Genomic DNA, 260326 nt, shown 5'->3' with positions numbered 1-260326 from the left:
ATGATTTACGGGAAGAGAAAATCCACTTGGAATTTAAAGCTGTTATTAGCTCCTTTCAATGTGCATGTGCCTGCATGTATATAAAGTATATATTTAATATGAAGCCTTATAAAAAAAAAAAAAAAAAAAAAAAAAAGAAGAAGAAGAAGAGGGGAGGGGGGAGGAGGACTGTTTTCAAGCCTCGCAGGCACAAAGTGCTGAAAATGTGCAGCCAGCTTTATAATTACCATGGCATTTCCCATGCGTTTGGCCACAAAAGCTCTGAATTGAATTACCTAGCATCTCCCTCTGTCTCTGCACTCCTCCTTGCATCACAAAGCTCAGGAGCACCATTTGAATCTTCAAAAGGAACACTTTTAGTGAATAAGATTATCAGCACTGACTAACTACCCACGTGTCCCTTATTGTAATCCATATACCTGAAGAGCAGAGAACAGAGCCACGTTTACCTAATCCCTGTGTATCGTACCTTGAAGTGTGGAAAGGGAGGTGGGGAGGATAGCACTATCAAGAGCAGGACAACATCTATGCTTTTTTATTAGCCAGCATCTCATGATGCATAATCTCTGGTAACAGATGTTGGGAGCAAGGCTCTACAGTAGGAAGACATTCAGGACACTTGGGTCCCTACTGATGGCACCATCATTGCAGAAACCACGGAGGAAAGCACCCACTGATGGGACAACTTGATCGGTTTATCTTATCATAGAATCACAGAATCAAGGAATCATAGAATGGCTTATCCAAAAGACTCCAAAATCCAAAAAATCCAACATCTCCTTGAGAAAAGGGCTTATCCATCACTTTACATGCTGGCCAAGAGGTAAAGTCACTTTCCTACGAGGGACATCAGTTCCCCATGCCAAGAGTTGTGGGAGAGAGGGAAAGACGCAGAGACAGTCCAAGTATTGGTGGGGAAGGAGAGGAGTGGTACAGCAGTTTGGGCTGCTTGTGCATTTCATATACACACTCATCATATCAAGTAAACAGAAACAGAAGCTCTTAAATCCCCTGCCTCCCCATTACAATGGAAGGAGCACATACTGTGTGGGGAATTTGCAGGGAGGCTCAGCACTGGCTCACTGAAACAAGCTCTCTGGGCATCCATTCTTGTGATCTAAACTTGCTCCACTGATATTAGATTGAACCTCAATTGGCAAAGGGCCTTGCTTCCCTTTTCCCAACCACTTCAAGCTCAGCTCCAGGAAAGAGGAGCTGCTCCTGTTACACTGCAGCCAAAGCAAACCAGCCCTGCTCCCCCCTGGCAAGGGAATATCTCTCTCTTGCTGACATGCTCGCATACGCACATGCTTATTCCTGCTCTGTGACTCTCCAAAGGGAGTCATCACTCTCCTCAAAACACTCTCCTGTAGTCAGCGGTGATGGGCAATGTAATAATACCTTTTATTGGGTCAATACATCACCTGGAAAACAGAAGCTATTCCTTTCTTCAGGTGATGGCCAAAGAGTGACCTATGTGAGCGCATCGGCTGGTATATTACAGCTGCTAGGCAGGCCCAATAGGCAGGATGGTATATTTACTTCTCTTCGTTTGTCTCTTGGTGCTTTATTGCATTTCCTGTTTTGTGAGCAGCCTTAATAAAACATCTTTCTGAAGGGCTCTCTGCTGCGTAGTAAATATCCTCCCTCGTTCACCAACTTAGATAGGGATCCATCAATCAGAGGAGGCCCCTTGGGACCGAAGGGTGCATCATTCAAGGTTAGGGACCAGACAGGCAGGGGACATCAGAAGGATTGCAATGTTTCTGCTAGGAATTAACCCTCCAGTTGCTTGCCAAACGAAAAACAGAAAAGAAGATAGAAGAGTCCTGGTAGAGTTGTAGATATCCCTATTCATTGCAGGGGAGCTGGACTGGATGACCTGTAAGATTCCATTCCAAATCAAACGATTCTATGATTCTATGATCTTTTGTGCTCAGCAGGGTTTCTTTAAGCAGCCTGGAGGACAACAGGCGTCCCTGAAATCAGCCATCTGGGTGGCTTGGTACAAAGAGCTGTAACATAGTGAAACGCCTTGGGCTCTGCTGCCAGTAGACATCAAGATCTAACTATGTATGGAGGGATATTCTGCATGCAAGTAGTTAAGATCGTTCTCATTCCGAGATGGGTCAGGACCAGGGTGTAGTAAAGAAAGCCTGACATGAAATTTTTGCTTCATACTGCTTAGGAACCACATGGAATGTCTTTTCTAGAAACAGCCTGGTGGTGCAGGAGCCTCCCAGTGTGAATCCAGCCTGGGTTCTCAGAGCTGGACCAGGTGACAAGGTATCTCTCCAGGTATCTCTCTGCAAGGAGATCTGTTAGTGATAAAGCCTTGACTACAAGCATTTATTGCTGTCTTTGTTTCCTGGCTTTGCAAGCATCTCTCATATTAACTCTTCAGTGGCTTTCAGAAAGCAGAGAGGAATCAGAAAGATTAATTTATTGCTGCATTATTAACACATTAAAATGCTGGTATATGCCTTTAGTACCAGATGGGAGTGTGAAAGCTCTCATGTAAGGAAGCTTCAACCTTAAGTAATGATGACCTTTTAATTGGTCCATTACAGGGTCAGAGCTTGGCCACCATGATGGGAGAGTTCCCTAAGCAGTTAATCAATTTAGTGAAGTCCGGATCTTTGGGCAGGAGGAAAGTGGTGTGGTTGTTGTATAAGCTACATTTGAGAGTCATTAAAGACTTGCTTTTTGCAGGAGGAGTCGTGTTTTAGCAGCATTAGCTCCCAGCTCCACCAGGCAGCCCTTGTGAATTATCATTCACTGAAGCTGCAGCTATAGATTTCATCTTATAGTTTCCTATGGATAATAACAGCTCTCAGACATCCTAGAAGTGGGCTTCCAATGGCAAGCAACATGCAGGAGCAGGTGATGCAGCCCGATGCAGCCGGGAGTGAATTAAAGCTGAGCATACTCCAGCTGGATGGAGAACAAGAGGCTGCATGCTGGATAATGTATTCTCCTGCTGCATTTTGTAATTTGGCTCCTTCCACGCTGACTGACAACCAACACAGTCTGCAAGAGTAAATCCAACACGTGCTTTCACCTGTAGCTGCTGTGACAGAGCAGCTGGCTTTTTGGTGAACTGATCTGCACACTTCCATTGCTGTATCTGACAACAAATTCAAATGCTGGTGTCAAGCTCATGAAGAGTTGTCCTCAGAGGTGGTCACTGGTTGCAGAAGCCCCTGACCGGATAGTGCCTGCCAAATTCTGTCCTGTAGTGTGGAGTTCAAAGCTCTGTACAGGATGAGATGACAAAGGGTTCAGATAGACATGGGAGTAGGTTAGGGAAGGAGCTGGGGCTGCAGGAACAAAGGCTTCTGGCTCTGGGCAGGCTCTCCATTCTCCTAACCTGCACACTGGGGACAGTTATCAGGGGTGGAATAAAAAGTGTCAGATGTCCTTACTCATTGCAGGGGAATTGGGCTAGATAGCCTTTAAAAGTCCCTTCCAACTCCAAATGATTCTATGATTTATACACGTCTTTTAAGGGTATTCTAGGATTAAAAGCTAGCTAAGCCGTTGCAAACAACAAATGCTAAAATCTGGTCAAGATTTGAAATTCTGGAACATTGCTCATACAGCTTGTGAACTTTCCTCCTTGGAGATCTTCCAAAGCCACTTGGATGTGATCTGGGCAACCTGCTATGGGTGGCCCTGCTGGGGAAGGGCTTCAAACATGCTGTCATTCTGTGATTCTATTATCTGTATGGTGACTAAAGGGCTCCAAATGGTACAGAGGGGATCAAAAAGCTGCACTGCTGTAGACCATCCCTTGTCACTGACCCACAAATCTGTCTTCTAGGAACTCCCTCAAAGCCCTGTATGGAGGAACTTGCCAAGATGGTGAACAAGCAGTGTGAAGGCCTCCCAAGTGATGGGAATCACACTGTAGACATCTCCACAGATGAATGCTCAGGCTGTGGAGGTGTGTGCCTTCTCTGGAAGATGGAGAGCAAGATCTCATTGGCTTTTCTAATCTTAATGATTCTATTATGATTCTATGCTTGCAGAGCTCAAGTGTGCAAAAGTCAGCACTGGAAGGGAGATTTAAGCAGGCGAGCCAGAGAGACACACTCCCCCAACAATAGCTATGTAACTTTGCCCATCTCCACTCTTTCTTCCCTGCAAGCTCCTCTGAGTTTCTTTTCCCCAAAGCAGCTAATCATCACACTGCTGTGACCTCCTGCTCCAGGCCTCATCTGTATGGCGAACCCAACTTTGATGCTCAGCAGTGGCCCAGATTAGTGGCTTGTAAACAGAAGCATCTTTGTGCCCAAGCCCTGACCTTTGACTCAGCTCCTGATCTCAGTGGATTTGATGTGTCCAGCTATTTGTCTTGCTGCTTGCCAGAAGGAAGAATAGGGGAGGAGAGCAGGCACACGACTGGGAGCTGAGGGAGTGGGGCTCTATTCTTGGCTCCATTGCAGACTTCCTCCCCAACCCTCTGCAAAATGAGTTACTCTGTCTATTCCTGGGTTGCCCTGGGTCGTACCCTGCTGTGATGAATATCTACTGGCAGTGCTTGGAGCAGTAGGAGGATCAAAGGGTGGATGATGCAATCTGGAGTTTGTATTGCTATACTGAGACTAAAATTCTCATCTTGGGGTGCATCAGTCTTATTGCTGTCCCTCTATTTATTGCTCTTGCCAACACCCACCCCTGCCACCATCTCTGCCCATCTCCTGTCCACCTCCCACCCTCCAGCTGGTCCCCTTCCTCCCCTGCCCATTTCCTCTCCTCTCATCTATGGATTAAGAAGCAGATTTAGTCCATTTCTGAAGTGGTGCCAACTCCCACATTCTTTCAAACTTTTGTCTTCTGTAGGTATCAGCTGTCCCACAGACCTGCAGTCCTCCCCTAGTTCAAGTTCATGCAAAAGACCTCTTTTACAGAAGACCAAGGTATTGGTTTATCATTGTTTACAGTACAATCAATTGTGTCACCTGGAAAAGGGGCAAGTAAAATAGTCCATTAACAAGGGGGTGGGGATTCAATCAATCTAAAGCAAAAAAAATGGCATAAAATGGGATGGGAAACTCATGCACCGTGGACACACACTGGCATAAGGCTGGTTGGAAACATGTCAGTCAACCCATCACCACCATGTCCACTAAACTGTGTCCCATTAGTGCCATGAAACATGAACAAACTAAAAAGTGCCAAAAGTCCAGTTGGGAATGCCATTTTAAATTGAAATCTAGGAAGGAGTAAAACCTCTCCAACCAACAAAATGTATATATAAAAAAATGAACATAATTTTGGCAGCACTCGTGATTCAGACTGCCAAACCCAACAGGTACAACCTCCTGTTCAAACAAATCACAGACCCCTCTGACTCCTTTCCCTGATAGTTCAGCTGTTCACTCAAAATCTATTTGTGAGCAAAAATGGAACATGTTAGTTATCCTACAGTGTGTCATTAGTGCATGTGTGATGCACATCCCACCAGCATCCTTTTGGGTCCTACCTTTGAAGGACCTTCAGCAGAAAGGTGGGACACTGAATGTTATCACCACCCTGAGGTGGTTCTGCAGGGATGGGAAAGATGCATCCCAACTCTGTAGTATGGGCCTGATAGGCACTAACATGAATTACACATGAAAATGGTGTCATATCTGTTGTATCCAAGACTTGGTCAGACAACCACAGGTAAACTATGGATCTCAGAACAAGAAAGATCCTTTGGGGTATTGACATTAGAGCAGGAGGACAGTTAGGTGCTTTTCAGTGGGATTGTTGCCTTGAGGAGGCCAGGGCTTGCCAGCTGCTTCATCATCAGGTCCGTAATTACTTTTCCTTTGAGATAATCATTCAGAACTGTATTTCAGACCATTTGGTGTCAGAAGGATCTGGGGAAGAGAGAGCTAATCATAATCCCATCCTGGGAAGGGGTGTTATACCCCAGAATGGATACAGGCAATGGTCTATGTCTACTCTTCAGTCCTCAAAAGGTCAATGGCCAAATTATTAGAATGCATTTCAAGGTCCAGATACAAGAATAATTTGACCAACAAAGAATTAATTGGTTTCAGGACTAATTAAGTACATACACTTGGCTTTGCTTAATCAGTGAAATTTCCAATGGCATTAAAATGTCTAAGAATACAAATCCCCAGAGATTTAAAGCAAATAGTTAAAATCAACTTAGATCCAATTATCATATAAATCACTAATGACCTGTGTAAATTGGAAGCTCTTTGGCTCAGCCTCTAGGGAAGAATAAACCTGATAAAAATGAACATGCTACCTGGATTAATACACAGGCTCTGGGGACTTCGCTGCAAATATTCCAATAGGACCTTTTCAGTGACATGACTATTGCAAAATGCCACAGTTTCAAAACAGTTTTCAAGGGAAGGTTTTCATGGAACTTTCAGCAGGAACTTTCATATCTTTTGTACAGCATCCAAAGCTGTATTAACCCTAGAAGAGCCAATTATCCATGGCTGGGCACACTCCCACTGAATACTTTAACTGTAGGGCAATTAGTTATTCCTGGTCCCATCTTCCCACTCTCTGCCTTTCAACTCATCATCGTGGTTGCAGTCTGATATTTATTTTATTAATAAATAATGAAATAAAAATAACTAAAGGCTTGGGTTTTGGTCTAATGAAAAAGAATTTGCAAATGTTTGCTGCATGCACTGAGATACTCAGATCTAGTTTTCTTAGTTAATGATTAAAACAAAAATGATGGTGGACTAGCCCATTCATTTTGCCAACCCCATAAGCAGCCTTCTCCATTCATGGGAATCCCAGGCCACAATTTGGGAATGGAGTGTGTGAGAAAAAAAAAGTATCAATGAAATATGACACAGATTTCATATACCCAGTGATTTCAAATCCTTGTGTTTGCACCTGCCAAATCACAATACACATTAATAAGCACTGCCAATAAATGAGCATTCAAGCCCTTCATCCTGACTTGAATTTAGCCAGGAAATTCCCATTTTGTACAGCTCCAACATTTTCCCAGGTTGCTTGCTTTGCTGTGTGATTTTCTAATGATCCACCAAGGAGTTGACCTGAATGCGACAAGGCACAAATAAGATAAAGAATGAACAGTAAATATCTTATGCACCATGGAATAAAGTGATTATAGAACTGTCCTTGGACCTTTGGCCGTGTCTTATGGAACAACAGAAAGTACAATATTATATACCAACCTACATGAACTAAAACCACCCCCAGTGATGTCTACTAAAGCAGCAGCTATACAAGAGTTGTGTTTGTATTCATGTTAAAGCTGTGCCCTTTTATTCCAAGCTCCAGCTCCAGTATCAAAGCATAGCTGCAGAGGTCTGAAGCAGGCTGGATTATGTTGCGTCCATCAAACAGTGGCAAGAGATGCATTAAAGTGGATGGCCAGCTGGAGTGCTGTGTGTTGCAAGGCACAAGGATCTACTCTGTCGATAAACACTCCCACAGTCACATTACCCTGACTGAGGTAACTGGCTTCTAAAGGAGGGCAGACATTCAAGCCGCATGGGGTGGTTTCTGGTTGACCAAAGAACCCTCGGGAGACCCAGACAAAAAGCGTGAAAGAAGTCCATACCCTCCTTCCTTCTTCATCTTTGCTCTTCCTACTATTCCTTTGTGTTATTGTGCTTTGCTATGTGCCCAGGGTACCCAGGCAAGAAATAAATATCTTGGTCATTTCCTGGCATAGAACACTTCAATACCTGAGATGCATGCTAGTACATCTCACTTGTTTGTTCCCTTCTAAAGAAAAAAGAGGCTGTGAAATGTTGTAATAAATAGACAAAGCAGAAAATAAAGAAAATCCGCATTCCCCTTCACTCACCCTTCTACTTCCCAGGAATACAAAAAAACTCCAAACGTGGCCTAAGCCTCAGCAGCTTGATGTCCTTCCTTTTCTCTCAGCGTATTAGGGGTCAGAGTACAGTACTTGTGAGGATAAAACAGCTCACGAAAACATAAGCCCATGGCTAAGCACAGCTCTGATATAGTCAGATGCTTAAACACTTCTGCTGAGGATGTAGGTGTGCAGTTGCAGCAGACATCAGAGTGGACAGGAGAGGCTGAGCTAACTAAGGAAAGGAAGTCAGGGAAAGAATTAATTGAAAGTCCTTGGGAATGATGACAGGCTGAAGGCTGAGCAAATACCCTCAATGCAATGGAAAAAAAGGGTAGTGTGGACCAAAATCTTCTAGGAGACACTCTATTGGTGGTAGAAGGCCACCAGCATATGGACCTCCAGGCTGGCACCATGTCAGGTCCTTGCAAAGCCAAAGTTAGCCTTTTTTAAGGCAAAAGCAAGGTGTGACTGCAGGAGATGCTCATAGCCACCATCATGGTTGTCTCAGTGAAGTTTATAATACAGTATATTGACATAATGATGGCAAGTACTGCTTCAGTAGTGTTCGTCTATCCATCATTGAGCAGCATCTCCTTGTTTGCAGCCCACATGGGGAAAGAGGCACCTTCCATTTCCTGAAATGTTCTCAAGGCTGGAGGAGGAACACTGGCTAAGAGAAATATGTACAGTCAGTGCTTATCATGATCAGATCTCCTTCCTGCCTGCAAGAGAATGAATTTGCTCCAAGAACAAGAGATCTGCTGTGATCCTTCAGCTCCCTAGCAGGATCCTGGGCCAACTCATGAGGGTGGACCCAATTGGGTGTAAGAACTCGGTAGAGATGCTCCAGAACCAGGGTACATTGCAGAGCTGAGCACCAAACTCTTCAGCCACAGAGCTGCAGAAGCTGACAGTGCTTGGTAAGACTAAGAAAAAAATCAGCTGGGCTGCACTGCATGTGTCACAAGGATGATTTCCTCCTGGTGCCTACGGTCAAATGAGACTCCAACACGAGTTGTGTTGGTGGGTTGTCAGTTGGACAAGATGATCTCAGTGGTCTTTTCCAACTTTAATGATTCTATGATTACCCCAACTTTTACTCATTGCAATGATTACTTCAGATCAGCTATGTGCTTTTAGCAGTTGCTCTCTTTCTACTTCCTTATTCTGCACTATCTCACCTAGCAAAATTATCCAATCTCATTTTATATTCATTTGTGACCATGAGCTCACTGCAGGCAACATGCACTGAGCTCACCAACCCAGATATTTGTCACATTAGGGAGTATAGGACAATCCGAACTGAGGCCAAGCCAGTCCATGTCTGCTTAATCTGAATTTCAAGATAAATATATTTACATTTTTGCAACCACCAAGTCAGCTTCATGCAGTCAGAGATAGACGAGTTTTATACTTCAGGGTAGAAAACCACATCCTCCCCCATGCGACATGTCACATTTGGCCTGGAAAATGTGCTTTTCTCTGGGGAATCAAGAACTCATCTGTAGTCAGTTCCTGAGATAAAAATAGGTCAGACCTTGTTTTCCCTTAGGGCTTGGGGGGAAGGTTCTCCTTCTGCTGGAAAATCCCTCAATTGTATCCCAGGAAGCTGAATCTGGGGTTTCCCTGAATATGCTGCAAGTCAAGCATCTACCTGCACTCACTTCCCTGTGCCTGCCAGCTTTCCCAGGCTGTTTGTCTGGGATATTTGGCTGTATTCTTTGAACAGGTGAGAATTTGCTCTGCTGGCTGTAGTACTGCCAGCAAAACCCATAGTTTCTAGGGTAGTGTCCACAGACAGGGCACCTCTGCCCGCGCACACCTAGAATCTTCACTGTAGTCGGGAGGCTGAGCTGTCCCCATCTCCTCCGCAGCGTGTAAATGTTTGCAAAGGAGGATTTGAGGAGGATTTGATGGTTGCTAAGCTACATGGTGCTGATCAGTGCAAAGGTGGACATGGGTTTGTGCAAGATAGGGTCCTGTACCCATGGCTGTTTGTCAGAAGAGCAGCACCAAATGCTCTGCTCTCAGCAAACACCAAACGCCACATCCCATAGCTGGGTGAAACAGCCAGCATTGCCTGGGGACAGACATTATAAAGCAAGCAAAGATGCTGGAAGATGCATCTTTTAGGGGAGCAAGGTCTTTAAAGAGCTTATCCTTTTGCTGTAAAAAATAATGAAATGCCATTACATAAGACCAAACACTTCTAAACACTTCTAAAGCTTCAAACCTATCCCTTGAAATTAAAAAAAAAAAAAAAAAAAAAAAAAAAAGATTTTAATCTGGAAAACCCCTCAACCATCAAATTAATTCACCTTAAAACAAACAAACATAAAGAAAAAACCCAAACAACAAAGCAGAATTTCAAGAAAAGCAAGCAAAAGCACAAACAAAGAACACATTCTGAATGGAGGCGATGTGCACTAACTACAGCAGAGATGAGATCCTGCACCTCCAACCCCTCACCCATCCCCAAAGGCAGCGGATTGGAACCCACCAACATCGGGGCAGACCCACAAGTCCTCTGTCTGCAAGTTTCTCTTGTAGATCCTTTCCAACCTTGTGATTCTATGATTCTATGATTCCTCCAAGTGGGGGCTGTTTCTTGGCTTTTGCTTTTCCCACCACTGGTACTTAATAAATGAAGCCTAATCGATACTCGTAATTCCTAGGCAGTAAGAAGGAAAGACACAACTCAAAATTATCAGTGTAATGGGAGGATTGATTATCCCTCCATTAACTGAGCTCTGAGATCTGTAGTCTTCAGCTCACAGATCTGACCTTTTCTTTAGCTCCATCTGCTTATGGCCTTGCCAGCATGGACACATGTCCCACAGCTCACATTCCTCATCATGCAGACACCATCCAGGAGCAAATGGAGCACAAATCTAAGCAGACAGCCCCAGGACATTGCCAGCTGCCACCTGAGCAAGTTTTCCAACACACTGGTGCCTCACATAATTTTTCCTTGAAATTGATGCCCCTGGCCTAGAGATGCTCAAGGCCAGGTTGGACGGGGCCATGGGCAACCTGATCTGGTGGGTGGCATGGAGTTAGAACTGGATGGGCTTTAAGTTCTTTTCCAACGTAACCCATTCTGTGATTCTGTTATTAGTGTTACATAAAGCCATACCAACTCTTGGCACGTGCTTCCAAAACCACACCGAGAGATGTCATAATAGGCTTAACAGGGGAAAGTTTATACCTGGGGGGTATTTCTCACTGGAGATCCTTTTCATCTTACAACCATTTACAGAAAGTGTTTTCCATCTCCAGAGCAACACTGATACGTTAGCAGAGATCACACACAGCCTCAGCGCATCACCACAGGGGAAGGAAAAAACTGAGCTCCTGCCTCTTCTGCAACAGCTCCCAACTCAGGGAGCAATTAGTGCCCCTGTGCAAATTGCTCTCAGTTGGATCCAGGATGATAACACCAGCAAGAGGTCTGCTGGTTTTTGTATGCAGACAAGTGATGGTATTTGAATAGCACTGTGTTTGGTGAGGATTGGTGCTGGATGGTTGTCCAAACATGTGCACACACTCCAGTATGGCTGCAGTCAGATTTGTTTCTCATTTCAGTTTTTGGATACATCATCACTGGCCTGAGGTGGTGTTATGGATATTACTTGCCAGACTGAGCTGGGAGCAGCTGTGGGTACTTTCAGTACTTTATTGTCGTAAGGCATTCTCTATTGGGCATCTCTTCCTGTATTGTTGATGCAGAAGTTGGTAGGGGCTGTTCAGAAACATGTCAGGGCTGGATATGAATCTTGTTTTATGTACAATGGATGCAGAAGGTGACCATGTCCTGAGCCTACACAGGGGCAGTGTTGGTACTGATTTCCTAAGATGGGCACAAAGTTGTGGCACATGTGATGGACAACACACCTGCTCCCAAAGAAGGAGAATTTGACATTGACTTTGTTTTTTGGAATACAGGAGTATTTCTTTTTTTTAGGTGGAAATACCCACATAACCCAGAAAATTATTGGAACAACGATAAAAATGGCATTCAATGAGCACCAAGTGCTCCAGGTTCTCCCTGTCTGGGTTTCTTGGAAAGAGAAAGAAATCAAAACCTAGTTCATAGGAGAAAACCAACAGTTTCTTCAAAGACCAGGTATCAGCCAAGAAAGTAAGGATGGTGGTTGTTTGCCCAAACAAATTTGATGAGGCATTGCAACAAGATGCCCAGAGATGTGGTGGATGCTCCACCCTTGGAGACGTTCAAGGTCAGGTTAGATGGCACTCTGAGCACCTGATGGAGCTGTTGATGTCCCTGTTCATTGCAGGGGAATTGGGCTAGATGGCCATTAAGGTGCCTTCCAACTCAAATGATTCTTGGATTCTATGAAATTCCCACACCAATAACTCATCCTTCTAGGCCAGTTATTAGAGGTATCTGGGATGAGTACCAATGTTTGCTGCATGTTTAGTGGGGATGGGGACAACCAGGGATGACAAGCTGCAGTGCACAGCAGAAACAAAGAGGGAAGAGGTGAATTTCTTTGTATTCAGGCTACAAAGAAGTGATCAAAATGCAGATGCATGCACCATTCACACACCCAGTGGAGCTCACCCACCAGCCTGCAAGGGAAACAAGTAGTCCCTCATCGCCAGGTAAGCAAAGGGTTTGTTTTAACACCATATTTTTGCGAGCCTCAAGTGTTCCCAGCAGCAGATTTAGACCAACCACTGTCTGGCAGAAGCCCGGCCACAAGCCCACAAAGGAGCAGCCAAGTCAAAATGAAGACAAAGCACTCAGGGGGTTTGATGGACGACAGACAGTGCTGACTACAGCCTGAGCTTCTCATGCAATATACAAACAAAGACACAAATCAATGCAAAGCATTTGAGCTGCAGAAAGAAAGAAAATATCAACACATCTATCACACTCAGACATACATTTTGAGTCCAAATGCTGGCAGCACTTTTTATCAATGGCAACAGCTGGATTAATACAAACGAGGGTGTACGTGCATCAAGATGTGGGGTCTCTCTCTGTTCCCTAAGATACAAATTGATGCCTCAAATAGATGCCTCCAGCATCATCACTGAGCAGCTCTCTACTTGGGACAATGCCCCACTTTACAGAAGGGAAATAGGGTGATAACCACCCCCATGGCTAAGGTTTGAAGAGGACAACAAAGTCAATGTTGGATAATTGAAGCAATCAGTTGGGAAAAGAAAAAAAAAAAGAAAGAAAGAAAAAAAAAAGCAGTGCTACATAAGTAAAACAGCACAAGATTACACCAAAATCTGCGAGGGAGAACTCAGCTCTTGGCTGCTATGGGGAATCATGTCCCAGCCTGCTCCCTGGCATCCAGTTGGAGAAGGAAATGGGTCCTTCTGGGGACTGTGATCAACCAAGCACCCCAAGTCTCCAAATATTCTCTTACAAGTGGGGATGGAGAACAGGTAACAAAACCCACAGGTAACCATTTATCCTCACTTTCCTTCTAGCTCTGATGGGATGCAGGAGGAGATGCTTAGGGACCTTCTGTCCATCTCTCTGTGTCACCACATTATTAATGAGGTGGACTGCTCTGCAGTCTGTGTGACTATTAAGGCACGAGTCATGGGTTTATTAGGCTGTGCTTAGCATTGATTCTCTTTCAAGTTGTCCTGTTTTGTGATTAGCAGATCTGCATACAAATGAAGCATTACCTGGAGTCAGCAAGGTTGTGTGTTTAGTTTGACCTGATAGTGGGCACTTTTGCAGTATTCAAAGAACAACAGAATCATAGAATGGCTTGGGTTGAAAGGGAACTCAAGGATCATCAAGTTCCAATCCCCCTGCCACAAGCAGGGTTGCCAGTCACTATGTCAAGTACTAGAAAAAATTGCACCCACTGACATTCATCGATACTTACTGAATGTCTGTAGAGACCGAAGAGTGGACATGAGCACAGTGAGGTGGTGGGTAGTGCATTTCAGCAGTGGTGACAGTGGGTCACCTCTGCTGGTGCAGATTTTTATGAGAATGGCATGAAAGCTCTTGGTCATCGCTGGTGAAAATGCGTAGCCGATGGTGCTGGCTGTTGAAAAACAGTCCTTTGTAGCTGATATTTCGCTCAAACAGTCTTATTGTGCTTTTTGTATCTGTTGTTGTTTCTATGGAAATAAATAGGCAGCATTGGCCCAAGACAATTCCTCTTCACTTCCTTACACGTTGTTTCCTTTTGACATGGCTTAGTGGGCAGGGTGGTGATGGGTTGATGGTTGGACTAGATGATCTTAGCCATCTTTTCTAACCTTAACGATTCTATGATTCTTAATGCTGCTGTCTGCAACTCGTGTATGCCAGGACCAGGTTATTTTAAGTCCATCCCTTCCAGAGATGGAGATCCTATCGTTGACTGACCTTCCACTAAGAGCAACTGAAGAGCTGTGGACCGGTCCATGAGCTGCTAACCACAAAGGCATGACCAGAGACGCTTTGATAATAGCAAATAATTCACCTTTAATGGACAAAGTCAGAGCCTGAGCAGAGGCTGAACATCTATCAGGAAAGGGTGAGAAGGGTTTCTTTCTGTCCTAGGATGAGAAAGGACATGACATTCCTTTATTTCTGTGCATTTGTTCCATCTCTTTCTCATACACAAACACCCAAAGCAGCATCTCTTTCTACCGTGTCTAGGCTCATTTGCTAATATTCCCTTTCCACTAGCATGGAGCTGATTAGGGAGGAGAAGGAAACCAGTGCACAACAGTTACCAGGCTCCAATACATCAAAATTCCCCCCCAATTTTTTTTCCTGTGCTGCCCATCTTACCCAAAATCTGGGACCTGTTCCCTGATGTCTGTAACCGCAGCTTTCCCTTGCCCTGTACCTTCATAATGGGACACTCTCAGTATCACCTTTTATATATATATATTCAAATCGTAAATCTTTTTCACTCTAGAATAACTAGAATAAATATTTATCTTTTCCATAAGAGCACACATGAGGATTCACTGCTGGGGAGAGCCCAGCGGCTGAGAACAGATTTGTCCTTAGGTCAATGCAAACCCCATTGTCATTCAGCACTGTGACCCGAAAGCTGCCCTGACAGGAACAGATATATGAACCTACATCTATTATAGTAAACCAGACAAGGTCAGGGCACAGGATCAAACTCCAGCACAAAATTACGCATACTTTTAAGCTGTCGGCAGGCTATCTGTCACAGCTCAGACCACAGCTAGCAGCTTCCCAGATTTGGAGGTCTGCACTGGCCAAGAACCCTTCCCAGAATATAGATTGGGTTTGGTCACTCTGTTTCAGAGCAAAGGAGAATTTAAGTGTGTGGACACAGCTATGCTGTGTCTCAGACTTGGAGAATATCTTCTGTCCTGTGTTACATAGGTAGTGACATAGGCAGGGATCAATCACTTCTACAACCTCTCCTTTGAAAATCCCACCTTGCTCTGTGCACCTGTACAATACCAAGGGTGCAAATCATCCAAGTGCATTTATAATGACCGGAGAAAGGATAAGAGAAGGTCGAAGGATGTCTGCATGGAAAATCAAACCGACGTTCCCATCTTTAGAGCCTGAGGCATTTAGACTCTTTGCAGCCTTGGGAAGGAGAGGTCCCTTTGTGGATTGTTGTTGCAGAGATCATTGCTGTTGGGGTGGCTCAGGTGAGATATGGATATGCAGGGACAAGGGAAGGTAGAGACAGGGGATGTGGTTTCAGTGCTTGCTAGGGAAGCAGAGTAACAGGGGATCACAGGACATCTATGACACCAAGATGAGTGATGCAGCTGACACAGCAGAAGGAAGGGATACAATTCATAGGGACCTTGACAAACTCGAAAGGTGGGCCTTTGTGAAATGAATGAGGTTCAACAAAGCAAAGTGCAAGGTTTTGCACTAGAGCCAGCGTAATCCCAGATGTGTATACAGACTGGGAGAAGAACCCCTTGAGAGCAGCTCTGCTGAGGTTCTGGCTGATGAAAAACTTGACATGAGCCAGCAGTGTGTGCTTGTAGCCTGGAAGGCCAGGAGTACCCTGGGCTGTATCAGAAGAGGGGTGGCCAGCAGGAGGTGATTGTTCCTCCCTACTCTGCCCTTGTGAGGCCCCACTGAAGTACTGTGTTCAGTTCTGGGGTTCCCAACATAGAGAAGATGTGAAGCTTTTGGAAAAGGTCCACAGGAGAGGCACTAAGATAATCAGAAGGCTGGAGCACCTCTATGAAGACAGGCTGAAGGAGCTGGGCTTGTTCAGTCTGTAGAAGAAAAGGCTGCCCCTGTGGCAGAGGGGTTGGAACTTGGTGATCTCTGAGGTCCCTTCCAACCCAAGCCGATCTATGATTCTAGCATTCTATGACTCTGTGGGCTGGGAGAGCTGCCTGGCAGCCCACAGTGAGGTGAATGGGGCAGATGGGATGATGGAGTGTGCATGGGGGGGACTGCGTCTATGTACTGGCTCTCATATCTCCTACTGCCATCCAAGCTGGGCAGACTGGGGAAAAGAACATGCTGAGAAATTTTCAGTGTGCTGCCTGTCACCATGGAAACCCATTCTCTATCATCTCTGTGCTGCCCGAGGGAATGCTCACATCATGGGGTGGCTGTAGGGCCCCAAGGAAGGAACAGCAGGGACAGGGTGCCCCTGGCACTCATGGCTCTACAAAAGGGACAGGATCAAGATCTGCACACCTTGGTCATGGAGATTGTAATCCCATCCATGCACTTGGCAGGAAGGCTGCACAGCCTCCTAAAAGTCTGCGAGTGCATGCTAGGAGGAAGGAGGTGACAGGGCATCAGGAAGGGACTGGGTAAGAAGGTCAGAAGGAAGATCCCTTTGGCCCTTCACTCAGTTCATGGGTGAAGGCAAGGTGAGTTGTATTGTTAAAATATCCAGATAAAATATCCTTCTGAGCATCACATCATGTAAAATAAACCTATGTCATCTAAGCATCATGGTGCCCACCTGAGGGCAGCTGGACTCTTTGTGCCACCACCAGCCTGGTCATAGAAAAGACCCAAAACCTAAAGGTAGGTTAGAAGCAGCAGTGTAAATCCCCTTTTCTGGCTCCGAGGAAGGCGGTGAAGGAAGGATGGGCACAGGATCCAAATCTCATGTTTACTTTTTCCCCATCTACCACTTAAACTCACCAACATCAGTCCTTGAAGGGCTGGAATGGCATGGAATGGGTTCTTTGGAGCAACACCACTGTCTCCTCGAGGTGCTTCATAAATGCCTGGAGATGGTAAAAAACACCTGAAACCATGTATGTGTGTTCTGATTAATACTCAGTGGTCCTCAAGGGGAACTGAACCCACGTTTTATCAGGATTCACATTTTGTAGGTGTTCTGCAGTCTTTTCAGTATATTTCAGGGGTTTTTTTTTGTTTGTTTCATTCTGCACAGTATTTATTGTGTATTCGCTGCTGTGTTTTACCAAACTGCAAGAAATATGTAAACAGCAAATGATCAAAGCAATATATCTTTTATATCTAAAAGCAGGCAAGCCAGATGGAGTTAATTAATGAAGATGTTTAGCAAGACTAGAATTTAGCTCATATGCAAACAGGTTGTTCCCAGAAGCATCAATCTAATCCAATAAACAATTTGTGGGGGTGTAAGAAATGCTGCTTTGTTCCTTCCTTTCCATAACAAAGAGCTGAGCAGAACTTCTGTTGTTGCTATTTAATCCCAGTGAGAGGTCCTGATCTAACAGCACCAAAAGGTAATTCTCAGCCCCTCCTGGAAATGTCATTTACTACATGCCTTGCTCTTGTTGCTTGTGGTGTTAGAACAGTCAAGTATTCACAGTGAATTCAATGCCTACCCTCTTTTCTGAGATTGCCAACAAGGGAGATAATTATGGCCAATAGTAACGACGTGGACATCCTTGCACAGCAGACTGCATCCAGCCAAAAATTCTGTTCTCGATCAGATGATAATTTAGGATGTTATGTCAGATTTTATCTTTATTCTACAGGATATTACCAGACATAAAGCGTTATAATGCCCCAAGTGACAACCTGCTCAATCACTCTGAGCTGTGATCCACCCCATAACTCAGATTTACAGGCCAGCTTTACGCCACAGGTGATCGATCAATTATCCAGCTCAGGTTGCAGCACTCCGCGATGCCCACTTCTACTCAGACAGCAAGAAAAGAGGAGCTGGGAGCCAGGACACATTAATGTATGCAGACCTGTGTGCCATTCCTAAAGGCTCTCAATAAAAAGGTTATTACTCTGGAGGTCTTATTAAGTAGGTCGAACATCATTTCTGCATATGAAATCATGGGGGGGGGGGGGGGAGGAGCAACTCCAGCCTTTGTAGAGTGGGTGGCCATGCCTGGGCATCTCTGCCAGACAGTGCCTCTCCCATAGCCACGTTTTGGAAGTGATCCTCATGGGGAAGCTGTGGTTTGGTCACTGGGATGCTCGAATTGCCACACATAGAAAGGATCAGGCCCTCACAGCCCATGTTGCTGAGGAGCCTCAGGCCAGCTCTAGCAGTAGCACAGCCCTTCAGCTCACATGGCTTCTGCACCTCCTTCTCCTTGTCACACTTCCCACAAATCTTTAAGTCTGCTTGTGGCACAGGATGGAGAGATGGGATTTGGTTTTACCAAACAAATGCAGGCAGCACTGCACACGGGTGCTTCAGGGAGCATTTCCTGACCATGAGAGATACAGAAGCTTAACTAGCTTATGAGCTGGCTCACTAACATCTTCACAGCAGCAGAGAGAGGAGCTTATTTGGAGATAGCAATACATGTAGGCTCACTGGATTTTCCCTTTTCACTCTTCTGCTTTTACACAAAATGTGATTGGTCCACCCAATACTGTGAGTAGGATTAAGATGAGATAAGTCACTGTCCAACCACTGCCCATTTACAGTCCATCAACCCATGGCTAGAAGCCTTCCTGCTTCCCAAGCCATTGAGCCTGCTCCTTGTGCTTCTATTAATACAGGGCAGACGATTCAAAGGACTTCTTTACCCAGGAGATGACCTTTTTCTTGGTGTTTCTCCTTGTAAAGGCTATTATAAAGCTGTTTGTTGTGAGGGAAGACTGCCCAGTAACTCCAAGATACCACCATCTTTCAGCTACCATGGTCACACCAGGCTACTGAGAGCCAGCAGACATCAGGATACAAATGAAGAGACTTTCCAAGAAATGAAAACATCAGGATCATTTTGTTTTCTGGGTGTAACACTCCCTCTTAACTCCTATAGCCAGGAGCCTTAGAGCCAGTGCTGCTTCTTCCTCCAATCCCCACTCCATCCCATAGAACCATGGAAGTGTTCGGGTTGGAAACGACCTTCAAGATCATCAAGTCCAACCTCAACTTAACCATCTCACACTTCAAAAGACGTTGAATGTTCCCTTTCTTTCAGCCAGCAAGTCATTTATCTCCATGTCTCTCCACAAAAACTGGCAATTCTGGAAGCAAACCAGCCTCCTTCAACTTTCAAATAGCATGGAGCTTCAAACCCCAAATAGGTCTGAAGTCTGAAGATTTGTCCTAGTTGTCCTCACCTTCATCATGGCTATGAAAGGTCAAAAGTGTTTGTCATGCCCGTGCTGCAGAGCAGACATCTTCCCAGCTTCCTCGAGCTACAGCAAGCTTTCAAACCAAATGGGTCAATAATAGCTTTTAAAAATTATCATCAAGAAATGAAAGGCTTGGCATCACACATCCACTTAGGTAGCTGTAACTACAGCAAATTAACATGAAACTGAAGTGGGTCCCAAATGAAAGCTTGTCTCTGAGACACTGGAGCCTGAAATGGCCTTTATGATGTAAATTTCTACTAAGTACTAGCAATCTTTTGTGCTTCCTTCTTTAGCATTTTACTTTTAGTTGGCTTCTTTCCGAATCTATTTTAGCAGGAGATTTCCTAGACATGGGGACAAAGTTGCTGTCAGTCATGTTCTATTTATGCTTTCTGAGGATATTGATGGTCAGCTGAACTACAGACTAGGGCTATTTAAGAGAAGTATGTGTGCTCAAGGCTTGGGTTGGAAATATCTCTGCTCTGATTTCCTAGGCTGGATAGTGTGGTTCCTATTGTAAGTGTGCAGTATGACCCAGAATGGGTCCAATGGGTTTCTGGGCACCTCAACAGCCATTTTTTAGAGGTTTGACAAAGCAATAAATCCATCAGAGACACATTATGGGGACAGAGAGAGCACAAGAACTCCTGTTCCGGTTTCCTAGACTTGCTCAATCCCTTGCTGCCATAATTTACAAATTTCCAGCAGCTGATGGCTATGGATTGGGATGCCTGGGCTGTTCTCTCACTTCTTGTGTGACTGCTATGGAAGTACACATTGCAAGATGCCCCTTGATTGTGTGAGACTAGGTCTGATCCCCATCCACAAAGGCAATGAGGTACCCAATGCCCATTGATTTCAATGGCACAGAGAAATCCAAAGCACTTCTGAGAACATGCTCCTAGCTGTCAGGCTCTCTATTCTCCTGCAAGTGGGGGATGAATACGCCATTAAGATTGAAAAACACCACTAAGAACATCTATTCAATTATCCAATTATCAACCCATCCCCACCATGCCCACTAACCATGTCCCTCAGAGCTACATCTGCACTCTTCTTGAACACCTCCAGGGATGGGATGGTCCCATGGTAACATCCAGGCCATTCTAGTCTCTGCTGCAGAATCTCAAGCACTCTGCAGGGATAAGTGATACTTTGGCATAATGGAATCCTTGGGCAGTTAGTCAGCAGGTTCCCACATCACCACACTCCTAGTGCCTTTTTTAGGACAAGAACATGAAAAAGGATTTGAGTTTCTTCCTTTTCCCTCATCTTGAGTCTCTCAGCAAAGAGAAAGGCATGAAATGAAAGCAGGTTAGAAAGAATTTCCTGGTGATATTTCATGCTGCCCCACTCCGTTCTTTCCTACCGAGCATTCCCAGCCTATATATTGAGTAATCCGAGCTTCAAATCACACATGGAGGTGATGGATTGCTGCTGAATGCAGCCTGAAGTTTTAAGCCAACAATTACTTTTCTCTGAAGACTTTTCTCCACCAGGAACTGGGGAACAAAATACTTCTGAATTGTTTTTATGAACAATACTGTCTTCTGCGCCGTAACTGGAATCTTTAAAGAAAGCTGGGTTATGAATAGCTCTCATTACTGGGGGAAAAAATGCCTGGTACCATGTTGGTATTTTCTGTTCATGTACCTCCTATATGTGCTGGGGATTAATCACCACTTTTAAGGAGGACCAGAACTGAATTATTAACCTCCGAGCACAAACCCAATTTAAAAATGAAAGAGCCCACTTAGAGGAAGCCTGGGAGCCCAGAGCCCTCTCCTTCCCCCTCCTCTCCTGCAATGTGGAGGAAATGAGCCCTCCCCAGAGGCAGCTGAGATGGACCTGGGCAAAATGAACAGCTCTGTAATCCCATAAATCAAGTGGAGAGGAACTCCTGTCTGGGGGAAGGGATTGCTTAAGGACAGGAGGCAGAGCCAAAGAGTGAATGTTAGGGGAAGAGCACGGAGTAGCTGAGGATAATCCAAGGTGGGCTTACTGTGGGGAACATGCTTTAGCAGGGGGGTTGGACTATGTGATTCCCAGAGGTCCCTTCCAACCACTACAATTCTGTGATTCTGTGAATTTGTCGGATATGAGAGCTTGCCCAGTTGTACATCACCTACTCTCCCCTCCATTCCCCCCCCGAAAAGGAAAAATTAAAAACACACCATATTAAACACTTTAAAAAAAGTTCGTTTTTGCTTGACAGACATGGAGTACCTATATACATCTTTTGGGGCTTTCATGTGGGAGGCTGTTCCCTGCCCTTGGCATTGTGATCACATACCTTGTGCTGACAGGTCAAATCAGACTCAGTTCCTTAGATCGACTTGTGCAAAGGAAATCTGAAAAGAGGAAAGAGAGTAATATACACACAACCCATACTTGCTGGATAGATTAAAAACTATCCCAAAAATCCTCTGCCCTAGTGCCTATAAAGCATTTCCCAACCTAACAGAGTATTTCCACCAGGCAAGGGAAATAAAAGCATTGAAAAGCTGAATGATGCCCAGCAATAGTCAGAATAGAAATCTCAATGAGCCTGTTATGAAGCACTCAGAATCCCTTATGTGAACCAAAAATGATGCTCTGGTTGGTTCAACCTGTGGCCTCTTGGGGAAGAAATGTGAGACCATCTTGTGGCCTCCAGGCCTTGAAGTCCACCATCATCACCGTATGGTTGTGATGGGCTGATGGTTGGACAAGATGATCTTAGTGATCATTTCCAACCTTACTGAGTGGGGATCTGGTAAATGTTTATAAATATCTAAAGGGAGGTGCGATGCAAATCAGGCCAGACTCTTCTCAGTGGTGTGTAGTGATAGGACAAGGAGTAATGGCCTAAAACTTGAATGTAGGAAGTTGAATACAAGCATGTGGAAGAACTTATTTAAGGTAAGGGTGATAAAGCACTGGAACAGGTTGCTCAGAGAGGTTGTGGAGTCTCTTTTTATGGAGATATTCAAGACCCATCCCTGTGTGACCTATTGTAGGGAACCTGCTTTAGCCGGGGGGTTGGACTTGATGATCAAGAGATCACGATCAACTTGTGCAAAGGAAATTACAAAAGAGGAAAGAGATTAATATACACACAACCTATCCTTTGTGGATAGATTAAAAAAGGATCTCTTGATCATCACAACACCTGCGATTCTGTGATTCTTTGATTCTGCATGACTCTACAATTCTGTGGTCTCACGTTGTGCACTGGTTCCCATTGGACAAGTCAGAACCTCAAACCCAGCTAGAAAGTGTTAGGAAGGGACATGAAAGGCCACAAAGCCCAAGAGGCTGAGGCTGATCCCACATATCAGGAGGTTCAATATAGCAAAATTCTGCCTGTCCAGGGAACCCTGAGTCACCACGCTTTGCAACACACAGTTTCACGATGATATTTGGTTTCTTGGTAACAGTAGACCAAGCTGCAACAGCAGCAATCAGCTTCATTCTAAACACCCAAAAAGCTCCACGACGTCAGATTAAATAGCTTACATTTAAAGGAAAAAAAAAAAGAACAAAAAAACAACACAAGGCAAGACTTGATAGTGATTCATAATGACGCTGTTTTCCAGGCTCCCTAATGGCTGCACTCTCCATTGAAGGAAAATGCAGCTTGCACTGAGTGAATGATTTTGCTAGACTCCGTGCCACAAAGGCAGCACGCCCAGGTCGATAGGCAGATCCCAGAACGCACTCAGCTTCCCGTAACATCAGCAGCAGCCGCACATTACCCATTCTGAGAGCCTGGAGTGGATTCACGACTGTCTCTTGTTTTCCTGGAGGCTATTTAATATTCTCTTGCTGTTGACACCCTGCCTCTCCCCCGCCTCTTCTCTTCTGCTGCTTTCCCCCAAAGCTGCAAGAACAAACAACATCTGCACGTGTTTGCAGATGAACAAACGGCAAATTGGGACTAAGGAATGGGAGCTGGGAGATTTCCTTCCTACTTTGTGCTATAGAACAAAGGACATTGCCCACTGAGCTGGCGTGTTACCACCTACCTGCTCTGACCTCAGATCCCACGTCCCATTCTCAGCATTTCTGCAGCCCTTTGCAATAGTGCTGATAATAGAAGGGATTCACATCTAAGCTGTAAACCCACAAAATGCATACATGCTCTGCTCCTTTCACCCCTTCTGTGCTCCTGGAGGTGTATGTGGATCCCGTTTCATTTTCAGGCAGATTTTCACTTGTTACCTGATTCCAGGCATGGGAACCTTAAGTAAAGCACAGAATTAAAGAGATGATGAGACTTTTCCCTATAGAAAATCACTCATTCAGAGTATTTCCTGAGTAATTTTTGAGTATTTCAGAGTACTACCTGCTGAACCCCACTCACCAGCTCCTCACCTCTGCACGCACCTCCTTTATAAAACACCAGGCTCTGGTCCTGAAAGAAGTGGAATAAAGATTTCTTGTTTGATTGTTTTTAAGGAGAGCCAGATTCAAAGACATTCAAACTGACTTTGACCTTTTCAAAGCAGCCCAAGTGTTAACAATATTAAAACTGAGAGGGGAAAAAAAAATAATCCTCTCTGTTTGACATGAGAAACAGGAGAGATGCAGTACATTCTGGTGGGCAGTCTGGTGAAAAAGGTTCCTATCCATTCATGGCTACTCAGCAGCTCATCTCTTTGACCCTTCCGCCACACTTCTCCCACTGATCCCTTTGCAGAGCCAAACTCCTACACTACAATGAAATAAACTTCCAAACATCTTTGCAAGGAGAAGGCAATGTGGACTTGAAGGAATGTGAGAACAACTTTCTGATATCGGGTTTTATAGAATAGCAGAGAAGTGAGCTCTAAGTCCTTTCCAGCTCTGCTATTTTTATACAAGCAATAGATTAACATCAAGTAGAGCCTGTTTGACTTGCAGTTTATTGGGGAATTTGATTCTCTTGCAGCCCCAACACCGTCAGTGCAGTCACCCCTGCTTTGGGACAGCTGCTCTGCCCCTGACTGCCCTTGGGACCTGCAAGGGAAGAAAGTTTTCCTGTGTAGGGCGGATAGAAAATAACCAAGGCTTCACGTGACAGCTGTACAGAAAACACCAGCTGCACCCTGGGCTGGTAGAAATGCCTCTGCTAAAGCAGCAAGGCAGCCCACAGGAAAAGAGGTGTGCAACATCTGACACAAAGGGTGGGTAACCCAATGACAGCAATGTTATGGGGGCACTTGGAAATGGTTACCCAAAAGGTGCACCCAGGAATACGTAAAACCTTGGTAATAAATACTGCATCACTCCCGCACGTTATATCTGCTGCCTCAGTCTCTTGGCTATGGCACAAAGACTTTCAGATCTCACTGCAAGGTGCTTCAAAAGCTTTTGGACACAAAGCAAACATAGTGTTCAGGGTTACTTTTCCTCCTGACCATTCTGTTTTTAGCCACTCCAAGCACTGTTTCCACACCAGATAGAGATGGGTTAACTCAGCAGGGCTGTGATTCAAGGTGCTCCCACCGGCACAAGGCTTGATGTGCTCCTCTTTCCAGCAGCTACTGGCTTGAGAGAGAAACGAACTAATTACCTCAGTAATTACTAAACTAATTACCTCTCTAATTACCCAGCGTCTTTGTTCACAGGGAGCAGACATTCTTGCAGAGGAGGCCTGGCTCAGCGCCTCATGCTCTTGGGAACCTGCCTGGCTTTTTCACCATGACTTGAAGACCAGGTCCTGCTCACACCACATTCAGGATGTCTCCCCATTCCTTGGGAAGAGATGGATGCTGATGATGCTCCTCTGTTGGTGTGGGTAAGTTTGCACTGCAGTGTTTTGCTGTCAGAAAGCCTCAGGAAAGGCACAGCACCTTTGCTGCACAGAATTTTCTCCAGTGGGAATACCTTGAGCATGGTGCTATGGGATTACCACCACCCTGATGATCAAACCAGAGATGCAGTTGCCTTCAGGCCGTGTGTGATAATAAGATAAGTACAGCAGCTGAGAGCAAACAGGAAGGTGACTTGAGATGACAGACATTCCTCACTAACACAGAGTTGAAAACAGCAGGGTGTTCACTCAGCAAAACCCAACGTGAACACTGCTGTCAAGTTGCCTTACCTCCCCAATTTCCTACTCATTTTCCAGCCTTCCACTCCGATCTTGCCTTGGGCTCTTAAGAGCCAGAGTCTGGAATTGACTCAATGCTCTGCTGAACTTCAGTGTGACAGTGGGTGCTCAGCCCTGAAAAGAGCCCCCGGCTCTTTTAAGGAAGAATCATGGTTCTCATAGCATGGACATAAATGGTTTCATTAATGCTGATCATGATGAGTGGATGGTTTCAAATGTAGCAATATCAGAGCCTGAACACAGAAAGGACTTTTGTGCTGTAGGATGGACATTTACCTGCAGTGCCTTCTTCACTTTCCTTGGAATGCAAGGCTAACATTTCTCCATCTCTCGGTGGTACCCATGTGATGAAAAGCTGATTTCCAGGTGCTAATAGAACAGAAAGATACACATAAAGAAAGCACAAGAAATAATCAGTTTGCCTTGCCCAAACCTGAGCAGCATTCGCAGGTTAAGCAGCAGTCTGCAGAGAAGAATAATGGCTAGAATTTCTGTTATTTTGGAAAGGAAAAACAAAAATGACAGAAGAGGAAAGGACTCCCTCTCCTATCAGGAATTCAGACAATGTAGGAGGTATAAATATCACTCAGACTGAACCAAGGGGTAGGAGAAATAACCCCCAGAAGCTGTTCTGTGAATGATCATTAGCGTGTGTGACAAAATGCCAGCCAGAGACTGAATTGTGCCAGCCAGCAAACTTCACAGTGGTAAATAGTTTCCTTGAGCACCACGGGTTGACAGTGTGACAAAGACTCAGGGCTTCAGCTGTGGCTCACAACACCAGGAGCTGTCTGCTTTATAGATCTGACTGAAAGGACACCAGGTGGATGGGGCAGATCTCTGAATTTCACGCACAGGTATGCTTATATGAAGGACAAGAAGAAGAAAAGAATCAATAAAGGCAAGGGTCACTTCTCCAGTAGGAGACTTCAGCTTGAGAGATGCCAGGTATCCATCAGATGGAGTCCATCTGAGACTCCACTCCCCTCTTTTAACTCCCTCAAAAAGCGGCACAGGATCTAAAAAAGAACAAAGCAGAGGCAGTCTGTGCTGTAAAATGTATCCCATCCCCCAGCCTTTGTGTGTTAAAGCCAGTCCCAAGTATCTGTTTAAAATTGTAATGCAGGGATATCTTAACAAGTTAAAAACAAAACAAAAAATGACTATGTAAAGCTATGTGATGTCTCAGATGCACATGATTCCTGAGGAAAGGAAGTCTAGTACCTAAAACAGTCTAACACTGCTAAATTAGATGAGACAGCAGTGATTATCTTGACACTATTGAAAGAGTTGTGACTTGTTCCATAGAAACTGAGCAAAGAACAATGAAAAGCTTTGATTTAGCTCCTACAGTACTGGTTTTCCATTGAAAACCTTCTACGTACAACTGATCTTGTAAATGACCAACAGGAATATCTGAAATTATTCTTTACCATGGGTACAGTGCATCATCCCTTCATCATCCCAGCATAAGCTGTGCCAGGAAAGGTAAACATCGGATATTAGGACAAATTTATTCACAGGAGTCATGAGAGATTGGAACAGGCTGCCCGGGGAGGTGGTGGAGTCAGTGTCCATGGAGATGTTCAAGAAATGTGGAGATGTAGCACTGAGAGACATGGTTAGTGGGTATTGTGGGGATGGGCTGAGGGTAGAACTGGGTCACCTTAATTGTCTTTTCCAACCTTAATGATTCTTTGGCCTGTCCTCCCTATGAAGTATTATCTCTTTTTTATATAGTTAGTCCAAAACATGCGAAGTGTCCCCATTCTAGGCAGACCTACTGGTTCCCTGAAATGTCCAACACCACATCTCAAGTGTTTTCAAAAGAGGTGCATCCTGCATGACTTGTGCACCAGCAAGTGAGAAGGAGGGAGGAAGAAGCCGAAGATTAAAGAAGGGATTAGAGTGCAGACATGCAGGAGTGATGGGACAGGCAGAAGATGTGGCAAACTGATACTCACTCCAGAAACACTCAGTATCATTGCTCTACTTTAAAGGCAAAAGTTGTCCACAAAGCAGACTATTTTAAGGACTGCACCCTGCCTGCTGCAGTCAGCATCCTCCAAGCTCAAGCGAAACATGCGAGAGATGACACCACTGATGATACAGAAGATGTTTAAAGAACACATCATCTCAAATGAAGCCTGAAACACAGTTGGAAGCAAGCAAGCAAGCAAGACTGACTCCCATTGCTCAAGGCTTTCAGTATGGGAAACCAATAAACATTTGGCAATAACAGAGACCTTCCTTCCCGACATAGCTCTTCTGATTTTACAGCATCATCTGGCCTTATAAACGTCTGCTTTTTCTCTATGCTGTATTTTGCTGCCAACTCTAAGTCTGGCAAGGATGGATCTGCCAACTTCTTGGCTCTCTGTTACAAAAGAGAACATTATAAAGGAGAATTTGTGAGTTAGCTGATTTGTAAACACTGCAGCAAGTCACCATGTAAACATGTCACTTATGTCCCTATTATTTCTCTCAAGCAGTTTACCTGGCACCTGACACTGTATGCCAGGATTTTCCTTTCCTTGTGCTATTACTGTACCTTTGCAAGTAAAAAAACCAAAAAACCTAGCTTTTTTTGTAACATTAAAAACAAAGAAGAACCCCTTAATTAAATAGTACTCAACAAGCATCTCAATAATTAGGATAGGAGAAACACTAGCAGCATTCTGAATACAAATGAGATTTGCAGGTGCACACACAGTTGTACAGTAGGATGCAGTTCAAACGCAGCCAATTAGAGAAACAGAACAGGTAAATAGACAGCAGAAGGCTCGAGACACATTGCTCATTTGAAACTATTACTATGGTGTAAAAGCCTTTTCTAAGATTGTTTGGTAAGATGAATGCTGCAGTAGTTATCTGAATAGACATAATGAATGAAACCGACCCCCCCATATTAAAAGCATATGATTTAGCTCCCCAAAAATATTACTTGTATTAAGAAGGTTTGTAGATTTGGGTGCTGCATGCCCTTCCATTCCCACGTACTCCGAAGAAAGGAAGCTCTGGTAGTCCATGAATGACAACATGCTGTATCACATGGCATCGTTTTAGGTTGCTTTGATAGAAAACAGTAATATGTAAGTAGTATTCCTGAAACCAAGGCCGGTGATGCACAAAATCCTATGCTTTAAAGCTGCTGTTATAACATCTGCTGGAAAAACATAACAGCACAGCAAAAGGAACATCACCAGCCTCTGAGAACTGGAAAGAGAGACAGTGAAACATCAACTTTGTTCATAAAATATATTTATTGTTGGTACAGAATGAGGCATATTCATCAGTACTTTATCAGAGTGAAGAGCACAACAGAATCATTTCATGAAGGCCGTGTTAAATCGTAAGCGTTGGATCATTAACATCATTCCAGCAGAAGGCCTGATGAGAGACTTCATTAGACTACATCATTTGCGAAATAAGTTAAAGTAAAATTTATGTCATTATCCACTGTAAGAAAAACTTTATATAAGCAACAAATATGGTGAGGAGCAGCAGCTGACTTACTCACAATGTGCTGCCACATCCCGGCACACCAAGTGTTACATACCCATGTCTCTGACAGTGAGAAGTTTTCAAGGAGATTCTGCAATGAAATAGCAGCATTTGAAGGATATTTCCCCTTTCTAAGGTCAGTGAGAGGTTCTTTTCTTTTCCTTTCTTCAATCACCAATAAGTGGATTTTACTAAGACTGAACAGTGTCTTCGGATGTATGATTTCTGATGTAATAAGATATAGGTCTTGGCTTTTCAAATGGCCACACTGATTGAGCCGTGATGGCTGCTGCTCTTGAAATGGCTCTTCCAGTTCTTCTCTTTATTGGTCTGCCCTGTAAATGGGCTGTCATATCACTCTTGGGAAAAAATGCTCTTCTGCTGAAATTAGAGTTGATGGTCTTGTGCTTGATTTGGACAATGCCTTTATCCTCCTCTCCCAAGCATGCTCTGCTGAGAAAATGGTCAGAGGGGAGGGAAGAGAGAGGGAGAAACACGTTTCAATAATTCAAAGTTATTCCAGAAACACACGGAATTTGGGATTTGCAATTTTTTTTTTTTTTCCAATTAAAATACAAAAAAAGAACCATTGTTAACATGCATGTCATTGCAGAGACAAGTCACAGAGGCAGAATGGAGCTATTTGAGGGCTCAACAAGTCAGACATTTGGAGGACTGAAGAGCTGCAGGAATGATTCCTATTCATCCATCTTAATGCTATCATAGCTCCAGTCATGCTATGGCTATTAAGGAAATTAAAATGTCTGACCTTACAGTAAGATAAATCCTGTTCCCAGCACTTACATACTGGAGGAAATATATCCCGAAGTCACACAGCTCTAAGTATGTCCCCTACCTACACTCTTCCCATATTCCGAGTCATCATCATAATCTTGATAGTCTGAACATGTCGCACTGAACTTTCACTTCATTATTCACCTCCTGTGCACAGTCAGGCCACCCAGAGCTAAAAGGATAGATCTGTCAAGTACTCCAAGAATTATTCCTACTGCCACACCAGCAAGCTCTGCTACAGGGTCTTGACTCCATTCAGAGGTCCTGGCCTCTATTGTGAAAACACAGACTTGCAGGGATAATATGCAGAGCTGTATTAGGAGTTTCCTACTGTCATGAACCATAAATGAAGGGTCTTTAGAAATGAGCAGATGTACAGATACTACATATCTAGAACAGAATAGAAAGCAGGATCTAGCATGCTAGAGATCATCTACACTCATTGGTGGGCTATGAAGTTGACCAAAGCAATCTACTGTTCTTGCCTTCAGTATCCAAAAAATAGGGAAGAAATTATGAATCTCCTTGTAAAAAACGTTAGGAAGGGGTCTGACAATGTTTTGGGCTTCTGTCAGGAAAAGGCCCAAATGTGAACTTTGAAATCTCACAGGAGACCTACAAATAGCTGACTCAAATACTGGAACACTATCTGGACAGACTGGGAACATTCTCTGCAGATCTGCACAGCACGGAGTCTCACAAGTTAGAGCTCAGGAAAATTAGCAAAAAAGGGAATGGAAATGTGTTGTCTTTTCAGGATGAGAGGCAATAGGTTTAAGTTGTGCCGGGGTTCAGATTGGATCTTATGAAATGTTTCTTCCCAGAAGGAATGTTAATGCATTCGATCAGGCTGCCCAGGAGGCGGTGGTCATCATTCCTGGAGGTGTTCAAGAAAAGGGTGGATGTGGTGCGTGGGGTCACGGTGAGCATGAGTCAATAGTTGGACTGGATGTCTTTTGCAACCTTAATCATTCTATGATTTAAATCCTCACAGCCTTTCCAAAAATCATATGGAGAAACACTCAACTGTAACAAGCAGTGTTACTGCGAGAAGGATGAAGATACAGCCCAAGGAGTCAACAGTGAGCACATGGAAAGATGCTGAACGTCTGTTCACAAATAATACCCAGAACTCATGATAGAGAGGTTCATTCTAACAGAATAAAAGGAATCAGTTTTAGGCTCCCTCACTGCTTTTATAAACAAAGATAGGGGAAACTTGTATTAATTAAGAAAATCCTCCATCTCAGTTGACTGACAGGATCCCCTCAGAGATTTCTGTAGAACTGATGAAGGCTATTTCTACTGGAAGCCTCCTTTTGCAGTGGTAATGCAGAAACTTGCTCCAAGCCATTGCTGGGCTGAACATCAACGTGGGGTAAATTTATCACTGCGTAAATTAACACCGGAAATTCCCGAAAGAGCAGAAAAAAATGCTGTTACTTTTCTTTCATTTAGGGTCCTAGGGAAAGAAATCGCAGGTATTTGTTCACTAGGTGCATATTTCTGCCCACAACATTTAATTACTTCACATATTTACATTATTTCCTTGATTTTTTTTTTTTCATGACATCAATGCAGGTGTGAAGGGAACGTGGTCTGAACCTCTCATAATTAACATCATTTAATCAAGGTAGTGCTAAATGGTGTCCACAAAAGACAGTGTCTTTTTATTGGGTTTCAGTTCACAGCCACGCTCATTTTACATATCCTTCCATTAGGCAGTAGGCAGTACCTAGTGAAAATACTGGAGAATGAGGCTGAATGAGATGGTTACTCTGACGAGGATGCGTGATTGAGGACCACTCTGTCCTACAACTTAAAGTAATGGTTACAAGGCTGAAGAGGCTGAAGGACAGCATTTTGTAGCCAGGCTGTCAGACAACAGCAGCTGTTGTTATCATTCCTTCGAGTACTTTTGGACCTAACCTGCCTGCAGACACTTGCACCTCTGTGAAATAAGAGGTCTAATAGGAAAATATGGCACAGATGTCATCAAGCTATGCTGCTGTTGTGTTTCCATATAGGAATTAGGACTCCCTGTCGCTCAAGGAAAAATAAAATTGAGTATTCAACAGCCATATTGACCACATCAGTAAGAAGTAGATTAGGACAAGCAATACAAATGCCTGTGGATGGTCCGTATTATTGCAGATGCTGCAATAGCTGGAGATCTTTCAGCAGTGGGAACACAAATCCATGGCACAGACAATCCTAATGTCTTCCCTTTAATGGCTCCATTAAGAAGTTTTTCTCTCTGCTTCTATTATAATAAAATACAAACATTAATAATAGAGCTTAATTTATCTCACTAGCTTCTCATGACTTTGGGAGAAGATTTAAACTGAAGATACAGCAATGTGTCAAACTCCTCTGAATTAACAGCTCTCTGGGACTTTCTAACAAGGGGAGAAAAGGACAGATAGAGACATGAGATTACAGACAGGATGAGAAATAAGGAGCATACAGAAGAGAGGGTGAGATAATTATAAGCAAGATAGGAAAGAAAGAGGAGTCAATAAATTCAATTTATGAAAAGCACAGAGTGTGCTCAGCCTGAGCACAAGTGCCCAGACTCACCGCCAGGAAATCGGATTAGTTAACTTATTTGGTTTTCAATATCTTAGTCTATTCCCTCTAGCAAATTTTCTTCTTTGTTTCTTGTAGCCAATGTCAGTTAACTTTTTCATTTCTGAATCTGCTATTTATCCTGCTCTTCTGTCTTCCAACCAAGCAGACATAATAGGTAATTCTGCAGTATTCTATAGAGGTGTTTGGCAATTATTTCTAAGTAACTGCTTGTCTGGACTTCCAGGCAATCAGCGAGTAAAAATAATTACAATTACAGCTGCAACACATGGAGGATGAGCTCTAGAGGACTGATGTTCGTTATGAGAAACAATCATTCCTGCTTGCAAATATTTCCATCATAAAAGGCTCCTCTTTCTCTGTTATCATAAGAGAGAAACCTCTGAATTCTCATCTTGAAGCACGTGTGAAAGAGAATAAGAAGCATTTAGGAAACACTTTTAACTCCTTGACAGGCTTGGCTGAAGATCTTCAACAAAAAAAGGTGTTTAAAAGGACTCCAAAACTTAACGCTCAGATTTATGCAATTTCCTTTTCCTGCACCTTCTGAACATGAATTAATTTGCCCTCATCATAGCCTTCTGAAAACATTCCTACCAGATATAAACTTCAGTTATAGCTTAAACACGTATAATTAATTAAAATCTACAGTTCCTGTTAAAAATAGCATAGAGTTATAAATGTGGTAAATGACTTTTCCAGATGACGCAAGCATCAGCGATGCCAACTACACAGCGACCTAATATAATTTACTAGCCTTTATTTTCTTCTTCTAAGAAGGAGGTGCAGCTGTTTACAAGGTTGGATAGAGATAGGACAAGGGGGAATGGTTTTAAACTGAGACAGGGGAGGTTTAGATCAGATATTAGGAGGAAGCTTTCCACACAGAGGGTGGTGACACACTGGAACAGGCTGCCCAAGGAGGCTGTGGATGCCTCTGGATCCCTGGAGGCATTCAAGGCCAGGCTGGATGTGGTTCTGGGCAGCCTGGTCTGCTGGTTGGCGACCCTGCACACAGCAGGAGGTTGAAACTGGATGATCATTGGGTCCTTTTCAACCCAGGCCATTCTATGATTCTGTGATTCTAGAATGTCTCAAAAAATAATTTTTCTAGAAACTTCACACTGGATTTTGAAATAAAAAATCACACTAAGTGCAAGCTTTGAAAATAATACATACAAACATCAACACTTGCTTGACATGGTAGGAAGGGACCTGGGCAAAACCCACTGCACCTCTCACACCTGGGTGTGTGACCATGGAGCTTTAGAAAGGAGACCCTCAGGCTATGACATCAGGAAAGATTTTTATGAGCAGAGAGATGCAGTAGGCTGTAGAGTTCTAAAGGCAGTGAAGGAGCACAGGAGCTGAGTGCATTAAAGTGCATTAACAAGTGTGCAGGAGAAATATCCAAGGGTGTAACGAAGGAGGTAAATCTGAAAGGGACAGGCTCGTCTCATTGATTTTTATACTTTACCACAGGTATCCTCTTGGGTCAAAGTTTCTACTGATGATAACAAGGTTTAATATCATGAGATGATTTCAGAGCTGCCCGGGCAGCCCCACAAATTGTCCTCGTCCTGCATTGCAGCACATTCACAGAACGAGCTGCAGCTGCTGAGCTTGTCATCCAGCACTGCCAGGCTGCCCATTCAGACAGGAGCACACTAACTATATAAACAAAGAATTACAATAATAGCACCCCACAAATGAATTAAGTGCTGCGGAGTGCAGAAACAGCGTTAGCACTGCAACTGTTGTCTCCCACCAAAATTTACAGAGCACTTAAACCGAGAGAAGCATTAACTCTAGGAAGATCTCAAGCGGTACCGGAGCAAGACTGCACGAGTTTAACTGCAGAAAGGTCAGAGTGAATGATGACAGCCAAATTCTTTCTAGTGAGATAGGGGTTGGCCTCTTTTCCCAGGTAGCAGTGGTAAGATAAGAGGTAATAGCCTTGAACTGTGTCAGGGGAGGTTTAGGTTGGGTATTAGGAAAAATTTCTTCTCATAAAGAGTGGTGAGGCATTGGCACAGGCTGCCCAGGGAGGTGGTGGAGTCACTGTCCATGGAGGTGTTCAAGAAATGCAGAGAAGTGGCACTGAGGGATATGATTTAGTGGGCATGGTGGGAATGTGTTGACAGTTGGACTGGATCATCTCAGTGGTCTTTTTCCAAACTTAATGATTCTACAATTCTATGATTTTCACACGCTCAAATATTAACTCATAGATTTTATCAGAAACAAAGATTAACAGACTTCTTTAACTACTTTCTACCTACATCTTTAAGTTAGATATTAGGAGGAAGTTTTTCACACAGAGGGTGATGACGCAGTGGAACAGGTTGCCCAAGGAGGCTGTGGATGCCCCATCCCTGAAGACATTCAAGGCCAGGCTGGATGTGGCTCTGGGCTGCCTGGTCTGGTGGTTGGTGACCTGGCACATAGCAGGGGGTTGAAACTAGGTGATCACTGTGGTCCCTTTCAACCCAGGCTGTTTTCTGATTCTGTGATTCTATGATTCTGTGATTTTATATGTGGCCTATAAGCATGTTTCCAAATGGCTTCTTTAAGAACACAACTGAAATCGACACATGCACGTCTGTATTTGAAAGATTCAAGCTGATTAAAAAGAATAATCTTTAGAAATGTTGGCTTCTTTTAACTGGAACATTTATATAGTACTGTCATTTCCCCTCTGCTGCCCTAATGAAGCATATATGTTTATAATCTAACGTAGCAACATGTAGAGTAGCAAACTGAATGTAAACGGGAAAGAGCAGGCAAATGTCAGCATTAGACCCTGAATACTTAAAAGAATTCAAGACTTCCAGCTGGTGAGCAATCTAGTTTGAGACATCCATTAATTTGTTACTGAAAGTGGTGGTATTTATGACAAATAGTACCACTTAGTTTAATCCCCTTGTTTGACTGCTAAACCTGCAGATACCAGGAAACATCTGCCAACAGTGTTAGCTCCTACACTAAACAATGGTTTCCCAAGGGAAGAGATGGAAACCCTATTATTTAAGTAAATTGAAAGAGGACACCACAGAGCTTGTGAGAACAAACACGCAGGGAACAGTACTGCTTAACATGTACAAGGGACTAATTGGATAATCTGTTTCCTCTTATTTTTTTGCCTTCTATAATTACTCTAATAGCAAGACTCCTACACTCACCTGTTTGGCATGATTGACACAATGCAGGTACTGGCTAGCCAGTGCAGAGCAGCTGAGGGTCTCCTGAGCATGTTGCTGGTAACACTGCAGAATTTTGCCCTGAAGATCAGCACAGACTGGTTGAGTCTCATATCGCCTGGGGAAAGAAGAAAGAAGATTTTGGTTTCTTTCTCAAAAACATTTTGGGAGAGATGCAACTTTAAATAATAGAAGTGAGGCAGAACACTTTAAAGTCACAAAAGGAAGGCTGCTTTTAGAGCTGTTTGGGTTATAATCTGGGTAACATCAGACCCAAATGGGAAAGTGAGCTGCTAGGACCACAAGAGTCATCCTGATCTAGTTCTTGGTTCTAGCTGGCAGAGAAAATCAACATCCAACTTCATATGAGGACAAGTTTTTTTATTTCCAGTGTTGAGGCACTGGAACAGGTTGCCAAGGAGGTTGTGGATGCCCCATCCCTGGTGACATTCAGGGCCAGGCTGGATGTGGCTCTGGGCACCCTGGTCTGGTGGCTGGTGACCCTGCACACAGCAGGGGGTTGAAACTGGAGATCATTGTGGTCCTTTTCAACCCAGGCCATTCTACAATTCTGTGTTTTGAACTGAGGATCATACTGAGCATGTCTGATTTCACCTACATTAAGAAAAATAGTCAGAGAAATGCAGGACTCATTAAGCTTCATTGCTGTATAGTCCTATGGCCATACAGTCTCGCCTCTTATTAAATATTGCTGCTGCAGAAGACAGAAAGCACCCACTGGGCTGACCTACAGAATACAGAAAACCTGCTGCCATCAGCACATTACACAATCTGCTTTTGCTGATCTGATGATAGCCTCTATTTTCGGCACATCCTCCTCCCTTTCTCTTCTACCCATCACCTCAATTGTAACCCTGCTGCCAGATGTGCAAGTTATTTAGGAATTTTGTCTGTTTTCTTTACTGTGTGAATTAATTACTCTTGCCATGTTTTTGGCTGATGTAATACACAAAGGAATGGAAACTATTCTGCAAAACCAAATCTTTCTTGGACAAAAATCCTGTCATTTGTATTAATCTATATAATGTTATCCACGCAGTGACACAGAATTGAAATAGAAATACAACTCCTATTTTGGAAGCAAAAGGTTGGCAAAACATTCAGAATTCCGATGTAATTTTAAGCTAATCTGATATTTAATTTATAAACAACTTTTAAGGTACTCAAAATCTAAAATAACAGAATGACCAAGGCTGGAAAAGACCTCCAAGACCATCTAGTGCAACCACCCACCTACCACCAATACTTCCCCACTAAACAATGTCCTTACTCACTGCTATACCTCTTTTACACCAAAAAATAAAGAATTTCAGTGGTAGGAAAAAACAAACAGCAAAAAAAACAAAAAACCCACACTTGAGACTTCACAGAAAAACAGCAGCTAAGGTTTATATAATACCATTTGTCTTATGTGTGGCAACTGCATACTTAATACACTTTCCCATTTAACCTACCAGGAAAGCCTGACCATGGCTGTTCCAACATCCATTGCAGCCCACGTTATTTTTAGTTCAATGAGGTCGTAAAAAGAACAGGACTTATCAGCAGCTGCATCCTCAGATGAATATTCTGTTCTTTCTTATTTTGCTGATTGGCCCGGGCAGATCTCTGCTTTAGTACAGTGAGAAAATGAAACGTGAAGCACAGTGCTGTTCCTTGGGGGAATTGACTTCTTGGCTATCACTCAAGATGTAGTACCAAAGAAGAAATGCAAAGTCTCCTTGATTTTACAGTATATACCGATATAAAACAGCTCTCTTACTCCTTTCATTCATTACTGTGCATTTGTGAAATACCTAAAACAGAATTTAAACACAGTCCCTGGAGCTTAAAACACTTTATGATCTGGAAGTTCAAACTTCTGCAGGCTCTTGTGGATGAGGATTTCCCCTTAATCCCTCCCTCTACTGCTATCAGCAAGCATTTCAAAAGCGTGTCAGGCATCAAAATGTACGACCACAAAATGCTGTACACTGACTGACTTCAGCAGAGTGTATGGCTGTACTGGGGTGAAATAGAAGTAAGAGAGGAAGCACTGTGGATGCTCTTTGTAAATGTGTGACTCAGCTCTTACCCTCTGTCGATTGATTTTTCCTAAGCCATGCCATCAGCACCCACATATAATTCCTGATTGGAATGCTCCAATGGATACTTCACAGTGCCCACAGTACCGGAGCACCGTAAGACATGTTGATTTATTTTCATCTCATCATTTCCCATTGGTGATGTTTCCAGCTGTGCCCTCAGCCCACTCCAGCAACGCAGTCCCAGTGCTGGTCAGTGCAGCAAACAGAGCCACTTTCTTGAAGTCAACAAAGTCCATTTTCTTGGATTAATCTGTTCAAGGCGAGCACCAGCTCTGTATTGATCTGCTGTGCTTGTTATGCTCCCCTAATGCACTATTTGCACTTTTGGGAAAACACTAAATGAGATTACTATCCAACATTAGATGGCCATAAAGCATGCAGGGCAGGATCTCCCGTTCAGGAAAAAAGGCTGCATTGCACATTATGGTAAAGCAAGCAAAAGGTCTGTGATTGATTTCTGGTGGGTGATGGATGGCAGGACTCTCAGAACAGTCAGAAATGGCCAACAGCAAGGAAACTCCTCAAAAGGGAAATGAAACATCTCCCTCACTGATAGCTTCTCCAATGTTCCTGTAAATAATGATAATTTTACAGAATTTAAGAGTCTGGTGGGGTTTGACTGAAGAGGAAGCTTGTAAGAAAAGGTAAGCAATACAAAAACAGTAGTTACGAGGAATCTGCAGGGAAAACATAAAGATTTTTAAGACTTGAATGGATCGAGCAATGTGGTCTGGTTCCAGACCTGACCCTATTGAAGCAGGAGATTCCTCCTCTGAACTCACCTCGTGTTCTGACGGGTATATTTTGGAATATACAGCGGGGAAGTTGTCCAAATTTTAGTTATTTTTTCTCATTTAGGAATTTCACAATTGAATTGAAGAAAACAATTGGGAAAATACATACTGTAGTGGTCAACGGGGACTGAAGGACACTCTGACAGATCTCCATCGTCATTCAATGCAACTCAGTAACTACTTTCCAGAGTCAATACATGTGAAATTTAAAATACCTTTCTTCTCCAGAGTCAATACGAGCAGCAGCCTGATCTGCGCCCTGCACCACACGGCATGCTTTTATTAACGTGTTTTTATTAAGTTTACAATTACTCGATCTGCTTTCGCTTTCCCAGCTGCTCCTCAAGCATCTCATCTGCCAGCAAAATATTTCTGTGTGCTCCGAGGCAGCCACGCGCCCACCTTTTCCATCAAGCTGATGCACCACAATCTCATAAAGGTAATGGGATGAAGACACAAAAGAAAATAAGAGAGAGCTTTAAAAGGAAATATTCTATGCTAAAGCACGAAGAGAAAATTTAATGAGAGTAACTTTGTGCTCATCTAGCCTCTCTCAAAGAGCATAGCTTATCGTATTCCCGGGGGCTCTGAGAAAAGGAGCCCCTTCATGGCATTCAAACAAAATGTCTACTAAAGAGGAAATGTGAAATCACCCTGGTAAGTTTTGTGATAAAACTGACATTCTGACTGAAGGAATCTGAATGGCTGATGAGTTTCCAACTGTGCAGGTATCTGGCATAATCTCACCAGATCAGGACTTCAGGCAACTGTCATAAAATATAGAAAAAAAATAGCAACAAAAAACCAGCATGGATTATGAAAAAATTGTACCATTAGATGGCCAGAAGTATCCAGGGCTTAATTTGATTCCTCATTAAAATGCTGACACTCATCAGAAGCATCTGTTCTTTGTGTAACCCTTGGCATCCAGTGCTAGCCCTGTGCTGCTCAGTTAAATGATGCTCTGGGTCTGAGGTCAGGCAAAGCACAGCATAACCCAACACTATGTGCAAACTCTTTCCCTACAAACCAGCATATGTGTGGCCAAATTACAACCCAGGGACAGTCTCCAGCACGTGCACTATGCTGGGTGCCATCCAGGGAAGTGCTAGCTTCAAAATCCAGCCTTGCAAAGGATTGTGCTACCTGGTAGACCCAATTTAGCAGCACAGGAGAGCAGAAGCCAATGTCCTGACCTGCTTTACTTGCTCCTGCTGCTGCTATCAGAGCCCACTAGTGCTGAGCAGCACACAAAGTAACAAAAAAATATGTTTCTTCCTCAAATTGCTTACAGTGTACGTAAAGAAGCAATGCACTGATGCATGGGAATGCACAATGGATGGAAGGCAGTATCATTATTGGGTTGTTCAGAGAGACATCAAACAGCTAACTGGGAGTAACAGTGAAGAACAATCATAGAATCATAGAATCATAGAATCATAGAATCACAGGGTTGGAAAGGACATACAGGACCATCTAGTCCAACTGTCCTCCTGTCACCATTACTACCAGGAGCCACTAAACCATATCTCGTAGCTCCTCATCCGGATGCCTCCTGAACACTGCCAGGGATGGCGACTCCACCACCTCCCTGGGCAGCCATTCCAGAGCCTGATCACTGTCTGAGGGAAAATATTTTTCCTTATGTCTAATCTAAACCTCCTCTGGTGCAAATTGTGGCAAACAAGAAGAGCTTTGATAGAGAAGACTCTGCAACTCCATGGAAGGAGGCTGTGGTGAGATAGGGGTTGGCCTCTTTTCCCAAGTAGCAGTGATAAGAGGTAATAGCCTTAAGATGTGTCAGGGGAGGTTCAGGTTGGGCATTAGGAAAAATTTCTTCTCAGAAAGAGTGGTGAGGCACTGGAACAGGCTGCCCAGTGAGGTGGTAGAGTCATTGTTCCTGGAGGTGTTCAAGAAAAGGGTAAATGTGGCACTGAGGGATGTGGTTTGGTGGGCATGGCGGGGAAGACTTGACACTTGGATGAGATTTTCACAGAATCACAGAATGGCCAGGATTGCAAGGGATCTCAAGGATCATGAAGCTCCAACCCCCCTGCCACATGCAGGGCCATCAACCTCCACATTTAATACCAAACCAGGCTGCCCAGGGCCCCATCCAATCTGGCCTTGAACACCTCCAGGGACGGAGCATCCACAACCTCTCTGGGCAGCCTGTTCCAGCACCTCTCCACTCCCCCTGTAAAGAATTTTCCCCTGATATCCAACCTAAATCTTCCCTCCTTCAACTTAAAACCATTTCCCCTTGTCCTGCAGTTATCTACCCTTTCCAAGAGTTCATTCCCCTCCTGTTTGTAGGCTCCCTTTAGGTACTGAAAGGCTGCAGTGAGGTCACCCTGCAGCCTTCTCTTCTGCAGGCCGAGCAAGCCCAGGTCCCTCAGCCTGTCTTTGTAGGGGAGATGCTCCAGTCCCCTGATCATCCTAGTGGCTCTCCTCTGGACCCTCTCCAACAGCTGTCTTTCTTGTTCTGGGGTCTCCAGAAATGGGCACAGTACTGCAGACAGGGCCTCACAAGAGCAGAGTAGAGGGGGACAGTCACCTCCCTGTCCCTGCTGGCCATCCCTCTTCTGATGGAAATGTTTTCCAACCTTAATGATTCTCTGCAAGCAAGAAGTGTGAAACAGCAGACAGTGGTATCTCCCAGCATTACACAAAAGGTGGTGGTGGTGAGATCATCCTTTTCTAAGATTACCTCATCCCAAAAGAGTGAATTCCACAGACCCAATGCTCAGTGAATTTGCAGGAGTTGTTGAACAGTATAGAAAACAGTTGCAAAACAGATAGCAGGAGAAAAAAAAAGCATGAAAGGGCTCATGGTAATGAAGGTCCTTTCTGCTACACTATTATTTTTAGCTCTTCAATTAATTTACTCCTTACATTAAATAATTTTTCAAAACTGTCTTTGCATGTGAAGTGGGTGATGACTTGCAAGTGCATTATGAAACATGTAAAGCACAAACCAAATGGTTATGTTCTTCTAAAGATCATTTGGAAGGAATACCACGATCTGATTTCTGAGTGTCTGTAACTGATGTTATGAAGCAGTCCATAATCAAACTGTGCCCACACAAAGCCTTCCAAATTACCATGTGGGAAGTGCTGCCAGCAAAAGTTCACGTACTGTGGAGTTGATTTCTTGCTTTTATTTACTCTTGACTACACAGTAAGACTTCTCCAAAAGCTGCAAAGGAAAGAATTTTCCCAACAAATCTCTGATAAGTGGCAGAATAGAACTACAGTTGTTCCTGCTCTATTACATTCAAAAAATGCCAAACGTGCCACTAAATAAATGACTTCTGCAGAAGTCTAAAAACAACTTGAAGTTGGACTCTATGATCCTTTCCAACTTGGGATATTCTGTTTGTACAAACTTTGCCCCCAGAATATGTATTTTTGGTGCTATTAAGGATCAGCTTCAGTGTTAATGCTGTTCATGTTATTTTTAGACCCTTTGGCCTAAAATTCCAGCACTGACAAAAGCTTTGGCAAATGTTTGCCATCCTCTCATTTATTTCATCTCTCTTAAAAGCAAACATAAACCTGTTTTCAGCAGTCTGACCTTTGAAATTTAGGGATGCAGATGAGGAGGAAAGACACATTCCAGCACGTTCTTATACATGCACCACTCGAAGACAGACAACTAATTATGTCTAGAGTGCACTAAGTCAAGTTTAATACGTTGATGAAAACCTGGTTTAAGAAAGAGGACTGGCAGACAGCACTTTGACCTTTTCAGGTGCTTTTTTCTTTGCCTGGTGAAAGTTAAGGAGGGCAGATTTAGATTGGATGTCAGGGGGAAATTCTTTACTATGAGAGTGGTGAGGTGCTGGAACAGCTGCCCAGAGAGGCTGTGGATGCCCCGTCCATCCCTGGAGGTGTTCAAGGCCAGGTTGGATGGGGCCCTGGGCAGCCTGGGCTGGTATTAAATGCGGAGGTTGGTGGCCCTGCCTGCAGCAGGGGGGTTGGAGGTTCATGATTCTTAAAGTCCCTTCCAACCCAAACCATTCTGTGATTCTGTGATTCCCACCTGGTACGATAGGATAGCAGTTCAGCTTTTAATATAAGCAAAGTGGAAATGCTTCCTTGTAGTGCAAGAATTTATTTCTTGCATACAGGGAGGAAAGAGCACCGCAGAGATTAATAGAGAGAATTTACAATCCCAAATCTGGCAAAGCACATAAATACAAGCACAACTTGAGAAGTGAGTAATTTCACATTTGCATGTACAGAGTTATGCACAGTCTTACACTCTTTGTTGGGCTGGGACTTCTGATAGGATTAAATCAGAATGGGGATCAGAAAAGATTTCCTGGTTGTGAATCCTAATTAGTCCAATGAACCAATTGCTAAGGTAAATTTTCAACATTTTAGGACATTACATTAAATAGACTAGATCTGTCCAGCCTAGAAAAAGAATTGCAAGTGAACATGAGGCAGTTGTATGAAATCATCAGTGGCATAAGGATTATTCCAATTATTCCAATGAAGTTTTCCAGTGAAGTTGGCCAATGAAGTTTTCTAGCAGCAAGTTTACAACTAAAGAAACAACTCAAGCATTTTCTAAATAACACATAATGAAAACCTGGAAGTCACTGCAAGAGGATACTGGGGTATCACAAGCACAGTTGGGTTCTGAAGCCAGTTATAAGGTACTGTCCATCAAAGGATTAAGAGCAAAAATACAATGTTTGGCTCGGGAATGCCACACTGCACTTCTTTTTTGAAGGTTAAATGGCATCCCTGTGTAATTCCCTGTTTTTCCACTTTTCCTGAGATATCTACTCCTACTGACTGCCTGATAAGCTAGAAGGACCTCTGATCTGACCTGCTGAGTCTGTGTGTCCTCTGAACACCTTCATCAAAGAAATGAGACTGCCATCCACCCTGACAGACACCGTTACATGGAACACTTTTATTTCAATTGATATTCCTTGAATTTTATTATCCCAAATAACTCGTTAATAAAATTCACCTCCTGGAGGAACACATGCAAACCAAAAGCCTTAAAATACAAACACCACCCAATACACCAACAAATTATTATACAAATGTACCTTACACACAGCTGGTCCTTGCAGCTGCAAGGGGAACCACATGCTGGAATTACCCAAATTGGGATGCACATTTTTAACCCCGGAGCTTGAAGAATAGTTTTCACTGAATACTAGGATATAAGCTTTAAATGCTAAAACAAACACCTACGTGGACGACAGCAGTGCAAATTTTAGTCTTCTAATTGGGCATACAAGCCTTTGTACTATAAAGATAATACAGCAAATATAATCTTTAATAAAAATCAGCTTGGAAAGGCTCAGCTTAATCTAGATGGAATACACTGTACCCATGTAATGTGAATACATGAGATAAATACAACAGAAAGAACTTCTCGATCTTGCACTGATTAAAACCAGCTTCTATTTTGGTAAATTAGGAAAGAATGATCATCTTGGATGCATGGAAGCCTGTCCAAGAACAAGGCAGAATGGGAAACAAACAAATCCAACCATAAATCTGCTCAGCCTGATTTGAACACAACCCCATCCATCCACGCACATGCAGTCACTTTGTGATGACTGCATTTCAAACCTTATTTTGAGTTTGCATGCAGCATCACTTGAGATCCATCTCATTACTCCTCCCAAAAAGTTATTTAATGAAGACTGGCAACACTCCGCTCGCTCAGCTGTTTGTGAGCAGAAAAGTCAGAGATCACCATGGCCAACGACACCAGGTGGTGCCATTTCTTAGCGTTATGAGTTTTGGGGTGCTTCCTGGCACTGTGCAGGTCCGAGCAGTGCATCCTTCAAAAGGAGCTACAGCAAGCAGCAGGGAATTATTGCTCTCCTTGGATCCAGCTTGAGCTCATCACAAAGCAGATTCAGTCTTTGGGAAATTTAATTGATGCTTTGGCTGACATTTCTGATAGATGCGTGATGCCAGTGGTCTGCAGCCACTGCTGTTCCAGGACTACGTGGGTGTATTGACTAGCATTACATACTACGTAAAAATACAACAAAACCTCTCAAATTTCTAAAGAAAAAGAACTTTTTGCAATAGTTTGAAATCTTTTTCTATACAAAAGTAGCGAAACAACACCATGATAAACTATCCATTAAAATGGATAACATTATCATTTTAATTTTATTCATGCCCCGTGTTCAATTTTCCATACTAATGTTACATCACAGTGTGTGTGAAAGCACATACACACAAAGAGTAGAACACAGACAGATCTGAGTAAAGACTAACCAACCAAACGAGCAGCATAAACCAAATACACAACTGTGGATTTATTATTGCTGTGTATTTCCCAAGGGCTATACAATTCACTTCAGGCTTTGTAAAGTCATGAGTAACATCATCATCCCAAACTTGTGATAATAAAATCTTCACAGCACCTTACACGACTCCACTAAAAAACAGCTTTCCTCTTATATAGGTGGTATAAAGTGTGTTGTAATAAGGAGACACATTTCTTATCTATAGCAAAGGTCAACTGCTGCACTAAATATGAAACACCATAGGACACCAACTCTTGGCACGTTATTATCCAAATATTACTCTCTCGAGCAATATATGTTTAACTATTTTATTCAGCCATAAGAGGCCTGAAAGCCTGCTACTGACCACAAACATAAGACGTTTTATGAGGAAAAGCAGTGTGCAGAAAAAGCAATCAACAGTTAAACACTTCAAGCATCACTGCTCCCGTGGGCGATGATTACTGGAGGGAACTGAAGGTTGCAATCTTAAAAGTTAAGAGAAAGTAAAATAAATGCCCATTTTTCATTTGGGCATGAAATTTTTCAACAAAAAGGAGGCTTGGATTCACTCTGATAAGCTACAAAGACTATGTGTGCTTTCCCAGGTCTTGGAACCAGGCTGTGGCGAGTCAATCTTTTTAGAAAATATCATCAGCTGTGCTGCAAAAACAATAATGTGTTAACAAAGAGGAATAATCACCTTGCAAACACGCTGCTAAGTGCGTACTGGGCCTTGTTGTAATATATCTTAGCTTTAATGTGCTTGTCCAATGCTCTGTAGAAATAAGGAAAATATAATGAACTCAACATCCTTTCTAGCATCCCAGTGGGGAAAATGCACCGTGAACAAACCATGAACTGCACTTTGAGAGAAGAGTTGTGAAGCACAGCACTCAAGTTTCATTCTGTTATTTTTCCTGCTGTGGTTCCATGGGGCTGTTTTAAGACATGATAGTACTGGAAAAGCAGTTCAACACCAGAAGGGTGGGGTGTATTGCCAGTGCCATCTCACACCTTACAAAGGTCTCCTTAATACATTCACTGTGCACTGACAGAATTAATTAGGCACTTAGTTACACGACTGAACTTTTACCTGATCCAAAGAAGTCATTTTAACCCTTTGTGTTGTATAATCTTATAGTGTATGATTTCTAAGGCCCTATTTTTCACCAAGGTCTCATATAGTTGGATGGTGCAACGCTTTTGTGTTTTATGACATTGGTGTCATCTGCAAACTGGTTGAAGTTTGATCATTGATGTCATTGATGAAGATGTTAACTGACCCCTGAGGGACACCACCATGTGCCACTGATCCCCATCTGGACATTGAGCCATTGACCATCACTCTCAGGTATGTTCTCACAACCAGCTCCTCATCTATTGAACAGTCTACCCAACAAATCCATATCTTTCCAAATTGGAGTGAAGGATGTTGTGGGGGGCCATGTCAAAGGCCTTACTGAAGTCCAGATAGATGACACCAGTGGCTGTCCCCTTTGTCTAGAAAGACAGTTATGCCATCATAGAAGGCTATTAAGTTGATCAGGCAGGACCTGCCCTTGGCTGAGCCATGCTGGTTATCCTGTATCACCTCCCTCTCTTCCATGTGCCTTACCATAGCTTCCAGGAGCATCTGCTCCATGATCTTGGAGGTTGACAGGTCAGTAGCTCCCTGGGTCATCCTTTCTAGGATTTTCACTAGTTCTACTGCTAATTGCTACTAACTAAGAGATTCCTCCTGTTCTGGCACACTTTCTTACAGAAGGAAAGAGAAATAAAGTAATTCTCTTTGTAATCCTCTACAGCTTGAAACTGGCGATCTCCACCACTATGCTGGGGGTCTGGGTTTGGATTTTAAAGGGTCTAAATATATCACAGTCTGAAATAACCCATTCTGGAGAATGGGTAATTTCCAGTAAAATACCTCACTGATGGAAACGGTAATAGAAGCAGATTTTTTTTTTCTGAACATCTTTCGTCTTCCTCCCAGTACCACCTCTGGAATGCACAAGTAGTTGAAACTGGAATCGTCTCCTTCATTTTGTGGAGTAAAGATGGCACAAAGCACAAAGGTCTTCTTTGGGGTAGCACCTATCTGAAACAGGAGGATTTTATCATCCTTACACACTTGATGGGAAAGGTTGGTCCACCTTAACATGGTGAGTGAAAGCATCCTAGCGAAGGTAAATAGAGCTCAGAGAGACAATAATGAAGATAATTATACTTAGTTATTGTTTGGTCTACTTACAGCCCTATTTTATAATGCTACTGCCAGCAGAGCTATTTTATGTGATGTCTTTTTCATGTAGCAACCTTTTCATAAATCAAAGGAAAAGCAATACGAGGCAGTTTCTCCTGCAGCCTGTTTGACAATAAAAGTTAACACTGAACCCTGGCTGTTATCAATCTTCATAAACGTGTCCATGATATGGCAAGCCTGTTCCATATTACACTGAGTTTGTTACTAATGCATGCAGAGGAGCAGCCCAGTGGCTCAATGTATCTCTTAAATGGCTGGAAACTGGGACCCGTGCTAAATGCCAAGGAAAGTTTTGAACATATAACTGTTTCTCTAAATTTCTTTAATATTAGATAAAATGATTGTCATTTTCAGTGACCCAGAGTGTTTTACACCTGAGCACCTAACAGAAAGTTTGACAGAATCACAAACTTATTACAGCAGTACAGATGCCCTATTAAGGAGAGAAAGGAGTAGTGCATGATACAAGATATATTTGGATATTACCTGAAAAACTCAGTTTACAATGCATACACAGAACAAGAGCTGATGGTGGAGTTTGACTTTCACACATATTCATACTGCAAGTAACCAAAAAGAAGCAATAAAACTTTATTTGCCTAAACATAAGAGTTAGCAGGTACCTGAAGACTGCTCCTGTTTGACACAGAATTACTTTATGTATAGAGAAGGACCAAAAGGTCTTCAGATTTCATAGAATCATAGATTCATAGAACGGCCTGGGTTGAAAATGACCACAGTGATCATTGAGTTTCAACCCCCCTGCTGTGTGCAGGGTCACCAACCACCAGACCAGGCTGCCCAGAGCCACATTCAGCCTGGCCTTTAATGCCTCCAGGGATCCAGGGGCATCCACAACCTCCTTGGGCAGCCTGTTCCATTGTGTCACCACCTCTGTGTTTCAAAGAAAGGCAAACTGCCATAGTGCCATTACATAGATTTGCTCTATCCTCAATCAATTTTCTTTTAGTGCCACCAAAACCTCCTTTGTAGACTGCCCAGAAAAAGATTTGCAATGTCTCTACCTAAAAGAGCCAAATATTTAGTGGAAGAAGGGTCTGAGCTAGATTTGTTCAGCACTAAATTACCTAAAAAGAATTAAAATTCAACATTGGTTGTGCAGGCTACATATTCTTACTGAAAGGGTTCTAACAATTTTTTTTGCTAAAGTACAGCATCTAGTCAAGGCAAAGGGAAAAGAACATATGTGATGGAACAAAAGGGGCTGCATTTCACCAGCCCAGTAAGAGCAAGATTTCATTAACAGTAAAGTGGTGTAGACAGAGAAGCAGTCTATTACACACAGATCCATAAAGGCTGTCTCGCAAAATCTTTCGATCCTGATCTTCTCGTGCTTCCAGTAATGCATATGGCACAGGGCAGCATTTGCTATGCAGTATTATCCAACTTAACACACCCCTGACAAAGGGCTGTATCTTTATAGTATTTATAGCCACAGACATGGCACTCTGATATTCTCCTTAAAGATACACGTATTAGCTTTATCTGTTTTGTTCAGTCCCATCCCCCGCGGCTTAAATGCGTGATTTTGGACCCTACTTTGATTTTATATTGCAGGCATATTAATGGAGAGGCAGAGGACAGTGTGAGAGAGTGCGTTTTTATGACAATTAGGACTATTTTTTAAAATATTGACAAGTTTTCCAGTTCCAGTTATAGCTCCTCCATGGAGACGCTCAGTACTTGAATTGGCAAAAGCTACTAATGCTGAACTGTTCCATAAGCATTAAGAGGGAAGAATGTCTCCTTTGTGCTTTTTCGTGTTCGTTTAGGCTGAGAGGGCGGGGTGCTCTTCAAGCTTCTAAATGTGCCGTGACACATTAATATCAGGTCTTATCTATCCAAGTCTACATGTTTTAAATTCCCAAAGTAAAACAAAAATAGTTAGGAAATGCCCTCTTCACAAATACCTGCAAAAGGCTTTTGATTTCCTTAAAAATGAAGACTATGCTCAAGAAAGTGTGAACACGTGGTTAGCAGTTGTGGAAGCATCCCAAAAACTGGTTAGGATATTTAATGGCTGGAACTGGATGGTCTTTAAGATCCCTTCCAACTTGAGCCATTCTATGATTCTACAACCAATATATGTATTTTCTTGTATGTTTCTCAGGTCTCTTGCTTTAAGATGCAGTGATAAGCACTGAAAGAATCAGAAAGCATATTCAGAAAATAATTCAGAATTTTGCAATGAGGAATACTGAGAATAACCGAGCAAATCTGGAAGAAAATGCAGCCAGAACATCAGTAAAAAAAAGTCCTGTATAGAGTATACACTAAATAACAAATGGTATTTCAAGGGAAATTCAAGGGAAATAACTAAGACATGAATTTTCTGCTGGGGACATAGACTATCCTGTTGGATCTGAGTGCTTCCAACCAACAAAGCTAGCTCTTGTGGCTAACATGGCTGTGTTCTGATCTACTAACCGACTTGCACAGTTGCATTTAAGGAGATATCAATTGTGAAAACTTGCTGAAAATTTTAAGCTAAGAAGAATACAATTGTATTTTGAGATTTTACTTTGTGGGGAAAAATATTTATATTCACATAATAAGCCCTACATTCACAAAAAGTCACTAATGTCTAAAATTCAGTTATCTGAATGTAAAATTTCCTCTGACTGAAGGAGGAAAAGTGCTAAGATATTCACATTTGGAGGTGTGATAAAGTAATAATGCTCATGAGGACACAACTGATTCTGCTTTCCTCTTCAAAGCTACTAAAAAACGCACACGTTGGTGCTGTGGTCAACTCCTAGGAAGCGCTTAATAACCAACATCAGGGTCTGCAGTGATAGAACAAGAGGAAATGGTTTCAAGCTCCAAGAGGTTAGATTTAGGTTAGATAGAAGGAAGAAATCTTTCACAGTGAGGCACTGGCACAGGTTGCCCAGAGATGTGGTTGATGCCTCGTCCCTGGAGACTTTCAAGGAGAGGCTGGATCAGGCCTTGGGCAACCTGATGGAGCTGTGTCCCTGTGCACTGCAGGGGAGTTGGACTGGATGGCCTTCAGAGGTCTCTCCCAACTCTAAGGATTCTATGATTCTACGATTATATTTTTGAAAAACAAAATTATTTTACGCTACTGGCAGGATCAACAAAGACAAAATGCCACTACTTGATGCTAGTTATAGATGGAAAAGTTTGGGGACTTCTGATCTCATACCTGTAAATGAGGCCCAAACCAATGAGGTCAACAAAAAGAGATGTACTATGTTAAAAAGAACAGCTTATAAGGTTTGTGTGAAAAATGGCAATTGATGACCTTTTAATTCGAGACTCAGCTTTGGCTCATGTTACCTCTCTGATCTCAGTTCAGTCCCCTAACCTTAAGGATAACTGAATGCACTTAGGTCACATATATGAAGCTCCTTTCATTATTTTTATTACAGTAGCACCTAGATGAATTAATTAAGGAAAAATTGACATTAGGAAACAATTTGCTAGGCATTCTAGTTCATAAAAAAGAATCAATACTACACTGAGATAATAAAGGCTTCTCTGTGATGCTGTATCCATGTAGTAAACCTACTGCCAATTGCCTGCTGCACCGTTTTCTTCTATTGCACAACAAATTAAACTGAGCACAACCTGGCAAACTTGTATTTAATTGTTTGAGCCTATCAGCAGCACAGAACAGCAGCAAAGAGACAGACTTCCTCCTCCATCCAAACAGAAAGGTGACACCCATGACACAGCAATCCAGTGTTGCCCTTCCAGCTGCCAACAGCTGCAGCATCCCCTGCTCCAGATGCTGACAGCTGCAGCTCTGCACAGAATGTACTGTGGCACAGACACAGGACCAGCTTCTTGAATGCTCCAGGTCCAACTGCCACCTTTCGCTGAAGCCCTGACTGCTCGCTAAGGTCAAAATCTTCATGGTTCTCTCCATGCTCTGAGATTCATTGCGATTTGGACTGCCCTGAGCAAACAGGAAGACAAAGAGCAATAATGGAAGATACAATGCAATTAAAAGTGTCCCTCTGCTCAGAGAAAGAGCTATTAAAGCATTCCTGTTCTCCACATGCCCAGTGTCAACTTCCCATACAGGAAACATAAATAACACATTTCTGCCATTTAGCTTTCCATAATTACAGAGTGAGTGGAAGATACTTGTTCGACGCCAACGAAAGTGTCCGATTTTCAAGTCCAGGTAATAATTTTTACTATGGGCAATTAAAGAGGGAAGTTTTACTTTTGAACTTAACCACATGTGAACTTGAAGCCAACAGGACAGCTTAACTGCATCGTAAGACATCTTAATTCTATCTTTACAAATGTGATTTTCTGAGTGTAACCACACTCGGCCACAAAGCATATGATTTGATATTATTTCCTAAAATGTTTAATGTATACTTTGGCTTGACAATTTTGAATTCATTTAGATGGAATCTAAACAGAATGAATGTAGTCTATTTTTTCTCTGTTGCCCAACAGTACGGGAAGGGAGGGGGAAAAAAAAAGGGGGAAGAAGTGGTTAATTACAAGTAGCAACAAATGAGCGGTAATGGAGGTGTTGTGAATGTAAATCAGCATCGCCTGATGCAGCAGCAGCAGCATCTGTACGTGCAGCTTACAAAGTAATGAGATCGTGCTGATGTGCTGGCATCCTGCTTTGATCACTTCATCTTGTTCAAGAGCTCTGCTGGGAAAACAAAGGTCAGTGGCAGTGACCTGGCTTCCACACACACAAATATTAGCGACCGATGGAGGGTTGCTTTCCATCTTTCCACTCCGTGGTTTTGGAACGGCTGGTTACATAGCTGGGGGCCTTGGCTGAGCAGGTAGCACATGCTCCTGCAATATGAAGTGCCGTGTTGGAACATGTAGAGGTAATTGGCAATTCATTCTTCACCCTCTAAGCGGAAACAGGTGTATGAGTCCTAAAAAAAAAGCCGTACCATCAACTCTGTAAATCCTGCTCCCTTCCAGAAAGAGAGGCTTGCTGCTGTGTGCTCAGAAGTGGGGGTTGCGAGATTTGTAGGCTTCGGTCCTGCAGATGGCTTAGACTCATAAAAACGTCCTTAAAAAGGTACTGGCAAATCTCAGCAACACGAGATTATACAGAGAACAAATTAATAACAAAGGGAAGAGACTGTGGATTTTAACCTTCCCCGGTTTTTAATACCCTAAGTGGGAAATCATTTATTTGTGTGCACACAAAATCCCAACAAAGGATGCTTAACGTATTAAAACAAGAGGCTTTAGTCCTTGAAAGGGAACGGGGAGCCAGATGCACCGTGTGGAGCACAATGTGCCAACTGCGCCGCGAAACGTCAGCGCTCGCCGGCTCCGAACGGCTCAGGAAACTGCAGCCAGCAGCAAGAACTGCCCTTAATGAGTGCATCCATCAATTTTCAGGGGACTTGCTTGATTACCAGGACACAGAAGTAGGGAGCGTGCCAATTTAGCTGTTGGCCACTGATGCATGAAGGAAGAGTTTCACTTGCTCACTTTCATGAGAAGTCTATAAAATTACTTAGCGCGGCTGTGTAAGCAAATACAGAAAGCCCGCGGTGTGCTGAAACACAGGCATGTGCTTTCTCCTCCTAACACACCAACCTGATGCACCTGAAAAGGGCATTTGGATAAACAGGCATAGTTTGCCCACATCTGTTAGAAAGCTTATCCTACTACAACTGCTTTACCAAAAAACTTTTGTTATTTTAAGTACTAACTCATATCAAATAAAATTCCTATTTATAGAATCACAGAACCATACAATGGACTGGATTGTAAAGGACCACAGTGATCATTGAGTTTCAACCCCCCTGCTGTGTGCCGGGTCGCCAACCAGCAGCCCAGGCTGCCCAGAGCCACATCCAGCCTGGCCTTGAATGCCTCCAGGGATCCAGGGGCATCCACAACCTCCTTGGGCAGCCTGTTCCAGTGTGCCACCACCCTCTGTGAAAAATTTCCTCCTAATATCTAACCTACACCTCCATGCCTTAGTTTAAAACCATTCCCCTTTGTCCTATCACTATTCACCCTCGCAAACAGCCGTTCCCCCTCCTGTTCACATATTCCTTTCAAGTGCTGGCCATGATGAGGTCTCCCCAGAGCCTTCTCTTCTCCAAAGACTTTGTGCTTTCCCAAAATTAATGTTACGATTGCTTTCTCTATTACAGACTGTAAAGCATCTAACAGTGTGAAAAATCTGCGATGGGATGAGGAGAGCTTTAATGAATGTAGCCAGGATTTCCAAAAGGGAGACTGGGGAAAAAAGGATTAGGGCAAACACAGAAAAAATTGGCTTGAGCCTCTTAGCTAATGCCCTACCTACATTTTCAATAATGGATTAAAAAAAAAAAATAATATAACTCTCAGAAATGCACTCAATGCTTCAGAACTATCTGCAGCACAAATAAGCACATTTAAAGTCGACACTGCAGTTCAAACATTGCAATGAAAACAAGCACCCAGGCAAACAGACTCATGGTTCTGAGCTCACCACAGAAACACAGATATTATGCCAGAATCCCCTGCTCCCACCTTGCTCAGGATGAATCTGCATCCATCTAAAAAGCATGCAATTAATATTTCATCCAGCTCTGTTGAGCACTCTCATTCCTAATGGGCTCTATCGATCAAAGGGAGAAAGTTAAATATCTGTGTTGCTGCAGGGAAAACTGAAGTTGTCATTTATGAACCGATCATTTCGTAGGTAAATGTACTGGATAAAGGGTTTATAGAATTTTGATTCTGAAGCTTTTCAAACGAAATTCTCCTATGTATGTCCATGGGTTGGATGAAAGCTGAGAAAATGATAACTACTGGCCAAGGTCCTTCCACCAATCCAGTGAAGCAACAGGCAAATCTATCCAAAGGCAGAAATTCATGACTCATAGAGTTGCAATTATAATATTATATAATTATCATAGAATGGCTTGGGTTGGAAGGCACCTCAAAAATCATCTAGTTCTAACCCCCTTGTCATGGGCAGAGTTGCCAACCACTGTATTAGGCACCAGACCAGGTTGCCTGGGGCTCCATCCAACCTGGTCTAGAATGCCTACAGGGATGGGGTATCCACAGCCTCTCCGGGAAGCCTGTGCCAGCACCTCATCACCCCCTCGGAGAAGGATTTCCTCATGACATCTACTCTAAGTCTCCTCTCTTTTAGTTTAAAACCGTTCCCCCTTGTCCTATTACTATCAACTCATGCTAAACAATCGTTGTCCCCTCCTCCCTTCAAGGAGCCTTGAGACAAGTCCATTAGGCCCGAGTTCTGGCTGAAAGCGGCGAGCCAAGAAATTTGGTTTTACTCCTTTTGCATTCAAAAGGAACAGGATTTGGGATGTACTAAATAAATAATAGAGACAGAAAAGATTTGTAGTCTCTTTATCAACTTCTTTTCCCACCTTAAGCAGCTCTATGTGTTCTGAATTCAAACTGCCACAAAACCAGGTGGGGTGACAGCATCACCTCCACTCCACAAAACACCATTTACACTTCTTTCATTAAGAGCATTACTGTGCAATGCTATCGGCCAACAGCAATGCTTAACTCTATTTAAGCAACTAAATTCTGTGTCACCCTCTGTGTGCTGTGAACACAACTGCTGGAGCAGCCACAGCAAAGCAGCCTTGGGGCACTGAGGCTCCCAGAAAGCAGACAAAGCAGTGGAGCAGAAAGAAGGAACTCTGCCACTGCAAAAAGCGGAGTTAATGCTATTTAGCACTCCTAGCATAACTTACACCTATACTAGCCCTGTGCTAATCTGTGGGATGTTTTGGGTAACTCAGAACCATCGTCCCCAGCTGTGACTCATGGCACTGTTTCCAAACAGTGCTGTGCTGAGCTGTGCTTCTCTCACTGACTTTCTGAATAAGATACAAGTAAAGCTGTTGTGTTGGGTTTTTTTGGCTTGTTCTTGCTTCTTCAGCCTGAGGACACTGCAACTGCTGACGTGACAAGGATGATCATATTATATTATACATAAATACTGAAATCGATAATTAGTTACACATAAACATACACAAAAGTAAGACAATTCTTTTACATAGTCAGGAAAAGGAATTTAAGAACATGATCAGCAACAGTATCACTACCAACACTAAACAACTGTTTCATAACAGTGCACTCCAATGCATGCTATGCTTGTGAGGGAAGAAATGAATTCAGGATGTTTCTATTCAGTCCTGTCTTTGTGGTTGGACTTGATGATGTTCGGTGACTTGATGATCTTTAAGGTCTTTTCCAACCTGAGCAATTCTATGATTCTTTGCTGAGCAAAGGAAGCTCAACTCAAAGGCAAAACTGAAGACTGTCCAAGGATTTCTACATAGAGTTCTATTTTCTATTATTGAGAAGTATTATGTAATACTTCGTAAATAATTTATACTCTGCACTTATAATCTCAGTTTTTAAAAGCAACAAATTCTAATTAAGGTAGCAGAAAAAGCTGTTTCTCAACATCAGATCTGCACAAGCAGAGGGAGCAGCACCAGCTATTTACATGGGTATCTAGGATGGATTTCTATGTTACAGTGATGTGAGTATCACATGGTAGTTACCAAAGATATTTGCATTAAGGAACCATCAATATTACTAATTTACAGATCGCACAGAAGACTCCATGAAAAATCACCATATGTGCCCTGAAATGACCTGACATTCTCTGCTTTCAGTCCAAAGGTGTCATTACAAACCTTATCTTCTCTCTGAACTGCACTATTTTTATTTATAGTGTCCATCACTGCTTTGTGAGACTGCCACTGTTACTCATTTAATGTGGCTTCATCACAAACCTCCTCACTTACGGTTTGCATTGTGAATTTTAGCTAAAACACAACTAAAAGGAATACTTTGTGTCATTACATATGACCACACAACATGACAGTGCTTTATTTTTTACCTTCAACAATCATTAGCAAACCAAGCTTCAAGACACAGAAGCCAGTAAGTAAAGGAAGGCATGATACTGATGTTTTGCCTAATACTCCTCATAGAATCATACAATGGCTTGGGTTGAAAAGGACCACAGTGATCATCTAGTTTCAACACCCCCTGCTATGTGCAGGGTTGCCAACCTGACAGCCCCCTGCTATGTACAGGGTCACCAACCAGCAGACCAGGCTGCCCAGAGCCACATCCTGCCTGGCCTTGAATGCCTCCAGGGATCCAGGGGCATCCACAAACCTCCCTGGGCAGCTTGTTCCAGTGCGTCACCACCCTTTGAGATCCCCATGTCCCAATTCATTCCCCACACTGAACTATATTCAAGACCACTACAGCTTCCTGACTGGCCATAAGGCCTCACCTCCGTCAAAGATCAAATTATGGAAGCAACAGGAACAAGCCAGAACCATCAGAAATAGAATGATTTGCTTTGTAAAGAATTCTTAAAAGACTGCACCCGTGTGAAGCACCCTGAGCAAATCTCAAACCTTGCTGTGTATTACCAAACAAACCCCTACAGTTCCCTGGAGATATTTCCTCTGATGGCAGGGTTCATCATCAGATGTCTCACAGTGAGGGAATAAAACTATCAAAACTTGAAATTTAGGGTAAATACTCAAACATCCTTGTAGCTTGTGACGCAAAGAATTCTCTGTTTGCAGGGGATAATTTCATCTAGCAGCCTACCTATGTAAACATATCTAAACACTGCACTGCAAAGCACGAGAGCCAGTTTTGGCCGTGTTGCAGAGACAGGAATGTAGAAGTGACGCTGAAGTGACACCAGGACAAAGTTCCCTCATCTACTCCATTTCCATTAGGGAGTGTATAAACAGGAGGGGGAACAACTGTTTACAGGGGTGGATAGTGATAGGACAAGGGGGAATGGTTTTAAACTGTGACAGGGGAGATTTAGGTCGGATATTAGGAGCAAGTTTTTCACCTAGAGAGCAGTGGTGCATTGGAGAGGTTGCCCAAGGATGTGGATGCCCCTGGATCCCTGGAGGCATTCAAAGCCAGGCTGGATGTGGCTCTGGGCAGCCTGGTCTGCTGGTTGGTGACCCTGTACATAGCAGGGGGCTTGGAACTGGATGATCATTGTGGTCCTTTTCAATCCAGGCCATTCTATGATTCATTTCAGGGACATAGCCTGGTGGGCATTGTGAAGATGGGTTGACTGTTGGACTGGATGGTCCAACTTTTTCCAACCTCAGTGATTCTATGAATCTGTGTGATTCATGCTTTGCTTTGCACAACCACCACCAGGGCAGTGCAAATCCAAACAAACAGCCAAGGAATGTGGTTTTGCCACATTTTTGCAGCCAGAAGCAACTTCATGCTAGCTAACAAAGAGCAGGATGGGGATGGCTAAACATTTTGAACAAGCATTAGTGCATTGCTATGAAGTGTAATCTACCATAAGGAATCAAAAAACACAGGAAATAAAGGAGAAATATTTATTTTAGGCAGGATTTGTGCTCTCTGCTTACTCTTTTCCTAAATGAGTAATCAAGACGTTACTTGGCTCTAAACACATGGGCTCTAAACACATGGGGGAATAAAATGTCACCACTGCAGCTGCCAAATTTCCCGCTTCCAGCCCTTCAAATTAAGGAAAAAAAAATGAATATGAATGTACAATTTGATTAGTGAAAAGTCCAAATCTTTGCCTAAAGCCTGGCTCTTCCTGTAACATCACATTCTTTTCTTCTTGTGTAAACTTCTCATTATAACAGAGACATCTTCATAATATAATAATTCTGGTTATAATGTAACTGCGGGTAACATAACTCCTGCATTAGAAAAGGCAGCATGCCCTAGTAATGTTGTTTTAATGTAATTTGTGTACTGCAGGAACTGACTGAAGCCGGTCATTTAGAATTTGATCAATGTGAATTAGTGTCTTAAAGAGATGAACCATTTGATAATTCAGAATTTGATCAATGTGTATCAGGACCCCACGGAGATAAAACATTTATCATGAACATTTGGAATATCAGTCTAATCCAGGCAGCGCTGCAGAAGGTAATAAACAGGCATCAATAAGGTCTGCAGACAAAGTACAGAAGAGCTGTCACTTCTCAGATACAAAACCTATATAGGATATTTGGATATTCCCCTGCAATGGACTGAACTATCCCTGAAGACTGATGAAGCCACAGCTGATGTAATTGCAAGGACTAAATGGAGGAAGGAAAGGAAAATCCAGGAAATATTCAAGTAATTAACCAGAACGCTTTGCTCTTGAAAGAGACACAGTTTAAATAGTTGTAGTAATACAAGTTATCTCAATAACAGCTCGTAACTCATTGCATTGCAGATGCTTAAAAAGGAGACTTTTGTAATAATTCCACAATTAGATCTATTAGTCTCTCACTTAGAACCTGAAATCACACTGACACGCAGCACACTGGTTTATGCATTAACAAAATTTAGCAGTTCAACCTTATTTAATTCTCCTTTTACAGCCAATTAAACAAGCTCTTTAAACACCCCTGCCTGAAACTCTGTCCACAATCCTCACATGCAATTAAACTGAACATGAGAAGTGCCTGGCGACGCCGAAAGAGCTCATCTTTAGGTCTCACTAAATCATTCATAATTTATCCATCAAGCTACACACAAAAGGCAGTGCTAAAATTACGTCTGCTGAATTTAAACCTTCAGTAAAAAAGACATGCCATTTAAAAGGATTTTACACAAGCAAGAATTTTAAATGGCACAGTAACACAGAGATTTTATGCCCTTCATCAAATCTATTCCAATTTATGTCCTTATTTCAAATTTCTTTTCTTTCTGATAACATTTTCCTTTTGTATGTAATGCAATGGATCAAAATCAGATGCACTCATCTGAAAGCTCCAAATAATTTTCAAGAAAAACTGGCTTGAAGTGCAAAGAAAGCACTGCAGTTTCAGTACTGGGACTGCAATGAAGACTGGTCAAATAGTTGATACCTACTGTGTTTAAGAAATGCTTGGATGCTGTATTGAGGGCCATGGATTAGTGGGAAATGCTGGTGATAGGTGGATGGTTGGACTGGATGATCCTGGAGGACTTTACCAACCTTGATGATTCTATCATTCTGCAGTACCTCTAGAACCTAGAAAATGAAGAACTGACCAATCTACTCAACTGATAGGAATCTCCAATTATCAAAGCCCTCTTTGTTAAATACTCTTTCCATTACGCAGATAGACTGAAGCATCCTTTAAAATGGCTTTCTTAAAATGTGTAGCTGTTGTTCGACACCGACTGGTCCCTTAGCCAGTTCTCTGTATGCAAAAGGAACCCAGAAGCATTTGATTTATTCAGGAAATTGATTATACACCAAGGAACAATAAACAGATTTTAAAAAGTTTCCTACCTCTGGCCATAAAAACATAAAGCTATCAACTACCATTTCAAATAACAATAACATCCCATTTTGAAATAGTACAAGGCAGGTTAGGCAATAATTAAGATTTAAAAACATGAAAGTAACAGAACATAACAAGGGAAGGAAAAATACCCCCCCTTGATGAGGCTCACACACAGATGAAAATAATGACAATGAATGACAACATACCAGGCTTCCCATCTGTAACAGAGAGACCTCCAAATTATATTAAAATCACACCAATGTCAATGGTCACTCTGTCCCTCTTAAGGGACGTACGAATTCAGTCCTCACTTATATAAACTCCGCATCATTAACCAGCACAAAGATTTCACATACACACTTGAGAATATTAGCAACTCCTCATATTAAAATGATTTTATCTTTCAGTTAAGAAGTTTCCATCACTATCAGCAGCTCAAAAAGAACCTTTTTCCCTCTTTCTCATCAAAGAGAGAAACAAAACAAAATCGAAAGCAAAACAAAAACCCTCCAAAAACCTAAAAACAGGAACAAAATAATTCCCTTTGCACAGCATTTCTTGGTTACTGCTGAGACTATAAGGTTGTATGAAGTTCTCTTTGTATCCTCATTGAAATGATAAATGGAACCTTCTACCTAATGGATGAACTAGCAAAAAGGGAAGAGTCCAAGGCTAAGGGTCAGAGTCACTTTGATACATCAATTACTGCATCTTCATTTAACCATCCTCAGGACTAATAAAATTTATTTAATTTGACCTTCACTGGTAGGGGCAAAGTGAAGTTGCTAATTTAAATCCTTTCATGTCATGCAAGCACAGGATGAATACTATTGTAATGCAAAGTTGGAATTACATTTTTGTTGTCCCAGTAGAGAAAAAAGTGTTAAAGAATATATTTTTAGGATACTTCTTATCAAATGCAGATTAATTAGGACATTACTAACTGTGCATCTAATTTCTATGCAGCTTATGGTTACTATGCACTGGCCTCCAAATTCTTCAAAATTCTCTCATCTGAACAACCAGCATTTTTTCCAACACAGACTGATAGGATCTGTGATAGCAGAAATGGGAGTTACGATTCATTTTAAAACGGATAAGAATTCATCTACTTGCCAAGCTCAAACACAAAGGTAGAAAAGACTTACTTGAACCGGGCTGACACTTCATCGGCAGCTTTCTGGTATTGCTCTGTGGTTACTTTGTAGAATTGGGCACTCTGTACAGTTAAAAAAAAAAAAAAAAAAAAAAGTTAATAATACAGTTTTCACATAACATCTGTTATATACATCTGAACACCTGGTAAGTAGCATTAATTTAGATATTTCACACATTTCAGCTGCTCAAAACCAAACCACCAACAAAAAGGAAACAAACATACAATGACAACCACCCAAGAGCCCTCATCTCTACTAAACTACAAAGCTCCGCAGACTTTCTTGTTAAGTGTGTCCTGTTGGCTCTGGAAGGTTCTGCGAAAGAGATGACTTTCAAGAAGGAAACTGACGAGACAGAGGGTACAATTCACACAGTTAAGCACTAGGAAATATTGCAACCTGTGAAGCTTCTCCACGAGGAAAAAAAATCAAAATATTGAATCCTTGCTTCTTTGTATGCGTCTCTTTGTGTTACTTACACATACATCCCCATCTAGTTTGCACACGATACCAATGTCAGGCTCCAAGGTTGAACAATAAATTAACCACAGCTTGACTCTTCCTTTTGCTCTTTGCCTTGACAATGCCTCTTGCAGAAATTTAGTTTAATTTCCCACATTTCCAAGTTCACTTCAACAGCTTCGTAGAATCATAGATTGGCTTCGGTTGGAAGGGTCCTCAAGGATCATGAAGGTCCAACCCCCCTGCCACATGCAGGGCCACCAACCTCCACATTTAATACCAGACCAGGCTGCCCAGGGCCACATCCAACCTGGCCTTGAACACCTCCAGGGATGGACAGGGCATCTACAACCTCTCTGGGCAGCTGTTCCAGCACCTCTCCACTCTCTTGGTAAAGAACCTCCCCCTGACATCCAACCTAAATCTTCCCTCCTTCAACTTCAAAGCATTTCCCCTTGTCCTGCTGTTATCTAGCCTTTCAAAGAGTTGACCCCTCTCCTGTTTGTAGGCTCCCTTTAGTTACTGAAAGGCTGCAATGAGGTCACCCTGCAGCCTTCTTTTCTCCAGGCTGAATAAGCCCAGCTCCCTCAGCCTGTCTTCATAGGGGAGGTGCTCCAGCCCTCTGGTAATTTATATGGCTCTCCTCTGGACCCTCACCAACAGCTCCTTGTATTTCTAGTATTGGGTGCCTCAGACCTGGATGCATTAGTGCAGATGGGGCCTCATGAGGGCAGCGTAGGGAGGGATAATCACCTCCCTGTCCCTGCTGGCCACAGATGCAACCAGGATACCATTTACTTTCTGAGCTGCAAGAGCACACTGCTGGCTCATGTTAAGTTTTTCATCCACCAGGTTCTCTTCTGCAGGGCTACTTGCAAGGACTGTTCCTTCCAGTCTGTATATATATATATGCCTGGGATTCCTCCGGACAAAGTGCAAAACTATGCACGTGCAAATGATCAATTTCCAAAATGCAGGTCAGACAAAATTGAGTCATCAAGCAGTAAAACTTTTCTATACAGGAAAATGGCCAAATTTCTCAGTGGGACATACAATATTCAAAGACAAATCACTATAATGTTGTGATGCTTCATGTCTGGATAATATATACCTGGTATTTTTAAAGAGATTTTTATAGTCCTAGCACAGTTGGACTTAAGATGTAATAGCAAAGGCACCTGGCTTCACAGTTGGAGGAATAATGAAAAGTTAAAGCAGTTCAAAAGTTCTCTGGAACATTATTTTTCCATGAATGGAGGAGCCAACAGGAGAAACAATGCTGTGGAGAAGCACGACGGTTTTTTTGGCATTTGCAAGATCCCCTTCTTAGCTTTGTAACTCTCGAGTCATCTGGCATCCCAGGAAGGCACGTTAACATGGCAACAAAACTCTTACAATTACACGCTGTGTGATTACTGAAAAAGCCTTTTTGAATCCTTATTTTAACAACCTACCTATTAATGCTACGGTTTAAGGTTATTCATTCCTTAACACGATTGTGCTTCTTTGGAGCATTTTAGCATACATGCATTGGAACAATACAGTCCTGGGAAGTGTCATTCCAGTTCTATTTTGGGTAAAGCGAGCGCTTTAAGTTATTTACTGAAGACACTGAAAAAGCAGTGTGCCTAAAACACTGCCAGAAAATAAGCAAAAAAAGCCCTTTAAGTGGAAAGATCACTCTTTTGCAAGTGCCGAAGATGACAGTCTCCTCAATCAGTAACTTAGCAAACACGTCCCGAATAAAATGTACCTGTGCCTAATTGGGTTATGAGAAACGCAGGGAAGAAAGCCCACTATGGTATAAATATCTGATGGAAACTACAACGCGTGCAGCGCTAGCTAGAAAAATAAAAACATTTTCCCTTTCCACTTGAGGAAATCACCTTCCAAGGTCCTTCCATGTGAATTATGAACTCGATACGTACAGAAATCACCGACAGTAACACCAACTCTGAACACGGCTACAATTGCATCGCCTGGCCAATATTTTACTGCAAATGATAACAAATCTTGATGCGTCTCCCATGGTCAAAGGGCACGCACGGATCACAAAGAGCACGGTGGTCTGCTGCAGCCCTGCTTCTGAGCTTCAGACTTAATCATTCATTTGTACTGAAATCAAGGCTTCCACGCATGCGACTCGGGGTCATTTATTTTTTCATAAATCACCGCTGGCCAGTAAGAAAATGAAAATGAAATCCTCCTCACACCAGTGACCCCCTCGCGTTTGGCAATCCCAGCTGCCCAATGACAGCCGGGTCCAGGTTCCTTGGACATAGATGCAATCAATAGGGATGTGATTAGACAGCAGGCTGACTGCGGGGCGAGTGCGGACAGGTCACCATTTGAGATGATGAATAGCTCTCTATCATCCTACAGTCCCCTACGACGCTAACATTTACTATAATCTTATTTGGGTTGCGATTTGTCTTTCTTTGGCCTGATCAATAAAGATGAACACAACAGTTGTAAGGATCGATTGCAATTTTTTATCATTTTCAAGCATGAAGGAGCGTTTTTGACACAAAAACAATATTTTGAGTGTACTTGTTCTACTTTTTAATTGCAGTTCAAGTGATCAGCTGAGCTGCTATATATGCCAAGAAGTTTCAATCCTACAGTAGACTCAAGCTATCAAGAAATGATTTGTTATCTTAGATAAAGTGTGCCGTGTTTCTTGGATAAGATCTTCCTTTGAAAGTCATTCAGTCTCTCTTTCAGAGAGATATTCTCTATAACCCAGAGAGGAAATACCATTTCAGAAGTCCTCTCTAATCCTCCAGATAAGAATGCAGTGAGCATTCCTCTAAACTCAGAAAACATGGTGATAAAACACAGCACTGCTAACACGGGTAATTTCCCCAGTCTCTGTATTTATGTTGTGTATGTGTAGTCCAAATATTCATGGACTGCTCAACACCAAGTGCAAGATAAAAACTGTGGTCCAATTCAGAGATTAGCAGCAGTGGCAGATTATCGGAGTGATTTTGGATTAGAATCATAGAATCACAGAATCATAGAATGGTCTGAGTTGGAAAAGACCACAATGATCATCCAGTTTCAACCTCCCTGCTGTGTGTAGAGTCACCAACCAGCAGCCCAGGCTGCCCAGAGCCACATCCAGCCTGGCCTTGAATGCCTCCAGGGATCCAGGGGCATCCACAGTCTCCTTGGGCAGCATGATCCAGTGTGTCACCACCCTCTGTGTGAAAAACTTGCTCCCAATATCTAACCTAAACCTCCCCAGTCTCAGTTTAAAACCATTCCCCCTTGTCCTATCACTGTCCACCCTCATAAACAGCTGTTTCCCCTCCTGTTCATATGTTCCCTTCAAATACTCGAAGGCCATGATGAGGTCTCCCCAGAGCCTTCTCTTCTCCAAGCTACATTCCACTTACATAGACAGATATCTAAAAAATATCTCTATAAATATGTTAAGAATATGTTAAAAATACGTCAGATGTTTAAGGTCATAAACGTGCCTTTGTTAAATATGTGGAATCTACCTATCTAGGTATTTCAAGGATTCACAGAATCACAGAATTGTAGGGGTTGGAAGGGACCTCCAGAGATCATCGAGTCCAACCCCCCTGCCAACACAGGTTCCCTACACCAGGTCGCACAGGTAGGCATCCAGGCAGGTCTTGAACATCTCCAGAGAAGGAGACTCCACCACCTCCCTGGGCAGCCCGTTCCATTCTCTTAACGATGCTACTAAAATGGTAGCAAACTATACAGCTGAACTCCTTTTGTCTTCGATTTGGGTCCTTTAGGAGATTATCAAACAATCTTTGCTTACAGAGTTATGCAGCATTTTCCTCTCATTTATACTTTTCTCCAAAGCTGTATAATAAAACCATGCCTTTCTGCAGACCTTTATGGTCTTATTTGTTGAAAAAAGTATGAAAGTGCAGGAATTATGTTATGAAGGAGGCGAGGAACTTCCAGAAGGGAACAAGAAATGTCAGGGTTATGGCAATTAATCATCCTCCCAGATTATGTGGAAGATGCTATTTCTGCATCTGTTATGGAGTTTTTACACAATGTGGGCTTGTTGCTTGACTTCAATATCAAAACAAAGTGGCAAATGTGGTTCTTGATGACTAAACTTCAGCTTGTTCAAAGAATCTAGTCTGATCACTGAGGATTCAGGCCAGCAGATCTCACACCTCACAGAATATGGAGAATAGCTTGAATTTCACTACCACTGCTGACAGAAAGAGGGGCTCAGAAAGTAGCTCAAAGTGGAGATTTAAGATTTAAGCTGCTGAAACAGGGGGTAATTAACCCCCAAACTAAGAATCCAAGTCATCCTTACCTTCCTCTTACAAGCACAAATAGAACCTGGGATAGTTTTGGTTCTAGCCACCGTGCATTTATTATGTGTAAAAAAAAAAAAGCTTTACCCTTAGGAATTAAGGAATTAAGACATTTATTTTCAGTTCTTTAATACTGTGGAAATGGTAACACAGAAGGGCCCACCTCAATTTTGTGCAGTTTGAATGCTCTGAAATAAATAATGGATGCCATGCACAGCAAGCACTGTGCGTATTGATTACATGGGATCATATGGGGGATTCATAGCAATTACATGAGCAGGTGTGGTTACACATTAGAGATCTGCATCAACTGCAGAAGCCCACTGCCTTTTATGCTGATTTTTCCAACTTGCAAGCAGATAAATACAATGTAGGGAACGTGGCTTTGCTGCTCTGCTTATCCGCCTGGGTTTGTACGGCCAAAGGTTCTTGCTATGATAACAAAAATCAGAGCCAGAGGAGGGAGAACACTGCTTTAACAAATGCATAAATGGATACTTTAATAGGAATATCAGTTGTGCTGCTTAACTCGAACAGGAAAAGTTTAGGCACAAAAAAAACAAACAAACAAAAAAAAACAACCCCAAAACATAAATGATCCAAACTGGGCACAGTTTTTTGCTTCTTGGCACAAAATCCTTAACCTTCAGGTCCAACGTAACACATCAGCATTTTTCAAAACAGTGTCACTTTGTGTTATTTGCTGTAACTTTGTGTTATTTACAGTGCAGGCAGTATGCAATTACAGGAGTTCTGTTGAAAAGCCTGCAAAAACTCACAGCAGTGACTAATGTTACATGTGACTGTAATCTAATTAGCCTGAATAGGACCACCACATGTTAAGTTACTTAAGCGTTTATGGCTCAAAGACTAAGCAGATAACACAGGATGCAACCAAATTAAAACGACTGATAATCAGCATTTGCTGTGCATCTCATTTAATATCCTTCTTTTAAAGGAAAGGTCTGGATTTTTGTAAAAGCTTTAGAAAAGTATGGGAACAGAGGGAGATGTAGGCTGGCATTATGGAAGAGAAGCCAAAGAAAAGAGGTCTGCAATTTAACTTTAAATCTATCCAATTTCCCCTGATAAATACACAGAGCCTTAGCAAGGATATTGGCACACTGTAGTTCAGGTGGAACAAAATATGCTCTGCAAAAAGAAGTATTCTCCTCATGTTTGCCCTCAAAAAAAAAAAAACAAAACTTCCCTGAACAAAAGTAGGAGCAGACACTCCTTAAAGAGCATATTGTGGAGGAATAGGAGGATGATTATTTAACTAGACGGCTCTGATTTCAAAAGTCTGTGTAAGGAAATAAAGTCCCATAGCTCTTGAGGAGGTCAGCTGTTTTGTCTGCATGCAGGACCTCAAAGCAGAAGTGCATCTTTTACTCTCGGCTGAAAATCTTCAGATTTCCAGGATGATCAAGTTCTGAAAGATCTCGTGTCATCCGAGCTGATAAAAGGTTCTCAAAAGAACCAAGAGAACTTGAGAGTCCTCATTTAATTTCACTAAAGATACATAACCTATATGCACTATTTTATAACAAACGTGTTGAAGCTGTTTTCACTGCAGATGTACCGTGACTTCTTTTTTTGCTACTGAAGTTTTCCTTTTAAGCCTCTTGGCTTGTGAAGCCCTGATCAAATTCAATATGAACATAACATTTATGCATTCTATCTAAGGTGGGTTTTTTTTTATTTTATTTTTAATTTAATAGTTTCGTAGTTAACAGTTTATTTGACAAAGGAAAAGTCGTGTGACTTCCACACAAAGGAGACAAATGTGGCCTTTGCTTCAAGTTAGTGCTGCGAAAGACAAAAATGAGCACAGCTTGACTTCAGAGCAGCTCAGCACCTGCTCCACCCACCAAAGGAATGAAGAGCTTGGGCTGTTTGGCACCTTTGAGAATCAGGGGAGAATTTTTTAATTTAAAGACTTCTTTTTCCTTGTCATCCTCCCCCACGGAAGGACTCAAAGCATCGGCAGGCAAAGATTACCATGCTTCTTAAATGGCAAATTGGAAAGTTTTCTCTGCTTCTTTTTAATCCATTGCTGCTGAAGCTGGGCTTTCTTTTATCCCATAATTGAACTTCTGGCCATTTCATCTCAGTATCCTTTATGAACTCATTTGTAGATAACATGAAGCATTTTGTTTTATTCATTCTGTTGACACACAGCCTGAGACCTATGTGGCCTTAAATGAAAAGATTTCCAAAGCCCTTAGGAAGAAACTGTTCTTAAACCTACAGTTGCTTCACAGATTTTTACCCAACCTCAAGGCAGCCACAGTCCCCACTCTGTTTCGGTGCCACAAAGTAGGGATCAGCAGCCAAGCACAGCCACAAGTGCCCAAAGTGAGACATCACAGCAAAGAAAACCCATAGAGAACAGTGGTTTGGGTAGCAGGAGGCACTGTGTAAGATGCATGATCACTAGATTATGCCCCACTGTTAGGCACATAAAGTTGACTATATGGATTACAAAGAAAAAGGCAAGAAATACTGCAGAAAGAAATGCCTTTACAACACGGTCATGCTTAATCTCCGAAGCTGCCAATAAAAGCAACAAATGTGCAAAAAAAGAGGAAGAACTGGGGGAGAGAGAATGACAGTAAGACAATAAGGCTGTCTATTGCAGTGCTAAACAGTGTGCATACATCTAAGTTCCAAATTATATTAACTTACTGCTTTATAAATATATGGCCATTTTTACTGCATCTTTATTTGAATTAAAAACCTCTATTTGTCTCTGAATTTATTTTAATCAACCAGGGAAAGCCAAGCATATAACAGCGTACAGATTCCCACATAATACTGCATCTTTATTCTACCTCAAATGCTATTAAAGTGATACATGAAGGAAGTAATTTCTCTTGAAATCTCATCAAACCAGGCCTTTGCTTCAATTTTTAAACAAGTTATTTTCATAGAAGTTATGAGCACTCTCATTCAGTCCAGCTGCACTATGCAGCCAACTGTTGCATTTTTCAGCTCTGGAGATGAAACAAGAAAGGTCCAACTCCCCATTTAGGGAAACTACCACATCTTATGCTTTCTGCTCTTGTTGGGCTTTTTAATGTGCTATTCTGAACCCATTTTGAATGAATAGGCTGAATGTGTTTGGTGCTGTTCTGCCTTCATCAGAAGACCTAACTGGATGGAGCAGGAAAGTTCTCGGTATCTGGTTACAGGGCTGAAAACATCAGTTATTCAGCTTTTGTGATAATCTACACAAAATGAACATAAGAGAATGGCTGCTCTCCAATGCGAACAAGTTTTCTAATTCTGAGCTCCAGCATAAAGATAACTTCCAGAGTTTTGGAGCTCCCAGAGAAACAGCCAAGAAATTCCTTGATGGGAGACCACAATCACGGCATGAGGATTCTCAGGACTGTTTAGAGACATTCACATAAACAAAAGAGATATGCACAAATCAGGGGACATGCCTGCATTGGGGGACATGCTTTCAAAGCAGAAAGTAATGATAACTGCAAGAAAGAGGAGAATTAGATGTGAGGTAGGGAGAGAGAAGACAAACTGTTGGAGAAACCCTGTAATTCAGAAAAGCTCAGGTAATGATCTGGGATTCTGAACTCACCCTGCAGAGGACATCCAAACAACAAGACCAAGACTTGTTTTCAGCAGTTTAGTTTAGCTTGCCTGGAGGTAAGTATGCTCTATGTTAGCTGAAACTCGAGTGCTAATTCCCTCTCCTCTGCCCTTTACTGTCACGGCTTTGTAGAACCACTATGGTCATCTCCTCTTAAAGAAACTGGCTCTGGACCACAGTGCTCCACTAACAGATTGCATGTCTGAATTACTAGAGACTGCAGGTGGACACCAACACCACCAAACAACTGTTTCTACAGAGGGATTACAAGTGAAACAGGTACCTAAAATAGTGCTGAGGATGCCAGAGACAGAACTGCAACCTACCCAAAGGAAAGAAAACATGGCATCTTGGCAAATGTTCTGCCAGCAGACAATTCACTTCCCAACATGATTTCCTCTATTTCATTACATGTGTTTGTCAAAGACTATACATTCTGTTTGAAAAAGAGTATCCAAATGGTGTACAAGATCTATTTCATTTCCCAGCAGAAAATCGGCAAAATAGCTTTTTCTCCAACCCTTTCTTTTGAATTTCCAATCCTGTTTTTCAGGCACCACTAATACCTTTAGCTGCAATTATTAATGCCTCTAAAGTTTTTTCCAAGATATGCTGCACTTCACGTTTCTGCCCTAGTAGAGCATTGATCTCTAATTTGTTAACACTCAGAACTGCCAAAGAAAATGAAAACCTTTGTGGAAAGGACAAATCTATTCAAAATTCTTACAGCTATTCAGCCAAGCATCTAATCTGCATGTAATTGTAGTACAGTCTTTAATACAAATGTTCTCAATCTTAGAGATGCATGTGTAAATGCACAACTATATTTACATCTCCTGCTGATGACAAGATGCCTAATCTAAATCATTCTTATTTACAACTTTTCTTCTTAGTCTCACTCCTTTCACTCTCACACATTATAAATTACATTCTCCCTAAGGGTATCCATTGGTTACTATTTTTCCACAACCAAAAGCAGACTTTCCACCCACCTCCATCCCCAAAATGCAAGAAACACAGAATGGCTGAAGTGGGAAGGGACCTCTGGGTCCATGTGCTCCAACCACACGTTGCCCAAGGAGGCTGTGAATGCTCCACCCCTGGAGGCATTCAAGGCCAGGCTGGATGTGGCTCTGGGCAGCCTGGTCTGGTGGCTGGCGACCCTGCACATAGCAGGGAGGTTGAAACTGGATGATCATTGTGGTCCTTTTCAACCCAGGCCATTCTATGATATGATTCTATGACAAACCTGCTCAAGTAGGACACACAGAGCAGGCTGCCCAGCACTAATTCCAGATAAGTTTGGAGATCTCCAAGAAGAAAACCTCATAACCTGAGGGTTCAATCTACTTCATTGTCCAAATCACTGATGAGGACTGGACCCACTGCAGTATTTAGCTCATCACTGGCTTCCAGCTGCACTTTGCACCACTGACCACCACCTCCTGGACCCAGCCATTCAGATAGTTTTCAATCCACCCCACTGCTCATACAGCCTATATTTCAACGGCTTCTCTATGAGGATTTTATGGAGGACAGTTTTCTTATTGAAGTCCAGGAAAACAATATCCCCTGCTCCCTCTCCATATGTGAAGCTAGTGATTTCATTATAAAAGCTTATCAGGTTGATCAAGCATGTCTACTCCTCGGTGAACCCATGATTATTGCTCCTGATGATTTTCTCTTTCATGTGCCTGGAAATGGTTTCCAGGATGATCTGTTGCTCACATTCCTGGGAATCAAGGTGAGGCTTATATGCCTGTAGGTCCTTGGGTCCTCCTTTTTTCCCTTCTTGACATTTGTTTTCTTTCAGCCTTTGGCACTTCTCTCATTCACCATGATCGGCCAGACATCAAGAGCGGCCTCACAGTGACAACTGCCAGTTCCCTCAGCACTCATGGGAGCACTCCATCAGAACCTGTGGATTTAGGAATGTTCAGTTTGCTTAAGCACCTTAAGTACTGAGCAGATCTTCTTCTACCAAGGGTACACCCTCCTGGCCTAGTCTCTGGAACTTGGAATTCCCGAAAGGCATATGAGTATTATCCAAGTTGACAAATGCTGTCTTCAAAGCATATAGGAATGGCTATTGTTGCTGTCAGGAATGATGCCCAGGCAATATAGGATGAGGAATCCCTTCTCTCAGTGGTGCTGAGTACAGATTATGGCACTAGGAATAGCATATTCATATAGGATTTAAAATTCTCATTGTTAGTTGCCTTTATTGAATTAATTCTCAAACAGGGGTCCAACCAGCAACTATTGCATAGCAAAAGCCATGTTAAAAGGAACAACACCAGCTCACAGGCAAATTAGGATGATCATGAGCCATCTATGGATTACATGGAGAACTCAGTACTTTATTTCAATGCATAGAGTACAAATATGTTTCTTTCTTCCCACCTCCCCACCCCCACTAGCTGGATACAGCTATTTCAAATACGGCAATATAAAACTGCAATCCTGCACTGCAGATAGTTTTCATCATCAGTATGGACACACAGAGCATCCCATATCTAGAGCAGCACAAAGGCAGCTTAGCTTAAGTCTTCCATTACATTCACACACAGATGTAGCTCATCTGCTGCGTGGATAACTCTTACAAAATACAGTGGTGTTACATGCAGGGGAAGAAAACTTGAGCTTACCCAAGGAGCTGTTATTACAAACTTATTACAAAGACAACTCCAAGGCCAATGTAGCCCTCCTATGGACTACAGCAGCCATGATTTTGAGATTATGTTGCTCAATCTCCACAGTCAGAGGAGTGGTGTGGGATAATCACTCATTTCCACATGTTTCAGACTCATTTTGGTCAGCTTTCAGAGGCAGACAGTTACCTCATTAAAGTGTCCAGAAGAATAACAGAAAATTTCTTCTGTGAATTGCAGGTGAAAATGTGGCTGGATCATCAGCCTCCACTTAAGAGTCAGTTACATGTAGAGTTTCTCAAGTGTCTACAGCACAATGTTCCCTAATGCCTTATCTAATGGTGCAGAGATGGAACACAAGCTCACCAAGTTTGCAAATGACACCAAAATGAGGGCACATGCCCTATTAGGAGACGCAAGTGGAATATGAACTGTTCAGCCTGGAGGAGAGCAAGTCTTGGAATGATCGTCTGGAGCACACTGGACCTGTTGGAGCATGTCCAGAAGAGAGTCACAAAAATGATCCGAAGGATGGAAGAACTCTCCTAATGAGGACAGGCTGAGAGAGCTGAGGCTGAAGAGAAGGCTCTGAGAAGATCTGAGGAGCCTTTTAGTATCTAAAGGTGGCCTGTGAGAAAGAAGGGGACAGACTCCTTAGCAGGGTCTGTTGTGATAGGACAAGGGGAAATGGTTTCAAACTAAAAGAAAGGAGATTTAGATTGGATAAAAAGCCCTTATATATATATATATATATATAAGTAGTGAAGCACTGGAAGAGGTTATTCAGAGAGCAGGTGGATGCCCTGGTCCTGGAGACACCCATGCTAGACAGGGCTCTGAGCTGATCAAGCTGTAGCTATCCCTGTTTATTACAGGGAAGCTGGACTAGATCACCTTCCAAGGTCCCTTTCAACTCAAACGATTCTATGATTCTACGATCTAGCTGCCTTAAAAGCCCTAAGAAGAGTTCATCAACAAGAAAGAGATGGGCTCCCTACTGACGCACACAGTGGGAAAACAAGAGCTATGGCTGTAAATCAAGACAACTAAGTTTCTGAATGGGTATAAGGAAAAATACTTTCTTCCAAGTATAATTAAGAAGAGAGATGGAGACCCTAATAGGCTGTGGTATCTCCAGCCTCTGTGGCTGACAAAGATCTGATGACAGATAGCCCTGATCAACCTTGTCTGTCTTCAGTGACAATCTCTGGAGCAGATGGTTGGACTTCCCATGGCCCCTTCCGAACTGAATATTTCTATGGACATGCATGCCTACAGTCAATGATATGTCCAATCCTGGAATGAAAATCTATTTCAGTTAGTGGGTGTGTAGTCTGCTCTGCAGCTGTACATGAAATTCATTTTGTGGCTGAAGTCAAATATACAGAATTAAGGATTGGCTTCTTTCAAATAAACGGAAAGTAGCTGGGTTTAGCTTTGTTTATTAGATCTACCACTCAGTTGCTAGATCTCTACTCAGTTGCCTGAAGGCATAATCTGTCTTTAAAAGTCCTTGGTCTACCTTCTGACCTGGAAGTCTGGGATGAGGAGCAGAATAAACTCCCCACAATACAGGTGGAAACAGTTAGAGACCTGTACTGTCACAAGTCCATGGGACCAGATAAGATCTACCTGAGGGTGATGAGGGAGCTGGCAGAGGTGAATTGGTAAGCCACTTACCACCATCTACCAATGGTCCTGGTCAACTGGAATGGTCCCAGAGGACTGGAGGCTTAACAGTGTGAATCCCTTCTGCAAGAAAGGTTGACAGGAGGATCTGGGGAACTACATGCCTGTCAGCCTGACCTCGATGCCACAGAAGACACAGAGACAACAGACCATCTTCAATGAGATCACACAGCGTGTGCTGGACAACCAGGAGATTAGGCCCAGCCAGCATGGGTTCTTAAAAAGCAGGTCCTGCATGACCAATCTCATCTCCTTCTATGAACAAGTGACCTACCTGGTGGATGACAGAAAGGTTGTCAACATATCTACCCAGGCCTCAGCAAAGGCTTTGACACTGTCTTTCACAGAATGCTCCTGGAGAAGCTGCAGCTCGTCACCTGGACTGGTTCACTCTTTGTTGGGTAAATAACTGGCTGGAGAGCTGGGCCCAGAGAGTGCTGGTGAACGGAGTTAAATCCAGCTGTCAAATGGTCATGAGTGGTGTTCCCCAAAAGTTGGTACTGGGGCCTGTCCTGTTTAATATCTTTATTGATAATCTTAGTGAGGGAATTGAGGGCACCATCATTAAGTTGTAAGATCACATCAAGTTGGGGAAAGCGTAGATTTGCCTGAGAGAAGGAAGGCCTTTCGGAGGGATCTGGACAAGCTGGATAGCTGCCCAGAGGCTATTGGGATGCAATTCAACAGGACTAAGTGCCAACCAAAGATTGCACTTCAGCCACAACAACCACATGCAACAATATAGGCTTAGGGCAGAGTGGCTGGAAGACTGTGTTGAGGAAATGGACCTGGAAGTATTGGTCAATACTCAGCTGAACATGAGCCAGCAGTGTGCGCAGGCGGACAAGAAGGCCAGTGGCATCCTGGCTTGTATCAAAAACAGCACTGCTAGCAGGAGCAGGGTGGTGATCGTCCCCCTGTACTCAGATCTGGTGAGGCCATGTCTTGAGTGTTGTGCTCAGTTTTGGGCCCCTCACTGCAAGAAAGACATCTGTAGCATGTCCAGAGAAGGGGAGTGAAGCTGGCCAGGGATCTGGAGTGCAAGGCTTATGAGGAGCAGTTGAGGGAGCTGGGATTGTTTTCCTGGAGAAGAGAAAGCCCAGGTGAGACCTTACTGCTCTCTAGAACTCCCCGAAAGGAGGTTGTGGCAAGGTGGAGATTGGCCCCTTCTGCATAACTAGTGACTGGATTAGAGGAAATGGCCTCAAGTTGTGCCAGAGTAGGTTCAGTTTGGGTATTAGGAAATCCTTTTTCTCCAAGAGAGTGGTCAGGTCCTGGAACAGGCTGCCTAGAGAGGTGGTTGAGTCACCATCCATGGACGTGCTCAAGAAATGTTTAGAGGCTGTACTCAGGGACATGGTTTAGTGCTGGTAGATGGACAGTTGGACTAGCTCATGACTTATGTCATACCACCTACAAGATATCCAGGCAGAAAGTCTCTGAATCCCAAAATATCAACTGACTGGCAGCTGATGTAAAACTACAGCTAAGCAAAACTCACAAAACTATGTACCAGTAACAGCTTTTGGTGACTACGAAGTGACTGGAGTACTTCAAGGATAGCCTCTTGTAGCTGCTTTAGACTAGTTTGAGCAGTATGAAAAGATCAAGATTGCTACAGTACAAATGCTGAGGATGTAAAAAAGTGCTTGATGAAAAACATCATACAGACTTGTTTGGATGACTGGTAATGATCAGACTCCTAGAAAATTATATTTCCTACTCAGTCTACATTAAGAGCTATGCTGATAATTAGGTAAGCAAGAAATGAAATGAGGTATAAGCAAATTTAAATCAAACTAATGTGAGGATTTTTCAGTGCTCTTACAACAGCGTATCCCAGAAGACTCATTTTGTTTGGAAACAGTCTTCTGAAAGAAACACAGCCAAAACTAAGGCAGGTGGCTTTTGCACTCAAAAATATGCTAAATAAAAAATCCAGGACCTACGAAAAAGAAAGTGTTCAGCATACCACAGTGTAATCATTAGCACCAAGTACACTGCTTCAGAAGTGAAAAACACGGTTCTGTTGCTGTCAGTAGCACCACAAAATGCCTACAGCTGGAAGTTATACCGCAGCAAATAATTCAGATGCAGACCTAGACAACGTTCACAAATTATAGCTATGTTTCATGACCTCTGAGGACTATTCTCACTACCTGGCTCCTTTTTCCTGCCTTTTTTTTCTTTGTTTTTGGTGCAGTTCTGTATATTCTCACCATCAATTTCAATTCCCCCTCCCACAGTGCTCAGCCCATTTTTCAAGCCATAGCTGTTATTCTGCCTTTCAACTTTCCTGAAGTTATTTAGTGCATGTTCTCTCGTACATATGTAAATTCTTCTACTGGTTTCTTTATTTTTCTTCTCCATTCATAAGCCATCACTTGTGCTTCACTATCTCCATATTTCTAGAAATCCACAACCCTCCAAAGACACCTCTTCCTCATTAGTCTGAATGGATTTTTAGATGTTTTTAGGAACACAATCTCTGTTCTATGCATATTCCCCTTCACAGCATCCATCTGTTTTGGCAAATGAACTCATTTCTCTCTGTCGGTCACTGATGGCATTACAGAGCAGGTCTGCTCATCCCCTGCCCACAGTGGCAGTGCTCCACAGCACTTGTCTCTATGGAATTCATCATGAAAAACCTCTGCTGCCCTTAGATAGATGTTTAAACTGTGATTCCTTGATAAGTGACGGCAAAACATAGGAACAGAACCAAGGCAAGTCATTCTCTTGCCAAACTAAGGGGATGGATTGATAACCATTCAGTGGCAGTTATCTCTCATCAGCAACTGCTGATTGACCCCAGATACTCAATGTAGACTAGATGTTCCCACCTTAAATGTGTGACAGCCACTCAGTCTTACCAAGAAGGACACACTCTTCCTTTTCCCACATGAAGCTCCTTAACAAAATCCTCCATGTGCCCTCATAGCCAGCTATCTTAAACCTACCACGGGAAAAACATCCATTTGGTTACTGTGAGACCTGGCAATGCCTTGTAGGATCAGCATCATTGTAAGCTTACCACACACTAAAGAATCTCTTTGCAATGCTGACTGTATTAATGCAATGTAAGGTCTCCATTCTCCAGAAGTAAGAAGCATGAAGTTAAATTATCTCAATCAGCAAGCTTCATTTTATAGCGAAAACTCACTTCATTTTATAGCGAAAGCTTAGGATGAACCTTCACAGGCCATCTAACCCAAATCAGGCTCAACTAGAAGAGGACACTGAAAAATCATGTCCTGAACACTTCCAAGGATGATTATATTGCATACATCTGTGCCTTATGGATCATGCCACCAGGAATTGCACTGCATTTATGCTACACATACAGTGAAGCTTTCTACTTAGTCTCTCTCTTTTCAAGCTAGTCTTTAAAGCCTGACCAAGAAGAGTAGTAGGACATTGCCAGTTAATTCAAAGATACCTGAAAAACATCCACATTCCCAAAAATTTCCTTAAGTTGTATTAACCAATCAAATAGAAAGGTATCATCCACCCCCACAAGTATTATTACAGAATCATGGAATCATTAAAGTTGGAAAATAATACTGGTCCAACCACCAACCCATCCCCACCATGCCCTTAAACCACGTCTTTAAGTGTCACATTCACCCTTTTCTTGAAAAACTCCATGGCGATTCTACAACTTATCAATAGATCCTTTTCCTCTTAACCATGGATACACTCTACTTTAAAAATGTTCCACCAATAGTATGGGACGGCATATGTAGCATTTTACACTTTATTTTTTCAATAGAAAAGTCAGGATCTTGTAAGGATTATTTTAGTTATTTGTTTATTTTAAAGAAGTTCTTTCTTTTAGTGTGAGAAATATCTGAGACCCTTCGTCAATTATTGAAAACAACCATACGAAAAAAAAATTGACAGAAGTTTTCCCAATTTACAGGAGCAATTTTCTGCTTTTGAAAATGCATTTTTTAAAACATTTTTAACACTTCTCCACATTTCCTAATAAAATGAAGTTCAACCTGCACTCCTATCCAATATTTCAGCTTGTCTATATCAGAAATGTTTGCTTTGCTCTGTTGAAATCCTTCTGAGACACCTGTGCCTGTCTAGCTGCAAAAAATCCTCAAGTCTCCAGCATTATCTGAAACATGCACAATTGAAGAAAGTTTCCAAAAACCAACTGGCAGTAGCAGCAGTAAAGTCCTACCAAGAAAGGAAGCCCATGAAAGTTGTCTGAAATGTGTAAATGGATACAGTATGGTTCACGTTCATTTCAAATTTCATGCTAGCAATGCATTATTTGGTAGGGTTAAGTAAAAAAAAACAAAAACAGTTCATCTGTTTCTTCAACTACAGGATGCAGAGAACTATCTCATGAGTAAGGACAGATAGGGCTGCTGAGTGATCCACACAGTACCACAGTACCCCCTGAAAAAGGAGTGCCTGGAGTGCTGATTTAAGACAGTGGCTTTTCCTCCAAAACACCCTTATTTTCTCTTCGTGCTTCACTCAACAATACATAAATTCTAAGAAAGGACATTTTGGCAGGCTGTGCTTGCTACCAGTGTAACCTGCTGAATATAAAAAAAAAAAATTCTGTAAAAAAAACAACTATGAAGCATGCTTTAAAAGCCTGCTTGCTAGACAAGTTGACCAAGAAATGAGTAAACAGTAACATAGAATGGAATAGAATCATAGAATAGAATGATAGAATGGCCTGGGTTGAAAAGGACCACAATGATCATCCAGTTCCAACCCCCTGCTGTGTGCAGAGTCACCAACCAGCAGACCAGGCTGCCCAGAGCCACATCCAGCCTGGCCTTGAATGCCTCCAGGGATCCAGGGGCATCTACAGCCTCCTTGGGCAACCTGTTCCAGTGCCTCACCACCCTCTGTGTGAAAAACTTCCTCCTAATATCTGATCTAAACCTCCCCTGTCTCAGTTTAAGACCGTTCCCTTTGTCCTGTCACTCTCCACCCTCACAAACAGCCATTCCTCCTCCTGTTCATACGCTTCCTTCAAGTACTGGAAGGACACAATGAGCTCTCCCTGGAGACTTCTCCCAGCTAAACAAGCCCAGTTCCCTCAACCTTTCCTCACAGGAGAGGTGCTTCAGCCCTCTGATCATCTTAGTAGCCCTCCTCTGGACCTGCTCCAAGAGCTCCACATCTTTCTTGTGCTGGGGACCCCAGGCCCGGACATGGTTAATTCAAAACACTATATATGTTAAATTCTATAAAATGCGTTATTTCTTATTTACTCCCTAGAAAAGTGAGCAAGTTATCAGAGAATTCACTCCTGATGCGGTATTTTGATGATTACGCTGTTCTGCTGTTGATAATCAGAGAAACTGAGGCAAAGAAAAAAATGGTGAATTTTCCATGGCATAAAGCAGAAATGGAATTATCACCCTCTCTTTTCAAATTGTTCCTCAATACTTAAAGGCAACATTTCCATTGTCTCAAAAAACTGGGATAGTTGCTCTAACACAGCTCATTTGCACCGTCAAAAGCAGCAGTTATGGTTTGGACATTAACCACTGCAGAACACCGATGGGATTTTACTTCTGAAGACTACAGGCCAGTGAGGATTAAGTACTGAAATCAGGGGCAAGCTTGGCACAAATAGACATGTGAGCAGGCATGCAGCAACAATGATCTGCAGTGCTTTTAAAAAGACCTATGGCATCATCAGCAAAAAACAAACTTTGCATCACTACTACAGATGTTTTAGGAGCAAGGATTATTTGGGGGGTGGGAAGGAGGGCTTTGTGTTTAATAAATATATAGACAAAAAGGCAACAAATTTGGTTGCAGAAAGAATTTCCAACCGGGTTACACCAAACAGGCAAAACAGTGAAATGTTAAGATAAGACATTAAAAAAAATGGTAATTCTTCCCTGAGCATTAGACACACATTTGAACTTTTCTGCTACGGTTCATTTGAATTTCTTTCATAATTACTGCAGCTATGTTTTTGTATTTTAGTGTGCATAAATACATACGCCTAGATGATTACGGCCCACAGTAATGCAAACAGTTAAACTCTCTGACAAGGGGGAAAAAAATAAAGATTTCAAAAGTGGCAGGAGAGTATCTACTCATTTCAAACACATGATTATCTTTCCATATTTCAAAAGGAAAGGCCTTTTGAGGCACAGCAATATGCATGTGAATAGAAACATATTGAAAAGTCTCAGCTTTCAGGTATAATGCTTTTCAGTTAGAAAGGCATAAGATGGAAGAACTTTCAATTCCCTGTGACACACTTAAAGAGAACTGAACACGCCACCAGGCTTGCATTATTGCTGCCATCCCCTCTCCCCACCGATGGCTCACCACCACTTCTAAGCTGTCTGGAAATTCCAATTAAAAGCAACACGAGCAACACGAGCCCCTCCGCAGCCCAACTGGACCCACAGCATACTGAGCACGTTGCCAGCCACAGAACCCATCCGCAGGCTGAAAAACAGCTCTGTGAAAGAGAATACAAGGAAGAAGAAACCTTCACCTTTGAAATATCAGTGTAAAGATCACACATTTTTCTAGGAAGGATCTCACAAATACGGTGCCTCTGCTACAGAAGTGCAATGCCAGCTGTCTGTTCCTTCTTTATTGAAGGATCGGGGAGTCAGGGATTTTAAAGGCACCTGGGTAATGCACAAGACAAATTGGTTTTGCTCTCTTCAAAGCAAAAACTTCAGCTGAAAAGAAGTTGTCAGTAGGCTTGTCACCAAGTCCATTACTGTGATTTTTTCCTTGTCTGTTCTCCCCAGGTTTCTTCCCATAGCCCTCCTGCTCATCTTGAACTCCTTCTCCCACCTTTAAAGCTAGAGCGCTGGTTTCAGGGAGCTTCACGGGTAATGCAACAGAGAAAAATTGTACTTAACCTTTGGCTTCTGTAACAAGCCCAGACAAAGCAGAGATCCATGTCAGAACATTGCACAAAATCTGGTGCGTTTATCTTCCCCTTCATTTGCAGCAGGCTTGTGGTCTGTGGTCACACCTTAAGGTTTTGGCTCAGCTCTTTCTGTGGCTGGACTCTCCCAGATGTTAAGAATATCACCACTAAGTCCAACCAGCTAGGTTGGACTTAATCCCTTGTACATGAAGAGCACAATAAAATCAGATGAGAAAGACAAAATAAACCTGCCACAGGGGAGAATACAGGGCAGAGCACTGCTTTTGCCTGATGTTGTGGAATTGTGCCCTTTCCCATAATTTGTCCTGAAGGACAACTCAATGCTTACAGTAAGGAATTAGAAATGAAGATTAGATTCTGCTAACGGTCCCTTTTCCCTAAAGGCCCCCACAGACAAATGGCAAACTATCCCAACTTTGCATTAGAAAGGCTGTATGTGAATCACAGCTTATTGTTCAGTGAAGCTAAAACAGCCTCACAAAATCTATCAGCCACCAGATGGAAACAGTCCTTCTCCTCTGTGCTGAGCACAGCCCTCTCTCCAACCGAAGGCCAAGTTATTAAGAAATTGTTTGTCGACTTAGATTGGATTGATCATTTATTTCCCAAATTCCTTTTCCCATCATTTACTCATTATACGCCTCCTTCTGATGTAAGAGGACATTTATTAGCTTCTGCATTTATTGTGCTGGCAAATAGAAACATTCTGCAGCATTTCCTGGGGATTCTCTCATTTATCTATCTGTTACAGGACTGGAGTATTTTTAGGGGCAGAAAAATTAAAATATCACTCAGACTGACAGCAATGAAAATGAAGCCGATATGTGCTCAGGAAGGCTGTTTCAGCCTTTGGGTTTACAAGATGATTTACAAAAATGTAGGGAAGCATTTCACATAATTATTATTGCTTGTAATGAGAAAAATCACTAACTACTGCCTTGAATGAAAAGGGAACTTTTTAATATGAAAAGATGGTCAGAAAACGTTTTAATGCACATCTTGTCACTGATACCTCTTTAAATGGAAGGTGTATTTAAATTGGGTACTTCTTGTTTTCAAATATGAATACACAAAAGGTTGGGAACAGAAAACAAGTGAAAACACATTGACCTGTAAGTGTGCTTCTTCTCATTTGTTGCTCAGTTTGTCCAAAAAATGAAATAATTGGGCCATTGGAAAACCGTATGCAATATATATTTTAAAGATAAATAACTTTAAGGGAATACATATCCATCAGATTCCCAGGAAAGTGCAGACATTAAAGAATTATTGCAGTTCAATTATTCCTCATATTGTATAGTCACTGAAATCTCTAACAGATACCCAAACATCCACTGGCTTACCTGTCACAAGGTTCTACTTAGAGCTGGAGTATTTTCTACGTGATACTTTGACAAAGAACTGCAAGCAAACCGTCTCACTGAGGGTTGCGTTAAACACAGTGTTAACTTATAATACAGCTCTTGTACCAAAACTTCTACAAAGGAAAAAAGGTGGGAGGAGGGAACAGACATGGGAGAAAGGAAAGCTGCTTATTCATTAACCACACATATGTTACAACTCCTTGCCATACCCAACGGAATGCGATAAGCACCGCCTTTTGACATTCCAATGACACATTTCTTTGGTTTATTCCATTTTGCCTATTAAACATTTTTTCTCATGGTATTTTTTGTTGCTTCTCAGGAAGGGGAAGGGAAATAGTGCAGCTGAAGCTATCAAGGAAAACAGATGCAGACACAATCACTAAGGGTGACTTAGGCAACATTGACATGTTTATGTTTAACTGTATGCATCCACTAATTTGTTTTCATTAAACCAAGCAGTGCTGGATGAACAACTTACCCTAACAAGCACCCAACAATGATTTCATATGTGAGAATAAAGCAGACAGGGACTGAAGGAGATGTCCAACGCGCTGCTTTGTTTTTTTGGTATTGCTCCCTGCATTCCCACTTGTCTCACAGTTTATCCTCATCTGCAATTTTTATTCATGGGATGCAGATGCTTATGTGCTCAGACTTCACAAACACCATGACTGAAGAAGCTTTAAGAGAAACTGAAACCATCACAGGAAAAACAGTGGTTAGCAATGGCTAGTAATCATGGGAACATGATCAAATTCCTGTTGTTAAAATACAGTTGGAAGTTAGCAAATGGTGACACCCAGCGTGGTGAAAACTGTATAAGCAAGGAAGAGTTAAGAAGAAAGTGAGATACAAGCAGTGAGGACTTGTGAGCTGCAGGACCAGAAATGGGTTTATGACAGAAACCACCTTTACAAAGCAACACGATAGGTAGGAAAACAGAGGGCTGACATAAACAGGCATACCATATAAAAAGCCATTTCCTGAAAAACAGTATTTCACCATCTATTGGGTCAGTGAATCATAGAATCATTGAATAGCTTGATCATCAAGTAGTAGGATCATCAAGTTCCAACCTTCCTGCTACAGGCAGGGGCACCAACTTCCAGATCTGGAACTAGAGCAGGCTGCCCAGGGCTCCATCCAACCTGGTCTTGAACACCTCCAAGGATGGAGCATCCACAGCCTTTCTGGGCAGCATGTTCCAGTACCTCACCACTCTGTGGAGAACTTCCCTCTGACATCCAATATAAACCTTCCCCCCTTGAGCTTAAAACCACCCCCTCCTTGTCCTATCACTATCTACCCTTGTAAAAAGTTGATTCCCATCTCATTTATAATCCTTTTTACATACTGGAAGGCTGCAGTGAGGTCTCCCCACAGCCTTCTCTTCTCTAGACTGAACAAGCCCAGCTCCCTCAGCTTGTCTTTGTAGGGAAGGGCTCCAGCCCTCTGATCATCTTTGTGGCCCTCCTCTGAACCCTATTCAACAGCTCCACATCTCTCCTGTATTGGGGGCCCAGTACAGTATTTCCAATATTGGGGGAAACCCACACCAACAACCAAAATCTTCAGGAATTTGAACTTCAGAAGTTTTGAGCATCCCCATTTCCAATGAACGCCCCTGCTCAGCCACTCATGGAGCTCTGTCCATCCTGTTGGAGCACACACCTGCTTAACACACACTGAGTTTGGTTTTACCAAGACAGTGGAATTTCACATAAATAAAAACCACCATCCTCCCCATCTGAGGAAATGCCAGTGCATAAATTCTTCAGGAAACAACACTGGGGTATCCTGTAGGCTGAGAAAGAGCCTTCAGGATCATTATATAGCGACATTTTAGGCCAATAAAGTACAATGAAATAAAGCAGAAAGAGTGAAGACTTGAGATTGCCTATAAAAATAAACAGCATCAGAGGAAAAGCTGGTACCCTGTGTGGTTAGTTCTAGCTGAGACTGGGGGTAAATTACTGAAGTGACGCATGAAAAGGTAGTAAACCAGAAAAAGAAAGCTGCAAGAATGATGATGGGTTGAAGAGATGGCACCAATGGAGTTAAAAATAAAGAAAAAAGCACAACTACGTAACAAAAGGCAGCGTGCATTTTAACAAAGTCTTGAAAGCTCATGCAAACACACCCCTGCTCGTGGGCCTGAATTATTATTTTGCATCCAACATACCCTTACCCCTTGGTCTTCTGCAAGTACTTACAAAATGTGAACACGAACTTACCCATCTTTTGCTCCAAACTGAAATTACAAAACAAACAAACAAACAAAGAACTATCTGAAAACAAGGTAATATACGTATTGGGTGAGTAGGAAAAAAGGATTGCAAACAACCTAGATGGAACTATCTGCTACATTCTAGCAGCTATCAAATGTCTTACTGCAGGGGCAGAAAAGCCTGGAATATTACTTATCACAGTTTGGTTTTTGTCTCCATTTATTTAAAGACATGCACACAGGATGGAAAAAATAATCTATAAGCAAACATTTAGAGAAACATCAATCTCTACTATTCAGTGTGGAACAACTCGTTATTTTGTTATTAAGCAGTGTTTCAGCATTGCTATTGATTGGATATGTGATAGTGAAAGGGGTATTTTAATAGGAAAATGTCTCAGAATAAACATTTTCAGTGGTTTTATGCAAAAATATATATGGGTGGGTGTGTATTTAATAACTGATATACATATTAGCTACTTATTTAAAAATAGCAAATAAAAGATAATGAGTTAAAGAACTAAACTAAACAAAAAAGGCTTAAAAACAATTATTTAGAATAGTGATTGTGGCTCAGAAAGATATGGAGGTAGAGCATTAATGCAGCACTCCAGTCAGAAGGCTACAGCTCCGTCTGTCTTTGTCAATCAGGTTGAGGTTTCAGATATTGTAATTGGTAGCAAGTTTCCTAATCTCAACCTGCCAGGCAAGAAGAGCTCAACAAAAGCTCTATCCCCAAAATATAATGAAATTTGAAGAGAGGAATTTTCTAATATTGGCAACATGAAGCAAGATCACAGGTTGGGCTGACAGCTTTATTATGCTAAACTGACAAAAACATTATGCTCTGGTCAATACCAAAAAGGGGGGGGGATTCATGAGCAGTATGGAAATACAAAGCATTGGGAAACTATCATGAACTTTTGCTTTTATCTCTCTGGTGCAGCACATGTCTGGTGACATTACAAAGTCTCCTGGCCCAAGTACAGAATGAGAAATTAATGTGTCTTGATTTTATATTCAGGTCTCCTCCTGCACTGATTTGGAGAAATCTGCAAGAATTCTCTGTTGAGGTTGAATATTGTCCCACCAGTAGCCTTACATAGATAAGAATGGTATGGTATATGGCTACAGTGCAAGCCATAATACATTTTACTGCTTCTATCTGAAAAATGTTTGAAAATCAGTGTTGTTTGACATTTTCTTTTCCCCTTTATTATGGCTAAATTCAGTTGAGTAGATAGAACTCGATGCCGGCAGATTAATGCAGTGGTTGGACTGGTTTGATACACAGACAGAACCATGACCTAATCCTGTTCAAATGTAGTTCAAGGAAGAAATGATAACAGAGTTTCAACATCTACAAATCTCTGGCTTCCAGTCTGTCTCTCTGTATTTCTGTACGTAGCATCACTCCCTCTACATATGTACAGAGAGACACGGCGTAATACACGTATTTGATCTGTTTATGCAGATAAATATGAAGAGATAAAACGAAGAGGTAGTTAGAAGGAAAAAAAATGAGAAAATCTCATAAAAATGGGAGGGGAGTAAGAAGGATGGAATTGTTTTCTTTTAAACCACTGACAGATACTGCTGCTCTAAGCTCTGGTTGAAGTTCAAATTTGTTAAGTAATGCGACACTGGCATACCCACTTCAAGTGTAAAGAGAAGAAAGGTCTGTAAAATGTCAGCAAACAAGACTTTCCTGAAACACTGGAGTTCAGTTAGTAAAGCTAAGACAGATATTAGTGGAAGCATTAATTTAAATAGAGCAGAAAGGATCAGGCATTTGTAGCTGGACTGCAGTCGCCAAAGTCATCTCTCTGGACTGAAGACTATGAAATATCTCTACAAGGGTAAACTGGAGAAACTCCACAAGCTGGGGAAGTCGAAAAAGATTCCTTTATGGAAAATATAAAATGTTGGCATCCTAGGTAAGGCCTCCACTGAGTGGTTATTTCGCTGACACTGGTTATACAACAATGCATTATGTTTAGGAAATAAATGCATATGGCCAGTATTTTAAACTGCAATGGACAATTTGGAAAACCCTACTGGTGTTACGTGCATCCAACAAAGAAAGCACATATTGCACAGAAGCAACAACTGCAATTAACTAACTGTCAGCAGTGTGCTAGAGGTAATTCCATTTCTTCACAGGAACAACGACAAAAGGTTTGCTGAGCTTTCTCTGTGCCTTCCTCAAATGCTCAGAACACAGCATCATCAGCCAAAACTGTTCTCTGCTTTGCTAGATGCAGTTCGAAGTCTTAAAACACTGTACCTACATCACTGCTGTTTGATTTTGAAAGACATGAAAGAACACGCTACGAATGTGTGGAGTGTAAACATGTTTGCTCTACCGAATACAAACTTCTAAACACAAGAGGTGAGAACAGAATCTTCTCCTGGTTATGGAATTCTGATACAATCATGTGAGATCAAAGACAGTCAACAAACTGATAATTTGAAATAAACAGAAACAAAAAATGTCTAAACTGCTAAAATACATCACAGGGAATGAAAATGATTGCAGTTACAATAGTGCCTTATAATAGTTCCCTATTATTCGCATCTTGCAAACCACAGTTTACAAAAAAACACAGCAAACAGATTCTGATTATTTGGTTGTTTAGACTTTGAAAAGGTAAACAAGATTCTGAAGAATCTGAACAAATGTGGAACTCGCATTGTTTGCATCCTAGCACTTATGTTCATTATAATCACATACAAAAAGCCAATACTTGGCTGTGAAGCTGAGCTGTATGTTATCTCCTTTCTGAGCACTGGCTCTATCACTGCAAAGCACACTGGTCCATTCTAAGACTTGAATAGAAAAAAGGAAGAGATCATTAAATTATAATTTCCCCGTACAATTGGTATAAGCATTTCCTACCAACAGGATTAGCATGAACACAAGATCCCAGAATAAAGCTGCTCAGCAGTGAGAATGGCAGTTTAGTGTCTAGTAAATTCGATTTCTCTGAAAATCCTGACACATCATAATAGTGAAATCCTATTTACTGTAGCAAGCAGGATGGATAATACTATTTAACACCTGGTATAGTATGTGCCATCAGCTCACAGCTTCGTGCTCTGTGTGCTCATCTTACCTTAAGGTTAATGCTCCTTGACAGCCTACATGGTAAGTAGAATCCCCAAATTAAGTGCTGAACCTCTGATTTGCAAATCCTTCCTAAAAATGTAAGTCGTGAAAGAAATGGATGCAGATAAAAGGATCACATTTGAGAACTTATGTCTATATTCTCAGGCTCTGATCTGGCAGTAAGCCTTGTGCAGTGCAGGAAGCTCCCTGCAAAAAGGCCACTGAAGTCAGCAAGGGATTGCACAGAAATCAGAAAACCCCCAAGAACCACAGGGAGCAGTGACTTGTTGACTACTGGGCAGTGTAACATAATGTTGAAACTTCTAAACGCTAACAGAATTACTTTCTTTACTTTATGCTGCATGCATATTCACATGCATACTAAACAATACTCACTGAAAGCATTTCTAGGAAATTTGCAAGCACAGTAGCTTAGCTTGAAAGAGAAATATCCTGATTAATATGGGGATACACATCTTGCTCATTCACATAGATAAACTAAGTAGTTGTGTCATACAGCAGTCTATTAAAATTAATTTCCTTCTGCTCCCATAACTGGGGGGCATGATTCTTGCAACGATGCTTAACAGTATTATGAAGCAGCGTAACGTAAATGAAAATAGCTGGATTTGTTGAGGAAAGGTCGATCTAGGGAGAGTTGAATGACTCTCTGTAAGCTGCAGAAGCATGCAGACACACCTCGTTGTGTTTGATGCCAGAACTCCAAGCAGAAGAGGAAAGCATGCAGTCACGATTTCCCATGCATTAAAAACATTCTAAAGCAAAAGCAACAGGGTGAAGGAGTGACAGGACGTCAGCTGCTCTGCAGACAAAATTAATGCAACTGTTGATGTTGGCTGGAACCTATACATCAGTTATAGTAGGGATGTAAAAGTAGTTATGAAGTCTATATCCACCAGGGCTTTGAATTTACATGCAATCCAGTGGCATAATGGAAGGATGATGGACGCAGAGAAGCTGAACAGAAAAACGATGGACAGAAGTGTGTGAGAATATGTGTGTGTGTCTATCGGTGTAGATGTACATGAGACAACGCTACAGAGAGGCCACAGTCTTCAAGGTCCCAAGCTGCACAATCTGAGATGCTCATTTTCCTATTTCTTGCTGCACTACCTTTTAAAAGAAAAAACAGATGGCTAAAAATACCACTAAGGTCTGCTTATTGTATGAAGCAATTGAAATGATGTAGGATACGTGCACATTCACCATCTGAATTCTGCTGTCTTGCCCTCCACTTGTTTGCTCTAGTCAAGAAGCATCATTAGCCTGTAAACACATAACGAAGGATCACAGATTTTTCTCAAAGCTTGATGTGTGAACTCTTAAATAACAGCCTTACACTCTAGTTAGATATACAGAATACAGAAGGTTATTCTTTCACTCCTTTGTTAAACGATCTCATTTTGCTTTGCTGCTGTGGAGCATGTAATAACTCATCGCTTATGTGCTATCTTTGACCTAGAAGCACTGGCAGCTGTTAGGGGAATCGCCGGGTTTTTGGAAAGTATCAAAAGGTTTTTAGCACATAAACTAAATTTATGAACAGATACTGCCCCAGAGAATGGAATTGTTTATGTTTTAGTATCACAGCTGTCACTGGTGCACAGTTATTTTGTCCTGTATTAATCTCCTCAAAAGGTTGAGCATCTTCACTCAGTCACTGAAATATTTTATAATTGACAGACTTCATCTGGCACTGAATATGTATAATAATTTTCTCCATAAGGAGCACCCTGTGCTGACACTAATCTGTTCTGTTGTCGTCTCCCTTTATTATCAACGTCTGCACTGTTTTTTCAGCAGCACTGAGGAACACAAATATGAAGCTTCTAATTGAAAAAGCTAGGTAATCAAAAAGCCAATTAATCATACAGATGAGCTCTGACATTCAGTGATGCAACAGACAGAAATACCACATATGCGCAGCTGAAGTATTTTTAAAGTGTGTTTATTTGATGTAAGAATGATCTGAGAATGTAATTAGCATTCTTTGTCACAAATGACAGCCCAATATTGCACATTTCCTCATACTGACATTATCTCTCTGAGCTCCACTTGCTCCACTCCCATCTTACCTTCCACTCTCAGCTTTTCTCTGTTGAACAGCACATACTCAAACACCGTGCACCTTCCACTGAAATCAGGACAAGCTTAGGAGCAAACAAACAGCCAGTTACTGTGCTCTGTAATTTCCAGCATGTAAGGCCTTTACAGACCTTTTTTTTTTCTTAAAGCTCTATTTCCATCCCAGTGCTCAAAAAATAAGCAATAGTGAAACTCACAAATGACCTTAATAACGGCTGCAGGCACCAGCCTCAGTGAAGCTTGGATTGCAAGATACACGACCTCTCTGCTTTTGTAGGTTTTCATTCTGTAATCTCCACATCTCTGAAAAAGTTCAAAGCCCGATTTGGAGCACAGAGTTCACCTCCTCTTAGAGCTTGAACAACTGCTTTGGTTTTTTGTGTAGAAGAGATATGCACATGTACTTTGAAAACAAACCTGATGACAGCTTAGCAAAGCAAAAGTTCTTTACTTACAAATAGGAAGTCATAGAATCACAGAATGGCCTGGGTTGAAAAGAACCACAATGATCATCAAGTTTCAACCCCCCTGCTATGTGCAGAGTTGCCAACCACCAGACCAGGCTGCCCAGAGCCACATCCAGCCTGGCCTTCAATGACTCCAGGGATGGGGCATCCACAATCTCCTTGGGCAACCTGTTCCAGCATGACACCGAAGTCAGAAAGTAAAGACTTGCCTCAGTACCACAGGAACTCAACTCTGAAGACAGAGCAAACATCACCCACAGAACAAGGGAGTCAATTCAGAACTGTCTGCTGTAGTCTTGGAGACCTTAAGATCAAGATGTGGAACAAGAGCTGGTGAAGATCACCCGTGTGATATGAAGGGACAACATTTCAGCAGTAACAAACACAGGTGTTTATAGTTCACTACATCATTTCTATGCAACAAAGATATATTCACATGCTTTTTAAAATGAAATTCCACGCTGGAAGTGGCCACTTAACAGCAGCAAGTGAAGGCACTGTACCAATGACCTACTTTAAGATTAAAAATAGGAAAGAATAAAAACCTTATTTGCTGCACAGCACCTTAAAAAGGTAAAACACAAGCAAAGAACCATGTTTTTTTTTTTTCATGTCCTTTGCCATCAGTTACTCCATATAATCACAGAATCATAGAATGGCTTGGGTTGGAAGAGACCTGAAGGATCATCAAGCTCCAAGCTCCCCTCTGCAAGCAAGGCCACCAACCTCCACATTTAATATTAGACCAGGCTGCCCAACCTGGCCCACCCCAACACTACTTGGACTTCAACAACAGAATGGAAGACCAATAATTAAGTGAACAGGTACAACCATGCTTGGATCTAGCTTGGATGACTTACTACAGATACTTTCAGCTCTATCATCAGTCAGCTGCTTGAGAACTATGAAGGTATTCTGTGGGGATTTTGAATGAGGGATCTTCATTTGTGACTGTTTAAATAACACACTTTTAGAATCATTAAAATAATTTAACGTCATCCTTTCAAACTGCTCCTCATTGCCAAGAACATGCCCTTATTAATGCAATATTCAAAAAGGTTGATCAAAATAATGAGATGGAATCTGGTATGCCCTCTGTTTAAAATATTCATTAAGAACAATTATACAGACTGATAATTCAGGCAACACACTCTTCTTTTTAATCCATAAAAACAAGCAATCTTCTTCTCTTTATCTTGCTAAACTCCACAAATGAATATATATCATATTAACATTGTTTTCAAAACTAACAAAAAATCCAAAGTAAACAATAAGTAGGCTCAGAAAGAAGGAGAAAGAGGAAAACATATTGAGGCTGAAGGTTACAACAAACCTGGGATCTAGAACATGATGGCAATAACAATTAGTTTGAAAATAGAATCTTATAGAAAAGTACTCTATAAATAAATAACAGTAATATTTTGAAGCACTTCCTATTAAATATACTTAAGCTCTTCCCACAATACCAAACTGTTCTGTACAGTTTAGTCTTGATTCTATCGCAAAAGAGACACAAAAGTACGTTTTTAAATATGTCCTAAACAACCTGCAGTTAATATTAAACTGCAGGTGGGTTTGGTGGAACCACGAGCTGCTCGATGGGAGTAACTGTGGATCACAATGCAAGTAATGAAATTCAGTAGTATCTTCCCACTTCACATAGGATTTTCAGACTGGTTGGTGATGCCTATTTACTTGCACTGGTTCTTCATCTGTACTGGTAGGAAGGTAATGATTCTCTATATGTAATTGCTATGACAGATAAAATCTCATTGAAACATGAGAACTTAGCTAATAAGGAAAAGAATATCCTCAACTTTAAAGCCTCCATCTTGTCAATATAAAATAAACCAGAAACAGTAGCAGTTAATACCAAAAAAACCCCTCTCTAGCCACAGCTTTAATCTTCCTCTCCTTAGAAAAGTCATCTTGTTTAACAATAAAACCTAACCAGAAAGTCAGTAGCAGAAATAAACAGAAAACTCTTCATTAAGAAGGAAGAAAGGCTTACCCTTTCCTCCAGTCGAGCCAGCTGCTCTTTGTAGTAGGCATCATGCTTCTTTAGTTCTCTGTCTTTCTCTTCCAGCTGCCTGGCCTAAAAAAAGAAATAGAAAGATAAAACTGGATCAGGAAAGAGCATCACTCACAAAGCAAAACATCTACCATAAATTGTACCAGTAAGGAATACACAGTGATTGAAAACTGCAGTCTATTAGTTTTTGCCAAACAGTGCATTAATAAGATGATGATTGCTGCATTGAAAATGGGAAGAGATTGTCTATTGTACTGTTCTTCCCTTGCCTCCTCAACAGCTGTGCCATGGTTTGTTCAAATGTAGCTGGACACGTCAGAAAGGCAGAACCAAGCGTTCCATGCTGAGACAAAATTTGTTATTAACTTTGTAGATCACTTCTCAACTTAGGGAAATGTGCTCAAGCTACCCAACAGAGTATATGGAGAGACTCACTCAATTTTTATTTGCAAATTGTTACTGAGTGGGCATTTTGACATGAGAATAGCTAAACTTGCATCTGCACATTTGCAGGCTGTGGTAAAAAGAGGATTTTTGAAGTAGTGCTTTTTCTCTACAACCGTAGCAGCGTTTAGCGTGCACTTAATTTTGAACATGTGAATGTTTCAGAAGAACCAAACGCTTGCACATTTGCAAAAGCAGATCTAAAAAGCGTATTTAAAACTCTGATGTCCTCTTTAATTATTATTCTTCTGGAAACTCCTAGTTCACTTGAAGTATCCAGCTAAGCTGAAACCCTTTAACGTATGGTCATTTGCATGTTCAGTACCTTAAAATAATGCAGAGTATTCATGTTAAGATGTTTTCAGCACTACTGAGCAAATTGATTTTTTTTTTTCCTTTTCATCTGTAATATGCTCTACTATGCATATTATAGGGACTCATTAAGAATTACAGAATACATTAATACATTCTCTGGGCAACCTGCTTTAGTGCCTGATCTAGTGGTTGGCATCCCTGCCCGCAGCAGGGGGTCAGAACTGGATGCTCCTTAAGATCCTTTCTAACCCAAGCTATATTGATCACTATGATTAAAAGTACACACATGCATACCAAATGTATATAACTAACATCAACTATGACGTCAACTATACAATGCAAACTCAGGCAAATAATCCTTTTATAAAGTCATAGAATCATAGGACTGCTCAGGTGGGTAAAGACCTTAAAGATTATCCAGACCAACCATATTACCCTACCTAATTAATGATAAGGCATCTTTAGCAAACAATGATTAACCATCAGTGGCCATTATCACAATTGTCTACTCAAAATTAGTCATTCATCACTAACACTTTCATTCAGGTACTGGTAATACAGAGTTAACTGCAAACAGTTCCCCTTCCTAACTGCATCACGAAAAATAGGAAATGTAAACTCCTCCTACCCAGAGTTTATAGGTCATGCTCACAGAAGTGTGTCAGAAAACTTCCTTATACCAGACACTGTGCTGCACTTCTTGTACAGATACAGGGCTTAATTCTCCTCCTCAAGGTTTGTCTTGGATGTTAGACAATGAACAAAACAAAGACTTCGAGGTTTTGGTTAGAATTTCCTGAAGCACTTACCTTTTTTTCTATCTCCTGAAGCATGCAAAAAGTCAAAAAGTTCAAGTTAAATTGATTATCTAACAGTGGAGAGAAGGAATGCATAATAATGTAAGTATGTCAGGCACATCTGTAATCCAGAACAGTGCTGAAAACCACACACAATTTTAGAATCATCACAGAATGTCTTGGGTAAGAAGGGACACCAAGGATTATCAAGTTCCAACCCTCCTGCCATAGGCAGGGTCACCAGCCTCCAGACTGGGCTGCTCAGTCATCCAACTTGGTCTTGAACACCTCCAGGGATGGAGCCTCCACAGCCTCTCTGGGCAGCCTGTTCCTGCACCTCATTGCTCTCATAGTAAAGAACATCCCCCTGACACCCAATCTAAATCTTCCCTCCATGAACCATTCCCTCTTGTCCAATCACTATCTACCCTAGTAAAAAGTTGATTCCCTTCCTGTTTATAATCCCTTTTTAAATACTGGGAGGCTGCAATGAAGTCTCCTCACAGCCTTCTTCAGGATGAACAAGCCCAGCTCCTTCAAGCTTGTCTTCATAGGGGAGGTGTTCCCTTACAAAGATGTCAAGACAAGACGTTTTCTTATGCAACTTCACCAAAAACATCCCTGCTCACACAAAAAGCACACAGCCAAATTTCGCTTTCACTTGGTTTAACAAATTCTTGATCTTCCTCTACTATCCTACATTCAGTATAGAATCATGGAGCACATGCTACAGCTCTGTCTGCCATCATTTAAATCAGCTTTTGTACACTAAAGAAAACTGATTACATGCTTTTCCAAAGCTGATTAGGCTAAATCAATCTAACTAGCATGCTTTGTATTGATCATGGTTTTGCTTTTCCCAGATAATCCATGAATTGCCTCTCAAACCTGCCTTTTGTCGCGGTCATAAGAAATAAAAATTCACCCCAGACTGTGCCTCCCCAAACCATCACCTTCCCGGCATTTAATACTACACTTCAATGCATTATCATAGCTTCCCATATGCAATCATTTTATGCATAACCACCTCATGATCTCTCAAATATTTGCAAACTCATGCCTTTTGTTTGAGTGCAGTTAAATAGGCCAGTGACAAAGGAAAGGTAAAAATTAATGTTCCATTACTCTCACAAGAACTTAGTTAAGCTTTACTTCTTAGAATTCAAACGTGTTTCACACAATTCTACGGATATCCTGAAACTAAGGAACAAAATCACTGGATAACCAATAAGGTATATTTTAAAAAGAGCAAGATTGGCATGACTTACTGCACCTGCCACACTTCTGGCAACAACAGGTAAAGATACACATTGCAATGATGGAGGAAATGAAAAAAGGCTTCATATCAGAACCCCGTCCTCTCCTCCAGTCCAGCTGATCAATCAGAATCAATTCTTTTCATCTCACAGAAAGAAAACAATGGTAAGAGATTAGCAGAACCTTTCTCTGATAGATAAAGATGAGCAGTGAAAGAATGAGAGACAACATTCACAATTGAATATTCACAATGCACTTTTTATGAAACAGACAGATCCTAGTAAGTTCAATCAAAAAATCCAGACATCTTGTAGAGCAATGCTAAAGCCATCGATTGTGTTCTCACGATGCCATCAAAGCGTAGCTGTAGGCTGCACCATGATCCAGTCCCATTTCTCATTTGTAGAAGAACTTGGAGCATTTCTGCATAGCTTTTACACCTTTTGTAACTGCAACATTATGTTTTATCTACATTATCTACTATTTTCAATTCCCAATATTTTGCACGTTATTCCTTAGAGTGCTAAGGGACTTAAGACCCACTCATCTTAAAAGTTCTGCATCAAGAAAAGCTCTCTGTTACTGATGTCTGGGCAAATAACTGTGTTCCTAGAAAAATGGCAAAAAAACTTTTATAGAGCAACGCAAGTTGCCCATTTGTATTTTTCTTCATAAAACAGAAATATAGAGAAGGGAAGACATGAAAGCTGAAAAATAACTAATAAAAAGTTTCCAGATCACAGCATATTGCTCTGGATATCTTCATAATGGAAGAATCCAAATAGAAAGCATTAATAAAAAAAAATTACTTCAAAAACTCTAGTGTTGATTTTAACTAAATTACCACAAGATGCTCTTGATAGTAAAGTATGCTTCAGCTCTCACACCACAGACAAGCATGTTTAAGATGGATCATTTAAGATACTGCATCTGCAATTCATACATTCATGTTATCCTATTATATGGGTCAGCAGAAATAAAGTAAGAGAACGATGAAAAATGGATTTGACAGAATTAGACTGTCACTGACCATTCCTATTTAAACAAGAATTTGAGTACGTATAGGTGCAAACTAAAATTCTGTTCGAAAATACTGCTTTAGAGGTTTGTATCTACTGACCTGTAATTTTGTCTTATATAGATAAAATTAATTCTAAAACCATCGTCGTAGAATAGTCAGAAAGTCTGATCTGAAAAAAAAACTTGCCAGGAGACCTCCATAGGACCCATACCTTAGCCCACATTCTTCCAATTTGTGTCAGTCTTGCTGATCAAAAAACATTAAAATAGAAAATTGATTTGTTGCTTGGTATCTGATCACTAAATATATATACAAAAGGTAGTACAACCAGAGGAATGCAAACAGCATTTATTCAGGAGATATCCATATGTATGAGAACTTCTGCCCTGTTTATTTGTTTACTATCCTTTCCCCCCAAGTCAATTAGTGATCAAAACAGCTGGATTTTATTGCTCTAAGGACACAGGGTCAAGCAGCAAACTATATTCACAGTGCCTTTTGCCTTGAACCTATCCAAGCTTTTGTATCACTGTTAAAGTAGAAATATTAGATTATAAGAACACTAAATAGTACATTAAGCCAAAGGTGCAGTTCCCTCTATAGTGAAAGAAACTGGAAGATTGGGTAGGCCAGTAAAAAAACCCAATATAACAATATTCCATATAGCTAAAGCCTCTGGTATTTGTAAAATAATACAGATACAGCAAAATGAAAAAAAAATATATATATATATTTATAAATATAAACACATTTACACAGAAGACTACGTAAATATTCCAACAGAAGAGATTTCACTGAAGAAATAAAAACTTTAAGGTAATAATATATTTATGGGACCGCAGCAACACGATCCCAGTGAATACCAATTAGCCGTAACAAAATAATTAACAGTAGCCGTGTATTCAATTAGCTGAATGCTGCACTTTAGTTGTAAATGAGATATTGTACCAGGTTCATTGCTTCTTCACAAAGCAACTCTAATAAACAAATCAGTTTCTTGGGTGTTATTTAGAAAAGAGCTCCAGAAGGTCACCTTTGAGAAGCAGCCCAGCTTGCCAAGGCAACCCAAAATTAAAAGTGAAAACCAGCTCTCTATTATTAATTATTCTTCAGAATCACTAGAAAGTTGGACCAAGATTTAAAGGTCAACTTGATTTTCATTTTCAGAAGTAGCATCTGGATCTGGCACAGCACTGGCTTGAGATTCCATGAATGCCTACAAAACACTCCTGCACGTCATCCTGTATGTGGATGTAGGGAAAGCTGCTCTGCAAAGGGACTCAAACACTGTGAGGTCTCTTCTTTGGGGATCTTCAAATCACCTGGATGTGGGGCTGGGCACAGCCCTGGTGGCCCTGTTGAGCAGGGGGGGGATCAGATGGATCTGAGGTGCCTCGAGCCTCAATCAGCCTGTGGTTACAACACATACGGACTTGTTCTGTCATTTGTAGGACTGAGAAAACAAGCAGACAATTGAAAACAAATGACTAATAATTATCTTTGAATAAAAAGAACAAAGGAATCCAGGCAGCTGGATGCAGAAAGGTTGGAGATGTGTTTAGTCTGTTATTATTGCTTTTCTTTATGGAGTTGCAGTGGATAAAGCAATACCAGGTAGTTTAGGAGGAGAGGTTTATATGCAGATTTCAAAATTAGCTTTTAAAGTCCCCAGCTTACAGCTGCCCCTCAGTAAGGACTCCAAGCTCCAAATTCATTAACATCCATGGAGTTTACAGAAGTACGCCCCTGAGATCACTTCAGTTTGCATTTGTCTGCAAAAGAACAGCATGCTTCAAAATGAGAGTGCAATGCTGAATTTATACAAAGCATCAACTGCCATTGAAAAGGGACAGAGTGCTCTGCTAGGCCTTGCTAAGCTGCTTCATGATGATTTCCTCAGCACCACCTCAAAATAGCAAAGGGGCAAGTGGGCAACCAAACAACCAGGCCCCAAAAATGGTGGAGGAAGGAGCAAGAATCATGCAATCATAGAATCACAGAACGGCCTGGGTTAAAAAGGACCACAATGATCATCCAGTTTCAACCCCCTGCTGCATGCAGGGTTGCCAACCACCAGACCAGGCTGCTCAGAGCCACATCCAGCCTGGCCTTGAATGCCTGCAGGGACGGAGCATCCACAACCTCCTTGGGCAGCCTGTTCCAGTGTGTCACCACCCTCTGTGTGAAAAACTTCCTCCTAACATCTAACCTAAACCTCCCCCGTCTCAGTTTAAAACCATTCCCCTTTTTCTTTCATTATCTACCCTTGTAAACAGGATAATACTATTAAAGAGGACAACAAAGGGACCAAGCCTCACATATAGTGAAGGAAGGAGCAAGAAGACAACCAAGGACCAGGCTTCCTACATGATATTCAAGGCTGCAAGCAGCATCAGGTCCAGGGGCTGAAAGTGTGCTCTGTCAGAGTTTACAACACTACAGGGATTTGCCTGATAAAATCCTGACTGCAGAATTGAGGCATTTTTTAGCCACCGAGTAAAGGGAAAGATCACAGAAAATATCTACAGGCCTTAAGGAAAGCCTGCGTTGTTTGAGAAAAAAGGTTAACGGAGTAATGGGCAAAGAAAGCAGCAGCAGAGAGCTGGCCTTCAGTAATTCCAGAAGAGGAGGATGTGACAGAACTGCTGACAGGGCAGGGTGAGGGTGACAAACCAGAACTGCAGGGGAGCAGATCTCAAATGCCATTCCAAACATCATCTTTCATTAGTAGCTAAAGATGTTCTGTTTGTTTTACAACAGAGGTTTGCTGGGTGAGTGTATCTTTGTGTTAAAACAGTGGGATTTCACAAGCTTGTCGACACTAACATCACTCATGTACAGACTGTGATGGTGACATGGCAAAACTCAGCTTTTGATGTCCACCAAGATGCTCTACGTGGAAACACTTCTGCAGCAGACTACATTCACCACGTGTAGTGTGATGCATTCACATTTTATGTGCTGATAAACTCTAAGATGAAAAAGATTGGTTTCTCATATACATTATTATGACCACCAAAACTCCAATCTTCATTAACTGTGTATGGCATCCCAATTTCCAGTTCCCAATTTCCACACTTAACTTACTCTGGATTACAAGATACTTGAATTTTTAACCCTCTAACTCAACCAATATATAGGCTATGCATTCATATGTAGGTATGTATATATATACACACATCATCCTAAATGGGTACTAGAAGTAACTTATGGATATTATTAGGAGCATATGGTTCTCCCTTACCCCCCAACATGATTTCTTTTGAAGACATCACAGCTTATAAAATCATTCCTAACCACAAAAAATGATCCAAACACATTACTTACAAAAAAGCCCTGCTCATTTCCACTTGTAAAGGTGGAAAATAGTTATGAATTAGAAACAGCAGCAACAATAATGCATCATAAAACATATTCTTTGACAACTGTAATTAAAACAAGCTTTTGTAATTACCAGTAAATGTGCTACAGTACATTTTCTAAAAATAATGAAGTCCTAGAAGAATGAATAGTAGAAAAGATCACATTAAGAGTAAGCTAATGGAGAAAATAAAAAAATTGAATTTATGAACAAGTTAGGATCTATTTTATCCAGAACACATGACATTAAGCTTCATTTACTAAATCTAGTTATGGACCAAAAGAGAAAAAAAAAAAGAAAAAAAAAAGAGAGACCAAATAGCCAAAAAAAACCAACCCTGAACATCAAAAACCACATTCAACACCCCCCCCCCCTCCCCGCACACTGCATTAAACAAAAAAGCTTCAGATTCTATGATTCTATGATTCAATGAGACTCCAATTTCTTGTGTAAGCCTTGGGAATATGCAACTGGAATTCATGGGCAAGTTGCTATCCAGCAAGATAGACATTCATGGATGCTTTTGTCTCAGCTAAAAGAGCATCTATCGTTACTTTAGAAGAGGCTGAATGAGGAACATCTGGGCAACTGCTGAACCAGGCGGATGATTGCAGCAGGGCAGACCTATGGCTCCCGTACTCAGTGGGACCAGCAGATAACCTCAGTTGGAAGGGACCTCAGGAAGCCATGTAATACAAGCTCCTGATCAAAGCAGGACCAACCAAGAGGCCAGACTGAGTTTCTTAGGGCTGCATCCAGTTGGGTGTAAAAAATCTCTGAGCATGGAGACTGAATAACTCAATTTATACCATGTCTTCCTCCTCTGCAAGGTCTCCATGTACAAATTAAGTCCATGGAGAAGAAGAATCAATGGCAGTGGTCAGAGTTTGAGTTGGCAACACTTGAGAGACTCTAGGCTATTTCCATCCTGAATTATTTTATGTTTCTGCCCCCAGAACAAGGGGCAGAATGGTCATGCAGCTGTACCAAGCTACCATGAAAGGAGCAATGGAAGTATTACAGAAAAGCTGCAGTTATCAGACTTTGCTCCTCACTGGTGAAGCATCTGGATTGCTCAGCACGAAATAACATGTTTTGAAGATTTCACTTTCTTGAAGATTTTATATCCTTGAAAATGAAAATTAAAATACATTAAGGGCTATTATATTAATTAGCAATTTGCAGAAAAGCCTCATGTTTCCATCCAGTCATGGTTCAAAGAAATAACAGACACTAACCAAATCTGTATTGCATTCATGCATGCCAGCAGAAAAAAAGGAAAGGCACGACTTCTTTCTGAAACTATATACATTCTTTTCATTTAACTAATGTAGTCTTAAAAGATCAAGCATATTAAAGATTATCTGTACTGCTGCCAGGTATTTGTAGTAATTCAAGTAATGTGTACAACCTTTTCTGACAGCTTCTGATGTTACAGTCATATGTCAAACATTTACAGTTTTCCACTAATCTTAAGGAAGCAGCCACTGACTGTTCTGCATGTGCCAAACTGGATTTCTCTGTGTAAAAACAGAGTAAGAGAATTATTAGTCTGTAAAATTCAGAAAGAACAACTGTCAGCAAGCAGATGTAGGATCGTGTTCTACTGCCAGCTACGTTATCATATCACTATTCTAGGCATTCCTAATATTTGTCTTTTTTTTTTCTCTAATTTTTACTGTTTAAAAATGATCTAATCGTAATTTTATAGAAGCACTTTGAAATTCCTAGATGAAATAAACAGCAGAAAGGCAAAGAAAATTATAAACAAGCATTGGGAGCCAGTATTTGATGCACTGTAAAACAATGAGTCACATAAAACAAAGGAAATCATAAGGACTAAACACTCTTTCAGAAGAGATTTTCAGGCCACATCACTGCCCCGAAATCATCAAACAAAATCTCAGCTTCTTAATAACTGTTTAGACTAGAGATAGTATTGAAACATTTTATGCTGCCTATCAAGGAACATTTTATTTTTGTTTCAGGAATCTAACATCTGTTGTTAACATTTTCATACTATAACATTAAATTTTTTCAGCCATAATTTAATTATTTGCTTGGTAAATTAAAGATTCAGTAGACTGAAGGTAAACAGTGAAATAATTCTCATAGGTTACTGCACTAAATTTCACTGGAACCCACTTCAAAGTCAGCCTCCTAAAATCCCACTGAAAACTTGCTCTGTATTCTATACTATGATTCTATTTTTCAGAAGTCTAGCAGAATCAGGGACTGATCACTCATTCCCCAGCATTATTTTACATCTGCAAATATCCTAATTCTTGTATCAAATAATCAAAACTATACCTAAATTGATGTGATTTCCTTCGAACAGAAGTTGCACTACTGGAAATGGCTGCTTGATCTCTTACCCCAGGAACCAGTTTTCACTGAAGCAAAGAATGCCGATGCTCAAGAAGGTAAAGGCCGTATTGAAAAGAGAAAAAAAGGTACATTTATTTTCTCTCAGCTATTCAAGCTATTGGTTTCTGGTTAAGACACAAAAGTGAATCACACATAGCTACATCAGGTCTTTCTCAAATTCAAAGATAAAATATAAACAGACCTTTGTTTTTGGATATTCATGACAATGCTACTGAAAAATATCTTTGTGATAATGGAAATAATCTTTTGGAATAATCTTTTCACTCTGAGAGTGGTGAGGCACTGGAACAGGTTGCCCAAGGAGGCTGTGGATGCCCCTGGATCCCTGGAGGCATTCAAAGCCAGGCTGGATGTGGCTCTGGGCAGCCTGGTCTGCTGGTTGGTGACCCTGCACACAGCAGGGGGTTGGAACTGGATGATCATTGTGGTCCTTTTCAACCCAGGCCATTCTGTGATTCTCCGAAATTAAATCTTGTTAAATCAAACTCTTATTTTCTGTAATAAGCAAACAATCCGAACCCATTGTTTCCTAAATAATTAAGCCATCCTATTTACCATTATCTTGAAACAGAGATTTTCCTAATCAGCCTGACAAAAAACCTGCAAACTGGAGATAAATTAAGGTAGAAGTTGCCACTCAGCAACAAGCTGATCTTTTAAGTCGCGCACATGAATTAATTAATCTACAATATTTTGGTGCTCACCATCAGCACTGCTGAGGGAATATCAGTTTGGTCAGTTTTGTGAGAGCTACAGCTTCCAGAAGAGATCATTTTCCATCAAGACAAAGAAAAAAATTGACACAGTGAAGAAAATTCGTGACTTGATATGCCATACATATCAGGGCTGTACAACAAATTTATCCCATGGACAACTTTCTAACACTTCAAAAACCTCAATGTAAGCGCTATATAGGACTGATACATAGATCTTTCCATCACCTCCCTAAAATACTTACCCAGGGTTGAAAATTCTGTGTCATAAGAAAAGCTACTTTATCTGTTTGAAATGTGAAATATCACCTAACATTTAGCAAAACTAGAAAGCAAAGTCTTGGGAAGCAAAGTGGAGAAATGCAGGAAGCATGTATACAGCACGAATCCTTTCTTTTCCCTTTCAAGTAGCACATTACAACCCCGATCTTTCAAAATTTTCCTTAAAGTTGAAGCAAATTATTCTGAAATAAGCCCACAAGAGAATTATTGCCCCGAGCTGCTAGAACAAGGGAGGATTGATTTATATATTGATTATTTGTGAGCATCTTCCTTTTGTAAAATCCTATAACATGTCATCGAATTTCTGCATCCAACTTCCATTCATTGCACTTTTGTTTCTCCTCTCATTTGATTGCAAAGTCTCTAGGGCAGAGCCTGGAACTCACTATACATCTGTGCAATGTTTAACATAATTATACTTCAAGCTCTGCTGGCGGCATTATTCTATCAGATATGAACAATATTCTAAGCATGAAAAAATTACAAAAATATTTAGAAAATTTGATTTACAAAGGCAGATTTAATACAGGACAGTAAGGAAGACAAGCACCTGATTTTTCTAATGAACATGCTGGACAAATATAACGATATATATGTGGTTTTTAATTTAAAGCCCGGCTCAGTTCAGATGGCGCATGTCAAGTATGCACGTAATTTGGAACTGAGCAACTGAAAAAACCTACTAAAGATATAAATTACTAATTGGAGGCAGAAAATACATGTTAAAGATGGCCTGATGCTAACATTTGTATTCCTTATCTTATTTTGACTTCCTTGTCATGTCAATTTGTTGACAGAACATTTAGAGAGAGAAACACAAAAGGGCAGAGACTGGCTGCAACAGAAACGTGGTGCTACACTCTTTCTGGCAATAAGAATTCATTAAACTGCTGATGAACGTGATATTCACAAACAATTCGGGAATATCGTACATGAAAGAAAAATGAAAAGCAAACAATCATAAAATCCAATGCAATTCTCAAAGGCTCAGTGAAAATGACTAGATTGAAATGGCCCAAAAGACCAAACCAGAACAGCTTGTGGTCAATGTCCTATGTTTCAGGCAATCTACAATCCCAGTGATTTCAATCATCTAGAAAAAGGAAAATGTTGAAACAACTGAAACTGGTGACCATCTTCATTCACCTCATGTTACCAGAGATCAGGGAAGACCAGGTAGAACAAAACCAAAGCTATCTAAGTGACAAGGAGCAGGCAGCCTGGAAGAAGGGAGGATACAATGAGGAAGAAAACAAAAGCCTGTACCAATCATATGAAGCATTTTTAATCTCATTTTAAAACCCAAGAGAAAGACTTCATATTCCTGCAGGCAAGCCAATAAAAACCTGTCCAATCCATAACAACAGCAGAGCAAGGACGGAAAGAGATACACGGACAAACAGAGAAAGAGAAAGCAGTACCACACACTGTGATCACATCACTTGGGACTAAAAGCAGATCTTCTCCAAGCTCTGGTCACTACACTCAAAAGCTTCATAAAATAAGGAGCTGGAGATGCCCAATGATCAACACCACTAGCAGTGCCTTGTGTGCACAGAAGGGTACAGGACAGGTACACATTCAGAGAAGGTAAGCTGGGCTCCTTCTCATCATACAAGACTGAAGAGATATTCAGTGAACAGTGAAATTGAAAAGCAACAAATTTGAAACCAATTAAATGCATAATTAACCTGCAGAACTCATTGCCACGAGTTATCAGTGAAGTCAATCGCTTAGCAAAATTAAAAAAAAAAAAAATTGAGATGTTTGTATTAACTCCAAAAACAATCACAGTTATACAGTTATACCTATCAGGTATAACTGAGAATGGATTCCTTTGAAGGTTGTACACCTCATCATTTGGAGAACAATTTAAAACACTGAAGTTTGTCAAGCATGAACTATTAGAGATCAGGATGAAACTCTCCATCCTTTTCATACCTCCTGAATGTTATAAAGAGTCTCCAGACTACTCCTTTCCTTGCTTGAGTCTTTCAAAAAGTTTAAACTCTTTGAAAGGCTAGATAATAGTGGGATAAGAGGAAATGGTTTGAAATTGAAGGAGGGAAGATTTAGGCTGGATATCAGAGGGAAGTTCTTCACAGAGAGAGTAGAGGGTGCTGGAACAGCTGCTCAGAGAGGCTGTGGATGCCCCGTCCATCCCTGGAGGTGTTCAAGGCCAGGTTGGATGGGTCCTGGGCAGCCTGGGCTGATATTAAATGTGGAGGTTGGTGGCCCTGCATGTGGCAGGGGGGTTGAAGATTCCTGATCCTTGAGGTCCCTTCCAACCCAAACCATTCTATGATTCTATGATTCTGTGAGACAAATGTAGCCACTTCAGAAAGCTGTTTTAACACTGTATTTAAAAAGACAAAAAATAAAAATAATTAAAAAAAAAATACAGCCTGACAACTCTTCCTTCATTCAGAATTGCTATCCATACAGGGATTCTGCAGATCTAACCAGAAAGCTCCAAGAAGTCTTGCAGAGCTGCCTCTCATCTGTGTTGGTAATGGCCAAAATGGAATGAGGAACTACTCTATTGTCAAATGAAACTTGGGGTGTAAAGTGAAACAAAGCACTTCTTCTGCAGGGAAAAAAAAATAGCTAACAAGTAAATTTAAATAGCGTTGAAACCAGAATACTAAGCTGGTTCAAAAGGCTTTTGGAGAAAAAAAAAAAAAGACTGCTGAGCTCTCAGCTCAGCAAATTTCCTACCATTAAGCTTATTGTTCGTGAGAGAGAAATCCATGCAGCAAAAGGCACAATTTTTCAGACTGAAGAAGAAAGCACAAAAGTGCTGAGGAATACAACGAAGACAAGGACAGTGTGTCCAAGCTCTAAGTTTACTGAACCAAAGCAAAACTGACAGCGACTCCAGTGTCCTCCTTCCTCTTTCTGCTTCCTCCCTTTCTTCTCTTCATGGAATCATAGAATGACCTGGGTTGAAAGGGACCGCAATGATCATCCAGTTTCAACCCCTCTGCTGTGTGCAGGGTTGCCAACCACCAGACCAGGCTGCCCAGAGCCACATCCAGCCTGGCCTTGAATGCCTGCAGGGATGGGGCATCCACAGCCTCCTTGGGCAACCTGTTCCAGTGCATCGCCACCCTCTGTGTGGAAAACTTCCTCCTAATATCTAACCTAAACCTTCCCTGTCTCAGTTTAAAACCATTCCCTCTTGTCCTACCACTATCCACCTTCGTAAACAGCCATTCCCCCTCCTGTTTATACTACTGGAAGGCCACAATGAGGTCTCCCCAGAGTCTTCTCTTCTCCCAGCTAAACCCAGTTCCCTCAACCTTTCTTCACAGCAGAGGTGCTCCAGCCCTCTGATCATCTCAGTGTCCCTCCTCGGACCTGTGCTCTTACCTCTTAAGAAAAAGGTAAAATTGTCATTGCTACTCTGCTTTGTCACTTTGGCTGCTAAAATAACAATATATGCAGAGTATAAATTAGGCCAGCAATTTTGAGAGAAATAGCAATGAGTCAATCACTTGAAAATCAAATATTATCACTGAAGAGGATGGGTAGAAATGGATGAGGATGTCCCATTATGCTCCACCACTAGAGAAACTATTAATTACTATGTTGGTTTTTCCTATTGCTTATTGCTGTACCACAAATAGAGCAGCTCAACCTTAGACATTGATTAGAATCCTTCTGCATTCAGCAATACACAAATGCAATGTGGACAATTAGTGGAAGGAAGAACACCTGCAAAACTTAATGTAATACATATTTGAGAGACAAGAGGGTTAAAAAAAGACTGCAGACAATAATTAACATCCAATAAGCCATTCCTTGAGGTATATCTGGATCTTTTCCATTCTTAGAGAACATGCATGCTAAAAGGAATAGTAACAAATAAGCAAAACGTGCTAACCTTTGCTGTAACTTCCACAGTTGTGAATGTTTCTAGCACCAGAACTATCCTGACATTGACAACTTTTTGTTTGCTTGTTGTTTTAAGCAGAAGAGAATTAGGACTCCAGCACAAACAGCTTCTGCCTCAAGGGCTTTCCATTTAAATGACATCCAACACAGTGCCCTTAGTGCCTGCCAAGCATCGCGTCCCTAACATGGAGTAAGCAAAGATCTGGGGTGCAGCAGTGTGAGCTGCACCTTAAGCACAACTCATTGTGCAGCCTCAGGAAAGGCTTCTTTCCTCCTAGATATTGGTGATGCTTGCAAGGACCCCAAGGCTGTAAGCACAGCTCGCAGAGGATCCACAATCCCCACATTTTTAATACAAGAATACTATTCTTCTAACAAGTCCATTTCATGTTGTGGGTGAGAAAGTTTGTGAGTGAAAGCAAGCACTTACAAGAGCTTTACAGAAAAGCGGTTTCATCCCAGTCAATAGAGTGCTTCAGGAAAATATAAGTTGACAAGTACTTTCATAATAACAGCCAAAAAAGAAAAACCTCCTGCATTTTGGGAGTTGCTAAAACATGTCAGTTTTACACAATCTTTTGTGTACTGCCCAGCATTTAGAGTGCTAGAAAGCAAAGCTCTTCTCTGAATTGGTGAAGGGTTGTGTTTTTTATAATGCATGCTTAAACTTTATTTGTCCTGCAATACAAACTGTTCCAGGCCACAGTGAGAATTAGTGCTTAATTTTCTAAACGTGGAGAAACATACCAACTACTCACAGAAGGAACATCTCCGGCATTTGCATGAAACAGAGAAGAGCAAAGAATTGTTAAAATTGGATTAATTCAGAAACGGGAGAAAAGTAACAACCTTTCTCTGTCCTTAAATAGGAAGAAAAAAGATTCTGCAGCACAAAACATGACTGATCATAAATAGGCAAAAGATTAATAAAATGTGGATTCGTCCCTTGTGAATACAGAGTGCAATACACCCCAATTCAGGTTATTAAACAGGGTATGGTCCTGCAGTGAAACAATCTGAACAGGGATTGAAGGACGTCCCACTGTTTCCCAAGTGCCCTGGTCTGATATCAAACAAATGCAGAAATTATGGGGATGCGACCAGGGCAGATGGACTAGAAGACTGACTGAAAATGTCAGGAAAGAGCTGAACTTCTTTTATCCATTTATTTCTTCCCACGCTGCCTTGTGAAGTGCAAGGTGAGCCAGATTTCAGAGAAAAAAACACCAGAAAGGAAATGTATCATTGACTTTTCTAGACACTCCTGTTGGAATCTTTGTGTGAAAACTATCTGTATGCAACAAAACAATCACAGGCACTCTGTACATTTATCAACATGTAGTGGCGTGATCCAGATTTTGGAGACTGGAGATGTTGAGTTAGTTACTGAGAGAGAGCACACAGCCAAGTCATAGAATCATAGAATCATAGAATGGCCTGGGTTGAAATCATCTATGATCATCCAGTTTCAACCCCCTGCTATATATGCAGGGTTGCCAACCACCAGACCAGGCTGCCCAGAGCCACATCCAGCCTGGCCTTGAATGCCTCCAGGGATCCAGGGGCATCCACAACCTCCTTGGTAACCTGTTCCACCACCCTCTGTGTGAAAAACTTCCCCCTAATATCTAACCTAAACCTCCCCTGTCTCAGTTTAAAACCACTCCCCCTTGTCCTATCACTATCCATCCTCAGAAACAGCCATTCTCCCTCCTGTTTGTACGCTCCCTTCAAATGTTTGGAAGGCCACAATGAGGTTTCCATGAAGCCTTTCTTCTCCAAGCAAAACAAGCCCAGTTCCCTCAACCTTTCTTCATAGAAGAGGTGCTCCAGCCCCCTGACTGTCATAGTGGCCCTCCTCTGAAACAATTCCAAGAGCTCCACATCTTTCATGTGCAGGGGGCACCAGGACTGGATGCAGTATACTTAGAAAGAAAAGCTGCGATGTCAATACAGCTTCGTTATAAGAGTTGAAGTCAAATTATGGAAATTACAATTATCTCTTTAGAAGCGAAAGTCAACTTTGACCATTATAGATATTGGTACGGTTTCATTGAAGCTATTACTGAACCTATGCCATAAAAGGTGCTAAGAAAAGGCAAGGCTATTTTCAAATTGAACACAACATCAGTGTCCTAACCACCTGCCAGTAACAGTTACAAAGGTTTCCCATGAAAACTGGGTTCCCTCGTTGCCACAACTGAACATCAGCTTCATTAACTTTAATCTACCTACCAAAATGCAACAGGCAGTCTCCACAATGACTATTTTTCACTTCTTTCTTTATGCTACTGAGCCCTATTAGATGTCAGCCACGTTCACAGCCTCAATTTATAGGTGGAAGGAGCAATATATTTACAGGTAGAAGTTAAAATGTATTCTGTCTCTGAAATACCGACAAGGTAACTGTTGAAGAAGCACAAATGTTATTGCCACCAGTGACATACAGTCCCAGCTCAGCACAGACACACTCCAAAGAAGAGATGAACAGATGAGCATGAATCTCCATTATGCCAAGGATCATCACAGATGCATAAATTCTGCTCCTATAAACTAAAATTAAAGAGAGTCCTATTTGCTTTTATGAAATCTTTATATGTAACACACAGCAAGCAGTATTTTCTTAATGGTGGGGAAATAGTTTTATATCTCCTCTTACTTAACTGGAGTCAGTAAAAAAAAACAGAACGGCCTGAGTAGTTTACCTGGGAATTTAAACTCCAAGGTTTTACTGTAGCAGAAAAGGCCAACGCTAATTTTAAGACCAATCTGCAGGCAGTTCTGTAACAAAATGATTCAAAAGCACCTCATCAGTGGCCCAAGTAAATTGGGCTGCTTTGTATATTGAGATTAAAAATAATCAAAACCAAACGATAGATAAAATAAAGGCAGCAATAATCAGATTGGAATCTGTCTATTCAAACCAAACTTGTCCCTGTGCAATTCTGATTATGCATTCCTTCCTCCTGCCCTGTGCACTTGGGACAGGAATGGAACCAGCATGGAGAAGGAAGTGATTGTCCCCCTCTACTCAGCTCTTCTAAGGCCCCATCTGCAGCACTGCATCCAGACCTGGGGCTCCAGGACAGGAAGGATGTGGAGCTCTTGGAGCAGGTCCAGAGGAGGGCCACTAAGATGATCAGGGGGCTGGAGCACCTCTGCTGTGAGGAAAGGTTGACGGAATTGCGCTTGTTTAGCTTGTCTCCACTTGGCTCCTGAGAGATCTCATTGTGACCTTCCAATATTTGAAGGGAGTGTATAAATAGGAAGGGTATAACTGTTTATGAGGATGGATAGTGATAGAACAAGGAGGAATGGTTTTAAACTGAGACAGGGGAGGTTTAGGTTAGATATTAGGAGGAAGTTTTTCACACAGAGGGTGGTGACACACTGGAACAGGCTGCCCAAGGAGGTTGTGGATGCCCCTGGATCCCTGGAGGCATTCAAGGCCAGGCTGGATGTGGCTCTGGGCAGCCTGGTCTGGTGGTTGGCAACCCTGCACACAGCAGGGGGGTTGAAACTCAATGATCACTGTGGTCATTTTCAACCCAGGCCATTCTATGATTCTATGAAGATGCGGTTGGCTCTTCTTACCAGTTTGGGAATGCTTGCATTAAGGCTTTGAATGTTTTTTGGGAGGTGAACAAAGAAGAGATTAGTCAAATATTCTCTGTTTTTCATTCCCTGTTACGTTTAAAACAAACAAACAAACAAATCTCTGCAGAATTATCTAGGTCTAGTCTTTGTCCCACCGAATTTGCTTAAAGACATTCTGTTTTCACAAAAACCACTGATCCTTTTAAAAATTTCATCCTGTTTTTTGTATGTAGTGCTGCTGCTCTCTCTGTATTTTGATTCAGATTCAATTCTGGTTAACATTTGGAAGCCTCATGCGGGGATAAGACTGAAAAAAGTTTCAGGCCTCACAAAGGAGCTGGGTTTTGTTTTTTTCTAAGATGCTAGTTAACATTTTCATGTACTATTTTGTAGAAGCCTTTTATTTTTCATAGAATCACAGAATCGCAGAATCACAGAATGGCCGGGGTTGAAAAGGAAATGCGTATATATAAATATAATATATAAAGGAACACTCAAGTTACGTATGTATACACATACAAATATGTCTGAAGTGATGTATTTGTGCTGGGGAGAAAAAGTTTGTTTGCCCAATGCATGTGTATTATTTTTCAAGCTGTAAGATTTATTGCAATTAAGAAGTCCAAATCCCTGCTTTAACTTCTTATGCAATTTATCCACAGCTACAACAGTAGCTCTATTTTAACTTGAGCTTCTAAATGTTAAGTAACTCCAATATTCTCTTGTTTGCCACTAGAATATTTATTTTGGAGTAAAAGTATGCTCACTTTCTTGTTCTTATAGTAAGAAAACCTTCAGCGCCTGTGCCATTCCTCAAGAGTGAGACCAATATGCATAGGAAACCCATGCATTTTGAGGAAGCAGCCACTTACAAGGATTTTTTTGTGGTCATATATCCAGAACCAAACCTGTGTTCAGGAATCAGCACTTCTTTTACAGAGCGTTGGAAGGGTGGGATCTCACCTCTTCTTCCTCCAATGAGCTGATGATCAGGGAAGGCACTGATTTCTACACTGCTGCTGTTGTTCCATGGCAGACCAGGATAATTCATAGAATGGCCTGGGCTGAAAAGAACCACAATGATCACTGTTTCAACCCCCCTGCTGTGTGCAGGGTTGACAACCACCAGACCAGGCTGCCCAGAGCCATATCCAGCCTGGCCTTGAATGCCTCCTGGGATCCAGGGGAATCCACAGCCTCCTTGGGCAACCTGTTCCAGTGTGTCACCACCATCTGGGTGAAAAACTTCCTCCTGATATCTAACCTAAACCTCCCCTGTCTCAGTCTAAGACCATTCCCCCTTTTTCTATCACTATCCAACCTCATAAACAGTCATACCCCTCCTGTTTATACTCTCCGTTCAAGTACTGGAAGGCCACAATGAGGTTCTCCCAGAGCCTTTTCTTCTCCAAGCTAAACAAGCCCAGTTCCCTCAATTTCTCTTCATTCATCTTTTTGAGATGTATTTTTGTGCAAACAACAAAAAAATAGAAACCCAAAGTAAGAAGTTGTACAGACAAAGACCTACCCCAGTAGTTACAAGTTCAAAAGGAAAGGCACAGAGAAATAGTACAAACCAGCAGATCAGGGAGCATAAGCACAGGTACACACAAGGTCTTTTGAGCTACAGAAGAGCAATAGCTTTTATCATTATATTTCCCTTCACATAAGTTCAGATTTTCTGTCTAAAATTTATGGGAGGAATAATTCTGACAAATATTTTATTCCTCTCTCTGCTCAAAGACATTTACAGGCTTAACAAGCAAAAAGCTGTTTATATCTGAGGCTGAGTACTGGGGAAGACTCGGGTAAAAGTGCAGTCACAGCTCATCTCCTGCTCTGGGCTACACGAGCTGAGCGTGCTCAGACTGTGATAAATTATGAAGACACAAAAAGGCCAGAGAAATGGAAATATTTATTAACGGCAAAATAGAAAAACAGAGAGCTCCTGCAGCACGATGTGGAGAGTTGGGATAACCTTCTCCCATAAGACCATAGAAAGAAAATTGTGCTAAGGAACTGAGGTTCAAACGTTATTGATTTAATACTCACCAGCACAGTTTTTACTCTTCAAATATTTTTTCTTGGAAGGAACATATCTTTATTTACAACTGAAAATACTGCAACGCACTCAGCATGCAACAATAACCAACCATCCTGGTGCCACATGCCTTGAGAGAGATCTAAGACAGGAACAAATTAACTTAATCCCATTACTTTAAGGTCCCGGACTGAAAGAGCTGCTCAACACTTGTGGTGATCCTGTGTCACTTTGATCTTCATCGTAACGGAAAAAGTAAAATGACACGCTCAAATGAAAATCATTTATAATAGATGAAAGCAGGGCTGAGCAATGCATGGATTAAATGTGCTTAGGAGAGTCAGAAGGTGAAAAATAAATAAGAATTACTATTTTCTCCAGCATTCTCTGCCCATCTCAGATGCTCCTCTCGATTGAAGTCCAGCTCCCGCTTCCAAACATTATTTTTAATTATTACAAATACGAAAATCACAGTGAAAAGAAGAATGTGAATTAAAATATTGATTGAACCCAGTATGTCATTCTGTACTGACTGGAATGCAACTGTGATTAAAAAAGTAAATCAAACTAGAAAGAGAAGTGTGATATTTTATGTTGTTAAATTAAAAATGGAAGGACAAAAGTTTTATCTTTCCAACCCCCTATTAGTGCTGCAGCACAGACTTAGATCCCTTCCTCCATATTTCAATCTCTTTTTCTACAAAAAGAAAAATATTTTAATGGAGTATTTGACAGGCTGTTACAAAAGGATGCTAAGAATGCAAAGCAACACTCACTCATATACAAGCAAGATCACATGGCACACATTAAAATGAAACAGTATTGAAAATGTGACCTGAGGGTACTTCACAGAGTTTATATTTTTGCTCAGTTATGTGTGCTTCAAGTCATATCTCAGTGATGATTATACTAAGACCTCCATCATAAGTCAACACAAAAAAAACTGTACATCAAAATATGGCACTTAATTTTTTTTTTAATTAAGTTGTTTGTTCTGATCTTCTTAAAAACACTCTTGTTAAAGAGAGATTTTGAGGAAAGAAAGCAGCCTGCTCTAGCAAGGCCAGCTTGTAGCTGGGTGGTTGCGCTACATCACCTCCAGAGGTCACAGGATCATAGAATCACAAGGTTGGAAAGGACCTACAAGATCACATAGTCCAACCGTCCTCCTTTCACATTGCCACCACAAGCCACTAAACCAGATCTTTTAGCACCTCATCCAGACGCCTCTTGACCACCATTAGGGGTAGTGACTCCACCACCTCCCTGGGCAGCCATTTCACTGTCTGTCCACTCTGAGAGAAAAAGTTTTTCCTTATGTCATATCTAAATCTCCCCTGGGACAGGAGGTCCCATCCAGTCCCAGCTGTTCTGTGACTGCACAACAGTATTTCTGGTTTTCTTTCTGAATAACTCCTAGCTGCTAAAAAGTTGGCAGCCCTACCAGTGATGTTTTTATTCACGTCTGGCAGATTAGTTGTTGTCAGCACTGAGCTGTATATATTGCTTTGTTAACCACAGACCCTTTGAGCAGTCTTGGGTACAGAGAGTGGCAGCTGCCAAACTATGAGTTTCTGCAGAAAAGCAATTTATCAGCTGCTTCTGTTATAGAAGAGAATGTGCTACAGTCACACTACATGATTTCCCTCCTAATATTTGCACAGGCTTTTCCTGCTTAAATGATATCACAGCAACCTTCACAGAATCCTCCATTCTTCAGTTTGCTGCAGCTACCATTCAGGAGGTGGGTGCATGCACCAAGCTGTGCTTCAAACCTCAAGTTCATGCCTCTTTTACTGAGAAACAAAGTAATGGGCAGTCTGAAGCTCTCTGCTTCAGTAGCCGTCCCTGGAAATGTACCTCTCACACACACTGAGCACCCCAAAGCTGTGGCTCTTAAATCCCAATTTGTTTCTCCACCCACATCACAGTGCAATAAAAGCGTGTGGCTCCAGCCCTACAGGTACAACAGAACAGCCCCAAAATCACAAGGGAAACCCAAACTCTACGAGGAGTGACCTGCACTGAGGCCTGGTGAGAACGAAAGCTTCAACAGGAGCTCAGGATTTCACAGAATCACAGAATGGCCCAAGTTGGAAGGGACTTCAAGTATCATGAAGCTCCAACCCCCTGTCACTGGCAGGGCCACCAACCTCCCCATTTAAAACTAGACCAGGCTGCCCAGGGCCCCATCCAACCTGGCCCTGAACACCTCCAGGTTCTGGATTTCTTTGCATTTATAGGATTATCTGTTTTTGACTATAAATATTTGTGGAAAGTTCTATCTTTGTCTGGTATCTGTCACTGTTTCCAAATTTTGGAATGCTTTCCTTTAGTGGAGGAAAACCTCACACCTGGTTTAAAATTGCAAGAAAAAAAAGTTAAAAAAAAACAACAACCAATAATGTAAAATAAATCTAAGTTAAAAAAGAAACAAACATAAAAGCTACCACCAACAACAAAAAAACCCCAACACATCTGACACCAAATATTTGCATTTTCTCCCAGATTATCAGCTTGGTAGGTTTCTAACATATATTCAGTATTCAGTCTGTGTTCGCTCAGGGAAAAGAAGACTGAGAGGGGATCAGATAAATGTTTATAAACATCTGAAGGGAGGTGGGAGGGAAATGGATGAGGCCAGGCTCTTCTTGGTGGTGTGTAGTGATAGGGCAAGGAGTAATGGCCTAAAACTTGAAAATAAGAAGTTCTGTACTAACATGAAGAAGAACTTCTTTGTGGCAAGGATGACAAAGCACTGGAACAGGTAGCCCAAAGAGGTTGTGGAGTCTCCTTCTTCAGAGATATTCAAGACCCATCCCTGTGTGACCTATTGTAGGGAACCTGCTTTAGCAGGGGGTTGGACTTGATGATCTTGAGGTCCCTTCCAACACCTGCGATTCTATGATTCTTCCCTTAGGTGCACTGCTAAATTCATGTTTACATGTCATTAAAGTGGACAAACTGAAGGGAGAATAAAATATGCATTATTTGAGGCTTAACTGTGATGTAGCATTTAGTTACGTCAAGAAGAGTTTTTCTGCATCTGTTACATTAGAAAATTCTCATGTGAATGAGAACCTGCCTGGATGCCTACCTGTGCTACCTGGTGCAGGGAACCTGCTTTGGCAGGGGGGTTGGACTCGATGATCTCTGGAGGTCCCTTCCAACCCCTACAATTCTGTGATTCTGTGAATGCTGTTGTTAGGACATAGTAACTCAGTGGTTTCCTCATGAAAAAGTATTTCACAAGAGTGATGGTGATGGGTTGTACAGGCTTTTTCGTGGCCTTTTGTGGGTATAATTTCACTATCACCAAAGATCACATCAGCTCTAGAAAAGTGAAACACCTCTATTATCTTGCAAGCTTCCGTTAACTCATCCCACCAATGGTTTGGAGGTACTGGGAGAAGTTCAGGGCTCCACATGCATGGAGAAACTTAACAAGCACCTTTAGCAATCAAATTTAATTAGGAGCTTTTACCAATCAGTACAACAATGTTTGTATTTGTGAGAACAAGACTGTCTTTCCTATAGTGGAATTTTGATACTTAAGAAACGTCTGGTAACTTTCAGCTAAAATCTGAGGTTCCCTTCTCTCTTCCTCTCCACCTCATTACTCAACGAAGTTCAAGATCCATAGAAACTTTTAAGCTGAGCCCAGAGAACTTCTGACTTCAAGATAACATGGAGATTCCTCATGTTTAAAATCATAGAACCGTAGAATCGCTCAGGTTGGAAAAGACCTTAAAGATCATCAAGTCCAACCACAACGTAACCAAATGTTAACAACACTCCACTAAATCATGTCCCTGAGGATGGCGACTCAATCACCTCCCTGGGGAGCCTATTCCATTGTTTATTTGTTTATTTGATTCTTCTCCAAATGAAAAGAACTATTGATGAAATTTCCCAAGCTCACAACTGTATTTGTTACTTCTGTACAAAATTATTGCAGAATTCAGTGGAAAGCAATAGGCTGTAAGAAGTCCAATATGAACAGAAAGTACTAATTTATCTCTTATTATTCCAAAACACTGAAGTTGATGTTAGATGATTATCTATCACGCAGACAACTGCTATATGGATTATAGCTAAATGATAATGGAAGGTCATGTAAACGGAAATTAAATACAAGAGGCGTGATTACGGAAGGAAGGCTCAGTTTGCTGAAGCTTAGTCTTTGAAAATTACTTGCTATCTGAGCTATCATTTGCACTCACCAGTTTAAGGTCACAGACTAGTTTCTCAAAGAAATCTTTAATATCAAATACAGCCCTTAATATTAATTTAGTTGAGCTAATAAACAAGATTTGAAAGAAGCTGAAAAAAACACTTAAAATGCAATTGTCATTACACATAAAGCTGAATAATAAAGGAAATGATAGAAGTTCTGTGTACACAATGTTGTCCTCAGCCACTGAGTCAACAAGCCCGAGAAAAGCCAATTATAGGCAGTACTGAAAAGTACTAGAAGAGAAGTAATGAGAGAAAGAACTCCAGACTCACCAAATAAACATGCACGTATGCAGAGCTCTTCATGGGCAAAGAGTCAGTAGAAAATAAAATACTGTGTAGGAGAAGAGTGATACTACAAAACTATTGTCATAGGACTGAGATTAATAAACTCAGTGCCTTGCACATGCTTTAGTTCTCCACAGTGCCAGACAAAATTACTTCTGCTGTTAAAAACTTCCTTTTCTTTGGAAGTACAAGCTATTGTTTGTCTCACTCACTTTCACTCCATTTTTCTAGCAACAAAGTTGAATTTCCTAAGGAAAAAAATATATTTTGTACCACAGTGAATGTGTAAAACACTTTGATTTGTAAATTATTATAATTAAATATACAAGTTTTGGCATTTTGCATATTACCACACCCTCCAGCTTTACAACAATCTCTCCGTCTCAAGTAGAAGAAGAAATAAAAAATAACTAATAGGAAAAGGAAAAGGACAAAACATTCTGTATTTGCCTTCCATACTATTTTTCTCTCAAAGTAAAGCCTGTCAGTTCACATCTCCTCAACCCCTTCTCATTGCCATTTCTGACAAAAGATATTAGTGATGAATTCTGCAAATTAAAGCACTCTGGCTGCTGCACTGCAGGGAATTGCCACATGGGGGATTCCAAGCTGACAGCAGCTACACAGCAAAGCCAGAAAAAAATAAAAAGAGAACATGACACAGGAAAACTAGAAAATACAGCTGTTACTCTTTAGAATGACAGTTCAAACAATATGCGCATACAGAGATGCCCTGCGTATTTCTCAATAACCTTCTGCTCTAGAAAACGAGATTTTTATTTCCCCCTGGAAGCAAATCTGTATCTCCGTATTGCTTGAGGAAGGACAAAACACTAGTGTTGTAATTGTATCAGTTTTCAGAATTTGAGACTTCCTTATTTTGCAAATTGGCAAAAAAAAAAAAAAAAAAAATTACGTATGTAAGTACACCCCTCACAGACATTTACATGCATTTTAGCACATAGCACAAATACGTACCTCCTATATCTGGCATGAACCCAAGAACTTGCACGTATCACACCTAGCAGTTAAGTCTGAGGTCTGAATTAAATGATGTTCGTGACAAACCACGTCCTTTAGGCAAAAGAAAATTTGTTTCACTAGATCAGGTTGTCCTTGGATGTGCCTGAGTGGTCGGCAACTTTGTCCATGGCAAAGGGGCGGGAAGTGGATGATCTCTGAGGTCTCTTCCAACCCAAGGCTATCATGATTATACCTGCTGTTAGGGACTGTTACAGGCTGGGACAGAGAAATTACCATTAGCACCAAGAATTTGGATGTTAGTTTGTACACTTTGCCCCAGTTCCTTTAATTTCCACTACTCACAAAGACCAACTGTTTAAAAAGACTGCAACGTTCCAAACCATTTGCAGAACAAATGGTTGGAAGACACTGAGAATGCCACCATTTTTTTCCATCTTGCTGTATCAATGGCCATTTATTTCATAATTTTGCCAATTATGAAGTCAAATTTTATGAAGGCCACAGCTTGATAAAGCATGCACTTCTATATGCTATTTGAAACAGCATTTTAGATCCAAGCCTCAGTACGATCACACAAATTATCCATCATAACAACCTAGCAATTAGATATGGAGCATAAGAACTACCTCTGTTTTTAGAAAGCAATTTCACCCAGCACAACATAAGTCAGTAAAAAGAAACCTCTCTTCTCACAGTCACTCAGATACTGCGTTAATGACGACAATGTGAAGCTCAGATGCAGGCACCTATACACTAAGGCATCCACGTTAAACCACGTCAGCATGTTTCAAAGCAATATTCCTACTGAGCAAGTAGGTGTTGTGAGAAAAGAAGCCAATTTCCCACTGTTAGGAGTCGTGAAAACAACTAGCTGAAGGCTTAAAGAGCACAAAAATCACTGGGCTTCAGGGAAAAAAGCTTTATTTTTCACATTAGAAATAGTTTCCAATAAAACTGTTACACTGTAGAAATGCACACTATGTTTTCAGTATATTTAAATAAGCTCTAACTGCTTTGTTAGGCGTTTCCAAGAAAAACATTCCTGGCATCAACCAACAGCACTTCTGTTGTATTTGCTGCTCGCCAAGAAACAAAAGCAAACCTTCTGCTGCCATACCTGGACTGTCCCCATCAACCCCACAATGGGCTGACAAGATGAACTTAGTGTGCTTTTCCAACCTTAATTATTCTGTAGTTCTAAGTGGTATAGCGAGTCATGGGGATGAAAAGGGAGAGGAAGCAGATAAAGGTGACATAGCTGACATCAGTGCTGAGCTCACATCTCGGCTGGCCACTTGGCAGGTAGGCATCATGTGGTCATCAAGTTTATTGGAAAGCCCAAGGTATCATCAGGTAGAGAGACAGGACTTGGGAGGGTTGGGAGAGGAGCAGCCAGAGGTGATCACTGAGGTTCTTCACTAAAGAATCCAGCGTCCCCAGAACAAACACAGGAGGGGAAGCCACTGATACATGAGAACCAAGACAGTACAGAAAAAGAACTAAATCAGTCCATTTTAAGTCTGGTTATTACCTTCTATAAGGAGATGCAAGTGCAAGGGTACTAAGGATGATCTACATTCTTTTACTTATTCCACACGTTATACCACAGTAGTCTGCACTACTTCACGGACTGTACTACGTTTCCCATTCTTATACCACCCTTCAACACTTAGTCTTGAATACTCAAAGCTGGAGCAGACTATTTTTGAGGGACATTTCATTTTACAGTTATTCTGAAGTAACTTCAGCTCCCAGCTAGAAGCAGATCCACTCTGCTTCATCCATCATCATGTGCTCCTCCTGCAGTTTCCAGCAACTTTAAGTTACAAATTTTGTGGCTTCTACACAAAGCTACTCCGAAATAAATAAATAAATGCAGTTATCACCTTGGAGTCATAGAATCATGGATTCATTTAGATTGGAATAGACTTTCGATATCATCAAGTCCAACTGTCACTTGTTAAACCAGATTAGATTTAACAAAAAATATGGAATTATGTTAAAAAGCAATAGGCTTGCAATTAATGCTTCAAAATGAAGTTAAGGTCCCAAATAGATAGCATTAAGAATCTATGCAAACTTGCAAATCACAGTAGATATTAAAGCAATGTCCTGTCCAATATTTGCCTTGCCTACCTGAACCCGTGCTGCTGATTGGTTTTATATCCGTTTGCCCCCCTCTCTCTGTCTAGCACTAAATCAACTTAGTATCATTGCTTTTTGACAACTCCAGTATTATATTCTTCACATTTAAAGGAAACTCCTCATAGTACGTCTACACACAGTAAATTGCTACTGTGTTCTATCACGCACCAAAAAATTGTATCTATGAATAGCGTGAGATAATGCAGTTAATTATATATTTAGCTTGTAAAAGCCCTTAGAGGGCCCCCAAGATAGAATTCATTCTATGCAAGCTCTCTTTATTAATAAAAGTACTTATAGCAATTACCTTGAACTTCCGGAGACAGTGCCTTATTTCAAACCATTTTAATCAATCCTTACCAAATCTCTTGACAACAGCGTGCAGGAAGTATACAGAGAGAAGTGAGTTGCAGCATTTCAGTCAAGCTACCAATTCTTTTTGTTTATCATTCATCCTCACCATGCTTTTTAATTAATGAAACAAAATAAAACTGAATGTGCTTTGCCAGCCACAAAGTTCTCATTTATTAAAAACGTGATTACATCCAGTAATCTGGAGTTAATATCAGAAAGCCTCAGAATTTTCCAGCCTGTACTACTAACAAAGTAACTAATCATTGGAAGAGATTTAAATTAATTTGGGTCAAATGAGATTCAACATCATCTTCCAGGTGCAGCTGCTCCCACTGAAAAGGTTACTGATCCCACTGATGTGCCTGCAGTGCAGAGCTGTGCATGTGAATCTGGCAGCGAGGGAAACAGTTTAGCTCTAGCAGTTTAAACTATTTCAGCACATAGATTTTGCCCAAAGCAAATTAGGGAAGAGCTTGCCTGAATTGCTACTAGGCCAGCTGGTGAGGGACACTCACCTCTAGCAAGGGGGAATGGCGAGGGGCTGCTGGAGCCTGTAGCATTCTCCACTACTACTACCGGACCTAGAAGAGTGCTTACCAAAGAGAGTGAAGTCTGTGTAGGTAAGAAAGGGCAGAGATGAGGTGTATACATGGCTCCCAGTTTCAGCTTCAGCCCTTTGACATCCTAGCTGCCAACTGGAATGATGGGCAATGATACATTATTTATATTCCACAAGCTTATTAAATTATTTGACACAAGAAGAAATTACACATCTTTAAAGGATGAAGTCATTGATCCAAAAGAAGCTTAATTATTCTACATATCATGAATTCAAAAACAGCATAATTTTTACAAAAACTAGTTTTATCATCTACTGAGATACAGTGAATCTTGCCACAGATACATGGGTTACTAAGAGTTCTTTATTACATCTTTGGACCAAAAAACATGCTGAGTCAAACTACTGATGCCTTTCCAACCGGTGATGTATGTTGGGCCAAGCACAGGCTGGTGGCCACTACCAAGGAAACTGGAATTGCTCAAGCATGGCTGCAGTTATTTGTGTTACTTCTTTGGGAGCTTCTTGATTTAGTGAAGTCACTAGCAATTGTTTAGCAGGTAATTAAACGATGAAGATAAGACTTGTGATTTTCAGTCTTTCAAAATAATAATCACCAGAACTCCCAGCTGCATTTAAATGATTTCCAGTTAAGATCACTGGCACTATTTGTGTTATCATTCATTCCCTTTATATGCCCATGCTAGTAGTTCTATCCAAGGTACACCGCACTGCTGGCTGTTTTACTGAACAATCACTATTAATGTCTATCTACAGAGTTGGACTTGTTTCTTTATCTTAGAATCATAGAATCACAGAATCACCGAGGTTGGAAAAGACCCACAGGATCACCCAGTCCAACCGTTCACCCATCACCAAGAGTTCTCACTAAACCATGTCCCTCAGCACAACGTCCAAACACCCTGAACACCTCCAGGGTTGGTATCTATTTATGTGTGTAAGACTTTAGAATCTCCGCTTATTCATTCTGATCCAGCCTTTCATTTGCGTACAAAAAATACTTAAAATCAAATAAAACTTGAAAGACTGGATGGCTGTTTTCTTCACATTTTTTAAACTGAAGATGGCTTTATATAAATTTCACGATTCCCCAAAGTGCCTTCAAAATTACAAGCAATTTAGACCATGATTCACTTTCATGCAGGCTCTGACTGCATGCAATTCCCTCCCCCCCCCATCTCAATTATATCTTAATATTATGGGGGCTGAAATGCATTAAATAAATCATATTTCGTAGTAAAGCAATAATACTTACATGCATTTTAGAAGAAATTGTCCTGCATTATAAATGCATTTATAATGTCATTACCTTATTTTCCACATTGACTGAAATACCAGGCAGCAGCAATGCTCCAAGCTACGGATGGAAGCTTTTAGCAAACCTTATGTTTATTCTGCTGCTGGTAATTAGCTGTTTTAGTTAATATAATACAACATTTGCAAACAGCAATTTATCCAATATATAAACTCGCTCCTGTAATTAGTGAAACATTGTTATTGATTAAGATTTAATATGGCGGTTGCTGCTTCTGCAATGTACTACAGAAAGAGAACGATCACTAATTTGTCAGAGGACAGTCCTTAGTCAAAGTAAGCAACTGGCAGAGTACCATGAATTTAATTCTTTGCAAACTATTTTCTGCAATAGTTCATCCAATCTGAAAAGTCTAAAAAATTACAACGGAGCAGGAAATGATGGGCAAAAACAGATTTATTAACAGGCAATTATGGACCTGTTCATTCCTTAAGAAACAAAACTGCTTGATTAGTTTTTTAAAGCTAAATCAGTTGAAGGTGATGCATTTAAGACGAAAGCCAACTAATCCCCATTTGACAGGAAATACACAGAGCTTTACACATACACAGCAGTGCTCCATCAGGAGTATCGGTGATGGATCAGACACTGTAATTTCTCTAGACATATAAACAACAATAAAAGTTAATTGTCAGAAAGAATATTCTCTCCAAAGAGATTTCAGTTATTACGTTCAAGAGCACTGGAAAGTAGATTTCAAGGCACTGCACAGGATATGAAAATGGGGGAAAAGTTGATGGTATTTCAATAGAAAGTTTAAAGAGGAATTCACACTATCAAAATGTGAACCTGAGTAGCAATTTCTACTAACAGCACACTCTGGATTCACACTTAAATTCAGCAGTGATGCTGAAAGCCAAGTACGAGTCCCCGTCTCCTCTACTGAATCACTCACCTGACCAGATTGCTACCTGCTAGGAATATCACATTTTACACTTTCATTAACAAAAGCAAATGAGGCAATGCTAAATGAAGTACAATTTCAGCTATTTAGATTTTCAGAACATCAAGCACATTTCACTGGAACATACAAGCAGCATACTCAGAAGAACCAAACACCACACAAAAGATGGGCATAAATATCTGAATATAAAGCTAACTGCCTATACTTCTGAAAACTTCATCTGAACTCGACTGCAAAATTCTACATAACACAAAATAACCCCAAAGGCCAAGGGAAAATATCTCTATTATCTGAAAGTTTATTACAAACCATATGAAACAACTAACATTCCCATATTCCAACTGGAATATTCTAATGTCACAATATTGCAGGGAGGTGTTTACACACTTTTCGGAATGACAGAAATAACTAATATAAATTTTACTATTGTAAATAAGATGAAGGAAGCTACACAAAATTTGGATCCATTCCTATACCTGTGGAATTCAGAGTAAGACTGAACGACTCATTTTAAAACATATTCCCATAATTTAACCCACTTACATATACATAATGACCAGGGTTTCGGTTTCAGAGAAAGTCAAGAAAACTATTATATTCATTAAAATGCTCGTAGAATGACTAGTTTATCATCTTTGCTGCTGAACAGAGCAAGGTGAGCATAAATTATTTATGATGTGTAACAGTTTAATGGAGTATAAAATAGGTTTTTTTCTCCTCACTGGTAGCAGAAGTTCTGATTTTTGTTGTTGCTGTCAGCTCTGCACTCAGAAACATCCCCGACCCATTTACAATCATGACAGATGCAACCATTTTAAAAATTGTTCTTTATAAACTCTAACTTTGAGGAATTACTCATATAACCTATATGGTATTATCTTAAAGTGTTATTGTAGCACCCTGCAGAGAATGCACTGTTGAACTGCATGAACTTCAAATAAGTCACAAGACTCAGTTCCTTCAGAAATACAGGAAAAGCCCTACATCCTACATGTGGTCCAACACTGCAGCATCAAAACCACTGCTATGGGAAGGTGCACTAAGATCAATTTTCATTTCCCACTGCGACTTTCAGTCACTGAGTCATGAGGAATGTGCTCCAATCCCCCAGAACATATGAATGAGTAGGAATTTGTGCTTACCCATTGGCAAAACCAAAAGGGATTTAAACACTTCACAGTTAAAACCTCCAAACGATGCAACTACAGAACATACTGTGCATCATAAGGGATTTAGGTAGCCAGTGCAAAACCAGTAGCTCCCACCAGCTCTTCACAAATGATTATGAAGAAGTAATTTATTCTGGTGCATTAGACAAAGCTTTCAAAAAAAAAAAAAAAAAAAATTAAGGACAAAGGTCATAAAAAAACAAGGCTCATGGGAGTAATTTTCATTATGACTCATTTTCTGATTTATTGTAAGTGTATTTTGTGTGACGTGGATGCAGGAAGGGTTAAGATATTTACGTTTCAGGTCCAAACAGCCTTAATTGCCTAAATAATCTATACAGTAAGACATACACATTTAAGCTCCTTCTACAAGGCAATCAACATCATCATCAAGTTGACATCTGAAACATGTCAGAATCACACCCCCAACATACCCATTTCCCCTCAGTTATAAAGAGATCCCAGGGTGCAAAGTTCTGGCACAGCTGATCAGACCCACGCCTTGCTGAAAATGTAGGCAGAGAAAACCTACCTCTGCTTGAAATGGGCTGTGCAGCAATACTTGGGAGGACAGCCAGCAGTAAGAAAGGAAAATCTAAATGCTTAGCATCTAAGGCAGCACAGATTGGAGATGTCCCTGCTTCAGTTTGTTCACCCTGTACACTCTCAAAAGTAAACCTGAATGTAATACAAGCTCTGTGAATGGTGAAGTTTTCTCCTTGCTGTTGTACCACCTGTGTCATCCCCCCAGAAAAAAAAGATTGCTTTCCATTCATTTCCAGCTCTACAGAGCCTCAAGCTACAGACTTTCTGAAGCAAGAGAAAAAGAGTTAAAGATGTTACACATCACCTCCAACTTTTCTGAAGGCCTAGGCCAAATGCATTCCATTCACTTAGAGATAACACTCTCTACTAACAATAAATGAAATTTCTTTAGGTTCCAGCATTCACATAGCTTCCAAAGGAAACTGCTATCAGCCAGGAAAGCAGTCCAGATCACATCAGGGCACTTTCTTCTTCCACCTCCAATAAAACAAAATCGAACTTCACTATGTCCGTAAGCCTCTGGAGGAAAAAGCAAATTAAAAAAAGCACAGCTCAGGTTGGATAATTTTTGTCGAAGCATGGCAATATGGTTCTGTATAATTTCATCCATCATGTGCACGCTCCCACAAGCCAATATGTACAACCTGACTACCTGCAGGAATCCTGCAAGGGCTGCAGGTGTTAAAGCAGATTTCTCCTGCAATTCTTCTTTCCTTTAGGTCCAAAATATTGTAATATCAGGCAGCAGAAGTGAAAGGTACAATTAGCTCCCAGGCATCACTGAAACAAAGTAGTACCTCATCCTGAAACTAAGAACTGACAGACCTGGAGGTTGTAGAGGGAAAGAAGAAAGGAAGAGAGAAGGTGGTGAGAATAAAATGAAAAGAAGGATGTGAAAATGAAGAACGGAGTGGTGGAGTTGCCATCCTTGGCAGTGTTCAGGAGGCCTCTGGATGAGGAGCTTCGAGATATGGTTTAGTGGCTTGTGGTAGGAATGGGAGGAAGGCTGGACTAGATGATCTTGTAGAACCTTTCCAACCTTGTGATTCCATGATTCTATGATTCTAAGATCAATTGGCCTTCTGGGCTGCAAGCACACACTGCTGGCTCATGTCCAGCTCACCAGTACCTCCAAATTTTTCTCTGCAGGGCTCCTCTCAGTGAGTTCTCTCAGTCTGTACTCATATCTGGGATGGATGCAACTTCACCTTGTTGAACCTCATTTGGTTCAAAGGGCCCCATTTTTTAAGTGGTAATACAATTATACACCTCTCCCCAGTAATTAAGTTCTAGGTGAAATTAAAGGTCTTTTCTTATTTGTGACTTTGAAAAGATAAACAGAAAAAAAAAGCTTTTCTTTAAGGTTTTTTTTTGTTTGTTTTGTTTTGTTTTGTTGTTGTTTTTTTTTAATAGAGAAAATTACAGTCTAGTAAGCTACTTCAAAACAGTGGTAACAGCAAAATTATGATTTCAGAAGCTATTTTATCTGGCATTCCTTATCTGTTGAACTTCAGTTCTAAACACTGTGTTTATGTAATATTTAAATCTAAGATATTTACCACCTTTACACTCTTGTGTGGTACTGTCAATGCTTCCTGGTTTATAATTACACCCAGATTTTTCTATTATACATCACGGAATCATAGAATTGTTCAGTTGGAAAAGACCTTAAAGATCATCAAATCCAACTGCAACTCAGCCATGCTATCCCTAACTCTAATAACCCTCTGCTAAATCCCATCCCTGAACACTGCATAGTCCACACACATTTTGCTACAGGCCACTACAGTGAGACAACACAAATGACTTAATAGTTTAAAAAACAGTTCACAATGCTTTCAGATAAGCTAATGCTTCAGATTACATGCCTTGAAAGTGAGGCTAGAGTACAGAAATGAACACCAATACAATCACACAAGTTCACCAGTTCTGCATTCTGACTGAAAAACATTAATGCCTTAACTTTCACAATACTTACGGTTTGATTTTTTTTTACATTAACAGTAAGCATCACTAAGAGAGAAAAACATTTAACTTCGAAGGCATTGATTCTGCAATCTGAGTAATCCCAGCCAACTGACAGATTTGCTTATAGGGGAAACCAGAATTATGGTCAAGAATGTCAAATGAACCAAGCAAAAATCAAAAAGTTATCTTAAAGTTGCCCAGTGGCTGAGCGCACTGCAACTATCAAATTTTTAAATGGGGCAGCAATGACACAACATAAATTCATCCTATCTGTTCCAACAATTTAGCCACTGGTTACAACAGGCACTGAAGTCCTTTCAAAACCTGCTTTGTATGATAAAACATGGATAGCGTGCTAATTCTGATCAACATTTCTATTAATCTGGGCCATCCCAGTTTTCAGTCTCCACAGAATACTCCATGCTCATCTTCCAACAGAAGATCTCTTACTCTTAAGGCTACACGGATGTTCTTTCCCTAACATACCAGGACTGACCATCAAAAAAGAAAACAACAGATTTTTCAAACATATGGCAGATTTTGAGAGATCTATCAGGGGTTGTGACCTCACTCTAAGGTCACACCCCTGACATAATGGGTAATAATAATTAAGCAGGCATCCTCCTCTCCTGCTACAACTAATGCACTGCATTCAAAGTCAATGAGTCTCAATCAACTGCTAATGATTTAGAGCAGTAAGACAAATGAATTTTTCCATGAATCTCCAAAATGAATGGGAACGTGGAAATAAAACTGGCAGCAGAGGAAAGGTGCTGAAAAGTAAAAACATCTGCTTCAGGGGAATGAAAGTTTACCTTCATACCTAATACTCCTTATTTTTGTTAGGGTCAAATCTGCTCACATACAAATTTTAAATGATATTTTAGAGAGAGCAAATTAGAAGGAAAAATAATAGGCACTCCTGCTTGCTTGTAGGTAGTGTGTTCAAAGAAGGATTTTCTCAAGTTCAGTATCTTCCAACATCACTGCTTTCAAAAGAAATAACTGTGATTTTTCTTTTCATGCTTTAAACAGACAGATAAAAGTGAGAAGGAAAATTAAAACATGAGTTATTACAATGTAAAACAAAAATCCAACCAACCTATTTATCAGAGTACTTCTTAGATCCCCTGTTGCTGAGGTAGATGTGGCACTTGCTCATTACCCCTCCTCCCATCATCCTTCCTGCCTATCTTCAAAAGCCTTCAAAAAACTTCATTAATAGATATTAGATGCACGTATTTCTTCTCTTACATCAAAATAGCAGATACATCAAGCTGGTGCTGTGATGTCTGCCGTCACGACTTCGATTTGAACATGTGGTGGCCCTTCAGTTCTGCCTTACAAGCTAGAAATGACTTGGTATCACAGTCACACACAACTATTCCCTTCCCATCGAAAAGAAGATTTCGGAACAGTCTTTCTGCAGATGTAAATGTAAGAAGCACTCGATAAAACAGCACAGAAGGCTCTGGATGTTCACGGGTTTAAAGATAGACTCCTGGTCACAAATAGGCCTTGAAGGTCGATTGGTATTTTACCTCCAAAATTACTTTAATAATTTTCAATTCACTCTTACACCCTCTGAATGCCTGTTCTCCAGTAATACACTCAGTCTAAAAAAATTCATCTACACCTCTAGAACTCCTTCCTCAATGTCACGGCTTTTTCCCTTTATGTATGCTAAATGCTCTGGCAGAAATTATTTTGAAATGTAACCATTAAAGGTATGCTAATGACTATGAATTGTGACAGCTGCTGCGGAAACAAGCCTGTTGGCTCAGGCGCAGCACCATTAACTATCTATCATAAAGTACTCTGGACTTGCTCATTTATTACTGCTGCATAGCCCAAGGGGGGGGGGAAAGGGAGAACTGCACAGGCTTCTTTATCCAAGGCAAAATCATAAGACACTTATCCTAATGTCATGAACCCCACTGTTTATCTGCATGATAATTAAGAAAATGAGAAGGAAGGAAAATCTGTTATTTATTTATTTACGAACCTGACTTGAATTCAAAGATCTAAGAAAAAGACAATGCGGTGATCACTACGTGAACAGGCTGCAGGATCTGCCAAAATGAAAGCCAAGTTAGAAGCATCAGCCCTATCAATCAAAAAGTAATGCAACAAGTACACAGTATTATCTTTTACCATGGCTTCCTCAAAGTGAGCGTTGACGCTTTTCTACTACATCATCCTTACGAAGTGGCTTAAACAGCAGACTTAACAACTGAAACCAGATTTTGCTTTCAAAATTCATGTAAAATAAGAAAAATGTTCTGTAGACCATGTGTTGAAGTCCATATACTTTTAAGCAGCAGCTACTTCATGAAAAGAGAATGGTTTGGCTTCAACTCACTAGATTACATTACATGCACACACGCATGCAAATGTCCATATGAAGACTATTATCCATATATTTCTTCAAAGAAGACTGAATTTCCAGCTAAAAACTCCATTCCACTGTGCTGGACAGAAATGACATACTGTGCTACTGGGAACTGTGAAATTAAACAGTTTCCAGTCTTTAGAGAATAGGCCTGTCAAGAGAATAGTTTTTATTATTTAAATAAAATGGTATATTAACGTCCCCAATTTATCAACCCTTCCACTTTAATGTCTTCCCTCCTTTAAAAAATCCATGAGGCAAAGTATTTTTTTCCATGCACATGCTAGCAAATCTGTTGTAGAATACATGATCAGAGGTTGTGTTGAGGCATGGTTTAGTGAGAACTTTTGTTGACAGGTGGACAGTTGGACTGGATGATCTTGAGGGCCTTTTCCAACCTCGGTGATTCTATGATTCTATGACAATACAAGTAATACTGGATAGAAGAAACAAATCTTAATAAAAACCTACAGACTTAACCTTCCTCACCCTCTAATAGATCCTTTTAAACTGGATTTGCGTACGTCTACTTTGGATATGTCAGCACCTATTGCTACAATATCTAAGAACTTCACCTTTTGCTAGACAGCCAGCAGGACTGATATACAACAGCTTGGAAAAGACAGAGGGAAAGGACAGTCTACGTATCAGTAATTTCAACAGGTATGTCATATTCTGCTTAAACCAAAGGACAGATTATACCAAAATTACAAATCAGAACTGATGAAATCCCATCAAAAAGTGAGAAAGTTTTCAATCTGTAACTTCTTTTTTCCCCAAAATATCATTCCTTGTCACAATGTATTTTCTAGAATTCACACTATTATCAACTCTATCAATATAATTACTGATTCACTTAAAGTACCTTAAAGCACACAGCAGTGACAGTACTAATAGCAATTGTGACCAAAAAGTGCCATCTAATGCATTTAATTGTTTCTTCTGATAAACTGATAAAATGATATCCGTGGTGGGAGGTTAAATCTTTTCTTCCTGAAGACTACATGTCATCTATTGCAGGCTTGCTTCTAGCCAAAGGTGGTAACTCAGACAAATGAATGTGATGCAACAGAACCTGTCTCTTCAATCTTAAAAACTGTTTTTGAACTACAAAAATAAAATAAACAGGGCATACAACAGTATTTCACAGTCACCATTTACTTCACCTATGGAAACACTGCAGTTGTACTATTTCAATAACTCGGAGCAGAAATACAAGTCAACCAACTTTGTACTAATAAATAAAGAAATGCCAAAGTGCACAAAGAACAGAGAAAGTTAAAAACCAAACCAAAACAAAAACAAAAACAAAAACCTTTTCCAGCACCACTCCTGTTTGTGTTTTGCTGTAAGGAGAATATGACATCCCTGCTAAAAATGTTGATATATGGACAGTCCTTTCACTTCAGCCTTTCTAACATTAAAGTTTAAGGGTTTGTTTGTTTGAAGATATTTAACAGAGTTTTTCTAAAATGCACTTTCTTTCCCTCATACAAACACAGGAATACAAACACACAACTTGCAGAAATGCATAACAGGAAGATACTTCATTAACACTGCCCTGTTGGTACGAGGGTTGGAAGGTCATTCCCATGCCTTACAGCCTGCATAACGGTCCATTCCCTAATTGAGAGTACTACAGAATAAGCATTCAGTGGGAAAGCAAAACAAAACAGAATAAAAACAAACTGCTTTTCCCCTTATAGAAAAGACATTCATTTTCTAAATGGGAATCAGATGTAAAAGAATACAGCAATGGGGCTCCTAGATGCAAAAAGGGTTTCCAGCGTAGATCAAACATGAAAGTGGACTCTCAACTTCTCCTAAAAAGGACAACATAAACTAAATTAACTACTAACCTATCACCCTGTCACCCTTAACTATACTCAAATTTGAAACCCAATCTTGGGCACAGTTGTAAATATAAATACTGGAAGAACATATGCTATCAATCTCCTCAGAAACTGACCAATTCAAGATTTTAAAGAATCACAGAATCTTTTGTGTTGGCAGAGACCTTTAAAGGCCATCTAGTCCAACTCCCCTGCAGTGAATATGGACATCCATAGCTTGATCAGGTGCTCAGAGCTTGCTCCAGCTTGAATGTCTCCAAGGATGGGGCTTCCACCACCTCTCTGGACAACCTGTTCTATTGCCTCATCGCTCTTCTGATCTTTTTCTAGCTTCATTCTAGTATTTTCTACTTACAAGAGAATGGCTTTTGTCTCAGAGTTTGCTTACAACAGAACATGTAGAGTCCTGATTATAGGAAAAACTCTAATACAGAGTGAACACCAGAGAACAGCAACATCACCACCACTAATCAACCTACTGATTTTCCTTATTACTATTTTCAAGGTACAGACTGCTGCATATCGTCCAAATTATACTCTTTCAGTGGTTTGCTTCCCTTCTCTCAGATGGTGCTCCCAAACAAAACACCCACGTTGTGTCCACCATGTGTTGTGTCCAAGAGTCCTGGCATTAGTTAAGGGTAGGTCATTAGTAAAACAAATTGCTCTTCATTTCTCCTCCCTTTCTTCTCTTAAGTCTTGTAATTCAACCCAAAGATAGGAAGGTAACTAAAGTATTCTAAAGGAGACATAACAGAAATATCTGCCCAGCCAAAATCAGCCTAAATTCAGAGTGAATAGATATTAAATAAAAGTCAGAAAGGGAATCTTAAGAGCTGGCAAATCCTTATGAAGAAATGAAAGAGACTGTATATGTGCTATGTTTCAAGTCCTCTGTGGCCTTTGTTGTGTCCAACAACCAGCAGTGCATACGTGCCCTGAAATGGAGTTTGGATAGGAACACGTCTATAGAAGCATTGTGCCAAAAACTCCTTAAGAATGTTATTTAAAACATCCCTTTCATGATATCTTGAGGGTAGAAATGGGTATTCTCTCTGGAAGAAGCAAATGTACATATAAAAAGGATGCATATGCTTACTTTTTGCCCATGCATGACAAGGAATGATGACATTCATTTGAAAAGATAGCATAGCAATTTTGTTAGCTGTTCAATAAAAAGGGAGTAGCAAGAACAAATTGGTTAATGAATGAGGGAGGAGAGAGGAGAGTATTATGCAGCGAATCTATAAAAATGAACTCAATTTGAATTCAACCAAAAGAACAAATTGATGGAGCAGCAGGCTTTGTAAAGCACTAGATCTTCATCTGGATGCTGAGATAACACAGTGATTAATTTTGCTTCTGTCAAGTATCTTGGGTTTTGCTATATATGAATTTAAAAATAAAAAAAAGCAAGCTCTTAAATGCTGTTTGACTAACAAAACACATTTCACCATTCAAACAGAAACTTCGAGGGAAATAAATATTCACTTTGTGCACTTTCCTTGCCTTCAAAATTTTCTATTTTTACTGTATTTTTTTTTTCTTATATGTCTAACTTTGAGGGAAAAAAATGATTGCTAGATATAAGAATAAAAAATTATAGGTCTACAACATTGTCAAGTCAAAAACCAGAGGAAAGAGAAAATTATTTGTATTGTTCCATTGAAACAAATATTTTTAATGTCAGTTAAGATGTTATGAAGGGGCAGAAAAGAGAAACAGGTAAGAAATTTCTTATTCTACTTCATGGGCATTTAATGGCAGTTTCAGAGATGAAATAAAGCATTAACTGTTGACATGACAGAGGTCATACTTGGATTACAACCTACAGCAACAACATTATGATCACCCACAGGCTATTTTAAATTATTTTTACTGTTTAACTACATCAAGGGGGAAAAGATTGTTCACTCATTAATAAAGTAATTTTAAACATGCAAACGGGCATTTCCTCAAGGCACATACATCCGGCCAGATAAGAAAACCACTCATAGTTTGCAAATATTTGGTAGTGAGTCCCATTTCTTGCATTGCTGGAAACCAACATTTCTGATCTCTATTTGCATAGCAGCACCTTCTTGTTCGTGCAGTAGTTTCGTATCATGTATACAGCATCCCAGAACAGACAGAAAGCCAGATTCCTATCCTACACACCTTACAGCTGCATCAGAAATGCCAATGAGAAGGAGAGTCAGTGAGAAAATAAATGTGTGTCAGGAGAGGCATAAGCCATATCCATAACATCGTGTTTATTCAAATGAAGATAAGCATGTAAAGTGCAATGGAGTTTAATATTTTTAAAGTGTAAATGATTGTTTCAGTGTATTCTGCTTCTGTAAAAAAGCAACCAAATCCCTCTCCCCCAAAACAAAGCCAATAAAAGACCCGTAGATCTCATCCTCAGCATTCAAAAACAACTTCTTCTCCCTCATTGGAATTTTACTCTCTCTCCCACATCATGAGCATGAAGGCAAAGGGATCATTTGCTGCAACAAAACAGCTATTTCTAAATGGCAAGGGAAAAAGCACTTGGCAACAAAGTACCACGTGAAACTGAATCAAATCTTACCAGTAGATCTGAAAAAATATAAGCATTCAAAGGGCACAAATACTTCTACATTATAAAACTGAAGAATGAGAGACAAAAGAAATGTCACTAGGTTTAGCTCTGCACCGTGTTGTTTTCAAATCTTAAGTCTAATTTTCGAATGTGAGCCTTTAGTATTTTCACTGTCATAAATTGTAAATTATAGCCACCAATCATACCGTATTTCCCAGAAACAGCCTCGTCCTCTCTGCAGTAAGCAATCATGTTTTGCCTCAGGCTATGTAGTTTACCTCGAATTATTTCAGAATCATCTAAAAAGATTCATTTTTCTATTAAAATGATGAATGAGCTAAATGAGGTATGTAATAAATACTGCAGGTTTGTAAACAGACTTCTTTTCTCCTGAGAACTAATGCTTTAACTCGTTTAGTAATTCTTCCCCCTGGTATTTTCTAGTGAAGTCATCCTTAAAATATGGTTAGCACAGGACTGTTAGGAAAGAGCAGGAAGAGTCAGCACATAATCTGCTTAGAGAAAATAGAGGACCTCCTCTTGAAAAAGCTAATGAATTGGGGACAGGAAAAATAAATGCAACACTAAAGGAAAGGCTGCACAGCACACGCAGGCAGTGATATGGACGTGCCACCCAAGGATGACAGGGAAAATATCCTTACATTGAGACAGAGGAGATGGAAACGCTCCATTTTAACAAAACGTATTCAATTATGACAATAGCTCAAATTCACTCCTATCATAATTCAACGTGCTTCAGCTCTAACATATCAAAGAATGTGTTTTGTCTATTGATTTCAGTGCTCAGAAAAGAAAAAGAAAAAAAAAGAATTCTACACCTACCTCAAAAATCCAATAGATTGATTACCACATACACCTGAAGTGCAGAAACTGCTTTTTAAAGTAAGGATACTTCTGCCAGTTTGACTTTTTGAGCACAGAGCTTATTAATAGACTCTCTCATATAGCAAATAATTTACACAACAGGAAAATACCTCAGCAATGCCAGACTTCGTTCTCTAGCAGGTACTTCTGTGAAAGCCTGAACAATACATGGGGAAATATATATAATTATATTAGTATGGATACAGATTTCTAATGATAGCAGTAATCAAATTTTAATGTTATGGTTACAGCAAATGAACAGAACAATATTTCTGTGCCTCTTCAAAGGGAAATGAGACTTTAATGTCATTGGCAGCTCAATAAAAGCATTTTCTAACATATAGGGTCTTAATGACAGCTTGTTTCAGTCCAGACAGTGAAGCAAACATGTTAACAGTAAACTCCAGGTCATTACAAGGAGATGGAAATACAACAGGTCCTCTGCACTTTGGATAACTATTGATTTTTTCCTACATGTTCTCTGTGTCTCACCCTGGCTCTCACAATGACTGCAGTGATGGAACATCAATACGCTGTTTATGGCAAAGCTACCGCATTGAAAGGCACTCAACAACACTGTGCCCAGCTCAACTATCCACAATGCTTAGATGTGTAGTGAAGGCCTCCAACCACAAATAGTGAGAAGGAAGACAGATCTGCTGCCTGCATAAACACAATGTAAGTATTCTTGGAGCAGTCACAAGTATGGAACACTACACAGACTCAGAGGGGGTCAATCCCGTATCAAAATTCTTCTGTGGTCAGCCTGAAATAAATGCCTTAATCCATTATGAAGTCCTCCCTCAGGAAGGATGGACAGAAGAAATATCACCCTGTATGTGCTAAGGGTATGGAAGAAAGAAATATTTTTGACATGCTACACTGCTACAGATAGTTCTCAAGCACAACTTCAAGCACATTCTGCACCTGAGGATCTGGAAATGCGACTCTAAATTTTATCACTCCTACCTCGCTTGGTACAAACATCAGAACTGCTGAGTTTTATGTGTCTGGATCTCCCCCAGAATCATATTTTAAGAAGCTGATATCCCATCAGCCAATTCCTCACCCTGTACTGAGGGAGTTTCCCCTAAGAGCTTACACAGCATGTAAGTAGCTCAGCTATCATTAGCTCATCTATCATCAAGTTTCTTTCAAAGCCTTCATGAATACCACCCAGGCCTGAAGAGCTGTTATTGGTAAAACCATCAATTTTCCTTAGTGTTTTCTACTGAATCTTCAGATCAATGGCTCTGTCTGAGGAAATCTCTGCAAAGAAAACTTCTGGCAAGGCAGCTTGCAAAGTTCCTCCATTTTAAAGGCATATACGAAAGAATTAATTCGGAATTATTTTGCTGCTATGGGTTCATCTCTTCTGATCACACATCACATTCCCCAGAGATATTCTGACTCTACAGTCCTTGCTGGGATCTCAGTTCCATGGAGTCTGTGGGCTTGCACACACACATTCTGCTCTCTGGTGACAGTGATATGGCCTGAGGGTTAGGGAAAGGTTCTGCATCAGTGGGCAGTGGGCATGGAACAGGCTGCCCAGGGCAGTGAGCGTGGCCCTGAGCTGCCAGAGCTCAAGAAGCATTTGGACAACATGCTCAGATGTAGGGTTTGGGTTTTGGGTGCTCGTGTGTGGAGCCAGAAGTTGGACTCCATGATCCTTGTGTGTCCATTCCAACTTGGGATAGTCAGTGATTCTGTGACTGAACCCTTCTGGTCGCAATTAATATTCTGGGAGGTTTGCTTTTTAATATTTAGCCTAACGTGCTCATTCTGCTCACTTAAAAATTATTTCCAATTTTTTAAGGGTGCATTCCTTTGCCTTACCTTGCTGTTCAAGCTCTGCTGGATTCCTGTAGATATCTTTGTTCAAAATTGCAACACGTTTGCTTAAAAAGACAAATGACATCTTCACTTCTTATCACCTGCAAAGCTTTTACTCTTTTAGCTGTCAGCTTCATCTTGCCAATTTTCTTCATCTGTATGAAGAGCCAATGCCAACTTTTGGTGTTCTAATACTTAAAAGTTTCCTGTTTGAACCTATAAGCAGCAGCCAGTTTTAAATGGTTTAAGATTGGGAAATATTACTTCAATCTAACAATTTCACGTCTATTTGTTAAAGCTGAATTAGCAGCCTTTGTACAAAAACATTCTTCCTGTTTTACCATCTTTGCCTGCTCACTATTTAAACAATTTAGCAGCAAAGGAATTAACATTGAAGATAATGCTATTGACATTTCCTAAACACTAGTCCTTTTTCCAAAAAAGAATCTGACAGATGTGATCAAATCTGGACTAAATAAAAAAATGAACCTGCTCTAGCAGTTAACCAGCATGTGGGATCACTCACTCCACCTGAAGAACGGAGAACACAGATGTATCCTCGTGTTGCAAGTGTTATAAATTCAAGTTGGATACATTAGATGAATAAACAGCTAATAACAAACTATGGTGGAAACAAACAAACAAAAAATTGCAGTAGTTTCAGCAGAATTACATAGGGAACTTCACCAGAGAACTCCAGGATTTTTTAAAACCTCACAGGTGATTCATGTAGGAATTAAAAATTCTAGAATAAGTGCAAATTAACAATACAATCAACATAATAACTGAATACACCTGTTTTCATATCATAATTAGGTATCTCTCAGGCATTGGGATGATGAGAAAGGCATCACATGCTTCACAAAAGCACAGCACTAAGTGAAAGGTGCAAAGTTCAAGGTAAGTCATGCAAATATTAAACCCCAATGTAACTCTTCAGTTCTCCATTAGGCTGAGACCACAAAGCCCTTATCCATTCTTCACATTAACAACCCGAGGGCTAAAGGCATAAGACTAAAGCTCTATCTTAGACATAACTCCCCTCCATTTTCCTTTTTTCCCCCAAATTCCAAAATGTTAATAATTTATCTGATAATTTTTTATTGTTTGGTTTTCATTTGTTTGAAATTTAAGATTTCACAGATGGTTTGGAAAGATAGTAGAGGCAACAGATTTGTATTTACACAGCATAGATAAAGCTATTGTTTACTGAAGTGACTGGTAGCCTCTCTTACCCACCAGTAGCTCTTAGAAAGCTTTGAATTCATCTTTGATGCAGATATTTATATAGATGTTGGTATAACTAATCCACAAAAGGAATGCTCCTGTAAGTTATTTGAAACTTTTGTTCTTGTTAATGATCCGTTAATCATTTATACTTTGGCAACCTTAGAAGAAATCCTAAGTGATATTTGTATCTCAGAGCATAATGACTATCGCTCCTAGGAAAGCTCAGTACAGACTCAATATACCAAGGAAATGTTACATAGGAAGCTATGAATCTGCCAGACATTTGAAATTGACTGAAATATACAGTAGTCAGTTTTCAAAAGAAAACAGGCAGCTGCATTTTGTAACTTCTTTGTCCAGAAGTTTTTATACAGCAGCTCTATTAAAATAGGATTCTTTGATACAGAATTTCTCACTAAGCCAGTACCAAGGTTTGAGGGAATCAACAAGAGTTAAACAGTTCTTCTTGTTTTCTGCATGAAGGAGACTTCAAAATTACACTTTTTGATTCGTTACTGACAGTCAGTTTTCAAATGAGGAATATTACGGACTTCCTTGAAATATGAAAGTAATTAACTTATGGAAGAGGATCTTGTATTCTGTAACTCTTTGATAATTCAACTTAGTAAGCAGATTCATAGAATCATATCATAGAATGGCTTGGGTTGGAAGGGACCTCAAGAATCAGGAATCTCCAACCCCCCTGCCGCAGGCAGGGCCACCAACCTGCACATTTCATATCAGAGCAGGCTGCCCAGGGCCCCATCCAACCTGACCTTGAACACCAGGGATGGACGGGGCACCCACAGCCTCTCTGGGCAGGCCTGTTCCAGCACCTCACCACTCTCATAGTAAAGACTGACTTAGACCATCAACTATTCTTCTATCATATTCTATTATTCAACTATTCTTCTATCACACTACTCTATACTAAATAAATCACAAGGCAACACTTGTGATTTACACTTTCTGCTTCTACTAATAGTTCGAAACAAGTCAGAAGAGATGGCTGTTCAGAAATGCAAGCATTCTACGAGATCCTGAACTTACAAAGCGCTGCGCCTTCTGACGCTCCTCTTCTGTCGCAGCTCTCTCACGAAGGATGGCTCGGGTCAGGTGCTCATTTGAAGAAATCCTTTCTCGTTCCAGGATTTTGCCAAACTCGTCACGTACATACTCTTGTTCTTGTTTCAGTCTACAGAAGACAGAGGGAAATTCAGATGGAAAGCTTATTATCTAAATTCATTTTAAGAGATGTAAACACAATCACTTTGAAAGCCGTCCCTGTAGCAAATTATTACAGGCTTTTGAAAACAGCAGAACATGAATTCACATGAAATTCCGGATTATTTCAGATTCAAGCATCAAAATATAAAAACACAAATCAACAAGACTTAGGAACGCTACTTCATAAATCACACTGAGCACTGATCATTCAAGGGTTTGTGAAAAAGCATCTTTGAGTACTATGGGTATGTACAGAGCTCTGTTTGCTTTCATGAGGAGTACTCAGTTTGTTGCTTTTAAGAAATGTTTTTTCAAGGAAATTCTTCCCTGCCCCACAATCCAACTTTCTCCTAAAATCACCATTCTTTTCTGCAGCGGGATAATGTTTTTTGATCTCCAGACACATCATCAACCTAAACATGGTACCTGCTTTACAGAGCTGGGAAACAGATGAAACAATCAGAATAAACATTTCCCAGCAACTTGAGAGGAAATGAAAAGAGCTATAGAACCTATTGCAATAGAGTTAACACAGTTACCACCAGCCCCAGAAACTCAAAGAATCACAGAATGGCCTGGGTTGAAAAGGACCGCAATGATCATCCAGTTTCAATGCCCGGCTGTGTGCAGGGTTGCCAATCACAGACCAGGCTGCCCAGAGCCACATCCAGCCTGGCCTTGAATGTTTCCAGGGATGGAGCATCCACAAATTCCCTGGGCAACCTGTTCCAGTGTGTCACCACCTCCTGTGTGGAAAACTTCCTCCTAATATCTAACCTAAACTTCCCCTGTCTCAGTTTAAGACCATTCCCCCTTGTCCTATCACTATTCACCCTTGCAAACAGCCATTCCCCCTCCTGTTTATATGCTCCCTTCAAGTACCGGAAGGCCACAATCAGGTCTGAACATTTACACATCACAAAACATAACTTTACTCAAAACATTTACTATGCACACTGCACCTATTTTTTATGAAAGTAGGTATAAAGTAAGATAGCTATTAGAATATAGCTATTAGAATCTATCTGTTGAGCGTGCATTGTGACACAGAGCAAGGTGCTGACATTCAGGAACTCAGAGCCGTAATGGCAGAATTAAACACAAGCTTTCAAATGGATTTTTTCCAGGAGTGAAGGAGACAAAGCTTAAGGATTCTCAGTGCATTTATATGTTGTCAAGGGAGCTTCGGAGAGCAAATCGTAATGAGTAGGGTCACTTTGTAAAAGGTATGAGCATTACAGTACATTAGATTCTTCCCCGGGGAAAATATCTAAGTGGGGTGGGGGGGAAAAAGACTATTACAAGATGTATTACTTCAGTGCTCAGACAACCCTCTGAAATGCAGCAACCAACTGGGAGTCTTTATAAAAAGTTTATTAAGAGGCATCTTCAATTACTCTAGGAAAAGTCTGATTATGTAGACATGGACCAAATTCCATTAAGTGATTTCCCAAGGTCCCCCAAATTATTCCAAAAGCATTGGTGTATCAAATCGTTCACACAATCAATGCTTCAGTCAAAACATTCTGGTCGTCTTTTCCATTGGAGAAATAATGTTTTGTTTAAAAAGTGTCAAAATAGACATCTCAGCAGCTTTTTCTTAGGAGAAACAACAGAGAAAGCACTTCACATTCCCAGAGATTGAAGTAAACTCCTTCCTCACCCTTTATAGATTTTACTTCCCGTACATGCTTTTCTCCTGGTTCTTTGTGCATATTACACCCAGCAGCACAGTAATTAAAGTATATGAAGTCAGACTATATCTGTAAGGCTGCTAAAGGGCCAAGGCCATTCTCAGAAAGGAGCCCAAGGAGCTGAGAGGGAACAGAATTAGGACAGCTGACCTGAAGTGGCCAAAGAGATGTTCCATTCTCCCTCACCTCTTTTGCTACCACTGCAGATGTAAGATCAAGAAGACATTACTAAACAGATAAGTGATGTGTTCTTTCCAAGTATCTGATGAATAAAAGAATGTTAAATATTAGCTAGCTCATTAATACCAATAAAAATGATGTGAGATACTCACACCAAAAACGGAAAGATCTTATCTGTGCTGTAGTGTTTGTAACAGCTCGCCCTAAAGCAGCTTTCTGAATTATTACAGAGCATCCTTCCTCCTTAAAAATGTGATTTCCCCATTTCTTTAAAAACACACTTATAATGGTAGAAAGGTACAACATCATCAGCATAAATATCCAGCCACAAAACTGTAAGCTTTCCCTGGCTCACCCTACAGCTTCCAGTTTTGGTGCTAAGCCACAGAAATGTTTTGCAAAAACTGATCAACTTCACCCAGATAAAAAAAAAAAAGCTAATGAACAAATAAAATAAACAAAAGAATCTTACTGCTGCCCCTGCTCTACCTGAAAGACCACTGCGTAAGTTCATATTCTGGAGAATGGAACATTCACATAGTTTCCAAGCTCAATTATTACTTGACCCATTCCAACACCTTCATTTAGGGGCCAACAGGTGAGACAAAATACAGGCTTACCACAGGAAAAATGCACTAGAGAATAGATTAGGTACTTTGATTTTAGACGCCTCGACTGTAAACAAGGCACTTAGACCATCTCAACCAAAGAAAGGAGCACAAAAATTTTGCTCATTTTTTGGTGTGACATTATAATGTATTTTTTTTAAAAAGGCATACTATGCAATTATGTAATGACTTGCACATGACAGCACCCCGAAGGCAAAAAGTCTTTCCTATCTACCTATCCAATGTAGTGGCTGGCAACCCTGCCCACGGCAGAAGCACTGGAAGTAAATGATCTTTCAGCTCCCTTCCAACCACAGCCGTTCTGCGATTCTGTGATTCTACCTTAATCCTCATTCATGCGATCGCAGAATCATAGAATGGCCTGGGTTGAAAAGGACCACGATGATCATCTAAATTCAAACCCCCTGCCGTGTGCAGGGTTGCCAACCACTAGATCAGAAATGTATGCCATCATATCTACACAACAAACGACAACTAGTTGACCTCCTAGAGCATCCCCTAGACTTTTTCACTTAGGGCAACTTTCATCCACAATGTCCTAAATGCTCATCACAACTGATTTAAATTCACAGGAGTTTTAAAATAAGAAGTAGGATTTTGAAGTAATTTGCATTTATTTGAGTTACATAATTGGGTAGCTTGTAGGAGCTTAATGAAACAAACAGAAGGCGGCTACATTCTGATCTCAAACATTTGCTTGCATCAACTTACAGTAGTTTCCTTCCTTGACATTACAGATTCATTTTACTGGCATTCAACATGTACTGCTGCTGAATGAAAGCAAACATCAGCTAAATCTACCATAATAAATTATATTATTACCTAGCCAAAAGTAAAATAAATAAATAACTCAGTATCTGCAGTTGATAAGCAATTAAATAGCACAATTTGACAGTAAAGTCCACTACTCCAAGAATGCCATAGAAACAGACCACTTAAAATGGCATTTTTAATTACAACACAATTGAAGGCTCAGTATAACAGCTCTCATGTTAAAGCCGAAAGCTTTAGTTAACAGACGAAAGACATTATGCATTACACTGATCATTTATAAGGAAGAGCTTTAAAAAAGCTGCTGAAGCAGCAGATAAGGCTGCTTGCTATACATTTTTCTATGGAGTTGATAGCTGGAATAAAATACTTTTAATAATTATGAAATACTGTTTCAAGAAGCACACAGCCATCTAGTTACAGCAGTTATTTACTGAAATAAAGGATGCAAACCTATCACTTTTCCATAGTGCTATTTGAAAGTACCAAAACCCTACTCATACTGAAGTCTGGATTCACACTTCACAGTATTTCATGCTCTCAACTGTCCTACAGCATACAACCTTATATACAGAAACCAACAATTCCTCCCTTTCTACTGGCTTTAAGAACTTCAGAGCTCTGAGTTAATGCCATGAAAAGCGTTTATTCTTGCACTGCACTATTACACTATTAAGTTATCTTGTTATTACCTCTAGGTCTTCCAACACTCATGAATTCTACATGGTAACTTCTTTCACACATCTTGTAAACGCATTGTTTCTTGCTTTATTATGAAAAGCACAGCCTGCAGCTCTCACAGAATCACCCCATCATTTGGGCTGAAAGGGATTTTGTGCCATCATCTCTGAATTCCCTGTTCAAGCAGGCGCAGATAAGGCAGGCTACCTGGGACAATGTCCACTAGGGTTTCAAATATCTCCTCTGTTGGAACCTTCACATAGACTCTGGGCAGCCTTCTCTGACCACTGGCCTTGTAATTTCCACTATTCAGATGGATTTTCACGTTTTCCAGTTTGTTTCTATTGCCTCTTGTCCTAGTCCTAGATCTCCTTGCTTGCCCTTTTTGAAAATGAGAGTGACATTTGCTTTCCTACCATCTTCAGGAAGCTTTTCTGACCACCATCACATTTCAAAGCAAACTGGGAGTGGCCTCACAATGACACAAGTCAGCTCCCTCAGAATCTCATCAGTCCTCATGGATTTATGTATGTCCAGTTTGTGTAGGTGTTCGTAAAATGATTCAAACTAAGTTACCAAAGTAAGCCATGGAATCATGGAATCATAGAATCATAGAATCACAGAATGGCTTGGGTTGGAAGGGATCTCAAGTATCATGAAGCCGCAACCCCCCTGCCACAGCAGGGCCACCAACCTCCACATCTAGTACCAGACCAGGCTGCCCAGGGCTCCATCCAACCTGGCCTCCCAGAGATGGATGGGGCATCCACAGCCTCTCTGGGCAGCTGTTCCAGCACCTCTCCACTCTCATAGTAAAGAACTTCCCCCTGATATCCAACCTAAATCTTCCCTCTCCTTCAACTTAAAACCATTTCCCCTTGTCCTGCTATTGTCTATCCTTGTAAAGAGTTGACTCCCCTCCTGTTTACTGGCTCCCTTTAGGTAGTGGAAGGCTGCAATGCTCTTCTCCATGCTATCATCACTCACCAGTGATCAGATCCCAACATCTTCATGTTGGTCTCAGCATCCTGGGATTCCTGTACATTGGATTTTCCAATATAGATTGAGGCAGAGATGAAGATAGCACAGAGGATCTCAGCCTATTCTCTGTCCCTTGTCACCAGACACCCTGCCCTACTAAACAGTGAATCCATATCTTCCCTATTCTTCCTTTTCCTACTGATTTTAACACTGATTTTTGTGATATCTCCATCTGTCCATAGATTTGTTGATAGGTAATTAAAAGTATTAATTATATAATCTCATTAACCAAAGCAACAGAAAAAAAAAAATTAAAGTTTCATTTTGCTATTTCTGTGAAGATTCTGCGTACACACTGAAGATAGGAAAATGCATGCATCCCATCCTAATTTTTTTCACAATCAAGTACACACAAAGTTCAATTTCTGGACCTGTTCAGTGTTAATACAACCTAGTTTTTATCAGAGAGCACAACTATGCAGCCAGGGACTGACACAACCTATTGGATAGGCAGCTTGTAACTGACACTTCAAAATAACATATTCCTGCCAGCTCCCATCCTTCTGGAAATATGCTTTCAGTAAATCCAGACTGATGAACACTGAATAGAAAAACATATCAGTGCACGCCTATAATGATATATATGATTCTCTTTGTGTTAAGGCACAGGAATCCTTTTGTTAAATGTATTCTAAATAACAACATAATTTACACGCATGGAGTTGCACTAGGGGACCTCTCAAGGTCCCTTCCAACTTCCAAACAATTGTGTGATTCTACGGTAAGTAGAAAACCAAGCTGTCTTCTAAACACAGATATTCCAAATACAGTTACATCTGACCATCAAAGGAATTGGAGAAAAGTTGAAGTACCCAACTAGTTCCAGTCTCTAAACACTTGTGAAGCAGAATTAGAAGTTTAAAGGAAAAAACAGCAAAGCCCCTCTAAATGTGGCGTTTGCTAAAATCTCTTTTTAAGAAATATAAATATGTTTTCCAGGAAAGAAAAAAAAAAACAAAAACCAACAACTTCACTGCACTCCAAAGAAAACCTTTCATGCTTTTTAGATCCATTTTTAAAAAAGAGTTCAAGAAAAGGGAATTGTTAATGAAACCACATGAAATTACGACACGGTACTGTAATCTTGCACAGCGTGAACCATGTAAGCCACACTAACAAGATGAATAATTTAATTTGCAATCCAGAAGAAATCACTCTTTTGTTTACTCCAAAAAATCCATTTCTGTCATTCTTGAGAAAACACTTGCAGGTGTTAGAGGTTGTCATTAACAAAAAAGCACCCTTTAATTCATGAAAAACAGCAACACAGAGAAAATGCTAAAAGTCTAAATGACAAACAAACAGAATAACACCAACAGTCTTCTGTGCTTTCAGCTTCGACAGCCATGACAGACTTTGTTCTGAGCTATTCCACGATCCACAGGAAACCCCAAACTGGTAAACACTACAGTATTAAAAGCAAATACAGTGATGTATCATTTTCAGCCCTTCTTATTTCCAGATATTGAAAATTTATTACACTATCAAAGCAAAACATATCCTTTCTGTTATTTTCTAGGGAAATGATTACTTGCCAGTTGTTGCATCTTTATTACAGTCTCCGAGTTACACAATCTGATGGATTTCTGGTGATCCAAGATAAACTCATTCAAGTTTAGAGTGTGAACTCTGTCATTTTTCGCTACCTCCAACAACCAAAACAAAGTATTTCCTGTTCCAAAGCCCACTATCAAGAAAATCATCTTCTTTTCTATAAAATGTAGAAAAATCTGAAGATATTTTGGGATTAAGTGCTGGAAGTGATCTTGAAGGATGAAGCCCATGAAAGAAGATACAAAGCTAAAACATTGCAGCATTGAAGAAGTACATCTGTACACTTAGTTGTTTTTTAAATTACTGTTAATTTAATCCAGCATCCTTCATCTTTCATGATCTCTGAACATTTTCCTTTCTATACGACACCTCCTCAACCCAGAAAGCTTACAATAATTAAAAACAAGAGCACAACATGTTCACAGTAGAAACCGCTCATCGTGGTTTTTGCCTAGTTTGATGCAGTGGAGTTTTTTAATGCATTCTGACGGACTTGCATAACATCCAAAAATGTTTTGAACAATGCAGTTTAGGCTACGATGCAATATTAATGAATGAATAATGTTTCCGAGTACTGAGTTTCAATATTTAATGAATGCATACAGAATGTGCCATAGAAAGATGTTGAAAATCACTGGAGCTAACAAGGGACTTGAAAAGATGCTAGAGACACCAGGAAAACCTTTAACCATAACTTAAACTGGAGTCTGAGAAGCGTGAAATGGGTATCTCTCTTGCTCCAGTTCTAGTACTCACTTGACTGCCAAATCTGCTATATTATATGATCCACAGCAGTCCCTTCCAAGTCAGGATATTCTATGATTATCTATCTAATGCTGATCTTCTTCTGCAAAGCGTGGCCAAGGACAGAGATTTAAAACCAAACTGTCCAAATCCCAACCTCCTTGGGCAACCTGTTCCAGTGTGTCACCGCCCTCTGAGTGAAAAACTTCTTTCTAAAAAATGAAAACATTAAAACCTTAATTTCAATTCACATAGGTCATTGCATACTACAGGTGAAAGAGGCTACTTCTAACTTAGGTAGCAACCCTTCTCTCTAAAAATCCATCCTGAATTGATTTCCGGAAAAGCTGAGAGAAAATATCATCAATATCAGGAGAACAGAAGCCTCTTCTAAATTTAAGACTGGAATACAACTTTGTTCTACCCAAGTGGCTTTTGAAATGCTTTTAAACTGAAGAGGGTAGATTGAGACTAGATAATAGCAGGAAAGAAGACTGGAACAGGTTGCCCAGCAAGGCTGTGGATGCCCCCTCCCTGGAAGCATTCAAGGCCAGGCAGCATGGAGCTGTGAGCAGCCCGGCCTGGTGGGAGGCATCCCTGCCCAAAGCGGGGTTTGGAACCTGATGATCTGAAAGGTCCCTCCCAACCATTCTATGACTCCCTGATTCTATGATCTACATGCTGAACAGATCTCATCAACAAAGACAGAATCAGAACTGGTAAAATAGAAAAGAAGCAAGGCAAAGTAAAAATGCTAGAGTTTTAAAAATGTTATCAAAAGCTTTAAACTAAAATACAGAAACAAATGAGAAGAAAGAAAATGAGAATAAATTTATGTGTTTAGAATGTGGGTTAGGCTTTCCTTCTTGTCATCTAATGAGAGCTGGAGCAGCTTTGGATCTTGTGGGTTAACATAAAGAAATATTCATAATCACCTGTTTCATGTATCTCCATAGAGATTTCAGTATGGACTGACACTACTCTTTCTTTCTGTTTGTATTCCACATCATTAAATTTAACAAGAACTCCACTACTTGATTCTATATCCATTTCTTCCTCGTGATGACCCTCCTTAATGCAGACCACACATATACATAAAATTTGTGAACCATTCCTTAGAAATATTAGCGAAAATATGAAAGCATCAGCAGCAAGTAAACTTCTGCTATAATGTTAATTTCCCTCTCCAGTTCATCCCATTATAATCTCATCTTTGATCGGTCGCAAATCATTCTACAGTTCTTGCATTTTCATATCCAGTAGTAACAGCATGCAAGAGAGCAAAATATCAAGTTAGTTGCTCTACACTAGGAATTCTGGGTTGCTGTCTTTCTTTTTTGGGGTAGTGTAACACACTGACCATAATCTGCACAATTTATCTTGGGTAAAACTACGTTCCACCTTACCCACTTAACCATTTATTTCCATTCTCCCAATTATCCTCTGTTTCAAATGCTGTACTTTCAAAATCACCCATGACAATCTGACTAATAACTTCAGTTGAATGTTCCATTAACTTCCTTTTTCCAGCTGCCCTTCAGCCTCAGCATAACTGTCAATTGAAAGCTTTACTAATGGCCATGTTCTTTTATATGCCAGTTCTTGATCAAGAGATAAAGACACTAATTTCAAAACCAGTCATTATATGCAGCCCTCAACTTACAAACATGATTTCCATGGACAGCTTGGCAATACCTGGTGCAACATGGAAGCTGGCCATTCTCAGTCTGTTGATCCCTTACAGAAGTTGGCTCAGTTGAATTTCCTTATTAGTGTTCTTTGTGTTTTGTGGGTTCTCTTCATTTTTTTTTTGGCAGAAGGAAGGCAGCGATTGAGCAGAGGGAGAGTGAGTAGGGGAGAGGGGAGACTGTTCAAGTGTGTGTGTGGGGGGGTGTAATTATACTACTTAAGTCTACCATTTTTAAAATATGTGCATATAAATCACTATTACATAAAGACAGAACATATGAACAAATTTCTACCTTTATGCCAGAGGCATGCAAGGAACATAAGTCAGAATAGTAAAACTGTTTTGCATAATTTGTGTAAGTATTTAGTTGAGACTTTTCCCGATATTCTCATAACTCCAGCTGAAAATACTTTCCAATTTAATATCACTCCTCTTGGGATCTGCAAAGGCAGTCATGAAATTATGACAAGATTAATTCTTCATTAAAGTGAAGGGACAGTTACCACATTTTATTATTGTTATTATTTTAAGTGTTTCTTTGCTTTGTCTACTCATTTGCTACTCTTCAAAATGAAAGAGCTCAGCAGTTTGAAAGCAAAGATTTGTTTTAAATTGCCAGGGGGAAACTTTTGTCCTCCTCCCTACTTGAATCTGAGACTTCGAAGCAGTATTATTTTTGTTGATGCTCTCTCCAAATAAACTCAGTGGCTTGAAGTCATTTTCCAATCTCCCTGAGAAACAAACTTATCAAGATGAAGCTCTGCATGGAAGTTGTCAGTTGAGATGCCAAGTTTTAAAATCAGAGTGAAAAATAAACCCCTTGGAAATGGGGGTTTATAAAGGTTGGAGTGAATTACAGCAACACTTTCTCCTATTTCCATCCACGCCTCCAAAATTCATCTCTGCATATACTGAGAACTAGGCATAATGGCATTAATGGAGAATAAGACCAAGAACAAAATCGTGGAGAGTAACTCTACCATCACCAAATAGTATTCTTTTCTTCCAAGACAATAACAAAGAAAAACAGTCAGGTATTTCCAAACTCTCAGTCTCACCAGTATTTTCATTCCCTTCGCATTTTGCAGGTGGGATCACGTGCTATGCTTTGGAGGTTATAAAAAGCAGAAGGTGTGATACAGCCCCATTCTGAAGTTGACTTGGCCTCCATCATAAAATAATCATTTTTAACAGTAGGCTGGTGACAGTGGATCAGTATCTCACCTGTCCACAGTACTTGTTTTACAGCCAGAACTGTGCTCAAATCTCACATCTTCACATTTAGTCTTGGCTTCTTCTCACACTTGAAAAGCTTTGACCCGGCCTGACCTTGCTCATCCCTTCCTTTCCTCTGGTAGAGCAGTTATCCCACAATCCTCTGGACCTCAGTAACATTACAGAATAAGTTCACATCTAAACCTTCTGCTAGATGTGATAGGACAGGGGCACTTCTGTTGTGAAAAGGAGAAAGAGGTATAACTATAAAGGGAGAACAGGAGAAATTAACTACAAAGTGAGAATAGGAGAAACTCAATTAGAGGAATCAGTGCAAAATACGCTCTTTTCTCCATGAATATTCCCCAGTCCCAAGGCTGAACTGGCCTTTTCTGCAGGCAATGCAAGTAGGTTTTACTTTATTGTCATTATTTTATTTTTATGATTTCAGTCGCACATCAAACTTGAATATTTTGTTCTGGTAAACAAATAGTTGTCACCAAACCACTATGCATCTCTTTTTGCACTTCAGAAAAGCTTATTCAACAATCTTATTGACTGCTATTTGAAGTCCTCTCTCTGCTGCGTAACCAGCTGAGCACTTTCAAAATGGGGAACAAGAGTCACACAAACTTACACGTCAAGTTCAGAGATAGGAGGCCCTTATTGGATGTCATTAGATTAGTCTTTCTCTCCAGTTCATATGCAATTTGTATCTTCTCTTTTCCAAAGTCCTGTTTGTCGCAGTAAATATCCAAGTTTTGCTCTCTCAAATCAGTAGTCAATTATTTTCCCCCAGTATACTGAATATTATATTAGAGAAAGGTTAATCTTCCCAGCATTCATGGAAGACAAGTTATACTGTATGAAAGTGTATGGACACAGAATAAGTTTCCATCAGCTGTGGCAGCACCGACAGCAGAGCTCTATGTGACACATATAGCTCCTCACTCCAGTGTGCAACACCATTTTCTACCCCAGGAATGGCAACAGTAATCAAGAAGCCTCCCTCTAAAAGCAGTTTCTCCCAGTTGTATTTGAACATTACTCAAATCTCTGCAGTACTTCATGGAAAGGGAGGTGATTTTCCCCCTATACTCAGCTTTTGTGAGGCTCCATCTGGCATACTGTGTCCAGGCCTTGAGCCCCCAGTACAGGAAGGGCCACTAAGATGATCAGAGGGATCGCAGGGTTTCCTCCTCCTCAGCACCTTCCCAGTGGCTGTGCAAAGGCTGCTCTGCAGCCCTTGGGCAGCCTGGAGGATTGGGCGCAGAGGAACCTGCCGAAGGTTCAAGAAGGCTGAGTACAGGGCCCTACACCTGGGGAGGAACCAGGGCACGCTTCTGTAAAGTAAGGAGCTGACCCGCTGGACAGGAGCTCTGTGGAGAACGATTTCCCGCCTTAGTTCCCGGTGGGGCGGGCGGGAGCCATCAGAGTGCCACCTTGTGGCCACGACCACCAATGGCAGCCTGGGGTGCATTCAAGAGAGCGTGGCCAGCCGGGCAAAAGAAGTTCACCTCTCCCTCTACTCTGCCCCGGTGAAGCCACACCTGGAGTCCTGTGCCCACTTCTGGGCTCTTGCAGCTCAAGAAAGACAGAGAACGTTGCTGGAGAGTCCAGCAGTGGACTACAAAGCCGAGGAGGGGCCTGCAGGAGCATCTTCCTCAGCAGGAAAGGCTGACGCACCCGCTGCTGTTTAGCTTGCAGTAGTCTGAGAGGGGAGCTCATCAATGCTTATCAATACTTAAATGGGGGCTGCCAAGAGGATGAGGCCAGACGCAGCAGGGGGCATCTCAAATTGCTTTTACTGGGCTCTACAACGGGCCACCTGATCACGGGGAGCCCGTTGACGAGGCCTTCTTGCTTCAGTTGCAGCAAGTGTCACGCTTGCAGGCTCTTGTCCTGATGGGGGATTTCAACCACCCGCACGTATGGCCGCTGGGATAGCGGCACGGCAGGTGGCAGACAATCCAGGGCATTCCTGGGGCCTGTTGAAGATAACTTCCTGGTCCAGGCATTAGATGGAGCGAGCCGAGGTGAAGCCTTACAAGAGCCGCTCTCCATCAGATTTGAAAAACCATGGCAGTTGGGTGAAATCCCCAGTGACTGGCAAAAAGGAAACATGACTCCAAGTTTAAGAAGGGCAGAAAGGATGACCCAGGGACCTAGAGGCTGGTGAGCCTCACCTCTGTGCCTGGCATGATCATGGAGCAGATCCTCCTGCTCACCATGTGAAGGCACACAGGAGACCAAGAGGTGACCCGAGACAGCCGGCGTGGCTTCACCAAAGGCGGATCTTGCCTGACCAATCAATCTGGTGGCCCTTTGTGATGGAGGGTGGCAGCGGTGGACAGGGAAAAGGCGAGGGATGTCATCTCCCCGGCCTTCTGCAAAGCCTTTGACACGGTCCCTCACCTCATCCTTCTCTGTAAATGGGAATGGTATGGATTTGAAGGAGGCAGTGCTCGATGGATTAAGAAGTGGTTGGCTGATGGCAGCCAAAGGCTTGTGATCAACAGTTCGCTGTCTGGGTGGAGGCCGGTCACAAGAGGTGTCCCCTAGGGAGCAGGGGGCTTGGGATGGGTGCTCTTCAACACCTTTATCAAGGACACGGATGACGGCACTGAGCGCACCCTGAGCGAGTTTGCGGATGACACCAAGCTGAGCGGCGCAGTGCATCCACTAGAGGGAAGGGACCTGGGCAGGCTGGAGAAGTGGGCCCATGGGAACACAGCGAGGTTCAACAAGGCCATGTCCCAGGCACTTACACTGGCTGGGGGAAGAACTCCTTGAGAGCAGGCCTGCGGAGAAGGCCTGGTGGACGAGAAGCTGGCCGTGAGGCAGCAGCGTGCGCCTGCAGCCCAAAAGAGCAGCTGTATCCTGGGCACTGTGAAACAAGGGGTTGCTTGCCAGGAGAGGGAGCGATGTCCAAAGGGCCGGAGCACCTCTCCTTTGAAGAAATATTGAGGGGACTGGGCTTCTGCAGCATGCAGAAGAGAAGGCTCTGGGGAGACCTCACTGTGGCCTTCCAGCACTCGAAGGGAAGGAGGGGGAGCAGCTTTTTGAGGTGGGTTGATAGTGATAGGATAAGGGGGAATGGCTTTAAGCTAAGACAGGGGAGGTTTAGGTTAGATATTTAGAGGAAGTTTTTCACTTGGAGGGTGGTGAGGCCCTGGAACAGGCTGCCCAAGGAGGCTGTGGATGCCCCGTCCCAGGAAGCATTCAAGGCCAGGCTGGATGGGGCCTTGAGCAACCTGCTCCACTGGGAGGTGTCCCTGTCTGTAGCAGGGAGCTTGGAACTAGATGGCCTGAAAGGTCCCTTCCAAATCAACCTGTTGCTGTGATTCAGCGAAAAATGAAACAACGCTCCGCTGTATTTTCCAAATGCGCAAACTTCCACAGCTTGGATGGGATGGGTTGTTCAGAACCTACCCTGCCAATCTGGGAGGATACTAACATCTTCACCAAGGACCGGGACAAAGGGACAAAGCGTGCCCCTGGCCTGTGCCTAGATGTGGCGGACACGCCAGAAGGCAGTGCTGCGATTTAGCGACGGTTAGCCATGATGAGAGCAGGCCAAAAAGGAACCTGGTGGGGTTTCACAAGTGCGAGTGCAGGGTGGTGCACCTGGGGGGGAATATCTGCACACATCAGTCCAGACGAGGGGCTGACCTGCTGGAGAAGAGCTCTGCACAGAAGGACCTGGGTCTCCTGGTGGATACCTGGCTGGCCATTCTCACCTGCTGGAGGTGATCCTTGTCAGCCGTGAAGGACAGGTAGCCTTCCAAGGAAGATCTGGGATGTTACCCAGGCAAGTGGACAACCTTGGAGAAAGGTGGTGAGCAATCGAGGGAATTAGCTGGAGTGGAATTAGTGGTGGAGTCGCCGTCCCTGATGGTGTTCAGGAGGCATATGGATGAGGAACTATGAGATTTAGTTTAGTTTAGTGGCTCCTGGTAGTAATGGTGATGGGACGACAGTTGGACTAGGTGGTCTTCTATGTCCTTTCCAACTTTGTGGTTCTATGATTCTCTCTTTTAGGAGGCTTCTCTTTCAGAGATGTCTAACAGGCTATGGCAGGTATTTAAGAGGGGACAAAAGCTTGCTTTTTCACTTCTTCTGAGTCCATATATATATACCAGTGGCAGTAAGAAACATCATAGCAGAACGCCATTAAATATGCTCAAGTAATTGTTCAATAAGCCTCAAATACATCATTGAGGTACTGGCTGTTTTCATTAAGTAATCAACGTTATAAAAGCAATGTATTATTCCAAGTTAATGGTAGGTACAGACACGAACTGGAAACAGACTATGAGAATATTAATGGTATTCTTAATCTAGGGGAAATAGCACACTATATTCTTTCCTATTCTGTTCAAAATAGTAAGTTCTCTAGTAATTATGACTGTAATAGCAGTATTATTTCTATATTATTGTTCCTAATACTAATAGTATTACAACCTACAAATTAGCTTGAGCATTATCATACGACTGTAGCTCCAACACATTAACTGGTCACATCTACTAATGCAGTCACCACAAGTTCTGTTGCAATTGAATAAAAACCAGCTTGACTTTTCAAATTAAATGACTCTTGAGAGGAAACTTTCTTCATGTTCTAAAGCCACAGTGAGAGACAACAGCTGAGCTGAGTAAAAGAACCAATGCATTAGCTTAAACTTTGCGCCTTCAGTGGGGTTTTTGGCCAATATGGTATCATTGCAAAGTTCTGCTAACCTATTCTTAATCTCCAGAACTGATTAGAGAGGATAGGAATACCTACTGGTCAGACTCAAGGACTAAATATCCAACCTCTAACACAAGTAAGTTCATCCACATATAACTCTGCCTTTTTCTGAGAGGATAAACATTGCTTTCACTTAAGGAGATGGAAATAAATAAGTACTTCTATAGACAGAGACTTTATTCATCCAGTCTATCAAATTAAGTAGAGAAACTCCCAGGGGAAATTCAGCCAGAAGGCAGCTTCAGTAAAGCACTTCCAGCAACATTTGTCCATTAGTTGGCCTGGGAAAGCAATATGTGAGATGAGGTGGTGTTCTGGCCCAGAATGGTTAAACATGAGGGAATTCAGTCACTGGCAGCACTCCAATTTCCATCAACAGATTACAAGCCACACATGTTCTCATGACGGTAGTTATTAAGTTTTGCATTAATTTATGACGCTTCCCAACCACTGCATACTCCCAGACTCTAAGAGAAGAAAATCCTGGAGAGACTTATCATAGTTTCAGGGAAGTTTTAACCATTTGCCTATGTATGTATGAATAAATAAACTACACAGCAAGTTAATTAAAAAAAAAAAAAACTTCTTTCAGAGTCTTACATGGATATACTACACATCTGATCAAAATGTGGTGATCAATGCATACAGAAACAGTACTGAAATTATCCGTTACATAGAGTTAGACAACTGACAGTCAAAAGTTTACCTATGTTTAATTTTTTACTTAAAGATAGCAAAACTGTGTTTGAGAAGGCAATGGATATACACACTTTCTAAATACATAACCTTTGTGTTTCTCTATTTATTTCATAAAATGTTTACCAAAAACATTACGGATATCAGCATCACCTACCATCAATATTTGACTTAAAGATAGTCAAGAAAAAAGTAGTAGGTTATCAAATTTTTTTTATTTTTTTTTTAAAAGGCATTGAAAGTGTAAAGCAAAGTAGTTTTTAATACTACGGCATCCTTTAAATTAACTGATTATGGGGCTTATGCCCCTACCATAACTATTCAAAAAATTTAAACACTAGAACTACAGCATTCCAAGTTGCTTCTCACCAGTTAAAAGTAGCAGATCTTTCATCCAAATGCAGAGGTCTGGCTTCATTCTGCTCACTTGCCTACCAAAGAGCCTGAAATATAAGCTGAAAGAGCTACTGAATCACCGTTCTACAATGCGCTATCAGCACAGACATCAGACACCATCCTTCTCAATCCAACCAGCCTTAAACACTGGTGCATTTGTACTCTGCATTCTTCGTATAGGTTACGAACCCTACATTTCACTTCCTTTTTTCACGTGTTCAAGGATTAACAACATAGAATCACAGAATGGCTTGGGTTGGGAGGGACCCCAAAGACTATCCAGTTCCAACCCCCCTGCCACAGACAGGGCCATCAACCTCCAGATGTGGCACCCTTACCTGTCAACGTCATTCGTGAACATGTTTGATACAACAAAGAAAGTACTTCTGTTATTGCTTCCATGAGCTGCAGGTTCTGAAGACTTGAATAATGTGGTCTAAAGCTCTTGAACTCTGGAATGGCTTCCAGTTGCTCTTGGAATATACCCTATGCGTGCTAACAACTGTCCTCTGTAACAGTTTTATTCCAGTATATGTTTTAAGCACAGTACACAGGTTTTGTTCCATCTTACAACCATCCATGTGCTTTCATGTTTACTACATAACTAAATACAAAAGGAGTATTTTTAGGTTTTTCTTGTCTGTATTACCTAGAAGCCTCTGCATTGCACCAAAGTGAAAGGTATAAAATGTTCTATCTGAACAGTGTACACTGAGCTCTTAAGTTTATGTTTCAAAGCTGAAGTCCAGTAATGATGAAAAATTATACCAGCTCTAAAAGTATGTAAGTGTCCAGAAGACTGATAGATACCTGAGCTGTATAGAAAATTGCAGGCTTTTTCCACTTGAAAGTATGGATCTTGACTTAAAAAAAACCCAAACACTGCACAGACATTTCTCATGGCCCTGAATTCGGGAGAGATTGCTTTCTCAATTGGAATAGAACAGGAGGGGTAGGTATGCTGAATCCGAACAACAGAAATCTGTTCTTCATGAGGTCGGCATAGCAGCAGTCACTTCACTCTCAGAAGAACATGTTCTGAAGGAGAACAGCTCCATTTGCTACAGTGCTTCTTCAGTGTTTTTAACAACACAAACTTCAACCAGAGCTCTGTCTGTAAAACACCTCAAGTAACAGCTAAGTAAACACTTCCATCTTTTAAATCTATTTTATGAGACAAGAGCCTTTACACTCCAGCCAAGTATTTATTTTTAATCATATATATATATATATAGTACATAGAAAGTAAAATAAGAAATTCTTGATTATCTCTAGGAAAAAAAAAAACACCTAGTAAAGACACAAAAGCTGCTAAGAAGATTTTTAACATGTTATTTTCATGAGGATATTTTTGTTTTAGATTTAGTCTGATAGTTTACACTTCAAAAGCACAGATTCTTCAAACCAAGTTTAAGAGAACACAGCAATAGCCCCTGTAAAACAGCAAATAGCCTCTGTAAAACACACCATCAGGCGTGTGAAAAGCCAGCCTGCTCCTTACCTTCCACATGCCAATGCACAACAGAAACTGAGCTACGGAAAACCTGATGAAAATCACTGAGAAGTGTCAAGGGACAAAATACTGAAGTTACAAAACAAACATTTCCATACTGTAAACACGTTCAGATGAACTCTAAGCAGCCAACATTCAGCTCGAATACAACATGAGCTTTCCTCTAAAAGTACAGTTCAAAGAGGAGAGATTTTTGTATTATATATTGATTTCCTTTACTGCTGATTAAAAAAAAGCCCGATTCATTTTCTTGGGCATTTATATAGTCCTAGCTAATTACATACTCCATCAGCCTAACACAATTAAATAACAATATAATGATGTCTAGAAAACAACTGCTATATATGCAGACAGTTTAAGTAGCACTAATTACACCCTAATTTTTAAAATCCATCATAATGAGTCTTTCTTCCCATTCTCAGAGGGGAAGACAATGAGTAGGTTAATGTTTGTGATCTGTGTGTTGTATTACCTTCTAAACAAAATCACTGAAAGGAACTACGAATTACCACACAAATCCACCAAGTTCACCATACAGCCAAACCGATGTCCAATTCAAACTGGAAGTTTTCACTTGCTAATAATTACCAGCATCAAACTCAACAGAGGGAATATATTTTTGAAATGCTACACCCAACTCTGCAGCTACGTTCTGTGTGTTTCTATCAAGTTTCTCACAGTAATTACAATCTCTACAGGCTCTGAAAATACACAATTAATAAAGTAATGGTTTTACATACAAAAGAGCTATCAAAAAGGGTTGGGTTTTTTTTGTTTTTTGTTTTTTGTTTTTCAAGTAAACCATCTAACTACCATACTTTGCATCTTCAAAGTGCTAAGACATTAAATATTAAAGCAGTTGAAAACATTCTGCAACACAGAGAAATCTAGAATTCACAGAAATAACAACAACTACCATTTCTACTGCTGGTAAAACATACTTTTGATCAAACAGAAGACTTAAAACACAGGAATTATAAGTAATCCACTTGTACAGTGCTCCCTATTGCTATCGTTCTACAGTGATATATATATATTAAGAAAAAAGAGAAGTTAAGAAAGATTGATTTTAAAAGACCAAAGAAATCAGGTAAAAATGGATACAGAACGTTGACAAGGCAGCATCAGCTGATTTTCTGCTTTTAATGTGTATTTAATATCAAAATTGGTTATATAGCCCCAGGGTCTTACCTACCATTTGTCTTGAGGGCACAAAATTTAACTGTTGATAATAAATAGGTAAATAGCAGTAATAAAAGCATTAAGTACATTTGTTTCAAATGCTGTAATTAACCAACAAACCTTCTCTTTTGAGCTTCAGAGTCTCTCCTGGCTCGTTCTAATGCCAATTCTTCTGCAATTCTTTTCTTTAGTTCTTCATCATTAACTACAATTAGAAGAAAATTAAATGAAGTGTTAACAGAACACAATATATTCCTAATTACGGAAACAACTACATAATACATTATTTTGTTTTTTTTTTTTTTTTCTATAAAGCAAAGTGCTTTCTTGTGATTTAACTGCCTTTCAAATTTTAATGCACAACGCTAGAGAGCCATTAAAAATTATACTTATTAAACAACTTTTCCATTAACAGTATCTTCTGAAAATTATGAAAAAGCATACAGTTAAATTAAAGGTGATATAGTTAAATTAAGGACATTTTTCCTAAAAAAAAAATAAATATATATATATATATATACACACACACACACTGTTATAAAGTAAAATGAGGGCAAACACCTGAGCTTTAAGTAGAAAAGGCAAACATGCTTTTTACTCATATGAAACAGAGGGAAATAAATTCCTATGTAATTAATCAAGTATTTTTATACACATTTTTCCTCAACTACGGAGCATTTCTAACATCTTACGTACTGATATTTTTAGTCTCTCTTGTTGGAAAAAAAGTTTTTGCCTCAAATTCTCTTCATTTCACTTCAGCAGGTGGGCATAGAATAAGCATTTATTTTATTTTGACTCAGCCGAATTCTTCAAGTCTGTAATTAACTTTCCCCACACACAAGTAGTGTAAGTACATACAGTGTAAGATCCACTGATTCTACAAGCTTGAAAAACATCCAAGTCTACCAAAAGCCATTCAGTGAGACTTCTGTTCACACACACAAAAAAAACTGCCTTTACAGAATGGCTTGGGTTGGAAGGAACCCCAAGGATCAACCTTCATATCTAATACCAGAGCAGGCTGCCCAGGGCCCCATCCAACCTGGCCTTGAACACCTCCAGGACAGGGCACTCACAGCCTCCCTTCATCACTGATCACAGAATCATAAAAGCTCCTGAAGTCCACTCAGATCATCCCACCTAACGATCAACATCCTCCCCGTGCCCACTAAACCATGCCCATCCCTCAGTGCCACATTAACACGTCTCTTCAACCCCCCACAGACATCAACTCCACCATCTCCCTGGGCAGCCTGTTTCAATGCATCACCACTCTTTCTGAGAAGAAATTTCTCCTAATATCCAATCTGAATTGATATTCAAGTGCTCGGTCTTGCAAGCTACTACACTGTTCATATTCAATAGCATCAATCTGTGCACCCATGAGCACAGAACTGTAGAGATAAGAAATTTTGCATTCACTTCCTTCAACTGAAGCTGTAGCAATTAAACATGTTTCAGCAGACTTCCAGAGGAAAGGTTGTTTCAATCAGAACGCAAACAAACCAACCAGACATTTGCTCATTTTTGAGATAGTTTCATACATTTTTTTTCTCCATACAAAGGCAAATTGACACAAGCACAGCAGGAATAAAACAAATCAAATACTGTTAAGATTGAGCAATACTTGCTCATTCTTACAAGTATTTACAATGTTCTCCATTTTCAGAAAATGCATTGGCTTCGTAACCAAAAATTGCAGACAATGTTGATTTGTAATTACTGCTATATATGCTATATACACATACATACACACACATACACACGTATATATATAAAATATATATATACACACACACACACACATATATATAAAAATATATATATATAAACTTTATATATATACTTTATATAAAGTAACTCTACAGCACTTCTATCTTCCAGTACAGGCATCAGTAAAGTTTCCTTACTCGTATGAAGCAGCTGGCTCAAATTCCATTCTCTGGACCCACAGAGCAACAAAACATGCAGTCTCACTCCAAAAACCAAGATACAGATGTGGGACAACCTCCTCAGAAATAGAAACCAAAACACTAGCTTAAGTAACTGTAAGACAGCAACTGCATTTTAAGGCAGGAATCAATTGCAAGTTAACAGTTACAAAGCAGTGTCCTTACTGCTTGTGTCTGTATTCATGCACAGCGACAGCACTCAACAATTGTCAGCAGTCAGAAGCTTGTGGAGATACTGGGGCAAAGGAGAATGAGACATCTGCCTTTCAGGTAACGCTTAAAAATAAAAAATAATTTAAAGAGAGAGGCAGATTTACCCAGAAGTGGAACATTTTCAGTTTAGACTTCCTCAGATGGTCAGGCTTGAGCCTATATGTCATACATACTCCAGCAAAGTGCATCAATCACCAAACTGGCATCAAATTTAAGTAAAGACAAAGTAAGTATTTGGGTTAGGCTTTTTTGGGACAAATTTCTCAGCTAAAGAAATGCTTTAGAGTGTGCCTATTGATCACGACACAAATCAGGGCAGTCCCCAGTTCTGGTATCTCCTTTGTGGAATCAACTTTTTGTTTTACATTAAGCAGCAATCAGATTTTGTGAACCCAAAGGATGCACGAAAAAAAAAAAATAACCAATGACAAACATGATCTCTGTGATACTGACTTCAGGAGTCATTTTGATCTGCAAACATTACCCAGCATCATTAGCCCATATTCCTTTTACAGTTAAAAGAGCCCAGTGTGCAAGTCTCTCATCTAAAGCAGATGTTCATAATAACAAGTTTTATGAATGAACGAAGCATCTCCATTGACTCTATGGGAATCCTGAGCAACTAAATCAGTTATAAGCACCCTAAGTAAAGCAGTAAGTAAAGAAATCGATAGCCATTCTGCCAGACACAGCCAAAGCTTACTCAGATGATGGAGTTGTAACAGGAAAGGATGAGGGGACGCTCGTGAGCCTGAATCTGTGATTCTGTAAAGTGAGTGTCTGTAAAATTCACTCTGAAGTCAAATTATATATGACAATCCAGAGGTAAATATATATATATTTAAACAGATATTTAAATTACTACAAACCCTGAAAGAAAAGCAAATGTCCATTTTATTGGGACTATCTCTACTGACTGCCATCGCTGTTCCCCTATTTTCTGATCTGAGGCTACACGAGTACACACTCACAACCTCTGTTTGGGAGACGCCAAGCTGCTGCACCACACCTGTACATTCCCAAACAAAGATCAGAGAGAACACTCACCCAAAGAGACAAAAAGTTCAGCCAAATATCAGGCAATCACAAGGATGCTGGTTTCGTACTGCAGCACACATGAACCTCCCCGTACCTCAGTAAGCACCGCAAGCCAAAATGAAAGCTGTCAAGGTTCTGCGTTTGTACACTTAGAAATGATTAAGCTGTCATAAAGCAAAAAAAAAAATGTATTTCACATCACAGCTACCTTATTCACAGAACAATCTGAAAACCCATGATCAAGTGTTTCTTACTGCAGTTTTGTTCAACTCTGATACCTCAATATTTCACATTCTTTTAATACTGCGCCTGAGAATACAGGAAACGTCGTGTAAGAATGTTGTTCACCAGCATTTATATCATGAGCCTCGTTGCTTTGGTGCACAAAAACAAATACAGGAACTTCAACAGACCATAAAATAGCCTTTAAAGTCATAATAAGAAGAGATTCAGGCATCAGCCAATAAAGACATTTGACCTTAACAATCAATTAGATTGCCCATCGATCTGCCAAATACTAATAGGGAATAAAACTGGAGCCATAGATCACTCAATAGAATTATTGTAAGATATAATTAGGTAGCTCCCCAGTGGGAAGTTTATGATGTTTCGGTAAAAAATTGCAGTTTTATAAGTAGGAGAGATTTGTTCTGGGAGAAGAAGCTTTTAGAACAAAAAAAGTTAATTTATTACAATGGGGATGAGGAAAAAAATGGAACTGCTCTAGGTAAAACCAACACTATTTCCCTGCAATGGAAATCTCTGCTCAGACTGCAGGACGTTAAAACCAAACAGCTGGCAAGCTAGTGGAGAATATCACAATATGGTAGATATAAGTCTGCGAAAATAAGCATAATCAGGACACAATAAGCATACAACAGCTGCCAAAAATTACTTGGCTATTCCTATCCCCTTAGTATTTCAAGTTCTTCAGGACACTGTAATCAGTGTCAAACTCATCTTTAACTGCATCCCAGAGAAGAGAAACCTGGAAGATTTTCAGACAACTATATTTAGGAAGGTCACACTTAACCTTAGTGCTTTGCTGTGCTCCTACAAGAGGGTAAAATGCATCTCTGCCTTTCACCAAGTCTGAATGCACTAATGGACAGTTCACATCACAGGACAATTTAGATAGATGGTCAGTAATGGGAACTATGCTCTGAAAGCCATAGTGCTCTACCCAGAAATAACTCTGTCCTCTTAGCACGCGAGTTGGGGATGCTGATAGGTGTCTGATAAGCTGTATTCTCTCTGCAATAATGGAAATCGAGTACCACCAGCTGCACTGCCAATAGGCTCCTTACCCTGCTCAGCTCCAGCAGCAGGTTGCACAGTGCTTAACAGACTGACCATCCTGCCCTGTGTAACATCACCACAGATGTGAACACTGGTGTAAGAGCCAAGTTAAAACAAAGAGCTCTTGCCTGGAGCCTCACAGGCCAAGCAATGATGATTAGAGAACACATTGCCATTTGGATGCCTCCAGGATGAAGGAACCTGGGCTTTGACATCTGGCTACCTCCTCCTCTGAAATGCTTTGATACACAGATATTTATGTCTAATAGTAAGTCACAAACTCATGCAACTCATTAGCAAACTAAGATGCATTTCCTCCCCTTCACACACAGAATTCAACTTGAAGATGAGCAAAGGTAAGTTCACCAATTTTTAAACAAACCATTTCTGTGTACTTCAGTGACATGCCAATAGGTGGACTTGGTACATTCAGCTTCTTCAACACTCAAGACAAAGACTTAAGAGATCTGGAGAAACTATAAATTACAGCCAACAGCTATCTAATGGCTAAAACCTATGGCCGTGCCCAACAGAAAGAAAACTTCCAAAATAAAAGCTGCAGCACATTTACACTGCAGCAGGGTTTTGACAAACACACAAGCAGACCAACAGTTATGCAAGTGCAACAGCATTTCTGCATCAAAGCTATTTTAATAAAAAAAAGAGCAGAATACCTCACTCATACAGATAGATATTGTTCTCTGTAATCTACATGAAGTGTAATATAATTGCTTTAAGAAAAAGAGCCCACAGAACGACAGGAGTGTACAAAGTAATTAACATTCTTTATGAGTCCTTCAAAATCAGATGAAAAAACAAAACATACATATTCACAGGGCCCAAAAGACTAACAGAGTAGTCCAAAAGACTAGTTATAACTCCTCAGTCCTCATTGATGGCTTCTAGGGGTACTGAAGAGCTCAAGCATTTCCCAATAGTTACAGAGGCTTCAGAGAAAAAAAAGAAAACAAACACACAGCTCCATGTTGGAACACTCAAAAGCCATCGACCAGCACCACGGACCCAAAGCCAAGAGCTTTGTAACAAGCAAAATTCTTTAGAAGACAACAGCAACCCTAACTCTAGGTCTACTACAGATTGCTGCGTTAGGATGTATGCAACTCATGCATTTGGACAGTACTTTCTTCCATTTGCTTCATCCTTGTCCATTCAAATCAAAAGATCGAGATCCATAACTTCTCTTGCTTAAAGCTGTTTTATAGAAGAAGTATTTAACAAGATAGCACAGCGTAGCAAGAAGGCAGCACCCAAAGCTGCAAACAACACACATTAGTTACTTGCAGCTTGAAAACGATTAGATAGAGAAGTGAAAATATGATACAGACAAATTAATCAAACAACTTCTAGCTTGCAGAGCTAGGAGTCTGCCTGTTAGTTTTGGGATTTAAAAAAAAAAAAATTAATGGAAACAGCATTTACCATCAGGCACCTTAACTAAATCCTCCTGAAAGGGCAGGTGCATTAAGTTATTAAGAGACACTTAGGTTTGGTACAATCACACATGCTTTACAGAATGCTTAGAAAAACAATACTCAGAGACTGAAGCAGATCTACTGATCTTTCTCATTCAGCTTTGCTAACAACACAAAGACGGTCAGTGAATGAGGCATAAAGGCCTTTGTCACGTGGTCTCTTTTTCAACATAGCCCTATCAAAACTTACAGAAACATCAGGGCATTAAGCTCCCATTAGATTCAGTTGAAATAATGATTATATATGTTGAAAATAATATGAAAATAATATATAATATATATTATATATTATTATATAATGATTATATATGACATATGGCACTACCACACAGCCCTTTCCCATTGGAAAAGCACTAGGTGTTCCTGATCTGGCAGGGAGATTGGACTCAATGATCCCCAATATTCTGTGAAATAACGGCAAGAAAACCTGAAATGACTCAACACAGAGAAGACAGAGGGCCAGATATTAATGCAAAACAGGCAGTTCAGGGCTTCTATTCACTCTTCCATAACACACTGTTGAAAAGACTCACAGAAAAGTTGATTGGGCAGTACTTAAAAGACAGATTTTGTATTGCTTGAAATGAACAACAGGCACCTTTTTTCTTCAAATTGTTGAAGCCAAACTAAAATCAAGTAAAATCAAAAGGTGAGTAAAACACTGAAGAACACCAACAGGCTATAAAATATATGAAGTGCAGTCAGAGGATTTGGCTTCAATACCAGAAGGAATTTATTTTTTCCCCCTACAAAAAATAAGAACATTGCCCAGTCACTACAGAACTTCTTGTGTTCACCTCCGTAGCGCCTGGTATTGACAACAGAGCATCAGGCCATTCAAACCATTGATCTGCTGCAACAGAGCATTTCTCATGTCCCTGCATGCATTAAGGATGAGCATTAACCACCTCACCTGGGACAACCCACCCTAGGGCTGGTTTCCACCCCATCATCTCTCTCAAGAGCTGGCAGAGCAACTACAGCTTTGTAGACGTTAAAGTTAATGAAGATGTCACAAGGAAGATTCCTAACAGCACACTAACAGCCATAAATATTGAATCAGAAAGCACAGTGGCAACCTGATGGATTCATGACATCAAGCTATGGGCTTATAAATAAGTTATGAGTCTTCCGCAATTAAAACGTTTTCCCACACATACTCCAATCAAATCCATAACATGCAAAGATAATATGCATATACTCTCAAATTATTCTTTCCACTTTATAAGCTCTCCAGTTTGGACCATATCTAAATTCCACACATCACACAAATAACCATCAGTATCAACAGCAGCTGTCTAAGTAGGACAGCAAAGACAAAACATTTGATCTGTGAATTCATTTCTAACCAGGAGAAATCTAAACAAGGAACACACGCTTAAGCAGCACACAATAACTTCCAGTAGACTAGACTGAAATAAGTGTTCATATTATTTCTTATTCATTTAATCAAAACACTGCAGCCTTTACTTGCATTCTCAAAATTATCTCAAGTGACTGACGAACCACGGACATAAATTCATCCTATTCCCAAAATAGGTTACGTGAGGTCCAGGTTAAAGAGCAATGGTGAATCACTGCAAGGCAGCTTCATTCACTCCTCCATGTACAACTGCGTGCTCACAAAAGCTTCAGCTCAGAGCCATCAATCTCTTAGGGATTGTAACTGTTGCAAACAGCGCACTGGCCTTCCTACCATACAACATCTTTTTTAAATAATAATATAGTTAAGCATAAGCTCAGTTTTCAGACTCGTACAAATTTAGCTACCAGAACATACAGCAGCTCTTCCATTTCAATTCAGAATTACAGCCACTTCCAGCAATCAGGGATTCAGTACAAACACAGAGCGCGCCTCCAAGGACAGGATTTTGTATTAACTGTTAAATATTGGTAATGTGCAGCGATACCTAAGCAAGCTCACAGAATAATTAATACAAAAAACAATGCAATTAAGTGTGCATAATTTAAAACTATTTAATATTTTAGTTTCAAAAGGCGCTCTTGCATATATTACAGTATCTGTTTTACAATGTAAATGCGGATCTCAACCAATTTATACTCATTTAAATTAGCAATAAGCTGGTAGATGATCTAGAAATAACAAAGCAAAGTTAGTTACACTGCATTTGGAACATCTTCTTTCCAGTATTCCATTATTGTAACTTCAGCAGTAAATCCCAATAGTGAATCAGTGCAGACTTAATAAGGGTGGTCTGGAAAAAAAACAGGAGAGAGCTGAACTGCAAGGTTTTGCCTTGTATTTCTTTCGATGGGTTTCTATCTGTGCTTACAAGATCTATTCACCAATAACTCATTCCTGAGATTCATTCCCATTGGCTGAGCTTTTCTACTACATGATTTTGTGTTGGTGTAATTCCTCTGTAAGACTTCATGATTATTAAAATAAACCATGTCTGTGTGGATGTGTGCACGGAGAAAGAATTTCAATGCAATGCAGAGAACCCTCAAAAGATCTGTAAGGGGATGCTTCGTGGAATGCTAGAATGGTTTGGGTTGGAAGGGACCTTTCAGATTATTTAATTCCAATGCCCTGCTGTAGGTAGGAACACCTCCCACCAGAGCAGGTTGCTCAAAGCCCATCCAGCCTGGCCTCGAACGATGTTTATGCTTAGAATTTTCTTCAAACTTAAAATTAGTTGCAGGGAAAAAAAAAACATCATGACAAAAGATTTCCTGTCGTAGAGAACTTAAATTACGTATAACAGGTGGACAGAGATAGGGAAATACTGCAAGAAAAGAAACATGAAATATGAAGTATCCATCTAGAAACACCCAAGAGCCGATACAATAAATAATTTATCACCAGTAAGACTGAATTTAAAAAAAAAAAAAAAAAAGGCAGTTAAAAATAAGATACATGCTTGTACCTACTCTAAGAATCATGCTTTGTCAGTTACAATAAATCTTCATGTAGTGATATAAATTCAAGTCCTTATCCTTACAAAGTTGTGAATCTTTTCAACCAAGTTTTCTTAATAACTCACACTTCCCATGTGCCTCTGCAACACACACACACACACACACACACACACACACACACACAATAATTGGTTTCATCACTATTTAGCCATAAGCCAGTTTGTTGTCCTCTTCATTTAACATGTTTGTGTATACATTAAATACAGAAGAATCACATAGCTTTATAAGGCTATCACTAGCAGCACGTCCTTAGATTTCAAGCAACAGGTGAGAGACTGGCTATTTCAGCTGTCTGCACTGGTACTTCCTACTATACATCAGCTGCAAGTGTTTTGTTACTGAATACAATGGATAAAAGCATCAGGTTCCCATAACTCACCATTTGAAAAATAAACAAACACACTGTAGATGATAATGGGAAGGATTTTATCAGACTGCCTTCAGTTGGATTAAACATGTAGTGTCCTTTCCAGACAATTTAAGCTGTCTTGTTTCTGATCTTCATGGCTCATAAGTTTACAGTGAAATTATTTTATCTGACCGTATGGGGAATTTACTGCTACTCCTTCTATCTTCTTGGAGAAAAAAAAAATCACATCTAACCCTGTGTACAAAGAACAATGTGAAATCTGAAAATATTTGCCTCATTTTTAATAAACTGCAGTGTTTTCTGAATATGTATGTCATAGAATGGTTTGGGTTGAAAGGGGCCTTTCAGATCATCTAGTTCCAACCGCACTATAGGCAGGGATGCCTCCCACCAGACCAGGCTGCTCACAGCTCCATGCAGCTTCCAGGGAGGGGGCATCCACAGCCTCGCTGGGCAACCTGTTCCAGTGTCTCACCACCCTCACAGTAAAGCATGACTTCCTAGTATCTAGCCCAAATCTACCCCCTTCCAGCTTAAAGCCATTTCCCCTCGTCCTGCTGGTACCTGCCCTTATAAGAAGTCCTTCCCAGCTTTCCTATAGGTCCCCTGCAGGTACTGCTATACCACTAAATACCACTTTAATATCACTACATTTGCAATGGAACCCACAATTTTTGTTAACACAAATAATAAACTTGAAGGTTATTGATTAAAGCTAGGTAATAATCAAAGAAACTTCAATAAAAACAATCTTGTTTCACAAAAGTAATAAAATGGAACCAAGTGAACGCTACAGAAGCTGTGACAGTCAGCCTTATCTGAATTCTTACTTGGGCAGGTTGGGGAAAATACAACGCCTAAAATTATGTTATTTTATAACATGTATCTCAATCAACATCCTCTACCACTACATGGGACAGCGTGCTATCAGGTATAACTACGTGTAACAGCTGAGTAAAAAGCACATAAACTAAAACATCTCCCTAATTTTACATTTAGAAGTTACCATTAACTGCAAAGAATTGTAACTACTATTGCCCAGGCCAGCATTCCAGAATAGGACTGTCTGTACTGTCAAGGCTACATAAATAGCACATTTTCATGTTCCATCTACTGCCACTGCCTTTAAAGAAGATTCTCCAGCTGTGATTGCATACTATCAGCAGCACTGAAAAGTCAATTTTAGCCAATTACAGCTCAGGATTGCAGTAGCTTTCAACAAGAATAAGATTCACAAAGTCGTTCATCACTCAGACAAAAAGGCCTCTGTTGAGAATAATTTCACATACCTTTCCATTGGTGGGAACACCAGCTCACAGTAGCTTTAGGCATTGGAAAATAGTGTAAGTAAAGACTCAATGAGTGACTGAATGGGATGAGCAGGAGTATGTAATGGGATAAAGACAGACTAATGTTGTTTTCTATCGTTGTGTATCTCATACACAGCTCAAGTGACTATACATATGTGTAAGGAACTGTTTTTTCCCCTCTTCAAATAAATGTCTTGAAACATATAAATCTATATTCATTTAACCTTCCAACCTAAGCTGATTTTTGTGTTTTCCATTTGCACCCATGTATTGATAACTTCAAATGATCTTAGCATGCTCTGTAATAGTCAGTCCTTCTCTAACAGCCACAAAGAGATTCCAAACAAAACCAAACTGAACAATCAATCAGGAAGAAGAGGGCAAACACAATGAAAGATAACCACAGGTTGGTACTTGATGATGGATACAGCTTTGTGATGACAACGATGCTTCAGCTTTCTGACATTCAATCCTTTCACAATTTCCAAAGCTTGCTGCTTATTCACAGCTCCCAGTGCCAAAGGAAATTCTCCCTGCTCTGCAAAATTAACAACCAGCAATATTTTCCTTCGCACTAAAATCAATGATAACCTGGCTTCTTGTGGATTTAGGCCCCATTTCTCTCATAAACACATTAACCCTGCTTTCTTTCAGGGCACCGTACTATTTAAACCAGGAAAGTGAATTCTATAACTGGCCCAAAGCTTCACACACAGCTTTGTATCTGTACATCTCTGTATCAGCTCATCAGCTGCACAGTCCATTACAGAAGCATTTTACCTACCTGTCCCCTAGCAGGGCACAAACCACAGGCCTCCCAGTCTCCTGAGGGGGTCACATAGTAAGTAACACAATAAAACTGGTTCCAAAGGACTATCCCATACCAACACCATCACTCACTGATACCTGTGCCCATTACCAACTTGTACTCTGTTACTTAAAGCCAACATCAGACAATTTAAGAAATCCTCTTTTTATTTTATCAGGAGCAGAGCAACTGCTTATTTGTCCCATCCCACAGCTGTTTTTGAAGAACGACATCTTTCTGCACCTGGCTCCTTCCAGATACCAAATTTCAGATGCATGCAACAGCCAGGCATCAGGAAGCACACAAAGAGCAGTATCAGATCCCAAAACCTCACATGGCACATTCACTGCCCTAAAGAATCTCCCCCTTCCTATTTATCCAAGCTCTCCCAAATCCCCCAGCTCACTGATGGGCTTTTCTGCAACCTTCCAGCACTCCAGGACTTTCCCTACTCTGCCATTCAATAAGCATCAGGAAGCCTCCATGCCTCATAGTGCTCCAAGTTTTTCCAGACAGGGATAGACATCAGAGAACATTGCAGTTACCCTTCCAACCAAGGAGACTGACCCTTTTCAAGGAAAGGGGCTAGAGAAGAAGTCCAGCAAGGCAAAAGATAAGAGACGACAATGGGAAAAAGCAATTTTAAAGCACTGATAAGGTGAAAGGGAAGAGGTACAGAATCCAGGGAGGGCAAGCTACAATTAAGCCAGCAAAAACTGTAATGATGGGAAAAGACTGTTTGTGAGGTATGAGTGTTTGTGGTGAGAAGCATTCATTGTAAATATTGCGTCACAGATCAGCATCACTCAGCAAGAAGCTCAGCATCACTCAGCAAGAAGCTCTGCTCAACCTTTTCGTTTTGAGGAAATTCCTAGGAGCACAAGAAAAGCCTTAATGGTCAAAATACAGAACATGCTGTCTGTAGGAACAGCAGTGGTTATTTTCATTTTGTAAAGCTGCTCACCAGTACGAAGGCAGTCTATAATACTGATCAGTAACCTTATTCAGAAGCACTGCAGTTGTACCATTTGTCACCAAGTGACTTCTAAAAAGATGAAGAATTTATTTACACGCTGAGAATTTAGAAAATCCCTCTGAGAAGTTTGGATAAAACTGGTTAACAGCTTTGAAAATTATTGTGGGAAAGAGAAGAGATAAAACCAAGTTATATGAAAGGCCTTAAGGCAATCACAGTGCGGGAGGGAGGGGGGAACATGCAGAGAAAGTAGGTTGTTACCTATAAAGGTTAATGAAAGGATAAAGAGGAAAAAAGAAAGCGTTTTATACAAAGATAACACTGATCAATACACCTGCTGATCCTGTTAACGTGATTTCTCAGCAGTTGGAGTTGTGTACAAATATAAAGCAAGACGCCAAACTGCTACCTTGTATGTTTAAAGCAATTTAACAAAGTTACCACTAAGTTTTAATGAGTATAAAATAAAAATCCAGCAGAAGCCAGTATTCAGAAAATATAACCATTTTATAACCACATCAAATCATAATTTTAACCAATGAGATGGGCACTGAATCTGTGTACAAAATCTGAAAGCAATCACTTCACTTAAAATTAGATACAAAGGGAAGCCTGCAGAGATAAATAAGTGGATCTTTAACAGCTGTTGTGGCGCTCTCACACCTAATCTCCAATTGATTCATTCAAGTTACAATAACAGACTGATAACATTGATGTTTTGTCTCAGCGCAGAGAAAACAGTAATTCCAGAGTTTGTTTATTCAGCTCAGATGAAAACTACAGAGCATGCAGTCTGGTCAACAGGATGGCGAGACTAGAATCAGATGACAACCAGAATATACAAAGAAACTAAATCCATACCTAAAGTATAAGAACATGTAATCAGCATTTGTTAGAAGGTCTTGTCAATCAAAATCACTGACTTACAGAGGGAAGAACATCAAAGCACTCTGGCTATGGAGGGTGTTAAGGTTGTACACAGGAGCAAGGATTCATCTCTGTTGAGGAAAATGGAAGAGAACTACAAAACACTGTAATGTGTCTTACAAAGCCAGTGTATTTATCATCAAGCGCTACAAAATTGTTAATCTTGAAGTGTGGGAGCTGAAATAGTCTCAAACCAGCATTTAGCCCCATATAACTGCTTGTAATCATAAATGAAAACTACATACAAAACTGTGACACTTGCAATCATTTCTGAACACTGAAAATAGTCACAAATGGAAAAAAAAAAATCATAGAATGGTTTGGACTGGAAGAGACCTTTGAGATCAAGTTCCAACTCTTGCTATAGGCAGGGATGCCTCCCAGCAGACGAGGCTGCTCACAGCCCCATCCAGCCTGCCTTTGAATGCTTCCAGGGAGGGGGCATCCACAGCCTCGCTGGGCAACCTGTTCCAGTGTCTCACCACCCTCACAGTAAAGCATGACTTCCTAGTATCTAGCCCAAATCTACCCTCTTCCAGCTTAAAGCCATTTCCCCTCGTTTTGTCATTACACACCGTTATTAAAAATTCCTCCCCAGCTTTTCTGTAGGCTCCCTTCAGATGCTTGGAAGGCCACACTGAAATGTTTTAAGTCGTTGCAACTACAATCTACTTGTTATTAAAAATGTATGTGTTAATGAGACACATTAACAAAAACAACTTCTCAAAATGACTGATCTTTAAATTGATGTACCATCCCTCCCCACTGACAGCTTTTTAACGGTGCTGTTTGTCCTCACAAAAAAATAATAGTTTGATTGTCAGCAAAGATGCTTCCCATTAATTTAGGAATTCATGAGGTTCATTTCTTCCTTCCATTAAAACATTCTGCCCCCTTTTCCGCAAATAACAGTGCAGATTAAAAGTAAACTGGGTGTAGCCATAGTAGTCAATTGGTCAAAACTTAATTGACAGAGACATGAGGCATCATCCAGTGCTCCTTCTCCAAAAATCAGATTCCTTAGGTGTCTGATTGAAATCACCCTTAAATAATTATCATGGTCTTTCTAATTCTTCCAGCCAATTTCTGCACATACTGCTTTTCCTACTTAGACTGCAGAACACTCAGTGCCATCTCTGCCTGTTGAGAAGTGTCACTCAGTATCATCAAGGATAATTGAGTCCTTTCCCTTAAATAAAGCTATCCCTTCTCACAGACGTGAAAGAAAAAATAATTTAAAAAATCATCACAGATGAACAATTCATGAATGTTCTTTCTGTAGAGAGCTCTTGAGAGCAAAGAGAAATAGAAGACTTTCACAGAATGGGATAAACCCCAACGCTTCACCCTAGACTTGATGCTTACTTTACAGGTGACATCAAGCACTTACAAAGCTAAAAATGAGAATCCAATTAATTGGCTTTATGAAATACTGCTGGATAATAGAACAAACACACAGATGTTAAAAACAGATACACAACAAACCTTGAGGCCAAAGAGAAGAAAGAAGGCTGCTGGGTGACCTCATCGCAGCCTTTCAGTACCTAAAGGAAGCCTACAAACAGGAGGGGAACCAACTCTTGGAAAGGGTAGATAACTGCAGGACAAGGGGAAATGCTTTGAAGTTGAAGGAGGGAAGATTTAAGTTGGATGTCAGCGGGAAGTTCTTTACTCTGAGAGTGGTGAGGTGCTGGAACAGCTGCCCAGAGAGGTTGTGGATGCCCCGTCCATCCCTGGAGGTGTTCAAGGTCAGGTTGGATGGGGCTCTGGGCAGCCTGGTCTGATATTAAATGTGGAAGTTGGTGGCCCTGCATGTGGCAGGGGGGTTGGAGATTTCTGATCCTTGAGGTCACTTCCAAACCAAGCCATTCTATGATTCTACCATAAAAGAATTTCCTTCATCTGTTTTCTAGTTTTAAAACAATGGGTAGCAGTACCTGAAAACTGAAATTTCCAGTCTGGTGCTCCTCAGAACTTCAGGAATATATCTCAACATGAGCTCAAGAAATTCAGTATACATGCAAACATGCAGAAGTCTCAGAAAAAAAAAAGGAAACTGTAGCAGTAAATGAATCTGCCGACAGCTCCCTTGAGGTAGGAGAAATGTCTCTAAGTGGTTACCTCCTGTTTAACTAAAAAAACAAGTAGTAGAAAGCTTTCAGGAAAAAAAAAAAAAAAAGCACTACACAATATACTTAACTTGTCTGATCTGACAGGTGATGAAGAGGTTTAGTAACACTTGGTTGCAGCTGGAAGATGAAAGAATAAAACAAAGCTTCTCTTTTCATCTTAATGTGATAAACCATACCTCTGAAGTATTCTTTAACATCACGCCAAAGATTGCCTGTATATAAAGCATGATAGAAAGAAAAGTAGCATAATCTATTAAAACCACCAAGTCGTATTATTTACACAGGATAAGGAGGCCTCTGAGTAACATAACACCTAACAAGTGGCATTTTTAAATAAGGAAAGAGAAAAAAAATGCACTCAGAACCCACCTCCCCTTCATTTGATTTAAAATCACTTCTTACCGAAGACTTGGTTTAGAAATATTCTGAAGCATTCTGCCCCTATTACAGTGCCCCACTTATTTTCATTTTATTGACAGTTGTAGTCAGTGGAGAGTTGGGCAAGAACATATTTTACTGAAAAACTGGAGAGGATGCTGCAGAGCAGAACGACAATTCCTTGGCATAGAGCTATCAGGACAAATAATGGTAAAAGCCAAGTATTCTAATTTACTTCTCAGCTTTACACCACTAAGACTATCAATATTTTTGATTTTGTTCTTCAAGATAGCAGAACTATTCAAGCTGCTCCAAATGACTTTTACTCTAACAATCATTTCAATTACATACCCTTTTATCTCAGCCAGCTATCAGGTCTTTTTGACCCTTTCCAACCTCTAATCCCACGAAAGGTCTCTGAAGGACAAAGGAGAAATAGCTGGGTTTTGTTCTGGTGCCTCGTCACTGCATGGACTGAAGAAGTCAAAGGCAGAAATTTCACAGGAAATGTTAAATTGTTCAGAGCTCTTCTTCTCTGGGTAATTTCCAGCACATTCAACTCTCTGTACGAACCGAGAATTTCAGCACGTGTGAACTGTGATTTCTGTCTCTTCCCCAAGTCTGCCTTATAAACATATGATGGATTCTGGCAGCATTTTCCCCAAGTTCAGCCTAAGACTCTGATCAAAGGTCTAAATCTTTATCAGGAGTTCACTCCCAAACAATTCAGTGCTCGGCACGAGTAAAAGCACCAATTCCATGCATAAATGCATAACCATTTAGACCCTAAAATTATTTACTGCATGCTATTTTGTACACATTTCACAGAGCCCTTTGCAATCTCTTTTTTCCAGGTTGGGTCTTTTCCTACATTTTTTGAGATAGTTTCACTGTGTTTTTGTTTTGTTTTGTTTTTAAATCCAGCTTGTTGTAGCACTAGAAATTAATATGAGATTCACATGCCACAACAAGCAGCTGATTTTTATAGAATCACAGAATTGAAAATGACCATCTGGATTCAACCCCCTGCTATGTGCAGGGTCACCAACCACCAGACCAGGTGCCCAGAGCCACATCCAGCCTGGCCTTGAATGCCTCCAGGAATTTCCCCCTAAGTACTAGAAAGCTGCACTGCAGCACACACAGATCCTGTGCTTTTAACATTAACAAGCAGACGGTTCCGACCTAGAAGCCGTTTCTAAGCAAATTCTTTGGCTATGCTTTTTACACCACCTATGACAAAATTGCTTTATGCGTGCACTGCACAACTCCTCAGAAAGATTTTTTTGGAGCAAATGCCTGCACTCGATAAACCCTAATAGAGCACATGAAGCCTTAAGCAGAATAGCATGAAATTTAATTTTGACAAATCCACTTGAGACCAAAAAAGCACACAGTGTGCAGTACACAAGACTTAACTGTTTCAAAGAATATATGGAAACAAAAAATGACACTTCTAATTGAGTGCCAGTTGACAGCTAAATTCTGTCTATCCACCAAAAGCCACAAACACAGAAAACCATTTGTAACAGAAAAAAAAAAAAACTATAAAAGAAGCCAATTCTTTTATATGAATCTATCTAGACCTAAGACCTACGTATTTATGCGCACAGACAGGACAGGACCTCACACAGACTATTCTCTCTTTAAATTTCATTCGGAATAGCAAAGTTCTTTATCAATTGTAAAACAAGATCCTCTAATTACATCAGATGCCCACCTAACACACAGCAATACCCATGTGGTAGACCTACACGCAGGTCAGAGTGAGAATGCAAAAGAGAAAAAACAACTCAATGCCATAAGCTCTCAAAAATTCAATGCCTATACTTGCAGAACAGTTGAAAGCTTTCAGAATTGGCTTTTTTAGCTCCTTTTACAACACTGAACAACAAGAAGTAAAAAAAAAAAAAAGCAGGAGAAAAGTAAGGGGAGCAATTAGTTCAATTCCAGCCTTAAATGCCTCCCACAAATGGGCCACTTCTTCATACAAAGTTCAACACAATCATTACATTACAATAAAACAAAGAAAAAGAGAGAGACAGAGAGACATCCTCTGCATGGGGCCCTTCCAATTGCAAAGTTGTACAAGTCAAATGTGCACCACGCCAAACTCTGGGATAACGATAACGCAGATGCCATTCTTGGACCGTATTTAAGTGTACGTGTATCACACAGTGCACTTCAGAGGTGAGTAAGGTTTTTCAGGGGTTAAGTAGGTTTTCTGGGCTTTGCTATTGATAATTTAACTGTAAGTGGTGTTTTTTGGTTAAACAGAAAACAGCGACTCCTTCCTTGAATAGCACATTATTTCTTTATTAGGGATAAAAACCTAGCCTGTGACAACTTAAGGATTATTTCAAGATCATTATTATGAGCAGCAACACAAACTACCTTACAGACAACAATCCAAACCATTTTCTGGACTATTACACATTGGACTAAGTGTACTTCTGAGAAAACACTGTCAAAATTAATACCTGGAAAGGTAAGGACTGTTGTACCGTATGCAGCAATTATAACATCTCTGGTACTCAATGATACCATTCCAAGAATTTCCACATAATAGTTTCAAATAGAAGCCTGTGCTACAAATCATCCCAGTTCAGCTTTTCCCTTAACTGATGGTGTAATCCCCAGAGCTGAAATGCACAAGACTTGGTGCTCTTCCCACATCCCAGCCTGCTCAAGCCATCTCCACACTCTCCAGTTCCAGCAACAGCATCTTTGTGCTCATTCCTTCCCACTGTCATTTGCACTTAAAACACCAGTAGTGAAGTTGCTAAAGAAGTTGCTTCAGAGAAAAAAAACCTTTAAGTTAGACATGATTTGCAAAACTTCTTCAAAGACTGTAGCCTTAGGATACGTGATGTTTGCTTGAGAAGTTGCAACAGCTCCTGCTTCTGGTCACTTAAGACAACTGTTGCAGTCCAGAATGTACAAGTACACAAAACTCGAAGTAGGCAGCCTAAAGGCACGGTTGTGATGTTATCTCAAAGACAGTATTTCAGTGAAGAATCACAACTAGTTTGAATTTGACAAACATTGGGCACACAGGGCAACAGAGTACTCCCTACCACAGAATAATAGAATCATTATGGTTGGGAAAGAACTCTGTGATCATCTGGTCCAAGCACCCACTTACCACCAATACTGCCCACTGAACCATTGATATCTTCAGAGACACACTGACCCTCTTTTTGAACACCTTCAGGGATGGTGACCCCACCACTTCCCTGGGCAACTGTTTCAATGCTTGTTTCAATGCCTAATCACTATTTCTGCCAAGAAATTTTTCTTAGTAACCCTGTGGTTCCTCGTTATGACCTTTCTTATAGATGAGCATCACATTAAGTCTGTACATACAGACTCTTGCATTCTCACCATAAGAAACCAGCAAGGTTCTAGGCACTGCTCCCATACAACTGAGTAACTTTTTCACATTCAACGAATGTGAAAGTCTTCCAAACAATTAAATGTGGACTTCTCCCTGCTCTCTAACATTCTCATTACATCTACCCAACTCTTCACACCATTTGTGACACAGCTAATACGGTACTTTCAGGACTCAGAGTGAAGAACTAAGCTCTCCCACAGCTTTCATCTTCCAATTACTATGGGTGAAAACAAAACCAGAAGTACGGGTTGCATTAGTTACTCATTTATCCTTCTAATTTAAGAACTATTTTACAAGGACATAGCCAGCCATCTGAAAGCATTCACAGAACACCTTGTGTGTCACACAGACAGTGAGAACTTAAATTTATGCAATACTTACTTCATCTCCCATGCATAATTCTACATTCCCTATACTCCTGCAATCCAGTGACATGAATGTCAGGCTCAGCTAAAGATTTGCTGTTAGAGTGACAGCACTAAAAGTTAGGCATCTTTAGTAGTCGAGTGAGTTACAAGATGTTTCACCTTTTGATAATAAAATACTTCCATCAATAGTGAACCTTTAACCCAAAGAATATCAATATACATCACTGAAAATAATGTTATCTCCAAGAAACTCAGTGACAACTAAGTGGCAATATAACAAGCCATGTGAGAGCATGAGTGAACACTGCAGCATCACATCCAAGAACACCCAAGAACTTTGCTCAGCTTTAAATCAAGCACCAAAAAAACTACATATCCTGTGCAGACAAAAGCCTGGGAGTGAGAAGCAATGATGATCAGATGAAGCTGTGTTTTATACCACTTCCCTCATAAGGATATGCCTTTATGCCTGCAGAATGTTTTCTGAAATACCACAGAATTGTATAGTCTTATTATATATTTCTGTCACAATAGCATGATGAGAAGCTTCAGAAATTCTCACAAATCTCTCTAAACTTGGTGAAAAAAGAAAAGAACAGTCAAAGGGAAATCAGTGCAAAACCACAAGTGTGGTGGTTTGTATAAGATTCAAATCTGGGCCATTCAGGCTACATGTGGTGGCCCATAGGTTAGCTCAGTTTGTTGCCTGGGGATTCCAACCCAATTGATTTTATACCTAAAAACTACTAAAGAATACCCAGAGCTGCAGATAGAGCAGGACAAAGTATCAGCAAATGGAGAGACCAGGCTTTCTTGGCTACTGCTAAAAGAAGAATGCCAGTGGCTGAAAGAAACAGTCAGAGATGTACAAGTATAGCAAGAGATGTACATAGCAAGACAAACAACAAGGCATCAAAAATATCTTGCTTTTTTTCCTAAGGTTATAAGCTGTTTTTCTTTCTTTCCTAGAAATAAGAGTCAATGTTATACAATAACATCACAGAAATGTCAATTTACTTAATCTTCCATTTATGCGGAGAAAAAGTGTTACTGCAACAAAAAATAGATGAAAATAGCAAATATATTAAAGGGCACAGAACTAAGGATTTATTTCCAGAAGATTCTTGCTTAACTAGCATAAATTTAGCAAAATTCTGTAAACCTCCAGATATACACAAAACATGTAAATACAACACAACTCAAAGTCACGAGCAACACAGCACAGCCTCCGAAAATACTTGTCATCAGAAAACAGTTTTATTTTCTTCATCCAGCATCCAACTCTCCAGAAACACCATCAGCAGGAGTAAGGAGAATATATATATATATATATATATATATATATATATATATATATGCTGTCATTCTTTAGTGTTGAAATAAGATTTTCCTAAATATTGGACCAAGTAACTGCAGTGTAAAACCTCTCAGCTATGTTCTCCTGGAACTGCACGCTGCACCAGCCCAGGTGACTTTAACCGTTTCCACTTGCATTATAAAGAATAAATTTGTTAGGTGCAGCCAAGCATTTTATTTTCACACTCTGCACTCAAATTATGGGATTACAAAAGGCTTAGGAAGTAACTTTGTCAAATGCAATGCTCAAAGCAGAGTCAGCCCTGAGATCGGATCAGGTTGCCCAGAAGTTTTAACCGCTTGTAACTTGAAAGCCTCCAACGATGAAGGCTGCATAGCCTCAACTGGGAGGCCTCTCCCAGTGCTTGACCAGCCTCACCATGACACAGTTTCTCCTTATTTCCAGTCTGAATCTCTCCTGCTTTCCCATCCACTACCTCTTATTCTCATACAGTGCATCACCATAAAATAGCTGTTGCCACCATTTCAATAAGCTATAGGAAGGATGCTATTATAATGTCTCCAAAATCTTACTTTCCTGCAAGCTGAAGCAGCCAAGCTTCCTCTCCTCATAGAGAAGACACTTCAGCAGCTGACCACTGCTGACCTCAAGCCAGCTGATCAATGCCTTGTACTGATGGGTCTAAAACTGTATGTAGTAATCTAGAGGTGATCAGAAAACTGCTGAAGAGAAGAGGAAAACCCCTTCCCCTGCTGTGCTAATTTGCTCCCATTTCTACAGCCCAGGATGCTGCTAGCTAACTGCCTCCTGGACACAGAGCTGACTCACACACTGTATGCTGCCTTCCAGCATCCAGTTCCTTTCCTGCACAGCTGTTCCCTAGAGGGCATCCCAGCCTGCACTGCAGCAATTGATTGCTTCTCACTGGTGCAGGACTTTGCATTTATCCTTGTTACATTTCATGAGGCTCCTGTTGGCTTCACTCCTCCAGCCTGCCTAGGTTCCTCTGGATGGCAGCCCTGCCCTTGAGCATGTTGTCAGAGTCGATCTAACTGGAGTCACCTGCATTAAGGAATATGCACTCCACCTTTATACATGTTCTGGAAGATTAGATCTGTCATACGAGACAAGCTCCAGCAGTAGATCATTTGTTGCCAGCCTCCAGAAAGGGGAAACCCATTAACCACAACCTGCTGATCCTGACCAAAGTTTTTTAATCCAGCTTGTCTTTTGGCCATCCACATTCTAACATCCTAATATGGATGCAGTAATATTGTAAGAGCACTGAAAGTCTTGTCAAGATTGAAGTAAGCGACGCTTACTGTCCTTACCTCATAGAAAGATCCCATCTTTTTGTAGTAAATTTCTGCTTCTATCCCCTGCCAAAGCTCCTCCTGAGCCCTGTCCTGAGTTCCCCATTTAATGAGACCACTCTCAGGATGGATCTGTTCATTCCCTTGAGTATGAGGATGGACTGCTCTTGCAGTAGGAAGAGGTCGCCCTTAAAGATTTGACAGCTTTCCTGAACTCATTTCTCAGAGCTGCCTCCCATGGGATCCTACTAACAAGCTTGAGGAAGCTAAAGTTTGCTCTACTAAAGTTTAGTTCAATTTCAGTTGCATCTTCAACTAGAACCTAATTCTTCAAATGCACATTCCTGCCCATCTCAGCAATGCTTTCTTGTGTTTCTGACTGAACTGAGACACCGTGGGCTCCAGAAACTTCACCAAAATATATGGACACCAACACAACAGAGCACACAATGAAAAGATGTCATTCCACACAAACGAACAGGGTTGTGAAATACATTTTTCTCCACGGGAAGCATTTCAAGTCTAATCCAACTTCTGGAGAGGCACCAGCAGTACCAGCCTTATTTCACACCTTCACAACACACAGCACTGAGATATGTGTCCTTTACTGTCTTTTCATAGGCATGGTAACAACAGCAAACACACAGTTAAAAATAAATAAAACAATCCTCTGCGTCCACAGTGTAGTTTGCTTCTGTAATGACAACCAAGGAAAAAAAAAGCTGAGATGCAGAAACTTGATAATTTAATCACTTTTTTTTTTTAAACTCACTTATAATAGACTACGAGCTTTCCAGATATCCACTATACTAAAACAAATTAAACCATTCCCTTCGTCTGTTCCAACTGAAGCTTTAGGTATAATGAATCCTCAAAAAAAAAAAAAAAAAAAAAAAAAAAAAACCAAAAAACACACCACCTCTCATCTGACCAAATTACTTTTCATCAATATCGCTTTAGGAATTACAGACATACTTTAAAGATTTTACTCTTGTTAAATATTTCAGCGCATTCAATATTACTCAACAGTCATAAAATGATCCGAGCAAGCAAGGATGTTTTAAGACGCAGTATTTAGATGTCAGGTTTCATTGTAAATGTATGCAATTTCATTTTCCAACCCGAAACTGAAGTCAATAAATACATCATATACCAGCAAGCAGCAAGATGCACACTTTTACACGTAATCCAATCAATTATTCCTCAACCAAAAGCTACCGAAGACTTGAGTTAAGGATTGTTTCTAATGTCTACATAAATTAGAAAACTCTAGAGGGAGAAACAAGCGTTGTTTATCTAGAATGCACCATGATATAAATGCAGGCTAAGAAACTGCCAAGTTCTGAAATCGGCCAGCTGGGAATCCAGCAGCCAGAACCAGCCTTCAAACAACACCGCTCGTCAAAAACTCTCTTCAGAAGCTGTGGGTGATCCACCCAGATGGAAAAGCAAGTCACTCTGACCAGATTCATACGCAGGAGGAGCCGTGGGAGACACGTCTCATCAGCAGCAAGAGGGCTTAAGGAAGAAACCAACACCAAGCACAGCTGCATCACAGCAGAAGGAAGATCCCCAGATTTGGGATCCAGCCCCCAAAGCATTAGTTCAATACTAAATCACCAGAGCACTGGCTTTGATAGGAGAGTCCTTCTTGTAATGACACTGTATCAAACAAGTGCAGCCCCTGAAAAGTTAAGATGTAGATCCAAAATAAGTAGCTTGACTGCTCTTACAGCATCAAAGAAACTCAATTGTTTGTAATTCTTCATCAAAAATCATTCAGTGGCTGAGGAATAGATGGTATGGCAACGTGTACTTAAGTATAATTTAATCTTCTCAAATACAAATCATTTGAGCAACAGAGGTATAACCTTGATTATCCTGCGTAAATACAAGCACTCCACCTCAATTACTGGCTCCTAAAGCAGAAATACAAGTAACATCTCCCAGGCTTGCAAAGGATTGAGAGATTCATTAAGCCTTTCAGTGAAGAAAGAAAAAAAAAAATTTTCCAACACACAAAGAGAAGCAGAAGACCAAGCTATGTGCAAACTGTGGATGAGTAAAGAAGGCTGGAATGCCTCAGAAATTCATCCCTGCAATCACATCCCAAAAATCCCACTTTCTTGTTCTCGAGGTTACTTCCGTAACTCATTTAAGGATGAAAAGCAACAGGTATCACAGTGTAAGCAGTTAGCATGCACAGATATTATTATTTCACATAAATCATTGTCTTAAAATAAATTCTCCACCACAGTAAAACACATTAACATCATCATATGGATGCTATTCAAACAAGAGAAGATGGACAACCCGGCAGTTCAGACACAAAACTACAGCCCTATTTCATATAAACCTTACTTAGGCAAGCTCCAAATCCTAAGTAATTTTATTGAGCAATCTACATTTCAGCAGCCAGGTGACAACTTGAGGCTTTTTTAGCACTGATATTTTATCAGTCTTCAACATGTCACACTTCTACCACTTATAAAGCTGAAAAATAACCTCTAGAGCAGCAACATTTGGGAGCATCATTATAAATAAAACATGCTGGGGTAGGTTCACCTGAAGCACAGACTCTGACACCTGAACTCTTCACCCTGGTATTCCTAGAGGGCAGTTTGTCTCATCCTGAAGTAGATTTTTCAAATAAAATACATGAATTGTCTCCCAAAAATACATTTTTCTTTCCGTTGACTATAGAAGGAATCCAGCCACGATAAAGCCACCTCTACTCCATAAACATCTTCAGTTAAGCAAAAGGAAACCAACTTTCTATGCTTAAGCTGGATGAAAGATGACACTCATTCAAGTCTTGCTGCAAGGTCCACCTCTGACATGCTTCTTATCATGAGGAGAGATCTGGGGGTTCTGCTTTGTAAATAACAAGGCAGTAGGCCCCTCAGGAATACTGACATCAGGAATATTTCTGGAGAAGTGGTAAGAAGCCTTCCTTGAACCTTACAGGTCCCACATAGTCAACAGACATAAATCACAAGGCACCACTGCCATAAATCCAATTCTCTGCCATTCATTTTCATGTCCACAGTGCTGAACTATTTTAAATTAGACTACATGCAGACAGACCTCAGTAATGAAATAAAAATATTAGGAAAGCCATCATTTTCAGACAGCAATCTGTACAAACTGTACACAACTCATTTTCGCTCTTCCACAACAGGGGAATAACATCATTCTGTCATCATTTGCTTAAGTGTATTTCAACTGCAACTCGCTGTAAGGAAAACTCAATGTTGATTAAATGCACAAGAATTTTCACTTCAAAACTCAATGTATACTTCTGTATAGGTCTTTTTATAAATAAAAATGAAGAAGAGCTTTTAAGAACAGATAATAACTTAGAAAACAAAGCCTATAGAACAGCTGTGTTTTAAATTTTACTGTTAGAAGAAAACCAAAGAGTAATCGAACTCATCTAAAAGCCATCAACTGCTTCTTTCTTCGAAAGGAAAAATGTTGGATGTCAGATAAAAGCCAGATCAATGAAATGGCAATGAGTTCATTACAGTAATCTGAATGACACATTTCATTTTTTTTTTCCTCCACTAGAACAGAGAAAATAAATGCATACCTGCACCAGGTGATCGGCGCTGAGACTGCGGTCTTCCACTGGGCGAAGAAGGTTCCTTCATCCGATCAATGACGCTATCAGATAGCTGGAAAACAAAACCACCAGCCCCATCAGTCAGCCTGCATCTCCTCCTTCACCTCCATTACCCCCTGCCCTCACAAAAACGAAGTAAAACTTATTAAATAAAATAGGACAGAGCCTCAGAATAAGACACAAGGACAGCTGAAATGTTATCAACAGAACAACATAAGTTATTTCCAGCAGCCTTCCCCTCCTTGGTGGGGTGAGCACTTCTCTGTGAGTACAAAGAATCAGAACATTCTGCTTCTCGTGGAACACAAGAAAGCTGTACAATCAAACACAGGATACACCACCATCCCCCAGCACATCGTTGCTTCTATTAAATCAGCCTTTTTGCCTTTCTCTGCTATTGGATGATGGTCAGACACCACACTGTGCAGTTGCAGAGCACCTGTGCCAACAGGAACTTCATTCCAATAGGGCTCCCAAAGCACTGGAGCAACAGCAGTCATAGCAAGGATTGTCACCCACAGGGTTCAGCCTACTGCTGACACGTGCATACCCAAAAACACTGTCACAAATCACATGAAATCAAACAGAGTAAGAGGAGCTCCCAATATCACATCTACTGTACCCCAAGGAAAAAACACAAGGGCTGCCCTGGAAATAATGCCCGTTGGTCCACAACGTCAGAGGTGGATGTTGGTGGTATGGCAGTAGATGTTGAACCCTCCCACCAATGTCCCATTATATTTTGTTGCTGTGCAACAGAGGCAGAAGAGGGGCAGTCTGACAAAGCGGTATCTGACACAAAAGTGCGTATGAAGCAAAGAGGTGGAATTGAACTCCTCCGTGTGGCAAAAACGGCACCCACTGACATTCATCAACACTTGCTGAATGTTTACGGATTCCAAAGAGTGGATGTGAGCACAGTGAGGTGGTGGTGCCTGTCAGCAGTGGCAACAGCAGGTTACTTCCACTGGTACAGACTTTTCAGTGCACAGCACGCAGGCTCTTGTTCATCACTGGCAAAAATACAGAGCTAATAGTGATGATCACACTGAAAAACAAAGTTCTGCAGCTGAGAAACTGCTCTATTAAACAGTGTTATTATGCTCTTTGTAATTGTTGTATTCTCCACAGAAATAAAAAGAAGGCATTACTTCTGGAGCAACCCTACATCTAACAGAAAAAAACATCATGTAAGTTCTTATGTTTCAACTTAGAACTTTCCTTGAACACCATGAACACAGCTTCGACTACCCTTAAAAACTATTTTTCATTGGAGAGTTCTTTATAGCACAATGTTTCTCACTGGCAGAAATCTGCATTAGAGAAGTTTTGCTACAATTTGAGCTCTAACATGCAATTGAAAAGGTAGAATTCCTCCATCATAAGATTTCTTGCCTTAATATTAAATCTTTCAACCAAACTTGACACAATTAGTCTTAGGTATATAAAGAGAACCACTTACAGATACCCCACTGATTAATGAATCTGTATTTCCCTATCACCTGTGATATCATGCAGTTTTCATAATCAATATTTCAAGATACAGAATACTTTATAGAAGTTTCAATACAATACAACACAGAAAATGCAACAGCACTTCCTAGTACTGAAGCAGCTGAAGCCAACAATAAAGCAACAAATGCTCACCAAGCACAGGAATCAAATGAAAAGAAGTTACAAAGAGGATAAACTCTGTAGTAACTTAATAGTGACAGTAATTAAATACTAACTTAAGATACAGTCACCTATTTGACCAAGACCATTACGCATCCAGAACAGGGAAATATTAGTATGACAAAAGAAAAAGCAGGAGTTACCACCATCCTTCGTTGTGCAACACTCCTCCCTTTCAGCAGGGATAAAAGACACCTCATCATTCCTGCTATGAACTGCAGTGTCTTCTGTTGACAAGTCACTGTGCTGCAAGATTTTGCAGTGTCTTGTGCCACGAGCTATCTGCCCTTTGCTGTGTTACAGGCAACAGCATGCCACAAACAGGGAAAGAACTTGAGTGCTTCTGTAGAGTGAACTGAAAACTGGATATACGGAATCATGGAATCACAGAATTTATTGGATTCGAAGGGATCTCAAGATTCATTGAGGTTCATTGAGGTCCAAGCCCCTCTGCCACAGGCAGGGTTGCCACCTGCCAGATCAGGCTGCCCAGTGCCCCATCCAGCCTAACATTAAACATCTCCAGAGATGAGGCATCCACAACTTCCCCAGGGAGCCCATGCCAGCTCCTCACCATCCTCTCAGTGAGAGGTTCCCTCCTGACACCTACTCTGAATCTCCCCTTTTTTAGTTTAAAACCATTCCTTGATTATAAGCACCCATTTTTGCTATCACTATCTACCTGCATAAAAAGTTGGTTTCCCTCTTGTTCATAAACTCCTTCTAAATACTGAAGGGCTGCAATAAGGTGTCCCTGGAGCCTTCTCCAGGCTGAACAAGCCCAGTTCCCTCAGCCTGTCTTCACAGGAAAGGTGCTCCAACCCTCTGATCATCTTCGTGCCCTCCTCTGGACCCACTCCAACAGTTCCACTGTACTGGGGGCCCCAGACCCTGACACAGTTCTCCGACACGGGCAGAGTAGAGAGTGGCAATCACCTCCCTCCCTGCTGCCACCCCTCTGTTGATACAGCTCAGGATATTGTCGGCCTTCTGGGCTGCGAGAGCACGCTGCTGGCTCACACAGCTTGTAAGAGAACGTGGGAAAATGATCAGCTCTGAGACGTGGGGAACAGAGAAGGCACAAAACAAATTCTTCCAGTCACACATCTCTCTCAGCACCGTGCTGCCCTTGGAGACAAGGCCGAGGGGCCAGCACAGTCACAGCAAGCTTCTCACCAAAGGAGAAAGTGACAGCAAGACTTCAGGATAATAAGGAGTAAGAGGAGGAAACGAGCAAAGCTCAAGGAGAGAAGGGAACGGGAAGCAGACGCCGGCAGCACAGCGTCACAAAACGGGGAGAAAGACGAGAGAGGCGCAGGGGCGGCGCAGGGGCAGCGCCGGGCAGACCAGGCCCCACGTGCCCCTCAGAGAACGGAGAAGAATCTGTCCCAGAGAAGACGCCCAGGCCCGGGGGAGCCCCGCTCTCACCCGCACGCCCTTCACCACCGTGATGTTCTCATTCTCGTCCGCCTCGAAGGTGACACGCCGAGTGCTGCCGGTGGCGCCCATCTTCGCCCGGCGCTACCAGGCCGCTGCCAGGGACGGCCCCAAGGAGACTCTCTGTACCCTCTGCCAGCGCGCCCCTCAACAACGACGCCTCTCATTGGGCCGTCGCTCGCTTCACCCCGCCCTCCGCGCCTAGAAACCTTCTTCCTATTGGCAGCGGGGCCGTAGCCATGGAAACCGCGCACACCCGCCGAAGAGCGGCGAGGCACCCGGAAAGGCTGAGGAAACTTTTTCAGTTAAACTTCCCGAGGGAGGGACACCGACTACTACTCCCAGGATCCTTAGCGCTGACAGGCGGGGGCGGAGTGCTGGGCTCCTGCGCATGGCCCGCTGGGTAGTGTAGTTCTCTCTGGTCCCAGGCTGAGGGAGCTGTGCATGTGGGGAAATGCCGTTCGTCGTGGCCCAATGTGGCTATCCCTGTGTGAAGGTACGTTCTGGATTTGGGGTGTAGTTGTACATCTGTCATCCCAAAGATGTTACAATGCCTCAGGATGGGCCCCTGTGGGAAGTGTTCCTCAAGGCTGTGCTGGAGCCCTAAGCCTGTATCATAGGATGTTTGAGTTGGAAGGGACCTTTGAAGGTCATCCAGTCCAAATTGGCACCTCAATCCATTTTTATAACGTTATAAAATTACCATTAACCCTCTTGGACCATTAACTTCTGTCAGTAATTACCATTAGCCCTTTAGACATGTAATCTTCATTCCAAGAACTGAATAATGTTAGTAACACATAATATATTTTCTCAGCCTAAAATAAAAGGTTCACTTGGATCTGGCTGCTCTGCAGGTAACATCTGTTCTGTAGGTTGGATGGGGCTGGTGGCCTGCCAAGATTGCCAGAACTGCAGAGATTTGTGCTGGGGAGAGGCCTGAGAGGAGAACAAGGTGTTCTCTGATGTATAACCTCGGAAAACATGTTGCATTTTGGATGCCAGTAATGTCGGAAACATCTCTGAATTTCTCTGTCCTAAATGTGAGGCAAGAAATACATTTACATAGCAGGTATATCTCACAGAATTATAGAATTATTTTGGTTGGAAGGGAAATTTAAAGGTCATCTGGTCCAACTCCCTGCAGTGAACAGGGACACCTACATCTAGATCAGGTTGCTCAGAGTCCCATCCAGCCCGACCTGGACTGTCTCCAGGGATGAGACATCCATCACCTCTCCAGGCATCCTTTTCCAGTGCCTCACCACTATTTCTGTAAAATCTCTTCTCTTTTAGATTGAAACCTTTTTGCCTTATCCTTTTGTAACATACCCTGCTGAAGAATCTGTCCTCTTCTTTTTCTTCTTTAGATCCTGAAATGCTGCTCTCAAGTCTCCCAGGAGCCTTCTCTTCTGCAGGCTGAACAGCAGCAGCTCTCTCAGCCTGTCCCCGTAAGGAAAATGTTCCATCCCTTGGATCTTTTCTGTGGCCCTCTTCTGGATGCACTCTGACAGGTCCACATTTCTGCTGTACTGAGGACTCCACATCTGGACTCCAGTGCTCCAGGTGAGTTCTCACCAGCACAGAGCAGAGGAGGGGGAACAGCTCCCTCGACCTGCTGACCACGCTGCTTTTTATGCAGCCCAGGATATGGATGTTGCTCGTTCATGTCCAGCTTACCATACACCAGTACCTCCAAGTCTTTTCCAGCGTACATGAATATACGTGATTTTTCCTCTTCTACCATCTGGCCTCTTCACTTATTTTACCCATTCACTGCATTTTGTTATTAGCCAAGATATAATGCACAGTGAAGCCTCTCTTGTCTTCTGGGACTTGTTGCACTGCTGAAGAATAATAATAACCATAATAATTTGCAAAGTCTTTTTTTCATGGAATCACAGATTTGTAGAGGTTGGAAAGGACCAATGAGGATCATCATGTCCAAGTCCCTGCTAAAGCAGGTTTACTATAGTGGGATGCATTTGGTACAGCAGATTTTTTTGCCCCCCTTCCAAGTCTTCTTCCTGGCTTGAGGAAGGCAGTACTATTTGTACTAAATTACACTGATCCTTTCCACTCCTTTGCAAGACGTCTGTCCCAATGTGTTTACTGCTGATCACAATGGATTACTGCAGCCTGTGTCAACTGACTCATTTCATTTCTCTGAGTAGATATAAACATCATGTTGGTTGTATCAACAGCACTGCTCACATGTTCTCAATATATTTTCAAGCAATTTTTATTTGGGTTTAAAGTGTTTGTCAGCTGGCATTTCAGCAGTATCTGCCTTCCTTGGGGCTTAAGATATTGCTGAAGCATTGGCTGATAGCCACTTTACTACCAAATAAAAATTGCTTGAAACTATATCCAAGATAGATGAGCTTGATGTGTGTTCTCTTGATGTGTGTGACGTAATGTTGATGCCTGTTTTTATCAATGTTAAAGTAGTTTTTATGAAGGGTCAGTATTAGAAGTTCAACACCCATGTAGCTGTAAACTTCTAAGGGAATAAATGGACTGTGTATCTGTTTGGCATGACACTTTGTTAGCACCAGCAAGCTGAGGGTATTGTATTTTTTTTTCTGCACCAGGGTCAAATTGTATTTATTCAGTTAGCTATGGAACTACTGTGGGAATGCCTTCTTCAACCCTGAATATATGTCTTCTAATATATTTGTCCTCTCCTCTGCTTGACGAGTTCTGAGAAAATACTCATGTCTCACCGAGCAGAAAGATTTATATTTAGGAATTAAGGTTTTAACAGCACCTATTTCCTACGGTGGTTTTTTATGTTTGCTTTGAATGACTTGGAATTACAGAACTCTGTAATATATGCATAGATCGCGGGCAAGGGGAGAGATCATTCTTAAAGAACAAATGGTCAGAAATTACAACCCCAAATTGCTTTGGGTCATTTTAATGTGTCCATAAGGTTCAGTCACTGTAGAAAAAGCAGGGCTGAGGTACCCCAGAATTTATGGTTCCCCTATAATAGGTGGAAATGAAAGACTATTTGCTGCAGGCCGGAGCAATCTATATGTCAGAAGCTTTTCTGGTGGACTGTCAAACATATTTGAGAGCTCTTTCAAGGACACTGCCAGATGAAAACTATTGCAAATCAATGGCAGAAAAAGCTACTTCACATTTGCAGATGAAAAAAACATTCATTAACAACTGGCAAATACTCATATTTATTTTGCAACTCTCACAAGTGATTTGCAAATAGAAAAAGAAGTCGTTCTGTGTATAACTTCAAACGGTTTACATGTTCTCATGAGTAACATGCATATTTTAAAACTAGTGTTTATCAATGTGGTATATAGATCTGGCTGCACTGTGCCATAGAAAAACAACAACCTAGTTTAGACTAAGCAGTGCAAGCAGCAGACATAAGTAAAGCATCAAAAAAGAGCTCAGCAGAGAATAATTTCCATTACTACTCAGCAGTGTTAATCCATCTACAGGAGTTCTGTGCAGCTAAGTCAGGCTTATTTTGATGTGTGTTACCTCAAATGACTGCATCCTAATCTTCAGTCATAGCAAAACTTTTCTGAAGTATATTTGATAAATTGACATGACCAAGGACATGCAGTAGGTCAGTGCCAAAGTAGAATGCTGGTCTTACTTCTCTTTAGTGCTTCCTAGAGAGTATTTTTCTACTAAGAGGAAAAGATAATGCAAGAGCAAAGTGGCACATAAAAATATAGCAATCAATACAAGCTTATTAACTGCTTCTGATTCTTGTTTGATCTGAAAGTATTTATGAATTGTGTAAGCTGAAAATCCATCTCAAACTGGTTGGCTTCAAATATTTCATTGTGTAGCTGAAAAACAAGCAGTATTTTACTAGATTTAAAACATTTATTTCTCATGGTGCTGTGATCTTTTCCACATACTCCAGACATTTCCATGGGCAGGAAATAAACAACTGATACTTCATTAAAAAGCAGTGCTCTTGTCCAGTCTGGATTTGTTCTTGCCTTAACATATTCCTTTGTGGTAGAAATAGGTCTTGTACCACTCAATACTCAAGATGTTAGCTACAATGTGAAGCCACAGAGCAGTGAAGGACAGGGTTGCCAGACATTCACTAACAAATAAATCCCAATGAACCCAGGAACATGTCAGTGTTAAATTTCTGACTGTTGTCTCGAGGTTTATAAAATGCCACGAAAACACTTGATAGGTGAGGTGACATATAAAGGCTCATTGCACACCCACTGTGAGTTTTTATTCTGCAGAGGGTCATCCAGTTCAGCCCTTGCCAGGGTGAGCGTGTTGTACTGCATGACTTAAAATGGTTGTCCCTTGATGGTAATATAGTCCTTAGAAATGTTCAGCATGGATGGAATTTGGTAGTACCTAGGTTCCTCCTGTCAGCATTGATCAGAATTGCAAAGTCTGCAAGTTCTCCAGGTCTGGAAATTACTCTTTCCTGTTGGATGTAACAGCCCACGTGCTTTCTGCTCTAAGATGAAACTTCATCTGTAAATAATGTATCATCAGTGCATTCCTAGTGTGCTAGATCCTGCCTCCTTTGGTACTATTGGCACAACTTTTGGTACCTGTTACGGCTACAGGGCACATTAAGCTGAACCATCAAATTCTTCTAAACGAGTTTTTCATACATATTTAAGAGCTTTGGTTATATAGAGGACAGAATACATTCCCTTTCAATTCTAGTTCAGCTCTTCCAGAGGATGAATGACCATGGCTTATCTCAGAATCGATGCTGCAATCATTGTTTCATTTTTCACAGTGTTTTATTCACATTAGTTTAAGACAGGGGCACTTTTGAATTTTGCCACACGCTCAGTGGCACCCTATCTGCAACAATTACCAGTTGATATGACATCTATATGGTTTGGTTTCCTGTGCAATGAAAGTTAACAACCTCATCAATAAATAATAACTAATTATTTTTCTGAGCAAAAAAGTCAAATTCAACTCATCATACACATTGCAGGCATGAAACTGGATTTCTAGTCGGTGTTGGAGACCTCCATGTGATGAGTGCCATTTTCAGAATACCACTACCTCCTCAAGATCAGTTCTAGGGGACCTGTGCTATTTTTCTATTCTTTGTTTCCCTGTTGGCTACTACACACTGATGCTGGATTATGATTATACTCAAATCACCCCAGAGATCTCTGTACTTTCCACAGAGGGCAGCCTGGGTTCCACGCCTTGCAGCACTATCCACAGGAAGTTGTTGCAAAGCTTATTTAGTTAATGCATATTGTACAGTTCAGGACCCTCGGATTTGCCTGTGGGCTTCCAAGCTTAATATATTAATATTATGTCATATTAATCTGTGATTATTTATGTTGATATACTTTTATCTGACGAGTGTGGTTCACATCAGTAGCGAGTGAGCTGCAGGATTTGTAGCCAGCCTGTCACTTCCAAGACCAGATTTGATTCATGGTCTCATTTCCTGTTTTTCCTCCCACTGCTCACAGCTCTTTTTTTCCTTCTCCATGGTCCATTTATTAAATGTAGAGTTAGAAACACAATTAGAATTTACTCAAGTCTATAATATCTGAATACGAAATCTTTGGAACAATAAAAATTCTTTTCCAAACCTGTCTTATCTAGCTTGCCTGTTCAGATGATGAGCTCGGCCTTCCCTACTGACTGAATAAAAGAAAAAGAAGCATGATTCCATCAATTCCAAGCAATGTCAGTAGGAGAAATTGTGAAATTACCAAACACTGCTATAAGGCCTGCAAGAGCAAAAGCACAATGTTAGGTGAATAATGTTTATGTGGCTTTCTGTATACACTGCTATATGAACTGAACACCAGAAGTGTGGAATGCATCCCACTATAGTAAACCTGATTTAGCAGGGATTTGGACCACTGCTAGGCACTGATACAGCAAAAGCAATTGGTGAAGTCTCAAATAGAAGTGAGGAAGCTGTCTCCTGCCGACCATGGTTGAACAGGAACAGTAGATCCAGCTGGGGCTCCACCTGAAAGTATTTGTGCAAGAGTGTTGCTGAGTTCCAGCAGCAATTCAGATTGGTTTTCAAAGGTGCCAGGGATATGTATGGTGCCCACATCCTTCCTTCAACTGTGCCACTTCAGGAGTTCCTGAGTTGTAGTTTACACAAGGGCAAGAGCAGGTGCAGATACAAGGGATAAGCTAAGAATATTTCCCTTTCTTCACCCATTAGCATGCAACAGGTATACTTCTAAAGGGAAACTAACACTCGGGGGAAAAAAAAATCAAATAATCATTCGCAGAACTGACTATTAGAACTTTTGTCACAAGGAAACATCTGCAGTCCAGGCACAGCCAAGTACATTGTGCAGGGAGCTGAATTCACACTCTAACAATACACTTCGTAGGCTATGGTTTGCTTTCAGTTTGCTCTGTGCATTCATGCACTCCTCTGTGTCTGGTCAGATGAGTCAGATGAAAGCACTTCTATTCTAGGTTATATTTTGAGTTTTATAGAGCACATTTTCCAACTGGAGAGCATCTGAAAACATTTCAAAGTGTCCGGTGTATCTTGTACAAATAGGTTTCTCAAATTATTTCAAAAGAGGCACACAGTACAAAGCTTGTGGTCTGTCTCCTTGAGTGGTTCATCCAGTTTGTGACAACAATCTCCTGCTTTTAGGCAACAGAATTACTCATCTGGCCAAGAGGTGTCTGTGGTACTTCCCAGAAGAGTGCTGGTGGATGAGATCTGCAGATGAGTGTACGATCACAAAAAGCACAGGTCATGGCCCTATCACAGCTCGTATCTCCCTCTAGAGGTTGGTTCCCTTAAACTCAAATAAGCTTCATAATTAAGTCACCAACACTTGAATTACCTTTAGAGATAACAAAACAGCCCGATGCAACTGTATTCCTAAAGAAGGAATATGTGCCTAGTATGAGGTCTAACAGCCAAGCAATGTGTCTGCACTGAAGAAATCAGGCTCAACTCCTTCAGACAGCTGAGGTATTTGAAACAATCCTGCATCCATTACATTATCTATGAAGACACTTTCAAGGAAAAGCCTAACCACCTGTCTGTGGTATGAGAGGCTTTCATTTGTTGCACTGAAATTTATGTTATGGAGTAGAGCAAAGAATTTGTTAGACCAGATAATATTGTAACATTATAGTAGTCCAAACAAGTTAATATTTTCGAAGACTCATCAATAATGCAGTTTGAACTGCTATACAGAAAAGCCTTTTTGCTCCATCCCCTAATCTCTGGTGTGATGCTCATGCTGCCAACATTCCTCTGCATCCCAGGGTTGACAGGTTCAGTCTCCCTTGAGCCAAGTCAAGGGATAGGTTACAAGTCATTTCCACCCTAAGGCCTTCCTTGGAAAGACTATGATGCCAGTGGTGAGGTTTCTGTCTTCTCATTCTTGAATCCCCAAAGCCATCTTCATCATCTTCTCCCACCTCCCACCTCCTGCCCTTTCCCCTGATCTCCAGTGCCAGTGTCAGAGCTGCCCCATTTCCCAGCCCTTGGCCACTGAGCTCATGCTTGCGTCCCTTGGGCAGGGGACATTTGTGATCATGAGGACACCCAGCTCAGCCCACAGCAAGCCTAGCTATCTTGAGATGCTGCAGTGCTGGGTCAGCACAAAGCCCATGGGCTTCGACTGCTGCTAAAAATCACATTTACTACACATTAATAGGCTACATTATCAATGTGACAGGGTCTGCAGGACAGCAGGACAGAGAATAAGAACAGTAAAAATACTTGGAAGAAACAAATATATTTGGACATACAGAAAGGTCTTCAAGTCTGGCACAGAAATTGAAGCCTCACTTCAATTTCTAAAAGCCTATAGAAAACAAAGAATGAAAATTCAGTTTTATCTGCTTTTTTTTTTTTTTTTTTTTTTTTTTTTTTTTAGTAAATTAAGATGCTTCTGGCAATGCAGGGCAAAGAGAAAAGCTTTTTGTTTTTGTCTTTTGGATTGTTGCTTTTCCTGAAATTGTCTCTTTAATACACAGGAAGGTCTAAGGGAATACAAAAATTAATTTCTTAGTAGAGGAAGTTTATAACTGGATTGTACTGGATGTCACAAAGAGATTCATGGATTCAGGTGATTGCTGAAGACAGGGTTTGCCTATCAGAGGTGGTCTTCTGTGCCAGCTTCATTGCACTTGCCTTCATAAATAGACAAGTGGCTGGGACTGCAGCACAGAACTGGGTTCAAGCTGCTTTGGTACAAAAGCAGAAGGATTTAGTATTTAACATCAATGTCAGCAGAAACGTTTCATGACCTTCAACAGGCCTCTGCCCCCTATGGAGTTATTCATCAGAAAACTTGGCTGGGCTGTAGCATCATCTTAGACACATTCAAGTGCCTCCTGCAGAGAGCATCAAGGGCTAGAGGACTCAGCATTGATAGTCTCTGTGGCCTCGCTCCACTGGGGCTTGAGTCACAAGGGCTGGGAGCTGCATTTTCAGAAGCAGGTTTTTTTGATCATTATCTATTCTTTCTGCTCTGCCTGAAGAGAGAGAGATTTGAAGTAATCTCAGTTAATATTCACTTCTTCTTCCATCATATCATTAGATGCTTCCTCTACTACTTCAACTTTTTGGGGCTGAAATGTACAATTCCTCTCTGGAAAACAGTTACCTGATACTTCTGCATATTATTTATGCTTCCTCACCACCTAGGCAGGCACCTTGTCACAGAATAGGCCTGAACAGTGGGCAGAGAGAGGAAGTAGGAAGAGGATGATTATGGTGAGCTTTGTAGAGACACACAACACTGCAAATCCCAAATAATATGTGAACTTTCCAATGCTGAAGAACTCAGCCTCAGCCCAAAACCTTAACATGAACAGGTTGCCCAGGAAAGCTGTACACACCCCATGCCTGGAGGTGTTCAAAGGTGTTGGATAGGGCCCTGGATGATCTGATCTAGTGCCTGATTTAGTAGCTGGCAACTCTGCCCATAGCAGGGAGGCTGGAACTACGTGATCTTTGAGGTCTCTTCCTACCCAAGTCATTCTATGATTCCATGATCCCCAATCCCTCCAGTAAGCATTAGAGAAGTCATTGTGTGTTGGAATATCATCAACACAGCTACTAAAAGGGCCTCGTTTCTTCCTTCATAAAAGCTTATTTGGCATGCCTATTATATTGTTTGACATAGTCCGAAAGGAAAGGACAAGTATGAAACACAGGATGCATGCAGAACTATTCCAAAATGGAAGGCTATTATTAGTAGCTTGGTGTTCAAGAGAAAAAGCAATACTTAGCAGTTCCGAATACTAACTTCACTGAAACTCTTCCTATAGTCATTTCCACAGGGAAACTCATCCCAAGTGAACTAGCCTCAATCTTATGGTTAATATCTGGGAGAAAAGTAAACCTTTGGTTAAATCTAATGCCCCAAATGATACTGAAGGAAAAATGATCAACACCACTTAGCTGGAAATTGCCTGAAGCTAGAAGTATTTTGTTCTTCAAGTGATCTTAATTTCATGTATCCAAAAAGAAAATGGAGTAGCATTAGATTCTTTCTTTACCCAATGGTCTTGAAGAATTTCCCCCAAGGAGATCATTTTTATTTAATTGAAAAGTACCTGCATTCCCTTTATCTCATTATAGTAGCTTTAAACAAGACATAGTCTGTGGGAATCAATGGGGAAAAGTCCTCTATTTGCTATCCAGGGTATTCCATTTACACTGTTTACTTTTCCAGTAGTAAATCTTCAAGGAGGCTGTCAGCTAAGTTAGTGAAGTGCCATAATAATTAAACAGGAGATTAAACAATTCATGAGTGGTGTAACTATGTAAAGAAGTGAATTTACCTCTGCATATAGCGTGAGTAACACAAATAATGGCATTCTGCCCCCAAAATTTGGAAGTATTCCAAAGTAGAGGCAGGACAGATGAGAGTCCAGGAAACAATTAAAAGGTTAAAACAAAGCTTGAAAGTGAATCAGAGAGTTTGATGTTTCTATCTTGACACGAAGAAGATTGATAGGTAATTTGATTGTAGTGCTTAAGCACTTTACAAAGAGAAAATATTGGAGCTTTTCAATCTGAGAGAATAAAGTATAATAGCAAATGGATGTTAAGTCATGCAATTTGCAGAACAGATCCACAACGAACTGAGACAAACTCACAGGAGGAGGTAAACCTTCTGGCCCCTACCTGAGTGTGCACCACAAGTTCTTCATCAGAAAGGCAGAAGTTATTTGTAAATGGTTAAGTGGTTGAAACTGAATGAATAGCATTTGTGAATGGCATCAGTCAAAGTAGGTGACCTAATGACTTGAAATTAAAAAACTATGCCTGTGACTGCTAGGATTTCTCTATCAACTTACCTGCCTATCACAGGCACATGGAAGAAGAAAATAGGGAACAAACTCTCACACTGCTTTGGAAAGTGAGGTATCTACTCAGATCTGTGTGGGGTCATCCTACGCAAACAAGAGAGTGTAACTCAGGAAACCATATTATGATATTGCCAGTGTTAAGCCCCTCTGCCTGTGCTGGAAGTGTGACTTTCAGAAATGCAAGCTGGCTGAGGCTTTCATTTGAGGCTGAGGCCTCAAAGCAACCTGTCACACCAGCTTCTGTCTAGCTTTATTCCTTCTGACAGAGGCCAGAGCATCCAGTGTGGGCAGTTACAATAAGTCTGGTCCATCACTGAGTTTGACTCAATCTAGCAGAGGGAACAGTGGTCACACATTGGCCCTTCCACTCATACACCCCAGTAGTCTCCAGTTTGTGCTGACAGTTCTCTTCCTTCTCCAGAGAGTCATTCTGCTAAGTTTTTTTGCAGCAGAGGTGACCACAACAAAATGTAGAGCACTGTATTGTTTGCCAGGATGGACAGGAATGGTTGACTGTGAAACTGCAGATTGATTAGTTATACATGACCCAAGCAGATTATTTACTCAGTAAGAGACTAACACAGGATCTTTTGTCTTGTTTTGAGTCTTGCTTGTTAATCTGTTTGATTAGGCAGTTTGTAAATAACAGATAAATAAAAATTGGGAATATTAAACGTGACTGGTGTGTAAAGGGCAGCCAATGCTCAAATAAATGAGCAGTAAAAGAGTAAGTTTTTTTTTTTTTAATCAATTAAAATGGTAAATAAGGAACAAAGCAGGGAGGGAGAAACAAAAATGGCCATCTAAAATGTAGATTGCTATTTTGAAAAATTCTGAATTACTTCATAAATGCATCCATATAACATACTGAGCTTAAATATATTTTTACCCATTGCTCGCGAAGACATTTGGAAGGTTAAGTACTGTTACCCTTTTTTAAAGATAGAAAAGCTGAGGTGCAGAACAGAAGAGTGTCTTCCTCAATATCGCACAGCGTGTTTGTGTCAGAGCAGAGAGGACCTCGGCGTTTTCACTGTGGGAAGATGCTCTGTGGAGCATCCTGTACATCCAGGCTGGTGCACATCTTCATCCCAGCCCTGCTCTACTTTTCTCTCTAGCTCTATGGTGTGCTGCACAAGGTTTCCTGCCCGAAATCCCAAGGGAGCAGACCCAGAGCCCCACAAGTTGCTCACCTGCCTTACAGTGAAGCCATGACCCAAATCTCCAGGCTCTTAACCGTGCTTTCTGTAGTCTGAACATTGCCCTCCTTCCACTGTAAATGAGGACCCTTGGGCTGAAATGAAGCAGTGCAAACTATAACAAATCTTCTGTCAGTGCACATCTTTTCTAGGAGAAATAAATGCAGATTTTTCATTCAACCACAACTGCATAAAAGAACAAACTTTCATAGTCAAGTGCTCAAATGTTCAGAGATGCCAGCAAGCTCTCAGAACATTCACTGTGCATATGCATGATGTAGAATGTTAATTATGTGATCCCATACTGTTCCTTTGCACAGGACACCTACCTTCAGTGTGCAGGATAATGGTACTCCTCTAATGAGCAGCTATGTGATATTTTGCTTTCACATTGTGGTTCTGTGTGTGGCCACGTGCTTTCTTTTCTACACACTATTCAATCCCAGCACTCAAGTCAGTGATTAATGCTCTCAAGAACTTCTCCATGGCAACAATCAATCTGTCATTCCCTAATTTTCAAGTGCTTTACTTTGCAACATTAACAGGGTTTTCTGTTAAATTGATATGTGTTGTGCCCTATATTTTAAATACTAGGCTTTGCTCTGGGATGGAAACCTTAAATGTAGATGTCTACTTTGATTTCAAAGATTGCTCAGGTAGATGTAGCAGAATACTTTCCACTCCGTATGATGTGGTTGCCTGTGATAATTGGGAGACACTTCTGTCCTATTCTTCTACTTAGGATTAGTAACAAATGGTTGTATGTGACAAAAATGAGGTAATTTACAAGACCATTGGGGAAAAGAAGCCAAGGCATCCACACAGAAATAAATGGGAACAGTAAAAAGCAGTTGTCCTTTAAATAATAAAGTCTGTGCCCAACTGTGTGTCCTCAGCCAGAATCCTTGAGTCCTGGATTGCTCCATCGTAAATCACGATGTCAGTTTGGTTTCTATTTTCATTGCTTAGAGGTAACCATCAACAGATGGTGTTTTGAAACACTCATGATTTTGGCTAATAGAGTTACTGTTGCCAACTGTCCTGTCCTCCAAGTAGTGATTAGATTTACTATTATTAATAAATAATACATAATAATGATACAAACAGTCCAAACCCTGAAGTCCTCAGTCCTAAGCAACTCCTACACCCTTCAGTACTTTCTACTCGTATCTTTGGATGACTAAGTGTTTTGCTCAACAGAGCCAAGTCCTCCTTTCTGATCTCTGTTAGCAATCAGTATTTTTTAATACAGATTCTCATGGCATCCTCCGCGTGAGCTCTCACCAATGGGAATTCCATATGGTGCTTAGAACAGAATTTGCTCATGCAGGACTCAGCCATAGCAACTTTAATCAAAACTTTCATTAGATACCCAGAGCTGAGGAGCCAAAAACTCTGGCCTGCTTCACACATTCATATCTAGTCGGCCCCTTCCAATTCCACAGAACTCAAGTGTTCATTTGAAAGGAAAAGTAAAATCCCATTCTTTACAGTTATTGCGATAACCTTCTGTACATGGCCGGAAGGCGAGCCGACAACTTCTATCTGAGCAAATATGTGCAGTATAAGGCCAATCCTTGACAATAAATGAATTTCTTGTACTACTGACTGCTGGGAAACAGTACAGAGTACACTGAGAAAACAGCAGAAGGTGCGAGAAAATCCAATTTAAGGCCAGACTTCAAAAAGGAGAAGAGTATAACCCTGAGAGTCACTATTCTGTACGAGTAACTCCTAACACTCAGTGAAATTAAGGGCAATACTGCAAGGAAAAAAATGTGCTCACTGTTACCCTGGAGGATCAGGGAACAGCAAAGGGGAGGGGAAATACATGAGACAGGAGTGACAGGTGCAGTACGAGTGTATAATTAAGGAAATCATATTTCAGAACTAGAGTATGGTATTATTCCAAATTGAGAGCCTGAGCTAAGGAAAAGTACAAATGACTTGCAAGGTTGTGAAGGTCCTAAGAGAGTGTGACGCTCTCCGTAATCAGCAACGTGATGCAACCAGGCTATATCATCCCTCTCCCATGGAAAGCAGTGCAATTTAAATTCCATCATATTTAGCATATAAAATACTTTCAGGCAACTGCTTAAATAAAGATCTGCCTGCTCTTACATACCTCGATTGCTCTTGGTGACCAGATTAGGCATGCTGCCATTTCCTACCGCACTGCTTTTACTTAAATTCTGGCTTTAATTGTACAGACCAGTCTCACCAGCAGTTTTGCCAGAGAAAGGTCTGATGATTTCAAAACTTGGCCCAAAACTTCAGAGCAGAAGTGGCAGTAAACATTAGTCACAGTAGCAAACTAATTTGTTTTCCATATGGCATTTTCAATGGAGTGTGCAAGATTCACAAGTGAAATAATAATTACAAATGAGGAACACTTAAAAAAAAATTATCTCCGTGAATCACTTAAAAGGATTTTTTTAATTAAGTCAATAGTTGATTATCTTGGAGATGACACTGGCAACCAGCTTACATTTCGTTTTGTTCTCAGGGACAGTGTTGTCAGGGGGAGAGAAATTCCTGCATCTCTTCAGCCCTGGGTGCTGCTGAGATAGAAGAGAGGAGAGAGGAGTGTTTGATTCCCTTTCGAAAATCAAGTGGTGAATATTTTCTTAATAATGTTGTTGTCTGTAGAAGAAAATTTTGCTCTGCAAGATGTAGGGTCAGTATTACTGGCGAAGACAAGTCAAAGACAGATAGTTTAAGATACCCTCAGAGCTGTACTTGGCTGAGCTCAAAGCCAGCTCAGGGCTGGAAATTATGCTGCAGGGCAAAACAAAATCAGCTTCATGAGCTCTCAGCCCTAAGGGAATGAAACCCAGAACAGGCTACTCTCCTGCCAAACTATTGTTATGGAAAAAGAGAGAAAAAAAAGGGGAGAAAGATATACATAGAAATATATACACAATAAAGATGGAGCCAATAATTTGTTAGCAGGTTGAAATTGTGAAAGCCCGGAATCTGTTATTCCAATTCATATTTTGAAAGTCTAATATTCCAAAATTCCTAATTAATGTTAATTATTGACTCGTCAATAAAGCAATTTAAACCATTATACAAAAAATAAGCTTTCCTAAGCATAACCACTTTTCTCTGGTGTTATGTGACTTTCTGCACCTCAGATGGGAAGAAATACGAGACTTGTTTGTTTGTACTCACTTGCAAGCAAGATATTTGACAACTTTCACTCAATCATTCATGTTCTAACTCACAAATCAGCCTAAGGCCAGTTCTTCTGTCTGATTTTCACTGCCAGTCAATCACTGGGAACTTGCAGAAGTGAATGTTACTATTTCCACGGACAGCTGAGTGTGAGGAAAGATTTAGACTTCATGAGTTATATTTTGATTTCTAGTAGAAATGCTGATTGTACTTCACTTTTTAAATGCAACTCAGGTTCTGTCTGTTCAGATCTTCATACAAATTTGGATTACTCTTCTTTTCTCTTAATGGCTGTCTAGAATAAGCACAGAGCCCTGTTCTGAATGCAGAAAATCTTGAGTGTAGCAGAGTGAGGCTGAATTAATGAAATGACCCTCACTGAAAGACAGCTCAGGCCTGAAGCATCACATCCCGTGGGGAAATGTCCACTTCTATCACATTTGCTGTTCAGGGAACTCAAAACATTTTAAGGGTATGATTCTTCAGAAGAGCCTTGAGAGAATATAGTTCTTCCTTCTCTCACTCAAGTCCTTTTGGGAAATGCATAAGTCAGAAAAATACTAGAACTTTTTGCCAAGACTGTTACAGAACAGGCCACAGGCCACAGTTTGTTGAATATGGAGGAACAGACTGTTTTTGCAGATATGTCCACTCAGTAGACAGGTATGAGAGATGGCCAAGTCTCTTCCATCAAGATTCAAGTGGTTTCTCTATTGGATCTTCCACTGGGATAGTATCAATTCTCATCTCTTTTTCCAGTGTGCTGCTTTTCAATGTGAAGAGACCCAAGGCAGGAAGACCAGGAAGACATGGCACTGCTCATCATAGAATCGTTAAGGTTGGAAAAATCCACTAAGATCATCCAGTCCAATCATCAATCCAGCCCCACCATGCCCACTAGTCCCTCAGTGCCACATCTCCATGTTTTTTGAGTACTTCCAGGGACAGTGAGTTCCCCGCATCCCTGAGCCGCCTGTTCCAGTGCCCAAGCAGCCTTTCTGAAAAGAAAGTTTTCCTAATATCCAACTTGAACCTCCCCTGGTGTAATTTGAGCCCATTCCCTCCCATCCTATTCCTATTACTCCCATCTCGTCACAAACTCCTTTCAAGCAGTTGTAGAGAGCAATAAGGTCTCCTCTGAGCCTTCTCTTCTCCAGACTGAGCAATCCCAGTTCCCTCAGCCATTGCCCATAACTCTTGCGCTCCAGAGCCTTCACAGTTTGTTGCTCTTCTCTGGACATGCTCCAGGGCCTTGATGTCTTTCTTGTACTGAGGGGCCCAAAATTGCCTTGCCGTTGAAATGTTCTTTCTTACTCTGATGCTGTTGTCTACACTGAAGTACTGGTTTGGCACATTAGACCTGTAGCTGGACTCCTCAAGTCCCTCACAGTGATTCATGTCTGAATTCATGTCTGAATCACCTACAGCCAGTGGGACTGAAGCTATGAGAATTTTTTGCACTGTGCTCACAGCCAGCTGAAGTCCCTACCTTCTCATAATGACCTGGCTCTTAGGATGAGGATGAAAGCAGTCTGGTCTCAGTTTGCTAAGCAGCACCACAACATGATTCATTTTCATGCTTCACAATTTCCCTGTCATGATTTTAGACGTTCAGGTATTCCTGAAATGCTGATGCTATTCTTTCAATTTCTCCTTGGCACTGTTAACACAACACTGTTCAGGCTGTGAGTTAGCATCCCCAGCTTCTGTTGTACACAGATTCTCTTGGTCTGGTGTCACTTCTCATGCTCTCCACATACCCTCACTATCTCCAGATATTGAGGTTGGCTGGCTTAAAGCAGATTGTCATCACCATGGCAGAAGTTGAATGCAGTGTTCTAGAAGCAGTTTTAAGGGAAAAGGCTAAACAAGGTTATTGGGCTTCCTACCCAAATGTAGCCAGTACAACCAAGGCTCGAAAGACTCCTAATGGTTTTTCCTGGCTTAAAGAGCCAGTCATCAAAGACAAAGCTTGGCTGTTGGCAGAGGCTATGTGCTGAAACTGAAGACAGATGAGTTGTCTTTGCTCTCCTAATAGGAAAGGCACAGTGAAATGGATTGTGCACTGTATATCCATACTCCAGCACAGAGACAGCAGTGGAAATAGGTGTCTGCTCTCAGAAGCTGTCCTAGACATCTGTTTTTAAGATGCAATACATTGTCCTATGGATGGGCCTCTTGCTTTCCTCTGTTTATAAGGGGAACCTGGTGTAACTAACTTAAATGTAGCCATCTGACCCTTGCGTACCCAAGTCAGGGCAGATAAATTCCACTCCAGGGCACTCATCTCTGGGCTACCTTGTGTGTTAGCATCAAGAAGAACGCAGCAATGCACAGAGCATTGAACAGGGCATGAGATGCTAGGGCATCTTTTCACTGTCTGCCCATTTGTATTTTGAGGTGCTCTGTCCCTTCCTTATGTCTGTAGGGTACCTGGCATGCTGAAGCCTTGATCTCTTAAGCTTTTAAAGCTTAGGGAATGAAAATAACAATTTTAGGCTGAGATGGTGCCGCATAGCACTAGCTCACAGAAGGGGTACTGAATCTTCACTTGATGTAAGTAATTACTGTAGCACAAGGCATTGCAGGTGTAAGTATGGAGTGTCTGTCTTCGGTATGAATCTCGAATGAACGTGCGCTGAGGTTCCTATTTTGTAGGTGCAATTCAGTTCATAGTCCAAACATCTGAGCCAAAACAACTCAATATTAAAGTGATAAATTAGAGCTATTAAATATGTAATGGTGGGAGAAAAAGATATGCTAAAAACATAAAATAACTACAGGGTAATCTCTGTTGTATCAGGTAGAAATAATACAATAGCAGAGATGATTCTGGATTTTAATATCTTATCTGAGGCTATTCCATGCAGTGTTATTGCTGTATAAATTTATGAGCAAACTCCTGAGGCCACATTTGTTTTGTCTGTTGTTTTTCCCTTGACTTTCATGGCACTTTGGGATTATCAGTGCTGGAGGAGGAGAGATTTTGATTTTGATTTTCTGGTTTTGAATCCACAGTATTTCACATCATGTTTTGTTGGTGGATGGAATTCCAGGAAATCATGAAACTTGCTGTACAACTCACAACACAGACCTCCAACGTGCCAGAGATATTACCAATAAGGAGTTCCAATCTGCCATCTTCAAGCTTTCCATGACTAGGATTACACTGCACATGACAGATTTGGTGCAAAAAATGCCTGAAGCACTGCCTGCTGCAGTGAGGAGGACAAGTGCCCTCATCAGACTACACGACTATGAGCAGACAGAGGAAAAACCTTGCCCTCAGGACCCCTGGAGAAAGAGATGTAATAAAATTAATTTACATATCAAGATCCTCACTTAAAACACAAAAAGTCTCCCATCTGACTCAAAAGATGTTATAAAAGGATTCGATTTTATCACTGTGAATTTGATATCCTTAAAGAACCTTGCCAGTATTGTTAAGACTCTCTATATCCATGAATGTTAATGAAGAAAGATAATTCAGATGGCATTACTGAAATGCTTAGGTTATACCAGGACTTTGGCTTGAAATGGTCCATGACAGCTGCAGAAGATTCTGCCAAATCTTGCCCTGAGCACAAAATTTTTTTGTGACATTTGTTTTCTGGTCAAAGTATTGCAAAAAGATGGCACTGTATTATTTCTGGGCACATGGGGAATGGCCCACCTACAAAGCACCATTGCCTTAGAGCCACCCAAGCAGCTGTTGAACTGTTTGCACCAACCACTCCCCATAGCGATAGAGCACAGGGTGGGAAGGGGATCAAGTCACGTAAGAAACTGCAGGAGGGGATTTGAAATAGAGAATGGTGGAGCTGGAATCCAGCCGGGTCAGTGGGGTTAAGCTCCTCGCTGCTGCGCAATGCCCTGGGATTTTTAATGGCTGTCAGTGTTGAGGAGCTTGTCTTTCACATCTCGTCTGATGGCAGGAGAGGGGGGAATTAGTTTACTCTTTTTAACACTGGGCTTCTGTACTGCGAGTGTCACAAAGGATATCTCTTTGCAGGCAGATGTCGGCTGCCAGTGGGAAGCTGAGAAATGCCAGTTTTAATTAAAAGCTTTATTTTCAAATACAATTCAGAGATTATAAGCAGTAAGAAGGACTTGTCCGCTGGGAGGCTTCAGTGTGCGGCCCTGAGCAAAACAGCAGTAATTGAAAGACAAGGCCTAATTCCCCTTCTCCCAGCTGGGTCTAACCACAAGGCAGGGACATCAATCCAGCCCTTCAAGGAGGGCTGGGAGCACCTCAGGTTTGTCATTGCCTCTGCTGTTGGAGGGAAGGGAGCCAAAGCAAAGCTTTTGGATTTTCCTATCCCTTTTCTCCAGTTGGCTTATGAAAACAAAACAGAGGTGCAAAGCGGTGAGAGAGGGCTGAAAGGCACCTATGTGAAACATCTTCATCACATGCTCAAATTCTCATTATAAATTTGTGTTTTCACATAATTACCCCGATCTCTAGCACTTGCACCCATGCTAATCTACTCCAGTATTGTTCTAGATCACAGGAAAGCTTTTGTGGATTCAGCTGGCTGTGGTAACTTCACACATTTCCCATTTCATACAAAAGGCATAGCTGAAAATGGGACAACAGGAGACACAAGTGCTCTATGATAACTTTACTTAGCTGATGGTAACTCCAACTGTTCGAAGCTCCGGGGGTTTTATTGGCCACTTTTAAATAATTCACCAATTTTAAACAAATAACCCAACAGCTCATACCAACAATTCCATCTGTACTACAAAATCACCCTCACCATATCTGCCCTTTGTCTTAACAAATTTTTTTATAGTGCCTGCACTTCTAATGTCTTGGTGGGTCTGTTTCAGTACTCATCATACATACATACAAATGAAAGTAAAAATGACAAGAGAATCAATTTTCTCCCTTAGAATTTAATGCAATTCCTATTTTTTGCAATCTACACGATTCTTTTGTAGAGAAGCAGATTTACCAACAATGGGCAAATCAAGTTTTTTTTACAGTATAGTATTACCCCATGTAATGCCCTCTCCCACACCAGCAAATTTTGGTTCCCCGTTATGTGAATCCCCATCCCTATTTCTCAAGAGTGACTCTGAATGTTGGGCTCACCAAGTGAAAATGGAGGATTTGCCATTCTCTTAATGGCAACAACTGTGTCTTAGCTGCTTCTACGATATGTAGAGTCTCTGAATCACAGAATTATTCAAGCTGGAGGGAAACTTAGGAGATCTCTATACCAACCTGTGCAAGGCAATGTCACCCTTCAGATCAGACCAGGCTGCAAAGGGGTTAACATTTGCATCTTGAAAACTTCTGAGGATGGAAACTGCATGGCGTCACTGGGAAACCTCTACCACTGCTTGACTGCAATCTGTGACAAAACTGTAGTTATTTCTAGTCTGACTCACTCTTGTTTTCATATCCACTGTCTATTATGCTCCTACAAGGTAGCACCAGGAAGAGTCTGGTCAAGTTGGTCAGCCGTGATCTGTGCTGGGGTAATCCATGCTAACCTCTCCCAATTTCTTTATACTCCTTCCTATGCCCAGAAATACACTCAAGAAGAAACACTCCATGATTTTCCCAGAGACCGAAGGGAGTCTGACCAGCCTCTGCTCTCACTGATCATCCTTTTTGCCTCATGTTTTCTTGTCTGCCTAATCTCTAAGGAAATTGTTCCTGTTGTCTCTGTCCCTGGAGGTTTTCAAGAAACGTGGCACTGAGGGACATGGTCAGAGGGTATGATGGGGATGAGTTGAGATTGGACTCGATGATCTCAGTGGTCTTTTCCAACCTTAACAATTCTATGATTGTAGGAAAATCAAATCAGATTATCTATCACGTTCCATTGCTATTTAAGAACCGGTCTTTATAACCACAAAAGCATAACAATGATGCAGTTTTTACAGGATGAGGAAATTGGGGATTGCATTTAAGATATTGTATTCCAGCCAACACAGCAGGGATTAAATAATTGAAGTATGAACTGCAAGGACTTCTGTAAGCCTTAAGAATCCTTAGATGAGGCTGTAACAGATGTGCCATGGATTTCACACTTGCACACATGCCCCCAGGTTGTACTTGCATTACAACACACAGGAAGTGCTTTCAATGTCTTCCTTTGGGGCATCAGACCAAGTTCTTCAGTTATAATGGTGCAAATTTGGAAAAACTGAAGCCGGACAGATCTGAAGGTCTTACCTTCGTGTATAGAATTATTTTGTTTTCCCCTTCCTTTTTCTCCTTCTTTCTGCCCATTTTTCCTTGTCTCTTTCTATCCCAACTGCTTTTGTACTGTTTCAGGTTCTATAGATGTATTTACATGTAATAAGATACATTACAAGAATTGATTTTCCCTAGGGTCAGGTCGATAGGACTGTATAAGCAAGGAATCTAGAATAGTTCAAAAAGAGCAAGCTGTAGTAGATTAATTAATGGTATGCAGTATAGAAACATCCCAGTAACCAGAGCTCTTCTCAGCTCACCTGAGCTATTAGCTGAATCTCTGGTGGGATTGAGCAGCTCACTGCCAACCTAACAATATACAAATTTCTCTTGGAGAAATCACAGCAGTGTCAGAGCTTTTGAAGATGCAAAGGTTAGTCTGCCCTTACTCTTTCAAGGAGAAATCACAGTGTGAGGTAAATAAACTTTTGAACAGCACAGCACTGACCTGCCTAATCTGTATTGCAACCTAATAAGGGAAATAAAAACCCTGCTGTAAATTCATACACACTTTTTATTTTCCATAGATATTCAGCTTTTGGAAACAACAGGAGAAAAGATTGACACTGCTTTTTGGTGCTTTTGGAAGAAAACTATACTGAATCATCAGTATGAACTAAGATATTTTTATTAAAGTGGTCTGATGGTTAGAAGAGGATTGGGAGATGTAAGTCCTGTCTTGCCTTCCCAGCTCTGGGAGATACATCAGTTACCACTGGAATCCAGTGGAGGAAGCAGAGGAAGGTGGGTTGCCTGCTATTTCTCTGTCCTTGTTCAATTTCTACATCATGCCCTCAAAACCAATGAAATTGAATCCTTGTGGTCTCACTCAGGCCAAGCGCCTCAGTGCGTTTGTGGATCTGACGCAGATCATACAGTTCCAGTGAAACAGCCAAAATAATAATACTGCTGAGCATTCAGAAACGTTTAGAGAAGCCTGGTTCTGACAGAAAACTTCATAAAACTTGCTTTCTTTCCCCCAGAATTATGTTTTCACTGGAAATAGAAAAAAAATGAAATAAATGAAATTGAATAATTAAAAAAACAAATGTTTTGGTGAGATCACACCAATGAATGCAGCTTGCATGGTAGAAACTTTCTGCATCGTTTAGTTCTGCTTTTAAAAACACAGTGGAAGATTTCCAAGGGCTGGCATTCTGCTTCTTATGTCAAAGCCAAAGCACTTGAAGGACTTCTGCAAGATGTAATAAAAGATCTAATAAAGCCCTGTCCAACAGTGAATGGCACTGCTGAAAAAGACTTGGGAGTAAAATTTCCAGAAGAACTACAGCAATGTGTGAGATGTCATACAAGATGCAAATGTGGAGATAAATGATCAGGAGAGGAGATTTTGAATGGTTTAAATGAGCAGCACTGCCAGGGTTTGTGTGGGGTCAAACTGAGTCAATCTCATGGAGAAAGCTCCTATCTTTGAGAATCTCCTACAAGTTTTGCTCCCTATTCCATCTCTTTCAAAGTTTATTAAACCAATGCCATTTTTTTGGTTGGTTGGTTGGTTGGTTTGGTTTGTTTGTTTTTTGTTTTTTAAATAAACTTCTGAAATAGCTGGAAAGATGTTCTGCGAAAAACACTGTGGCGAGGTGAGGGTTGGCCTCTTCTCCCAGGTAATGAGGATGATGAGGTAATGGCCTTAAGTTGTGCCAGGGAAGGTTTAGGTTGGATATTAGGAAAATATTAGGAGTGGTGAGGTGTTGGAATGGGCTGGCCAGGGAGGTGGGGGAGTCACCACCCATGGGAAGATGGTCCTAAAGGGCAGATGTGGCACTGAGGGACATGGATTAGTGTGCATGGTGGGAATGGATTGATGGTTGCACTGGATGATCCTAGTGGCCTTTTCTAACCTTAATGATTCTACAGTTCTATGATCCTATAATTCCGTTTTCATAGGGGAAAAAAAAAGAAAAAAATCAACAAAATCTAATCTTTTCTCTTTAAATTTTAAGTCAACATTTCCCCAAAGGCTTTCATTCTATTTTGAGGGTCAGTTCTATATTTTTACCTCTACCATAGCCTTTTTTTTTCCATTCTTTGCTTTCTTTTCCCCCAGTAAAACACTTGTTTCCAAAGCTTTTGATGTTCTCTGTAAGAGGAAAAGGTGGTGCTTTTTTTAAAGACCAAAGCATTCTTGTTGAAAAAATTGCTAACCTTACCAATATAAATGGTTTACAAGATTTGCCATCTCTTCCACCTTAAATTCGGGCAGATCAGACACAGATGAAACCCAGAGCTCTAATTCTGGGTTTCCACACTGGCTGTGATTCAGTGGGCTCATTCACTGAACAGTATCTTTCTAACAGGTTGCTCAACCTTTTCATTACTAATATTTATAGGCCTGTAATGTTCAGCATCTTTTAAACTCTTACATGAGCACTGCTGGGTGAAAGGTTGGTATTTTAAGGGAACTTTCTTCTGCTTAAAGTTTATTATCACCAAATGTAATGCTGTCAACATCTGACATTTATGTAGTATGTTTAACCTCGACTAATCCCTGAACATTTTACAAATGAATGAGCCAGATGCTCTGCTGCTAAAAGCTTTCAGACATTTACAGATATCTCTGGATCTACCTAATTTACACCAATGGGTGAGGCAAGGTGTGTGGAAGGCAAACTGATAGCCTCAACCACAATGAGTGATCCAGCTGGAGGAGACTAACTTTTGGACACATAGATCCTTTTTATGCCTTGTCATAACTTCCAGAACTGTTGAGACCCTCAGATCTTACTTATTTCTTCCAATCCTGTCAGATTGCTGAATAAATCCATCACCATTTTCTCCCCCCTGACCTTCCTCATGCCCTTAGTCACAGCAGCTCAACACACATAACGTGTTGTTTACAGCCTGTAAATTGTGATCAAGTCTTCTTCACCTTATAATCTGTCTCGCCTCAATTTTGAATGTAGCTATTGAATCTGATATGGTTGATATCTTTTTCCTAGAGAAACTGTGGGTGCCCCATCCCTGAGAGTGCTCAAGGTTGGACTGCATGAGGCCCTGGGCAGCCTGATCTGGTAGGGGGCAACCAGCCCATGGCAGGGGTTGGAACTGGATGGCCTTTAAGGTCCCATCCTACCTTCACCATTCTGTGATTCTACGATCTTCTGTTTCTCAGTCAAGACTTGACACTGTTCTCCATTGGGTTTGCAAACAGCTCTGGTGCTGAACTTCTGTCTGGTGCCCTTCTTGGGCTGCGCTGCCTGGATCTTTTGTCACATTCTCACCTCATTCTCTGAACTTGCCTGGAACAACTCTGTTTTTCTGATTTCAATCATCATGAGCAACAGGTGAATAAAGAAACAAAAACCAGCCAAAGCAATGGAGTTTCTTACTCAGCCATAATTCAGACCTACTCAAACATGTATACTCAGCTGTACGCAGCCATTCTACAAAACACAAAGGCTGTACAGAGGCAACTTCTTGGCTTGAAGTGTTCCCATTTTAAAATGGCTTCTAACACATCTGTAGCCCCTGCTTTAGAATCCCCTGAACAAAAAGCCATTCAGAATCAATAGCCTTTTTTGGCAGAAATCCATGTATTGTACTGGAATAGAGCCAAGCAGAAGAATAATTTTGCTGTCAGGCAAAAGATTATTCTTAATCTTTTAAGAAATTAAGGCATAGATTATTGCCTATAGAGTAAAATACAGCATCTTGGAGATCTGTACAGGTTAGCTATAGGCTGTGCAGATTTAGCACCAACAGCAATTGGACTTTTCAGAGCTGCACTTCACAGGTATCTATGAGGCTGTCCATTGTGAACTCTTCACTGAGCCATGGAGATATGCTCCAAATTCTAACACATCAAGCTCCTAAAAGCATTTCTAGGCTTCCAACTAAGTTGAAGGCAGTTTTCAAAAGGAACAAAGAAATAGGAAGGATGGAGAAAGATTGCTGTGTTTTCATTTCTCGGTCTTTCTTTCACTCCCGTGCTTGAGGATCACATCTTCCCTTTGAGCAATAGCATCATGCTGTGAGCTCACCTCCAGGTGAGGCTCTGTCATTGACACACAGCCATTTCAGATTCTGTCTCCTGTCTTGTCAGCGTGACCTACATTCTTCAGAGCTGGATCCATAACCTTGCAGTGACTCCATTAACAATCAAGTTCAAATGACTCTACCTGGCCAGATCACTCTAGCTCAGAAAGTACTTACAGTCTCCAATTTCTGAGTCATCTGCAAATGTGACTTGCAGGGTCACTTCACAGTGAAGTCCTAGCAGTTACAGGCATAGTTATTTGATGCCAAGGGAAGCCATTAGATCATAGAATCATAGAATGTCTTAGGCTGGGAGAGACCTTAATGGCCATGATCAAGCTGACCAGGCCCCCATCCAACCTGGTTTTGAACATCTCTAGGGATGGGGCATCCACAACTTCTCTGGGCAGCCTGTTCCAGGGACTCGCCACCCTCTGAGTAATTTCTGATTTCTAACCTAAATTCTTCTCTTTTATTTTAAAGCCATTCCCTTTTGTCCCATCACAACTTTGGCTGAAGAGTGGCAAATCTTTCTATGGAAGTGCAAGGCAGCACAGCCACCAGCTGTGCCTTCTATCAGAGGACAGAGTAGTATTCCCCATCAGAGTGCTCTACCCCAAGCCCTGCACCAGCAAATCCCTGATACAGCAAGGTTCTCCAGTGTCCGTCTCTCAGAGCCTTCTATTGTATCTATTATGCCATCACAGTCATCTTTCACAGCCAAGCTTGCAGACCAGCAAAAAATTAAACTTGCTTGTTGGGAGTCCACACAGGCCAACCTATTGCCACAATTATCCCACCTCCTTATAGGCTTGTACTGATTGCAATCCATGTCGATCTTCCCATGATTTTATCCCAGGTTGAGTATAGAATCATAGACTTATTAAGGCTAGAAAAGACCTTTATGTTCATCAAGTCCAACCATCCACCTACCACCAATATTGCCCACTGAAACTTGTCATTCAGTGCTACCTCTCCACATTTCTTGAACACTTCCAGGGATGGTGACTCTACCACCTCCCTGGGCAGCCTGTTCAAATGCCTCACCACTCTTTCTGAGAAGAAATGTTTCCTAATATCCAACCTGAATGTCCCCTGGCACAAAGTACAGCCATCACCTCTCACCCTATCGCTGACACCCAGGATAAGAGGCCAATACCCACCTTGCCACAACCTCCTTTCAAGGAATTGTAGAAAAGAAGCTTTCGAGGCCGCCACACTTATCCTGTGGGATAGTGGTGCTGCATGAACTTTTGCCAGTCCTCTAGAGCTTTCCCAGTGGTATTAGATTTATGAAAAATCCACACTTAACAGCTCAGAGAGCCTTTCAGTTATTTCTTTAATACTCTTAGGAGTTACTTATATGGCCTGCTAATATAAGTATGTTTAACTTTAATGGTTGCTGTTTAATATGCCTCCTAATCACTCTTAAAATCAAAAGCATCTCCTCATTACACTAAGACATGAATATAAAATCTGTCTTCTTTCTATTAAAAATGAATACTTATGAAGCTTTTCATATTTTCCTAAACCACAATCACCAATTTTATTAGCTTTATATGGTATTATGCATATCCTAAAGGTTTCATTTGTTTCTTATATTTTCACACTAGCCTTGTTATTGGGGCATCTTATTGTCCATACTTCCCCCCAGCCATTGATTTGCTGTTGATATCCTTAAATTTTCTTACTAGTTGCCAATATTTCCTAACTGTTAATATGTGCTACTGCCCCAGTTCCCAGTGTAAATAAGGCCTGGTACAATTCGGCATGAAGGATTTTGTGTAGCTCCTCGATCTTGCTGTGTTCTGCTTTTCCACTTGCACATTGCCAATATACACTCTCACTTAGACATGTGTGAAAATGCAGCAGAGCATCACAGTGTTGCTGAAAATATCCCCAGTGTGCCATGAATATGGCATAGCACTGGATTTCCATTATGGGAAAGGATAATGTGGAGCTAGAAAGGGTTGAGAGAAAGGTGGCAAGCAGTGGAATGGTTTTCATGGCTGGAATGTTTATAAGGGCTACACGGCTTTTCTGTATGGGGATATGAGGAAAAGATAAGGGGAAGGGAAGGGTGTAATAGAGATCTGTAAAAAGATGAAAGGACGTGGAAACCATGAAGAGGGGTCTCTTGTTCACTAATAGTTTAATAGAATCATAGAATGGTTTGAGTTGGAAGAGATCTTCAAAGATCATCTAGTCAAGTCCCCCTGCAATGAACACGGACACCTGCAGCTCCATCAGGTCCTTGGAGCCCTGTCCAGCCTGACCTTGAGTGTTTCCAGGGACAGGGTGTCTGCCACATCTCTGGGCAACCTGTGGCAGTGCTTCACTACCCTTATCATCATAATTTTTTTCCTTATATCCAGTCTAAATCTCTCCTTTTTTAGATTGAAACCATTTCTCCTTGTCCTGTTACAACAGGCCCTGCTAAAGAGGGGACTCATTGCCCTTTAGAAGCACCTTTAGATTGAGTTGGGATATTTGCTCTTAAGATCCTTTCTATGCACTTGCAAAATTCAGGTCTTTGCGTAAGTAGGAACAAACTGCACCTGTATATACATGCATATATCTATATCTATAAAATACATATATACTTACATATATATTTATTTATATATTTCCATTTATATATTTTTTTTTCAGTGAAACAACCCAATTTTCCCTGTTTCTCTGAGTCTCTTCGCAACAGACACATGACAACAGAGATGCATTCTGTATCAAAGGCAGAGTCCCAGTTCAGAACATAATTTGGAGTAACAGGACCACTGTGATGCCTTCTGAATGGGGATCCTCTTAGCACATTTGATGCAGACCTCAGGTTCTTGATGTACTGCATTGTTTCTTGTAGGAAATGCTCCCTTTGTCTTTTCCTCCCAAAGGTGATTTTATGTTGTGTTTTCATTCTGGGTTTTGAAATAAAATGGTGGTGGCATAATATGAAGTCCAGCAGCACTGCATCCGTTCTGGAGTTGTCCAATTTTTTCTGACTAATTTAATTATTGTAAAATATATATTATACTTGTAGCTGCAAATAAGAAAATAAAAATAAAAAACAACAAAACTAAAAACAAACCAAATTGTAACACAAAACCATTCTGTTGCTAAGATGCCAAGAGAAGAGGTCCCTTTTGTTTTATTTATTTTATTGCCTTGTCTGACTAAGTGCACTGACATACTGCTGTGTGTTCCCTGCATGTATCATTAGGGCAGTACAGTCTGGTCGGTTGGATTGCATCAGCTTGGGTCCTAATGATATCAAACATGACATGTTATGACAAAGAGCACTTCATTATGCACTGGTGTGTTTAACTTTGCACACAAACACATCTCTGTTTAGACCAGAGCACTATTACAGTGGTTGTACTTTCAACAGATACTCCTTATCTGTATTTTTACATTAAATCAGACAAGCTGGGAAACTAATCTTTTTTTTTTTTTTTTTTTAAATTTCTGTGTAGGGGCAGAAGTTTCTCCAGCACACGGCTCAAAGCACTTAACTCCTCAGCACTGCCCTTGGGGAACAAATCTGTCTCTGCTGCCTGTAGAGATGGGCAGACACGTTGGTCAAGGTAAATACCCACCTCACTGGGCTTTTTGGTATTTAGATACATGTATAAGAACAGCATTATACAAACTAACATCTAAACAATACTGTACGTCTAAGCTCAGTATAGTGCAGCAAACAGGAATGCTGTTCTTCCCCCTCCTCCTCCTCCTCCTCATTTCATTTGTACAACTGCCATCCTGGGTATCATAACTGCTTGGTTACTACTGAAAGTTTAGGCAATATCCACATATGGTGCACCTGCTGTTTTGATGAGTATGTCAAGCATGTCCATGAAGACTACCCCTGCTGTGCTGGTCTAATGGCAGTAGGGTACCACTGACACTTCTGACCCTCTCTAGCTGGTCTTGGCATTACTCAAGAAAGACATCTCTAATGGGGAGGCATGTTAGAAAAGCTGAACAAGAGGAAAGGCACTGGCATCTTCCTATCAAAATGTGACGTGCTCGTTCCAGCTGACAACACAGAATTGCTTAGGTTATAGTGTTATTACTTAAATTACCCACTTGTGGAAGCAGTGAATACAGTTCTGGGAATAACATGATCTGGGTGGAATTAAGTGTGAAATACCTCCTACACTGCAAGATACCTGCCTCTGGGTGGATGGAGTGCATGTGGGAGATACTGCTTACTGCCAGTTGACATATGAAATTACGACTATTATTTGTCACTTTTCAGTCATAAAACAAGTTGCTGAACGTTTTGCAGGAAAGAGATGTACCTTGCCCCCAAATAGATGCACTTGGGACATCTACAATGAAGTCTGCAATCTATTACGTGATCGCCTTTCCCTGTCTAAGAATACCGAGCTGAACCTGGGCTGTAAAATTCAGTGCATCATAACCTGCTCTAGAGCATCTGAACTCCTCAGATGTCATTAAAAGCAAGTGAAGCATTTCAGCATGTCTAGAGGGTCCATGTAGTGCAGGACACAGGTTGGGATTCTCACGGCTATCAGTCTCTCAGCACAAGTTGTGTATCCCAACATACCTTGTTCCAAGAGAAGCAAGTGCCTTGACATCAGTGCTGCAATAGCAAGTTTTTAGGGTCTGATGAAGCAAAGACAGACAGAGGCATATTGCTTTAGGAAAAGTGGGAAGGTAATTTAGCTGTCAGGACAAATAAGGTGGGGGGCGGTTTATAGCATTAAGTGGAATAGGAGAGAAAAGGGAAGTCAAACATGATCTTCAGTTTAATCAGCCAGAAGGAAAGAGAAAAAAATGGTGTTGTTGGGTGTATTAGTTAACGGAGGTAATAGCAAGAGTTTAGAGGAAAGTGACTGCTCTGGGAAGCTCAATCTGAAAAGTACAGTTTCTGAGCTGCCTGAGTGGAAATTCAAATAACATTTTAAACAACAGCAAATAGATGAAAGGCATAAATGAATGATAAAATAGTGCCCCTGATATGACCTGAGGTCTGCCAGTGTGGATAAATAATGCACGTAGTTTGTGCTCTCCAAAAGATGATCAAACTGAGAGCTCAGAAAGGTGGGTGAAGGTGCAAGAAGACAGATGCTAGCGAGATGTGCAGGATAGTTTCAATTCTGCCTTAGCCAAAAATCATCAGTTGATAGGAAAAATAAAATCTGGAGAAGGATTCCAAAATATTGGAACAACTGAGAAGAAGAAGGTGCCTTCAGAGAGGGGAACGCTCAGGAGAGCACCCAGAGAAGTGACAAGTTGCAGAAAGAAAAAGGGAAATATGGTGGAAGATGAAAAAGAAGTAAAGTTTTGTACACTCATGCAGGTGGAAATAATTTGAAAGCAGTTTCCACGGAGACAAAGGATATCAGATGGAAGTAAGTGGGGAGGGAAAAATTAATGTGAGAGAGGTGCATAAACAGGAGGGAGTGAAAAGAGATGGAGCTATAACAGGAAAGGAGGATGAACCTTGTAGAATGTATTTCATGAAGACAAGAGTGTTACTGAAACTGGAATTAAGGTAGGTGAGGAAGAAGAAAATGTTTATGGATCAGGGTACAGAGAGCTGAAGAAGTTGGAGCTGGTTTTAAGGCCTGAAATGAGAAGCATGATAAGTTAATTCAAAGCAACTTAAGAGTTGCACAGAATCAGAAAGAGCAGAAAAAAATTGGATGATCTACTTTTGCACGTAGATGAGTTCTTCAACCAGAATATTTTCAGGTTAATTCCCATCTGATGTCCATTCTGCATTAAGCTGACCACGGCAGCATCTTCTTGCATCTAGAATCTGGGCAGTGGTTTGGTAGTGTGGTAGTCAAGGAGAAGCAATGTGCTCAGGGCCTTGAGCAGAGAGGTAAGAACTCACTGCATGATGGAGAGCAGAACTCATGGAAAGCTTTCTGGAAACCAGCAGGTGAAGTGCTTCTTAGGGACTGGGAAAGCCATTGGAGCAGCCATCAGCTGCAACTCACAGGACTAGATTGCCAGAGATGTTAGAACAGCTTCCAATGGGCATCAGCCTATTCCCCACCCTACCCAGGCAGGATTTCCCTGATTTATTCCACTAAGGACTCTATGCAGCAGCCAGCATGGAAAATATCCATTTGACCTTACATCAATGCACAGATAGTATCTTGGAGGCAGAGAAGTGCCACTTGGTGGCCTCCAGCTGGAGGACTCCATGCTGGGGCACAGCCAGGCTGAGGATGCAAAAGGAAAAATGTGCCACCCATAAATCCCATCGTATGATCAGCCCCAAGTGCCAACAGTCAGCAGCATGAATGTGCCACGCTGCTGGTGCTGCCATGACCAAAGCAAGGTGCTAAATTGTTCTGCTTTAGCTGAGATCACTGATATATCTGACTAAAAAATACATGATTATAACTGCTCCTTTGTGTGTCTTTCCATGTTCATTTGAAAGAAGTATGGCAGAATATAAAACACAGCAACATCCCCCAAGCCCTGAGGGTTTAATGAAGAATTAAGGAGATTGTAACTGCATAGCTGAAATAATAAGGAGGAAATTGAATTATTCCACCCATATTAAATGCATATATTCTTGAGTGTTTCTGCCAAAATTACTCTGCTAACCCACGGTGTGAAATACAGTCTGTTTTCACATGGGTGCATTAAACAAAGATGCCTGCTACAGTACAACAGCTTTGAAGAGAATGGAAAGGCATCAGGATGAAAAAGCACTCCCAACGTATGGTTATATCAGCTCTAAATTGTCTCACAGCTGTTTCCAGCTCCATTAGATGGAAGACTGGGTAATTTATAGAAGTCATTTTTAACAATTTGATTGTTGGTATATATCTGCTGAATTGATTGGCTGGGGAGACAGATCTTTATTTTTATAATAGCAATAACATCCTTTGCAGATTACTGCTCAATTTATCCCTGATATTAACAGTGGTAGCCATCAACTATTCATTTATATTATGCTGTTATTTCTTAATTATCAGTATAATTGCAGAGGAGAGCCCAGGATCCATAAGACTGGACAAGAAACCACAGAAGCTGGGACTCATTCTTTTCTGATATGCTCACAGCTTTGGCTGAGATCAACAGGAATTACACACTCAGGTTTGGAGTTTTGTTCAGAAGTTTGCTAATTCTCTGTGAGCTAGAGTGATATTTCCCACTGAAGTCAATGAGAATTCTGTTCAGATGAGAATGATACATGTAGTGTGCCCAGATCTGCATCTAACAATGTTGGAGGCAATTGTCCTGGAAAAGAATGAGCTTCCTTCAAATCAGAAGTCTGTGACAGGCACACAGGGACACTCAGAGATGACCAGACCATCAGGCCGTGTAACTCTTACAGTTGTCTTTGAGGGCAGCCAGTGGTGGTTGGCTCCCAGGAGGCTCAGCTGTGACCTACTACTATACATCTTGGAAAGAGTTTGTTCCCATCCTTTCAGAGTGAGGACATGGCTTATACACCTAAGCTTAAATATATATATTCTTTTCCGAGTTCTTCTGGAAATTTGTGCTTATTTCAAACATGCACATTAACTTCTGTGCGTATCCACTACTGTGTTTGAGTGCAGATTAACTAATAAATCCTTGATGAAGTAGAATCACAAAATCATAGAGTGGCTTGGGTTGGAAAGGACATCAAAATTCACCCAGTTCAAAGTCCTGCCATGGGCTGGTTGCCCCCTACAGGGTCAGTCGGCCAAGGGCCCCATCCAACCTGGCCTCGAACAGCCCCAGGGATGGGGCACTGTTGCATGAAAAGGGCAAAGAAATTTGGCAAAAAAAAAAGTATTTTCCTCCACTTTGAATTTGTTGCTTCACCATTTTGTCTGCTTTGCTGTCATGTGGTGGGAAAAGACTAGAAATCTTACTCTGCATTCCACAGACTATTTGGTTTCCTGCAAATTTTTCCCACCATTAAGGAGATTTACTATGTAATGCTGAGGTGCAGTGTTCTGCATTTTCATTCACTTAAGAATATTTATTCCATGCAGTAGCATAGATACAATCTCAGGACTCCCCCAAATACCAAGCTAACTGTCTATGTTTGTGCTGTTAAGACTGCAGTCCTCAGTAGCTGAAATTATCATTACATGTGCTAACCTTATAAGCCAAATCCCAGGAACAGTATTCAGTTTTCTTCCTGTCCTCAATGAGCGTCTCACTAGAGCAACAGATTGGTTGAGCAATTGGTTGAGCAACAGAGAGGGGGTTCAATCCTGATTCTGATAATGAGGAGACTCTTGGAAATATTCTATTTTTATTGAAACAAAAGGATGGAGAAAAAAGGGAAGAGGGTCTGCAAATACTGAAAATAAATGGAAAGAGAACAACTTTGATGGGCTGATGGTTGGACTGGATGACCTTAGTGGCCTCCTCCAACCTTAACAATTCTATGATTCCAACTTATCCTCATTCTGAGCACTAGAAATTTTGAATCAAGAAGGAACAGCTACTGGAAAAGTAGCTACTCATTCCCAGCTTGCTCAGAAGAATGAGTTAATATTAGCACTGTAGCAAGCACTTGAAAATATGGGAGTCCTCTGCCTTCTGTGCTATTTCTGGTGAGGTCTTCTCCCTCCCTTTTCATGTCACACCCAAGTTCCTTCCGCTCAGACAACCAGTGACACTGCTAATTTATGTCATATGCTCTTCATTCTCTTTCATCTTTTCCTCCAAGGGTGAGCTGTTACATGTTGGGAAGAATTTGGTTTTCAGAGGTTTTTATTAACCATTAGGTCGTTCAGGCATAGTTGGGAGCAGGATCCGAGACTTGGGTTTATTTATAAGCATGTGTTCTGCTTGTATTAAAAGAATAGTGTCCACATAGCTTAAATGTCACCAAGCCCAGCAGGTTTATAGTAGCCTGAAAGGTTTGAATACATACAAGGGCAAGCTCCCTCAGAGTTTATCAGTGCAAATCAAAACAGCCTCCATGCAGCTGGTAATCTACACCTTATAAGTGATACTCAAATCCAATTTATTAAAAACACATTAGTTTTTCAACCGCACCAGATTCCTGATTAATTTCCAGCAACGTGGGTTATTTAATGCTGTAGTTTCCATTGTCATTTTTTATTTTCCACAGAGTGCTTGATTGATAGAAGCTATTGTGAACCTGTTCTCTGAGCACACTGTTCTTGTCAAATAACGATACAGATCTTATTGATGAAAGGTCAGTGTGTCTTTTATGCACGGGAAAATCATTGTGCAAGCTTTGGGACCGTGTGCTGAGCATATGCACAAATGAATGAGGGATGGCAAATGATGCCAGAAAAGTTTAGTATTACAGAGGAGTCGTCATGCCAGTTGAATAGCTAAATTCAGCTGGCGTAACACAGCCCAAAAATCCATGACTCAGATGTTAATCAGTGTTAGATGTTCTTTTTATTTTTATGCTCCTAATCATAGTTATGAAATCAAGTGTCTCATAGCAAGAATACAAATCCATTTTAAATTGAATTAGCCTATTGTTCGGAGGGCACTTGGGATTTGCTTGGGGTTTGATGGCTGACCCCAGCAATGGCTCTGTACCTCACAGGTGGTGGAGGTGACGATAAACCCTGGTCTTCTGGTTCACCCCTTTGCCCCCCATAGGATCGCACCTCACTCAAACCAATCCTCTGTGCACCTCAGAGATCCAAATTCTCCCCCTGTGCCCTCCCCTCCACGCTGAGGTGTTGCAAGTGAAGGGAGTGCAAACTGCATCTTACAGGAGCAGTGAGATCCTTGAGCATGAAAAACAGACCTGACAGTGGCTCTGCACTTCTGTCAAAGGAACCTCACAGCTCCATGGGCTGTGACACTGATTTAACTCATCAAGCTGCAGAGATAAAGGTCAGACAATTTGGAAGCGGAACTTCAGTCTAGAGGAAGAGGTTTCTTACCAACAGAGTTGTGATGTTTTTAACAGTAGGTGACCTGTGAATATCAATAGGCACCTACACGGATCTTTCAGCTAATGAAGTCCTAAGAGCTACAGAACTATTTTCCTGTTCTCCTCCTGTTGAGGATAAGTACAGATGTACTTCTGAAAAGTTTGTTGTAAACTTTTTGTCTGTAAACATGAAGGGAGCATCAGTTATATCCAAGGGCACTGTCAAGTTAGTCCTAGGACAGGTGTAGGGTCTATTTACATCTTCCTTGGTCAGGTCTCTTGTCCCAGTAGAAAAAAAAATTGTAAATAGATGATTTCTGGTTTTGAATCAATTTCCAGGAGCTCTGATACAGCACTTCTCGTGTCAAGAGCAACGGATTCACAAAAATAGACATGAAAACAAAATTCAGTTTTCCATCTCTACTTATGCTCAGCAGTGGAGTCACCAAACCTGGAGGATTTCAGTAAAAGTGAAGATGTTGCACTGAGGGACATGGTCTAGAATGGTCACAGGGATGGGCTGATGGTTTGGACTAGATGATCTTATTGGTCTTTCCGACCTTAATGATTCTATGATTCTACACATGCACACCTTTCTCCTGTCTCTGCTCATGCAACTTTTGTGGATGTTTCTGCCGAGCAAAAGTCTAGAGTCCTTAAAATAAATCCAGGCCTTGCCCTCTATATCAACCTCATCTCCATTGCTCTTACCCTTGCACCATCCTATCTTTCTGGCAGGCAAATTGTCCTCTCTTGCTTGAGGCCATGCCAAAAACCTGCACCATACTGAAGGAGATTCTGGGAGCACTTAGCTCCTAGAAATCCTTAGCACTACTGAGCAATGTCAGCTAAGTGCACAGCAAAATGCCACCACAAGCCCCAAGATAATTTCCAGAAGCAGCTGTATGGAGCTGTGACTAGAGAAAACGTGGTTTGTCTTGAGGACAAGAAAACTGAGAGATGTGATTTACAATGACACTGATTTACAAAAGGAGCTAAGAACAGAAAGAGAGAGAAAAGGGGGAATCTTTCCTTAAACGTAGCATATTTTAGATTTGAGCAATTTATTAGTAGGTTTAGTACAGGTCGTGTCCTCTCTATCTGTCTGAGGCTGAAGTTTCTTCATGTCCAAAACCACAACACTTGCTGAGTTTGGAAATAGCCAGAACCTGTTATAGAAAAGTAGTCAAGAACAGCCATATGGTATGGCATTGCCAAAACCTCTTCAGTTATTTCATCAAGAAATAACCAAATGGAATGATTTGTAGACAAATGTTAACATGCGTGTATTTAACACATCTGTGTGTTTTATGTCCTGGGCCTGAAAGCTCTTCTAATCCCATGTGAACAAATGTAGGACAGATAACATATTAAAAAGTAGAGGATACAAATAAAGTTCTTGCTATTAGAATTTGAAAGGCTGTAGAAACCACAACGTTAACTTTTGCTGCTTTTTTCCACACTTCTAGCAGGGCATCTCTCAAGCATCCTTTGCACAACCATTGACTATATAAGTGCCTGGTAAAATTTTACATTGGAGGACAAAGCACAAACAGCAAAGGTGCAAGCCTACCACCTACTTGCAAGAAGCCAACTCATCACAATAGTTTGGCAGCTGTGTTCCAGGACAGGCTGTGGTAGCAAGTGAGATGGAGTAAATACTCCATCTCTTAGGAAAGGTTGGATAAAAAAGAAAAAGAAATAGAATTAGACTTACTTCCATTAAACCTGATATATCCATTTTTAGTTATATTCACACTACATTGCTCTGCTCTGCATGTTCAAGACTAAGAAATAAGTAACTGTTAGTCTACCTATACCCTAGGAGTATGGTGAAAATAGAAATGTCTGTCAGTGATTACTGCAGGTGAGGGAACCTCCAACATCTGAATCCTCAACCTTATGTCATTGCAAGTGCAATTCATGGGGACTTTTTCACGTTTAGTTTCATTTCATGAGTGGATTTATCTCAGATTGGCTTTTGCAGTTCTTAATTTCTGACCTCCAAGATGAAACTTTCTTGGCTGATGAAGGTATCCATTGAGATGACAAAAAAATTCTACTGCTTCCACTGCTGTCGCTGTCACATGCCAGGGCAGGCATGTGTTCCTGGAGCTGTAAAGCAGAGTTCAGTTCCCTGCTGTTTGGGTAAACAAGGGATTACTGCATCTATTTCCCAAACATGGGTTTGTTTGGAGGATGTCTGATTCAGAAGCAACTCACTACCTATGGAAGAGAATGGCTTAAACCTCAACTACAACTCAGCGTCCTTGACTCAGGACTTAGCTCCGGCATGCCAATTCTGAACTTTCTCTTATGAATCACCCTCTTTCCACAGCTTCAAGTTTTGACTTGAAGTTGTATAAATCTCCTGCTAAAGTCCACGATTTTCCCAGTGCTGGTAAAGGAAGAACATTAATTACCTGAAATTGTCTCTGCTCTGCTGAGGCACTGCATTTGCCTTAAGTGTAGCTGATTTTCCAGTATGAAAGCAATTTCAGCAGATGCTTTCCTTTCCTTTTTTGTGCTACTAAAAAATTCCCCCTGCATCCCCTAGCATACAACCCCCAAATTTTTTAGATTAATCAAGATATAAATTATACTCCTGGGAGAGAAAATTATTTCTGTGTCTCAAAAAAAACTCCACCATTGCTACTGTGCTGCAGTCCAGTGCTTCAACAGGCATGCAATGAACTAAGACCCAGCAGATTGCCTCCTTTTAAACTGAGACACAGCAATGCATCAAACATGCAAATCAGGGCTGTTGCAGCAGCTCCTTGTAAGATATTTGCTCAAGGGAGCAGAGCAGCTGCCTGTCAGAGGCTTTGATAGTTTTAGCACAGAAAATCTATTGTTCATACACACACACACGCACTCAAACCAAGGATTAATTTAGCTGCAAAGTTATGCAAGGATATTCCTGCACTATTCTAAATAGCAGTGGAATCATTGGCTTAGATAACAGGAAATGGTCAGGGTCAGCTCTTGAGATAGGTAAAGCTTATTGTCCGCCAGATCCTGTGATGTAACATTCTCCACTGGATTACCATCTTTCCAAAAAATTGTTGATCATGGAATCATAGAAACAAAATAATTAAGGTTGGAAAGCACCACTAAGATCACGTAGACCAACCCCCAACCCATCCCCACCATGCCCACCAAACCATGTCTCTCAGTGCCACATCTATCCTCTTCTTGAACACCACAAGGGAAAGTGAATCCACCACCTCCCTGAGCAGGCTGCTCCAATGTCCAACCACTCTTTCTGGAAAGAATTTTTTCCTAGTAAGCAACTTCAATGTAAGCACGCTCACTGCTCTTCATTAGTGCTGAAACTGAAAACGTTGAAGAGCCTCTCTCTTCTTGCAGCCCTCCATGTTTATGTCTCCTCTTGAGATCCCCAATCTGTCTGTGTGTTTTCTCACCTGAGGTACCTTCAGGAGTGCCTTAGTCCCTCGGAAAAAATGCATCTTCGCACCAACAACCATCCAGTTGCAGGTTTTGGTGCAGAACTTGTATACAGATAGGATATTTTGCAATCTCTGTGGGTGGTATGCCTGAGTATCTCCATGAGTAAACTATCTTCGCATTGCAATTCCTTTCATTATTAGATCTATTTTACAATCAGATTCCAGTGAAATAGAAGAAATTAAAGAATCAGAGGACAGCTGACACTGAAACAAACCTCTGGAGATCATCTCACTGACCCCAGTATCTGAAATAATGAAGCATAGTCTTTGGCTGAGCAGATGGCTACATCCCTGTGTCCTTAGTCACGCTGACACAAAGGGTTCTTAAAGATTTGCTCATTTCCTTATACCATGACCACGACTTCTTGCAAAGAATTATGAGATCAAAATGAAAGTAGTTAACATCATCCTGTTCTGTTGCTCCTCGAGGAGTGTTCCTGTTTTCTTATATCCCAGAACTCTAGCTCTCCATCCTTTTTCTTACTGCAGTATCCCTAAGTAGCAAGTCTCAAATGATACAGCTTTGCATATACACCTTGTTGACTTACCCTATTTGAACAATGGATTCTGTGGCACATAGAGATGGGAAAAAGTGAGCCAGGACATTAGAGAAGAAGGATGTGTGAGAAAAGGAGACTTGTAGCACAGCCTGAAAAGATTCTTTCCTGAAAAGCCCTCTGGATGAGAAGTATGGCACATAGAGATGGGAAAAATTCAGGAGGAACAATTGAGCAGGAGCCTGGAGTCATTCCTAAACAGGTCAGATGAGACTGCTATATTTCTGTAAAAGGTTTTTCACATTCTGATACATCCCTTTTTGTCCAGCAATATAACCTCATTTATTTAATCACATGAATTTCCCTGAAGTCCTGATTTCACCAGTGCATCTTGCTAAGAGTAAAAAACACAGGAAAAATGGGAGAAAATGCAGATTTTTCTCTTTAATGAGTACATTTCATGGAATCAGAGAATGGCCTGGGTTGAAAAGTGTCTCAAAAATCATCTAGTTTCAACCCTCCTGCCATGGGCAGGATTGTCAGCCACCAGACCAGGCTGCCCAGAGCCACATCCAGCCTGGCCTTGAATACCTCCAGGGAGGGGGCATCCACAATCTCCTTGGGCAACCTGTTCCAGTGCATCACCACCCTCTGAGTGAAAAAACTTCCCCCTAATATCTAATCTAAACCTCTCCTGTTTTAGTTTAAAACCATTCCCCTTTGTCTCCTATCATTATCCACCCCTGTAAGCAGTTGTAAAAGGGGTCAGAAAGATATGGTGAACTTATGCACCAGGGTCAAAATGAGCAGCTTATGCTGAGGCTCTAAGAACTCCTTAAAAGATCTGGGAGAAAAATAAAAATTAAAAAAAAAAAAAAAAAAAACAAAAACTAATTAAGAATGTGAATGAGTGAAAGGATGTGAATGTGTTGCCTTTTGTATTTCATACGCACCTAACATTTTCCACAGTTCCCAGTGAAAATAGCTCTTAAAGATTTGAATTTCAACCAGCCGTCTTGCAGCTTCAAGTTGTTAAAAAGTTGAAGAGGGGCTCCCTTCTGTTTCTACGCTCAGTACAAGTACTGGAAGGCCACAATAAGGTCTTCTGGATCCTTCTCTTCCCCAAGCAACAAACCCGGTTCCCTCAACCTTTCCTCATAGCAGAGGTGCTCCAGCCCTCTGGTCATCTTAGTGGCCCTCCTCTGCACCTGCTCCAAGAGCTCCACGGCCTTCATGTACTGGGAGCCCCAGGCCTGGATGCAATACTCCAAATGGAGTCTCACAGGAGGTGAGTAAAGGGGGACAATCCCCTAGCTCTCCCTGCAGGCCACTCCTTGTTTAATACTACCCAGGATACAGCTGGCTTGTTGGGCTGCTAGCCACACTGCTGCCTCATGAACAACTTCTTGAACACCAGGACATGTAAGTTCTTCTCTGCAGGCTTGCTCTCAAGGGGTTCTTCCTCTAGTCTGTGTAAATATCTGGGATTGCCCAAGCCACAGAGCAACGCCTTAGGTTCCAATAGGCCCACTTCTCCAGCCTGTCCAGGTACCTCTGGATGGTTTCCCTTACCTCGAATGGATCGACAGCACCATTGAGCTTGGTGTTGTCTGCAAACTTGCTGAGAGTGCGCCCAACTCCATCGTCTATATCCTTTATCAAGGTGTTGAAGAGCACAGGACCCAAGTTCTCTGTTTTCTTTTATCAGAGGTGGAACACTTTCCTTGGTCAGTCTCTACCTGCCCATGTACCTGTAGAAACCCTTGCTATTTTTCACATCCCTTCCAAGTTCAGATCCTTCTGTGGCTTCGCTTTCCTGATCTCATCTCTACACATGCAGACAATGGCAGCACCCATCCCAAGCCCCCTGATCCCTAGGGGGCACCTCTCGTGACCGGCCTCCGCCCAGACAGCGAACCGTTGATCACAAGCCTTTGGCTGCCATCAGCCAACCACTTCTTAATCCATCGAGCACTGCCTCCTTCAAATCCATACCATTCCCATTTACAGAGAAGGATGAGGTGAGGGACCGTGTCAAAGGCTTTGCAGAAGGCCGGGGAGATGACATCCCTCGCCTTTTCCCTGTCCACCGCTGCCACCCTCCATCACAAAGGGCCACCAGATTGATTGGTCAGGCAAGATCCGCCTTTGGTGAAGCCACGCCGGCTGTCTCGGGTCACCTCTTGGTCTCCTGTGTGCCTTCACATGGTGAGCAGGAGGATCTGCTCCATGATCATCCCAGGCACAGAGGTGAGGCTCATCAGCCTCTAGGTCCCTGGGTCATCCTTTCTGCCCTTCTTAAACTTGGAGTCATGTTTCCTTTTTGCCAGTCACCGGGGATTTCACCCAACTGCCATGGTTTTTCAAATCTGATGGAGAGCGGCTCTTGTAAGGCTTCACCTCGGCTCGCTCCATCTAATGCCTGGACCAGGAAGTTATCCTCAACAGGCCCCAGGAATGCCCTGGATTGTCTGCCACCTGCCGTGCCGCTATCCCAGCGGCCATACGTGCGGGTGGTTGAAATCCCCCATCAGGACAAGAGCCTGCAAGCGTGACACTTGCTGCAGCTGAAGCAAGAGGGCCTCATCAAGGAAGGTGCTAAGGAGGAGGAAACCCTGTGATCCCAGCACCTTAGTCTGCCCACATCAGGACAAGCGGAGAAAAAGAAGCTGACAAAGAAATGGGTGGGGGATGGTTGGGTTTATTGTGTTGGACACTTGGGGCTAGAGCCAGCACATGGTACTGGCCCGCGGCTGTTTCCATGCGTCTGCCTTCAGGCGAATTGTGCCGGGGTACGGATGTTGGCTCCGATCTTAGACCCAGGAGTGCCTTTGTGCCTGGGATGCCCCGCCAGTTGGAACTGCTTCCATGTCACCTTTTTTGGGCTGATTGTGCGGGGGGTCAGCAGATGTTGGATCGATGTTGCACCCAGGAGTGACAACATGCCTGGATAGACCGCACTGTTGGAACATGGCATCTTCTTTTGGGCTTATGGGAGGTGGTTGTTGGCTTTGATTTTAGACCCGGGAGTCACTTCATGGCCGGGAAAGCCTCTGCGGTTGGGGCTTTCTCCTGCAGCCTCTTCTGCGCCGGCTGCAGACATTTGTGGCTCGTTGTGCCACTGAGAAACGGCTTCGCATGCGGGCCTCCCCTGTCTGCCCGGGCCACTCCGCAGGGTGTGAATGCAGGGGAGCCCTCGAGGACCTCCGCCTTGCCGCTCTGGTGGTGCTGCGGGTTCTGTTCTGAGCAGCTGGAAATGGTGTTTGCCTGCTGCCTCGAGGTCTTCTGGTCCGGCTCTGGGATCCTGGGGCCCGACCTTGCAGCGGGGAGTAGCTGTTCGTGTTTGTTCTCCGCTGCCTGGGACGCCTCCTGCGTGCGGCTGCTGTGGCTGCTCTGGAGGATCCCGATCTGCCCCGTCTGGTGGAGATGCGGGAGCTGCTTTCAGTGGCTGGGGTGGGTGTATGGCTGCTCCCATGCTGTGCTTGGTGCTGCTCCACTGTATCCTGATGGTCAGGAACATGTGAGCAGGTTGTCCCCAGCTCACTGGTCTGGCAGCTGAGCTGCGGCAGCTGGGACCTGTGTGACGGCCCCGATGCTGCCTGGCTGTCGGGGCTGGAGCAGTTGTGCTTGTGTTCCTGGGGGCTGTGGGATGGCTCCAGGCTGCTCTGCTGGCTGGCAGTGCTGAGTGCCGCGAGCTCCGAGATGGCGGCGGAGGCTGTAAGGGGAGGCAGAAGGTCAGCAGGAGGAACCTGTAGCTCTCATCACCATTACTACCATGAGCTCAGCTTGGTGTCATCTTCAGACTGGCTGACTTTGCACCTCAGCTTTTCCATCTCTGAGGAAGCCAGGTCTCTGTTCTCGTTTATTAGAGGGGTTACACTCTCCTTGCTCTGTTTCCTCCTGCCTATGTACCTGCATAACCCCTTCTTGCTATTTTTCTCGCCCCTTGCCAATTTCAACTCCATCTTTGTCTTGTGTTTTTTGATCTTATCTCTGAACATGCAGGCAATCTCCGTATATTCTTCCCAGGCTATTTTTTTTGTGATATTTAACTTACAACTTTAGTATTAATGCTTAATTATTTAGTAAAATTAGCTAATTATCTAAAATATATACAATTCTCTCCATTTGGAACAACTGGTAAAGAATGGTTACTCAGCTAAACTCTTGAACAACTACTTCTTGGAGCAAATAATAGAAATTTTCGTATCATACAGACTGTGTTCTCTAACATTCTTGTGTATTAACGACTGATGTTTTTTTATTTTGAGGGAGCTAGATTTATACTCCCTGTCTTCCTTTATTTTTAATACACACTGCTACAAAACTTGTGTATATGTAGGTCACTCTGAGTGTAATCCCTTGTATTTATTTCAATTGTAAGTGCAAGAGACAGAGAGCTCAAGAACAGTATTTTATAGAGCAAATTCTTGGCTACTGTGTTTTAACATAGCCACCACCATTAGCATATGCAACCTCTCTAGCAATGAACAAGAGCCTGTATGCCATGCTTATGAAAATCTGCATCAGCACAGGTTATCTACTCACGCTTTTGCCACTACTGAAAGGCACCATGTACCACTTAACTCTGCTCACAGCTGTGGAGACACTGTTTGGTGTCCAGAATAGTTCAACAAGCATTAATGAATGTCATTGAGTTCCATTTTTTTTCACATTGATTTCATTACGTTATTTTTTTCATGCACATTTCCATGTCAGATGCTGTTTTGTTAGACTGCTCCTCTTCTGCCATCTATCACATGGTGACAGAATGTGGTGAAATAGTGGTGGGAAGGTTCAACCTCGACTGCCATACCACCAACATCTGCTTCAGACATCGTGGTCCAGCATAATAAAATGGGAAGCATTGCTTTTGGAGCAGCCATCATACATTGTACATGTAAGTAAAAGGCAGAGTCCCTGTTAAATCATCTCCATCTGGGACATCTGGACTCTTTGTGAGTCTGCCACCACTCTGTGGCCCAACTTGGGGAAAGTCATCATGGCGTTCTGTGCTCCTGCTGTGCCTGGAGTCAGTGCTTTCTATTTAGGCTGCCAGTTGCCCAGGGCTGGGTATGCACCTCTCTTAGAGGACATCAGCACAAATACAAAGACGATAAAATAGACCTTTGGTAAACTGGAAAGCAGTGCAAGAAGAGCTGCATCATTTCAACAGGGACAATGCTAAACCTAATTAGCTTTGCAGAGAAAGGTCAGTTGGAATTACATTATGCTTATCTGCCTCTCACCAAACAGCACCGATACCTTCACCTTTCCCAAATGCACTCCTCTTACAAAAACAATGGTGTATTCTGCACACTCTCAGATCTATGTTGATGTCTTGTAGATTTTAGGTCATCCACTTTTAGCTCACAGTTTCAAAAAATGTGGGCGGGGTATTGGAACTAGATGATTGTAAAGGCCCTTCCAAACTAAACCATTCTATGATTCTATTAATATGATATATATGAGAGAAATTGGTCTCCTAAAACTAAAACAACTGCCTCTGAACAGGCAGAAAGTACTCATAGAACGGAGCTTTTGGCTTAGGCAAGTATAACTAAATGTAAATCGATGTGATTCCTGGAGTTAACATGTTGACAAAAATGATTCACCAGAACTCTCTGCATCTTTTGCATTCAGGCATGATACAGAACTTTATTTGACTGGCATTTGTTGACATTTTAGCATAAATTTACACTATCTCAAGTCTGCAAAAGCCAGCAAATCTCATTAAAAAACGATATCGATACACCGTTGTGCCACCTTGTTCAGGATGCAAATTCAGTTTCTCCTTGTTGCCATACCCTGTTGAGCAAACATATGTCATGGCCTATGAATATGAAACCGGCAGATGTCTAATTGACCCGAATACATTGCCAGCATGTATCAGGATGAGTCAGTAGGTCTTAGAAACCCCCACCAAATTTTCATCAAAACGAATGGGACGAATAAGTGAATGCAGAGATGAATTACATGATAAAGAAAATGCAGAGAAGTTCTACATCTAGAACCACAAGCAATTAATTTAAATACAATTTTCTCTTCCCAAAGCTCCAGAAATCTTTATTTGGTTGTGTGGCAGGGAAAGAATGGAAACAGAGCCATTTAAGAAGCAGTCCAGATGGACACATCCCAGCAAAGGACAAGAAAGTGTTTTTTTTCTCTGGAGGGAACGGTCCTAGTTAAGCAGAAGGCACTGAGGAGACCCCTGTCTTGAAATGAAGCTTTGAGCCAGCAAGCTTCTACATCCTGCAGGACAGAAGCACCCTGCTCCTAATGAGCTGTTTGCACTTGAGTGAGAGCCAGCACAAGACATAGCTCAAATGTGGTTGTCAGGCTTCGGCTTTCTCTTCACACCTCCCAGTACGAATGTGTCCTCCCCGCCCAGAGACGTTTGAATGCAGTTGCAGCTGGAAAATGTATTAAAACATTTGTAAAAATTGACACAATATCAAATGTAGAAAAACTTATTATGCCACCATGTGAAGGAGGAATAGGATCCTTTCTATGTGTACAGAGATGAGTGAAGGCATGAGTGATGAGTGAAGGAATATCTTCTATTGCATCCTCGGGACTCATGCAAGGGAGCACTGCTCAGTGTTTGCCCAGTGCTTTTCTATTTTCCAACCAGGCACCAACGGCCTCCACAACAATCCTAGGAGCCTGATACAATTCATATCCCTCAGAGCTGAGCAAGCTGAGATATGTGGCAAAACTGTGAGAGCAACAGTTCACACACTATAAGGGTGGATGTTGTGGTTGTCACTTGTGCAGACATCTGCTCTTCCACAAAACATTCACAGCAACTGAGCAAAAAACAAGGATATTACAAATGATGAGTTTGAGCACATGGACCAGACCATAAGGGAGACCTTATTGCTCTCTTCCAATATCTGAAAGGTGCTTACAGCGAGAGCGGGGTTGGTCTCTTCTCACTGGTGACAGGTGACAGGATGAGGGGAAATGGCCTTAAGTTGCGCCAGGGTAAGTTTAGGTTGAGTCATCATCCCTGAATGTGTTTAAAAACCACTTGGATGTGGTGCTCACGGACATGATTTAACGGAGGGTTGTTAGGGTAGTTTGATTATGTTGTGGTTGGACTCAATGATCTTTAAGGTCTTTTCCAACCTGAGTGATTCTATGATTCCTTGATTCTTCATCTCACTATACACACACGAGCTGCAGACTATTCATCCAAGATCAATGTTTCTTCTCGGTACAGCCATACCTGATTCTGCCAGCATTGTTGTGTAAAGCACGGTACAAATTCAGAACATGTTTGCTGCTCACCTTAAAGAATTTACGGTCTCTGCCAAGAGGCAGCTCTGGACTACTTAAACGTATTTATATGGTGTGATACTCAACTTGTATATGGTTCTGCAGAGAGGGAAGGTAAGAAAAGAGTAAATATTCAGTTTACGACACATAAAGAGCAGAAGGAAGGCCATTGCATAGCAGGAAATGGGAGTTCAAAGCACAGTGTATGCTAGGTGAGAAGGAAAGAGCAATGCTCCTCTTGAGGTCCATCTGTCTATCTGACCTGTCTTTTGCAGTGGAAGTGGAGATCCTGTCCTAAAAAAAGGAACAGGCTGCCTTGCTGTGAAGGGAGCCAGATTGCTTTGTTCTTTTAACACTGAAATAGAGGAACAAGTTCTCAGTCCAAATTCTGGGATGGCACAAGCAGTAGTGTGAAGTCCAGTTCCCAAGAACGGAGTAGATAATTTAGATAGAAGTTAACAGAGAGGGAAACTTCTGCCAAATTTCACCAGGTTTAAATGAAGCTGAATCTGCCATTTCATTGGTGTTCATCTTTCAGTTGCAGTCTTGTGATTTAAGCAACTAAACACACAGCAAGATAAAATGTGCTCTGAGCCTGCTGGGAAAATCTGCATCAACTTTTGTCCACAAAGCCTAGGAGCTACCAGGTGAGGTGCATATGCCTCTGAGATATTGACTCAGATCCTTTTCTCTCATGACATCCAAAGGAGAAAGAAAAACTGGGAGACTGACAGAAATCTGCCAGCTTTGAAAACGGAAGCGAGGAGCTCAGAGAAGGTAGAGCATATAAATGGGGATGTTTTCTGTTCTCTGAATTATTGCTATATTGAATGTGTCAGTGCAACACAGTAAGTCAGAATGCAGAGAGAAAGTATATTCAGATTTAGCAAAGCCCATTACAGCTAGAAAGGCTCAGGAGAGATGTCCCAGCAAGACAGTGATGTAATAACTACAAGAAAATGTATTTCCAAAAACCCAGGCCCTTAGCTAAAGTGTATGCACCAGGGGATCTCTCTGCAGAAAGCTTCAGTTATTACTTTCTTAAAATCCTTATTACATTCCCAGCTTTATAAAAACTGAGTAATTACAATCTTCAATTACCTCTTAGTGCCAACTCAATTAATGTCCTTTCTACCAACTGCTTTTTGAACTGTTGGAGAGAAAAGATGATCTGGGTCAACTCATAAATGGTCTTTTCAATGTCTTATTAGCCAAAAGTCAGGACTTGCATTCTCAGGGAAGTGCCATCCCTCGATTGCTCTGAGAAGATGTAATGCAGGCTGAAGGAGATGCACCATCGATATCAGGGTCCAAAATTGAGGTGATGCCTGTGGATCAGTCATTCAAGGTGTTTTATTTCTCTCTCTTTCCTTCCAAGTGTCCTTGATAAAAATTCTGATATCTAAGCTAGAGAGATGGCACTAAATGGGATGATCAATGGTTGTATCTTCCTGGCTTTAATAATTAAAGCCATTGAGCCATTATGTTTTGGATCAACAAACAGGGCTAACAGGTCACTCATCCCAGCCTTGTAAATTGATTATTTTTCAACAGAAAATATTAGGGTCAGGGCAGCTTGACTGACCTGCCTTCCAGGTCTTGATATAAACGACAGCTGATTGGGATCATCTGGCAGCAATTTGGCTCTGCCCATTCATTATTCTCAGCAGGAAAATACTACTACAGCAGAAAAGAGCAGCGTGTCTGTACTGAGTTTTCATCCCCCTTCAGCAGGACCTGCCCCATAGAATGTAGGATTTACAGATGGTTGAGTTGTTTACAGCCTCTTAGGATCTAACATTTATTTATAATCTTAGATTCCATCTTCTGGCTACCCTTCATTTTGGGAATCACATGCTGTGAAAAAAAAACACCAAAACAAACCAGGCAAAACGCTCTAAGGAACTTTATCATTCTGTTCTACTGTTTCAGCAGTCTAAATGCTGATTCAGTGAGGAAATGTGTTTTTTTTTTTTATTGTTGGAAAACATCCTTGAAAGGAGTAGGAAGGTGAAAGAGGACCTTGGCCACTCCATCAACATCAGGGGATTCTCCCAAGTGACTCAATCCATCCTACAAAATCTTACTCTGCAGTATTGCTTCCTTCCCAGGGAGTCCCCTTCTCATCTCCGTTTGTACTTGGCCACTCTCTGGGAGGAAAGCTGAGCCACATGCCTAAAATTGTCAAGGATTAGCCCTGGTGGGCTGCTGCCTCCTTCCCTCAACAGCATAGAAGTGATCCATGGACCACTTCCAGAATCTAGTTAAGGTTTTATCCCACAAATTGCAGTATTTCTTCTTCCTTGTAAAATTAGCCAGGCAATTATCCTTCCTTCTTGATTGAGGCTCTTTTTGGGGGGAAAAATCTCTTCTCCGTAGGCTTTCACTTTGCTGGCCACTCACTATAGCTCCAGGGATCCCTATGGGCTAATTTGTCCTCCAGAGTGCACCCACACACCAATGTTTCCAGCTAAGGACCCCACTGTTTTCCATCAGCTGATTCTTGGAGTCATCTGGGTGAAGACCTACAACAACAGCAAAAAAAGAATGCCCAGCTCCTGCATAACCTGTGCCTCAGGCAGGGTTTGGAGCAAGAAATGAGTGCTCATCTAATGGCTGCTGCCCTGATCTCTGTCCCCAAGACAGCTATTTAGCTATTCAAAGTTCTCACAGGTTTATCTGCATGGTGTACAGCTGCTCTCTGATTGCTGCATAAATATTTCCATTATAACTCAGTCCTTGGAGACAAATTACAAAATTTGTCCCTTCCTCCTTCCTGTTCGATGTGGAGTGAGGTTTGTCTAGAAAGTGCTCTGAGGATTAAAGTTACTTTGTAATGCCAAATTCAGGTATAAGTTGCCAAAGGTCTTCTTTGCATAAAGGATTTTCAAGCAGAGACAAGCTGAAATTTGCTATTTGCAGCACAGTAAAACAATCCCCAGCAGAATATTATTCAGTGCTCAGGTTTCATCATTTTATAATTTCATCTGTCTGTATTTTGATAGTCAATTCCCAGTGTTCAACTCAAGACCCTCTGGTGCATTGTAATGTTCTCATTCCTCCATTATGCCCCCATTGCAACTTTCCTAATCAAATCTTTCCTCATCGCTCCTTCTCAGCCTGAACCTCCTCTCTTTTCCTTTAATACTTGCATGAGTTGGGAGCACTGGAATTTTACATTCCAGGTCAAATATTTTTGTTGATTTGTTTTGCTTGCTTTGACAGAGGACCCTTGCAATTGTACATTCTACTGTCTTTCTGGTCTCCCAGGTAACACAGGCAGGGTGGCTCCTTCCCCACCAGGGATGCCCACTTGGCATACTTCACTGCAGAGACAACAATGTGTATTTTTTCAAAATATAGCAAAGTTACAGAAAAGAGCTATTGTAAAATAAAGCTTGGCTACGTAACAGGCATGTTTGTGTTCCTTCCCTGCTGTTCTTTAATAGTGCAGATTACATTAATCCTTTCCCAAATCCCAACATCAGAGCTGCTGCTGAGCGCAGCCCAGGCATTCCGTTTTTGGTTGGTTTGCAGTCAGTTATCCCAGCTGCTGACAGGTGCTCAGCCCAAAGTGAACCAAAGTTCCTGAAGTCAGATGAGTGTAGCGTGTAGAAGAGAGCCAAACCTGCATCATCAGAGTTTTCAGGTGTCTACCATGTTGTTTGCTTCATGATTCTTGATTCCAAACTGCTTTCTATATGCAATGCTCTTTCCCAACACAGGGAGAGCAGTGCACGTGGGACTGGCATGGAAGCATGGGAAAAGAGTGAAGTCAAACAAGGGAAAAAGCCTCTGGATTTTGTTTTCATTCTACAGCATGCTGATTTATATCTGAAGTTTTAGTGGATTTAAGATGTTCATAGATGTTCTAGCCCCTTCTTACCTCCATTGCAGCAAAGGAATGTCATCTTCATAAGTATTGAAGGCATAAATATACTGAAGAATATACATACAACTATGGTTTTTCCTGTCATCACATAGCAGAGACTTCTGGACTCGCTGAACTAAAAACACTTAAGACAAATGGCTTCTTACAGAAAGGGCAACAGTAGTTTTCCAAAGGTTCCAAAATTTACTTAGCTTGTAGTGACTGCAGCCAGTTGCTGAGACTGTGTTGAGAAATCAAGATGTTCATAACCCAAAGCTACTATGCACTTCTTGTTTTCCCTTGGAAAAAAAAGAAAGTATGTGTTATACTGTACTTTATTCCATTCCTCTTTACTCTGGTGAGAATCTCACATCAACAAAGGTTGTTCAGTGTCTTCTTAACTCTTTTCTTACTGCCTGCCTGAAAACCATGGTCTGTGGCTGCTTTGTGTTCCCATGCGCAGGGTTGTGGCTAGGGCAACCTGCAACGGTGTCCCAGCAAAGATTTGCTGTGGGGACATCTTGATAGGAATAACAGGACTTTCAGAAGAGCGTAAGATTAGCATCAATGTTTCTTCTCACTGCTGTTGTGTTCGCTAAGACAAACAGGTCCTGAACATGTGGATAAAACTCAAAGAGATTGACAGCAAGATTTCTCAAGTCACACGCATTGCTTGTAAGATGGAAAGTGTTTGACACCTACTCCTCCAAAGCCAGGCTTACATTTCAGCAGCTGTAGCACAAATTACCATTTTATGTGAATATCTGAGAGAACAGAAAGGGCTGTTGCATGCTGAGGAAATGCAACAACTCTGTGAGGGCAGACAATAAGCCTTCAGTGCTTTTCACATCAGAGAGTCTTGGATTACTTACTTGCAAGAAGGTGAATTCTGGACACCTTCTGGCATAGCAAAGTCAAATGTCTGAAGACTTGGGCAAGGCAAAACAGGACATGTGGGACACGTTTTAGGAGGATGGACAAAATTCTGTTGGAAGTGGTTACGATAGGAATGGATGAGCAACCCATGAGCAGATCATTGTCAGAGGTAGGTTTCAGTGTGTTTAGTCCCCTGATCTAACTACTGCAAGAAGTTAGGGTGAGGGAGGTGATCCTCTTCCTCTTCTTTGGCCTGGTGAGGCCATGCCTGGAATATATCGTATTCAATTCCGGCCTCCCCTGTTCAAAACAGGCAGGGATGTTCTAGAAAGAGTCTGGCAGAGATGATAAGGGACCAGCAGCATTTCTTGTTTGAGAAAGCATGAGAGACCTAGGAGCTGTGAAGCTGCCACTATGTTGCATGGAAGCCAAGGGCCCACGCCCACAGGCGCACATGAGGCGGTGACCGTGATGTCACAGTGGGTGTCGCAGAGCAGCCATTGTGACACATGAAGCTTGGAGCAGAGCAAAGGCTGCCGGACTCAGGCAGAGCATCAGTGCGGTCTGGTGAGGAGCAGAGAGAGCAAGGACTCTTGCAGTGCTCGCTATCTCACAGTGCTCGCTATCAACGCACAATGATGTCCTATAGGAAGAGGAAGGCCTCCGGCTCGGAGGAGCCAGGTGAGACCACAGCATCCCTGAGCACAGATCCTGCCAACAGGCAGAGGAGAGCTGGGGGATGTGCCTGCGGATGAGGGGCAAGGAAGGAGCAGGCAGGAGCTCCCACCCGCCATTCAGCAGAGTCCCTCCACTGCTTGGCAAGGCGCCCAGCTTGGGCTGTGCTGCTTGCTGGCACTACTGAGCCTTCATTGGGAACTTTTCCACCACCACCACCAGCTCTGCCCCTCAGCCAGCATGGCAGGCAGAGAGCAGGACCCAGGGGACGGCCCGTAGGGATACTTGGCTCTAAGGTGCTCACTGCTGCTCACATTTGCTCTCTTCTTTTCAGCATGCATGCTTTGTGGCTGGGCAGAAGATGACCCAAACATCTTTGGGCGCACATTTGGCCAGGGTTGGATTCGTGTCCATGAGTTCTGCTTGGTGAGTTCCCTCAAGGGCTCCTTCCAAATTACTGCCAGAGATGCTCCCCTTCCTGTCCTAATGAGAACCTGCTCTTTTCTCTCCTACAGATTTTTGCCAACATCTTCTATGCAGAAACACTCTCAAGAGATGGAACTGTGGGCATCCCCCTTGATGACATCACACTCAAAGCCAAGCAGGCAAACCAGAAGGTGAGGATCTAAATGGAGCAGACAGATTTGTCCCCTGAGGGGCTCACACCAGCTTAGCCTGGACACCAAGAAAGCAATTGGAACTTTTCCAACCTGCCTCCAGGACAAAGTCCTACAATTGGAAATACGCCCTGTCCACCAGGCAGCTTTGTAGAGTGTGACCAAGCAATTCCCAGACCCTGTGCCCTGCCCAGAAGTCTGGGGCCGGCTGCGGAGGCCCTGAGCCTGCTGCTGATGGGGCTGTTCTGCTCTTTCCAGCAATGCTTTGTTTGTGGAGAGAGGGGTGCTGCCATCACCTGTGCTGAAAGCGGCTGTGAACGAAGCTTCCACCTGCCGTGTGCCAAGGACGGGCAGTGCGTCACCCAGTTCTTTGGGCAGCACAGGTAAGGGCTGTCAGTAGCAGCCAAGCCAGGGAGGATCCCGCAGCGACAGCTCCCAGCAGCCTGCCAGAGCCAGAGACAGGGCCTGGAGCTTCTTCATGGTCCTCTGCCTTCCTCACAGCACTTCTCAGCGTTGCCCATCCCTTCCATCTTCCCCCAGGTCCTACTGCTTTGAGCACCGCCCTCGACAGACAGCAGTGACAGCTCCAGCAAAAGATACCACCTGCGTCATCTGCCTTGGGCCTGTGGGGGGCAGTTTGTCCTACCACACCCTGGTTTGTCCAGCGTGCAGACACACTTGGTTCCACCGGGGCTGCATCCAGGTAGGAGTCCTCCCCTCACCTTGCAGACATGGTGAGCACCAAGCACCACTTCGCTCACCCTGCTTGTTCTTCTCCTGCAGCAACAGGCCTTTACTGGCAATGCATGCTTCCGGTGCCCCGGATGTCGAAACAGTCTTCTGTTCTTATTGGAAATGTCCACCATGGGGATCCAAATCCCAGACAGGTTGGTGTCCTTCTGCCAAACCATACAGATGAGAAGGCATGAGCGCTGGGCCTACCAGGGAATGTCTTGGCAGTCCTGGCCTTTGGCCGTCACAGGAGCACGTGCCTCAGCTTCATGGAGAAGCTGGAAATGGGGTTGGGGTGGATGAGAGGGGATAACCTTGGATCTGACGCTGGCAATGCTGGAGCCTCATCACTTTCCCTTCCTTCTCTTGTAGAAGACCAGAACAGGAGGACAATGATGCATATGCATCACTTCTACAGAGGCACAGGCGCTGTGACGCCATCAGGTGCCGTCACCCTGAAGGCAGGGAGATGGCAGAAGAAGAGGGGTGAGTTACCACAGCAGCTCTCTCTAGCTCTGTGGAGGATCTCAGCCTCAGCACAGGCTGGGAGAGCAAGGACTAAGCAGCAGATGTGCTGTGCCGGGCTCTCTCTGGCTTGACTCACTTGGTCCTCAAAGCCACAACCCCCTTGTTTCCCCAGGCCCTGGCAGCTGCTCCTGTGCAGCTCCTGTGCTGCTGAGGGCACCCACCGAGAGTGCTCCTACCTGAACAACACAACAGCCACGTGGGAGTGTGACAGATGTGCTGGCCTGGGTACCGGTAAGAGGCAATCAGCCACATGGCTCCGCGCTGGGGCCAGGCAAGGCCTTGCAGCAAGTGCTCAGGGCAGCTTTGCCAGAGTCTCTCTGCCCCAGGAGGGATGTCAGCTTCTCCCAACTCAGGGGTTCACCCTGCTGACCTGCCCGTCTCCCCTTACAGCTTCCAGCAGCAACTCAGAGCTTGCCAGCTCCAGCACTGCCAACCAGGATGGGCAAGGGCCATCCCACAGCCTCCAGGAACATGAGGACAGCTGTTCCAGCCCCACTAGCCAGGCAGCATCAGAGCCATCATACAGTTCCCATCTGCCAGAGCTCAGCTGCCAGAGTAGCGAGCTGGGGACAGAACATAGGACAATCCCCTCATGTTTGCCAGAGGATATGGCTGAGCAGCACCAAGGATGCCATAGGAGCAGACAAACAGCAGCCCAAAGTGCTGAGTGTTGCTCCCGCACCTCCACCAGACGGGGCACATCAGAATCTTCCAGAGAGTCCCCAGGGGCTGCACGCAGGAGGCGTCCCAGGCAGCGGAGAACAAGCCGCACACGAAGCCGCTCCCCGCTGCAAGGTCGGGCCTCGAGTTCCCAGAGCCGGCCAAGAAGACGCCATGGGAGCAGAGGAACAGCAGCTCCTCGTGATCAGAGCAGCATCCGCAGATCAGCAAGACTGGCAACACTGAGGTCCTCGAGGGCTTCCCCAGTGCCTGAACAAAGGGGACGATCTGTGCATGGAGCGCAGGCTCTCACAGAAAGCCGTTACCCAGCGAGGTGCAGAGATTAAAATTTCCACAGCTGGCTCTGAGTAAGCAGCAGGAGCCAGTCCCACCACCGGAGACCACCTCAGGCATAAAGCTACTCCTAGATCCAACATCAGAGCCAAAGTCTGTGCAGCCAGCCCCCAAGCCTGCACAGGAGTAGCCATGTACCAGTCCCACCTGCTTTTCTCTGGTCCCGAGTCCAACTGTATGGGAACTACTGAATCACAGCCCAAACCACTGATTGACCAGCTAGGAAAAGGACTTGGTCAGCCCTAGAAGCACAGCTGAAGGTAGTTCAGCTGTGCAACCAGAAGGGGTGGAGTCTGTCTGCCCCTCTCTTAGACCCCATTTAAGGGCTGACTGCCACTGGGGAAGGTTCTCTTTCCAGAGATTTCTCCTTGGTGAAGCTTTTTCCTACAAACCTACAATTTTCTGATACAGGCAAGCAATCTTCTTGCCTTCCTTTACAGCACCGCTCTATCGTGCCAGTCTTTTTGTTATCACACCTTTGTTATAACACTTTCCCATTGTATCAATCTGTCAAATTGCTACACCGACACAATAAAGATCAGAAATTCCCCCACCCACATTTGTCAGCGTCATCCTTACCTGCTTCTGCTGAGGTGGGCAGAGGGACCTTGACAGCAGGGTTGTCTCCTTCCCAGACTTCACTTCACCTGGCACCGTTTTGGCCAGATCCCCAGTGGGGGGCAGTGTCCAAATTCCTCAAGAACCCAAGCTGCACTGGCAGGGGCCGTCCGGATTTGGGCTTGGGTGTGTGTCAGCCTCAGGGCTGCTTCCAGCTGTGTAAGAGCTTGTGCTTTCCTCCTGCATGTGGGCAGTGCTGTCAGGTCTGATGGCTGGTTCTGGTCTGGGGATGCTGCAAACCTCGAGGTGCTGCAGCGCATCGGGCATTGCGGTCAGGGCAGGGCAGGGCAGCTCTCTGGGCTGAGCTGTGGCCTTGCCAGCCCAGATGCCTCCACCAGGCTGGTTGCACCCACACATGCTGATGGACTTGTAAGAAGTGATTGCTGAACCACTCTCTGTCCCCTTTGAAAAGTCAGTGTTCTGGTTTCAGCTGGAACAGTTGACTTTTCTTCCTAGTGTCCAGTATGATGCTGAGTTTCAGCTTTAGGAGAAAAAAAAGCATTGATCAAACACCAGTATTTTAGTTGTTGCTGAGCAGTTCTGCACAGATCCAAGGACATTCCTCTTTCTCCTTCTGTCCTCCCAGCGAGGGGGACAAGCTGAGCTCAAGATGCTGGAAGGAGACAGAACCAGGACTGGCCGAAAGGATATTTCATACAATGTGAAGTAGGTTGAAAAACAATGAAACCACGAGAGTTGGTTGAGGGAGACAGGCAACACTGGGGGACAAGCCAAACACCAATGGGAGGCAGTGAGCAATTGCATTGTGTTGCTGAAGAAATTGCTGGAGCTGACTGCAACTTGAAAGTTTTTTTCTTCTCCAAATCTGCAAAATTTGAACAAAAATTTATCATACTGCTGGTAAGTCTTCCCTATCCCAAAAAAGGAAGGAAAACCAAAAGAAAACGAAACAAAAGATCACCATTCCAACCAGTGACACCTTCAAAGTAGGGATGATAAAGTATTTTTGTTAATTGTATTATACTACATTTAGTTTTATAGTTCTACAATATATTACACTTCATTTTCCAGCTGAGCATTTAATTCTGCCATACCAGTCTTTAAATGGGAATTGCAAAACCATTGCTGCATCATTTGTAAAGTACTTAGTTACACCACCATCTCTAGGATCTTCTATGATGCAGTGACAGCGTAAATTCCTGCAACATCATCAAGAAAATCTGCAAGGTACCCATCATTCTTTCTCGAATGCCACCTGGACCATGCTTTTGTAAGGTTATGGGCTGGCTCTACTCTACGGACATCTGGTGATCAACTGCACAAAATGCTGAAAATGGAGTGATCTTCCATCCTAACCTGTATGTTTAAAGCCTGCGTTAGTGGTGGTGGTGTTATGGAGTTCATCTGTAAATATCTCTATTGGTGATCTTGTCCTTGCTGACAACAGAGGCAAAAAGTCTATCTTCAACCTTACTTAGTGCCTGCATAATACTGCTGTACAGTGAAGTTGATTTAAGTCTGTTCCTGTAGATTTGGTTCTTCTGTCGGCTCTTTATCACAGTGCTTTTAAAGCTACAGTGCCATAGCTGTGTGAGTATCCTCAGTCTTTGACTATCCACCAACACCTCACAATAATATTCTGGAGTTATCACTACTGCTATCTTAGAGACTAGTTGCTATTGAACAGTTTCCAATCTGAATCTCAAAGTGGTTCGATAGCTGTATCCAAAGATTTCATCTTTGTCCAGCCTGAGATTTAGCTTGGTGACCACTTCTGCTGGGTTCATCTTGCCCACCAAGCTGGAACAGTTCAGAGGGGATAGGTGGTAACTTTCTCAGACGAGGGGAAAATCAGACTTTCACTATCACCAAAACTGCCTGACCGAATCGTGGTGTCCCACACCTGAAGCAGGGGCACAGCGGATCAGAGTGGCAATACCAAATGGAGCTGGTTGGCTCCATTGAAGGCAGCATAGTGTCACGGAGTTATCAGATCAATCTATGTCCGTGACAGGGACGACAGGCCTTTGCCCTCCCCCCCCACCCCAGTCCCACAAAAATGGGAAGGAAGGAAGGGAGGAAAAGAGCAGCGGCAACAATCTGTGGAGGAAAACTTATTTTACTATAATATCGGAATACAAGATAACACAATATATACAATTTAATTGAAATTGGGATTAATAAATTAGACAAGATGAGAGAGAGAGTTCCCGGGACCGAGTCAAACCTGAAAAGCTTGGAACGGCCAGGAAAGCACCTCCAGCACCCACTGCAAGGCAGCAAGAGAGCGCCCCCCCCACCCGGAAGGGTCAGATCCCGTGAGTGCTGTAATGTACAGGGATAGGTACTTGGAATTGGGGCAGTGACACTTTAATGCCCCGTGCACTACATGATGTTTTGATGTGGAATACTGAAACCATAAAAAACAAAAACAAAAACAAAAACATAGAACCATGACACATAGAGTGTACATGACTAAAAACCACTGCAGCATGTTTGGAACATGCTGCTGTTTTGGCACTGTGGTATTGCGTTGCAAAAAGCTGGCAGGTTTTTTCCATGCGAGAAGAATCCCGAAAGCAAATACTTTGCTGGTATTTTGTCTCAGGATAAAGAAGGTGCCAGTCAAACAGATTTTGACCATGCAAAGACTGTGGAAAGCCCTTTCAGGGTGTATGGGAACTGCTGAGTCACGGCCTGAACCTCTGATTGATCACCTGAGGCGAGCCATGAGTCAGCCAGAGGAGCACAGGTGAAGGCAATTCACTGTGCTGCCGGAAGGGGTGGAGCCAGGCTGCACCCCTCCTGGACCTATTTAAGAGCTGGCTACCAGAGGGGAAGGATCTCTTCTGGAGATCACCCCTCTTGGTGTCTTCTGGTGAGCTCAGCCAAAGGGTAAGCTCTTCCACTAATTCTCTTTTGTGATTGTTGTTTACTTTGCCTAATTCTCTTGATTATATTGTAATTATAACATCTTGATGTCTATTGGTTGTGCAATTATATTGTAATTATGACTTCTTGATTATGCACAGGGATACTGACTCCATGAAATGTCCTTCAACATAGCAGTCCTCCAACTGTATTGAGCTGTATACTAAGTCTAGATCATTCCAGTTCTTTTTGGCAGCAAAACTTTAAGATTGTAAGGTAAATGGGGCTTCTTGTTTGTTAGATTTTAGTACCTATGGGTCAGAGTTTCTTCTGTAGAATGGGGATTATGATGTTTTTAGTGATACATTTGCTTTGTCAAAAGTGCTATAGAAATACAACAACTGTCATGTTATCTCTCTCTTATATAACTTCGTAGTAAATTAAATTTAAAGCCAAAAGGACTGTTTGGCTGCTGAAAGTTATGCCCCATTTTCTGCTAGGGAAGAGTTGAAATTTGTTGTCTGATGTCTCATTTTGGATGGATTGGTTGCATTCTGTTTATCTTGAAAATACAAGAGTGTGCTGCTGATACTGGGAGTTTTACTGCAGTTCAATTTTTTTCGTTGTTTCTCTTGCCTGAAGCTTCTAGAACACAAAGCAGAAAATTTCCAAAGCTGCGTTCAGTAGAATGAAATACTTCTGTGAGTAGTCAGATTTATGAAATCTTATCTCCGGTGGGTTTGTTTGCTTGTCTGTCTATAGATCAATAAGGTGGATCTCTGATCTTTTTTTTTTCTTTTTTTTCCTGGGGTTGAGGCATTTGTTACCTCTCTCTCCCACATGAGTTTTCTGGAATAGAATGGCCCTGCTTGCAGTTCTGGATCAGTGCAGAGCAGACAAGAATTTGGGAATTTCTTTTCTATCTTGGCCCTGTATTTGCATCCAAATCATATCAGGTATCAGCTGGGGCAAGTACTGACACCCAACAGATTCACAAATCATTATGAGGAGAGAGTGATGGTCATAAAGTCATAGAATCATAGAATGACCACAATGATCATCCAGTTTCAACCCCCTGCTGTGTGCAGGGTTGCCAACCAGCAGACCAGACTGCCCAGAGCCACATCCAGCCTGGCCTTGAATGCCTCCAGGGATCCAGGGGCATCCACAGCCTCCTTGGGCAACCTGTTTCAGTGGTCACCACCCTCTGTGTGAAACACTTCCTCCTAATATCTAACCTAAACCTCCCCTGTCTCAGTTTAAAACCATTCGTCCTTGTCCTATCACTATCCACCCTCACAAACAGTCGTAAAGGGGGTGAGAAAGACATGGTGAACTTATGCAGCTGGGTCAAAATGAGCAGCTTATGGTAAGGCTCTAAGAGTTAGGCAAAAAAAGAACCAACCACCACCTAATTAGGAATGTGAGTGAGTGAGAGGGTGTGAATGTGTTGCTTCTTGTATTTCATACACACCTAACGTTTTCCATGGTTCCCAATGAAGATAATTATTAAAGATTTGAATTTCAACGGGCTGTCTTGCAGCTTGAAGTTGTTTACAAGATGAAGAAGGGCAGGTTGAAAATTTCTAGTTTGGAAGGTGGCTGAGGACCACTGGATGCTGGTCTCATCAAATTGGAGGTTTGTCTTAATTGTAAGATGAAGGTGAATGCAGGTATTGGGGCTCGAGCTTCACACAAAACTTTAACTGTGTTAAGATAGAACTAGATAGGAAAGCTGCTCCTCTACCTTGCAGTTTATTGCTTCTCAAGGAATGGCATCAATTAATGAGTAAAACAAAAAATTATTCCATGAGATCCACAGCAGAGTTTCTGTCCCTTCTTCATTCTGGCCACACATCATTCTGGCCAATTCAGAAACTACATGAACAGAGGGGTTCAGTCTTTCTGTACTGTTACAATTTATACAATTGCAAAAAAGAACATTCCCTGTAAAAGTGAAACAATTAAAGGGTATAAAAAACAAACCCCAATAATCCCCAAATAATAACCCCCCCTCAAAAAAAAATTTGTTTTCTTTTAAGTTTACAGATGGAGAACAACTTGTCTTCTTTCACAGTCTATTACCTGCACATGAAGAGACTTCTGGTCTGATTTCCTCCAGGGAATGTGTTGCTATAGGTTCTATGGTTTTGACACTGAAAATGCAACAGTACTTTTCCATTTTGCTTAGTCTTAGTTACTGTTTTTCCTGCAGCAGCTGTGCACAGTGCAATGTGGGAAATGTCAGGAGGCAAAAAAACCAAAAAGAAAGCATTTGAATTGTATCTCTGTCTTGATTTCCAGCATTAAGCCAACCGATTTCTTCCCCTACCCCATGGGTTGCTTACTTTTTATTCACAAGCTGAAACATAAGGAATTGATGGCAGCTATGTGTTAAGAAAAGATTCTGATTGTTATTGTACCAAAAAAAAAAATCCAGAACCACCACCACCAAGCACAACAGAACCCTAATCCCAAACACCTTTAGCTCTGATTTATGTAATGGTAAACAGGAATAGCAAGGTCGCTCAGACAAGTTACTAACTGTAAGATCAAATTCTGTTGTTTCTGAACACTTTTTCCAGTTCTTATTCAGGCAAATTGATAAGGACTGCTAAAGCTTCACAAGAAAAACAGAATTAAGGTGTCTGGAACCTAATTCTTTGACCACAGACCAATTTCAGTGCAATGCATCTGATGTTGAGGTGACAAACTCTGCAAGAAGAGGTAATATTTTATTAAACCAACTGATATATGCCAGCTGAATTACGCTTGCTTTATACAAGTAAAATTGCTCCTACAGTCTTAGATGAAAACTCTGGCCTTCACTCTGCTCCCATTTACACTGATGCAAGTCAAAGGTAATTTCATTATAACTAATATAAACACATTACAGACAAGGCAATTACATCTGTAAGATATTGGTGTGAGCTGAACCCCTCTCTCTGACATTTCTGCTAATGTCTGAAATGAAATAATGATGCAAAATGTGATATTTGTAAAATGTTAAACCTGTAGATGAGAGGCTCATGTGCACAATGATGCTGAGCATTGGTAAATCGGACTTAGGAACTCACTAGTAACACCTAGAAATCACCAATGGATAAATTGAGGAAGGAGATTTTAGGTAATATTATCTTGAGAAAGGGGTAAAGAAATCCCCTAATGTCACACACATCATGTGAGTAAAACTGATTTTTTTTGCCAGAGAAGATTTTAAAGGTACACATTTGCAGAAGAATTGGCCTGTCTATGCCTATTAAGGTTTCCTTTTGGCGCAGCTCTTTGTCTCTGCAGTGGTCCCATAGGTGACTGGTGCAGTGGATGAGAAGCAGCACAGTATATGTTTATCTCTGCAATTTTTTGCTTGCTTTCCTTACAATGGGAGGATAGGGAGGAGGAGTGAAGCTATCTGTGCTTCCCTGTTCTTTCTAGTTTGGAGCAATACTCTACAAAGCCCCTCTGAAATCTACAGACACATTACGATACTGATTAGTTCATCATCATGAAAATGTTTTGGCCACTTTGGAATATATTTTATTTGAGTACTGAAGGAAGCATGCATTTTACCAGACACATCTCAAATTACTAAAATGTTATTAAAAAAAAAAAGTGAAAAGAAAATGTATATTTCTGTTTCCCTACCTCCAATCCATTTATTTTTCAGTCTGAAATCTTTCTCACAAGAGAAGGTGCTGTTCTTTTAGCCCTTTATCCTCGCTGCGTCATATATTATTAATGAAGAAAGACCTTGGTGTTCATGTGCTGCATCAGTCTCTACTGTGTTGATTTTTTTTCTTCTTTCATTTAAAGAAAACAAATTCACGTCTATGCCTCTGCTTCATTCGGGAGCGAATGGATTGTAAAAGGAACAAGGCTGTGGTTCAGCAATTAGGGCTCAGGACTCAAAGTCACTGAGGTTACATTTCTGGGGGAGATTTGCCATTGTTTGTTCTGATGAAGTTCCTCCTAAATGAGGTGATTATTGTAGCTGTCAGGAATTCAAAGGTAGGACACATTGATTTCATCCCCACTGCAATCTCCAGGACGTGCCGGTACAGAGCAGTCAATGTGAATTGCCAATTAAGAAAAAAACAATATTGGCAAGTTCGAGGAAAAAACTCCCTCCAGCCAGTGCATAAAACTCCTGCCATTCAAATCACCATCCTCAAGCAAAAGCATTAGCAAACCTGCCCAGAAAATTGACAAAGATAAGCTTTTTTTGGAGAAGCTAGATAGCAAATTGTAGCACTGAGAGCCTGTCTGCACAGAGGAAATGGAGCAGAACTGCTATAAAGGAATACACTTCATGTGCACAACCTATCTCAAGATAAAAATCATTTTGCTTTGGAATAATTTTTTTTCTGCTGTGAAAACACAGCAGTTATTCAGGAATGTCTTTTATTTCAGAATCAAAGTGCCTACACTTTAACATATTCTGCCGTTTTTCTAATGAAAATAGATATAGTCACTCATAATATAAAGATGCTTCCACAATAGCTGCTGTGGAAATCTTCACCTTGTAAAAAAGACCTGGAAATACCATGTTTTCAATTACCTTATATTTCAAATACAGCATGTATAAATGGGTACAGTTGACCTACATGGAAATTTCAGCAGTTTTCCTGCAATTAAAAATAATTAATGCATGGCTTTGTGCTGAAGAAACAGCTCCAAAATAGCAGCCAGGAATAGCATCTTTGACATGATGGAGTGAACTTGGCTTAGAGAATTCCTAGTGGCTATTAGTATCTGGATATCTATTACTACACTTGGTAGGGAATTTTTCTATTCTTTTAACAACAAGCCTGAGTCCTGAGTGATGCTTTCAACATGAGATCTAAGAGCACTTAGGGGAGATATATTTACTCTACATTTGCAAATAGGGAAAGGCAGGTAGGAGTTGTAAGGTAACTTTTTTGATGCTGCCCCCAAAAATGACCTTTTATTTTCTAACCTCTGAATACAGCAGCATACACTCTTCTTTTTCTTTTTCTTTTTTTCTTCTTTTTTTTAAGGGAGATGGTACTGTGGCAAGACATGGAGCTTATGGATAGTAAAACAAGCAGACTAGACAAGGAGTTTGGCCTTCAGTAAGCATCAGAGATGCAGAAAGCTCCCAGCTGACTCACGAAAAGGAACTTAAAGAACTTTTAGTTCCAACCCCTAGCTGCGCAAATGAGTGGGCATGAAATTCAAATATAGTGGCACTGATGCTCTGGTGACTCCTTACAGATGTAATTGCAGTCTGTCAGTCCAAGGCCTCACCATGCTGTATAGAGTTGCAGTCAGATATTCAGCATAAAAATCTGATCATGTCTTTGTACCACACTTCTACCAGCCCTCTCTTACCAGAGCAAAACATCCCTCTTTTCAGTCATACCTTAATCACATCCTCTCTTTTGGCCAAATATCCCACTAGTTTAACGTTTCTGTTGCTCACTCTGGATTGTATAACACTGTACTCGTAGTGACTGACACGTTTTGTGTGTTTAAAATCCTACATGCAACCACAGCTGTCCCACTTGGCTGAGCTCACCCACTGCCTCCATTTTGGGCTCCTGTCAGGGGAATGGGCAGACTTGGCCATTTACACTTTAACATCCAGAACAAAAAATGCGTTCCCCAGTGAATACAGCTTTTAACAGAGGCGACTGTTCTTATTCAGCGGGGTTTTAGAAAGATAAATTAAAATGAGAACAGCGGGAGGAACTGGCAAGAGCCACAACCCTGAGTCAGCCTGAGGCTGAAGCAGAGCCCCAGAAACTACAACTCCCAGAAGGCACCGCGGCGCCCCCGCACGATGCATAGAAGGCTGATAGCTCCCGCCCCGCCTTCCCCAGCCTCCTATTGGGTGAAAGCCCGCTTCCCTTTCTTCTGATTGGCCGCGGCGCCAGTAGGGGCGGTTGCTCTGTGTTTGAAGGGGGCGCAAGATGGCGGCGGGAGAGGCGGTGGGACGCTACCGGAGCAGCATGAGCAGAAGCAAGGACCCTTCGGGGCTGCTCATCTCTGTGATCAGGTATGGGCGGCGCGGCTCCGCTCCGCAGCCTCCCGGCCCGCCCTCAGGACCGACCTTGGGCTGTATGTGGGCCTTGTGGTGCTGTGGGGGCCTTCAGAGCTCGCGGTCGTTGCGGAGCCCGGACAGCTGTGAGGAGGGCTCCGGGCTGGAGTGGGGCCTCCTCTGCTGTGCCCTCATGAGCCCTCATCTGCTGTGTTGCGTTCATCTCAGAGCACTCCCAGGGTAAGGAGGGGATATAGAGGAAGCCTTGAAGGTACTCAGAGGATGGAGTACTTCTTCTGTGAATAAATGCTGAGAGAGATGGGGCTGTTCAGCCTGGGGAAGAGAAAGCCCCAGAGAGACCTAATAGTGTCCTTCTAGCACCTAAAAGCAGCCTGAGGAAATTGGGAATAGTTCCTCTGTTAGGGAATGTAGTGATGGCACAAGGGGTAATGGGCTCACACAGAAAAGAGGTGGATATAATTTAGGGATCTGGAAGAAATTCTTTACAATGAAGGTGGTGAGGCCACTGCACAGCTGCCCATAGAAGCTGTGGGTGCCCCATCCCTGCAGGTGTTCAGGGCCAGTTTGGGTGGTTCTGCCCAGTTTGGGCATTCTAATCCTGCTCTGATTGTCCATACTTATGGCAGGAAGTTAGAAGTAGGAAATTTTTGAAGTGTTTTCCAACCCAAGACATTCTATGATTCTGCTCCACTTTCCGCTGCTTTTCAGCATCAGGAGGTTGGAGGAGTGATGCCTGCAGTGAGCACCAGCTTTGTGCCATACTGGGAGAGTCAAGTCACTGTCTCCCTACTGCTGTAGAATCTGTAGTTTACCCTCATCTGCCAACACACAGCAGCACTGAGTATAAAATAAGGCTGGTTGGAAATAAGGCTTGCCTAGGAAGTCCAATATGTGTTCAGGTTGGATATTAGGAAAAGTTTCTTCTCAGAAAGAGTACTGAGGCATTGGAACAGGCTGCTCAGGGAGGTGGGGGAGTCCCTGGAGGTGTTCAAGGAACATGGAGATTTGGCACTGGGGGACGTTGTTTAGTGGACATGGTGGGGATAGGTTGGTGGTTGGACTAAATGATCTTCATGATCTTTTCCAGCCTTAATGGTTCTGTTGTTCTATGACTCCATCCTATTTTAGGATGTGAGATTGGAAAAATCGCCACCTCAGCTTGTCTCACCACCACGCAGGAGTGACAAGAAAGCAGTTGTCTAGTCATGTTCTGGCTATTGATTTTTGTCTGCCCTTGTTCCTACTCTTTGCTCTCCTGGAATCTGATTCGGTGATTATCTTGGAGCCAAGCAAGACCTGGCATTTTTCTATTTCCCTCGGTGCCTTTTCTAAATGCTTTTAAGTCTTTTTTTTTTGGGTAGCTTCCGCTCAGTGAGTTGGCAGCTGATTTCCCACACTTAAGCTTTGAAATACTGGTTTTATATACACTTTCCAAAGTGGCTGTAGGCATCAGGCAGTCCTACTGCAGTGATATTGCGCCTTGTAAAGAACTTACAAACTTCAGTTCCTACGTTGCAAAAGACTGCTTTGCTAGAAACTGTAGTTATTCTACTTTGGAGAAGTTATATTAGTAGTGATTCAGTATCCAGCACGTGTAATGATCTAATACTGAAGTACTGCATGAATCATAGTGTTTAGGGCTGAATTCTATTCGTTTTCATTATTTCTTTAAGCTGGTCTTTCAGATCTTGCAAACTCGAGGTAGATGGCAACCAAACAAAGCAGCTGCTTCACTGCTCTGCTTGGCCTTCCCAGCTTCATGACTGCGGTCTTGGAAGTGTGTGCTAATAAGTAACTGTATGGGAACTACTGAGTCACGGCCTGAACCTCTGATTGATCACCTGAGGTGAGCCTTGAGTCAGCCAGAGGAGCACAGGTGAAGGCAATTCAGCTGTGCTGCCGGAAGGGGTGGAGCCTGGCTCCACCCCTCCTGGACCTATTTAAGAGCTGGCTACCAGAGGGGAAGGATCTCTTCTGGAGATCCCCTCTTTTGGTATCTTCTGGTGAGCTCAACCCAAGGGTAAGCTCTTCCATTTATTCTCTTTTGTGATCGTTGTCTGCTTTACCTTACTCTCTTGATTATATTGCAATTATAACATCTTGGTTATACAAATTATAACATCTTGGTTATACAAAATTATAACATCTTGGTTATACAGTAACAAATCCTGGATCCTGATTTTTTTTTCTTTTTTCTTTTTTACTGTGCACTTGCGCCTTGTATTTGGCCAGAGGTAGGTAGTGTGAATTTCAAGCGTGTTGTGCTTATTATTTCTTTGTCAACCTCAAGTTTGAGTAAGTGGGAGAGGCCGTGTGGTAGGTCCTAGCTGGGTAATTTTCACTTACAGAAAATACAGTAATTTGTGAGCAGTGGAAGAGTGAATGGTATAAATTAATTGCTGCAGCATTTCCTCTAATGATTTTTTTTTTTTTTTTCATATTTTCTATAATTTCAACAGAAATTTAAGAAGAATTGTAAGGGATTTCCAGATTTCTACTTCAATTCATGTAAACTTCTTGTTTCTTTTATAATATAAAATGAGAATGAGCGTTCTTACTGAGTAGGAACTCATATTTGTCTAGTAATCTTTGGCTTACATGCTCTGATACCTTAGTCAGCCGATGTCCAGCATTTAGATGCAACATTGAGGATACTGACTTTATTAAATTAGAATTATTCAATAGAACAGCCTGATAACTGAACCTCCAAAATGTAATTAGAACTTAGTGTGGATGTGGAGGCTCTTTGCAGTGCTTGCTGGGGAGCGTTGAGCCAGACCATGAAAACCTGAAGGTAGAACTGATTGCAAAGGAAGGAAGAACTGTTGTGTTAATATTCACATTTCTTACAGTTAGCCAAGTACAAAAAGCAAATGGCACGTGAAGGAATTTCAGTCAGTTTTCTCTGTTGTTTTCGTACAGCAGCTTGGGTGAATATGAGCCCTTTAAGCAACAGGTGTCATTACTTGCTGCTTTGTGTGTTCATAAAATACCGCTGGCAAACAACTTCAGAGCTGGGTGAGTTGAATTTGTCTTTCTTACAACTTAGCTTCAGAAAGATATCAAAAGCCTTAACGGTCTGCTGTTGGTTTGAAATGCAACAAAGTTTTCTTTTCTTGATGCTTTTTATTTCCAAAACATTTAAGTGGAGTTTCTCCTGCCGGTCCTCTTTGTTTTATGCTTGCGTTCCTCTCTTTATTTAGAAGGCTGTTTATTTCTGTTGTTGCTCTGCAAAATACCCTTGAAAGGAAACGATGTATGAAAAGCAGGAGAACTTTGTGTTCTTCTGCAGTAAATAAACAAAAGAGAGTGGCAGGGGAGTTGGACTTGACGATCTCAATGACACCAAGTGGATGCAGACAACAGCAAGCTGAGCAGTGCAGTCAATACGTCGGAAAGAAGGAAAGCCATCCAGAGGGACCTGGACAAACTGGATAAGTAGGCTCGTGTGAACCCAGTGAGGTTCAGCAAGGCCAGGACAATCCCAGGTATTTATACAAACTGGGGAAGAAGTCCTTGAGAGCAGCCCTGTGGAGGAAGACTCGGGGGTCCTCGTTGTGACTTTCCAATATTTGAAGGGAGCGTATAAACAGGAGGGGAAAAGACTGTTTATGAGGGTGGATGGTGATAGGACAAGGAGGAATGGTTTTAAACTCAGATGGGGAGGTTTAGGTTAGATATTTGGAGGAAGTTTTTCACACAGAGGGTGGTGACACACTGGAACAGGTTGCCCAAGGAGGTTGTGGATGCCCCTGGAGGCATTCAAGGCCAGGCTGGATGTGGCTCTGGGCAGCCTGGTCTGATGGTTGGCGTTGATCATTGCGGTCCTTTTCAACCCAGGCTGTTTTATGATCTCCAGAGGTTTTTCCCAACCCCTGTGATTCTGTCACTCTTTGTGCGTTATGGTATTTTACTCTTTAACAGCAAAGATGGTGAAAGGGAATGTTTAGATTAGATCAGCAAACGTGTTTAATTTGCAGAGCACATTGAGATGTGGAGATAAGTGTTTTATAAATATAAATGATTTTATTAATGAAGGGATAATTTCTTATATTTACTCAAGCTAAGTAGCTCTCTATTGGAAGGGACTAATTTACTTTGCTCTGATGTAGATTTTGGGACTCAGTATTTGCATCACCAGACTTGGAAGGAGCAGAACTGGTCTTGCTTTCAGTGAGAGTATTTGGGGCCAAATCTCTGACAAAGCTATGATGTATTACAGCAGCAGAGAAATTGAGAAATAGCATTTTTTTGTAAGCTGGGCTCTGGTTGAAAATAATAGTGCTGTTGCTGCAGGGAAATTAGGAAATTAACTCCATAAAAGCCAGTATATATGTCCCAGCTCAGTGTTAAGAGTTTGCTTTGTCACACCAGCTGGCCATTCAGCTTTAAAAAGGAGTGTCAGAATGTTTCTGAGGTCCTCTGACCCCACAATAACACTCCTAAACTGTGTCTCTGTTAAAGGAAATGTGGACCCATCGCTCATCTCTGCAGTGTTGCCTTCCAGCTACTTTGTGTGCTGGTAATTGAGCTGAAGGAGGAAGCAGCAGGCACGGCCATCTCGCTTTTAGTCCCTTATCTGTCCCTGTGAAGTGTCAGCTTTTCCTGTTGCGTTGAGGAACACAATTGTTTTCTGGGAGTTGTTTCCTGCAGCAGGAGCCATGCGCTGAGCGAGTTCTCCTTGGTTCTTCAGTTGTTGTCAGGCTCCTGTATGGACTAACTAGGAAGAAGCTGTTTCCTGAGCGCAAGGAGTCACATTGCTTGGTAGCCAGAGCACAGAACTGAAGAAAAAGCCCTGTGGGGTGATGATGGCCCTGTGAAGCACATCTTGGAGAGGTGATTTCTGGCTCCCAAGTTGCGTGCATGTGGTGCCTGTGCTCACGCAGTCTGGCTGAGTCGACACAGCAAGCTGTTGTGCTGAGGTCTCCTCTGTGGTCCTTGTAGTGTCTCATTGGCTCCAAAACCTAGTTGTACATGTCCATCAATGGCAGTTCAAATCACTTAACCATGGCAGAACATATCTTACAGACCAGGAGTGAGTTGTTTTATGGTGTTATGCTGTGATTGTGTTTCAAGCCCAAGGCTACGGGAGCATCAGGATGATGCCATGCGTTCCTTCTATAGGAGAGCTGCCAGGAGTGAGTGATGTGTTCTTGGGTGCAGTGTATGTATGTTCATAGTAATACTCCTAAAAGTAGAGAGTATTTGGGAATGTGATTGTTTGCACAGTGCACTAATAAAATCCCCAACTTCGCTGCAGCGCGGGCTGCCTTTTTTCTTCATTCAGAGTCTTTGGGGGACATGGGAGTCTCTTCAGTTTGCTGTTATTTACCACATCTCAGCTGTGTGAGGACATTTTGGTAAGGCATAGCTTGTGGGATTGTGGCTTTTGGAGTAGAGTCTGGGTATCAGCTGTGGATGCTCATGTTCAATGAAGGGGAGTTGGACGAGATGAGCTTTAAAGATTCCTTCCAACCCAAATAATTCTATGATTCTGGGGTTAAAATGGAGACCAGGAGCTTCCATTAGAGCAGTCCAATACTCATCACGTGTGCTGTTAAGTCTTTTAAAAAGCAGAGAATGTGCACAGAATGGAGGATGTTCTGTTCATTTGCTGCGGAACCACTTAGGGAATATATGTTTATATTAATCTTTCAGAGGACAAATGTGTATGTATATTGATTTCCTTAACCTTTTGTTTTGTTGGTAGCCGGTTGAAGCAGCTTTTGTAGTCTGAAACAAGCAACCTGGCATTTAGCAAATGCTATTATTTTTTTTTTTTTTTTGAAATATCTTGTCAGATTTTTAATTGGTGCATGTCTGCCTTTTGTTTATTGTTGGGTGTTTTTCTTTCCAATTAAAGGTTTCTGTTTTTTTAAAACTGGCCTTTAATAGCTGCTTTAATTGGGAGAAAACAAACTTTAGCACTGACTCCATAAGACCTTACAGAAATGTTTTAGCTAAGTTTTCACACAGGCAAACTTGTATGACAGATGTCAAGGAGAACTAAAAGTGAGACGAGGTGCAGTGCGTTTCTTACTTTTATGTCTGAGGGAGTTGAAATTATGGGCAAAAACCTTGAACATATTTTATGTTTCACAACTGAAATTCTCCTTTTCCTTTTTAATAGGTTTTGACCATTATTTTCATTACATTTACAGTGAACTTGGTTAAATGGTTTCTTACTAATGACCTGGCATTTGATCACCTCTTTCTGTCTGAAGCAATAGAAGTGAGATCCCAGTTTGTGATGTGGGGTGAGAGAGATGGATGTATAGCTGTTACATTTGGGAAATAGCTGCTACAAGAAATAAAGCTGAGTTACTCTGATCTGTATGTACTGTAATGGTCTCTTAAAACCACTTTTATTGCAAATGGTGTTTTCCAACATTATAGAAGCAGTAGTTCTAAAATATTAGTAGCTCAGAAATGCATTGAGAAGAAATTGTGTATGGCAGAATATGGTTCTAAACTATCGATTTGCCTGAAGTGATCTTGGGACAGTTGTATAAAACATGTGTTAAGCATTGAATTGCAGCTTGGCACAGATACTAGGGTTAAAGAGCAGCAGATAGGTTAGGGTACAGGTGTGAATACACAACAATATAGAAGAGCACAGTGTGTGTGGCCACACTGTTAAATCTCGAGGCACAGAGCCTTGCAGCTTTTATTTCAGCTGTAGGCAACGCGCAGCACAGAGCTGGTGTTCTCCACAAAACAAGGAAGCAGAAAGAGGCGGTTTTGTTAATAAATGATTATCAGTTCTGTGCTTCCAACTTCTGCAATTACATCCCCTCTACCAACTCTCCCTTCCAGCGCAAGATTGAAACCTTCAAGTTAATAACAAAATTTGCAGAGCCTCTCGCTGCTGGATGCTGCAGGGATGGATTCACAGCGCAGGGTGACCAGCAGCCTTCAAGCACTCCTTTTATCATCCAGCCAGCAGGTCCAGGTCGTGCTGCACAGCTTGTACTTGTGGAGATTTGAAAGCATTGATGCTTAGGACTTCATTTTTCTCCTGGGAGCATGGTGATTCATGTAATTGCTGTGCCGAATGCGTGGTTCTCAGAGGAATTGCACTGAAAGGAAATGAGTGCCTGTGGGCACCTGGATATGTGTGACGTGCTCGCCTGTGTAGTACTTTGCTTGGGCTGGATGATTTTAGTGGTCTTTTCTATCCTTAATGATAGTAAGATTCTTTTATCAGAGTAGTTATCTTAAATGTGTGCAGTCCATACTTCTTTTTCTTCCAGAAATCAACCTGTTGCTACCCATACCGCTGTAGCTTGTACTCGCCTGGAAAAGTGGGATTAAAGAATCACAGAATCACAGAATGGCCACGGTTGGAAGGGACCTCAAGGATCAGGAATCTCCAACCCCCCTGCCTCATGCAGGGCCACCAACCTCCCCATTTCATAGCAGCCCAGGGCCCCATCCAACCTGGCCTTGAACACCTTCAGGGTCGAGGCATCCACAGCCTCTCTGGGCAGCCTGTTCCAGCATCTCACCACTGTCTCTGTAAAGAATTTTCCAGCCCACGCAGACGCTCAATGACATGCTGGATTAAAGGGTGGTTAATATAGCAAAATACAGAAAGTTCTGATTATATGTGCTTATCAGCATCTTCATCAATGACAGAGATGATGGCATTGAGTGCACTTTGAGTGAGTTTGCAGACAACACTAAGCTGAGCGGTGCAATGGATACACTGAAGGGAAGGCATCCAGAGGGACCTGGACAGCCTGGAGAAAAGGGCCCATGAGAGCCTAATAAGGTTCAGCAAGGCCAAATGCAAGGTGTTGCACTTGGGTTGGGGCAATCCCAGGTATTTATACAGACTGGGGGAAAATCTCCTTGAGAGCAGCCCTGCAGAGAAGGGCTTGGGGGTCCTGGTGGACAAGAAGCTGGACATGAGCCAGTAGTGTGTGCTTGCAGCCCAGAAGGCCAACTGTGTTCTGGGCTGCATTAAAAGAGGAGGGGCCAGCAGGGAGAGGGAGGTGATTGTACCCCTCTGCTCGGCTCTTGTGAGGCCCCATCTGCAGCACTGTGTCCAGGCCTGGGGCCCCCAGTACAGGAAGGATGTGGAGCTCTTGGAGCAGGTCCAGAAGAGGGCCACTAAGATGATCAGGGGGCTGGAGCACCTCTGCTATGAGGAGAGGTTGAGGGAATTGGGCTTGTTTAGCTTGTTTCCCCTTGGCTCCTGAAAGACCTCATCGCGACCTTCCAATATTTGAAGGGAGCATATAAACAGGAGGGGGGGAATGGCTTTATGAGGATGAATAGTGATAGGACAAGGGGGAATGGTCTTAAACTGATACAGGGGTGGTTTAGGTTAGATATTTGGAGGAAGTTTTTCACACAGAGGGTGGTGACACACTGGAACAGGCTGCCCAAGGAGGTTGTGGATGCCCCTGAATCACAAGGCCAGGCTGGATGTGGCTCTGGACAGCCTGCTCTGGTGGTTGGCGACCCTGCAGACAGCAGGGGGTTTGAAACTGGATGATCACTGTGGTCCTTTTCAACCCAGGCCATTCTATGATTCTGTGATATTTATTTAGATGGCTGTGGGCTCAGCCTTTTCGCTACAGCTGCCGTGCATAAATGTGCAAGTCCTCAATGATAAAAGATCATTAATTTCTGTTGAAAGTGCTCTAACCAACTGTGTAAGCAGCATGAAAGATTAATAGAATGTAAGTAGAGGAGGAAAATGTTTTATAATGCTCTGTTTACTTTCTGTGTTTAACAGCATTTTGAAGAGATTCAGTTCTGCTGTTTCCCATATAAAAGGAGTGAGTTATTTCTCTGTTTGCACAACAGAGATCTGTTGGTCTGGAGGGTGGATACCCTGTGCTCCTCTTGGTGAGGAAGGAGCGTGCTGGTCCCACATTTCACTATTTTTATTTTATTTTTCAATAGGATAAAATCCCTTATATTTTTATAGCCATTTTACAGTAATAACCTGCTTTCCTCAGCTATTTACTTGTACAGTGCAGCTTCTGACTGCTTTCTTTCTGGCTCTGTGAGCATTTTAACTCGTGTCTTCAAATCCAGAGTTTATTGGGAACAATTGAGCAACCTGTGAAAGTGATGAGAAGGCATTCAATGCATTGCTACTGAGTTAAATTGTTAAATACCTTCTGGATTCTTTTCTTCTTTCCAGACTGTTTCAAGCAGGCTTTTTATTTCCTTACGAAGAAACTTTTTGCCGTTGGTTTCAGTGGGATTCTGCAGAGGTATTAAAACATGTATTCTCAGATTCTACGTTTCGAGGTTAAATAGTGCTGGAAGCTGTAGATCACTCCATTTGGGACTTGTCTTTAAGACTGCAATTTTCAATTATAAAATTCAAATAAGTCTATTTGGTTTAATGAACCTTTCGAAATGTATCGAGCAGTGTAGACAGTGGGCTGTTCTTGTCCCATGGTGCTCAGCAACTTTCTTCTCATTCTGCTGTGTTGAAATGCAGCCTCCTGAGGTCTCAGGCTGGCACAGCAGAGGGGAGGAAAGCCTGGTGAGCTCCGATGTGTTTTTTTTTGGTTTTCTTGGGGTTTTTTTTTTTTTTTTTTTTTTTTTTTGCTCCATATGTGGTTTAAGTTGTGTTTTATTCTAGTTAACTCATAGAATGGTTTGTGTTGGAACAGACCTTTCAGATCATGTAGTTCCAACCCCACTGCTACAGGCAGGAATACCTCTCTCTAGCCCAGATTGCTCAAGGCCCCGTAATAAATAATGTCATGCCTCTGATAGCATCCTCATAAAGCACATTTGATCTTAAATGTTGCTCAGTGTTGTCAGGATGAAACCTGATCTTTGAAATGAGCAGATCCGAGCCCTGTGTGATGTTCTCTTCTGGAGGAGGAAAAAGCATTAATAAGTGAGTGCATTTTCCTGTAAAGCTTCTTGAACAGCACTTGGATGCATCTTCCATGCATGTCAAACCAATGCTTTATCCTACCAGCAACCTGCACTTGGTTTATTTGTAACTTGGCAGCCTCTGAGTAAGTGGCTAATTAGGGTTGTTTCTGCTGGGCAGAAGAGATGTGGGCAGATGCTCTCAGCTTGTTTTTTTTCTTTTCCCTTTCCTGTGCATCCTGACCCCTTCTCTCTTATTCACCTGCTTGTGTTTCTTGTCTGCTGGATTTCCTCCCACAAAATGCCTGGGCTGTTGATCTGTGTAGCCAGTGGTGTGGCTGCCTCCAGGTGTTAGTGCAGCCATCCATGTCTGGCAGTGATCACAACGGTTCAAACCAAAGCAGTAAAGCAAATGCTGTGATGGATGCGTGGCCACAGTCATCAGTGAGAGGAGTAACACTATGAGGAGTAGCAAGATTGTCATGAGTTTCTTTTTACTCTCATTTTTTTTCTTCCACAGTGAATTCTCCTTGGCATACTGCAGCCAATTCCTGAAGAGAGGGGCGTGGTCTTTCTAGACATCCACTTTGCTCTGTTTAAATGATTATTTGTTGCTTCTAGCAACTGCTTTCTTCATTTAGCCCCAGAGATCCTTTGGTCAAAAATTGTCTGTAGGCCAAGGCTGTGCTTTGAGGGGGAGAGGGAGAGAGAGGGAGAGAGCGGGACAGAGATTTTCCTGCATCCTATATAGATTTGTTGTGTTCTGTTTATTAAGTACTTGGTATGATGAATAAAAAAACAAATCCCCCAGACTGCAGTGGGCACATCAGAACCTTCCTCTATAGAATGATGCCTGGTGTTGTTTTTCCTGGAGGAGAAGGTGCTAACATATGTGAGTCACGTAAGTTGGACACGCTTTAAGCATAGCCTCAGCTTTTACTATGATAAGTTTTAAGCCCAGCTGTTTTGTGTGCAGTTGATACCACAAACTGTCTGTATTATTGTGGCTTCAGAGGTGTTTGAAAGCAA

The 260326-nt window shown here is 41.5% G+C and overlaps 4 protein-coding genes across 6 annotated transcripts in view; 2 read left to right on the top strand and 2 right to left on the bottom strand.

The window, feature by feature from the left end:
- Positions 1–28675: 28675 nt before the first annotated feature.
- CHCHD3 (coiled-coil-helix-coiled-coil-helix domain containing 3) lies at positions 28676–185793 on the bottom strand. 2 transcript variants are annotated; one of them, XM_042815928.1, is made up of 8 exons: positions 185645–185793; positions 182510–182594; positions 156800–156884; positions 137767–137911; positions 91335–91418; positions 60395–60465; positions 35502–35637; positions 28676–29388 (listed from the first exon to the last, which is right to left on the bottom strand). In XM_042815928.1, exons 1-8 carry the CDS (start codon positions 185723–185725, stop codon positions 29362–29364), a joined length of 714 nt encoding a protein of 237 aa, XP_042671862.1. In that variant the 5' UTR covers positions 185726–185793; the 3' UTR covers positions 28676–29361. The 2 variants fall into 2 exon arrangements, with proteins under 2 accessions (XP_042671862.1, XP_042671863.1); XM_042815929.1 differs by having other exon boundaries at positions 28676–29385.
- A 41621-nt stretch (positions 185794–227414) lies between these two features.
- On the bottom strand, positions 227415–229217 carry LOC122158802 (serine/arginine repetitive matrix protein 2-like). Its single transcript, XM_042815807.1, has 2 exons — positions 229196–229217; positions 227415–228094 (listed from the first exon to the last, which is right to left on the bottom strand). Exons 1-2 carry the CDS (start codon positions 229215–229217, stop codon positions 227415–227417), a joined length of 702 nt encoding a protein of 233 aa, XP_042671741.1.
- Positions 229218–236916: 7699 nt separating this feature from the next.
- Positions 236917–239966, top strand: LOC122158800 (PHD finger protein 7-like). Its single transcript, XM_042815800.1, has 9 exons — positions 236917–237088; positions 237417–237508; positions 237598–237699; positions 237958–238082; positions 238240–238402; positions 238483–238586; positions 238804–238917; positions 239072–239190; positions 239350–239966. The coding sequence occupies exons 1-9, from the start codon at positions 236917–236919 to the stop codon at positions 239964–239966; spliced, it is 1608 nt and encodes a 535-aa protein (XP_042671734.1).
- Positions 239967–249338: 9372 nt separating this feature from the next.
- Positions 249339–260326, top strand: part of EXOC4 (exocyst complex component 4) — a 397972-nt gene continuing 386984 nt past the window's right edge. For both annotated transcript variants that reach the window (XM_042815485.1, XM_042815486.1), the window contains exon 1: positions 249339–249442. In XM_042815485.1, coding sequence (XP_042671419.1) covers positions 249357–249442 — 86 coding nt within the window. In that variant the 5' untranslated portion in view covers positions 249339–249356. The remainder of the gene's footprint in view (positions 249443–260326) is intronic.

This window comes from Centrocercus urophasianus, unplaced genomic scaffold (genome assembly GCF_019232065.1).
Source record: "Centrocercus urophasianus isolate 14NV4802_14NV808 unplaced genomic scaffold, USGS_Curo_1.0 seq_15, whole genome shotgun sequence".
NCBI classification, from domain to species: domain Eukaryota; kingdom Metazoa; phylum Chordata; class Aves; order Galliformes; family Phasianidae; genus Centrocercus; species Centrocercus urophasianus.
Note: the sequence above shows the minus strand (reverse complement) of the source record. Positions and strands in the feature narration are given on the sequence as shown.

Bases quoted from the DNA above. Each gene is read 5' to 3' on its own strand.
- CHCHD3 (XM_042815928.1), bottom strand. From the start codon at position 185,725: ATGGGCGCCACCGGCAGCACTCGGCGTGTCACCTTCGAGGCGGACGAG. The intron at 156,885-182,509 runs GTATGCATTTAT...TTCTAATTGTAG, and splicing joins GCGCCGATCACCTGGTGCAG to TTAATGATGAAGAACTAAAG. The intron at 29,389-35,501 runs GTGAGTGTAGGA...CCATTTTCTCAG, and splicing joins GTGTCAATCATGCCAAACAG to CAGAGCATGCTTGGGAGAGG.
- LOC122158802 (XM_042815807.1), bottom strand. From the start codon at position 229,217: ATGTCTGAAGCAGATGTTGGTG. The intron at 228,095-229,195 runs GTATGGCAGTCG...CTCCCCTTACAG, and splicing joins GTCTGAAGCAGATGTTGGTG to CCTCCGCCGCCATCTCGGAG.
- LOC122158800 (XM_042815800.1), top strand. From the start codon at position 236,917: ATGAAGCTTGGAGCAGAGCAAAGGCTGCCGGACTCAGGCAGAGCATCA. The intron at 237,089-237,416 runs GTGAGACCACAG...TCTTCTTTTCAG, and splicing joins CTCCGGCTCGGAGGAGCCAG to CATGCATGCTTTGTGGCTGG. The intron at 237,700-237,957 runs GTGAGGATCTAA...TGCTCTTTCCAG, and splicing joins CCAAGCAGGCAAACCAGAAG to CAATGCTTTGTTTGTGGAGA.